Source organism: Nyctibius grandis, chromosome 4 (genome assembly GCF_013368605.1).
Source record: "Nyctibius grandis isolate bNycGra1 chromosome 4, bNycGra1.pri, whole genome shotgun sequence".
Taxonomy (NCBI): Eukaryota; Metazoa; Chordata; class Aves; order Nyctibiiformes; family Nyctibiidae; genus Nyctibius; species Nyctibius grandis.
The window spans coordinates 46988849-47252322 of record NC_090661.1 but is presented as its reverse complement, the minus strand read 5'-3'; the positions used below and the strand labels follow the sequence as shown (position 1 = coordinate 47252322).

Genomic DNA, 263474 nt, shown 5'->3' with positions numbered 1-263474 from the left:
ACGTCTGCTAAAGCAGGAGGGCATCCCTGGGGTGGGAATCCTTGGGATCCTTGCACATTGCCAGTTGTGGCCCCAAACAAGTAGCTGTTGGGGTGTTACTACCAGAGGCAGGGTAGGAACAGTATGGGGTGCCACCCTGGACGCGAGTCAGCAAGACCCATGGGTTCACTTGTTTTGAATTGGCCCCCTCAAGCCCCTCCTCACGATATCCCCCTGGTCCCCATCCCAGGCACCACCCCACTAGCACATCCCAGCTCCCCCCAAGACACACTGTGCTGCTTGCTGCCCACCCCAGTGACATGAGTCTCAGGACAACTGAAGGAGGGTGGGGACAACATGCAGGAAAGAAAACATGTAAGCACTTGGGGAATCGAGCCTTGCCTTGGAACTTTGACTTCTGACTTCAGAGACTCCCAAGAGAGAAGAGCAGACGTGCAGAAAGAATGCACCCTAAAATCTGTCCTGCCTTGAGTCCCTCTGGACTCCTCCAGTCATCGGAACGGGGGTTTGTCACCTGCCCTGACACATTTGTGCGCTTGGGGAGGGCAACAGGGGAGAAAGAGTTTTCATCCTTTGTTTCATGTTGTGGCTAAAATGGTTCTTGCTTGCTTTAAACAGTGGGATCACCTTTTCTGAACAGCTTAATTCTGCTCTGTCCTACTGGTGACACAGCAGGCACCGTGTGATCCTGGGCCTAGAGCAGCCCCACTCAGCCGAGAAGGAGACAGTTAATAGGACACAGGTCTGGTGCTGCTGTGGCTGTCTAAAGCCATTTTCTGTGATTCCTGTCCAGTTCAGGTCTGTGGTGCCAGGGTTTCTCTTTCCCCGTGTATGGTTTCAGGTGTATTCTCAGCTTCAGCCTGCCTTACTTGTTCAGTTTTGTCCTCGCTGTAAATCACACCGCCGCCACCCCCTCTCATCTGAACAGCAAGTAGGAACTACGCAAGCATTCCTTTCACGGGCAAGTTCTCACACCTAAGCATGGACTCTCTCCATCTGGTTTCAACCCAAACCCGATCATGCAGAATAGGACCAACAAGAGTCCCCCACTAGCGCTGTTTGCTGTTGATTACTCCTTGACCGGACCTATGAATAGAGCTTGTGTCTGGTCCTCCTACCCAAGAGAAAGCCGTGAGAGTCTGGGAAAGCAATCACACTTGAGCACTCCCACATGCCTCTGGTCCTAGACCACCTTTAGAGCGAGGGCACACAGGCGTAGTTAAAGCTACAGCTATGGTGGAAAGCCCACATGGTAGCACTACTGTGGGAGAGAACAATGGCCACCTTATTCAGAGCGGCCAAAGGTTTTGTTAAGCAGCTCTCTGGTAGCAGTAGGATTTATGGGATGCAGGGCAATTCCAGGAGCAACCGGTGACACAGCGCTGCGCCCTTCTTCCTCACCCAGTCCTCACGTCAGGCGGCCAGCCAGCTGGACTCCCGATTTCGACATGGGCTGATTCATTGAAAACATTAAGCTACCACTGGGAGGCAAAGCGCTCGGTGAAGACTGCTGCCATGGCCTGCTCCACGCTAGCAGCACACTGGCAGCTCCAAGCACCTCAGCCTGATTTTTCTGCAATTTTTTTTCTCCACACACCTCAAAGAAGTATTTACCCCATCTCTAAGGGTTTTTGGAGGAGGGAAACAACTGCAAATATTCTGTTATTTGTGCAGGTTCCAGGACAAAATCTCCTAACGATTGCAAAGCTTCAAACAAGAGGTTCTTCCCTCTGGAAGGTGAAAGGGGCTTTGATAGGCAGAGAAGGCCCACGCATTTGCCTGTCTTGATCTCCATGAGAACAGACGCTGTTCGGGTTACATCAGCCCCGGCTCAGACTGTCAAACCCCAGTCAAGGTTGCCAAGTGTGACATATTTCCTACGATACTCACATGTTCAGTAGCCCTGTTGGGCTCTCCCTCAGCCCAGCTGGATTCCAGCGTGTCCAAGACGTGCAACCCATTAGCGACTGCTGCTCGCAGCCACCAGCGGCAGTTCCAGCACACGTCAGACCACGGAGCTTCCCCACCTCTTCTCAACCCAGAGAGAGCAAGGCGCAGAGCAGAAAGTGAGTGGCCCAATCCTACATCCTTCTTTTCCGCTATTATTTCCAAGCAGTAAGTCCCCACTGTCAACTCGTAACAGAAGAGTCTGCTCTCAGCCATTCGCAACAGAACCTGACGTTTTGTGCTATTGCATTTCATCCCATTTCTACTGTCTCAGCCATCAAAATTGCCAGCCCCCTCCCATAGGCTATCCCAGCCCTCCCCTGTATGGACAGTGCCTCCCAACTTTGGATAAGCAGCCAATTTCATTAGCGCAGCCATTTCGGCGTGCCAAGATCATTAATGAAAACTGGGCCTGGGACCAGCCACTGGGGAACTCCTCTAGTAATCTCTTATAATTCCAGTACTTATCTCTATCTTAACTAATAACTCACCGTGCGGCACTGTAGCAAATGGATTACTGAAGTCCAAAGCAATCAGTTCTACTGCATTTAGTGTGACCTCTAACCTAACACAGGGTAGAGGAGGTCCCAGAGCAGAAAAGCATCCAGAATTCATTTCAGAAGTGCCTGGGGAGCTCTAGAAACGTCCATCCCAATCTACATAACAATATTCCACGGATAGTTAACGGCAGCGCTCAGACTTTGCACCTTACTCCAAGTCGTGATTCACTTGACATCATCTTAGAGACACTAGATCTTGTTACATCTTTGTCTGCTCCATCAAGGAACTCACATTCCTCTTCTCCAAGCAAAGCACATGCAATCTGTGAGCAGCTCACACTTCGGTCTCCTCAGAGATGCAGGGAATAGGCTCACTGGGCGTTCAGCACCCCCAGCTGCCCCATGGATTTCCTCAGAACCTCTTCCACACTCCATGTCTTTGGTGAGCCTCTGGCCTCTGAGCTGGCAGTGCTCTCCCAGCACCAGACCCCCGAATGTGCAGGCAAGGGAAGGCTCCCCACAGTCTCCAGGACTTGCCTTCGCAGAGAGCTCTGCCCAGCTCCCGCCTCTCCCACAGCCCCGCAGCAGCTGTCCCTGCCCCATCTTCCCAACGGCACAGCCAGGCCACCATCTCCTTCGGCAGAGCAGGCAGTGCTGCGAGCGGCTGCGCTGGGCCAGGAAGGCACGACGTTGCCATCCCACCCCAGACCTCTGGGCGCCTCATCAGCCCGGGGGTGTTCGGCTCCCCTCTGTGTGCCCCCAGGAGAAGGGCTGGGTGGTGGGGAGTGCCTGGTAGCTGGGGCAGGGTCCAGGAGAGGGCAAGAGCAGGGCGCTTGCTCCAAAGGCTGGGAGCTGCTGGGCTTCAGTGCAGCGGGCACAGGCCCAGCCTGGGGCAGGGAGGAGGGAGGCTGGTGTGGCAGGTGGCCATGGTCAGGGCATGCCCCGGGAGAGGAGCCCGCACAGGAGGCCCAGGGCATGGAGCCAAACCTCAGCTAGGCACGGTGTTTTGTCTCCCGCGTGTGAGACCCGGAGCAGGCCCTTCCCCTCAGCGAGGGCTGCCATGGCTGAGGACTCCTCTGAGCTCTAGCGGCCACCTGCCTTCAGCGCCGCAGGGCCCCCGGGGCCTCGCAGGGCCCGCCAGCCCCGCCGCCAGCCTGGGCCCCGCCGGGGCCGCCTCAGCCCCTCGCCCGCAGTGCGGCGCCCGGCCCCCGCCGGCCGCCCGGCCCCTCCCTCCCGCGGAAAGAAACCACATCAGGAAAGTATTCGGGGTATTTTTAGCCGCTTTTAATGCGATTTCGCAGCTGGAAACGGGAGGGGCCTCCCCGCGCCGCCCGCCAGCGCGCGGCGGACCACCGCGAAGGGGCCGCCCGCCGCCGCACCGCGCCCGCCGCTGCCTCGGCGGCGCCGGCAGGGGGCGCTCGCGCGCCGCCGCGGCGGCGGTGCGGTGGCCACGTCGGAGGGCGCGCGGGGCCGCCCCGCCGCGGAGGGGCCCGGCCCCGGGGCGCGAGGGCCCCGCGCAGCCGGCCGCGCGGGGGGCGGCGGTGGCGGGGAGGGGGCAGCGGCGGAGGAGGAGGAGGAGGAGGAGGGCGGGCGGGCGGCCGTGGCTGCGCGGCTGCTGAAGCCATTAGCGCGGTGATGCGGGAGAAGGCCGGGCTTGGAGCTCCCTCCCCCGCCCGAGCCCCGTCCCGGGGACGTCATGGGAGGGAGGTATAAAATTTCAGCGGCGGGGCCGAAGGAGAGGCAGTGTGCGCGGGAGGGGCGGCGCGGCGCCGGGCGGGCCGGTGCGGTGCGCGGCCGGGGCACGGCGGCCAGCAGAGCCCGCGGGGACAGCGGGCGGCCCGGCGGCGCTGCTCCCGGCTGGGCGGGGAGCGCCGCGGTGCCGCTCTCACGGGTGTCGGGCACCGGGCAATGTAGTGCGCGGGGCCCGGCGGGGGCATGAATGGTGCAGCGAGAGGGGCGGGCGCCGCGCTCCCCCCGCGGCGGCGGGGCGGCGCGGGCCGCTGACACGTGCGGCGGCGCGGCGCGGCGGGGCGCCCCCGGCTCCGCGGGGCGCGGGGCGGTGCATGGGGAAGGAGCCCGGCGCGGCGAGGCACGGCGCCTGCCGCTTCTCCTTGCGGAGCGCTGCCAGCTCTTCCTGGAAGTCCTGAGTCGCGCACGGCGCAGTGAGTTCATGCACCTCCTCGCCAAGCCTCAGCCTGCGGGATCTGGGGAGGCTGCCGCCAGCGCACCGCCCGGTCCCCCGCGCCCGCTCGCCGCCGCCGCCCGGGGATCTCTCCCAGGGGCCCCCATCGCCGCTTCCTCGCACATGAAGATGTACGTGCAAAGGGCTCTGGTGCTGCTCTCCCTGCTGAGTTTCGCCACCGTGAGCCTCTCGCTGTCCTCCTGCACCACCTTGGACCTGGACCACATCAAGAAGAAAAGGGTGGAAGCCATCCGGGGGCAGATCCTGAGCAAGCTGCGGCTCACCAGCCCCCCGGAGACCGTGGGGCCGGCCCATGTGCCCTACCAGATCCTGGCCCTCTATAACAGCACCCGGGAGCTGCTGGAGGAGATGGAGGAGGAGAAGGAGGAGAGCTGCTCTCAGGACAACACCGAGTCCGAATACTATGCCAAAGAGATCCATAAATTTGACATGATCCAGGGCCTCCCCGAGCACAGTAAGTGCTGGGCTCCCCCGGTGCCGGCCGGGGTGTCGCGCCCGCGGGGCAGGCTGCCCGGGACCCCGGGCGCGAAGGAGGGCGCGGGCGGCCGACCGGGGCCGAGGGGCGCCGGGCCCCCGCGGGAGGGGCTGCTTTCCCGGCAGCGCGGAGGCGGGAGGGGGCCGCCGCGGCGGGGGGCGCGTCTGAGCCCGCCTGCGCGCTCCGGTGCGGAGGCGAGCGGGGCCGGGGGGTGCACGGCGCTGTCCCGGGGCCGGAGCCGCGGCGGGGGGAGCCACGGGGCGGCGAACGCTCGGAGCACCGACAGGACGGCGCGGGGCTCGGCGGAGAGCGGCCCCGCCGCAGGTGGAGGAGGTGGGCGGTGGGTTGCGGAGTTCGGGAGCGGCATCGGCCCAGGCCCCAGCCGGGAGCAGCCAGCCAAGCCCGTGTCCAGAGCCCTGACATCTGGGGGAAAGGCGGGGAGGGCCGGAGAGGGGGGAAGACGTGGGGTGGGAAGGCAGCAGTAGAGGAGGCAGCTTGGGTGTAGGGGTGAATGCTGCGACCTGGGCTAGGAGAGGGCACAGGTCCCGTGTTTGGGTGACAGTGGGTAGCCGGACTCCGCCCTGCTGAAGCTCCAGCGCCTGCCGCAGAGATACAGGCAACCTCTCTGGGCTGTGCAGCACCTGCACTGGCTGTAGAGATGGTGGAGAAGCACTTGCTGAAGAGACTGCTGCCTGGAGGACACTGTCGAGGGCGTTACTCGGCTAGTGTGAGGGTTCAGAGAGCGAGTAGAAGCTAACAGGGATGCTGGGCAGGTGCAAAGCAGACAGTGAAGCGAAGGGGACCCCCAAGGGAATGTCGGCATTGAGGAAACATGACAGATGTTGAGCAGGTGCGGAGCACATGATGAACAGGCCCAGATGCAGACACTAAACAGATTCAGGTGCAGAAGCTGAGTAGATGCAGATGCAAAGACAGAGGCTAAGCAGACATGAACCCCAAGCAGACTGCAGATGCTGAGCACATGTAGGCACAAGCAATCCTTTTGGTCTGTGTTTAGGATTCCTTAGGATTGGAAGATGTTGGTGGGCACACAGTCATACCATCATTCAGGGTGTCCTCCTGTGCTGTAGTGCAGTCTTGGGGACACAATTTGGACACCAGCAGTTCTGGGGAGGAGCTGTGACTTGGTGCAGGCAGCCTCAGAATGCAGTTACTCTGCCAGGTTTATGTTAATCTTGACATATGATGAGCTGGAATAAGAACTACAATGTGGTAATGCAACAAATTTCACTTAATCTCTAGCAGACTGCACTCCATATGGTTATATGATTAGCTCTTAGCTCAGGAGGCACCAAGACTCGAGGAACAGAAAGTGCACAGGGTACAGCAGCTTGCCCGTATTTCAACATTTTTGACCTATTGAAGTGTCCTTTGTGAAATTCTAAAAATATATGGGGAAACCAAGTGTTTCCCCAATAACCAAACTATGAACTGGTGTGTTTTGGGGAAGGAAACTGGGAAAGCACAGCAGCGGGAAATGAAGTCAGAGGAGTGGGTTTGGATAAAGCAGAGGGGAAAGAGGAATGAAGACATGCGGTGCACGAGAAGGGAGCAGTGAGGAGGGACTGTGTTGGGGAAATTCCTATGGACATGAATGAACCTGTCCCATGTCCCTGTAGGACAACGGGGCAAGGGGCTGAGCAGTGGGTTCAAAAGACCAAGTAGTGCTGAGATTAAATTCCTGGGAGTGGGCAGTGTAGATGCCACCACCCAGAGAAAGAGGGAACTTTGGAATTGGGTCACACTGGGAGAGACTGGCTCCAGACAGGCCGTGGTGTCAAGAGACACACTCCTTTTGAAACCTGGTGAGTTTCATCGCTTACACCATGGCTGAATTTGGCCCCGTGTCTTCAGAAGTGGCTGATGTTCAACTTTCCCATGACTCTGTCACTATGCCAGGTGGTGATCTCAGAGCACACTCTGAGCCAAAGCCAGTCTCCTCCGGGGGGGAAGGGGAGGACTGCTCCATTGAGGGAACTGCGAGGATGATACAAGTCTGAAATGTGTGCGTGCACACACTCACACGCACACCAACTGTTCTAGCTCCAAACTATTAGTCAAGTGGCTCGTAGGCTCAGAGGACTCATCCTTCTCAAAGACTTAAGGCCCAAAAATGAGGAGAGCTGAGGAGCAAAAATAGCAGTGGGGAGAGCCCCATCCTTCTAGGAAGGAAGGATATTCAGGACCAGGTTCCCCATCCCTACTCTGAGCTGTTTGGTGACTCACGGAATGGGCTTTCTGCTGTGCCTCTCAGGCACACTGCCTGAATTATAAGGGACTTACTTTCAGAGAATAACTCACTCCTGACCAGCCATTCACTTCAGGGATCTCCTAAAACTCATGGGGGTTCAGACCCCCTTAAGCACTGACTTGGTTAGATTCAAGCGCAGAGAGCATCTGCAACAGTCCTGCAAATGGCTTTGCTTACCTTCCTGAGGAAAAACATGCCATTTTCCAAGCCAGCTTGAGAGACAAGACAATTAAAGCCATGGGTCACTGGGGCCAAGCATCTCTTCCCTCCAAACCTGCAACCTGCAGCGTTCCAGAAGGATCAGGTTTTTTTTCACCAAAGTTATGCAGCTTTGGCGTGAAACACCATGAAGTAGCAGTGGTATAATATGGAGTGAGGCAATACCTGCTCACAGACAGCCTGCCCTTCCTTGACAACAAACGCTAACCGCACAGCCATCAGCCTTCTTGGGGCTTGCCAGAAACAGCAGCTGTGTAGGATCAGCAGCACGTGAAGAACCTGCACCTTGCTAAGAGCAGTGGTAGGAAGAGGGAGGCTCCCAGAAGAACCTGCTCCCTGTATCACATTGTCCATGCTAAGAGGCTACTGGGCTCATCATTTTTGCAGTCAACAGTTCTGGGCTGTCTGGGCTCCACAGTAATAGCAGGGTCCGATCGTGAGGATAGATCCTGTTGTGTCAAACATAAGCTGGCATGGGTGCACAGGGTGTCACAGATTCCCTCTCTCCAGGCTTGGTTCAGCCACTGAGTGTTGTGGACTGGAAGAGGTTGAAGGAATATTGCCTCCAGGCTTTGTTCTGTGCTGGTAGGTGGACACGTCCGGATTCCAGTGTGATTAACACACCTGAGCTGGGACTGGACCAAGTTCCCTGAAAAATCACCTCGCCTCCTTTGCCTGTGACCTCTTGCAAAAAGTACTTTGCCCCAAAGCATTCAGGTTCCCGGGAGTGAGACCTGTATTCTGGACACCCTGCTACGAGAAGCAGGCTCCAAGCTCACAGTGCTCAGAGTGAAACACAGAACGCAGGCAGCTCCATCTTCCGCCCCCCAGAGGGCTTGTTCCCAGGGTACAAAGGGAAAATGAAACAACTTCTTAGGGAAGGGAATGTAGCTATTACTATATTCACTAGGAAGGTAAACAATAAATTATTTTGTCTCTTATTTGCACTGTGCTGTAGGACCAGATCTGCAGTCTCTAAATAGATTGTCAGATAAAGCATTACTGTTGGAAACAGATACTGGGCTAGACTGACCGCTGGTCTGATCTAGAAAGGCATTTCCGATGATTACTGGGACACGCCTCATGAACAGGCAGGCAGGTCTGAAATGGAAGGGCAGGCTATTAACAGGACTATTAATAGGGCTAGGAGTGCAAAACAGCTTAAGGGGCTATTAAAACACAGTATCTGCCTAGGTCTAGGATGCAGAACAGTTATCAGCGTTAGACTTCAGCCAGGAAGATGCGTTTGGGCATTTAATGAGATCAGATTCCTTCTGCGCTTTTCTGTGGCATAAAACCTAGAACTGGTCACAGTGGTGGAGTCCCCACAGCGGGTGTCCTTGTGTGGCTCAGTGTGCTCTTTGCACTGCAGGGTTGTTGGGCTGAGCGTACCAGCTCATGGCTGCAATGGGATCTGGTCTCCTGGGATTACCGAACATCCATCTCTTCAATAGCAGCCAGAGACTTACCTGTATGGGAAAGCTGTTCCATTCAGTAGTACAAATGATGAAAACACCTCCAATTAAAGCCCAATGTGAGCATCTGTTCATTAGCTTATTGAGTAAAATTTAAGCACCCTAAGAATGCATCATTGTAAACTGGCAGGCTCCAGCTTGCTGAATCTGAGTGTAGCACAAGAGGAAGACCTTAATGTTCATGGAGATGACTCTGGAAGTGCATCAGTGTTGCTCAAAGCAGAATTTGGCATGGGAGGGGAACCTCTGTGCTCAGGCACTGTTTCACACTAGCCCATCTTCAGAAGCTGTTGCCCAGGGGAGATAGTGGTGGTGGTGTGAAGAAAGGGGCCGACTCCAGGAATCTAACTTGAAGGTTGCTTCAAGTAGGGCTTCTAGTGTATTTCTCACAGGCTGGAACAGTGCCTGGGAACAGGTGATAGTTTTTCTTTCTGTTTCTTGTTTAAAAACAACTTAAATATCAGCTGACATGAGAGCCCCGTGTTGCATTGGACAACAGCCAGAGGTCATATGAGAGCCTCTGTAGGGCTACAAACAAACCTGCATGTGGGCACAGAGGAGGAGCTGCTGTGTCTTGTCTGCCAGAAGCCTTAATGATGCTAGGGCCTTGAAGGCTAACAGAGGTCAATAGGAGAGGAAGAACAGCAATGACAAAGACTTTTCCATGGATCAAAATGGTCCCAATGAAGAGAGGCTTGTTTTTGCTTGAGGACTCTGTTTTGGACTTCATAGTTTTTACCTGCTCTCTTCTGAGGCATCTGTGAAATGGATTTTTCTGTTCAGCAGGCACACATCAAGGCAGAGAGTTGCTGTGTTGTTTCCTGCCCATGAGTCTGATCTCCGCAAGCCTCTCAGTGCTATTACTCTGTCCTTGAAGAACTCTACCTAGTACTACTCATTAATTCCTTCTCCAGGTCATTAGTGAGAACTGATTTTAAAACCCACTTCTTTCAGTACACAGTGAATAGTCCCTGCCCCAAAAACTCTTCCACACCTCATGCTTTGTGGACACTTGGCTGGCTTTCATTCTGGGAGACAATGTCAAGGTTTGTAAAACTAAGCTTCATGTCTCCAGCATGAGCAGAGTCACACCATCATTGCTATTGGGAATGGGCCCCACTAGCTGCAAATGAGGTTGCCCCATTGCCTTGGCTGGGGCTGTCATTCAGGATGCAGCAAACTCATGGGCATTAGCAACACTTGATGAGCAGAGTTAGAAGAGCTAATACTGTGGTTGATCGCTGCTGATTCTCTGGCTTGCAGCATTGACATAATGGTGGCAGTAGTGGGAAGATTTTGCAAAATGTTTCAATGCAGACTAAATTTGAGTGAATTCATCCTGTGTCATCTTCAGCTAGATAGCCACGCTTTACAGGTGGCAAGATGTTTGAATAACAGGCTTCTGCTGTAAAGCTTTTTCTCAAATGATATTTGAGATCCCACCTCTCTGACCTGTGGTTCGCAGTCTTTCCATCTTTCTTTCTCCTAGATGAGTTGGGCATTTGTCCAAAAGGTGTCACCTCCAATGTGTTCCGCTTTAACGTGTCCTCGGCAGAGAAGAACAGCACCAACTTGTTCCGGGCAGAGTTTCGGGTGCTGCGTGTGCCCAACCCGAGCTCGAAACGCAGTGAGCAGCGCATTGAGCTCTTCCAGGTGAGTATTGTTCTCGCCTTCCCTTGTGCCTGAGCCCAGAATAGCTTGGCTCCTTAATGGTTGCCTCAATTAATATGTGCAGGGCCACAGAAGAGAACAGAGAAGAAATCCCATGTTGTTCCAGCATATGCAGTGATATAGTCACCTTTCTGTCCTTTTACAGTGTGGTGCTGTCCTTCCCCGACTCACACTGGCTGTCTGCTCTGGGCACCCTGGCATGGTGCCCACTGCAGCTCTTTGCTGCAGTGAGAAGGGGGTGGGAAGGGGAGCCCCTCACCAGTGGAGCAGCCCTGACCCTTCTGTCACATCTGCGTGCCTAGGTCCCTTCGCAGTTTTGTTCCTTTGACTGTCGCAGTACAGTTGGTGCTCATCCAACGGGTGGAGCTCTCTGTCTTGTCACCGATTTACTGGAAAAATAGTGCTTGCTTTCAATGTTCCCTTCAGCAGCAGCTCCTCAGGGGCACAATTCATGGCACCACTAATTCAGGTACTTAGCTGGAGTTTGGTTTGAACCCATGGGCTCCCCTGGCAGAATAAGGTCTGGTTCAGGTTTGGAAGTGGTCTTAGGCTGGGCTGGACCACCCAGCTAAGGAACAGTTTAGCATCCAGGTGGCACATTCCCACAGACTGGTGTCTGTCCACTTTGCAGTAAGAGTAGGGCTAAAAAAGCTACCCTGTGGCTGGTAGCTCTTGAGGAATTCATGGAATTCAGCTTCAGAGGTCAGAGCAATTCTCCACCAGATGACACAACTGACAAGGAGGCAATCCCAGAGCTTCTCCATAGGTTCAGTGCTCAGTGGAGTGAACTTGAGGTTCTGCAGGAAGGAACACCTTGCACAGGCTGTGGCTGTTTGTCTGGAAGTGGGGAGAGATGTCAGCAGGGGGAGAGGTCTCCAAACCTGATCAGCCCTGGTGTGTTTTGATAGAAGTTGAAGAGTGTAGGGGACACGAAAACGCCACAGTGTAGGACGCAATAGGCTTGCTGGGCAAGGGACCTGTGGCATGATGCTCTATTGCCCACTGCTGATTCTGCTCTGAAATCCAGACCCACATCCCACAGGTGTATACAGAAACAAAAGCACCCACTAGATCAATTTCTGGGTGCTTCTGCCTCTGGATATGTGCCCTGAAACAAGGATGAACTGAGAGAGGTGGGCTGCTTAGGACACAGAAATAACCATTGTGTAGATCTCTGGAGTTCAGGTTGGCTGGAGAAGCACGTTTTCACCTGTACCAGGGTATTCCCGGTGTCTCACTTGCCAGGACCAACCTTCTGAATTAGTTTTTAGGAAGCTGTGGAAGAAAAAAGACCCAAGACTATCCTTTCCTTATGCGCAGCACTGGCTGATTCTCTCTACCACTCCTTCTGACGCAGATCCTTCGGCCGGATGAGCACATAGCAAAGCAGCGCTACCTCAGTGGCAGGAACGTGCAGACCCGGGGCTCCCCTGAGTGGCTGTCCTTCGATGTCACGGAGACTGTGCGTGAGTGGCTTCTGCACAGAGGTAGGGGTCTTAGCTGGACCGGGCGTCGAGGCATCCATAGAAATGTGCATCAATGTTGACAGGAGTATCTCTCTGCTCCCGATTTTGCAGGAGCTTGGCACACATAGAGGACAGCTTCTTTCTTTCAGTCTTGAGAACAAGCCTTCCCCCAGAGAGCTACCTCAGTGCATGACGTTTGCTAGATTCCTAGCTCTGTCCTGGAGTCCCCACTGTGTAGCTCTGTGGGCTGAGACAGAATGAGGATTCATCCTCTGGAGGAGGAAATTGTTTTCACTGAGAGATGCTGGAACTTCTTTTGGTTCTTTGACTCTAAGCCCAGAGGGGACTCCTCTGCTTGCCTAAACTATAATCTGTAATACATAGAAAATGAGGATTGCTCTGGTTTAATTTTCATGTGGACTAGAGCAAATATAGTAGGGAAAAAAACAGCAAGGGTCCTGGTTTCTTTAGCTGTTTACAGCTTGGCAGGTATAAAGGTGAGGAAATACCAGAGGCTGACACACCTAGACAGATGGTGGCTTTAGCACTGCAGAGAACATACCTCTGCCACCGCTGGGCAGCCCAACAGACAGTTATGGGGCAGCTCCCAACAAGAACACTGACCCCATTCACAGCTGGAGCATAGGCACCGTGACTCACAGCTGGACTGGCCTCACAGATAGAAGCTAGGTGCCACTGAAAACTGGAATGCAGGTACTGGCAAGCAACCACTCCCTGGAAGGGTAAGCTGTGAGCTTGTAGGCTCCTCCTTTTTCAGGCAATCTAAGTTGTGTCCTGATGGCTGGAGTTCAGGGCTGGAACTGCAGCAAGCTCTGGGCAGGCAGACTAGCTGACAAGACATCACACAGTATATACAGTGCTTAGGAAAAAAGGTGCTAGGCACCTTGTCAATGCCCTGGGGAGCCAGATGTTTTAATTCATGACACAACATAAAAAAGGAGCTTTCATAAGAGTCTTATGTTCCTTTAGTCAGGCCCACACAGCATGACTGGTCCAGGAAGTTATTATGAAAATAGACTTGCCTCTGGAAAGTCTGTGTGACTTAGACCGCTAGCAGTTCAACAAAACAGGAGGTTGCAGCTGCTGAGAAAAATGCTTCCAGTGAAATTACTTGTCCATGTCCAACTCGCTCATTTTCAGGTCTCTCTTTCAGACACTAACCAGAAGCCAGATAGTAGACAGGTACTGAGGATGGCAAAACTGATTTAACACAGACACCGCAAGCCCAAGCCAGCTCTTCAAAATACTTGTTTTCCAGTGGAGCTCCTTGAAGCTCACAAATGCTTTTGGATGCTGAATAGCCTAAAAAATGGAGCACCCTTCTCACTGGCCTAGGAAGCTGCCTTTAGCAAGAGCAAGGCTGTTGGCACAGGTGAAGCCGCAAGATTCTGCTTCCCATTCTCCTTTCCAAGGCAGCTTCTGTTTCCCAATTCTGATAGCATCCCTGACTTGGAGACCAACCCACAGTCTAGGAGTTATCACAGTACAGGTCCTCAGTGAAACTTCCCTGGGGGGCCAGGCAGGAGCTGTCCCAGCTGAGGAAGACTGTTTCTCACAGTTATCTTCTTTGCAGAGTCCAACCTTGGCCTGGAAATTAGCATACACTGTCCTTGCCATACTTTTCAGCCCAACGGGGACATCTTGGAGAATTTGCACGAGGTCTTGGAGATCAAGTTCAAAGGTGATAAAGAGCTGGGTTAGGGGAGGCTGTTGGGGAAGGGAAAGCCTGGAGTATCTAAAGAAAAAAATGAGATCTTGCTTTGCATGTTGATTATATGGGTATATCCACTCTGTACATAGGTTAGAAATGGGAGAAAGTATGTGCAGGCTGGGTGGGTTTGCACTAATGTCTGCAGAAAGGAATAATTTTGTATTTCAGTGTCTCTCTGGGAAGTTCAGCTTGATGCCTTCTCACATTTCCACAGAGGCTCTGCTTTCCAGTTTGGGTGACTGAAACACAAGGAAGTCAGGCATCCTGTGTGAGGTGGCCCAGAGAGTCAGTGGCTTGGCTGACCTAAGAACTAGGAACCTCCTGGCTTGCAGCCCTGGGCTGCAGCCACTGGCCCCCACAGGCTCCATTTCTGAGGCTGTTCTGCAGAGTGCCAATGATCTGACATCTTCTTTAAACCATTCATCTTCCTGCCTGTCCTGGGACTGAAGCCAGGAGTGAGTGGGATGGATTAATGGCCCCACCAGCAGTTTGCAAATGGTAAAACAGGTGGCCCATAAGCCTCTGTTTCAGGCTTGCAGCAGTCAGATTCACCAGGAATAAAGGGGTCCCTGTGAGGGAAGAAGTCCCAGAGCAAGTGGATGTGGTGCCTGAATCCCTTTCACCCCAGTTCAAGGGCAGGCATGAGAGCGTTAAATGCTCTGAAAAGTCTTGTTGCATTCTCCACTTCCACACTTGATTTCCTCTTTGTGGATCCTGTTTTTCTCTGAAGGCATTGACAGTGAGGATGACTATGGCCGTGGGGACTTGGGGCGCCTGAAGAAGCAGAAAGACTTGCATAATCCCCACCTCATCTTGATGATGTTACCCCCACATCGGCTGGAGAGCCCAGCATTGGGAGGCCAGAGAAAGAAACGGGCCCTGGATACCAACTACTGTTTCCGGTAAGGGAGAATCCTGCCTGGAGCGAGCAGGTCCCATGCCTGAGGTGGCAAGCCTGGCGAGACTCCATGCTACCAGGAAAGGCAGAGCCCTCCAAGGGGGTTGTGGGTCACCATGGTGCCACAGGGGCCACATGAGGAGCACAGCTCTGACAGCTGCTCCTTGTGGTGTCCAAGAAGGGGACGCTGGCCAGCTCAGCTGAGTCACTGTGTGCTTCTAGCTGAGCCCCTGGCTAGAGGGAGACTTGCAAGCGGCTTCCTGGAGCACAGCCTGGGCAGGGACCTGCGGCAGCCCCCTGCTAGCTCCAGGTGCTGCCTCCCTGGGCTGGTGGCCAAGCTGCCTGCTGGCAGGCACAAACAGTGCCAGGCTGCTGGTCGCCTGTGCTGCTCCTCTGCACTTGGTACTGGCAAACACCATGTCCCACTGGGCACTGCTGGTACTAGTCCTTCTGCTCAGGAAGCTGCATCATGCAATCACATATAAGGCCCCTCTTTACATTCATTGTGTTTTAATACTGTTGTTTCAGGAACCTGGAGGAGAACTGCTGTGTGCGTCCTCTGTACATCGACTTCCGACAGGACCTTGGCTGGAAATGGGTCCACGAGCCCAAGGGCTACTTTGCTAACTTTTGTTCGGGCCCTTGTCCGTACCTCCGGAGCGCAGACACCACTCACAGCACGGTACATCCAGTATATTATCCTATTAGGGCTTGTGGCTGTGACTCCCCCTTCCTCCCTCAGTCTGATCATATCTGGTCTCTTCAAAGCAGCAAAAGCATTTCAGATCAATACTTGTAAAAAACTGTCCAAGGAAACTGCAGAAAAGAGTCTAGATCATTCAGCAGGGAACATGTGTTCCTTTGGAGTCAATACTGAGTCCATGTTTCCAGTCAAATGTTGAGGAGGAGGAGGATGCTGTCTCTTGGATAAGATGTGAAACAGCAGGACTGATGGTTTTAGGGTACTTATTTGGTAATGGCCAGAGTATTATCTGAATTGTTCACATCAAATGTCAACTCTGGTAATTATCTTCTGCCTAAATTTCTCCTGCAGTTTGCACTGGACAGAGGATTTTTCTATGCTCTGTGCCAGGTTGTCATGCAAAACTGTCGTGCCATGGGACGCAGCTGCCATCTACTACCACAGGGGTAGTTGTAGCCTGAAAGTGAAGGGAAATCCATATCTATGTCCAGAAGTGAACACAGCCATGCAATAAGCTCTCCTTTCTGCACAGGCATCCTTTCCAGCTTTATAAATCCCACCTGACCTATGCCAGGGAGGAAATTACTAGGCAGTGAGATTCGTGAGTAAAAACTGGCAGAAAGCAAATGTCTTTAGGTAATTTATGCATAACCTCTGTTTATCATGAGTACACTAGGCAGTTTTTGTGAAGAATACCACCTGAGCGAGCCTGGCTGCTGTCTAGAGCGGAAGAAAATAAAAGCAATAGAAAAGCACAGGCACAGGAGAAGTACCAAGGGGAGAAGACAGACTAAGGAGCAGGCACTCCATTGCTGAAGCAAGAGAAACCAGATTAAAATCCTGTGCTTCTGTCTGCAGAAGAGAAAAGGTGGCAATCCAGAAAATGCAACAGCTCACTAGCAACTTAGCTTCAGGTTTCACTAAAAAAGTTACTGGAAAAAGCAGTCTCAGCTGAAGAATAGACAACTGCGTAAAGATGATATTACAGAAAAGATGCTAACACTTTCTTGACAGCTTGAGAGAACACACAGCAGCAAGGCTCACTGAAGCTCAAGGAATAATATCAGTGGGAACAGTTGATCTATGGGAATGAAGGAGTGAACAGATGCTGGGCATTAAGCACAAGAGAAAGCAAGGGAATGAACAGCTTTGAAAGGGTAATGGGCATGTGGCTTTACCATCTGGTTGTCCTGAGAAGCTCTCTAGTAGATAAGTGGACTGAATCAGTGTGAGAGAAAGGAGATTTTAGAATGGTTCCTCATGTTCTGTTCTTGAGCAAGAAAGGAAACAACCAAGCGTTAAGGTCAGCTGGGTGATCCAAGAAACCTTTAGAACAATATAGCTGCTGACAGCTTTCCAGCACCACCTAGGAAAAAGGTGGTGAAAAGAAGATTTCTCACCAGTCTGTTTAACCTGCTGTCTCTGTTGAGTAGAGCGGCCCCAGAGCACGTGGTACCCCTGTGGTACAGCCAGGGGTACTTTGCTCAGTATCCCAGAGAGCTTCTACCAGAAGACTACGATTACATACATCTGGATGATAGAACAGGATGTTTCCTTAGCACCTCTCATCCCCAAAGACTGTAAAGTAGTTAAAAGACAACATGCCAGACACTGTCATTTATACCGGATAAGCACTAGTGAGACCACAGTAGCGCAGGTGAGATCATGTTTTGGCCCTACAGCTCAAGAAGTTGCTTACCGCTGAGAAGCGGCCACCTCTGGCAAGAAACATGGCAACTGTTCTGTAGCAGTTACATGGCTGAAGTGTACAGTCATCTGTGGGCTGGGGCCAGCTGGGAGGAGGAATCCAGTGGGGTCCCATGGGACACTCTGCTGGCTCCAGCATTATAGTGTAATGACTTGGATGGAGTAGAGGGAGAAAGCATTAGACAGTTCAAAGCTGGGAGGGAATTGTGGATACTCAAGAGGGTTGGAATCCATCCAGTGCTATGTAGAGATGTTGGTTGAAATAAGCAGCATTGATGTTCTTTCTTCTGATTTCTTTAATGGAACCCAAGACAACATGGCCCCAGGCTGGTTACACCCAGCCTTGTGAAAAGCAAAAATTGTGAGACTATCCACCATACCAAATTAGAGGTGAAAGGAGACAACTACTTGCACTCCTTCAACCCTTAGGCATCAGCCACAGAGCAAGGCTACTACAATAATAGAAAAAAAAAAAAAGTCTTAAGAGTCAGACCAGGGCAGGTGAGACCCTTTAGAAGCAGGCCATGATCAGGAAGTGACAGGGGAGTATTACTCGCCCCAGGGAAATACCCTCTGATGAGCATAGTCCAAACGCCTAGAGACCTGTTGGCTTTGCAGTCCCTTCCTGCCCTCAATCAACTTAAATGTATTCCTTCCTTTGTCACCACATTTACTTTGTTTCTGCAGGTGCTGGGCTTATACAACACGCTGAACCCTGAGGCATCTGCTTCGCCCTGCTGTGTGCCCCAGGACCTGGAGCCACTCACTATCTTGTACTATGTCGGGAGGACCCCCAAAGTGGAGCAGCTCTCCAACATGGTGGTGAAATCCTGCAAGTGCAGCTGAAAGGCACCCTGTCCCACCCAAAGCCAAGAGAGAAACTGTCAGCACCTACTCTCCTGCTCCCAGGCTAACACAGAAGGAACTGGGGGTCAGAGACTACGCATGCTGAGGGCCGAGTGCCAAACCCTGTGTCTTAGGGTCTGGCAGCCCTTGGGGATCTTTTCTGGAACATTTCTTGGTCTTGTTGGCAGTGTCATGTTCCTTCTGGGAGTTACTTTGGTGACACGAAGGCCACACTCTCCAAAATGGCTGGGCAGTTGGTGCGGAAGAGGGTAGGGTGGAGGAACTGCTGTGTATTGGAATGCTGGGTGGTTGAGCTGGGACAGCGAGGGAAGGAGAAAGAGCAGGTGAAAGGGGGAATGGAAATGGGGAAATGTTTTCTACTATAGCTCTAGCTACCTTAGGACCTCAGCCCACCCCACTGGCCTGAAGAATTAAAGTTTTCTCCTGTAGGAGGAAACCCTGAAAGTTTCTTTAGAGAAAGAAAATGCACCAAGAAGGGAAGCTGCTGAAAGAAGAAATGCTCAGAGATACATTTAGACTTTTGTTCCTCAGAGCTGTGATCCAGGAGTCCTGCTACTGAAACTCTGTGTCTGCCAGACCTGTAAGTTCAGTTGGCAGATCCTGGCTTTTGGTTTCTAAATGCAAACTGCAAGGCTCCCAGCCAGCCTGCTGAGGGTGGGCAAATACAAGGAAAGAGGGTGCTGCGTCCATTTTCAGAGGTACTGATGTCTCCATTCAGCTCTTTTCCCTTCCTGGAGTTTCTGAGAGATGGTTTCTGGGTCAGGGCAGGAGCAGTATCTGTGAGTACCTGAATATTGGGCCCATTCATTCGTGAGTTGATACACCATGAGGACCTCTTGTCTGTTGTGGTTTGTGAGGTTCTTTGGGGTGTTCTGCACCTCTTCTGCATGACCTGAACGTGGCCCAGGCCTCATCTGCCAAGACTTAAAAAATAGTAATCTCAACAACATTGTAAAAAAATAAATATTTGGGGGGGGGAGATGATATTTTTTTTCAAAAGCAAGTTGTTTGTTGGAGGGTTAGATGGTTTGCTGTTTTTAAACTGCTGCTACTGTGGCATACTCAGTCAGTCTAAAATCTTCCCCCCCTTCCAAAATGTCTGTTCAAAGGGACAGACAGAATTTAGGTCAGCCAGAGAGCCCCAGAATGGAAATTCCTTGGTACCCTAAAACTGTGCCTGGTGTCCACCCTAGTCCTTCATACATGTACATCACCTCTGGCATCTGCTTTTGATAGATTCATATAAAGCTGCCCTTGAATGTGAAACACTTCCAACAATACTGTTTAAATAACCAGGACAGTGCAGTTGCCACAGCTGACAGATGTCCTATATCCATTTGAATATATATGGTCTGCCAGTACAGACTTGTACACACAGGTAAATAACACACCCCTCCTCCCAATTTACCATGAACATTGCAGATGCTCACAAAAAGCCCACAATGTTGCCCAGGCAAGAAATCATACCTTTTAAAGGTAGGGGCTTTCTCAGCCACAGATACTCCCAAAGGTAAAAATCTCTGGTGCTCGCACACCACATGAGACTCAGAGGCTGCCTCTCTGACTCTCCAAACCACAACTACTTAAAGTCATGTTCTAGAGACCACAGAGGTTCCTCCCTGTCCCCTCCCAATTCCTGGATCCCAGCAACTGAGTGTAAAATGACATCTAACTGGTTAATTGCTTGTGGCCAGGGCTCTCCATGGTCAGCTCAGAATTCAGCTCTTCCATCAAGCCCTTCACAATAGTGGCTGCTTCCATATACCTCACGTGAGGCTGCCGTAACATGTAATCTCAAACATCTTAATAAACTGTAAACAACCCTTCCTGCACCATCATCAGCTGGCTAGAGGTTAGCAAGGGTGGGTCAGTGGAGGAAGCCTGCCAGCCTGTGTGACATTTTGGCTGGGGCACACATGCTCTGACACAGGCACTCCCCAACGCTTAGCTTTATCCCTCTCATCTCTCTGGGGCTCCCTGACCTGTCATCAGTGTGATGATGAAAAGTGCAGCTCTGATCAATCCTGCAGCACTACTGCGTTACTGTGCCCTGTACAGCTGTCCATGCCCATGCTTGCCCGCACACCCACCTGCCCAAGGAGGGAGCAAATAAATGCATTATGACTACACTACCATGCTGATAGGCCAGAAATTAGTAGCTGCAATGTGGAGTGGGGGGAAATCCAGACGCCAATTGGCATAGGAATTCTCTCTAATCTCCTTTTAGCAATAGCCCCTGGGGAGGTTTTGGTTTACGAGCTGCAGTCTGTTCTTTGGTCATTGTTGCTCCTGAGCCCTGGGCTGGCTCTGCTGCCCATCCAATTGAAGGGCTTCCTCGCTAGCAAAGGGGAAAAAAAACCCAAGGAGGGGGAGCTGCAGAGAGCTGAGCTAGAACACTTGCACAGCTCAGTTCTACGTGGCACTTGGAGTCAGGTCAGAACCACCCACGTATTAACCCTGGCAAACCCCTTTGAGGTGGGTCTGTCTTACTAGCCCTTGTTCACTGCTGCTCCTCAGCAGCACAGAGGGGTGGCAGAAGGACCAAGCCATTTATCTCCTTGGAAAGGAGGCAAAACGGCAATAGAAAATCAGGGGAGAAGAGTCTTGGGGTGTCCAGCCAGTAAGGACACAGGTAATCTCATGGGTACAGTAATCCTTGAAGTCAGACACATTTCAGTTACTGCTTCTCTGCCCACCCTTCCGTTTCCCTAGCAACATTTGAGAATTAGATTTGTGAGGCAGGATCTGAATTAATTTTCTTACAATTAAAATAGCTTTTCTAGGGGTGTTTTAGCTATAATTCAGCAACAAACTAGACTATCTACATAGGGTTAATAACAGATTGAATACACTCCTGGGCGCAGGCTTACCAAAACGTTTCAGGACACTTGTGTGAGAAGGCAGAGGGCAGTTCTCTATATGCTCTGTTACTAGCTGGCAAATTGAGGAAGACAATGGGAAAGAAAAAGTGGAATCTTCACTGCCAACACTGAATACAGCTCCCAACTGTTCCCTTTTGTTGTTCACAGGAACAAACAAAAGCTGTTGAAAACAATCCCAGCACACTTTCTGTCTCTCTAACAAAGATCAATGGTTAGAAAGAGTGAAAAAACCCTATTCTGCGCTGTCATAAGGCAGATCCTGCACAGATGATCAAAAGACCAGCTGTGTAGTCCCTGCTTCTCTGTGGCATACTCTATTACAGATGCAAGAGGCCTAGACCTGAACTTGAACACCTTGTTTTTCAGGCTGTAGTGCATTGTAGAGCTCTGCAAGGTACACTGCTTCAGTAAGTACAGGAATGTACATTGATATTTCAGCAAAGAATAGTCTTTGTGGACTAAATGAGTATTTGTTCCCTGGTCTTTGGGTTGAGCTCTAGCTATCTCGCTGCCCTCACAAAAAGCAGTAGCACGTCCCCATTTCCACTGTGTGAGGTAGGATACGCTGCTGTGTGTTTCACCTTTCCATAACCAACAAGACATCAATACACACAGTAAACAAGATAGACTGTGTCCAAAAGTAGTAAAAGATACAAAAGACAAACATACCTGTCCAGTCCTCTGGCAACATCATAGCTCTGTTCTACTCTGCTCTGTGATGTCTCATGTCTCTGTTGTACCTACCAAATTTCCATTCTCTCAGTTGATGGATCCTTTTCTTACCTTTCTATGCTACTCTGAAGCTTTCCTTACCTCTGACTAGAGTGTCCTCCTCAGAGCAGAAATATAGGAGGTCTCCAGGCTCAGACTACTTTGTAAATGAAATCAGTACAGCCATCCCATGACAGAAGAGGATCCATTGCAATGTCTTATGAGGCAGATGTCTTCAATATGGTCCAGGGTCCAATGCAGGGCAGGTTCAGTACCACAGGGGGAGCAGGATGCAGCTCTAGGACCATCTCTATTGTGCAGAAAAGGTTTCTTACCCACTACAAATGTTTCTAGTGGCACGCAAAACATCAACTCTATAGTACTGGGTTGTCTTCTCATAAGAGGTGATTGAAAGGCAATGAAATCAATCAAGAAAATACAGTTTTCAATACATATGGAGCCAACAGTGTGATAGCTACACACTTGCAAAACTTCACTGATACGCGGTAGTGCAAAATAATAGATGGTTGTATGGGCTGCCTATAACCTACATTAATTGTGGTTTAGAGTAACAGCAGCAATTTGGATACAGTGCAAGGAGGAAAACATGCCTTCTAATTCTTTAAAAATAACATCTACTAAAATTTTTTTACATTCAAAATCACTAGAATATATTGGTCAAAAGCTGTATAAAATTAATAACTAACATGCATATTATGATGCTCAGTAAAAGAACACCTGGAGTTTCAGGTCTCTGCTTTACCGTTATTTTCTTTTGTATACAGAGAAGTCATTTAAGCCCTGGTTTCTGGTTTGGTTTTGATGCAGCTCGAGAAGTGACAGATGGAAGCAACTAAGCTCTGTGTCTTTTGTCCTCTCTTGAAGAGAGGTTTCAGATGCTCTGTACAAATGCAAGATCCTGTATCATGCAACAAGTCAACATAAAAGAGATGAGACAGTTTTACTCATTGGGAAATAGATTGTCTTATAAATTAATTCTGATACACCACCAAGAAATACAGCAAATGAAAACTGCTGATTAATGGTTGCCATTCTCTTCTCTAAATGACAGTAATGCATTTGAGATGCCACTTATGCCCATAATTTCAGAAAGAATATGGTACAGTACTTTGTATGTCACAGTGTGTTTCCAGGAAAGACTAATTTCAAAGATTACAGACCTCAGTTACTTGGCTGCTTTTAGAACATCCTTATCTAGGGCTAGGTTGCACAGGGAAGATGGCAGAGATGGTCTGAAGGCATTCAACCACCACGCAGCTGGGCCTTTTCCAGTACTGGGCTATGATTTCATGGAAAAAGACACTTAGGGATAAGGACCTTTATATCTAGTACAGAACAGAGGTTTCTTTACAGCTGTGGTTTGTGGCAAAAAAAAACCCCCCACAGTATTGGCTTCCCACATCCTGCAGACTTACTGAACAGCTTTCAGGCAGAAACTCTGTCCCGTGGGGTATATGCAGGCACTGTTGAATTATACCAAGGAATACTAATCTTTCAAGTGGTATCTTCTGAAGACAAAGATTTATTTCTCCCCCTTTCAGGGGGGCAGTGGTCTTCATGCAGGGTGATATTCTTTGTCTCATTCCATTTAGTTGGCTAGGCAAGATGATACCTCATTGCTGTCCACAGAGACCAATGAAAGAAATAATTACATGTAGGGGTTATGCATGTTGCAGAAAGCAAAGCTGACTTCCTTTTCTGGTCTGCCAACACTCAGACATTTCTCACTAGCTGTTTACAGAGATTCATTCATCACATACAGAAATCAGCATGAGGCATTATAATAATATATCATGGCCAGTGCATGTACATCACCTGATGAAAGAAGCCAGCTGGGTCATATCAAACCAGAGATTTCCTGACATTCTTCAGGAAGGATTTCTTTTTTCTCCTGAAGTTATTATCCTCTTCAGGAAGCAGACAAAACAAAGCTTTGCTGTGCAGCCAGGGGCAAATCTTACAGGATTTGTGCAATGCACGTAGTGTAATGACTGGGGAATGTCTTGGTAACCGTGTTCTGGTCCTTTCTTGAAACAAAAATTTATGGTCTTTTGAAGTACTGAAACCCTCTTGCAGGTAGACTAGATGCTTGGGAGATCTCCACTATTTTCAAGGATTTGTAAGAAACTCCACTTGTGGGGAAAAGCAGTAGCCAACAGTCTGACTCGTAATGAGAGTCTCTGGAAGACATCCAGCTTGCAACAAGCTGCCTTGCATGACACAATTTGACATCTGCCCCCTCAAAGGACACTTGCTACAGAAATCTCTAACTATACTTTAGGATCTAAAGATCTCCTTTGGATACTACCACGCTCAGTGCTCTATTGTGCTGAAGAACTGGAAACAAACAAACAGAACAAACAAAGAGAAACAACATGAAGCAGATGGCAATAAAATCTCAGGGAAGTACGGTGTGGCAGCAGTTACAATGTGCTGACTACACTTTTTTATTAATTTCACCTGCCCTCAGCCAAGCCATCATTCAAAAGACCTAAGAAACTTGCAGAGCCACAATTTGGCAGGAAGAGCCACCAATCTTTATTATTAGATATTTTTCATGAGAAATTTTCAGTAGACATATGAGGACATGAGTTTTGTATGTCTGTGGATAAGAAAAAAAATTCCTAGCTGATATCATAGACAAAATGTATTCCACATTGAATTTCTGGAATTAGAAATGGCAGAGAAAACACACTTTCAGGAGAGAAGACAACTCCGATTTGAATGGGGGAAGCATCAGGCGACTGGAAGCGTTAAGTACTGTAACTAGTGGCACTAATGGGATGCCTACAACTTCATTTGCCCTCCCAGTACATTCACAGCTGTCCATCCGCACACCTTGAAGAATGGCACAAACATCCTCAATGTATTAAATATATTTGACACAGCATGACCTTTTCAGAAGGTCATATAAATAAGGCAAAACCACTTGAAAAACATGAGGTGAATCCTATACAGTAAATACTGGAAATAGTGGGGAAAAATCCCTTGTCATTTTTCTTCCCCAATCTCAGAAAAAACAAATTTTATAGCAGAATGAGGGAGTGATGACAGTCAAACATTTGGACTTGGCCGTAGAGGAGCTTTTCAAAGATTTCGTCCTGACTTTTGACATGGTAGTACTCAAGACATAGGGATTAGATCAATAACCCCAAAACATTATTTTGAGGAGATTTTATTACTTTTGAACATAACTACACTGAGTACAGTAACTTGTCTCCTCATAGTCTGGGGGAAGGATACTACACTTTCACAGAATCACAGAATCACAGAATGTTAGGGATTGGAAGGGACCTCGAAAGATCATCTAGTCCAATCCCCCTGCCGGGGCAGGATTGCCTAGACCATATCACACAGGAACGCATCCAGGCAGGTTTTGAATGTCTCCAGAGAAGGAGACTCCACAACCTCTCTGGGCAGCCTGTTCCAGTGTTCAGTCACCCTCACCGTAAAGAAGTTTTTCCTCATATTTAAGTGGAACCTCCTGTGTTCCAGCTTGCACCCATTGCCCCTTGTCCTGTCAAGGGATGTCACTGAGAAGACCCTGCCTCCATCCTCTTGACACTTGCCCTTTACATATTTATAAACATTAATGAGGTCACCCCTCAGTCTCCTCTCTCCAAGCTAAAGAGACCCAGCTCCCTCAGCCTCTCCTCATAAGGGAGATGTTCCACTCCCTTAATCATCTTCGTGGCTCTGCGCTGGACTCTCTCTAGCAGTTCCCTGTCCTTCTTGAACTGAGGGGCCCAGAACTGGACACAATATTCCAGATGCGGCCTCACCAGGGCAGAGTAGAGGGGGAGGAGAACCTCTCTCGACCTGCTGACCACACCCCTTCTAATACACCCCAGGAAGCCATTGGCCTTCTTGGCCACAAGGGCACACTGCTGGCTCATGGTCATCCTGTTGTCCACTAGGACCCCCAGGTCCCTTTCCCCTACGCTGGTCTCCAACAGCTCTGCCCCCAACTTGCACTGGTACATGGGGTTGTTCTTGCCCAGATGCAGGACTCTACACTTGCCCTTGTTATATTTCATTAAATTTCTCCCCGCCCAACTCTCCAGCCTGTCCAGGTCTCTCTGAATGGCTGCGCAGCCTTCCGGCACATCAGCTTTACCATTGCTATAACTATGGTGAAATGAGATTTTCTAAAATACTCTTGCAGGGACACCAAATTAAACTAATGGTCTGGGGTTTCTTCTGTTGCACATCCCAGAACACCAATAGGCAAAAGGCCAAATACTATGCTGAAATTGTTTTTCAGAGGTAACAGCACCTCTTCTACCTGCCCCAAACAAATGTTAAAAATCCTAGTAATAAAAGATACATTTTTAACAGCCCCCATATTCTTAAAAAAACAACTTTGATGCAATTGTTAAGGCCAATTCAATTTTTTTTGTCTGATAGGTTCAGATAAACAAGCCAGTCCTTTTCAAAGAATATAAGATTTCTCAAGCTCACTGTGTGCACTGTAGGTGTGGATTTGTAGAGACGAGGCCCTGTTAAGTATAATTTTTTCCCTAGGGAACCACTATGATTCACTGAATACCACTGGCAAAGGCTTCACACCAGGGTCTCCGCAGTGATCAGTGATTCTTTCCTTTAAATTGGAAACAGCAGTGAAAACTCTTTTTTCAATGGGGGACAGTAAAATCCTTTTTTGGTAAGGTAACAGACAGCACAGACTCCTCAGGGCAGACTTGGTGTCTTGTTTGTCACCTTTAGTTCAGTGGATTTTGTCCTCTGTGTTAAAACTGCATGGACCGGCTGTTTCAAAAACTTAGAATCCAACGATTTTGAAGATGAGCTTGCATTTCCTAACTACTCATATCCAAGGCAACAGGGAAACTTAATCTCATTCTTTGGAAAAGGACAGTGCTGTGGTTATGCACATTCACCCTGAAGGTGCTCTGCACTCAAGCACTTTGGAAGACAAAGATGGCAAGAAGTGAAATGTGTATGAGTAAGATAACTTAAGAGCTTCAGTTAGTGGTAACTTTTCCATATTTAAGTGACTAACCATTTACAAACATCATATTATGGATGACTTCCATACAGCAACCTACTTTCCTCCAAAATCACAACTGTCTAGAGGTGGATCTTGGTGTCCTTTATGCTCTTGTATGAGCTTCATCATTCTGAAAGCCCCTGCAATATATAGTGACCACCCAGGTGAAGATGTAGACAGGCTGCATGTGACAACTTGGCAGATGTCACTTTTCTTATATGGAAGTGAAAAGTAAGAAAGATGAAGACTTTTCTTGGAAAACCAACACCACAGAGTGAATTCTGGTGGAACGTGCCTCTGCCATGAAAGTGCAGCTTTGCCTTGGCTGTTCTAGTAGGCTGTACTGCACTTGTCAAAATGAAACGTCCATACAAAGTCAGACTACAGGACCATCTAGCCCACCTCTTGTCTCTGACAGTGGTCAACAGCACATGCCTGACAGACAAGTGAAAAATTGGAAAAGCCCATTGCGATACTTCCCCAGAATAGTCACTTGGAAAGTCTTAGAAACTTCCTGCTTGTTTTTTAGCTTTAATATTTAATATGCCCTAATAGATTGCTTTTTCATGGATTTGTCTACTTGTTTTTTCAAACTACATCCACTTTTTTCTATCCACAACATCTTGTGACAAGGAGTTCCATAGGTCAATTACATACTGTGAAAAAATATCACACACAAACACCCTTTTTTTTTTTTTCTTCTTTGAATCTGGTATCTGTTAGTTTCATTTGATGCTCCTACTTCTTCTAGTGGGCAAGACCATAAACAATTACTCTCTTTTCATCTTCTCCGTCACACTCCCCCTTGTCCATCTCTTTTCCAATTAACCACTTTCTGCATGAAGAGAACTACGAATATTAAGATTTGTGCTCTTGGTATAACCAGTCTCAAGGACTGTTTGACTAACCTGATTCTGTAAAGATAAAATAAGGTCCTCTTGATGTTTGGCATAAACAAGGATGTCTTAGCTCTAGAAACATGAGGTTCTAGAAAGAAGAAAAGGAGGTCAAGTCCCAGGTTTAAGTAAAGCTCAGAAGCTTCTTTTGGAAGAAACTTCTGACAGATCCACAGGAATAATGTGTCCAGAAAGGAAATAGTATGAAGAGGATCAATCAGCCAGTTACTGCAACCAAAAAAATCCAACTTTTTAAGCACCAGCAAATAACCCACCCAGATTCAAACAGTGAGCCCAGAATTATCATGAGCAGCAAATGTAGGGCTGACTGAGGAAAAAAGTTCTTGGCAGTCTGATCAAGTAAACCTTAATAAAAATAAGTCAGGAGCCAGACTACTTTTGTTTCCAGCAAATGATCCAAAATGACTGGAACTGTTGTATTAGTACAAGGTACAGGCCTGAAAGAATGCAAGCTGAGAATCCAGTCTGTTCTGTAAACTCATCTGTAAGTCGATGGTCTCCACAGGTAAAGAAGAGGAATGGTTCAGCATTGCCAGCCATTCAACTCCATGCACACAGAGACTATCCATATTCCAGTATAAGGAAGAGGAATGGTTCAGCATTGCCAGCCATTCAACTCCATGCACACGGAGACTATCCATATTCCAGTATAAGGAAGAGGCACAGCATTGAGATTCCTACTTGGTCTTGATACCAAAACCTCCTGCCACAGTGTGGAACCAGTATCAGAGATGTGCGTGTCGACCTTCCAGGTATCGTAAGGAGAAGCATTTCCAACAAACCACGATTGTCCAAAAGCATATCTAGTCTTGAAAATGGAAATTTCAGTATGTCTCATTGGCATCCAAGACTAAGTGGTCTATCTAATGTCACAACATGATCCCCCACTGATGGCACTCACATGACTTGTGAGGCTGTTTTAAAGGCCAAGATGAACCATGTAAAAGTGAACTTAATACTTCATGTACTGAGTACAAGTCAGCTACTTCTAGACAAGAGAGAATCTAGTATCCCTCCCTTAATTTTTATGTTGTGGTATGCTCATCACAGCACAGAACACTTGTATGAACTCTGCATTACCTCAGTCTCCAGGACTCTGATGTGCACCTTGCTCCTTCCAAGACTAACAAGCCTGATTCTCTGTCATTGGAACAGGCTCCTTAACTTAGTAGTGATGCAAACATCATGGAGTAGGAGAGAAGAGGAGGACCCCTTGGTTACATTACCCAGTCTCATCACTGAAGCAGATGCTGAATGATTGTTGGGGCTTTCTATTGGTAATTTTCTTTTCTCACAGTAAACAAAGGCACTTTTGATGAAACTCGTTGATGAATACAGGGAAGTAAATGTTATAAAAGCAGAGACAAACTAATCCCCACTTGAGGAGCATGTATATAATTGTACTCCCCTTGTGCAACTATCATAAATCGAAAATGGTTTGCTGTTCTCCTTTCCTCCCTTGTACTAGAAAACACTTCCTGTAAAATGCCTTCTTGCCAAGATGTGTAGGAAACAGTTCTATGCCTCCCCACTGAATCTCTTAACTGAAGCACACTCTGAGAGTTTTTGAAAGGGGGCAGACATGGAGGTAGCAGAGCTGCAAAGAGACAAAATACATATGTTATCCTTCAGTACACAATATCCACCATGCACAGACATGCATGGACTCCAAGCTGAGGAGTACAGCGAGATGGAAAGAAAACAAGCAGCTGGAATTGCAGAGTTGGTTCCTGATTTTTTATCGCACATGCTCCCAAGGTAAGAGCTGGGTTCAGTGCTCAGAGCTGGGATCAGCAGATGCCCGAAGCAAAGGAATACTGCTATTTCCTTTGATGCTCTGGCTGCCTTAACATACCCTGAGGCTGAACAGGAGTTCAAGGTCTAGGTGTTTGGCTTGAGGTAAAGGACCAGTCTTGATATCTCTGGGGATTTTTTTTTATTTGCTGAAAGCAGAAGAAAAATTTTCCAGGGAAAAAGGATGCAAGACTTCACCGCTCCTGAAGCTGACAAAATTCATCCCTTCAAAATAAGGGTCTTTCTTAGACTGCAATGTGCATTTCTCTGAATACTTCACAAATCTCAGAGACAAGATGTCTGATACACTGCTACTAAGTCATCACAGTTAAGATGTGGTGTCGGCTACATCTAACATGCAATGCAAAGAAGTTCAGAAAATATGCTGGCTATTAACCGAGTACAAATCATTATCCCAAAATGAGTGGCTGAGAGGCTGGCAAAGCTGACAAAACAATTAACAACAATTAATGTTCATAATAGGCCAGCACTAATTGGTAATTTGCCAGACAAAGATGTAAGAATGCTATTTCTGCCAATGATCCTCTGAAGACTATCACCTTTCCTGGGCTAACTCTGCATTTAAATCTATCCTCCAAACCTCTCTCTAGTTTTCAGTGGTGGCTGTGACAACCTGAACAAAGAAACTAGAGAACAAAAACAGAGATGAGAGTTCCACAAGGATGTATATCCAATAGCTACTTGATCCTGCACATGAAACCCAGTGGAATAAGGATAACTCAGATCCCCTGGGAGGAAGAAAGGAATGGAATCCATTATTTACTGAAGCTAAATCTTATATGGAAATAGTCCCTCCGACAGTTCTGGAACAGAGTTGGAGGCTATAGCCAATACCACATGTAGCAGAGTAGGCTATGAGAAGATAGACACAGGTCTTGAAGCCCACAGCTGCTGAGGATGTGCAGAAGTTTGAAGTAACAACTTCTGCAACTAAATTTTCACTAACCATGAGCTGACAACCTGATGCACCAGTAGAAACATCTGTCTCGGAGATCCATGGGTGGAATTCAATGATTACAGACAGAAGGGACATGATCTGAAAGTAACTTCACAAGATTTTACAAATCTCTTGGTCACTGATGATATGTAGTGGCGGCACAGACAGCAGACAAATGCTGTGGAGATACTTGAACAAAGCTGAAAAAATGCAGAGAAAGTGAACTGGATCATGACTGGGAAATGAAAGGTAAGTCAATGAAGTAAGAAAGGGAACAGCTACATCAGAGAACTGCATTTTGGACAAACAAAGTATTCAATGTCTGACATATGCATGCGTGGAACAGAAATAGAAAAATGCATGTTCTGTCCTATGAATTCATGCCTGGAGCAAGCAATAGTGAAACTAATGGGGTATGAACATAATTATTTCATCTTCTCACAATTTATCCGGTCTTGAATGACAGAAAATAAGCACAATCCAAGAGTGAACATGAACACAATCATTTCAACAGAAAACACATTCCCCCTCCGACACTTTCTTCTGTCAGCCATTTGGGTTGATCATTATCTACTTGCCAACACATGAGAATGATCTCTTAACACTGACTATACAGGCTAGAAATGACAGGGGAGCTGTGAAACAGGAAAACAGATCAAACAGGCTGTTAGAATCCAATCTCTGAGGGCTCTGATACAAACAACAGAAGATTTTGTACTTTGAGAATTACAATCATACCACTTGCTGTTTGACAAGGCAGAAGTTGCAAAGTACTGAGTTTTCCTTTAACCTGGCACCAACAAAGAGCTAGAGCTGAAGCTGCTTCCTGTTCATTTTAAGTATGGGTGGATCTTCTCTCCAATACATTTTCCAGCTGCTGATGTTGTTTTCTAACACAAGCAAATTAATTTTCATAGCATTAGGCAAATTTTAACTGGAGTGCTTCACCAAGCCACTACTGCAACTGATAGCAGCCACCTGGCCTTAGGGTTCAGGCTTGGGTCTGAAAACATCAGCCAATTTAAAAAGTTTATAAAGCCTAAACAAACAGAAATCAAAATACAAAAATAAGCCACACAGAACATAAGCATCCAACAGTTAAACATAAAGACAGACTTAAAATCCTGTCCAGTGGAATGACAGCAAATATTTTGGGGGTGTGAATTAATAACTGAAATTACAACCAAAACAAACAAATGAAATTACTTTATTCAAACCAATCATTTCTATGGATCTGTGCCGAAATTCAAGATGGCAACCAACACAGATGTCTGCAGTTGTATGTTCTCATATTTTTCTCTGCTGATGGTTGCCATGTGATGACAGCAGAGAATCTTGGCTGTTACCAGACTAGGACAGACTGAAATGGCTGAGCAAATGAGACTTTATGTTCAAACTTAGACCTTAGGAAGAACAATACAGACAGCTGGAGGACCTCTTGTCTTATAGAAAGATCTCACAGTTAGTGATCAGGAAGAAGTGGGAGGAAGGGACCCCAAGACTCAGCAGCAGAAGCTCTCAGAGGCAATCATTCACCTCAGCTTGCAGACGTATCACTGGCTTCCACAGGTACTCTCCTCAGTGGGTTGTCCTCTCACCAGGGCCTCCTCTTCCCTCTTTCCTGGGTATAACGGGAGTGTGGTGATATGAAGTCACTGCTGCTTTTCCCTTTGCCCTATACCTGAAGCAACACTTGGGATTCCTCACCTGGTGTTCAGTGTTAGTCCTTCTCTGCGAGCAGAGGCTGGAAAAAACACAAAGCAAAGATTTTGAGTAATCATGGGGGACTGTTTTGTGGGAAGAACTGCTGCACTGCTCTGCAAATCTCAGCCATCACCAGAAATCTGGATCTCCCTATCACACAACCTCTCTCTAAAGTAACAGATGAGATCACAGATCAGTATGACAAACCTAACTTAATAAGCTACTGTGTGAAAAAGTACTCTTGGTATTCCTCTCAAGCCCCAGAATACCTTCTTCACCCTTTGCCTCTGACTCATCTGACTCATCTCTTGATATGCTACTCCAGTAGCTCTAAATCCTTCTCCCATATCAGTATGCTTTGTCTCTTTCTTTTGTCTTACTCATTCGCTTGCATGGGAGTCTGCTTCCCCACTCCAAGAGATGCTGAGGACCTTGGTGCAGAAGAGATGGGGGTGTGAAAAGGTTGATCGTTAAAATAAACAAAATGGGGATAAAGAAAAAATTATTTCTTCCCATTATTATAGAGATAGATTTTGATTCTACATACTGCAACATTTTCCTACTTAGGCATGTTATGGGAAAAAGTCAATGTCATCTTCACTTCTTTTACTTAAAAATCCTTAGACAGTCCTTCAAAAAGAAAAATCTGAAACACTTTTAGAAATGTACCAAGTTTATTTTGGACAGTTTGCACTTTACAGCTAATCTAGTAGGTAAAGCTTGTCCTGTGTATTTAGCACATCAGCTTGCTCCTAAACATGAGTGACATTCGTGGAGAGCTGGTTATTTAAAAATATTGCTATATTTTAAAAAATACACTCTCCTTGAAAGGCCAGTGTAGAGCCAAACATCACACAGCACAGAGGATCTGGAAAGACATCTAGAAAGCAGGATTGCCAGCTATGTCACTGCACAGAAAGTTTGGAACCTGAATTAGGAACCAACTGTCAACCATGTGTATTAACATAGGATACCAGTCCAGAAACCTATCCCTTGGCAATATGCTGAAATTAAGGAAACAAAGGCACATGAGAAAGGCAGCCAACTTCAACCTCATCTTCCTGTTTTGAAGAGACTTTTGAGCCTTCCTTTTCCTACAGAAATGCACAGTACAGTTTGTCTTTTCTCACAAACTGAACTAAAATCACTTTGTGTGAGTTCCTCTTGTATGGCTACCTTGAGGAATCAACACTGAGATGGGCATTCCTATGTCTACAAGTAAATATATAGGTTGCTACCCTGAGCGCAGCTCATGACCAATTCAATCATTTAATAAATATTAACGTATATAATGCTATGAACTTTTGTAATTTCAAAGCTACTGGTGAGCATTCCACCTCCTTCCGGTTGAGTAGGAGGGACATAAAAAACCCTCATTCCTGACAGCAGCCAACATTAAAGGTTAATTCTCCCTAGTGGTAAGAGTCATTGCAGTGAATCACCACATACAACAGAATGAATCTCCTTTACTCTCTGCCTGCCAGGAGGTATTAGAGTATCTGCCTGTATGTCTGTCCACATACTATTATGTCATCCATGACTGCACCTCAAAAACGTTAACACTTTTGTAATTACAACAGTTACATAGGGGAAGAAAAGGATTATCTCCATTTTATGGATATGATTCTGAGTCACAAGCAAATCACAGGAGTTATGTAAAGTCATTTACGGGATACCTGCACATTAAAATTCAGTGCCATATAGACTTCCCCAGCACAGATGTACACAGCCTTGGTCAGACACTAGCACCTTATCTACTCTGCTTCCAGGCTGCAGGAATGAGACAGAGCAGAGCACTGGGCTAGATGACAGTACTGGGTCAGGGACCCATGCTAACATTTTTTAGAGCTAGTTTGCGCTGTTTCACCATACCCACAGCAAGTCTGTGGCAGAACTGAGCAGCATGTTGGCCTCCTGAATCTAGTGTTGAAAACAGGAACTTCCTTTCTGCCTGAAAAGCTCTGATAATCCTAGAAATTCAGATTTTTTTATCCCAGAGCAGAGGGAATTTCTAATCCTAGAGTGATTCTAGGATTAGAAAGAGCATTCTCTTGATAATATATAGCGCAACTAAGAAAGGTAATAAATAGAAGGGATTTATTTATATCCATAGATGACTGACACTAGCAAGCCAGGACAGCTGACAACAGAAGGCCAGCCTTCCCTCCCCCATCTTGTAGGCACAATTTCAAGTTGGCTTGCTGGACCAGGCAGGCAAGGGAAAGCAGCAGTTCCAAGGAATGAAAATTTGGGGGAGGGGGTGGCAGGGGTGTGACACAAAGAGTACACACAACTGTTCGTGAGTGAAGTCTTCCTGCATGAAGAGAGCAGTGAGCAGCCTCATTAACAAGTGGAGAAATAGCAGTAGAAGCCAGCATGGGCCTTCCTGCTCCCCATGTTACAGAGAAGACACTGGGTGGGCTCCTCACTCTGACTGCTAATGCTTTTCTGTACTTGACAGCTTTCATTCTGATTTCTCTTATTCAGCTCCCTACTCCCTGGTTTGTTGTGGCTCTCTCTTCTCTGGCTCTTCCCCACATTTCATTTCATAACTTCAGACACTCCTTTTACCCTATTCACACACATTTTGGCTTCTATTTTTAGTCTCAATAAAATAATGCCAGATTAAAACAAAATCCAATTTGGATGGGCAAAGTCATCCTCTCTATAGGTAGTTTAATGCCAAAGGGCCAGATGTGAGACAGAAGTAGCCAAGATATTATATAACCTCTCCCCAGTCTTTGCACACCTGATCTTGAATGACATTTCCAACACAGCAAGGAAATACAGGCAGTTCGCCATCACCTAACTACTGAGAACAAACAATGCTCAGCCTCCAGTCAAGCAAAAATGCCAACTGCCTGAAGTCATTACTTATCCTGCTTTGGAGTTTTCTTTGAGTCTGTCAGAAGTGAAGGCTCCTAAAATTCAAGCTGGGTTCTAGTTCTTAAAATGGGGAAGCCAATTTCTAGAGACTGTCCCCTTTCCTTTTTCTCCTGCTTTCCCAGTGGTCCCGAGACTTGGAATGTCCTTTCAGTGGCATGAGACCAGTAGTAACAGGAAAAAGCTCCTTCCTTTCATAAAAGAAAGGCAAAAGGTTGACTAATGGTGTGAGAGGCAGGCTGCTCTCACAAGTTAAGGAATAAATGTCATTTCTGATCATTAGAAATGAACACTGACCTTCAGCTCTAGCTGAGAGGCGATGGCCAAGTTGGACATTATCTTCTTAATGTCACTTGAGAAGGGCCTGGAAGGCTGCTTTTGGCAGAGCTTTACACTCTGCTGGGATTTAATGAGACTTACACGCAGTTTTCTGATAACTGGATAAACTTGAACATAGTCATGCCCTGTTGATACTTTGTATCTATTTTAAAGGTATTGGTTAGAGATATCAATATTTGCTCATTGCTAGTCATAAGGTAATGGTTCCCTGCTCCTTCAAACAGTACCAAGGAATGAAGTAAGGAGAAGGTCTTTCTTTACCCTTCTCCTTTCCCTTCTGGTACTACAGGCTTGTCTGTCATTATCTGACCTGGGACAGATGCAACAGCTATAGCAGGGAGTGAAATTATCTTTTCCCCCTTCCTGTTTGCCCTCTTTATGAAACTGTGGAAGTCAGCAGGGGAGAGAGAAAGAGAAGATCCAGGATGTTTTCATGATGCATGAAAGAACAATGGCTTTAGGAAGATAATTCTAAGAACAAATGTGAAACCAAATATCCTCCATTGTAACTGATTCTTTGCCCTCCCAAAAAAGGAGGCACAACAGTAGGATTTACCTCAAGCTCCACTGCTTTCCAAAATATGATAAACCAGACCAATTCCATTTGTCAATAACGCTTTCTCTGCATGGAGACGGCAATAGAGAGAGATGCTAGCAGAATGTTATTACTGCTATTGACAAAGGCTGTATGTGGGGTGAGAGGCTGCACTGGAAAAGTTTGATGCAAGGTGCTGGATATCACACTGCTGTTCCCTTTCAGTCACCCACCCAGAGCTTCTCAGCCACAAGGTGGTTCTGGAAGGAATTATGTGGAAGAGCTTATCATTACTTCATTCCTGGACTAGGATAAGTAATGAGGTGACATCAAAAATTGCTTTTTTATGTCGTAAGATATCTTGTGCCTGAGTAGCCAAAGTAACCTGAGGTAGAGGTTACTTGAGGTTCCCATTTGAAGGTCACCTCTTTCAAAGTCAAGACCACTTGTGCAGTCAGTCACAGCAACAAGAGAGAACCAGGAGGGTGGCAAATGAAGACTGGAATTAAAAGGATTAGTGGGAGGGAGGAGGAGTACCAGCAATGTGCTGTGCAGAAACCTGAGTGATTTCTTTTCCCAGCTGCTCCTGATGAAGGATTTGGACAGTGTGGTGAGACCAGCTGAAATCATAGCCAACGTTCCTCTTGGGAATGTGGTAACAACACAAAAATAAATACATTGGTGTTCAACAATCTACTGCCTTCTGAGGCTGCAGGGGAGCCTGGCAGAAGCTGACGAAGCCTGGACAAGGCTGGGCAGCTGGGAATTCCACCCTACTATAGCAAATGGCTGGGAGTCTGACACAGGCCATGCACAGTGGCAATAGTGCGTATTCCATCCCATCCCCACCCTTTACGCTCCAAGAGAGTTGAGGGACACTGGCTGATAAAAGAATCTCCAAATCCCAGGCATTTTCTTTGTTTAGATCTGGCAAACAATACAAAGTCATTGTATGCATTTTGTTTAAATGCCTGTTGTGTTTAACTTGCCCTTTTTTTTTTTTCTTTTGCTGGTGCAGGACAATTTTGAAGCTTGTACTTTTGCATACCTGCTAAAGAATCTCTTGTTTCCTTAAGCTTATATAAAAGAGGCTGTATTTCAGGAGTAATGTTAATTCAAGCAGTGGGTAGACAACAGCCAGTCACAGCTTAGCACCTCCAACGTTAACTCTTAATTTCAGGTCTCCAGTAACAAGACACACATGACCTTCTTATGAAGGACCATACAATAATCTTGGATATAGAAAACTTCAGAAATACACAGTCTACCTGTAGGTTTCCTGTAAACTGAAAAAAACCTGTAGTGTGCTAGATGCAGAGAAGAGTAAGTGCAAAAGTGCTCCTTACTATCACTAGTTTGCAAGCAGGCTCCATTCATTGCTCTATACCGGACCACACTGCTTGCACATTCATCTTACTTGGATGCCGTTCAGACACTGCTCTCCACCCTAGCCTAAAGAAGGAAATCACTAGAAAACTAAGAACAGCAGCCCGCCTTCTACATGGATTAGATCCAAACCAGTTTATTAATCCCTATATTCTTCAACTGGTCTCTTGGCAGTTCAGGATCCAGTTTTAAGCCCTTACAGATGATGATACACTTTATTTCAAAGAGTTGCATACCTTCAGGACTTGGCATTCATGCAGATACAGGGGCCAGGTGAATGTCCAAAGTAAACAGACAACTGTGCATCATCCTGCAACTAAGCTCAGACACAGACCTGGGAATCACAGGGAATAAAATCAGGTCTATACCACCTAGCTCAAGGAGTTTCCTCCCTAGCTTCAGATTGAGTTTCGACATTCACCTTCTGTATGAAGTATTCTCAAGAGAACTAGAATACAAATAAATTGGCTTTGGACTCATGCTTTAAACCAGACTAGGCAGAGATCTGAGACTTTGCATGCATTAGCGGTCTTCACTGCTGTCAAACTCAGACAGCATATTACTAACTTTTACCTCCCATAATCAGTAACTCTAATGCTTATTTCTTCTCCCAGCATACATAGTGGAAAAGCCATGTGGACACTAGTAATACAAACATTAGCACAATAAAACTGCATCACTGCTAATCAGTCTGAATATGAAAAGGTAAAAGTCCTGTCAAGTCTGGAGCCAGGCATCAGCCTTGCCCAGTTTTAATCATGATTCATATTTGTTTGTAATTATATAAGTCATTAGCACATTATATTTTTGCCATAGCAAAACAGAATCCCAGAGGCGTTCTGTCTTCTGAAGCTTTAAAAGAAGGATTTCACAAACTCTCAAGATCATAGTTGCTGTTACCTTTACAAATCAAACCAAATCAAATAAAATCAGCTGGGGTCATCACCTTGTGCATCCACTCCACAACTGCACTGAGGAGTTAACTATACACTTTCAGATTGTTCCTGTCTCCAGGCTCTTGCAGACAAGAGTCCAGCTCAGGAACAGAGAAGCTGCCTGGGACTATGCTGTTATATTTTCATAAAGTGCCCTTCATCCTCTATTCTCCCTAAAACCTGCTTTGTATTAGCATTTTCAAAAAGGAAGAATAATAAATATAATACATTTCTAACTATGAGGTCTTCCATGTAGCTACAGAACTTCCTTGATGTTTCTTGCCAGTTGTTCAAAAGCTAAATTCTGGTGGAAAAATGACACCTTTTTTACCTAGAACTTCACTTTCTTGAGAAAAAGAATTCATGCACTATTCACCTAATGCCACTAAAGAGGAACAGAAAATAAACCAGCAAAATATGGCAAAATGTCTCCATACACCCAATATATACAGTAAAATATATACACCTATGTCTCCATACACTTAATATATACAGGAAAAAAAAAAATGACCAGCCTGTAGGTTCCTTCCTTCATCATCTGAACTGACGATATCAAACACAGCCTCAAAAAAGACAGCCTGGAACTGAACAACCCACCATACTACCTAGCTTAGCTGTTACTCAGCAAGCTATATTCTGAAGACGACTTGGAAAAGAGAATTGATTTCTTAGTTCACAATCACTCTATTTCACTAATACTAATTGAATTGCTAAATTCCATGAAGCAGGAAACAATCAGTGTAATGCTGAGGGACCCTCAAGGTAAAACAGAATTAAAAAAGCAATGTGATAATGGCTGTATGTCCAGAATGACTAACAACCCACTAGCAGCTGGTGTTCAATTTCAGTGAAAAATCAGGTCAGAAGCATTTTGAATGCTCCCTAGAGGTAGTAATTCTTAGTATTTCTTTAATAGAACAAACCCTGTTAAACTTTCAGGAACTTTGATAGGAAACTCTATTCAGACACTACAAATAACCCCCAAATGATAGCTTGCAGATTTAGCTGCCTTTCTGTAGATACTCATGAGAATCTCTGCCTTCTCTCTCATTACGCCAGTGGCACACAGCTCACACGCAACTTCTGCCTCTCCATAAAATGAGAATGAGGCCATAGGGTTGAGAGGCTGCTACACTTTCATTGTAGTGGTGGCTTGTTCCAGAATCCTGAGCTACTTTGCAGAAATGCTGACTTTTTTTTCTTCCTTTTATTTTGTCACAAGGGTTCTGTCCTCAAGAGCTTGAAACCACTGCACAACAGTATCTACAACTGGTATTCTCCTACAGTTGCAACACTAACCACCAGTGAACTGTTTTCTGGACAATCTGGTTAAAAGTTTCCATACTGCCTGACTCTCTCTTCCTTCGAGCATCATCCTTCCTTTTGGTTAGATGATTTGTGACACCTTTATGCTGCCCTATGCAGAGCCCCATAGCTATCCTTAGATAGGCTATTAGAGGAGAAGGCCTATTCAAACTTCTCAAGACATTCTTGAACATTTGTGTGTGTGTTTATATAAAGGTTCTGACTAGTTCCTCTTTTATCTCTGCAACTTTTCACAGCCTTCTATCTTTAAATGCTTGCAGTTTATTCTGTAATCTGCTTTATGACCTATGTCTCCAGCCCCTCTAGTTGGTATCTAGGATACTAAATACATGTGAAACAGTAACCCCAAATAAGCTGCTGATGAGGGAAATCGGGGCCCTAGTGTAAGCAATCAATGGAGAGAGTGAAAAAGAAAAACAGCTGTTCCTGCAGGAAGGACCAGAGTAGTCCGAGACACACAGACTGGGCACAGCAGCCTCTGACGCATACCAGTGGCTTGGTGCAAAGCTGAAGAAAATATCATTCTCCAGTTTCCAAGAACAAACATTTTGCTCTAGTTAGTTGAATCACCGCAATATTTAGCACTGTTCTTGGAGCTATATACCTCTTCTAGTGACAAGGAAGCTTTGGGTGACCCACCCACCATGGTTCTGCTAGTCTACCCCTAGCCAAACTAGGGTTCTATCTAAGCTCTCACACTCTTAGCTAAATGGCAGGCTAAACCCTTTGTTTCAGCTTCAGAGAGGGTAAGTTTAGTACAGTGAAGCTAGCCTAGTCCTACAGAAGGAAACATAAGCTGAAGTTCTCAGTTCTCACTGGATGACAGGTATTCCCAGAGAGGGTGACTACCCTGAACTTTGTAGTTGTCATCTAGCCTATGTTCTTCCTGCAGCTCTGGCTGTTGCTTTCTGTCATTAATATGATCAACAATCCTCGCGCATGCTCTGCATAAATATTCACAGAAATGGGAAAGGATAGAAAAATGCTATCTACAGTTACCACAGATGCATGTATAACACCAGTACACAGAGGAGATGGAGAGAATCTCTTGCAGAGGTTAAAATTACAGGGTGGCAACTGTGAGAGTGCTCTTAAAACTGTGAAAAAGAAGGCAGAATTCAGCACACAAACACCTTCATGTAAGTCCATTCAGCAAACCAGTTTGGTCAATATATTGAGAACTCCATTTTTACATTTACCTGTAGATTTGTGTGTAACTTTGCTTTACATACTGTACTAAAAACTCAACTTGAATTATACAGTAGACTAGAACTTCTGCCTCAATTATCATATACCATAGTAGTGACTTAATTTTATTTATTTTGATAATCCCATTATATTCCATTCCTACACTGACACATTCCGATGTGCTATAGGGTCTTTTTTATTGACCACAGCTATTTACCCTATACAATTTCTGGTAGGGTAACTGGAGTTTTTGGCAGGTGGTAAAGCATTGGAGGGAGTTTGGAACTGCACAGTAAGTGCATTAGCTGAATCTTTGTGCTAGAGGATCAGCAATAAAATCACTGACATTAATAATGGAGATATCATCTTTAGGTTTCAGAGCTAAATAAAGATTAATTGGGTAGTTCATCCCTATGCAAACTTTTCTTTCAGCCTATGAAAACACAGAGATTACTGCATTAGCGATACTCAAGTCATGTTTTCAGGGTTTTCACAGCAAAACAAAAGGTCAGAAACATAACTTTTTAAAGCATTCTAGACCATAATTTACCCATATATTCCATTACTGCACCATCACAAATTACTGTGGGCCATGGTAATATGGGTTCATCAAGACTACATTCTACCTGCTAATAGGTCTGCATCAATGAAAAATGGATTGTGTCCTCATTTACTGAGACCTTAACAACAGATAAACCTGTTTTAATTAATTAGCCACTAGGGAATGATGAAGATTTGATTCTATAAGTCTCAGTGATTTTCCTTTGGGAATTTTCACCTCTACTGATTGACTTCATTATGCAGCTGATTCACAAGTCTCAACTATGTCTTTCTGAACCAAGGGGCTTTTCTGCAAGACCGAAGAAAAATGTAAAGAATGTCCTGGCCCTTTATTACAGACCAAGCTTAAACAACAGAGCATCTTTGAGCCAAAGCCTAAAGCAAAGAGGAGCCATTTTAGCCAAGTTTTTTTTCCCAGCCACATTTTTAGGGATCTTCCTCTTCCAACTCTATGAAACTCAGCCTTTGCTCCATTCTGTTTAGTCTTTTTAATCCCAGGAGGAATAAATTCCCTGCAGACTGTTACCTAGGAACCACTACATGCAGGGTAGGCAGCCAGCTGTGTTTCTTCTTCTTGCTGAGAAAGTTTTTTCCTTGCCAGTTCTTGAGAAAGATGAAAGCATCCCAGCATGTCCACCCCCACTTTCCTGGTTGTCAGCACTGGCACTCACCTGTAGCACTTGTCCCTGGCTCACAGGATGCAGCACTGTGAAGGTTGTTCTGGAATCCGTTCAGTTGCCTTTCAGTGGAGGTCACCCTAACAGGTAAAAGCATCAAATTAGACAGAGATAAGAAGGGATATACCAAGGAAAAGTAAAAATCACAAACAAAAAACCTGAGAATTCTTCTAGTTTACATAATCTCACTGGAATTGTAGCTATGAAGCTGTGCCTGAACATGGTATGAAAAAGACAGTGACAGCAACCGACTCCAAAAAGGCAGAGCAAGACAGATGAACACTCAGGCAAGACTTCGATGTATCTAAAATACTTAACTGTCCCACATGCCTTGGAAGCTGATTCTGGTCAATAAAGGAGATAGTAAATCATATTGGACCACCAAAGCACAACTCAGCTAGTAATGCTGTGGTCACTTTATTCCAGTGATTTGAAGTAAAACGATTAATCAACCTTTGAACAGAAATGCATACACTGGCAAAAACATGCTACATTCAAAAATTAAGTCCTTGCATCTTGTCTCAACAGAGACACCTCATTTAGGCAAGATTTCTCACTTGTCTTGGAAACTGATACCCACAGGATGCATTTAATCTCCAGTAGTCCAGTGCCAGTTCTCAAGCAGATATTTTATGCAAATCCTCCTGCATTTATCTCAGCATTTGAGTTACAGCAAAACTATATTCTGTGGAGTACAACTGCACTTCCTTTAACGGTTATAAAGATTCATTACCAAACTGTGACCATGGCCTCCTACATAAAAAAATGGGTCTACTCACAAGGCAAGGTCAAGCTATACAGCTGCAACGATCTGTTCTGTCCTTAAAATCTACACAATCGATCCATCTATTTCTGGTTTGCCCTTTCCTCCTTTATCCCTCCTTGCCGTTCTTCCTTCCTGCCCAACTCTATTCTGATCACTCCAGACTTCTGCGTGTACACTCCTGTCTCTATGCCAGAGTCCTTCTCCTTCACTCATTCAGCTCTGCAGTGTCACACAGTTACTGTGAGCTCTTCCCCAGAAGAACACTGTAATCTCCAGTCCCCATCTGATGCCCCGAAAACTAACAGATCCAGGCACACATGTGCAGTTTCTGTAGTTTTGTCTGAAACCTTTCACTTTCAGATTTCGAAGCTAAAAGGCCAGTGAGGGACTCCTGTATTTCATCTCAGCTGGATTTTAGTGAAATAAATTGGAGTTCATACAGGAAGGGAGAGTGATGTAGATACGACATTTGCAAAACACAACCCCTTACTTCAGTCAGCCATAATTTGAAATGCTATTCTCAAATGAGGTGCCTGTTCCTATGCTTATTGTCTCTTGGAGAGAATTTTGGATCTGTACTTATGGTTTCTTTTGCTGCTAATACTGCATGGTTCTTCTGGAAGCTGAGAATCCAGATGGATCTTTATGCTTCTTACATAGAGATTCTATGTTCATAATTGGCTTGGCCACTTTGTTAACACAGCACAACTGACAGACAAATTCAGATAACCCTTCCATAAGTAGAATACAAGACTAGTGGCTGAAAATGTCATCAGGAATGCCAGCAAGTACAAAAACAACAACAAAAAAAACAAAACAGGGAACAGTCACACTTCTACCTTAAAGTGTGGTTTATGTTTAGAGAATCTCTTTCTCTCTACAGACTTGCACTTCTTCTTTTCTACCTGCCTACAGTGTACCTTGATTCTTGCAGTTTCAACTGTCACCTCTACACAGCTCATTCTCAGATCTGCTTCCGTGTCATTGATCTCCCACCACGCTAAGCTCACCCCTCCAAGTTCTCTCTACTGTCCTGATGGAAGCTCCAGTGCCAGAACATATTCACTGCTTAATCTGAGATGATAATCCCTTTTCACTTTCTTCCTCCTTGGGTTGGCTGAAACCCTGCTGCCTTTCTCAGTTTTCTGCTCCTAATGTCTGTGTTGTTTTTGCTTCCGCTTCTCCAATGCAATCCATTGTTATGTTCTCCATTTCTTCTTCTTCAATACTAACAAAAACACTGTTTCTCTCCATTTAAATATCTGTCATTGCCCTTTTCTATCTCTTATACAGCTAACCGCTCCTTGAAACTGATATTGACTTTCTTCATTTAGGCATTAAACCAGCCCTAAGATGCCCAGCCTTAGACTGCAAATTTGGAGGATGCTCTTGTTCCACAGGTGACAAAGAAATACTTTCTTGACTAAATTTTGAACACCTTTCTTTTAACAACCTATTTCCTGGGATGCTATGAACACATCTAATGGTGGGGGGCGGGGGGGGGAACGACACGACAACAGAACTGACACTAACAAATCTACATCACAAAAAGCCCAGGTTTGACATGAGGACAGCAACAGATGTGAAGACCCAGAGCCAGGGAGGCTTGTTCCTCTTTGTTGCTCTTGGACAGGGTACCTCCACATGTGTATCTGTGTGTATGATCTGAGGCTAGCCAAGGGCTAAGAGCTACAGGTCTAGTGAGCCCAGCTGTGTCAGGGTGTTAAATCAAGGCATGTCTCTCAGATGCACTGCTTTTGCTCCCAAAAATGTCTAAGGGTCAGGCAGCCTGGTTACCCCAGATGCTCAGGAGCTAGAAAGACAAGTGTGCCGCAGTACAGCAGTAGCAAAAAAGTGACAAGAGGTTCCAGTAACAGTTACATGTTTGCTCTCCTGCTGCCTCTCCTCTTTTCAGTAGGCACTCTGTATGTGTGATGTACCCGGCTCACTTAAGACACTTCATGCATGCCTATGAATAAGCACACGTGGGCAAGACAGGATACAAACCAGAACCACAGTGTTTTACAGGGCTCACTCTGTGGCCATCATTCTGCTTTTGGCACATTTGCCAGGCTTGGCCAGCCTTTCCTAGAACAGCTGGCTACTGCCATATCCAATTGTAGTCAGGACTCCACCCCACCATGGGATGGATTTCTTGAACCCTGGAGAAATGCATCACCTCTACCCTACTTCTGTACTAGTTACATCAGAGCAGAACTTTGGCTCTTCTGCTGCTGGCGTCATACAATGCAAATACACAAAAGAAGAACAAGGTAGAAAGGTTTTGTGCTGTGGTGTTGGGACTTGAAGGGAATACTTGTTTTGAAAGGCTTCCTGAATAGAGTTGTTGGGAATGACATTTACAGAGAAGTTCAGTACAAGAAATTATGCCATGCTGATCAACATGCCCAGTAGTTTGTGATGTTCCAGTCTATTGCTGGTAAACTCAGTGACCTTCTTGGGCTCTCTCTCCCCCTGATAACATCTTGAACTATATGCTCCTTTTCTCTACCTGGCATTTCCTCTCTTTATATACAGTGGTCTAACATCGACAGCTGAATTTTTCTGAGATCTTTTCTTTGACTGATAGTTCTATTCATAGGTTGTTCCAAGACCTTGTTCTGCTTGATGCTGTCATAGTTAGAGAGCAGGTTTCTGAAAGTTACTACAAGAATAACAGTGAAGAAATGTGTATTTATTGTGACTTAGTCATTCCTAAATCAGAAAGATTTTCTGTCTGCCACCCGTACCAGTTTACTCTGGGTTCTGACAGTTGAGCTAATATTTTTTTCTACTTTGCATGCTGTCATCTGTAACATGAAGAATCAATACACCAAATGCTGCTTCCAGGGACATCTGCTTCATTCCATGGCTTACAAATACTATATCCGTAATCTCGGTCTCAAAATGTTGCTATCAGCAGGTCTCTTCATGGTTCACAGACCTGCCAATAGTAGTGGCAACACAAGCAGCGGAAAGGACCCAGTCTGACCCTTGGAAAGAAAGAAGAGCTTGTGTCAGCTGTTCAAAAACTATCTTCCTACTTCTGATATGAGCACATTTCATCAAAAGTATGGAGCCCCGTGAGATCATTTTAGGGGGCTACATTTCAGCATAGAGCTACATATTAAACCATTTCTCCCAGTTAGTCTTTTCCACACCTTAATACGGGCCCCAGTTTTCCAGTCTGTTAGCTTAAGCAAGGAGTCTGCTTTGGACACAATCAATTATAAAGTCAACCTACCACCTTTCACAAGTTGAGAGACTGAGAAAACAAGAGAGGCCAGGAACTGAAAAGAGAAGACTGAATTGTCTGGCTGTTCCATTACTTTTTTCCTTTATGTTTTAACCAGGGAAGTGTCCAAGTTAGTAGATAGTTTTTGAATTAGTCAGTAATGTTCATCTTTAGCATCTCATTCTGTTTGTGGTTGAGTTTTCTACTTCTTTTCATCCTCTTCTGGAAGCCACGTGTGCTAGCTGGGAGAGAACTGATAATGCATGCAAGGAAGAGATAGGTCAAAGAGACAAAGTTGACTTTAGTTTGTCTTCACAGTCCAGTCTCTGGAGAAATTCTACAAACAACTTTAAAAATATGATCTTTATTAAGATGTTAAACAAGCCAGGTGGTGCGAGAGTAGACAGATAAATAAGGTCTGACTTACTGAAATATATGAAAGAAAGAGACATGAGAGCTTTAACAGAATGGGATTAGTTTCAGTGAGTCTTGTGGAAATAAGATATAGCACTGATATCTTCTTTGAGGAAGACATCAGGAAAACAGCCAACAAGTATTAGGGGGTGAGAATGGGCAGCAAATCAAAAATGACCTGACAGAGAAATGAAGCAGCCAAAAAGACAACATTAGATTAGATTTTATGGAGAGGGATATTTGCCATGTCATAACCTAATAATATGGCAGTCCCACACTGGAAAAGTACAATTCTGGGTGCCACAACACAAGCACTATGACAAACTCCAGAAAATACAGTAAATTCAAGACAATCAAGGACTTGGCAGTTCAAACTACTATCTGAGGTTAACAAAACCTCAACAAGTCTAAGCAACATTAGGAAACTCCAAGAAGTAGAAGGATATTCAAAAGATGGAAAGTATTTGCAAGGGAAAGTGTTTAGGGTGGTTCACGAAACAGGAACAAGGTACAACAGGATGAAACAAAGGAAAAATTCAGATTGCACATCAGGAGAAACTTTCTGATAATAAGGTTGTCTAGATTCTTAAATAGTCTTCTATATCACATGGTGGGGTTTTTGCCACTGTAGTTTTTTGAAAGCAGACTACACAGTGTCCGAGAATACTTTGTACAGAATAACCAGGGACTGTAAAGAACAGCCTGGAGCATGCAAGACATCTTTTTCTTCTCTAATCTATATTCCTTTGACACAGAGGTTCTCTCCATTCACTCTCCTCTGTCAATGTATCTCTGGTCTTTTCCTGACAACAATGAATGGATTAAATTAGACTGAGACATAGCAGTTTTTAAATGATCAGCTCTCAGTATGCTGGAAATATAGCTAGGCACTGCTGTTTTCCATGTAAGTGAAAAAATGTTACTGCAAGATCCCATGAATGGCAAGAATGGGTTTGGAGCCTCGTGCTGGAGACTGAAAGGCAACTTGGAAAGTATTTCTGGAGTGGCTCCTTGCAGCCTTCAATACTTGGATTAGTATTCTGAAATTCTGAAGGAATCTTTTGCTTTTTTTCCCCCTTCTGTGCATTTTTGGTGCTGAACTTTTCCGTTTTCCCACACTCCTGCCTGTCACAGAGCAGAAACCACAAAAATGCAGCAAAGTAAAGTCTGTCCAAGGAGCTGCAATTCCATCTCACAAGGATAAACATTTCCTCTGCCAAGAAGTGAGCACAGCACACCGGCATCTTCAAATACACATCCCTGCTGCCTGGCAGAGAAACCCACTGACATCGCCTGTCACCTGTACTAACATGAGCTACCCAACATAAAAGAAATCAGATAGCAAACCCATCAGCATATATCTGCCAGACCTGATGCTCACATCTGCATTTGCTGAGCTGACAAAGTCTACTAACATCTTGTTTTATTTTTAAATAGTTTTAGGGGATTAATTCAGTGTGCTATCTCTTAAGATAGCAAGATTACAGGCAGGAAATACACAAGCTTCCCCAAAGCAATTCTGTTCAAGCTCCTTAAATATGCCTTGTAGCTCCAGATTTGATCCACACACACACTGACAGTGCCCTAGCATCTTCATAAGGTGTCTTCCATCAGTAATCTTTTACTAAAACTTCTCTCTTCAAACAGGAAGGGAACACATAATCAGGAAACCTCACAGGAACCTGCTCTGAAAGCTTTACAACTCTTCTAGCTGTAGAGGAAGTATAAGGGAGGAAGTTATGAATGCAATTTTGCCCTTCAGTATTCAGGGATGAAACAAGTCTGAGGACATATGAGGAAAAACCTGATGAAGGATTTAGTCTAAAGCAGTTCTGTCATTTAAGAGGAGACAAAGAGAGAGCTGAGGAAGCTACCAAGAATGGTAAAGGATAAGAAGAAAACCCAGAAGTCTTGCTTACATTCTCTCATAATGCACAAAAGGGAAGACACGGCAAGAAATGGAAAGGAAGGAAACTTAAATGTTTCATGGTGTATTTTTTTTTGTTTTTAAAGATAACACATCCCAAATCCATCTACCTTAGAATGGCAAGCACTATATAACTAAAAGCTTAGTAAAAGTTAAAAGAACGATTTCTACAGATAATGAGGAAAGCTATCGTTACATTAGGCACAATATAAACACTTTAAATGAAATAAACACTTGTGCTTGAAGGCATAAGTCAATCATTGTGTGTTAAATTTATGGGGAAACTTAGCTCAAGGGCAGATTAGCTTGTTAAGGATATTTTATTTTACTTTTCTTTTTGGCAGCCTCTTCTGACCCACCAGATTCTAGCCCCCATCAAAGATTAAACATGGAGGGAGTGACTCAAGTGCCTAAACATAGATGTCTAGTACCATACTTGGTACTCTCCAGTTATTTGAGACATCTGCATGGAACTGGGAGATACAACACAAGATCTACAGAAGACTTGTACTCATCTGGAGCAACAGCTGGAGGTCAGGTGGAATAGCCCTCGGCATCTAAAATGTCACTAACAACCTGTATTTAGGTAACTGAATCCCACCCTGGTTCAGATACTTTGCTGATTCATTCTGGCAGTTCCTGTGTGCTTATGTTTGTATGATGTTACAGTCTTACCTACCTTACCATTGTGAAATATGAAACTGCACCATAGTACCCACCTATTTCAGTACACACAGCTCAAGTTATTCTGAGATTTATCTTGCACAGCATAGCCAAAAAGATCTATGTCAGAGTCGCATGTAGACAGGTTCTTCTCTGATATTATTTCTCAGGGGAACCAGTGCCAACTCCCTGTTGTGGATGGGAAGAGATAAAACTTACCTGGAAATCCTCTGGGCTGCAGCTTTTCTGACCACTGCCTGCCGGTGGTTTGCTGGAGGCTTTGGAACCAGCTGAGAAGGCGTACTCTGGGATGGCATCACTTTGTGCAAACTGGCTGCCTTCTGGATACTAGAAGTGGCATTTGATGTCTTGTGGGCATCAGAGCCAGCTGGCATAGATATATGGCTGGTGCTGGATTGCGAGTAGTCAGCAAAGAGAGCCTGGTTAAAAAAAAAAACAAAACAAAAACAAAACATAAATACCATAGTAATTTATGATTACCTCTCTGAATATTGCTGAGAGTGCTGATGGAGGTGGGTGACATTTCTGTGAGGGATAATATCTGCCTGGTGAAGGCAACCCCAGTTGACTGACTTTCTGCCTTTATCTTGCTAAATTATTCTTTGTGTGGGAGGTGGGATTGATACACAATTCTAGGAAATAAAAAGGTTATGGGGAAGACATTACAATGCCCATTCTTCAGTCTAACCCTGTAGGTGCTTGGAATAACAGAAAGGCTCTAGGGTACCTCCTCTAAAAAAGGGACTTTAGGTCAGCAGCTGACAAAAAGGAAATCCCCAGTAATACTAGGGAACAGAAAATATTTCTATTCCTATAGCAGGTGGGAGAGTAAGCATGTTGGAGATTTGTCACAGGGAACAAAAGAATCGGCAAGTTATGAGACACCGGAGAACTGAGCAGTGGACTGGCAAAGCAGGGGGTGGGGAATGGTTCCCTATGGGAGTTCTGCAAACTGCTCAGCTCTTTTCAGAAAGGAGCAACCTGCTGGGAGTTCTGCCTTGTCTTTCCTCAAAGTCAGTCAGATTCCCAGGGCAAAGAGGCAATACCATAACCGTGTAGCTTGGCAGCTAAGAGGTCAGTGATAGGAGCTGAGGGGAACAGCTGAGCCAGTCACCTCAGCATGACCCTGGGAGCAGTGCCCTTCACTGCGTTTGTCCTCCGTTTCTTCTCTGGTGAAAAACACACAAAGCCACAGCGAGCAGGCTCCAGGCTCCAGAGAAAACCACAGTCTGAGGGCTGGCTGAGTCTCAGCACACACACAGGAAAAGCCCCTCTCCCCCGCAATTCTCTGGCAAATGGCAGCACAGTGGTGTGTGGGAAGGCGTTTCTGACAGGCAGAGCTCTAGGGAGAAAAGGAAGTGCAGGAGCCAAAACAGGCCTGTTTCCTAACTAGAGCTCACTGACAAGATGCCCTCAAGCTCCCAATCCTTCTTAACCTCTCCTTTCCCTGAAGCTCTACCTTGATCGCAGCTTTCAGATTTTGAATAAGTAGCTGGTACAAGTGCAGAAGTCTGGAAAATAGCAGTCACACCCCACAAAACAGTCCCCCCAGCAAAACAAACTAAAATGGAACTTGGTTTAGTCTCTTGCATCTTAGAGTCTGACTCATCATAGGGTTGGGATGGAGACCCTCAAGTCACTGCACCCCCTTCTTATTCAGGGGTGACATTTCATTGTGCTCTGTTTGATATTATGCACGTTTCCTGTAAGTTCTTTTTCTTGTTATTAAAATCACTAACACCTGGAGTCCACAAAGCATACAGTCTTAACTCCTTCCCTGTGTTAACATGCATTATTGGCAAGGAGGTCCATAACGCTGAAGCAGCAGCAAGCATGGATGCTCTAACAAAGTCTGATCAGCAAAAGCTGAGCTGAGACCCACCTAAAGAAAGGTCATGGATGTTTTTCTTGGGGGTGACAGACTTCCAAAAAGGCTTTTGTCTCCATGCTGTGCTGAGATTCTGGCTGCTTTCCAGGCAAGGATGGGTAGACTGGAAGTTGACACAGACCATGGCTTCTGGATTCAGCTACAAAGCATACTGCCCTGCTGTGAACTCCATGGGGACAGGACAGGAAACCAGGAGAAGCTACTGTGCAAATAAAGAGAGCAGCTGGGGAAAGCAGAGCCTGACCACACAAAGGAAGGGTTGGGAAGAGATTTCAGCACATCCAAAAAGTAAGAGACAGACCTCATCACTCAGGATTCTGAAGGCTCAGGGTCTAGGGAGAGCAGAAGCCTAGACAAACCCTGACAGAGGCAGTCCTGAAACAGGTAGCACCCTGCTATTGCTGCTGCAAGTAAGAAACTTTGAACCACAAGTCACAGGCTGGCAGATTTAACTTGATGTTGAGGAGACACTTGCTTCCTTGACAAGTTCTTAGGGCTACAAATCTGAAAAATACTTAGAACACTATGAGAGTTTTTAGCTAAAAATTATGTAAAGCATTAGTGAGTTAATTCTCTTGCATAATTCTCTGGGGAGGTAGGACAGCATTAACCCTGTCTTGCACACAAAGAATGTTAGCACTAACAGAGAAAGTGATTTTCCCTAAGTCACAGACTGAAGCAACATGAAAAGCTAGGTTGAGCACTCAGAGAAGATCCTGACTCCCAATCCCATATTTGCCTCATTAGATCACACCTCTCCTTGCTTTCACACCTACACATGAACATCATACACAAAGTGTTATCTGTACAAAAATAGTAGTTTTTAATTAGAAAATCTCAACATGTACAGCTTGTCAGTAAGGACGATGCACATCTAAGAGCATTAGCCAGTAGCAGCTGAGCTCGGGCTGCTCATGATTGAAAGCAGGGAGGTACTGTAGTACTTTGAAGAAAAGCAGATATATTAATGATCTTCAAAAACAGAAAGAATGTTCCTGGCACTTACCATCCCTGTATCTAACACCCATCCCTAGCACAGTAACGGAACAAATGTTGCAAGCAAAAACATGTTCGTTCTGTGACCAGAGGAGGTAATGAAGCTCATTTCCTGTGAATCTGTCTTGGGGCTGAATCGTACAGTATCTAATATAAAGCATGACCCAAATTATGCCTCCCTTCATGGGTTTGGGGCATTCTTGCGTTGATTTTCTGCTGTCTAATTAGGAATGGCCTCATGTGGCAGCGTTTGCTTTAATAGGAATAGTAGTTGAATCCCCTTTCCAGATACATAGCTCTTTATTTTCATTAAATTTATGAAACATAGATTTGAGATTTCTATCCAATAGTCATTCAGTTTAAACTGGATCAGCAAGTCTGAAAATAATGAGAGACTCAGCAGTGTATCAGAAATGACAGACAGATGCACACACACATGTACTGCATAAAGATCCGTGCAGCTAGTTCCAAATCACTAGTACTGGAAACTGAGATGTTTATAAGCAATAAACAATGATGAGGATTTAAGTTTTTTTTTAAAAAAAGCAAACCCAACAAAACAAAATCCACCCCTTTTAGAAAAGCAACTACATTTCAGATGACGTTGCAAAAATACAGAGAATTAAAAGGCTTGTAAGACCTTTGGAGTCATGTAAATTGTTTAGTGGAGATTCTTTTGAACACATATTAATGCATTCAGTTAAATCAGTTTGGATGCAATGATCAGTTCAGTTGAAAAATTCACAAAGAGGCAATACGAACAGGCTCAAAATGTACTATTAACTGCCATAGCATTAAACTGCAGTAAGAGGAGCATCTTGGGGCCATCAACAAATTTAAAGAGGAGGAGCAAATTCATGGTATGCACAGACTGTCCCGAAGCATGTCTTCCTTGCTAAATTCTTCAGAACGAGACTAAAATACACTAAAATAAGTTGACTTGGTGCCTTCTCCTTTGTCTCTCTTTTGTTACTGGGAGCTCTCTGGGGCAAGAATTGGGCCATATCATTGTATTGGAAAGATACTTAATACATCTGGGTGTTACCATAATTCTAATAATAGTGACAGAATCAGAAACATGGGGACAAAATTTCAGCTGGTATAAATCAGCACAGACTACTACTTTCAGAACAGTTGTTCTGCTTTACTTAGGCTGAGACTTTGACTCATCAGTATCACAAGACTCAAATAGGAAAAATGGCAGTTAGCACATTTAGTGGGAAAACAATCTGAGGGAGAAAGCTGAAAAACAAGAATGAACAAGATAGTAAAGGGGAAGAGAGACTGCAAATCTGACAGCAGTCCAATATATAATAGTTTAGAAAATAGTTTAATGATGTTTAAGGCTGCATTCAAAGAAGCCTTGTGTCCTCAGGCAGGAATAATGTAGTTCTAGGAATACTAGGAATATTATTCTGAATAGTCAACATTCCAAGTCAGATCTAAATAAACTGTAGGGAATTCAGAAGAGATACACATACATTAAAAAAAAAAAAATGCTGAACTTCATAGAATGAGGAATATTTCAGAAAACATACCATTTTTAAATGACTGAGAGGAGAATTATTTAAGATTAACTTAGCCCACTGTTTTATAGCATAAAATCTACTTAAACATCTGATTGAAAATGTGATCATAACTGACCACACAACTCATTAACATGATTTATGTCTTGTTTAACATAAGCTTTTTTGATATAAGCAGGACTGATGGGGATCGTTCCACTATACAACTGTAATTTTCTTGGTTTAATTTAGCTTTTTTCCCATGTGAAATGTTTGGCATAAAATTCTAAACCCAGTAGATGCTAGGCTAAGCAGACAGAACATAGCCACACAGAGAAGGAGGAACCTCCCTAACAGCTAATGGCATCTTTCCAGTACAGGAAACAATTAGAGAATAAACAATGATGGTATATTAACTGCCTTGCCAACTGCAGCAGTGATACTAACATCTAGGTCATAACGTGTCACATGAAGTCTCCTTTAAACATTAAAAATACTGCTGTTTTTCTTGTCTTTTGGTTTGATTTTGTAATTCTTATTCCTTGATTTTGTTGATATCAGATTTAAGCTTCTTGTCTCCACTTTCAAACTCTGACCCTTTCTATTTTTTTCTCTTTTCTCAGGCTCTGTTGTCTCTGTTCCTGAGCCGTATCACTGTATCCATTTGTTAGTTAGATTCTCATCCAGTTAGTTTGGTGTTTTTCTTTTTGTCCAGGGAATGAAGTATCTATTCTGGCATCAAAGATCTACGTCCACCACACAACGCAGTGTGAACTAACTTCCACGTACAATGAGTGAAAATTGTTGGTTATCATTCCTCTTCCTCCACCTACACAGTATTTGCGACTCTGCAAATTGTTAAATGCCTGGAGGAGAAATCATCATTCTTAAGTGTCTGGAAAGTGCTCAACCAAGAGTGGGTGCTGACACAAAAAAGTATGCAATAAGCCTTCATAATAAGATACGTCCACTGCATGGCAGATGGAGATATTCCTATTACACAAATACTTGTCTAGGAACTTCCATGCTTTCCAACACATCCACCTCATCTCCAACATACTGAACTGGTTAACATACAAGCAGAAGCATTTGCCTGTGTTATTAATCATGGTGCTTCTGTTTCTTGTTCACTTGCTATCCATATACGCATGACTAGTCCATTTGTCACAGAGACAAGGAAAGACTGGCATCCAGTTGTATAGTCATGCCATACTCAGGGTGTGCCTTGAGATATATTAATAAATGCACTTCAGCTACTGACAAATGGCTAGCCTGCCTTCCAACCGTAGCAAGAACTTGAACAATCAGATTAAACAGGCTTGGAGATATCCTGCATGCATTCCCCAAAGTAGAGAGATCATGACGCTCTTTCAAGTGATAGGCCTTCTGGTTTTGGGGATATGTTTCTTCTGTTGAGAGGAGGCTGAGGAACTTGAATGTAGCAGGCAAGACAACAAAGGATGGAGTAGATCTCAATACGCAGGAAGGAACAGAAGGGAAAGAGCAGGCAATGGGACACAGGTGGCTTAGGTGACACTGACTAGGAAATGTGGTAAAGCCATGCAGGCTAGGATAAGCTACATCAACTGTGGGGTAAAAGAGAGGGCAAATGATGGCTAGCAAGAAAAAGGTGGGATGAAGTCAAAGCAGTGTGAGCTGGAAGGAGATGTACGGCAGGGAGTGTGTAAGCAGCAGAAAAGAGAAGGCAGTTCTTGAAAGGCCAAGTCAAAGGACTATAGTCTGAGCATCTACCTAGCAGAAGGAAGAGGTCAGTGACAGGAACTAGAGAGGGAGCAGAGGACAGACAGATTAAGATGAGGGTGGTGCAGTGACTGGGAGGGGCATCAGAGCATTGGTGCAACTGTGACTGGACAGGGAGATCTGGCTGGCTCCATACAATGTCTAGTGGGAGAAGAAGTGTCCAAGAGACAATCATTTTATTAAGATGTGGTTTTCACTACAGAAAGTCTGAAAGCCCCCATGTTCTGCAAATACCTTTCTTCATTAATGGCAACTTCAGTGCAGCCTGAGCCCTGCGGCATGGCAATGGCCTCAATACTGCAACTCCAAACTGCTTGGCTCAGAAGGAGAAGGGAGGGAGAGAAAGGAGGGGGACGTTGTGGGGGTGAGAGGAGGTTTAACAAAGAATCACTTTAACAGAAACTCCTGAGTAATGGCTCAGCCCCAGGCCAAGAATAACATCAGCTCAATGTCAGCAATTAGAAGAGGGCTCAGCCAGGCCCCATGGCCAGCTCCAGCCTCCTCACAGGCACAAGCCAGCTTACAGCCCTTTCCTGAGCTCATGAACAGCCACAGTTGCCCACCCAGAGCCCCTTGGATGAAGACGAAAGGAAGACCTCCTGCTCAGAGGGGGAGCAAGATGACTGTAGGTGAGGGAATTTGGGGATGGAAACTGCATGGCTAAGTGAGGGCCTTGGAAGGAGTGCAAGGAGCAAAGGCAGAAGGGTCTCTCCTTCAAGGTGCTCCCAGAAAAGGATGAGGGCAATTTGCCTATAACCTATTCTCAAGGACCCTGACTAGTGACTCATCTGCTTCACAGGAGGGAGAGTGGGTGTTCAGACACCTCTGCATGTTAGCTCTGTTCATGGTGTTGTTGGAGTCCAGTCCTGCCAGACTGCTCAGCAAATAGCTCCTTCCTAATGGAAGCCAATCTCTTTTGAAGGAAGGTCTGTTCACCCAAAGACTTCATTCCCTTTATCAGGGAAGTCTTTTGGACATCACTCAGAAGAAAGAATACACCTCTCTCTCCACAATAACAAAGAAAGGTAACATCATCAAGGAACTCATTGTAACCTTGGAAGATTCCCCAGGCAGGATGGAAATGCTGTTCCAGACACAGTGGTCCACCCTTGGCATCTAGGTGTCATCCAGAACATCAATAATACAAACCCTTTTTCATCTTTCCTCTAGCTCTTCAGCACTTAGCTCATCTTTTCTCCTTGCAGTTGTAACAAAGGAGTCATGTACCTGTGAGACAGTTCCGTGCAAAGCAGTGAAAGGAGATCATTAATGTAGTAATAACAAAATATGTAGAAGGCCTGGAGAAGATTTTCAAGGTTGTAGAGAAAACTTGCATCTGGCATCAGGGACAGTGGCCATGCTTTCTGCACACTGAAGGCTCTTAAAAGAAATTAATACATTTCTTCAAAAGAATTACGATTCCCCTACACAATTTTTGAGTCCCCTTAACATATGCTCTTTTGATAACTGCATCGTAGGAGAAGACATCCAGAAGGAGGAGAATTTAGTCAAGATGAAACCTTGATGGGGTCCGCTTGCCACAGAGGACACAGTTGCCAATACAATTTCAAGACCCTGTGTTTAGAAACACTGAAATACAACAGTGACCCAGCTTGAAGCACTACCCAAGAAGAACTCAAGTCAAAGCAGGAACATATCATCAGTGGTAAGATTAAGTGACAAAGAACTGTGGAGACTGTAGACAGTTCTAAGGCTGTCTGAGGCACTATAAGAGGATGCCCTGAACTGGTGCAGAAAAGCAAGCAGCAGCCTGCCAGTTGCCAAATGGAGGAGGATGCCAATGCAGTGGAAGAAGCCATTGGGAACTACAGTATCAAAATGCTATCAAAATTACTGCAGGTAACACTAGTTTTGTTGCAACCCACTTGAAGAGCTACTTCCTTCACAAAAGCTGTGCCATATGTACTGGCTCTCGTTTGGTTCTGCACATCTAGGACTCAGTCAGCACTGCTACATGTTAGGCAGGATTTTTTCTTTGTTACCTGGTGGCGGGCTTGGCTTTGCTCCAACAGCTGTCGTGACTGAAGTTTCTGCTGCTGAAGTTGCTGCACAGCAAAACGGAGCTGATAGTTGGGATGTGCCAGCAGACTCTGTGTTACTTTGTTGTAGACACTATTCTCCATCTCTCCTTCTGAGGCAAAACGATGATGCTCTGGAGCCCTGAGAAAAGAAGAGCCATCACGCTTTTACCACTCTGCATGTAAGGACTCCTGCTCACAAGGCACTGCCGCTTCCTAAAAATCCCTTAATATTTAGCCAGCTATGAATTTGTAGTAAGTGGCTCCAGCAAGCACAACACCTGGTAAAGGTGGCATGTGCCAACTGCTGTCTTGCTAAGTAGTTTCTTGAATTCCAGGCTGGTACTATACTACTAGCTGTAACACCATGCTTGAGGAGAAAAAAGGAAAAGAGACGAAAAACTCTTAAACTGGAGCACGTCTGTGGCTGATTAGCATTGAAGAGAGGCAGAGTTGCAGCAGGAAAAAAGATAAGGATTCCCGTCACCAATGAGATAATTATTTATTTGGATTTATAGACATTTTGTTAATACACTAACACAAGGCCTACACCAAGAACATACATGCTGCAGTGAGAGTGGAATAGAAGACAGACATGCAGTACAATATCCACAGAGAGGATAAAGGATTGGTAGGGTGAGGTTGCAACTAGGGCAGCTATTGACTTCATACAGTTACAATCCAAAAGACCTGAGGGGACTGAAGATAGGCTCATTTTTTTTAATCATCAGAGTAATGCAAGCCTTTCACAGAGAAGAAAAGGCCTCCTGCAAAAGAGGCAAGAGCTCTTACAAACCAGGCTTATACGGTGGGAGTTCAGCTGTGGCCTGCAACATGATAAGTACCAACAGGAGTTCACTGGCTTGCTTTGAAGTTTGTAAGCCTCGGCGAGAAGGCAGCACCAACACACTTCTACACAAAGCCGAGGGCCTTTGCATAGAGCTGGTGGCAGACTGACAAGACCACAAGGTGTCCTGAAGAGGGTACAATGGCCCAGCAACTCACACGTCCTGTGCTTACAAGACAGGATGCCGTATGACCCACTGAATCCTGACACTCTGGCTAATAAAATCTTCAAGCCTCAATGCCTGAGCTTCCCAAGTTTCTGCTGAACTCTGTCATGTTTCTCTCAGGCACTCTTTCCAAATATTTCCTTTGGATTCCCCAGGCAGACTTCCCTTGTATTTCCTATGCAAGTCATAAGTAACTGGGATGTAAAAGATACTTGGTGTCTTTTACATTTCATGCCACGATTCAGAGTGTAGGTTATGGTTTTGGCAAGGGAATTAACTGCAACCTCCTTGCTTCAGGATCCTATCAAAATTTACAACCTAGATTCTTTGAACATGTCACACTTCCCTTGAACGTGTTGCACCTTCTCCCCAAGCTTCATTATCACAGCAAACCCTTAAAATATTCAGAAAAATATTTCAAACAAGACCAGAGGCAACTGTCAGCCCTATGTACTCTCCCTCAAAAATAACCTAATGCAACCATTTCAAAGCAAATTGAGGACAAGGACTCTAAACACTAAACGGTCACTCTCCATACTCAGCTTCTCAGCAACAGAGGAGTAAGAGAGCCCAGTGGAAAAGGAGTTCAGCTGCCAGCATCTCCACCCTGCATCCTCTGGGCCTCCTCCTGCTTGGAGCACCACTACGACTTTTGCTCTTATGGGCCATTGGCTGTAGGTAGCCTTCTCTCCACTTCTCTGTTCAAGGGATCCCACCCATGCTTCCATTGTAACTCCAGTGCAACAATGGATAAATGACTTTCACTCCCTGCTCCCTTTTGCTACAAGATTCTCAGTCTCTCAGTTCTTTTACTTTGACCAATGCTTGGAAAAGTGACAACTGTAATGTTGCTGACAGTACTCAGGCCTTGAAACACAAGTTCTATAGGTCCGAATCTGGCTTTGTGGTTAATCTTGGGAGATTTTCTTCCCTCTTCTGAAACTGCCTTCCTTGTCTGCCCCAATAATGGGGTCATGATCCTCTACTACTGTGGTTTTACCTGTAGTCACTCAGCTCTGGATCCATGGATGTGTGTGTGCTGCTGGCCTCCCAGCACTGTCCTCTACTGGGCACAGGATGACACAAAAAGCGTAACTTAAAAGGAGGACATGACAAGGCACACAGAATCTCTGAAACCATCCCCAGCTGTCTCCTCTCCAAGCACACCAGCTCACCACGTGGGTTATCAGCAGGTTGTTGTCACCTGGACTCAGCTTCCATGCCAAGGGTAGTATCTGCTCCTTCCACTGCATAGATGCAGACTCCACCATCCATTCTGATGTTAAAGCCCTTGTGTGAAGCAGCTGGAGTCTCTTATCTGCCCCAGTAAAGTCAGGTCCTGCTGACAGCGGAAAGCACAAAGGACTGTGCTGGGACTGGGATGCACCCTTTGGGAGATAGCTGGGGGTTACTGCAGACCAGCCCTTGAAACAAACGTCAACTGCACCAGATGCAAAGGCAAAGAGCATTCAGGAGCTCCATCAAAGTCATGTTAGTGCTCAGTAAACAGCCTGATTAATTCCTCATCAGCACGACTGAAAGATTATGATCTTCAATACCTCTGTTTTGAACTAAACAACAATTATATTTGTTCATTTGCCTAAAGTAACTTTTTCACACCAGAAATTTCTCAGTTGAGAAAATTTGATAAGTTCATTCAAAATGCTCCTAAATGAAGTAAGCCAATATAGGATAAAGGGGTTACCTCTCATAGATCGCATAACTAGTTAGAACACATGAAACCAGAGCTAGAATAAATGGACACTTTCCACAATGGAAGGAGATTACCACTGGGGTCCCACAAGAATCTGTGCTACAGTCTCTGCTGTTCAAAACATTTATAAGTGATATGGGAAAAAGAGATTGAAATAAAAAAAAATTTGCTGCTGAAAAACTGAAAGTCACTGAGAAGCATGAAAAAAGTCACATTACTGAATGATCAGACATTAAATTGGTAGATGACATTCAACTGAATAACTACAAAGTCATGTACCCAGGGAATCACAATCCTAGTTTTATGCAGTGATGGACTTTGAACTAGTTATTTCTATTCAGGAAGGAGACCGTATAACTATAGCTATAATAGATTTTTCTACGAAAACATCACTAAAATACTCTCAAAAAGCAAACTCAGTGTTAGGAATTATTAGGAAAGGCATATGGAACAAAACCAATAACACTACTATGCTACCATATAAACCAAAATTGCATCTATCTCTTGCATACTGAGGATAGTTCTAACCCCCGTCCCGCCTTCCTTCTCAAAAAGCATACAGTAGAACTGGAAAAAGTACAAAGAAATGCTGTAGAGATGATCAAAGGTATGGAACAGCTTATATATTGAGGAATGACTAAATAAATAAGGACTCTTCAGCCTGGAAAAAGGACAACTAAAAGGAAATATGAAAAATATCTATAAAATCATGAGCTTCAGGGAGAAGGAGAATAGGGAACAATTACCTCATGACACAAGACGTAGGAAAAAACAAATGAAGTCATCAGGTGGGCAGGTTAAAACAAGCAAAAGGAGGTACTTTTTCTCATGACACATAATTAAACTGTGAATGCCTTCTTACTATGGGAAGCTAAGGATGCCAAACATTTACAGGGGTTCAAAAGTGATTAGACAAACTCACAGAAGCAAGAGCCACTAACACTATTTATATACAAAGATACCATCTCCTGGCCAGAAAATCACTGATTACCGAGTCCCAGAGAGTACTGGGGATGTATCACCATTCCATAACATCACCTAATGCTTTTCCCACAGAATCTTCCACGTGCTACTGTCCGAGCAGGACACTGAACCAGATAGTCTATCTGGTCTGCAAAAGTGCAACCAGTATTGTTTATGCATCCAGGGTCTGAAACTAAACCTGTCTCAGATCTCAGTCAGAAGTTAGAGAATTCAGTCAAGCACTCTTTAAAGTATTCATTCAAGTTATATGATTAATTCTAGAAACTAATGTCTGTTCCAACTTCTCTCATATCTACCTCCAGCTCAGAACGTGCAATGCATAAAATTTATCCTTTGATCCAAATGAATGCTTGGGAAGCTAAAGATTGAGTGATGTGTTCTAAAACATAAACGTCAAGATGAAAAGGAGGAGATAAAACTGATGTAAATGAAAACTCCACTAAAGTTGGACCTCCTGATAGCCAAACTGGCTTTGTGCCACAGAGATGATGTACAGTAACTGCAGTCTGTAGTACAGTGAGGGCCACTAACTGAATGGCAAAACTTTAGTATCATTTCCTTGATCCTCATTTCTTTTGTTTTGAGATATCTGGCAAAGGATTAAGTAGTATTGAAGACTGACAGTCCAGTCTTTTAAAATGCACTGGGATTGCTGCCTTGCTCCAACCTTTGTCCACTTCAATGAACTCTCAAATGTTTTTCATTTGGGTTTCTAACCTGTTTTAATCCACTTTTTCTTTTTTAATCAATATATGATCTATAGCCCAAAATAAATTCTTTAGGATATAATATTGCCCAGATAAGCCTGGTTTAAACTACCCAGGAAAACACTGTTGAAACTATGTTAGTAAATCTTTAGGAAACACTAAATTTAAAAAAAACAAAACCACAAAAACTTTGGCTAACATTTTCTTGCAGCATAGACAGTCTTGTACACAACTCCCTGCAGTTCCAATACCTTCTCTCCACATGATGCAGCACACCACCACTTACTTTTTTTCTAGATACTAAGTTGAAAACACTGTTGCTTGTCCGAGAAGATTTTACTCGCATGGCCTGCAGAATGCTTCTGAATTGAATGTGCTTCTGTTAGTTTCCATGGGTTTTGCTTCTTTATAGATGGAAATCAATATAAATTAATTATACATAACTTCAACCTTTCATAATATAAGCATTAAATATTTGACAACAGATAGCCTGCGTATTTGCAAGTCTTAGGATCACTTTTGTAGAGAGATGTTTCATCTGCAGTTTTAGAAAGTTCCCATATAACATGTTATCAAGTTGCTGATATTACATCTAAGGCAAAGCTTGCCCTGGTACAGGAGAACAGGGCTTAGGACCTGAGACTCAATATGCTGCTGCCAGAGACATGCTCCAGCTCTCAGTCTATTTGCCATGCTCACAGGAAGGCATTATGGTGCAGCTCCTATTCTGTCTCTGCCTGACAGATGATTTATCGAAGCACAACAGCACCTTTGCACCCTTCCTCCCTTCCTGAAGTTAGCTCTTCTGCTTAAGGAATTCTACAACAGCCTCAGCACAGTAATGAAAAAAGCTGTAGAAGACCTCACACCTTAATAGATACTATTGAGTTCACATGGTAAAGAGACTATATAAATACCCCAAACTGAAGGAAAAGCTTTTTCACAACTCACACAGTTCTAGACAAAGTCAAAAATAACCAGAAAAAAACCCCACACCCCCAATGGAAATTATGATCGTAGAGTCAGTACTCAGACCTGCTTCTTTTCAGTTCAGGATTATTGCTTGACCACTAATGATTGACTCATTCATTTGCTCACGTGTACAGATGACAGATACAGGCATAGACACACACACACACACAAATAGGAAATAGGAAATAGAAATTCCTGCCGGTGCCACCAGAAGAGACTGGGTTTCGTTCTGTCAGCCAGGCTGCTTGTGAGCAACCTTCTCACAGCTTGCTCAGGATTATTTATGAGTTGCTTAGTTTAGAGACCTGGCCAGGATTCAGGCCTTCACTATGTACAGGAAATCTCAGCCTTGGCATTATGGCCCATCCTTTCTAAGCAAGATTCTGTCCTTCCAGCAGCTCTTAGGGCTACTCAGTATTTTTGGCAAGAAACCCACTGTGTTCCTTTCTTTCAACTGTAGTTTTCACAAAGCCTGAGCCAGAATTCCCTCTTCCTCTTCACTGACAGCATAAGGCCTCTCTGCTGCAGCTTTTTGCATCACAGAAGATACAGGTTTGCTTCTGAGACCAATTTCAACACATCTCCATTCTATTATGATCAGCCTAAAAGTGCTAGAATACCATGCAATCATCTCCAGGTTTTCTGGTTCCAAATTCCCTTTCTGCTCTAGTTCTCATTTCTAATTCATTAGCTCTTTTCCAATGTAAGCAACCCTTTTGCAATCAACTACTTATACCTGTACTAGGAACTAATGCTAGCGTACTAAAATACTAAATACTAATGAAATACTAATACATTTGTTCATTGACTACAAGAAAAAAAGTGTCAGTGAAATCCAGCTTCCATATAGAAGGGATGTGGTTATCAGCTCTTACAAGAAAGGAGAGAGCTGGCTTCTGTTCCCACTTCACACAGATTTGAAGGGAATACCAAGGACTGAAGCAGTAGAGAAGACCAGACCACAGACTACCACTCACTGAGAATCTCATAGTTACGAAGAATTATCAGACATACAGAAAGTCCGTACTAAAAGAATGACACTGGTAAGTGCTAATGATAGCCCACACTTCTAGCATCCACCATTCCTAAGTAGCTCATTCAAACATCTGACAAAGCAGGGTCTACTACAACACAACCATTGCTGGGAAGAGTAATACTGGACAATAAAAGAGGACAGGGCAAAGAAAAACCTTTACTAAAGTGAAACTACAAGGAAATAATCAGCGGAGGGGAAGGCAATGCAGGTGTAGAAGGGATTCAGAATACAATTTCTTAATGCATAATTTGGATAGAAATTGGGTTTAAAGCTTTCAATGTTCCCCAAAAAAATTCAAGGATTTTTAAGTATCATAAATATTACACATAGGGCTTTCATTTATATTTCAGCGGAAGCCTTCTTCCAACAGCACAGCTGGGCACTTGTTTGATACCAATTCCTGTGTAGTAGGCAACAACACCGATTCATGACATATACTGTTGTTCCCCATATATCACTTACTAAGCAGGCACTGTTGAAACATTTGAAAAGTGCCTACATCCCATTGAAAGGCAATGCAGACTAGGCTGAAATTACTTGTGAAAATGAAGCTTCAGTATTCTTGAAGAATATTCCTCTATGTTTAACCCTGCTTAGTTTGTGAGAACTGATAGGATCACAGCAGGAGTCAGTATAGCTGGAGATCTAGCAAACTGAGAAAAGAATTATCCTCCTTTTAAATGAGGAAACAAGCTGACAATGAAAGTATTTTGCATCCTTTCCTGTAAAGGCTGGAGCTAAGGATGAACAAGGGCCATTACTGGCAAGAAGGGAACCCAGTGCATTTATAAATCAGTCCTTCCACCTTGCCATGGAATGCAAGACAATCTTGGGCAGCAGTTTCTTTCCCACAGGGCATTCAGGTGGTATGGCAAGTCCAGGAAGCTTTCAGTACAAAGCCTTGGTGGGCACCAGCTGCTAGAAAGTAGTTGGCATAGTAACTAATGATTCTGTCTAGTGCGGCAGCTCCCAGCATCCTGCTGACTTATGTTCAGGCACTCAGAAAAACACAGAACATTTTCTTTGGCACACTACATGCTTCTTCCATCCCTAACAATAGGCCCTAGATTGGGGCTGGCTATGGAGCAATGATAAACATAGTGGGACAAAGCCCAGGACGCTGGGGGCCTGGCTGGGATGCAGGACTGTCGGGCCTCTCACAGCGCCGCTTGCCTCAAGGCCTTTCTTTGTCTTTTCTCTCTCTTTCGCTCCCCTCAGCTTCAAAAGCAATAAATTAAAAATTGAAAAACAGAGCAATAAGTCTTTGAGAATGGTTTGCTCCTAACCTTTGCTGTTATCAGGAGTGTCTACAAAAGAATGACTTTGGTGCAGCTTAGTCAGCAAGAATCTGCATTTTAGCATGGTCTGTGGCTCTCATTGCTGGAACACACAAGCCCCTAAAACATGCAGCAGCAGCAGCTATGTTACAATGGTAAAGAAAGGTAGCTTTCCAAAAAAACAGGGGCAAACAAAGTGTTTTCAATATTCTAAAAGTGCTCTGCCTGGGACTTTGGAGATCTTCTGAGACACAGGGAGCTGTCCAGAACTCGCCACAGTGCAGGTGCTTGGGAGACAGGGAAGGGGCCAGAAGCAGCAGGCCTGTATAAAATGAGGATGCCGTCACCTGGCCTGCAATCTGCTTTTGAGCTCTGCAAGAGAAGCCAAGGAAAAGCTTTTGAAGTTAATGAGGAGCCTGTCAAGGCTGCACTGGCACAATAAACATGTGGAACTGCATTTTGGGTTCAAATCCAGTTCAAAGCGACAAATACAGTCTCCCATGGTGAAGGTGTTGCAGAGATGTAGGAACGTTTCTGTCCCAGACCATCAATCAGACTTTCCCTTCTCAGTGATAAGGCACAGATGCAAGCACCTTGTAACAGCTTCAGGGTTAGTTCTTCATCTCCCCACTTCCCCAGCAGCTCAAGCTACTTTTTCCTACACAAGAGGCTCTTACCATCAATATCTTTGTGCCATGAGACAACAGAAGATGTACAAGGTCCATGTGAAAAGCCTTGGAACTGAGTTGGTTTAGGCAAAGAACATGAAAAGTTCTCTGGAATTAACTACAATTTCCAGATCCATTCACAGGTTAACTGTAATAGCTACCAGAGGCACAATTCAAGCATCCCAGGACATTTTAATGTGCATAATTACTAGCAAATGTCAGGAGTCCCCCTCTGCTATTCTCACAATTCCCCCTTTCAACTGAGAGAGCTGATGTTGTTACAAGAATTTTATTCTAAAACAAAGATGTGAACAAAAGCATCCAGCTCATCTCCTTGTGGTGCATGATTAGCACATGTCTCAGTGACTGGAGGAGTCCATGTGTCGCACTCTCAGCTGCACAACTCCACAGGCAGGTACACATTCAGTGTCAAGAATTTTCCTTGAGATTCCCAACTAAACTTATGTTTTCTCTGTTTTATTGCACTATCTTCCTCTTAATTTCAGGTCTAAACCTTCACTACTAGAGCCTTGCCTCCTTCGAGCTTAGCCAGCCTTGGCACACTTAACTCCTTTCATCTTTTTCCTCAGCTCAGTCCCTTCTGGCCTTCGATTGCATATTGCTTTTCTCTGAACTTGTTCCACTTTATCAGTATTTGGGGCTAGGCAAGTGCTCAAAGCTGAGCACATTATTCCAAATGTGCATGCACAATAGCTATACAGGGAAAGCCCACTGCCGCCTTGCCCCTTGACTTTATTCTACAAGTACTATCAAAGTTCATGGTCTTCCTTCTTTTCTGGTATATGCTGCTGTATAATTTATTTCCTACTCCCTGGCCTCTGAAAAATATTCCTGCTATTTTCCTGCCACTGAGAAACCTGGAGTTCAGAGCAAAAAGATTTTCTTATAACAAAGGCAATGTAGTGCCTACTCAGTTCTGCCGCAGACCAGGAATTAAGTGCACTTTAGGTCCTGGGTCTCCATATACAGGCAAGGTCATGAGCGTTGCAGGTTAGAAATGAGGTGCACCAAAACAGCCTTGTGACAGTCTAGCAGGGGAAGGACAGGGTGAGATTATGGAGCACTGGAAAACCTTTGCAGGCCAGGCCTAATCTACCTCAATTATTCCCGGATTTAGCTGGCATTATCAACCTCTTACTTTCAGAAGCACTAAACTTGCCAGTCTCAGCAAATGAAATGAAATATTTACCCTTCAGTGGAGATGATACTTGTCGGGCCTCTAGTAGCATCCTTGGCTCCATGCCAGTTACAAAATACTGTCAGTCTCTCTGATCTGGGGAATACTTGGCAGGTAAACAACACTGTATTTTTTTTCTTCTCTTTACACACGGCAGCTTTGAAATTTCCTAGTAGAAAGGCTAAATCAAGAAGAAAACTTAACAGCCAGCTACTTGCAAAGTTCAGTGCCTTCATCCTATTGTGGCTCATCAGGTCACTGAAGAAGCAATGAAGGCAACCCAGTGTATCTCCTCCGTGTGATCTAGATTAACAAAATCACATAGCTTTTCTACCCTCAATTAGTGCAAACATAGGGGTGAGCTTTACTGAGTGGAAGGTAGTTCTGGCTTCATGTTTCCTGCACATGCTGCCACACCTGCAAACACAGTCAGAGCCTGCAGAAATATTTAACAGCAAGACATACATACAATAAGACTAACACAGAAATCTGGTATAATTTTGCTCTCATAAGGAAGTCCTGGGGAATATTATCTGCTTAAATCTGACATGCAATTGCCTGAACTGTGTTGTGTCATGTGTTCCTCCCCAATTTTAAAGTATTAATTAATGAAGTTCAGACAGAGCAGGTGGACTCTTAGTGAAGTTACCTTACTGTACTGTCTAGCTCTGCTTTGATTAAGGTAAGTCATTTAGACTTAGACAATGTGTTAAGTGCCACCTTAAATTTGATCACTTGTCCTAGTCCAGGCAGAGTTTCTGGGGTAGAATATACACACTCCACAGAATGCAAAGTCCCTGAAACTTAAATGCAATACTGCACCATTTAGAGAGATGGGAAAGGTATTCCTCAATACACACGTTCCACTATAAAATCCTAGCATGGATCAAGTGGATCAACATAAAACATGACTTGTACTGACATTCTACTTTTCCTCGATCAATGTAGGCAAGTCTATTGAAAACTAAACTGGAAAAGACTGATGGGCTCTATTTATTCCTAGCCATATATTTTTACAGTGCTTTATCCAAGCAGATTTTGCATTTTATGGGTGGATTAGCAGCAGTAGCACATAAGGATGAAAACAGTAAATGGGCACCACTATCTGTCTAGAATATGCTTATGACTGGGTCTGTAATTAAAGTCACTAATCATCCCTGGAAACTCATATTCCTTACCTCTCTCCAGAGAGGCAAGGGTTAAGTCAGGACCAGTAAGTTAGCCCTGCACCCTGTAATGCCTCCTTTGAAAAGCTGCTCACACAGTTTACAGGGAAAGAGTGAGAGTGCAGCTGCTGTCCCAGCCAACATTTGGTTTCTATTACAGTGAATAAATCTCCCCCTCCCCCTTTTCTTTTCTTCCCGCCCCCCCCCTCTTTTTATATTAAAAGTCCATCAAACACATTTTTTTTTCTCCTTAATATTTTCCATTAAGTTTCCTCCTGTGTAGGCTTTCCCAGAGTGTGGTGCTCTGCTATGTGTGCTCAAGCAGCAGCTGCAAGATCCCACCGAATAAGAGAATGGGGAATGGAGAAAGCAGCTCAGCCCCCTTGTTGAAGTCTCAAGAGGCAAGTGAAAAGTTACAGTTGGGCTAAACTGGTGAAATCTAGAGCACGTGAGAAGAATAAACAAACAAATAACAGGCTGTTGAGTTTTGTAGGGTTAGGATTCATGAGGTGTGGGAGAGTACTCAGAGCACTCTGGCCCCGCCCAGAGCTAAATGCTCCTGCCACCATCAGCCTCCCAAAAGCCATAGCTACAGGACCTTAAGGGTTCCTCCAGGGTTGTACTGTCCAGGTCTCATACCACTTGAGTGCCAAATGACTTTTTTAGTTGCGTCATATGACCATGGAGTAGAGATGGCATATGCTCCTAACTTTGGGTGTTTTTGGGTGTTGTCTAAATATTAAATATCAAGTACACAAAGAAACCTCTAAAGAACACAACAAGCTTGTAGATTCCACAAAATTTGCACTGAAGTTCATGAAAGCAATCAACTTTGCTTGACATCTAGTATGCCTATCATCTTATGTGGTAGATGAAGACCCTCTGATGACTGTCTCCTAGAGACGACTTGCTAAATCTGACAGCTTAGATGGTCTATGGGGACGAAGCATGCTGAAGTATACAGTTCCCTGACATCATGCCTATAAATTTCAAGGCCAAGAATTATAGCCAGATAACAGAACTTCACAAAAGCAACAACACTTCTACATTTATAATGTATATACCTAAAGGGAAGGCCAGAATCTGTTCTCCACTTCCAGAGCAAAGATGTACAAATTCACCTAATCAGGGATTGTGGAAAGTGTCACCTAAAAGCTAGCTGGGCCACAGTGATATTAGGAGAAATGCTCCAGAATAGCAGCATGGCACCAGCAAGATGCATCTGCTGCTACCATTCAGAAACACAGCTAAAGCTGTATAACATCTAGCTGCTGAAATACAGTAAAATAAGAAAAAAAAAAAAAAAACCCAAAACAAGAACTAAAAGTCACTTCTCAGGGTCCTTGCTGTGAGGCTGTATGCTTGTGGTTAACAGTCTCTTGTTTTCAGATAATTCCCCAAGCATCGATACAAGGGCAGAGTAAAGGTCCTCAAGAAACCTTTTCCTTTAAACAACTGAAATTTATCAACCTAGCTCCAGTGTAATGAAGCTAAATAAGTTTCCCAATAAAAAGAAGATAAACTTACACAGTCCCCTAAGCCTGATGGCACTTACATGCTGGCTAAAGAGGCATCTCTAGCATTCTTTTCTTCCCCATGTTATAAACTTGACTCCATATGTAGTTTCTGCTTTCCTTGTCCCTCAAGTGCATTTAGAGAAGGTAACAAGGTATGACAAGAAATAGACTGGTCCACCTGTTAAACAGAACATTTTTCCTTCTTAGGTTCCTTTTGCAGTTCTGTTATGCTGGAGTTAAGGGAGAAAATTTTTTTACCTCCACCTCCTGTACAAAGATCATCTCACCTGCCGTGGCTCCCTCAACATTTAACAATGGGTTAGAGAACTAATGGGAAGAGGTGACTGTGTCTATGTCAGCACACACTTTCTAAAGTCTGTAACAAAGCTATTACATAAAATATAATCTGGGTGTGGTGGTGGAATACGCTCAGATCCACAGAGAGAGAATACTAGCATGAGTTATTACCTATTGCAGAAGCTGACCCAGTAACTGCATATGCTGCATAGACAAGACCATCCTATCACACACATTGCAGGAAAAAACAAAAAAAGCTACTGATACAGAGACTACAGATAGATACTACACAAAGCATAACATATTGGCACCAAAGCAATCCCAGGGTTGTGGTGCTTGCTGTTTTATAGCTAGCTTTTTTGGAACCCATGCAAGCCTCATGATGGCCACACAATGCTGTATTTGTACTGTAAAAGGTAAGTGTTATTTTTCCCTCACTCCACTGGTCACCCAGCTTCCTTAGAGGTAATGGAAGATACTTTCTGGAAGTGCTTATTTCAACCAAGGCAGCACAAATTCCTAGCAATGCTCTTCTCAAGCTAAAACTGACAGAAGTTTTCCAGGTCTGCTGTGTTCCTTCCAAGAACCCTCCAGAGATACCCTACTTGCAAAAAACTACTTTTCAGAAAAGAATTCTGCCCTTAAAATCCACAAGGTATTTTTCAGACAAATTTGCTATATTTTGCTGATAGCTAAAATGCAGCCTAAAAAATAACTTCAGAAAAGAATGTCAGGTTCTATTTTGAATTACATTATCAATTTTTAATATGGAAAGAGAAAATATTTTAGAAAAATCTATAGCCAGCACTGGAACAAAAAAAACCAATGCACCTCCTTCCCAAAACGTCCTATGCATCTGTCCCCCTCTGTTGCCTCCAGAAACCGGTGATAACATACCAGGACTGGATTATGAAGAACTGCAAGAAAGAGTAGAAAGACTTTTATTTTTATAAAGCCTCACCTGGAAAAGCAAGCTCTTCAAGTACTGCAGAGCAAGAATCTCCCCATTTTTTGGCACTTTGTCCTCCAAGGATTAATACCACAGAAGCATGTTGCCTTGCCAGAAGAGACTATTCCAGTTTTGACAATTTTAGCCTCCTTGCTGGTCTTTTGTTTTAAGCTATACAGAATACAGTCCCCATTCCAATTCTAAAGTTGTTCCATAAATGCCCATCTCCTGTTGGGATCTATCTACCTCTTCACCTGAAAACAGAGCTCAGCCTGCAGCGTTTCCAGTAACCCAATGTTTCAACAAGAAAAAATCATGGAGGAGTTCACATTATCACAAAGAAGTTCAATATTCAGTGGAATAAACTGAGTTACAGCATCTTGTTTCTGGCAGACAAGAGTTAAGTGAGTAAAGGGGAAGCTCCCAGCTAACCTTCTCCAGCAGATGAAGCAGTGAGTGGTGTCTGTTGCTGCTTTAGAGGCTTTATATGAAGCCTTGGTTTAGCCACCACATTTCTCTCTCTCTTTCCTTACTGGAAAGATGATCTGGTCCCTCTAGTCTCAGCAAGGAGTTCTGGGGCATCATGAATGTAAATCTCTGCCTATTTTATGTAGCCATTACAGAACCAAAGATTAAAATTACCATTATTATTTTGGAAACGGACATAAAGCAGAAGAGAAGTGAGGAAGCAGCAATTAGAAAGGCAAAGAAAACTGAAGTGAGATAAATTTATTACTCTAATAGGCCCAAGCAAGTGCAAGATGCTTCACTGACACATGGCACAAGGCACTGTAACTCAATGGGAAAAATGTACTAAAGCAACACTATTGCTAATGCCCACACCCTTAGTTTAATTTATTTTCTTTTATTTCCCTCTCTCCATCCTGGCACTCTCAATAAGAATGCAATGCATGAAGGGGGCGCAGAAGTGCTGCACAGGGCTGAGGCAGCATACCTGGCAGCTGCTAAAACAGAACTTCAAAGTCTCAGCTCCCTTTGAAAACCCATCAGGCAAGAACCACTCCTCCCCTTCAGCTTCTTTAGGAGCTGGTACACTTAACCACTTCAGCATGTTTGGCAGTTCTACAGCCACTTCCAAAGCAGGTGGTGGAGTGGAAAATTGTGGGAGAGCCCCAAATCACTTAGTTGTCTCTCTCTTTCCCCAGCAGGCAGCAAAGCACGTGCTGACCAAGCAGGCCAGCTGATAGAGCACAATTAAGCACAGAGAACAGGGAATTTGTGATTACACCTCTGAAACTACAGAAAAGGCCCAGGCTTACCTCAGTAAACTGGTCGACGGTATCCTTCTCCAGGAAACTGCTAAATCTGATGACAGACAAAGTCTGTCTTTAGAGGAAGATGAGTAAAAAGATGTTCAGATAACTATATTGTATAGTACAAAGAGCTGGCACACTCTAAAAGGCAGTTCCCAGACTTGTCTAGGATTTGTTGAAAGATCCCTCTCTGTCAGACCCCGTCTGCAAAAGATGCTCAAAACTTACTTGGACCACCTAGAGCTTGAAGTCTTTTACACGAGATTTCTGCCTCTGCCTACAACTGCAGGTTAGGAGGTAGAGACTGTAAGCACTGGTTTTACTTGCAGCACATAGAAAAAAAGCTTTTAGATTATGTCCATTTGAACAGGCACCCGTATTTGTGATGCTTCCTCCTCCACTGTGGACAGAAGAGTCTACAATGCAGTTCTGCCAGCTCCGCTGGTCATCCCAACCGCATGGTACATCCATCTTTCCCCCCTCAGGGTTTGAAAAGAATAGGAATCTAGGGATGGTGCTGCTTTCTTAGGGATGCAACTTTGCTTCATTCCTTAATGACTGATTTTGGGTAGGCCTTTCAATTGCTAGGTCTCCTGGACTGTATATGAGTGTTGAATATTTCTAATGACTCTGGAAACCAAAAGCCAAGAGCAGGTATCTTCAGAGGAAGTGCAATAGCTTTCACAGGAATTTGTGGTTAAAGACAAAAAAAAGTTATGCAATCCTGTATTCCAGTCCAGCCCAATCCCTTTTTCTAGAGCCAAAATGGAATTGTTTCCTACAGCGTACAGAGAAAATTGTATAATTAGTCAGAAACCCCGAGACTCAAGAACACAGATGGGAACCATGGAATCACTACCTCAGGAATTTCACCAAGTGATTACATGTAATGCTAAGCATGAGCACATCAAAGATGCAGCTGCAGATCCTAAACCCTTATAAGGAGAGACTAAAATATCCCAGCCACTTAGTGGAATAATGTCCTTCCAAGAGTCCCCTCCTAGCATAGATAAGGCACATCAAGAGAGGACAATAACAATAGTGTGCAGCGTCTGATGAAGAAGTCTCCATTATACGACACTTCTTTCTACTTGATGCTTTCGTGATGTTTCAGCAAATGTTCTAAACACAGCAGACTTTTCTCACAAAGGCCACAACTGGTACATTTCGCAGAAAATGAGTCTGTAGTAAAGACAAGTAAGAGTCCAAACAAGGCCTCCAGATGGCTTGAGCTGATCACGGTAACATTTGCAAAGAGGTTAACCTTCATGTTGTGTACTGTGTTTATGGCTCTCTACAGAGTAGTTGGAACATAAGACAGTAAGCAAGCTCTCACATAAAGGCAAATAACAAACATTAGCAAAAAAATGAAAGTAAATGACAAGAGTAGTTGTTACTTAGTTTTGCTGCCTAACAATATACACCATAAACACCAGAGTGAGTGAGATTTCAATAAACAAGATGCAAACAACCATGCATTCTGTAGAAACAAGCAGAACAATTCACAATCTATGAAGTTACATGATATCAGGAAGTTAGATAATTTCAGAGTGAGACATGCAAACAACAAAATATCCAGAACCACAGTTCTCTTTCACAGAAATGCTCCTAGTAACACAGGCCTAATGTCTACACTCACATATTCAGGTTCCTCAATTCTTTAGAGATAGTAATATGCTTACAAAGAATTTCTTCTGTTCAGAAAATACCAATAAAGAAAATCACTGCACTACATGAATCATATTCTGTCCCCTATGTCTCAAACTAGAAATTCATGCATAACTTTCTCTCTCTTTACACAGATAGTAGAGGATACTTTCATATTTAAGTCATTTGAGTTAGCATCAGTAGCAGGAAAGTAAAATTTCAGAAACAAATGAAAACGTGCCTCTGACCTTTGAAAAAACGAAAATCAATTATGCAAACTATGTCCTGAACAGAAGGACAAAATATTTAAATGACTAAAACTGGATTGGATCCAAGTTTATTGAAATATACCAGAATAATTCAATTATTAAAACTGGGCTTTCAAAAATATTTTACCAGTACCTATTATTTTATTTAATAAATAATTTTCAAATTTATTATATGCATTTATTTATATAAATTAAAATAAAAAATTAAAATATTTGTGAACTTTAATAGAGGAAGTTATTGTTCCTGTGGATTTTTAATTAAATTAGTTCCACATTAAAATACTGCTCCTTCTTGAGGGTTTTCAAATTTGAAGAAAGATTAGCAAGTTCTCAACATTTAAACCCAAACGCTATGAAAGGCAGCTGTTCCAAAAAAATCTTAATAGGCAGCCTTTGTTGGAACTGTTCATAAGGGATAAGCTCTAAACTTTCTTGATTTTTTTTTTTGGTAAGGAATGTTGAAAACAGAAGGCTAGGGGGATTGCTGTCTCTAGGAACCAAAATCTCACTCTCTTGGAGAATATTCTGGAGATATTATATGCAGTTCCTCATTAGAAAGAGACGTGTTTATCAATGTACCTCATCTTAAGAAGAGCAAAGTATCTCAAGAATCACTTTTAGGTCTCCCTTTGAGAGTTTCAAGAGCCTAAGCCTCTGCTTAGATCTTCCACATACACTCTTCTCCTTATTGGTTTCTTCACAACATGTTGACTGCCAGAGTTGGAAAGCCTTTAACTGCTGTTCAAATTATCATCCACCAGAAGATATTTACAGAGAAGCCAAAATCTTTTGCATCATGAGACTGTCAAAGGATCTTACACCCAAGTATCTTCTAGTGGAGCTGAGATCAGAAATACATTAAACAGAACACTCTAACAAGTTATTTCAAGTTTCTTCTAACATCACAGTTTGAGATCTTTTAGGAAACAGCCATTGAAAGTAGAAGCCACTACACTGTAAGCAGTATGTTGTCTTTAATGAGTCCTGGAAAGTTCTCATTTGAAATTCAGAATTATTGTTTGTAAGTGATAGAAGCCATAAATCCTAGACAATTATTCATCAGTACCATAAAAGACCAACATGGGTGTCAAACCTGAGCTTCTGACTAATATAAATAATTTTATTCCATTTATGCTGTTCTGTAGCTAAAATCTCAGAAAAGAAAAATCCCTGAAAATGCTACGTTAGTTGTAAAAAGAGATGTGGATCTGAAAGTTCAAACAGTTTCTAGGAATGCCAAGCCTTCACTGGTACGACTGTTACCCTCCTTGTGGAACTAGGCTCAGTGACCAGCAGCAAGAAACAAAATTCTTAAACTTACTCAATTTCAAATCTCAGCATCTGCAGCTTTTCAAAGTGCTAAGTGAGGAGAAGCTGACACGTCTTTATTCATCAGCATCTTTATCCCAGTATCAAAAAAGAAACAGATGGTCCAGACTTGGGGTTTCCTCCTCCTCTTCACAAAGTCTATGAAACTCAAAGTTTTCTGGGCTGAATTTTGAGGAAAACTCAATTTTCAACACTGAAGATATTCACAGCCCAGCTTGGCTACATTCTTCACAGAGAAGATTATAATTTTTTTTTTAGCAACAAGCAAATAAAGAATTCTTTATGCATACAAAAGGTTAAGACCACATAAGCCACACCCTTGCTCCAAAGGGTGACTCTTACCCAGGCTAAGCATCCCTGACAGACAGCTGCCAAGTAGCACGTACAGCACTGCTGGGTAACAATCGCTTTTCAGTCAAGTCCCATGTGCCATACAGCAGAAAGACAGAAAGGGCAGTGGAAGACATTTACTGAGCCAGATGCAATCTGAAATTTAAGCAAAGAAGCCATAAAACATCACGGATACCAGCAGCTGGAACATAAACAGTGTCTTTGATAAGGCGCTGTCACTTTCAAATTCCTTTTACTAACTGTTGTTGTCTCAAGGCCAGTTTTCAGTAGAACTGGATCAGCCAGGCTGCCTTGGCCTCTCCCCACCTTTAACAGTGCACTTAAAAATCTTTGTAATTGGCACTGGTTCTGGATAATCCAATTACCAGCTTTCTTGAGCCACCAAAATGCTTTCTTGCTCATTACCAACCAAGTCCTCTTACTCAGAGCATTCTGGTCAAACTAGTCACTGGCTGATAATATACAGTGTTGGCTAAAGACTAAGAAAGTACTACTAACCACAAATGTTACTCAGTATTATAATTGACACTATTCCCTAAACAAAAAGCTGGCGTTCCACAGTGGCATTCTGGTTGCCCCATCTTCTTCAGATTACACAATATATGTACACTTCAAAAACCTATGAGCTAGTGAACAGGTTCACCAAGCAAAGCTGTCACTACACGCATAGGGAAGCTGAAATACTTCCTGACTTTTTTATGCCTTTTTTTTCCCCCTCCCCCTTTTTCAAAAGAGGTTTTTGTTAAACACTGGAGCCTTGCATGGCTCACAAACAGCTGCTGCTTGATACCTGCAGCCCTGAGAAGCCCTGTAGAATAACAGGATATCGTGGAGCCAACAGCATACAATTCACAAACTTGTGTCAGCTACAAAACTCCCCCCAGTCTGAAAGGCTGGGAAAATTAGGTGACAAAGCAGGATCTTCATAGAAAAGGCCAACTAACACTTTCAGGGATAGCAAAGGGTTTTCTTCGTGCTTCTGGGAAGGATTTCCCATTCATATCAGAGGATAAAACACCAAAAAGAGTGCCATGCTCATCCTGAGCAAGCCAAGCTAAAGCATGACCTTGGGCTGGATGGAAAATGTGAACGTGCATTGGTAGTGGAAACTTCACTGTACAATGGAAGGTAGCCCCAAAACAAAACCTAGATGGAAGGAAAACCCTTTGGCCCCTTTTGCTACCTCCTGCTCTGGCATTTGTACTTGGTCACTGAAACCCTTAATTCATCTGAGCTTGACTCCAGGCTCTTTGGCTGCTGACTTCAGAGTTGTCCAGGGACTGCCCCACATGAGGGCTGCCTTCTAGAAAGGCTCTCCACATGGATCTCAGATCACACCCTGCTCCCAACATCTGACAGGCTTACTGAGATAGCAAGATAATCCTAATTCAGTTTCTCTTTCTCAGCTGTACACCACCAGTGTCTTCAACACAGCTGTTCAAGACCTTTGCTCTCACCAGTAACCAAACTTCCTTTCTAACACTACCTTCTAGACACCTCCATTTTCTTGAAGTGAAAAGGTATAATGCAGACCTGGAAATCTCCAAAATATTCACAATGAGTTCAACTTCAGGACAGCCCTGGAAAGCACTAGGCAAAGGAAGGAAAGGTTGCTAACCTATCTTGTCCTTCATAAGCCTGGCTTACAAAGGGGATTTCCATTTTTACAAAGCAGCATTCTGTTGTGTGTCTGCTAGGGAGGATACCGAACATGAATCTGAGATTTCAAAGTGCCTCACTGTGACCCACAGGAATAGCACAGTTCAAAGATGGGCCCATTCAATCCCTCTGTTCTTAGGCCAGATGGACCTGCCCTGAGATCAATGCCAGAAAGGACGCTCTTCTGGGAAACTGCCCAATGCCCTTCTCAGCTGCACAACTGTGAACTAATTCCAACACTATGGCATGGTAGCACAGCTTTCATTTCTACCACACTACCTGCAAGACCAATCAATGGACAAAACTTGAGGTCCCTGCATGGGGAAGAGCCAGGGATGGATAAAAATATTGCTAAAAAAAATTAGGAAAGGGGAGAAACCAGACATTTGTGGGATTCCCTGACAGCTCCGTGCAGAAGGAAGGGCTGGGCTGGAAAAAACAGGGGCCCAGGTTCTTGCCAAGCTGTCTGAGGCCCGTCCTTTCCAAATAGCTCAATGAAACAGCCAAGGCTCCCTTGTAACCCTTTCAGAACCCCTCCAGAGAGAAAGGCTGCTGTGGCCAGAGCTGCTTCCTACAGGGGTCCCCTCATTCCTAGAAGGCTGAAAGCAGAGTAGATCTCCCCCATGAGAGCTACTGAAGTGAGAGCTACGGCCACATTAACCCTCTGAATACCACTCTGGAAAGCAACTATTTTAATGGTGATTGGGAGGTTTAAATAAATGCAGAGGAAAGGGAGATCTGCTGGTGACTTTGCAACACGAAATATCTGGAACCTACACAGGATATTTCAATGAGATCTAAGATCAGGGATGGCTGGGGGGAAGTTATGAGTCAAGTAGTGCAAGACCCTAAAAGATTTCCACTTGTTCTATATTGAATTAGATGCTTATTAGAACAGAAAACAGCATGGGACTTCCGTCACAGCCAACAAAATCCACTGGTGGCAGCTGAAAGCAGGAAGACGAGAGTTCACTGGGCGGGGGGGAAGCGGAAGGAAGAAAGAAGAAAAAAAAGAATGTATCAGCATGAACTGCCTATACCTGTTGCTCAGTTTTATGTTTACTGCAATAATCAAAGAAAAACAACTGCACATTAATAAAAAATTCAGTGTTTAGCATGGTCTGAAGCCAGCAAGATATTAGTATATGTAAGTTACGAGTTAGAAAATAAAGATAAAATAGTGTTACTTACATAAAACCAATGTTTTACTCCTACTTGATGTACTGTTTTCATTTCTTGTAATCTCTATAAAGAGAGCCACGCAATTATTAGAAGGCTGGGAAGACTTCCATTTAGCACTTGAAAAGAATGGGACTGTTTAGTTTAGGAGAGACAAATAAGAAGGAAGATGATAGAAACACAGAGAATAAATAGTGCAGAAAAGAAATCAAGCATTTCTGTTTGCTTTCATGTAATAAGGGTGCAGAGACTTTTGGCAAATTTGGGAAAAAAATTTAAAAAGGAAACTTTTGCATAATATGTAATTCACCCATGGAACTCACTGCTACAGCTCAATGAGACTACATTTTTTCCAGAAAGTAAAAATATATGATTAACAACAACATCCACACTAGACTATGTAGAGCAGAAAGTATTGTGGGAACTACAAGACAGCTGTTAACAGGTGGAGGGTAAAAGCAAGCTTCCCTCCCCCCCCCGACAGGGAATTTCACTGCTGCCCATTGGAACTTTGTGCTTCTACTGAAGATGGCAGTGGTAGTTGCTCCGAAGCACAGGATGGGAGAACTACACGGATTAGCAGCCAGTCCAGGATGGCAAATCCTATGTTTACATTAGGGTAAGGTCAGTTTGTAGAGGCAGCTGAAATGAGAAAACGCCAAACCATTACACAGTATTGGCTTGGGGGAAGGTATGAAACCCCTGTCACTTCCCTCCACCTACCAACATGGGCTGCTTGCTGGGAATAATGGGGAAGATCCTCATACCTTCTCTGAAAGGAAGTCATGCAGTCAAAGAGAAACCTGCCCCCCTCGAATTTCGAGAACTATTTGCAAAAACCATAATTGCCCAAGGCCAGCAGACAGGTAATGGAGACGTCGAGCCCGTGCGCTCAGCTAGAGCCAGTCCAAAGGAGGCCCCAGGCTGCAGCTCCAGCGCAGCCTCCCAGCAGCAGTTGAGAGGACAGGCCACACTCACACAAGCCCGCTGGTGCCCTGCTCTGCCCTGCTGCGAGGCCCCAGCTCTCGCCTCTGGCTCACAGCCCCAGCACTGGCTCCTACACTCTCCTTGCACGCGGCCCAAACCCCCTTTGCCTCTGGAAAGGGTCCTGCGATTAATCTCACTTATTACCTCGGAAAAGTAACAGCGCAGCGGCTGCCAGCCAAGTCCGACTCAACAGCGTCTGGGGGGCTGAGGCTGCAGGGCCAGGCCTCAGACTGTCTGGGCAAGTCACGAGCTTTCCGCCTTTCCTCTCCCAGAGGCTCCAGACAGACAGAGCCAAGGCCTAGCTGTGGGAAGCAGGGATCCTTCAGGACTGTGCCAACCCGTGGTGCTGAGGCTCAGGGCGATTTCCAAGCAGGGCAGAGAGTAATGGGACCTGCCATCACAAGTTTCTTTAGTGTAACCAAAACATACATACATATATATATATATATATATATAAAAAATACAAGGCAAGCCATGTATTTCTGAAGTTTAAGTCAGCCAATTCACTTCCACAGTTAACAAGTTGTCACTGCTGACACTGGGAGATGTGTAAGAAAAAAAAAAAAAAAAACCCACACAAAAAGGTAAGAGGTTGCCAGGGCGGGGGAAGGCTGTTACAGGCACAAATATGCACAGGTAGAGGAAGAACATACACAAAATAGAGACAGGATGAGTTGCAAGAACGTACAGCTACCCAGGCAGTACTTCTATTTTTCACCTGCCCTCCTCAAACCTCCTCTTAGCAGAAGGTGATAACAGACCAAACCCCAGATTCGGGGGTCTCAGAAATGCTGCTTCTCAAGGACCACAGGCACAATCAGCATGACAGAGCTGCCGAGGAGATGCAGACAGGGGACTGGTCATGTAAAAATCACTGTACCCACCCTCAATTACTCCTCCACCTCGAATAAAGAAATGGAATTGATTTAGGCATTAAGGTAAAGAGGTAAAGAGAAAAGATAAGAGGAGAAGTGGTACAAGAAGCAAGGAACAGACACGTGGCTATGCTAGCATAGGGCTGGACTCTGCTGTTGGTCTGCTGCTGCTCTGGCACTTCTGTGCTGCTTAGCTAGGGAGGTGTTAAGGTCAACGCAGTTTGCTCAAACCAAACTGAAGGCCTATTGTGTAGCCCTCAGTGCCTGCTGCTTTCTCCTTTCATTTTCTCCCAAGGCATCAGAGCAGCACAGTCTCCAAGTTAGCTTGCACCCAGATGCTGTGCAAACAAATAGGCTCCCACCACTTGGCAAGTGCAGCAGTTGGGCAGCCTCTACCTTACAAGAGGCCGCAGGGAGCTTGAAACAAACCATTTGGAAGAGAATGAAGTCACTATCAACCCTTAAGATGCAGAACTACAAGGCAACACATATGTAACAAAAAGAAATAGATTTATTCTTACAAAAACTTGGTGTTGGCTCGCAAGATCCCTGGGAATTCTCTCCTTACTTCTATCTGCAAGCCCATACATAGTCAGCTCTTTCCCACAGCTCCTACTGCAACATCCATGCTGCTTCTGCCATGCTAAGCCCACCCTGGCCAAGCTCACAAGTCTTGCAAAAGAACCAAGACAGTCTCATCGACTGCTAACCCTTCTATCATTGTGAGAATCACACAATAGCACATCTCTTGGCTATTCTAGTATCACTCTTCCCATAGCTCTTCAGAGCTTGTCTAGTCAGGGTCCAAGCCTGATTTCTTATTTTACATTCCACAACTCCAAAATTTATAATAAAAACTGAGGAAACAATGAAGCCACTTTCACTTTCCCTTTATGTCAAATGCAGCAAGCTGCCCCTTTGACAGAAAGGATCAAGACCATTGAACCACAATTAGGCTGTCAGTCATCCAGGGTCTTTTTGGCAAAACTCAAAGTTTCAGTGGAAATAGAGAAGCCACTTAGATCGGCACAGAACAAACTCTCAAAAGAGATCAGAGACTCTTCCACATCCTCACAAGTCCAAAGGATACATACTTAGTAAGATCAGAGCAGAACATCGGAATCCTATAACATGTAGTTCATGTACCTCTAGCAGTAAATAAAATGGGCATGAAGCAGTAGTAGGCACTAGGTGGAGAAGGAGGATATAAAGTATCCACTACTTCCAGCTGAGGCTAAGGAAGGCCAGTGATTAAAAAGAAGGTCCTGGTTTGGGAGACTGCAAAAGCAGTGTAAGATTGTCAGGGGATGAGGCACAGGGGTCTTAGTTTGTGAGCTGGAGAGTGCAAGAGAGTGGAGTGTACAATCATTTTTCTGTGTAGAGTTTTGGGGATACAAATAAATACAAATTTGCTATTAGAACAGCCACAGGAAGCTAACATTTTAAGTGGGGCTGGGTTTCTTGCACCCATATTCAATTGATTTGTACGTAAGCAGTAAATCTATGCAATGTGACCCAGCAGCAGTAAATCTATGCAATGTGACCCAGCAGCACCTACTATGTGAATGCTCTAACTATGCTGTGAATGGTCATGAAGTCTGATTCCTTCAAAAAGCTGCAGGCTTACTGCATATCAGATATTTCCAGAATTTCCGAACATGAGGCATACTGTTTGGGGTTCCTGAAAGCCCGAGATGCCAAATGTCTGGATGGCATCTCCTAGTTTCCCACCCCATTTGATACTTCCAGGCACAGAAAAATAAAAATGAAAACACACAAAGTAGAGCCTGTTTAGGAACCTGGACATACAGCAGGTATGTGCACATAGCACGTGAAGCCCTGAGCAGGTGCCACTGTTACTACCACTGAGAACGACACCAGAGCAAATTAAACTTAGAAACCCTTAGATCAGAAAATTGAAAAAGTCTGGTTTTATACAATTTAACCCAGATTAGACAGCCTGCCAACAAAACATCATTTCTCGATGAACCTGAGCACCTCGTCTGAAATTAGGAGCTAAGAAGCATTTTGGGCATGTCAAGCAATGAGAAAAGGAGAATCCTTTGTTTCTGACTGCAGTAGGCCTCCCAGGCTGTCTGGTATAATTTGGACTGCCAGTGTACCCTCTGATTGATGACAGGGAAGCTTGCTTGCCTGCCTCCCCTAACAAAGTTAGATAAATCTGTCAGAAGATCCAAGGCAAAAATACGCTGGGTACTTTAAAAGAGCTAGATTGGTCTTGTCTTTAGGTTTGAGAAAGATGTTATGAAAGAACAAGCAGCTAATGAAACAGAGGTTTGAGAAAACACTATCTGAGTTCTTGCCAACAGACAGCCCACATGAGTCCTAAAAGATGAACCTGGACAAGAATGGCTGCTGTTGAATCCAAGGTGTCCCCTGAAAACACAGAAATCTGTACCAGTTAGAAAAATCTTTCTCACTAGCTTTGGTCCAGGTCTTGGAGATTAAGTGACCTGCAGAGCCGGTTATTCTTTGAGGAGAAATCCACTGTCTTTTTCAAAAAACAAGTAACACAGCAGCTGCAGATTCCAGTGCTAGAAGCTTCTAGGAACGTCTACTGTCCTTACCACTAGGGATTATGCAACTGTTTGCCAACAGGTACTCAAAAGTTAGTTTAGGTTCTGGATCAACAAGCTTTGTTCTCTTAAATGGCTGATTTTTTACCTTTATTATGCAACTGAGAATACTTTTTCAAGAGCAGTTCTAGTAAGGTCTTGGCTTCAGTGACTGGAAATTAGTTTCACTGGATAATGAAGAATCACTTATTTGTTGTCCTTAGATTACATTACTAAAATTGTGATAAAAATTATATATGGGAATTTTAAATACTTCTCCTACAAAACATGTAATCATGTTTCGTGCCTTTACAGCAGAATGTGAAAGGGTGACAATCCTGCCTGATAGAGAGAAAAGCTGAGACAGAACTGAAATAGGGCACTGAGACAGGACTAGAGTTAAAGAAGGAGAGAGCAGATTTGGTATAGCCTTAATGAGCTACAGAGGGCAACACACGCAGGGCTGCAGCGAATGTAGCAGAGGGTGACAGCCATGTTACAGTAGTCAGAAGTAAGCCCATGTACAGCTTGGAACATCTCACCTCTTGTGTAGCCCTGCAGGCTTCTTTGTCTGGGGCACAGTGAAAGCCTAAACCATCATTTGAGTGGGAATAGTGGCAATGCTTATAGAAAGTGACAAAACCAAAAAATCTCAACAGACAAAGCAGTGCAGATTTATAAAATAATGTTTCAACATATTCAGAACTGTTCTCTGTCTCTGTATTACAAACTCAAGATCTCCTTTGCCTTTCGGCAAGCAGACTACTGATTTGGCACCTCATCTCATACAGCCAAAAGAATTCAACAAAAGAAGGGAGAACTTATTTTGAGAAACATTTAGATAAGTCATTACTGGGAGAGTGGGAATTAAAGAGGAGGAAGATTTGCCAGTAAGAATAGCCTGAATCCTATAGATTGCAAGTATCAAAACAAAGTTTTCAAACAAACCCCAACAGCACTAAAATGGCTTAGATTTACCACAGAGCCATACAAAAACTGTAAGGACTGAGTTTCAGAGGCAGATGTTTGAACTGGAGCCAAGTGCAAGCCAGATAAGAGACCCATTTACAAAACATTTCCATCCTTGCTGAATTCTACAACTGATAGACCAGAACCTTAATGGAACAAAACAGGAAGCTTTTCTTCAAACAGTCATCCAGCGCTGAGCACAGGCTGGCACCCATCAGATGACCCTCTATGAACTGCTTGCTCCAACGTAACAGATCAAGTAGAAAAAAGGCACTTACAATACAAGATAGCCATCTCCATATACCCTGACCTTGATATTCCTTTTGGAATTCTCTCATTAAATAGAAGTTCACAGCCCAAGTAATCCAGTACTGCTATAAGAATCTCTTTTTTCATTTCCAGATTTACATAAAAATGTTAATTCCCAGTATTCTGGCCATTCAATACAAGCAGCCATGAAAATAAAGTAATTCAATAAAGGGTCTTAAGACATCTTTCTGCCTCTTGCTCTAAGGATAAAAACAGAGCAACTGAAGTACTGAAAGATCAAATGGTTCATAAAAGGTTTGAAGATGGAATCTTATACCAGCTGTGGCCAGACAATTCTGAAGTACTTTTGGATTGCTGTACAAAATAAAACAGAATTTCTAAAGACATTAAACTATGCATACAATGCTAGATGAAGCACAGCCCTGGAAGTTGTTCAGAGTGGAGTTCTGGGCATTAAGTGGTGGGTTCTCAGATCTACAGGTAACATAACTGAAATGGTTTCAGAGCAACGTGGTAGTTAGTGACTTCTGCAGAGTTCTGCAACAGAAGATTTTGGCCATGAGTAACCCTTTTCCAGCTATGCCTGCAAGTCCATGCAGAGGTGCAAGCAGAGCTGAAAAAGGAACAGAAGCTCTAGGAGAGCCTGCACTCTGCTGCTGTCTCAAGCTATGCAGGAGGGGAAGGCAATTTACACCTGTTGGATAGGTTCTTTATTTGGATTAGGTAATAGCTTGCCTGGCTGGGCTCCAAGAGCAGAATCACCATCACCTCTCTCAATAACTCTAAACCCCAGAGGCAAACATTGTGCTGGCACAGAAACGGGCCAGGAATTCATTTCTCACATTCCTCTTCTTTAGTCAGGATGAAAAGCAGTGACTGATGAAATAAGAACAATTTTACTTTAGCTTTCCAAATCCCATTCCAGTCCTCCTATTGAAGGACCCATTTGGGAAAGGATGACCACTCAGGTCACGTGCCTTCTGCACTGTCTGCCTCTCACCTCCCTCCATTTTCCAGTAGCATTTGGGCACCAATGACAAGAATCAGTATTTTCATGTATACAGTCCTTTCCAGTCCTAAACTCATGTGTTGGAGCAGCTCTGCCTTATTATTTTATTTTAAAAGACAAAAATCACAGAATCACAGAATCAGCCAGGTTGGAAGAGACCTCAGGGATCATCGAGTCCAACCGTTGCCCTGACACCACCCTGTCAACTAGACCATGGCACTAAGTGCCATGTCCAGTCTTTTCTTAAACACATGTAGAGATGGTGACTCCACCACCTCCCTGGGCAGCCCATTCCAATGTCTAATAACCCTTTCTGAAAAGAAATTCTTTCTGATGTCCAACCTGAACCTCCCCTGGCGAAGCTTGAGGCTGTGTCCTCTTGTCCTATTGCTAGTTGCCCGGGAGAAGAGGCCAACTCCCACTTCACTACAACCTCCCTTCAGGTAGTTGTAGACTGCAATAAGGTCACCTCTGAGCCTCCTCTTCTCCAGGCTAAACAACCCCAGCTCCCTCAGCCGTTCCTCGTAGGTCAGACCCTCCAGACCCTTCACCAGCTTGGTCGCCCTCCTCTGGACTCGCTCCAACACCTCAACATCTTTCTTGAAGTGCGGGGCCCAGAACTGGACACAGTACTCAAGATGCGGCCTCACCAGTGCCGAGTACAGAGGGACGATCACTTCCCTAGACCGGCTGGCTACACTGTTCCTGATAGAGGCCAGGATGCCATTGGCCTTCTTGGCCACCTGGGCACACTGCTGGCTCATGTTTAGCCGGCTGTCGATCAGCACCCCCAGGTCTCTTTCCACCCGGCCGCTTTCTAACCACTCTTCCCCCAGCCTGTAGAGCTGCATGGGGTTGTTGTGGCCCAAGTGTAAGACCCGGCACTTGTTTTTGTTGAACCTCATGCCGTTGGTCTCGGCCCATCTATCTAACCTGTCCAAATCCCTCTGAAGGGCCTTCCTACCCTCCAGCAGATCGACACTCCCATCCAGCTTGGTGTCATCTGCAAATTTGCTGAGGGTGCACTCAATCCCTAAGTCTAGATCATCTATAAAGATATTGAACAGCACCGGCCCCAGAACTGAGCCCTGGGGAACACCGCTAGTGACCGGCTGCCAGCTGGACTTTGCCCCATTCACCACCACTCTCTGGGCTCGGCCATCCAGCCAGTTTTTAACCCATTTAAGAGTCCACCCATCCAAGCCCCGGTCTACCCATCCAAGCCCCGGAAAATGAAGGCTTAGGAAAAGGAATAAATAATATTTACTGAATCTCCAGCAGTTCTGGGCCTGTATTCAGCCTAGTCTACTGCAGCAAGCTCACCTTGCTACTAGCTTCCAAGATCGAGAATCCTTAGGGTAAATCTTGCTGCTCTTTCAATTCCAGAAAGAAAGGTTTTACTGAAGAATTGCAGTCCTCTGCCCCGAGTCCCATGAGTGTGCCAGCCATAAATATACATTCCAATGTCCAAAATTAATAAAGAGCATAAAGAAGCCATCTGAAAAGAAACTTTTATAAACACAAGATGCTGCTCTATCTTAGAACAATCTAAACTTGATATTCAAGGAAAAAGCATGAAGATGAAGCCTTAGGGGAGATTTCTGCAGTATCAGGCATAAGTTGGCATTCTGCATATATGTCTCAACACCAGCAAACCTAAACTTACAGACGCAGGAACAAGAAATGATCAAAGAAAAAAAGTCATTTCCCTTTCATTCTACATGTTCATCCATGCCCTTATTTCACCATGAACCTGCCAGCTCTGGGAACACAGCTCCATTTTCATAGGCCTAGTTTCTAAGACAGTCCTGAGAAGAACCAGTAGTAAGCCCTTACATGTCATCTTCTGAGCAAGAAGCCAAACACAAATTATGAATGAGCTCCTGAGTGCATTGCATTCTTCTTCAAAAAGCTGGAGCAGCAATTTAAACTTACCTGACTGCAGAAGAGACAGATCTTTTGTCAGCTATATGAGTGTCTGACTGAACAGCCCACAATGACCCTCTTTTGTTGAGTGGTGACCGGTAGCCCTGTGGGGCAGCTGCATTCCCCTTGCTTATAGCTCCACTTGCCAAGTTCAGGTTTGTTAACTAAAGAGGAAAAAAAAAAAAAAAAAAAAAAAGACATCAGAAACAACTAAAAGCCAAGAAAAGAGCAAAAGGTGTCACTAAGTAAACTGGAGAGAGTATGTATTAAGAGAAGTAAGACTGCTAGAGAATGGAAGTCTTCAGACGCAGAAAAACTGTGCTAGTTGCATAAAGCAATGGAAGAGATGACACCAACAGCCACCATGCTTGAGATGAATTCAAGTATCAGCATTAAAACTACAACCCTTCCATTTACAGAAGAACAAAGTAGGAAAAGGACAAAGATGGGGCAAAAATCTCAAAGTAAGAAAGCAACATCACGTTCCTGCCATGTGAAGAATTAACTCTACAAGCACTAATGAAAAGCTAGAAGCTCATATTACACTCAGCAGAGACCAGAGCATCTGCCCAGTCATCATGAGCTGTGTCACTAAGCCAGCCGTATGCATCTGTCCTCTCTCTACCCCTCTCTATGCATACATACAGACACAATCCAACAGCATGTGTACCTTGGATATAAAATTCAAAATCAAACTCCACCACATATGAAAGAAACTGCTCACCCAACCACTTCCAAACTGTTCACACAAGTAAATACACTAGTTAATGATAGTCTAAAATCATGTATAGGTTTATATTTGTTATAACAAGCTCTAAAGAAATTATCTATGTGTTTTTAAGCATATAAAATGTATTCTATTGTTTCTTTCTCTGAGCATTCTTCTTGTGTTGCTTATCTTCTTGCAAGATCAAACTCTGCAAGCAGGCTCTATCTGTTGGTTTATTTAAGAGAGTCTAAATACATAATGTAAAGTTATCTACTATGGCAGTGTAAGTATTAGTTTACATTTGGAAAAAAAACATTTTATGAAGGTTACAAAACACTACAAAGGTTGCAAAGCTAAGGTTCCCAGTCAGGCATTTCCAGAATTACGTTTATGACTGCCTTTAATTACTTGATCACATGCTGCTTTTTAGTAGCACAGAACAGGACTGGTTCTGCACCAAGATTAAGGTCATATGGCAAGCAAGACTTATCTGTATTGCCCCTGATTGCCTTTGTGGCAACTGGAAGGCATGTAGCCAATGAGACATAGGACACAGAAAGAAGAGTCTAACAGCTAGCCCTGCATCTTCTCCAGATCTCAAAGGTGATGCTTATTAAGTCATTTAAGTGTGACTTAACTTGAGCATAGCTTATGAATTCCAAGCTTTGAGATCTTAACATGCTCTTTTACCAGAATTTGTGCGCATTTACTTAAACTACCAGCTTCATTGCAATACACTACACTCATACCTACAATAGACTTGTGCAGGACTGCAGACTTTGTATGCTCTGACTGAACTCTGGAACAGGAACTAACATTGCAACTGGCAACACAGCAGGTTGCCACTCCTTCTGTGGTTTAGTAGTACAAGGCATCTAAGCATTTTCTAAATTCAGAAATCTTAACTCCTACTTCAAGTTCTGGACAGGATTAAATTACAGTAGTTATGCACTAGGCTTCACCAAAAGCAACTGCTTTCATCTCACTCCTTCTCAGCTCTGTCCTTTCCTGTTCTTGCTCCTTGTCAGTGTGTCATTATTCTCACCTAGTTAGTGGCAGCTTCCATGTTTCAGGTGTCATTCACTTTATTCTGCTCAGTCCAGTTTCATTCTTAGAGACTTCCAGCACTGGTCTCCCCACTACTTCCGGCCCCTGAGCCACACCATTTCAGGCCTGGAACTTTCCATGGGAGTCGTTATTTGATGTCTTCCCACACTTTTGTTCTTAGTTCCTATTCCAGTTGCTCACGTGCCCTATATCCAAGTGGTTCTACTTTTATTCCCCTCCCCAGCCACCTCCTTTTGCCAGCCTCTTTGGTTGGCCAGTCACAGAATGTGGGCTCCTCATTGGACCACATTTACCACACTGCCATTCCTTCCATTCGTGTCCTTTTGCCTGAATGGTTATCAATGTCCTCTTTCAAATTATGTCCAGGTCCAAATTTCACAACCTCCTTGTCCTAGCTGTTCTCCACACCTTGGCAGAATTCCCACTCATTCTGCATTCAGGTCAGACAGGCTCCCAACCCGACACGGATTAAGTCACTGAGAACACAGGAGAATGGGGTCTCAAGCCTCAGTACTCTAGAGGTGCAAATTCAGAGAAATTCAGTTTAGCATCCTCAGTGTGGAGGGAACCTCCAGGAAGCTGAGAAGCTCTAGCAGGTGCTGCTGAGTATATTTCACCTGAAGCTTTTCAGATAGTTACTGTGCAATCAAGCTTGGACAAAATTTTAAATTCCAAATTGCTATTCCAAAGCACAGGAGATACAAAGATCTAAAAGAAAAGTTTTGTAGATATTAAAATGCACAAAATATTTTTTTTAATCCAGTCTTGGTTTTGGATGGAACACTTTACCTTGCCTGAAGTGTTTTGAAAACTGAACATTAAGCACAGAAAACATTGAGTCCAAATGGATAACATTTCAGAACATTACAAGCAATTCAAAACAAGGTCTTACAGTGGAACATATGGGGCAAGCTTAGTACTAGGCAGTGCTACCCATCTTATATGGAAAACAGCATTAGGTGTCATTTCGGTGCCTCTATCTCACCCTTAAATGTTGTTGTCTTCTGTAGAATTTAATTAAAATGTAAAGCATTTTCATTGCAATAACAGAAAACTTTGAATTAGGTTTAGTTCTGACTGTGCCAGGCACTATACAAATACTTAACAATGACAGTTTCTGGCTACAAAGAGTTTATTGTCTGAAAAGAAGCACGAATGGCAAATGAGGCCAACACAGAGGCCAACACGGTAAATGAAATAGGATATACACAATTCTTAGCTTGTCAGCAACAGTGACCACAACTTTGCTAACACAACCAATGTGTGAAATAAAGATTACTTTATCCAATTCTTTCTCCTCATCATCTTGATATCAAGAACCTTTTAGTCTGATGAATTACCATCTCACCCCTGCTCTATTAATGCAATATGCTTTCCCCTCAAATACTGTATCATTGTTTATTTGGAAGCTGACTTTCTAAGCAAAGCAGGTGAGCAAATAGCTTAGCATGGGTAGTAGGGACATTTCACACATTCCAGACAGACAGGTGTTTAATCTACAGCAGGATTAAATACAGGCAAGGGATTCGGAATGAGTGAGAGAACACCAGCAAGAGTATAAGGTTTAGCTGCAGCCAGCCCACCCAGATGGGTGTTACTGCTTGTTACTGTGCCATGCGCTGAGACAGTTCAGCTGCTATAATTAGCTTGCCAGGATGTTGCCTTGGTGGATCACCAGGGCACCCCCAACACATCGGTGCTCAGCAGAGTCGCTTCATTTTCTAGTCACTAGTCCTCCTGGGCACCTGATGAAACTGTATTCTTCCCTTTACAGAGGCAAATACTTAGCAGCAAATCAGTTGTTACTTTGGCTTAAAAGAAGATAATGTGTAACACCTAGACCAAAGCAGATACCAAAATCTCCACAGAGAATAGCTTGCATCTTCAGAAATTGTAGTAGTGGAAAACAAACAAACAAAACCACCCAAAACCCACAACAACAACAACAAATAACAAGAAAGGCAGACTAGTGGGACTCAACAGGGAAGGTGGTTTTTGGCATGGATCTACAAGAATAAAGCTAGTTTTCACAATGAGTTGTACCAAGACAGGCTCAAACTCTCCTGCTTGGTAAGATTCCTGTTCTTCACTAGCAGTGAGGGACTTTAGAATACTTTTTCTGACACTGACAGTATGACAGGAAACCTGTGTGCTGCACTGCATGCATCAAGCATCCCTATTTTCAAACATCTCTCCTCACATCAGTATGTTCTCTGTGGAGTCTGTAAAAGGCAACATAATACCCAGCTAATACCGCTCATGATAGAATGAGTCATGAAGTTTTGCCACAATTTTTAAACTGTTGGGGACAGCAAAAAGGTCACAAGCTGAAAGGAACAGGCTGAGTGAAGAACACAATGGGATAGTAAATCCCAAAAAGCTCTCATGGAAGGAGGAGAGCCCACTTGATGTACTTCTATTTATTATCCAACTTCAAGAAATAGGGGAGGGGAAAAACATGTGGGTTGTCACAGCCATATTGATAAATAGAGTCTTGTGTTAGAAAACCTAACAGCACATATATGCACTGCTATACGTACTTCGATACAATGCTAATAAGCCAAAAGACAATTTATTGCATAATGCCAAAATACTCTTTTTTTTTTATTATTTTTAAGTGCTATAAGGTAAGTTTATGATTGCAATACACTTGCCTTCTTGACAGCAGAGACATATAAGCTTAAAAGAATTGGTCTCTGTGTTCTTGCTTTATTCAGAGAAATTTATTTCTGAATAAATTTAAGATTGAAAGCAAGGCCACAACACAGAATGATACCCAAAAGTACTGGATATAAGAGTTGAGGGTTTTGGTTTTGTTAATCTGCTTTATAATTTATATAGGAAATATGAAAACTCCAAATACAGATAAGAAAGAAAAATCCAGGATATAATTTGTTTCTAATGAATAGCATCCTACGGACAAAGACCCTTTGTATAGTACCTTTAAGAAATCACAAGCAGGAGTCAGAAGAGGAGCTTAATATCTTTCACATTCCTGATCTACATTATACTATTCTTTCAATAGTTTCCCACTATCATATTCAAGAACCTATTTTCCATAATAAAGTGAGTATTTTCATTTTGATCTTGTCTAACATTTCAAATAAGCTAAAGCAGCAAATGTTAACAATGGCAAAAAAAATAAAATCAAATCAGTGCTACAGATCAGCCTCCACAGATTCAGGAAAAGCCTCCTAAAAGCCTGAGTGTCTCTCTTGCTAGTTTGCACAAGTCAACCAGGGTGAACACAGACACATCATCACTATAAGTTGTTACTCTGCCCCTCTTGGCAGAGAGCGGAAAAGTGACTTAAATTTTCATTACCAACATCCTTAACAGCAGATCCCGAGTTTCACTGGTCAACGTATTACAACACTGAGCAAGCAATGCACTACAAAAAAATGCCTACTTCACCCTCCACAGTTGGCAGTTTTAGTATTTTTCTGCCAGAGGCCAGTCATACCCTGTTGCCTATAAAGTGCTGGGGACTGGCGATCTCCAAAGTCTAAAGACCATTTCTCTTACTTGGAGCCACATTTGCATCCTCTCCAGTTCACACATCTCACATTTCCATTTGGATCTTTCTGACTGGTGAAGAGGAAAAGGGATCCAGAGTTGGAGACATATTTCAAAGATCAAGACTAAGAGATACGCCAAGAAAACACAGTCATCATAGACCTACTTTATTGTCTCTTCCAAAAAAACCTTCAATATGATAAAAAGTTCACAGTCTGAAACAGGAGAAGACCTAATGCCACAAAGTTTTTGGCACAATGTACCTTATCAACAAGTTTCAAAGGTATATAGGAACATCAACAGTTCACCAAGAAACCTTTTCCATTAAAGAAAGATCAGACAGGGATCATGGTAAGACATGCATAAGATCACTGCTCCTCTACCTTATGACCAGACCAGAATCTTTAGGTTTTGATGCCTCAGACAGGACAAGATGACACTATATCATAAGCTCAAAGAAGGAAGGATTCCACTAGAAAACTGAAAATGTGCAAAGTGTCTCATCATTTGTAATATTTTCTCCTTTGCCTTTTGATCTATTTTTTCCTGTGTGCTCAGTTTGACTCCTTCAAGACTCTTCAGTCAATCCCTAATTTGCCATTTTATTATTTAACATTCATCCAGCAATGCCATCTTTATCCAATAGTTTGTAAAAGAAATGTTTCTTTTCTTCTATTACCTGACTTCTGCACTCACTGTATTTTCACCTGCCAAGCCTTCCTCAGACACATATACCCCTGAAGCTTCCGAGATCAGTGAAATATTTATATTCCCGGGAACAGAGGGGAAGGGCTAACAACTTGCCATTAAAAAAAATAAAATAAAATAAAATTTTGCTGCATTCTTTCAGTTATATTTTTCTTCTTTTAGCCTTCAGAGATGACTATGATTAGATGCTACAAAAATATAAATATTCACTGTTAATCTGTCCTCTCCCCAGTCTATGCGTTGCATTTTCTTGGTTTCACCACAGACCTCCCATGTACATCTGTGATCTAGTGCAGGCTAGCATGACTTGGTCTAACAGAGCACCCAGGTCTTCTAGTACTATTGGAAACAGTCCACCTGCCTTGCCTTCCCTAATGCATCGAGATACTGGAATCCAACAGGCCATCCCAGTATGGGATCATGGGATCTTAACCTGCCTTTTTCCTTAAGAGGCAAAGGAAACCCCAAACCACAAATCTCTAATACACACGCACTTTCACTGTCTGAATACTGGCACAAAATATACCTACTACAAATTCCTTGAAGGAACCATGTAACACAAACAGATTTTTCTAGGGCCACCTTTTTGTTACCCCGGCCAGCTGGCTGACCACATCCCATACTAAGACACCTTCATTTTATGTACAGATTTGAATTTGCAGGAGCAACCAGCCAGAAAGGAAGAACGGGGGCTAACAGTCTGGGAAGTGTGAAATCTGTGTGTGTACCAAGGCTGATCCGGCCAAAGGCCTGTGACATTCCTTCTCTGCTCGTGAAGCTTACCAGCTTACAGGACATACATATGCATACAGAGCACGAGTGTTCCAGTCTCCAGAAAATGTTCCAGACAAAGACCTGCCAGAGACATTCCTGGGAAACCTGACAAATTTGCAAATTCCTTTGTAGTGTCTCCAGCGTATGCATCCATTTAACAATGAAAAAAAAACAAGTTAGTGCTGCTGCTGTGGATGGCTGAACTCCCCTCTTCCTTCTCCTGAAAGTCAGGCTTTCATTTAGACACACTCTGCCTCAAAACTTCCCAGTGGGAGTGATTTTGATAAGGCACAGTCCTGCCAAATGTTTGATGATCAGGGTGTAATTTTTCCCATAACATGAGTTCTAGCTGCTCAGCCTGGCCCATTTCGTGACTCTCTGCAGATCTGCAGATGTTGCTGCATCATAACAAAAGCCTCTGCTCCTATTCCCTTTGGAGCCTCAGAGCAGAAGGGGTTCAATTCAAGCACTGCAGAAACTATATTGACATTTTAGCTTCCTACAACCTCTGCTGAGACCAGTTATATTACTGCTGATGCTACAAATCAGTAGTATTAAAAGTAATTCCAGCTCCTGTGTGAACAGCTTGGGGAATGAGGAGGAGATGGGGCCCTGAAGCAGTGCAGAGCTGTGTGAAAGAGGAACGAAAAATAGCCCTCAGACTTCATGTCTTGGCTTCTTGCTGCTTCCTAGTTACAGTCAGATGCCTTTTTCCTTTACACTTCCCTTCCTCTCCTTCAGTGGAAAGGTAAAAGCCAACCAAATGGTTACATAAGAAAAATAAATCTGATTAAGACTCACATAAAGCGGGGTGAGTCAAAACAAGGGACTAACACTGAAAAAAAAAAAAACCTTTTGTGGGGAACATATCCCCACCAAATTTCTGCAAATATTTCCTGCCCCCTGAGTTTCATGGTCTTTTTGCAGTCACCGTGTTGTGCTGCTCAGGTCTTGAGCTGAAAGAGCTGATACCCACTGAGACCTGTACAGTGTGTTTTGGCACACTGGCAGTTTGCTTTGTGGCACTTTTCCTCTGCTGAGGACAAGGCAGGCCAGGATACCACACTGTGTAATTGAGACAGGTAACTGAGGAGTAGTATGGGTTCAAATATTGCTGTAGCTGATGTTTTGGGATTTCTGTGGCATATTATTCCTACAAGGTCGCTCTGGGACACTGTAAAGTGCCGATTCCAATTCTTCCTCACTCCCTCTCCCCTCTTTAGTAAACTCGTCTGCTTCTTACTAATTTCCACCTTCTACCCAAATGAAACATATAGAATGAGAAAAGTGCCCCATCCTCCTATGGATCTGTCAGCATGTTTGCAGGAATCCTGGCTGCTGGATCTTGGGTACTGACTGGCTGCGTAGCAGAGATGGAGGCAGCTCAGTATAGCCCTTGCCTGGGTGGTCTGATGTTATCCCTGTGATTAAACTCCCTTGCTAGAAGAATTGGAGCTATTCCTAATGATAGCTGGGTCCTGAAATCTCACACTCTCCCCCACAGAGAGGGGCAGAGCTCCTACCAGGCTTGCCCTCCTCCTTCTCTTCCTCCTCCTCCTGGTGAAGCTGGCCAATTCAACACATTCTTCAATTCACTAGCATTAACAACTACAAAGTACTACAGCCTGGTAGATATCAACTGCAGCCCCCCACCCCAGTCAGTGATAAGGACCTCACACAGATCCAGCATTGCAAAAGAAAACCTTCTTTTTACCTTACAGCATATTTCAGAGATAAGTAGCATGCTATTCACAAAGAAAAAACACATACATATCCAGGATCCAGCCACCAGGATCCAGCCAGGATCCACCTGGCTCTAGATCTACATACATGCAGTGCATTTTAATGTCCTCCCCATAATACAAGCACATGGAAATATTTTATGCTGAACACATGTGAAATAAAGACTTTAGAATTAATGCCTGGTAAGGAACACAGCAGAGGTAAAAGAAGTCTGGATTATTTTTGTCACAGCCTTCATCCATCTACCCATCAGGAAAGGCCAATGGCTAACAGCAGCTGTAGATGAAAAAAAACTTAGTTCAGCTGTCCAGAACTAACATAGTAGCCAGTAAGGTCCCTATATCACAAATCAAGGCAAGAAAGGCAATTAAAGTCCCTATACAATGAAAGGGGCTTACTGAACTGTATCTTCAGGCTTCGTTCCCCAACTCACCACCAATGTATCTGCCTTGTTTCCCCAACAGTACTATCTTAGGCTCATGCTAGGCAATGGGCAAACTCAAAAAGAAAATTTCAGGACAATTGAAAAATTGAGTTGAGTACTGTTAACACACTGACAGTACTGCAGGTGAACCACCACACTACACATACTGACAAAGACATCATCACTCTGTAAAAATAATTAGCAATCATTTGCATGCCCTAACTTGTGAAATCGCTAATTGCAGATACTGATTTCCTCACAAAAGTCTCAGTAACCCACTTATAAAGGAAATATTTAGCTTGACTACAGTAAAGCAATGTAACAAAGAAAAAGTCATAAATATGGAAGCAGCAGCATAGCACACGTTCCTCTGTATGAAAGACAAAAGGTCAGTTCAGAGCAATGGCCCAGCAAACTCGCTATCCTGCCTGACATATTTCAGAAGATGGAAAACATTTTAGTTTCCATGCATCTAACTGAAACATCTTATTGATAAGGAAAATTAATTTGTTATTTCTGTATGTTAGAACCTAGGGATCTATCATTTGCAAAATGCTCATTATTCTGCCTGAGGTAACTACGGCCTGTTAAGCTTTGTGCCTTAATGGTATCTTGCTGCAGGAAGTTTCAGCAGGTAACTATATTCTGTGACAATAACTATTCACTTTTATTATCAGTTTTTATGGTGGTGTCTTCCTACTAAACTGAATATCCCCTTCTTATTACAAGAAACATGAATAAAATCAACTTTATTTACCTTGTCAGCCACTGCTCTGTATATTTTCCTCATACATATCTCCTCCCTAAACAACTTAATATTTTCACCTCCTCATTAAAAATTTCACCTCATGCAGTTAATTGCTGTAGTCACTCATCTGTGAATCCCAGTTATTTTTCCTGAATTCACTTTAGGAATGGCAACCAGAACTGAAAACATTTTTTCAAGGGAGGGCATGTGCTTACATAATTACATACTATTTCTTATCCTGTTCCTTAAACATGCTAATAATTTTTGTTTGTTGCCTTTACTGCTTGACTTAGAACAGTTATCTCCACTGAGCTTTCCAGAACAAAACTCATTTTTTCTTCCCTAAATGATTAATGTAAAGCTTATTACTTTAAGTTGTTAAAATTATTGCTTGTCATGTAATCAGCTATTTGTAAACACTGAACTTCACCTGCCATTGTCTTGCTCAGTTAATGCAGTTGATTATATTTCTTAGTTTTTCTCATAATAATCAACAAAAGAATACAGACGTACTGACAAATTACCAGGAGGCTCAAGTTTAAGTTTACAGCATACACATAACCTTCACAGTAATTGAACATCTGGACACTTGTAGCCCACATTATACTGAAGGTAACAAGAAGTTACCTCATGTGGTAAGCATGAGCTGCACAAGCATGTGTTCACATGGATGAACACTACAGAGTAGTTAATCTACTGTAAATTCACACCCCATATTACCTTGCAATAACTTGCTTTTATATTCATTCTTTAGGTAATAATATGCCAGTCATTATGAACCTCCTCCTTTCAAATCTTTAATTTTACACTCCACTGTGTGCATTCTTTATTCTGTGTCTTCAGTTACCCACTTGCTGTATAGCAAACTGCCTAGTTATTCTTTTGTTTTCTTTCTGTCTGTTTTTGATCTGTAACAAAACTTCACCTCTCACCCTACAGATAGCTGGCTTGCTTAACAGTCCTTGCTGAAAGCTTGTCAAACACTTTTTTGAAAGTTTGAACAACAAGAACCAGTTCCACTAGATCCTATTTTTCTCAGTTCAAAGAATTCTAATAGATCAAGACATGGGTTGGGTGTTTTGGGGTTTTTTTTGGTTTGAATTGTGTTTATTTTTATTTCAATGTAATATATATCTGTTAGTGTAGCAAGACTAGCTGCTTTAATGTACAGGAAACTTTAGGGTCCTTATTACAGATAAGCACATTTGTTGCCTTTCTGTCCTCTATACCAGCTTGAACACTGACCACACCTTTCAGTAGAAACTTTGCCACTTCACTGTTGCATTTCTGAACCCCTAAACGTATACCATCCAGCCACAGAAGTCTCACAAAACATTTTTTGATCATCTTTTCTCCTAGGAGCTTAACTTCATTACCTGGAGAGAAAATGTATCTCCTCTATATCTACTATAGTGAAAAATAATGCAAAAGAAATTATTTAATATCTCTAATGCCCATATCCTCCAAAATTTGTCTCTACAGGCCTAGACTATATCCCCACTGAATTAATAAATTAATCTATCAGTAGCATATCTAAGGAAATCTGATTTCCTGTGGCATCCCTGTGTGTCTCCCTGGCCAATAACCCCATTATTCACAAGTCTGCTACCTACGACATCTTCAAGATCTTTTCTCTCTACATCTCCCTAAATTACAAGCAAGAAGCAGCACATGTTGCAGCTAGTTCCAAATCAGAAGCCTGTTCACTGCTAATTAATATATGCATTCTGACTGGCTAGGCAGCAGTCCGAACAGAACAGATATGTTGAACTCCACCTGATTTTAGCCCTCGACTGAAACACTCTCATGGGCCTTGCACTTCTATGCACTTAACATTTTTCACAAAACAGGTAAGAACGTATTATCTTCAAGACTAATTTAGTTGAAACCTGGGGAATTTGGACAGGGGCTTTCTCCTTCTCACTTGTTTTCTTACGACCTTTTGAGCTCAGATACCTCCTTATCATCCTACTGAGCTATGAACTTCTCAGGTTAATGCTGGATCCTCAAAGGCACACATTTTCCATAGAGATCTCCATGTTGCTCCCAAACGTATTGCATAGTTAACTAGAGGAACACCTTGTTATTTTTGGATACTGTGGAGTACTACAGTTAGATGGCAAGTACTGCAAAAATCAGGCAGTGTTTGAAAGATCTCTTATGGATAGAGGTACATAACTCTCACTGTCACAACCTCAAAATCAGCTTTATTATGAGATTTTACGTAATCACAAAAGCATTTAAATCTGTGTTTTCAGAATAAAATTCTTCAGAAGTAAAAATTAACATTCATTGTTAACAGCTATATTTAACAATAAGGATTCTCCCTAGCAGCTTCACTGTATTTATTGATTTGTAATGCTGAATATTTATCCTTCATAACCTGAGACTGTCATACCCCAGCGTGTCCTTAAGGCAACATCTTTCCTGCACTCACCATTAAAGACAGTTACAGAAGTTACCCAAACAGCTGCTCCTTTTCTAGTCTAAGATAGAATTATACTGCTCTTTTCTCTCTCTCATTCCTGCAACTGGGCAGTAAGGCATCATTCAGTGATGCAGGGGATTAAGTAATGATTCATATGGGTTCTAGATCAATATTTCTATTGTATACCACTGTGAAGGCACCCTTGTTTTCTCCATGTTGCAAGCACGAAGATGCACTGATGAAATTTTATATGATATAATGAAAAATAATTTTCAAAAAATACAAATTAATGAAAGGCAAAATGTTCTCACACACTTTGTAAGACAGCCTGCAAGGACTGAAAACTAACTGTGTACAAGGGAATGAAACCACACATCAGCAAGGCTTTACCTTCCTACCATCTCCACCTCCCATATTGTAAGAACTGTTCACTTTATGAGTACCACTGTAAAGTTCCCATCTGTGTTTCAAAAGTGAATGGAGAGGACTGACAAGACAGAAAGCCGATGTAATCACAGAAAACTTGTTTTCTTAAGACAAGGGATTTTAAATATCTTGTTCAAAGCTTGTCATATACTTACACTTGAAGTTTTCCCTTTGAACACTGTCATTTCAGCAGCCAATTGGCTTAATAAATTAAACATATTTAATATAGAGTGTAGAATATGAGAGTGTAAGAGAAAAAAAACGTGAAACGGGTGCCTTGGGCATGGGTAGGAAACAGTGAACAGCAGCAGGGACTAGAGAGGGGCAGAGGTGGACTCCCAACCAGAACGTCAGCATCATTCCAAGAACAGCTGTTGAGGCTACATTCCTGGGAACCCTGGAGACCCATGCTAGTACACAGATACCAGAAGTAATTCTCACAAGAATGGGAATGGAAAATAAGCTTCCCAGCTGCTCTTGGAAGGAGGTAATGTATTCAGAGTACCCCTGCCCCCAAGACACAGCTGGGCACAACGGAACCAAGGCACAGACAAAGGCATTCAACTCTCACATAGAAGGGTCTTGCCCTTCGAAAAAAAACAACAGACCACAGCAACAGCAGTATTTTCAAATGTCTCTCTTTCACACACCTCCTCCAAATCAATAGTCCTAATCTTGCCATTAAACATAATTAAATCCAAATATCAAGTCCCTTTCATACCAGACAGGTACTTTCCAACAAGGTAGACTAATTCCAAGTTTCTGGAGTGGCTTTAAACAATTGTACTATTTTTATTATTTAGTTAAGTGATGGTCTCTTCCAGTGGTTGTCTTCATGACAATTTATTTTAGAATGCTTTTACTTTAAAAGGACTATTATATTTCAGATGGCTTAAGCAGAGGAGTAAAAAAGGGGGAAATAACAATTCAGAGTCTCCTGTCTAGAAATACATAGGAAAGTAGTGCCCTGTTTAACTAAATCACCCTCATACAAGCCCTCTCTCTAACCTTCTCTCAGCTTTCAATCCCTTACTTCTCCTGTCCCAAAGCCACCAGAGTTTCATAAGTCAAACACTCCCATCTCAAGTCTTTCCCCCTTTCAACTATAGCAATGGTTTTTGACTTTTCACTTCTCTCCAGCTGCTTACTAAATCCTCTCCCACATGTTTCTCTATCTCTTCTGTCCCTATTTCCCCCCCCGCCTCCCCGGTTCAGACCAAATCCTTGTCTGCCCAAATCTATAACCACACAGTGCTCCCAAATAGCTTCACTGATATCTACCCTTCTGCAAACTGTCCACTTTCCAAACTGTCACTCTACTCTAACGTCTGCACTTCTCCTATTCATTCAATCCCCCTGCTTCAAATCCACATCCATACCTAGTGGCTCAACACCAGGTGTCCTGATTCCAGGTCCCTCAACAATGAGCCCAACCCTTGCTTGGCTCCTCCAGTTTTGCTGCCCTACTATTATGCTTTTATTGTATGCTGGTACATCTTGTCACCCTTCATTGTCACAGCAGCCTTGTCTTCCACAGAACTAAAACCCTTGGTCCTTGCTGCAAGACAGGCTTTAAAAGCCAGGCTGGATCAAAACAATAATCACAATGACTCTTAGATGACAGAAGAGTAGAATGTGCCCAGGAAAAAAGAAAAAAAAGCACAAGTAGTAGCCATATGCTTTAGCTATGTTCCTTTGTGCCTTGCAGTTACATCTGAACCTTTCAAAACATCACTGTTTCAGGTATGATTAAAATAATAGTATCAGCTTAGAAATTACTATGTGCCATAAATTCAGTACTAAAGAATCAGATTGCCTTAAAAGAAAAACTGTCCTCAACTAAACCATCCAAATTTTCATACTAAGCAAGCTTCAGATTTCACCTCTCCAAAGGGATTGTTGCAGAAACACGGCCTGGAGAATCACAGTAGAGAGCAGATGTCTAGAACTGAATGGACAAAGGCTCAGGAAAGAAACTCATTGTCAGATAGAGCTCCTGCTCTAAACTTTTCATTGACTTGTGAATCCCCTTCTACATGGATCTTTTACATGATGACAGAAGGCCACTAAGACACAACCCAACCCACGTTTCTATATTTCGCTACAGAAGCAAAGCCTGTGTGGTCGAATACAAAATGTATCCAGGTAACTCAGAAAATCTACATTGTCTGCTAGGAGCTGAGGTCTTTATTGTTTGCTTGTCACAAAGAAGGGAATTAGCACCTTCATTCTCCTTCTACACATTTCCTACCTCTTCTGTGGTAAAGTATCTTGGGAGAACCCAGAAGCAAAAAGCAATGCTTTTACCACGACCGACAGATTTCCAGAGCTACCACTGCACTTCATAGCCACTTTCAGACTTGATTATACCTACACTGACTGACTGACTGGTGGCTAAGCAGGTTTCATCCTCCACCATCTACAATTACCAGAGTATGCTCCTTTGCCACCCAACACAGCTGTGCTCAGGAAGCTACACAGCCCTTCCCCTGTAGATCTGTATGAATTCCTCTCTGGATTCCCCCTTCCATGCTTCCTAATTTAACTAGCAGTAACTAACTATGGTAGGAATACAGAAGTGTAAAAATCATCTAATAGCTATATAAATGGCAACAAGAGGACAACTTGGGTTCTCTAAACAGACCTAAGAAACCATAGCAGTTGGAGCCAAGCGGGAAATGAGTGGTTTTAGGGAGAAAGTCTACGAATTTATTTTTAGAAGTTCTTTTCTGAAAAGACTGAAATGAAACAGATGTATTTCAATTTTTTCCCAAATATTTGCTTAGATTCTAATTTTTATGCAGGCAGTTTCCATCCTATATTTAGCTTTCAACAAATCAGCATTTCCTGAATGAAAATGTTTCACTACCAAATTTTTTGAACAGTTTTACTGACAAAGTTTAGCTTAAAAATGCTGAATTCTGACTTCATTAAGAGAACCAGACTGACAGCTCTGAATATTACTGGACAAGCAAACACGGCTTTAAAAGATCAAATTCTCTAAGTAGGGTCTGGCCTGACACAAGATCAGGCCCTCAGCATCACTGGTATATTCAGTGCTCACATTCTCTGCTGAGTTCATCAACATGAAGGTGCTTTGTTTTTGTGACATCCTTTAAAGTTCAAGACCTATCTGCAAAGACCAGAGTGCCTGTGTTAGTTTTGGAACTGCCCAGACTGAATCAAAACCTTGAACTAGATGTAGAAGGATCCAAAAATCTATTCAGCTTCCTAGAGTTATAAATACACCTCATCTTTCGAAAAAAAACATATTGCCAATCATCTAACCAGATACTGAAAGCCAAACATATAACAATAAAATTGAAAGAAGCAAAAAGCAGCAAACAGTAGCAGCTATTGCAACTATTAAACATGTCTCAGAAAACTTAGAAAAACATCACTGTTAAAACAATACTTCCAAAATCAAGGTATCTGTTTGAAGATATTTAAACTGTTTGACCCTAGCAAGTAAAGAGGGAAAAAATCAATTTCCAAGGCAAAGTGTCTATCCTGGAGAACTTCCAGTTGGCAGCTTAATTAACTGAGAAGTGTCCAACTTGAACACCTTTGATCAACATGACTATAGCATATCATAAAGAAAAAAATGACTATGTGTGCAGCCATTTAGGACATAACAATTCAAAATAAATATGAAACTAAGTGGAACTCTACGAGAAGCCAATGTAAATTTGATCTATACCACCATGTTTAGCAAAAGGATTAGCATATGCCACGCTAGTAAGTACTTCATTATATCTTTACAATGTTACTGGAATACAGAATTTACACCAGAACCTATTCTGCAGACTTCCATTCCCAGCACTGTGATGATACACTGGAGGAACAAGGAAGCAAATCACACAGAAGCACAAATCTGAGAAGACTTGTTTTACTGTTTAATAAGATCAAGCATGGATTTGGTTTTTTACAACATATTTTCTAATCCTCTGCCTAGTCTTTCTTTCTTCTATAAAAAGACTTTAGCAATGTTATTGTCATCTCGCAGAAAATCAAAATTCTGGTCAGTGTAAACACTTCAGAACAATATGAGAGAAATTGATTTTCATGAGATTTACTCTTCCCTGCATGTCTCAGCCCAGCCCAGCGCTGACACAGAAGCCTGTGACAGACTTTTCTGTAGTCACAGGGACTCTAGCTTTACTGCTTACATACCTGCTGTTTAAGGAGACTGATGTGGCTTGGTGGGGAATACTGACAGGCTGCTTGTTTTTCTGCCAGTTGCTGCAGTTCTGCTGCCACCATACTGGGGCTATAACGTTTGCCCTGGGAAGAAGTATCTTCCACATCTTTGTGCATCCTGTCTGAGCCCACACGCTGCCCACTTGGACTGCAACGGCACAAACCTACCAAACAAACATTTGGATATGCTTAGTGAGTGGTATGTCAGGCTCTCTCAGCTTGCTGATCAGAGACACAAAAGCACGTATGATACTTTCTGCAGATGCTAAGGAGAATACAGCCTTTTATTCTGCATGGGTATTGCCTATATGAGCTTTTGTCAATCCCAAACCCATACTCTCTTTATCATAATGTATCTAATGACATCCAATTCCAGAGAATATTGGCTGCTGTTACCTAAGCTAAATCTATAATGTTTTTCCTTAAAAACAAATGGAACCCTTTAAATAAAGTACTCAGTTGGGAAGTCAAATTTATTTTAATGCTGGAAAGGTTGTCAATATATATACAGCAACTCCAGTGAACATGTGCTGACCCTGACATACAACCTAAAGCAAACGTACACCATCATAAAAAAAAGTGTATATATATTATCAGGACCACAGCTGTTAGCCTGTGTGTGGTTCCCAAAACTTTCCTAACAGATTACAGTCTGCATCCATAAACTTCTACCATTTCTTCTTCCCTTCAGATTCCTTACACTCTGAAGTTGCACTGCTCAACTATGCTCTACCCCAGAATGGTAAATGAGAGGTCTCTAGATCTTGTTTTTAAGATACTCTTGGATATGGCAGTGCTGAAAGGTCCTAGAGAATGAGATACAGTAATGATTCATTCAGATCTTTCTTTTTTGTAGGTCTTGACACACCTTTAAGTATTCAACAATTACGAGGTTTCATTAAAGGATTTCTCTGCGTGACAGAGAAGCACAGAACTAAGAACAACACATAGACTGAGACAGGGCTTCTGCTAACAAAAACATTAAAATCACTAAAGATAAACAGAGATTAGTAATACAATCACATGAAAATATAGAATACTTCGTTTTCCGTTCTTTTTGAACAAGTTCAAAGGCTGCATTCAAAGTTTGAGGCTGAGGGGAGACCTTATTGCTCCCTACAACTACCTGAAAGGAGGTTGTAGTGAGGTGGGTGTTAGTCTCTTCTCCCAAGTAACATGTGATAGGACGAGCGAAAATGGCCTCAAGTTGCACCAGGGGAGGTTTAGATCGGATGTTAGGAAAAAATTCTTCACCGAAAGGGTTGTCAAGCATTGGAACAGGCTGCCCAGGGAAGTGGTTGAGTCACCATCCCTGGAGGTATTTAAAAGATGTGTAGATGTGGTGCTGAGGGACATAATTTAGTGGTGGACTTGGTAGTGCTAGGTTAACAGTTGGACTCAATAATCTTAAGGGTCTTTTCCAACCTAAATGATTCTATGATTCCCTGTTCATCTCCTCAATAAAAGGGCATCTTTGGCAAACAAGGGCTGCTTCCTGCACGCCTTCTTTACACGAGAAATTTAGCACCATTCAACAAGACTAATAATTCTGGAAATGTAAAATATCTACTTACTCCAGACCAGAGATTACCCAGTCTCTATACTGAAGTAGCAAGTTATTATGCATCCCAGAACACTCACCTACTTTTGCAGAGGATGGTCGGGACAATCTTTGGCTGTAGATCTGAGCAGCTCTCTGAAAAGATGAGAACGGGCCAATGGTGTAGCTACCAGAATGACAACGATGTAACCCTGCAAGGCTAGAAGCCTTACTGGACACTGGGTTTGTGAAGACAAAAGAGCTGTCAGGAGCTGTGCTCTGCAAGGAGGGTAGTGGGGATGGGGACTGAATCAGCCTGGAATCAACTGGAGCAGCCGGCAATGAATGGTGACCAGGGACCTGTGAATTTTCAGAGGCTGCAGGCTGAGATGGTATCCAGGAACTGGTACTTCTCTGGAACGTGGCACCAGAAACAGAGGAAGAAGCACTAGGAGGGCCGCACCGAGGTACTTTCACTTCAGCATTTAAGGAGAAGGTGGGTCCTTCTGGAACTACACAAAGATAATGAGCACAATACATGAGAAAAAGCTGCTTTTCAGGTCCTTCGGATAATATCAACACACCAAAGATGCCTCTACTCAGACACACTGAAGCCAAAATGACTTCATCTACCAGCAAAGACAAGAAGAGGCTCTGCATGATGAATATTCTCTTTCAAATCTTGCAATATCTAGATCTTCCCTCACAGAAGAACAGTTAACTCTTTCATACTGCTCACTCTACAGTATCTTTTCTTGGGTTTAAAAGAAAAACCTGCACAATCTTCCCCAAAATTGTGCATTTGAATCCCTCAGTTTGAACCCAAAGGTTCAAACCTTTGTTTAAGACAGTATTAAAAACAGTATATGCATTCATTTTTTTTCTTGATGATGATTTAAGCCAGTTCACTTACAGGTTGATTTAACTTCTTTGGGTTTATAGCCTTTTAATGCTCCTTCTGCACGCAGATCTGCAACTGAACTTTTGGGCTGATCATCTTTTATTTTTTTCACCACCTCAGGATGCTCTATAACAAAATCAAGGAGTTAGGAAGTAGAACAATGCAAACCGTGATATCATTACAACAGGACTGCAGAATTTAAAACTTGATATAATAGACTTTCTTGCTAATATTTACTGTAGACCATGCAACTCTCCTGATCACAATTGTGCTGTCATGTACAGTAGCATGGACTACCAGATATGGATGGCTGGCACTGTACTTCCTTCCATGGAACGCCTAACTACGCTCAAATATACAGACTCTGCCCTCCAATAGGTATGCTCACTGTAGGCAGCACAATTTAACAGGCCTTGATTTCTCTCATCCCTCACTTTGATTTCAGGATTCTCTGTTCATTTCCAATCTCAGTGCCTTCAGTTTGCACGTTCTTGTTTCAGACACGAGCCACCATATCTAGTTCCTTATAAACACTAGTCCAGATTCATTCCATTTCACTTCAGGCAAAGAAGGTAGGAGTGCAGTTACTCTAGGCTTCATATATAGAGTCAGTTTAAAAAAAAAAAAAAAAAAAAAAAAAAAAAAAAAAACCTCAAGAAACCTGAATAACATTCTGGAGGGGTTGTTCCCTTTCCATAGACTGAAGTTAAACTGGATTTGTCCGGGCAACATCATCTCAGAACTGCCTGCAACACTTACCACCTTGAGGCTGTCTCTCCAACTGGTTACTGGTGTTGCTGGGTTTTGTGCTTGTGGAGTTTGTTCCTAGGAAGACGCTTGCTGACTTGTTTTTGTGTGTGTAAAATGTCAGCACTTCCTCCAGGTCACTTTCACTACAATAAGGAGAGAAGGTGGATGTGAGGATTCTAAGCTTTTCTACGTTCATGTAACAATCAAAGACAAGAAACAATAAGGAGACTGAAGAGGATAATGGGAAAAAAAGTGAGGCCAGACAAGCTTATGATTCACTCAGCTCTGCAGGGTAAGAGCAGAAGGAAAGGAACATGCCTTGGATAAACCTGAGATTCCCACTGAAATGCCATTTTCTTATGCAGTAGAAAATTCAAGACATTCAGGAGCCTTCCCAGGATAAATAAAGAGCAAGTGAAAACTCCAAACACATTTTTGGGGAGATCAGCTCAACAGCAGAGATTCAGTTCACAGATAAATTTATGAATCTTCCACAGGTGCTCTCTAGAACAAGTAGCTATCTTGTTCATGACATAACTCAGCTCAGCCTCTGTTTTACAGTCATTGTTAGTAGTTTCAACTCAGCAGCAGGGAGATAAGAGGAAAGAGCTTGTTAATTAGTCAGAACTGCAGGACAAACAAACAGAACAGTCAATATTTTTGTGAATCTCTCAAAACTTGCATACATTTCTCATTTTCTTTACAAGAAGAGAGTTTAACTGCCCCAATGTCCTAAGTGTCTATTGGTCCCAAACCAGTATCAGTTACTTGGCCACTCATATTAGAGCTTGTGCAATCTGTAATCCTAATTGTTTTGATATCTAACATGCTTTCCTTTTGCTTTGTAGCGTTGCCTTAGCACTAGTGAGTGGGTATATGGCAGAGCAAACACCAAAAGCAAGTACAGTGCCAGGTCAAAAGGAATCAGGTTTTGTGCTCAAGAATCAGAGACTTTGAGGACATAATTCCTGTTCACTGAATAATTTCAGACGTCTCCACAGTCAGCTATAAAACCATTGTTTTTCATACAATGCTACAGGCTACAGAGAGTATTTACCTATTTTCAAAATACGTTTCCTAACAGACTCTTAAGTTTAAGGCAGATAAAGTTCAGAGCGTGCACAGTTAGAAAATGCTGCTTTTTCATTGTGAAAGTAACTGCTTGCACTGAACTGCCTTAGCAAGCCGAATAAGAGGCTAGGATGAAGACAGGGAGTCTAACTCCCTTCCTTCCTCATCTCAGAAAGTCCAGACCTGGAGAGTTCCCGTAGAGAGGCAACAAGCATGAGATTTGTTTCTGAGAGCAGAAACTTGAGAGCCAGAGCCACAACAACTGTTCAACCACAGCAGCTCAAGGCCATCTGAGCAGCAACTCTAGTTTCGTTCTCCTTCCAAAGTACTGCCGCATTTGCTCCAGCATCACAGCAAAGGAGATCATTAGCTCACCAGAATCCATTTGAAATTTACACAGACCAGGGCAACCACTGCTGTCCTTTGGGAATTTACTTGATGGTCAAAACATCTATTGTATGTCCTCCTCTATGCACCAGATGCTGATGCTACCAGTGTTTGATTGCTGGAAGGGAGAAAAGAGAAAAGACAAGTTCTCTGTCCCCCAGCAGGAGCATGTGCTATGGTCAATAAAGGTATAGAGGCCTTTAGATCAATCAGGTCATCTTTAGAACAACCCCATCACCTTCAGGGCTGGGAGATCCTTTATCAAAGGGAATAAAATCCATTCCTACCTTGCTCTGGTAATAAAGTTCTGAAAACCTTTGGGATTCACTCCCTCCTCCTCCTCTTCCTGTTTCTTTTTTGATCGCTTCTGAACCATCTGCTCCGTTTCCTGTTAATAAGCAGTATCAGTAAGTGTCTCTATGTAGTTACGTTATGATCCATGGCATAGCTACAGCTCAGAGAAGACAAAAAACAGTTCCATGGGATCTAAGAAAAGAGAACATCAACTCCAAAGAGCCAAATTATAAGTATTTAACTATGTGCAAGAGAACGGATAAATATAGAGAGCCCCAGAGACAGCACGCTAAGCATACACTAAACTCCTCACTCCTCCACTTGACATAACCTATTAGAATTGATTTGCTGAGAAGAGGTCAAGTCTTCACAAATACGTGCTGCTCCTTCAAATATACTCTTTGCTGGGACATAAGAAAGGTCCCCTTTCTACTTTTGCTGTTTCTGTCACAAACAGAGAGTTCCCCAAAATAGCTTTTGTTTAAGCATCTGTCCCAAAAGGAGATATTCAGGAAGAAAGGAGGACAAAATTATACAATTATATTAAAGAAACTCAATCAAGGAGGTCTGATGAGGGCATCCACACTTCCTACTGTAAGCTAGGAGTTCTCCTCTTGAGTTAATTTCTCTTGCCATGCAGCAAATTGCCAAGGGCTTATCCACATACCAAAAATATACTGCTTTAGCAAAAGCAAAGAAAGTAAAACACTACAGCCTGTGGCAAATTTGCATTTATATACTAAAACATGCTGGAATAAAACATGGTAAGTCTTTGTGTGTGAGAATGGGAGCAAGCTCTCAGATATAAATGATCTTTCTATTTTGCACCAGTAGAGCTTGTTGACACTAAAGGTTGTATGGATACAAACATTTTTGTTAGTTAAAAAAAACCCTAAAGGCCTGCCTGAAATACCAATACCAGCATACAAGCTTCATCTGACCAGACTTGATCTCCACTTCATTGCTTCTTACTGGTACTCTAAGCATTCCCAGGACAAAAGGGTCAGATACATCTTTTGAAAGATAATTCAAGAGGGGGAAGAAAAAGCCACCCTGGGACATGTCTTTGCCCTTCACTACGGAAGTAGAAGTCTGGACAATATGTGATTGTCCACTGGAACACTGGAACAGGCTGCCCAGAGAGGTCGTGGAGTCTCCTTCTCTGGAGACATTCAAAACCCGCCTGGACGCGTTCCTGTGTGATATGATCTAGGTAATCCTGCTCCGGCAGGGGGATTGGACTAGATGGTCTTTCGAGGTCCCTTCCAATCCCGAACATTCTGTGATTCTGTGATCTGTTTTACTTAGTTTGCTGGAGGCAGTATTTTCTCTTCTCTGTCATTACAGAAGATACATAACGGCTAGTAGGAGTCCTCTACTAAATCTGAAGTTACAAGTCAGTGAAAGAAGTCTGTATGCTGGAATTAGACATCAAAAAACCTCATAGCCTAAGAGTCTCTCAATGGCTTAAATGTGTACATCTTAAAACCTCAAGTGATCTGTTCTCACTTGTTTTAACTGAGAAAATATGTTTATACACTGATTTATTACCAGTTACACAGCTTTATTTTGTGAATTTACTCAAGAGTTAGGAGAAAATCCCAACGTTTGAATACAATTTGAGTGGAAATTATATCCAAAGCAGCTGCGTTCTTCACTCACCACAGAGCCACCCGAGTGTTTTGTGGTTACTCCTAACACAGTAATTCAGTGAGCCTTAAGCATACAAGGCACTCCCTGGAACAGATTTGGTTTAACACCAACCTTGCTTTGACAGATCAAGTTACCAGATGTCAGTTCTGACAAGGTAATGTAAGTGAACATCCTCTGCTAACAAGTAGGAGCTTGGAGGACTGTGTGCGCAGCAGCCTCTGAAAGCAGAATTTAAACTACCCTTGTTCTAACCCTAAAGAAATGCTAGGGGCCAAAGGAAAGGGGAAGCTGTTCTTGCAAAACAAGGATTAGCATGAAGCCACTATGCTAAGAACAGCATCTTCTGCATCTAAAGAGGTGAAAATTACTTACACTAGGACCTACTTCTCCTTATTACTGAGCATGCAGAGTCCCATACTACAGATAGGTAGCAGTCCCTCAGTATATCAAACAAATACTAAAATACATATTTCTTACTGTTCTGTATAAAAAAAAAAAATTATCTCTAAAGCAGCATCATAAAAATAGGGAGAAATGGGAAGAGGCATTTCAAAGCACTAGAACTGAAGACAAGCCAAAGAAAAAGGAAACTGCCAGTTAAATTCCACTTCATTTCAACACTTCTTTTTACTTTTATGCATATGATTACCAGACTGCATATATAATGTAGTAATACTGTTGCCTATCTGACAATTTGAACAGATAAATTACCATTACTGGATGCGCAACTGCAAACAGACCAGGTAAATTACAGAACGGAGTCTTTAAAACAGCCTGCTGTCTTGACTATGACAGCAGCCAGCGGGAGATACTTTAGAAGAGATTAGAAACCAAAAGAGCTACCAAAAGAAGAATCAAGAAAGAATCAGTCACCTTGTTATAACAGGTTATGAACTCGCCCAGCTGGTGAGCCAGGATACGACGACGATCATTTAGTCCTAAACGACGGCTGGGGAGCAGCATCCTCAAGGACTGCTGAAGATTGATGGCAGCTCGCTTCAGAAAGCATAACACAAGCTCCTGCAAGCAAGAGAGATGGAGTTAACAATGGACCAGACACAAGATGTGGGGAGAAGAGAACAGAGGTACTACAACAGCTAACGACTGGCAAGAACTAAACATGCTGTCCTGAGAAAATGAGCTGACAACTGGCAGGCAAAAGCATTCTGCAATATGCATTTTTAATATAGCCCTACAAATCCAAGGCGGGGGAAGAAGAGTGACAGTGTGCCTTGCCTGAGGTGGGTCAGAACTGGGAACACTTCAGGAGTGTTTGTCTGAAAAGCATGGCAGATAAAAAAAAACAAGCAGCAAAAAGCAGCAACAACACAGAATAACCTGTAAAGTCCAATACCTTAGGAGAACATTTCCAAAAAACAACTTGCAATCTGTTAAAGAAGGCCTGTGATGAAGCATACTGACCTAAAACCCTCCCAGCACTATCACAGAGAAGGACATCTTGGTCAGATATCTCCACTACAGTGATGTAGCCCCATTTATCACTTTTCATATATGTATACTATTGCCGTAGCCTCTCCACAGCAACAGATGACTACATCTACAGCCATGTAATTCCAATCCCCCACCATGTCTGTTTGACCTCTGGTGGGGGAAACATATGGCAAGGCAGATCCTAAGGTGAGATGCATCCTCGGGGTGTTTGGAAGCTTTTCTGTCTCCCCTCTGGATTTGCTTTTGGTTAGAAGTGCTGCTAATGCATAAATGAGCAGCCTCACAGCCAAACTATTGGATTTCACAGATCGCCTCTCACTGCCATTACTCTAGGCTGGTTTGATCTGTTATTTTAAACATTATTTTTCACAGTACAGCAGACAAAGTGACTCTCAAAAAGACAGTTTTAATTTCCATTTGGAAAAAGCAGGGGTAACATTTTCCACTGAGTTGACTGATTATTCTTGACACACAATTTTATCTCTGAACTGCAATGGCTGTTTCCCTGCAACGTGCATTCAGCAAGAATACATTTGGATTTGCAGAAAGCTCAAGAGCCTACTGTAGAAAGCTCTTTTAGGAAGGTTTGTGAGGGGATCTGCACTTGCTGCACTCTTTAAAAGATACATACATCAAATATAGGGCCTTAAAATACTGCCTAGAAAAATTAATCGTATGTTTTTTTTAAAAAAAAACCCACCACCTACGCTAGAAAGTAACTTTCTCTCCTCAGTGGATTTTACTTTTTTTTTTTCCCCTCTATCTAGAATGCAAGAAAGATTCCTAAGCGCAGATGCCTGCAAAGAGTAAAACAGTATATAGGAGAAAAAGCTTAACTGGGTACCTGTTCTATTTGAGTAGATGTATGCTTTGTTTAACACAGGAGAAACTGGATACTGCCAAGTAATCTTAAAGAATCTTAGAGAGAAAAGTTCAAAAGCAGGTAAGCTCAGAGATCACTGAAGAAGAACCAGTGAAAGATCTGAGCAGCTTGAATGTCAACCACACTCTAGCCATTAAGGGCTGTCTACTCTATCACTGCTCAGATGTCAGTCAGCAGTTCTACCTTATCTGTATATTAAAAATACAGCACTGGCAGCTGGACAAAGACAGACAGCTATAATATCAGTTGCACTTCAGTTCTTCCAAGGATGGGAACTGACCTCTAAAGTCTCAAGGCAGATTTCAGCTTGGCTTCTCAGTCTGGCCGACACAAAGCTTCTTACCATTTGCTCATCCTCTTTGGCAGCCCAGGCAGGATTCTGGATCTGGTCACCAGCCTCCTTCATCAGTCGCAACTGAACGTGCTGTAGATAGGCTGAGAAAGCCCTGCGAGCTTGCACTTTGCTGTGGGCCAAGAGAATCAGTCAGCTATCTTCACAGTAGTAATGGGAAGAGTTGCAGCAGTCAGGCACAGCTTACAGACCAAAGTACAGTCAAGGAAGGACCTCCTAGGTGCACAAATGTTGAAGCTCAAGGGAGGAAGACCCCTTCACCCCACCAGTATTTTCAAGGAGACCTTCAGTTCACCAAGATGGGGTAGGTATTGCAGGAGATCCAAAAGACAGCAGACACTCTAAGTTCTAAGATCATCTCTAAAACCAGAATGTTCTCCTTGCCTTTTCACAGCCTTAGCTACTCTCCTCCAAAAGCCAGTAACATGAACATCAGCAAAGCTGTGTATTTTTAAGCCAAATTCAAGCCTCTCTTGGGCCTCTGTCTTCACAAGCATTTTGAACACCACAACAACAGACCATAAAATAAATAAAGTACTTGGTACTGGTGCCAGAGTTATAACAAAGGCCCTGCAATTCCCACTGGAAATGAAAGAATTAAATCTGTGAAAGTGAGCTCTTCCCCTGCTGGACCAAGGACACAAGCCAAGTTTCATTGAGCAAGGCACCACTGAAGAATGAAAGAACATAAGCAAAATCTGCTGTGCAGCTGGCTGAACATGTTGGGAAGCTGTGAGTATGAACTGAGGAGAGGACTGGGAGGGACACATTGCTTCTCACTCTGTCACAATGGTAGTCACTTTAGCGTGTGCATCTGTTCTGAGAGAAATTGCTGAAAGCTTTGCCTAATTCTGTTCGTTGTCATCTTGACCCAAAGTCGCTTCAATGTTCTGCTCTCTCAGTCTCCATTCTTCCTCACTTTTCTCCATAGTTGTTACAAGCTGTCCTTTGAATTGCCAAGCATGATTTCTCCTTTCCTTTTCATAAGGATGTAGAAGCAGGCAATGTCTGAATCTCTTCTGTAAAATTATCAAGTTTCATCTTAAAATAAACTAGAGTTTTCAACCCATTATCTTCCTGGAATATTATTCCAGAACTTACTGTTCTAATAATTAGGAACCTTCTTTTAATACCTAGCCTAGCTTCGTTCATGAGCAGTTTACATTTGTTTTCTCCAACACTGTCCTGTATCTTAAATAATTTCATCCCTGATAGGTCTCCTACCTTGAATGTATTTATTAACAGCAATTATATCCTTTCATAGTTTTCATTTTATTAGTGTGAACTATCCACATCTTTCAGTGTCTTCTAATAAAGCACCCACACTAGTGACATGAGACTAGCAGCTCATCTCCACCTGTTTCAGTCACAGTTTACCTTCCATGAACAGGGGTGATAGAAACTATATACTTCTGAGACTTCATCTGGAATATTGTACCTCGGGTGATGAACTCTAGACCGCATTTGGTGTTTTCGTGCATGCATAAGCTAGAGCTTTGCAAACCTCCTGTGATCAACAAGCATGAAAGATATTTTTCCTTATAATTAGTTTCCAGTTGATGAACACACAGCTGATAGAATTTCTGCTGTAAATCATTAGTTCTTAAAAGCATGTCCTTGCCCTTTGTGCTACTGAATTTCATCCTAGCTATATTATTCCTGTCCTCAAGGTCATCCAGTTCTTCCCATATTTATTCCACTACTTTTCTCTCATGGAACTCCCAAATCTTTTCCATCCACATTTCTATATTTTGTGTCATTCTTGAATTGATTATTAAAATCGGCCTCAGACTGATTCCTGAGGATCCTCACCATTTTTTCTCTACTTGTTCTCTGCTTCTTAGGAATATTCACAGTTACTGACATGGTTCCTCATGACTCCATGTACATGAGTCCCTGAAATTTCATTAAAAACTCAGTCCAGAAATTTCATCTTCCTGGTTTATACGTTTCTAAATTTCATGAACACTTTGTTACAGTGTTACATAGAAATCATACAACATAGTAGAACTTATAGAGATCGATGGATCAATTTAGATAAGAATTGAAGTTTAAATAAAATACATTAAAAGTATCCATGCATCTGCTTAATCATTAGCTTTTGATGCTTCTGGAAGACCATGCCAGGCTTAAAGAGGGGCTAAGCAAATGATGACTTCACAAGAATCTCAAACTAACATCCTCTGTGGATAGCTGTACCAGTACTGCAGTAACTAAAACATGATAAAAATACTTGATTACAATTCCTGTCTTCCAGCAAACTCCAGAATGCACAGCAGGTCTTGTAACACCTCCGAGCTCTGTATGCTGCTAGTCACCGCACCTACCTTCTCTTCCCACGTGTGTGGAAGATCAGGAGAACACTCTGAACCCTGATTAAGAACTAATACTCTATACATCAGGCCACCATATATCAGAAAAGGCTCTCTCCTGAGGGCTCTCTAGGGCTGTCAAGTTTGTTTTAGGTATAACTCAAACACCTCATGACCAGGAGTTCAATATTTGTGCTGGTAGGAATTAAGGACCCTCATTATCAACATCAGCACAGTAATACAATTCTTTTCCTGCACCTGATACTTCTGCGATTACAAAATGGAAAACTGAAGAAGGTTCTTATATAACACTGCCTCTCCTCGGGTGTGCGGAATATTGAAACCTGAGGCCTTCAATGTAGGAACAAGTAACTCCCTTTTCTTTTTACTTCCCTGGGAATGGCACAGTTGGGGGAACATGTTTCATTCTACTGTCACCTCTTCACCAGTAACACCCAATGTGTGGAAGGCAGAGAAATTGCCTCATCAGGCTGACTAAAGGAGAGAGAGAAGTCCTACCACTTACAAAAACTGACTGGAACAGGCCTGGTCTATTTTATGGAGAGGCAGCACTGAGGTATTCCTACCCAACCTTTCTTGGATAGTTTAGCATATGTTTATACCCACTTCTTTGGAAACACAAAGAATGAAAAGACGAATTTTAGAATTCAATAGCAGGCATCCTGCATTAAGACAAAGAGGCAATTTAGGAGCCTGAGTTGACCAAAGAACAGCTTACATCACTCAGTTAAAGAATATCAATGGAAACTATGGCTTATGCTTTATACCGATCCAAGAGGTTGGGCATTTAGGTAAACTGTCAGTCTTTGCAACTATCTCCCTTCTGTGCCAACTAGTTGTTAAGGCAGCCCACAGTTAGACAAAAATCCAAGCCCCTTTCTCTAGGGTCCTCTTCTCACACTCATTCATAATGTGGCGCTAAGTGTATATCCTCCATATTTCAACCAATATTAGCTGCCAGTCAAAACTCAAGGCAATATGCAGAAATCTCTCACCTCAGGTTTCCATTCTTCTGAAGAATTTGCAGCAAGTTAAACTGAGCTTCTGAGTTTGTTTTTCGAAGAAACGGCTCTCCTCCATCTCCAGTTTTCTTGTCAAGTTTTTTTGGCAACTTCTCCTTACAAGTAGTTGTCACCAAGTCAGAGAGCTTTGGCTTGCTTTTCACCTGGGTGTCCGAAAGAGAGTCAACAGTTCTGTCTAGCTCTTCATCTTCACCTGCATCTACCTCCTCTTCCTCCTCACCTTCCGTGTCTGACTTGAGGGACAGCTTTGTTGGTTCTGATGTCCCTATAGTAGAGAAGAAATTACCTACGCTGGTTAAGAAAAAAAGAAGTGGGGAGGATTGTCCTGCTATTTATATGCTTTGGTTTACTTCTGAACTCTTTTCTGCTAGAAAGACAGAACACCATCCTTTTAGAATAGCATCTTAAATATCACTGTTCTTTATTACTCTTTCTGTCTTTCTGCATGTGTATCAAACAGTTCAGAAGTCCATTTTCCCAATATCAGACAAAACAGACCAAGATTCTTGTCTTAACTTTACAAATGAAAAAAAATTTTTAAAAAAATCATAGAAACAAAGGCATTTTGCCATATTTTAACCTGACTCTTACATATATACTGACATATATATACACTCATACTTGACATATATACTCATTTTTTGTATTTTTGTGTGTCAGAAAAAACAAAGCTACAAAATCTATATTCCACATGTGCCAACAAAGATCACATACCTTAACATAGCACCAACAATCATTTTATAATACACAATCTCTCCCACTGCAGTCAGTATCACTTAGCTACTAGAAAGAGTTTAGATAGTGGCTTCAGGAACAGCCACTTCTAAGGATCATTCTTCTCTGTACCCTTTTAAGTTTTTCCCACATCAGCTTGGGTAAGAAGGATTTGTCTCTTCCTAACAGCTTAAGAGTCACTGCTGTGTAGGACAACCAGCCTGGAAGGTCCCAAGTTCTCATCTTTCTCTGAAAAGCTGGAGGACTATAGAGGCACACATACTGTTGCATTCTGGTACCCCAAATGCCACCACAAGCTCATCTTCAAGAAAATATTGACTACCTTTAGTCACATACATGGGGATGTGGAATGGTGGGAATATATTCTAGGCACTAAGGCGGCAGGAAGCTCAGAAGAGGAATGAAGTGAAAACTATTAACACTTGAAATGAAAACTTCACTTCAACCTGTGAATCCCTTTAGGGACTACAAAGGACAGAACAACCCCATTCATACACATTTCAAGTGAAAAAGTCCTTGCTTGCTTGTTTTTGACTAGCTTCTCATCTAAGACTCTAGCCATGCATACCTGATGATCTTGTCCGTGCTGCTCTAGCCTTGCCATGACATCGTCGGCGCTTCCGTAACTCCAGTGAAACAAGCTTTCTCTCATAAAAGAGAGCATGAGAGTCTACAGCTTCCAGCCTCATATCCAGCCTTCCATTAAGACCTGCTCTGGGAAGCATAATACAGAGACATCCTCAGTCTCCCTTTATATTTCTCTCCCTGATGATACAAGAGACTTAGTAGATTAAATTTCTTCAAGAAACAGTTTTCCTAACACAGGGAAGAAATATTTATGATCAGTTTAACTTTGCTCTATTTAAAGCCTGCAAATGTTTGAAGGGAGTCTTGCAAGTACTTTACAGAATATCATCTCTCAAAGCCCCAGAACGCCCTTATCTACTGTCATGCTTTCATGACTGAGCAGCATCTGTCCATCATCATGCAGCAGCTCAAGGCACAATAGGGAAAACTTAATTGCAAGAGCACAAAACAATGGAGGGGAGTGGGAAGAGACCACGTGGAGATGAGTCCAGTCTTCTGAACTTTTTATGTAGCCAGCTTGTTCTTTACTGTTTGGTCAGAGAGAAGAATTTCAACATAATCTAAGTGAAAAATGACAACCTTTCTACAAGTTCTGCCTAAACCAAGGGAGAAGCAGCCCTGCCAGATTCCTTAAGGAAGACAAACGTAACTTTCTGCCAGTGCACAAAGATTCAGCAAAGTGCTCTTTATGATGTAAGTAGGAACATCCACAGAAAATTCCTGTTGCTCCACTTATCTTTTAGATCTAGCAAAGTGAACATATGGGTATACGAAGTCCAAATCCCTTACGCATTACAGGATCTTTCGAGAGAGTGCAATGATGAGACTTATCAATATGGTAGGAATGCCAAAGTAGGAAGCCTAACTTAAGCTCTCCACATGCTGCTATACTCTGCTCACTGTATTTACTTTTCTAAAATTAGTTTGACAGATTTCAGGTAGAAAAGGTGTTGACCCAGGACTTGGAAGATGAAGCTGTGGAAACCTAAATTTAGAATAAATTCTACAAAGCACAAACTATTCAATTAAGAAGCCATTTACCGGGATCTCCCAGAGATGAAGTCTCCTTTCATCTTGCTCCTACAAAGGGAAAAATGGCAAAAATTACCTTCCATTCTGGATAATCAACTGGACTAAAAAGACTACAAAGTCTTTCATATGTACAATGAAAAGGTCAAATTTACAGAATTCCTTGTGAGTTTTATCTTAAAGGAGAAAAAAAAAGGCTCCAAAAAAGGAAATCTGAGCAGCTGTTCTACAATTGATGCTTGCACCTGTCTGGCTTAAATTGGATAAGCTGTCATTCGGAGCTACCCTCTAGACACATCCCTGAAAGTACACAGCAAAAAAAATATATTGTACAGTGCCAATGCCAGAAGAGCTTCTGTAAATATTGTCTCCCCAATCAGCAACCTTATCCTTACTCTGTAGTTACTTTATTGTGGATCTCAAATTTGGATAAGAAAACCCATTGAGAAGGACGGGTGTTAAACATACAATGAAAGATATTGCATACAACTCTCAACGGAAGCCAGCTAGCAGCACAAACTGTCATTTCCACCCAAGCACAACCCAGAGAAAGAGATAAAAAATCATGCTTGCACAGGTCAAGAGACAGGGATACTACACCTTTGGAGTAAATTTCAGTGCTTACTTTATATGAGGACAAGCTCTAATGTGACTTTAAATTTGAAAAAAAAGGTAAGCAAGGACCACCTATAAACCCTTCACAGAGAAACCTAGCTGCTTGAAGGTGTTTCATGTCTATAGTCATCTTTTTACTCCAACGACTCCCCTGCCTTTTGTGTATTGTCCTTTTTGCCCTTGGATTCAGAAGCACAACGCAAAAATGTGCAAAACCTCCACAATCACTGGCATGCTAGAGAAGAAACGTGCAACTATTACCACCCCTGTAAATCACAGACTGGTGTTTATAACATTAGGTAAGTGAGGAATCAATCTTTTTCATGCTCTTTGTGCCCTTTGCCTCCCCCCCAAATAGAAAAGCTTTCTACCTGTCCTGAAACAGACGTGTAGCCAGCATGTAGTTCATTGATGTCTTGTGCTCTAAAAAGGATCTAGAAAAACAAAATACAGGATGTATTAAGATAGAGTTCAATACAATGAAAAGCAGCATAATACAGAAATAAATGATCTATAAAAAACATCCTAGAAGTGGATTGAGACAATATGCTGTACCATAACAGAAAAGAGGAAAGGAGAGCTATCACTTCTCAGCTGAAGTTCCTGGTGAGGCAAGAAACACAGAGAAACATTACTGACTGGGAAAAAAAATGAGAAAAGCATAATATAGCGTAATTCACAGGATGACTCCTATATTGTGTTTGTGGTTTAATGACAGAGTACACGGTATGTGCAACTCTAGTATGTAAAAGCAGATACCAGGAATGGATTATCTGAAGTGAAGACGTTTTTATTCTGACAGAAAAGCAACATCAGAAACAATGCTTGATAGTCTTTCATGAGGTGCAGTTAGGCAAAGCAGCAGCAGTTAAAAACAAGGGATCAGAAAAAAGCATCCTCAACACTAAAATAAATTCTACCAAAACCCTCAGTATGTGCTTTTCTGATTGCTAAGCTGGTTGATCTACATATACCTAATACAGAATATCCCACGAACACAGAGCATCAGTGCAACACTGAGCCATCCTGTTGGATTCTTATTCTTACCCATAAAGGTCCCATGTTAATGGGGTAGGGAATATCCGGATGAAGCCTCCTCGCCGTTCATTCTCCTCTCTCACTCGATGAAGAACTTTTATCTTGGAATAAAAACAGAAAAAAAATAGCTAACAAAATAGATAAAATGAAAAAAGAACCCTGGAAAAATCTCTGAGTTTCAGAGGACAAGACTGTTACTGCAGTCCTGGGAGTGGGCTGGGTACATATGATATCCTTAAGCAATTTTATCTTGCATTTAAATTCTGAAGGAGTCTATCACTGCTTGGAACACATATATATGCCTGGCATGACTGAGGGCAAGGGCAGTACCAGCAGTAAAACTCAGCAGTTCTGTTTCAAAAATCATACTTCTTCTGTCATGTTTTTCATACACATGCACTTGCTCTTTGCTGAGCAAATAACCCCACATATTGCATGAAAGCCAAGGTAAATAAAAGATATTTAATAGCCTACTTACCTCCTCCATGGAGAGACCTAGCACAGAGCTGCCTTGCCTTCCTGTTGCTTTTTCCCCGCCTGAGGGCATCGGGTTTTTAATTTCAATATCACTGGCAGACAGAGGACGGGTACGCTGTAGAGACAGTGTGAAGGCAGATGTTTCTCTCTCAACTTACTTTAAAAAAAAGTTACATTCAAATTCCAGGACCCCATTCACAGCAGAATCTACACTCCAGAGTACTATAGCAAGAATTCACAATTCCACACTCTAGCTGTTGAAGAGCCCACACTCCAGCGGGCACTAAGTGTGAGTATTCACATTTCTAGCTTTTAGCACAGCAGGACTCACAATTCAGGCATCAGTGCCAGTATTTACACCCCTGGCCGCTTCTGGAAAAACAGGAGACATACCCAAAAACACTAAAGCCAGAATTTCATACAGAAAAATCCTCACCCAAGGGGTACCAGAGCCAGCAATCACACTCACAAGCCTCAGATACACTTGGTTTCACACCTCGGTGGTACCAGAACCATGATTCCTGTTCCAGTTGTGTTGCTGCACTAGAAGAACAGAACTGTAATTCACCGATGAGATAAAGTTACAGGGAAAAAGTGAAAAATTCAGGTCACCGCTTATTATTCTATTGTTACTATACTGCTGGATCTCAACTTGCTACTTCTCAAACTTAACAGAGATCACAGAATCACAGAATCGTTTTGGTTGGAAAGGACCTTTAAGATCATCGAGTCCAACCATTAACCTAACTCTACCAAGTCAACCACTAAACCATGTCCCTAAGCACCACATCTACACGTCTTTTAAATACCTCCAGCGATCGTGACTCAACCACTTCTCTGGGCAGCCTGTTCCACTCCTTGATAACCCCTTCCATGAAGAAATTTTTCCTAATATCTATTCTAAACCTCCCCTGGCACAACTTGAGGCTGCTTCCTCTCATTCTATTGCTTGTTACCTGGGAGAAGAGACTAACACCCTCCTCGCTACAACCTCCTTTCAGGTACTTGTAGACAGCAAAAAGGTCTCCCCAAGCCTCCTTTTCTCCAGGCTAAACAACTCCAGTTCCCTCAGCCGCTCCTCATAAGACTTGTTCTCCAAACCCTTCACCAGCTTCGTTGCCCTTCTTTGGACTCTCTCCAGCACCTCAATGTCTTTCTTGTAGTGAGGGGCCCAAAACTGAACACAGTATTCGAGGTGCAGCCTCATCAGTGATGAGTACAGAGGGACGATCACTTCCCTTGCCCTGCTGGCCACACTATTTCTGATACAAGCCAGGATGCTGTTGGCCTTCTTGGCCACCTGGGCACACTGCTGGCTCCTATTCAGTCAGTCATTGACCAACACCCCCAGGTCCTTTTCCACCAGGCAGCTTTCCAGCCGCTCTTCCCCAAGCCGGTAGCGGTGCATGGGGTTGTTGTGCCCCAAGTGCAGGACCCAACACTTGGCCTTGTTGAACCTCATACAGTTAGCCTCAGCCCATCGATCCAACCTATCGAGATCTCTCTGCAGAGCCTTCCTACCCTCCAGCAGATCAACACTCCCACCTAACCTGGTGTCATCTGCGAACTTACTGAGGGTGCACTCGATCCCCTCGTCCAGTTCATTGATAAAGATATTGAACAGAACTAGCCCCAGTACTGAGCCCTGGGGAACACCACTTGTGACCTGCCACCAACTGGATTTAACTCCATTCACCACAACTCTTTGGGCCCGGCCATCCAGCCAGTTTTTTTACCCAGTGAAGTGCATGCCCGTCCAAGCCATGAGCAGACAGTTTCTCCAGGAGAATGCTGTAGGAGACTGTGTCAAAGGCTTTACTAAACTCCAGGTAGACAACATCCACAGCCTTTCCCTCATCCAGTAAGCAGGTCATCTTGTCATAGAAGGAGATCAGGTTAGTCAAGCAGGACCTGCCTTTCATAAACCCATGCTGACTGGGTCTTGATCTTGTATATGTACGTAGATACATCATGCAAATTTGCATACATATGCAAACTAAAAATATAAGAAAAGAAATAATTTGCAGACAGTCTCTCCAAGATCATTCTTAAATTGCTGGGCAGTCCTGATCAATTCTAACAAAGGACAGGAATTCAAAGTGTCTTCAAATTAGTAGGATTATAAAATCTTAAAACCCCAGCAAGAATGAAATCTTTGAACATGTTCTCAAGTACATTTTAGCTGGTCTTAGGCCCAGTTCAGATAAACTACCTCTGTGAAAATAGCATTAAAAGAGTCTAGCTGAGAAGGTCTCATGCCTTTATACAAAATTCAAATCTTCTTTTAGCATTATGCTGAGCAAAGAATGGACAGAGAGCCCCTTTAATCTAGAAAGAAGAGAAAAATATGACAGAAACCTTAAACTGGATAAGCCCAGGGGACTATCCCACACTGCTCAGATACAAATAAAACTCATGGCAAAATCAGATTGTATCTTTATTTGTAAGTACTATTGGAATTGAATTCCATTCTCTGTTTCATTAGAAATTGCAAGCAGCTATTCAGAATCTGCAGATGAAGCAACTGCAAAAGCAACAGGCGTTGCACTAGAACGGGTTACACTGCAGAAATCAGCACAGAAAGATCCAAAGACAAAACAGACATAGCAGGTGCCAGCTGAAACACTCTTGCTAAGCCTAATGAAAACTGATTAAATAAAACAAGAGAAAACGAGACAATCTGGATGAGAAGGTAGGAGGCAAACATTTGCAGAAGAAATGAAAATGTCAGTAGTTAAAACAGGTTTGCTTGATGCTGTAGATGGCATTAAGTTGAAAGGCTTTTAGTCCTTCTTCCTAAGCTTTCCTCCATTTCAAAAGCACAGCTCCACAACTTTGCATAGTAACTTCCTCTAAAATCTCTGCTAGGTAACCTCCTCTTAAAAACATTTCCTGACACTACCATAACAATCATCATGTGAGAACTGCAGCTCAAAGAGAATGTTACAGGAAATTTTTCATCCTATCAGATGATCGCCTTTACTAAGGAAATATTTCAATGAAATCATCGCCATTGTCTCAATACAATGGAGATTATTTCAATGATTATAAACAGAAAATGTATGCCTACGTATTGGCAGCGTATTGGCTCCTACCTGAGAACAAACTACACTACGTCAAAATGCTAGAGAAAAACTCTAACTTTACTGAACTTCCTGCACAAACACTTTTTTCAGTGTTTCACTGCAGAATTCTCTCTGCGTGTAGCATAGAAATATCTCCAACTTCACAAAGATTTGGTTTCCTCTTTGACCCAGTTTATCTTTAAAAGTATAGATAAATCCAACCACTTTGTTTTATCTCCAAATTCTGCAAGCATTTCTGGTTCCCACATCATGATTCTAATTATACTAAGCACTGACAGCAGTTGGCACAAAGATCCTTCCTATTCTCTATGAAACCTCAGTATTCAATATGAGACTTTTCTCTTAGCCTCAGCTCAACTTACACAGAATGACATAAATGGCAGCGCATAGAATGAATTAGGTTCTCAAGACGATGCCATCTGTCCTACTTCCCTTCCTGCTGGGAAACCTCAAAAAAATTAAAATAATCACCATTATGTTCGTGAAGAAAGCCCAGCAGCAAAATAATGTCTACCGTGTGCCCACACAGCCAGGTGCTTAGAATTGTAAATTAACACTGATTTGTCCATATGGCTTGGAAGGACGGTGCCAAATATGACACTTAGAAAGGTGGATCAGTCTGACTTACACTAACAATAGTTCTACATTTTTCCATCATCTTTAAGAAATCCTTCTTATCTCGGTATCTATTTTGACCCAGTTCACTCTAAAAATTTTCCCATTTCCTTCAGATGACTGTCTCATAGAAAATAATTACTTCTCTTATGGGGCCACCTGAATTTTCTCAATACAGATTCACCTAGGCTATCCTTTTCATTCAGACTTATTCCATCCCCTGAAATACACATGACAAAAATTCCCCCTCTATTTTGGTGTCACGCTCCTATTTGCTGCTGCTTTCACCAGATATTCCTTTGGTTTTGCACCTTCCTTTTCAATAACCTACCAAATCCAGAACACTGTGCTGCCACTGTCTTCATCATTTGATGAAGATACAGTGACAACTGTATCTTTAAACACCTATATCCAATTTCTTTAAAATGCAGTTCAGAAATACTCGTAGGCTTAAAAACTTTGAGGTATTTGACCCAGCTAACCTTGACTCTCAGCACGCATCACCTTCTCTTTTTTTAAACTGCTAGAACTGATGTAAATGTTTTTCCAACCTTTGCTTTTGCCACATGGAAACGTATGCCAGTAACTATCCATCTTCTCCATTCTTGTTGACACTCCCCCCCGACCAGGCTACTTAGCTGCAAAATATATTTTGGGACCAATTGCACCAAAAGTATTGTAGAAGGTAACATTTGAAATTGCATCCCTTATATTGGTGAAGGGAGCTGAGGGGTACTTACCAATCTGGTGTTTGCTGTTTGCGACTGCGCAGACACAGGACGCTGCAAGAGACACACAAAGAGAATAAAAGCCTCGTGTCTCCAAGACAGTATCACCCCTGCCCGAGTTGCAGAGGAGTGGTGAGTACTCTAAAGCAGAAGGGTATAACTAAAGCCCAGAGATATAGCTAACAGCTTCTATCATCTCAGTTCAGATCTTCCTCATATCCTCCACAAATATATTCCAAATGCTGCACTAATCCTAACCTCAGATGTGCTCAACTGTGGAGCACATCTGGACATGCACATAATTTTCAAAAGCACACAGAAAAAAGTTCTGCAGAATGGATGAATGACCTCAACTCTCATGACCAGAATTCTTATTTTTGTAAGATAAGAGTTATCCAGAGGAAAATATTTAACAGCTATGTATTAGGGAGAAACAGATGCTGTCAAGTAGAATTGTTCATAGAACAGAGAGGATAAAAAAGAATAGTAAAAATCCTGAAATTCCAGAAGCCGTTTCATTTAAATATCTCAACAATATTTCAGTTCTTGTGGAGAAACAAGATGCTATTTAACATTCCAAAACAGGTGTAGAAACATCAGCAGAAAGTCAAAAATTACCCTGTATTACTTATCTGGCATCAGGCCTACAAGCAAGACCAGTTTAATGGCAGAGGTAGGTTCAAAAGAAAAGTATTCTCATAGGAGCTTAGATTTTTCTTGCCTCCGGTGGTTTTTGGGCTGCCTTCCTCCTATCCAATGCCCAAGAAGAGCAAATGGTGTAAGAAAGGGTTCTCAAATCTATCATTTCTAGCTATACTACTGCCAAGTTCTTCTCTACAATTGGTCTATACAAAACAGGTCAACGTCCTTTTCACAGAATCACAGAATTAATCAGGTTGGAAGAGACCTCTGGGATCATCGAGTCCAACCATTGCCCTGACACCACCATGTCAACTAGTCAACTAGACCATGGCACTAAGTGCCATGTCCAGTCTTTTCTTAAACACATCCAGAGATGGTGACTCCACCACCTCCCTGGGCAGCCCGTTCCAATGTCTAATAAGTAGGCCCGGTGCCATGAAAGCCACCCCGTGGTCAAAGAACCCAAAATCCCACCTACGGCACCAGTCTCTTAGCCACATATTAATCTGTTGGACTTTCATAGTCCTTTCCCTATTTTCACCTAACACCGAAGGAATTGAGGAGAATATAACCTGTGCACCTAGCCCCTTCACCAAACGCCCCAGGGCCCTGAAGTCCCTTTTGATTGCCCTGGGACTTCTCCCTTCAATCTCATCCCTACCTACCTGGAATACTAATAGTGGGTAGTAGTCAGAAGGCCTCACCAGTTCAGGAAGCCTCCTGGCTACATCCCTTACCGGAGCCCCAGGGAGGCAGCAGACTTCCCTGTGAGTTGGGTCTGGCCTGCATATGGGGCCCTCCGTTCCCCTTAGCAGGAAGTCACCTACAACAATTACTTTTCTCCTTTTTGGAGCTGGTTGCAACCCTTCTAGTTGGTTGCTTCTGTTTACGTAGCCCCTTAGAAGGTCCTTTACCTAGATTTGTGTCTTCCTGACGCTCAGGAAGACGCTCAGGCTCCAGCACCTCATACTTATTCTTCAGGGGAACGTGGGGAGGGGAGGAAGGCCGGGATGGGATTCGCCTACCACCCCGAGCAGGGACCTGCCTCCATTCCCCTCCATGATTTATTGCTTACAATTAATTTAAAGAGCTCAAATCCAAATCAACAATAAATAAGTCACAAAGGAAGCAGCTAGATTTTTCATTTCCCTCAGGGGAGAAATGCTCAGAGTCAAACCAAAGAAACTGCACAAGGAACTTGCAGCAGTCCAGTCTGGTGAAACTCAGAAAACAGAATAACTCTCTCAGGACCAAGAATGCTGGTATCAGCATTTCTTTCCAAAGAACCAACTTGTACAAATATTTAAAGATGGCCTATGTGAATGATCAAAACTGAAGACATCACAAAGGAGTTAAGAAAAACAAAAGAGGTTCAAAGTACCCTTTGCAACTGAGAATGGAAACAGAAGTATCAAAGATCCAACAATCTGAGATAAAATGCATTCAGTAAAGAGCAGGCCAAAACATTCTTGAACCATGGAAAGATCTAGACACCTATTTAGCCATGGGATTTTCATTTAGGTACTTAAGAAAAACATGCTATAAAACTATCAGTGGATTAGAAACCTGTTCCTGGTAAATATAGGTATGGGGGACACCTGTCCCAAAAGATAAGTTAAATACATCTCATAACCACTGTTCTGTCATATGAATCTTTGCACGTTTCAACTGGCCAGGCTTTACACCTATTTGTGTTTTTTTAAGCAAAATATATCTATAAGTTTAAAGCCTCCTTAAAATTCAATGCTTCCTAACAGCTCAATTTTTCTGAGACTGTCTTGTATATTTTTTTTCACATAGAAGATGTCAAATCATCAGGATCTGATCACATTACTCTAAGAGAAAAGGTTACTTTTTCCAGAATGGTTCCTAATTTATCTGACGTACCTTTTGTCTGCCACAAAGAGCACCTTTACAGTCAGAGCAATATGTATGAAACCCTATCTATTAAATTGGCCTTAGAAGCTTTGGACTCAGCCACACATCCTATAGATATTCAAATCTCACCTCACCAGCTATTCACCTCTCTCCCAGTGACTCAAGACTCCAAGTCTTACAAGAAGCAAAATGTTGCAATTTCTGTGAGTTTTCCCTATGCCAAAATGGACAGTTTATTGGTACTCTGTCACTGAGCAAAAGTGACTTTTCATTTCCTAATTGAACTTGAGCTACACAGCCATGTTGCATATTCATCACAGGAACATATGCATCAGCTGCAGAGAGCGTCAGGATACACAGTTTGCCTATTTGCCGGAGGAAAAATGCATTTGAAAGTCCAAATGACATAGGGGATACCCCTGCCTTTTGTGAGTGCTCCACTTCCACAGATATTTATGGAAACCATCTGTAGCCAAAAGGAGATAGAGAATAACTGCCCTTCAGCATTACAGTGCTAAGAAAGCACCATCTCAGCAGAAAAGGTAATGGACAATCACAGCAAGACACATGAGGCCTCAGTCCAAGGATCCACAGGAAAGCAAGTGAGAGATTCCAGGAGTGAATGGGAAAGAAGCCTTAAATTTCAAATGCAAAAAGCTCTTTCTGCCTAGAAGGAGGTCTTGGAGACATTCATAAAGCTCTAGGGTTCTGGAAGTTTGTTGCCCACAATAAAACAAAAATGGCTGAACAGCCCATAGCTCAGGTGCATCCCCTGAGTCTCTTCTGTAGTTATGCTAGAAATCCAGACAACCTCACGGGCTCTCTCACCTGTGAGCCAAATTCAATGAGAATGACTTTCCTGCTGTCCTCCTCAGCTCTGGCTTGTTGAAGTCACTTACCTGCACCTTCTGGTATGCATTTCTCCTGACAGATTCAGATGAATGATAAATGGCCCGGCTTGACCGCTGGCCTGGATCCTGGCACACGAAGCCTGTGGGCATCAGAAGCCACATGAGAACTTTAACACAGGCAAACCTTGAAATATAAACCTAGCATTCCTGTTAATGATTTCAATCTATACATGACCTTCCTGTCCCTGCCCAAGGACCAAAAAGGATGCTTTTCTTTTTTTATACCTTGCTTTGTTTAATCCCAAACTGTACATCGCATTACATTTTTTGAATAAAACTGGAACCTTGCTTCAAAACCAAGTACTTAAATCAATAAGATGGGTTACTGAACAGCAGCATAGAGATACACTCCGTTTCTTAAATAGCTGAGCAGGCTACCTGATGACGATTCTGCCTCTTTTAGTGTTAGGGGTAAGTTGCATCAAGTAACTGAACGAAGACGTACTAGAGATGCCTAAAAGGTGCTGTGCAGTAGTCAGTCATGCAGCTTTCACAATCATGACTCCAATTCTAACATAGCCTAACCAGAAACCACACATTCAACCTAAAAAATGCATGAATACTGATTCTGAGCACTAAACAGAAGTCACCTTCTAAAGAGTAGTGTCTTCAAATACCCAACTAAGGGCTCTTAATACCACCTAAGCATCACAGACAGCCCGATTATTCTGAAGCTGAAATGTCCACATATAACTTCCCAGTGCTAAATACAGTTGCTCTCCTTAACTAGAGTTGTCCTGTGTTATACTCATCTAATAACATGCAGCTCATAAACCTACCTTTTATTGGTTTTAAATGAGGGAAAGATTGAAGGAGCTTTTTGTTACACTCACCTACAAGAGTGAACATATCTGAGAGCATGCTAGCTTTGATCTTCAGGTCCAAAGGAGCATCGCTATCCCCACATGCAACAGAGGACAAGAAGAATTATTTGTTTTGCATTAAATGAGAGGAATGCATCAATATCCAAGATATCTGCCAATATAGTTTCTTTGTATTGGTCCTTAACACAGACATAATCAACTCGGGAGGAAAACTGGGCAGTTTTCAACACATTGGTAGAGACGAAAGAGCAACAGATTAATCTGTTTATCCTTTTTCACACCTTTAGTTTTCTAATGCAGCAACATATGGCCTTGTTTTAGCTCTGCTTGGCTAGAAATGTTTTCTTTGAATGTATCTATGCTACATTTCATGGAGTGGATAGAGGTTGCTGTCATAGAATTCTTAAAAACCACAATTAGCTATGCCTCTTCCACATAAAAATCATAAAATCCTATGGGTTAGTACTAATGTATTGGAATATATTATTAGGGAAGGTGATAGCTATGAAGAGATCAGACAGTGGGGACAGATGGGAAGCATCCATATTTTATCCAGTGGGGTCAGACAGGCCAAGTTTGATTCCTTGGGAGCAGAGAAATCCGCCATTGTTCTACAGCACAGTGATAGATACCAACAGCTTGGACTAAGAAAATGGCAATCATAAAGCAGAGTAAAGGATGCAGATGTGAGTTAGGATTTTAAGTAGTAAAGGATGCAAATAATTCAGTGTGTACATATAGAAGCACAAACCACAAAATCAGGAAATTAAATGTTGTGGAAACATTCTAGTTGCACCTGAAAACAAAATGGGTACTGTGGAAACTAGGGTTATGAACAGTGTGTGAAAAGCTTTCTATGCAGGATAAAGAAGTTAAAAAAAAAAATTCAAGAGGAAGGTCAGATATGGCTATTCCAGGAACATATAACTTAAAGCTTCTTTATACCATCATAAGTGAAATATTACTCAGCACTACAAAAGCGTATTGTGCATCTGTGCTCCTGTAAAGCTAAAAGGTAGTCCAGAAAACACACATAGCTGGAGATCTCCAAAAATAATTCCTCAAATTTCATTAGAGTATGAGGGTCAACATAAGGGCCAATCTCTTCAGATTTTAGTTAAAGAGAGTACTAGACCAAAAATTTGAGCCCAAGCATATATATACATACTCAAGCATAATGTCTGTACTCTGCTTGGACTCCAAAATCTTAAAGTTTCTACTCAGCCAAGCAGATTGAAACCCCACACAATAGTCTCGAGAGTTTCAAAGTTCATCTACAATGGAAGATTATGAAGTGTTAACAATGATGATGGACTGTGGAGGAGAAATAATTAAAAAGAAAATGGATTCCCAACTGGGTTCTTTCAAAACCTATTGCTGCAGTAAGTTTGTTTATGCAAAGGGAAAAGCAAAGGACTGTCCTCTCTGTCAATCAGCAGTGGAACAAATACTCCGCAGGCATCATGAAATCATGCCCTCCTAGAACCACAAGTTTCAAGGACAACCACCTCTAGCAACAGTCCTAGCCTCATATTAAGCTGGGAATGACTTACCAGGCCAATGATGGGGATAGGTTCACTTCTAACAACCAGGGCTTGAGAGTGTCATCAATAAGGACATCAAAACCATACAGCTCTGAAAACACAGCAGAAACTGTAAATTTACCTTACTGCACCTTTAAACATTCAGGTAAGGTCCAACATCAATCTCTATCAGGTCATTTCTATCTATATAATTTATGTTAAATCCAGTGAACTCTCTAGGGCTGAACAAATAACAACATTCCACAAGTGAGAAATTTCACTTCATTGGAATCAAGATTACATATATTCTGTTTGTGGGGGAAAGAGGGAAGCAGAAAATGAGTCTTCGGAAAGTTATTATATAGAAAAATAAACTCTTTGCTGTCCACAAACTGCAGTTCATGCAGAATTCTACTACTTGTTTTCACATAGAATTGACACAACACAGCAGGTCCAATCTACTTCCTCCATTGGAACCTGGAAACAACAGAACTTCACTCTCCTTTTCACTTTTTAATCCCTATATTCATTGTTCCAGTCAGCTATAGAAAATCTTGCTTCTTTCAAGTATCAGCTTCTTTTCAATTATTCCTGTATGTTTTTCTGTAATATCCCCACGGGAGTATAAGAGTCTTCTCCTCAGCAGCTCCATCTACATGGACGACCTCCCATAACTCTATCTTATTGACAGCTTGCCACTTTGCAGCAAACCACTATAGATGTATTTTTTCCTTAGTTTCTAAAACATTCATAACATATTACATCTGCTAGATGTGTTCTGCTCTACACTGGTCAGATTGAAGCCAGCTTCCCATTCCAAGACTGATTTTACTGTTTCACTCTATACACACGTTCTCTCTAGTTCGGAAAGAGTTGCAAGAAGGATGCTACACAAAGACAACTGTAAATCAGAAGTTGGCGTTAATGCAATTCCCTCTTCCAGCATTAAGAAATACAGTTAATGACCATCAGGGCAGCTCAGGCACATTTTTTCAAAATACCGCAGAACAGGGTATTGGCAGAGAAGAAGCATTTCCATGGAATTAACCAGTTCCCTAGTGCCTGGAGTGAAAGCAGAAGAATTTCTTTGCTATGCTGCTTTCCTTGAATTCTGGCCTTGGCCTTTTGTCGCCTGCCTGAAGTTGATGCTGGCTCCAGGGAGCTGGACTGCTTGACAGGATCTTCCTATGCAGACAGCTGTGTCAGAGCTCATGTAGCTTATAATGGGAAGTTAATGAGCTGTGGGGGGGACTTGGAAGGGGAGGAAATGGCAGCAGAGTGAGTATTGCCTGCTCACTTTTCTAGACTGTGTAGCCAGACATCGAGTGGGAAGCAAAACAGCAGAGAGTTAAGGAGTTGGTTCACTCCAAAGAAATGAGGCTGAATCTCCGTTTGGCAGTCTTGCTCCCCAGACGGGAAAGGCTGCAGTAGAGGGAAAAGGAGGAGGTAGGGATTTTAAGTGTAAACATTAGCAAAGCATATTGACCAGGAGAAACTTCTGATTATTTTAATACATTATTTCAAAATACAGTCTCAGGTTTGGTGAAGACCTGTGACTCTTAATGGCATAGCAAACTCCAGTGGACAGGCAGCTCATGCCTGAGGCAGAGAAGCAGTGAGTGGGCCTGTGGCAGCTGCTGGTCTGCAACCTCACAACCCCAGGCAGGAAGCAAAGCATTTTGTTTTTACTAGCTGCTGCTTCTTTTGCTGCTGGCCATTCCCTCCCTCTGCCCCTCAAAGGACCTTTGCTAGTATGTTGTCTCCTCTGACTTTGTCCTCCTCTCCCACACTTTTCTCCCTTCCAAACCACTTGCTCTTTAAACCTCCCTCTTTCCCACCCAGTTACGCACTTAATCCATCCACTTTTACAAATACATATGGGAAACCTCTTGACCTTAGCTAGCCCTGATCATGCTGCTAGTGCTTTACACTCCTTTCCCTTCTGTCTGCCTTGTTTATTAGGACAGTAAGCTCTTTGGGGTATCCCTGTTGACTCAATTCCATTGTTAAACACAGACATCTAATGCCATCTGCAATGCCTTAGGGTCTCCTAGGAAGAGACCCTGCTGCTCCATAACACCCCAAGTTTCCTGTGTTCTAGGTCATATCTACAACCCCTAGACAGATGTCTCTGCTACGTCAGGGCATCAGGAGCTATGCAATATCCATGTTCTGGCAACAGAATCAAGCCTCACAAGTTCCCAGATAGGGCTTAGCACAAAGAGGTTCTCAAGTCTGCCTGGGATACTAGGGCACAAACAGCAGATAAATTACCTGTGGTTTCAACTATCCTAGAAATATCTCCTTGGCTCTCTTCTGCATTTGGAAAATGCACTACCTAGGTTAAACATAGAAGTATCCTTCTACTGTGAAACTCCACTATGACAACCCACCTTGCACCACTATTGTTATTAAGGGAAGAATAGAAGAAACTAAGATATCAAGTTTCCACAGTGCTTTCCCTTGCTCCCCTCCTCTTCCTATTACAATCCACAAAAATATGTTTCACCCTTGCCATTTGCTAAAGAGACTGGAATTATATCAGGAGGTACCAGTTGTTGCCAAGACTCAGCAGGAACAGCCTGCCTCTCCTGTCCGACCCCCATAGAGAAGTCACTGCTGACTGAGCTTCCCACCCTCCCAAGAGGAGGGCTAGCTTCAGACTAAAGTCTAACAGCAACAGTTCTGCCAGAGATTTTTTTTGCCAATGTCATTATTTAAGAATAATAGGAAGGCTAGAGACATGGTCTCAAGCTTTTTGGTTCTGGTAAACTACCACGTATTCCAAATTTGGCTGATAATCCTGTCAAAGACTGCGCTGGCACTCCCTTTTAGAAAATATCCCCAAAGAATTTGCTATTCTCTGTAAGTCTAGAAACTAAGTCACAAGTGATAGCCTGGTAGCGCAAACAATGTTTTCATGATTTTGCATAGAATGAATAAGCACAATTCCTAGAGGGTCGCTGTAATTCTGGTCTTTGTTTTCAGCTTGTCCACTGGGGAAAAAGCAGCAGCTTTACTGCAAAGTACATATTCTGCAATTGAATGGAGACAAGCTGAGGTTATGAAGGGACACATATACTGAAAAAAAGCTGCATAGTGTGCATTTCTTCTGCTTTTGCAATAAAAATCGATCGCCTCATTTTAAGCAGGAGCATATTCACAGACATTTCTAATGCAAGGAACTACACCTGAGCCACTGAAATTCTAGTCTTCCCTTTTTCCTTCCTACTTTTTCTGTGCTTTATATAAAGATATCCTTATAGACAACGTGTATCAAGGAATTTCAGTTAGAAAAGTTAACTGTGCTACAATTTCATCCAAAGCACCAACCAGCCAGTGCAAGGGAGGAAAACTTGTAAGAGTATAGTGATGAACACACTGCTTTGTTGAAGATATTGCCAAACTTGAGGCTTCAGAGACTACACAGTATTTTGTAAATGAACTCTATCACTTTATCCATCAATGAACTCCATCACTTTATCTAGTGATGGTACAGTACCTGCTTCAACTCTGGTAGAGCACATCTTAACAGCTATGAGGACATGAACAAATCTACATCTTGGGGGCTATCACAGTCAGGTCCCAAATCATTCCTGTTACTCTACAGAAGGCCAGCATAACAGTTTAGGCTTTGATAAGCAAAAGGCCACACTGTGTCATATCAAGTAGTAGAATAGAAGCCTCTACTCTAGACACCAAAGGCTTTGGGGAAAATACTGGTGCTGTAGTCTTGTGCAGGAATTTGCCTTGCACTCCAACAGTTTAACTCCCTTTTTTAGAGAACTTTATTTTAACAGAGAAAAGCATTGTCTCTCAGTGTTATTACAGGAAAGGATCCAACAAGAGGGGACAGAATTATTCCACATGTTGGTGTTCTTGTCTGCTTCACAAGATGCAGCCTGCACCTGCCAGAGTTTGTCATACTAGCTTGGGCAAATGTGTAATTACCTCACTTAGAGGCACTTTCTCCACAATAGGTAACCAGAGAAAGTCCATCACTTATGACTTCTCAACCTTTTTTCCTTCTACTGAAGCCTGAAGGACACTTAGTCACATTCACAATAAAAGTCTTCAGAAGTGGATTAATTTCAGGATGCCTACATAGAATCATAGAATATCTTGAGCTGGAAGGGACTTGTAAAAATCATTGAGTCCAACTCCCTGCTCCTTGCAGGACTACCTAAACCTAAATCATATGACTAAGAGCGTCATCCAGATGCTCCTTGAACTCTGACAGGGTTGGTGCTGTGACCACTTCGTTGAGGTGCCTGTTTCAGTGACTGACCACCTGCTCAGCGAAGAGCCTTTTCCTAATGTCCAGTCTGAACTTCCCCTGACACAGCTTCATTCCATTTCCTCGTGTCCTATCGCTGGTCACCAGAGAGAGATTAGCACCTCCTCATCTGCTGCCTGCCTTGAGGAAGCTGTAGACTGCGATGCGATCACCCCTCAGTCTTCTCCTCTCCAAGCTGAACAAGCCAAGTGATCTCAGCCGCTCCTCGTAAGTCTTGCCCTCAATACTTTTCATCATCTTGGTTGCCCTCCTTCTACACAAACCACTACTTTCTTTGGTGAAGTGAAGATTACAGTTGGGCTCATCACCTATACCAAAATCAGACTCAGAATCATCCTTCTGCTCCAGTCAGAAAAGCTAATACGGCCATCTTCAAGGCTAACATCAAAGAACAGGAGTCTTGGTGCAAATTGGGCTGCCTTTATAATCCTAATCTTACAGGGTAAATAAATTATCACCCATGAAGGAGAAAGTTCTTCAACCTAGTGTGCGAGATCATAGTGAGTGAAGAGATTGACATTCTAATAACCACCTTTGGACATGACTTAACTTCCCTTATGTCATTGAGGAACAGAAGAGTAGAAACGCTGCTACTTGTTCTTCAACAAACTTAGATGGCCTAATTAAGAAAACGTAGTAGCAGGTAGATCAAAATAGAAGCCAGCTGGCTCCATAGATACATGGGTACGTTAGGTGAAGGAGAAAGAGCATATTTCCTGACATTAGCCCAAGTTCTTCTGATTTCAAGCTCCTAAATTCCAACAACCTTAGCCCCAGGCAAACTGGGAGACAAGAATAACCTGGTGTTCCTCACTTCCATGTTCTCAACTATCTGCTAAAGACCTTAATGTCACTACAAGAACCAATCACCGTACAAGATGCAATGGGAGACAGGGTTGATTCAGACTTTGGTAATACAAATCCACTGATGATAAATTGACAATGCTGGTCATTTATGACTGGTTTTGGAAGAGTTAGTTCTTCCTAGGTCTGTCCCAGCACCCTGCGAAAGAAAACTGGTGCTACCAAGCTGAGAACAGCTTTCCAAAGAAACCAGAGAACTACTGCAGCAACAGGGATTCTGACTCTTTCAGACAAGCTCTGGGTGCTAAATCATCAACAATCAGTTAGGTACCATTTAGAGCTATGAAGTAACAAGTAAGAAAAACAGTGCAGAGCAGCAGACCTCTACTCCTACAGGAGCTATCACTAGAAGACCTGTCCTTTGAAGTCATTTTACCCTTCAGGCTCAGCTGACAGTTTGTTAAATTCTGAAGATATAGTTCTATTGCAAAACTTACCTTGGCACACTGGATCATCGAAAGACCTGTCCTGAAAGGTACAGGGCTCCTGAATCTGACGGTAGCCAGAGGACTCTAAGGACAACCTTTTTCAGATTCCAAATTGCTTTAAAGCCAGTATGTAAAGATGCTAAGACTGACAGTACAGGTATAAAAATAGAATGGATTAAGCTTTGCAAAAAAAAAAATAAGCATAGGGAATACCTGTTCTGCTTTTCCTTGACATGTCATCTATGAAATCAGAAAAAGATATAGGATATGTGTATGGTATATGTAGGGCTGACCTAAGTCTCTAAGCAGGGACTCACCTATACTCATGTCAAGCAAGTCTGCACAGAAATTCCTTAAGAATCTCAAATTGTTAGTGTTCTGCAAAATTCATTGGGGAGCAGGCCAGCACTGTTCAATACTACCAAAGGCTACCATTCCCCCAAACAGGTCAACTGCTACTGCCAAGAAAATTAAATGCTCATGAAGAATAGCAACATAGATGGTTGAGAACTGGTGATTACATACAAATGAAGACTTTTTTAAGCATTTAGCTCCAGGTGAGCACCACTCAAGTAGCACAATAGTTTATTGTTTGCTCTATACCATCTTAATGTATATGTGATTAGAAGTGTAAGCCTGACCAATTCAGCCTTAGGACACAGGAACGGCTAAGTAAGAAACTCATTACTTTGGTGGGATCAACGTGCCTATTATCCTATCCTGCTCTGCCTTCTTGATTGCAGAAGAGCTCAACAGTGTCACCGCTGGGTCGATTAGAGCTGGGAATGAAACAGGGGACTTATATCTATTGCTTCATCAGGCTCATGTTTCAATGAGTACAGAAAACAGTGCTACTCTGGATGCCGGCAAAAATACGTGCTGCACCCATTTGCCTTCATTTCATCCCCTACTAAAACATCACACAGAGAGATTTTTCAGACTGTCTGAAAGCAGGTTTGCCTTTTCTAGCCTACCCAGAAGTGCTTACTCCAGGAGGCAGAACAATGCAGTCTTTAATTGGCATGGGCATGCATATCCCTATCGTACCTCCTGCTCCCACTGAGCTGTCATGTCCCTCAAAGTCAGTGCAAAATCCAGTTTCTCTTAAAGAAGGCTCCAGAGGCAACCAACAACTCAACTGGTGACCAGCTTCAGGACAATGCAGTGGTTCACAGTCCTGCAGCACGCCCTCCTCTAGAGCTATTCGTTAAGACAATTTTTACTTGAAGCTTAATTTTACATGAGGAATTATTAGCTAATCATAAAGAACAAAATAGAGACTTGAGATCGCATTGTTAGTAACAATGCGTGAACAAGGCTGCAACAAAATCATGTAGTACTTACACTACTTTCTGTGATGCGCTTCAGAGGAACAAAACTACTGAGCATCCCAAGTCCTCTGAGAACTGATTACTAGAATGCAGTAAATAGCTCATATGACATGGCCAAAAGGGGACTCACTACAATCTTTCCACAAATTGTGAGCAGCACTCTGCTTTGACATTAGAAAGAATCATCCTGACCTACCACTCTCACTTTCTAGGCAAGCACGGGTAGCTAGAACCATACACACCGTCTCACAAGTCTTATTTTAGAACATGAAGAAGCCATGAAGTCTCTTCCCTTAAATCTAGAAAACAAGTATATTATATAAAAAAAAACATTTACTTTGGAAAGGAATGAAGGACCATTCCATTCTAACAGTGCTAAACTCTTAGAGAAATAAAGTGGGCAACCTAATCTAGACAAATAAGTACTTGTGATTTAATTTTTAGCAAGAAGGTGGCAATTCTGCTGGACTCCTATTCCCTAAAAGAGCATTACAAAGACTGGAGTAGAAAACACATTAAATTAGTCATATTTTTCTAGAAGCTTTCCAAACAAGGCCTACCTCTGTCTCTGAATCTCAGCTATAGGTTTCTTTAGTCTGAGATACTTTTCAAATGATCAGTCTTTCCCAAGACACACATGCAGTTTCATTGTTCACAGCCCAGAATGAAAGAAAAGGCTCTTGGGAGCCTCTGCATGCTGCCTCAAAATCTTCATTCCCAGTTTTCTCCCTCATGTTAACAGCTATGAACTCAGCCATTCTGAACATTTCCAGCTAGAAAAACTGCCTTTTTTACAACAGGGTTAGAAGTGGCACAAGCAAAGAATGTCAGAACAAGACACATGGGTGAACAATGATCCATAAAGCATGACAAGGGCAGTTCAAATCCTTGGGACAAGGACCACCACTTAATTGTGGGGGAAGGTGGCAGAACGTACTGAGCTCTGGAAATGCCTCAGGCTCCCTAGGGAAGCAGTATGGCTCCTACTTAAGCTCTTTTTCCTGGGAAGCTCTTAATTTATGTTTACACTGAAATAAATGGAACAAAACAGTTTATTTGTGGGGGAGCATCTGAGAGGGTGGTTAGTGCAGCCCTGGGGAGGCAGCAGGAAGTGGGATAACCTCAGAGCCAGGCCCAGCAGAAAGTACATGAGGAACATTAGTTTCCACGTACGCAGCTCAGAGGAATCTAGAGACACAACTGAGGGAGGAAAAGGGAGAAGCAAAAAAAGAGGCAGTTACAGTTTTTTGGTGAGCGTTTTTGTCGTTTTTGTTGTGGTTTTTTTTTTTTTTGATTCAGTTGTTGATATTTCTGGAGTAGCTGATGAACTGCTACTTCACTAAAACTATTATCTAACTCAAATCCCCATGTACGCCAAGGTTCTCCAACTTCGAACAAAGGCATCAGTCAGTCAGGAGAAGCTAAGGCCAGAGAGGTAGCTAGTTTGGCATGTAACCAAACAACATATCAGCCATGGCTCCTCCTTGATTCTTGACTGTCTCGTCACCCCCAAATATCCAAAGGTGACAGCTTTTATGTGAAGAGTGTTGAAAGCTGCAGAATTGTCAATAGCCAAGTGCAATGCAAGCACCACACAACTGAAATTACCAGTCACAGCCAGTTTAAGTCCCAATACCTAACGAGAGGATAGCTTAAGCCAAGCCTGGTCTTTGGTTTAAGCACTGGCTGAGACTAATTCTAGACTCATTCCCCCCGCTCTGAGACTCCATCTTCGTGTGCGTATCCAAAGGGCGGCTAAGAGCAGGGGGAGGCCTCTTTAGGGAAGGTTGGGAAGCAGCCACTGGAAAGTGGGAGAAGGCACACTGTGGTACCAGCCGCTGCTTTCTGGACCTCGTCCCAGCATCTGCTGCCAGCGAGTTCTCAAATCCCTTTGCCAGCACGTAGTTCTGCATGCAGCTTCTGCCAGAAACAGGCTTAGACGCCACCACGCGGTACTCTCACACAAGCACAAGCCCAGAAGCATTACCACCACCGTCATTCCAGGCACTGCATTACACATTCCTCCATAGTCACCAGATGCATGTAGGACAATAATTCAGAACTACATTGGGCTAGATAGCTCAAGAGAAAATATTAAATGCTCTAAAGGGATGTTTAATCATCCACAGCCATCCTTTGCAAGGGCACTAGTGGGTCAGGAACTTCAACTTTCCAGCACTTCCTGAGTTCCCTTTCAAGTCCCTTTTCATCATCCCATTTTCTAGCATGAGATTCTGATGAATGACACTGGCACAGGGGCAACTGTGATTCAACGTCCCCTGCCCTCACAGAGGCCTATACTGAGAAAAAAAAAAACACAAACAGTATCCGGCTTCCTTGCAATAGGGAATGCAGGTTCCTCTGCAGCATCAGAAAGCTGTAAGTTTCAAACAGTACTCAAGAGCCAACAAACAAATATACCCCCAGCGCCTTACCAAAGCAGCTGCCACGATGTGAAAGAAAAGTTTTACAAGCTGTGGCAATGGCCAGCTCGGCAGAAACTACAGTCTTGATAATCAGGTCCTCCACGCTGGCCATCAGTGCTGCAAGGAGGGGAAGAGAAAAAAAAAAAGGAAAAGTAGATTGTGAAGTAGCACACAATATCTAGAAAAGCATGAAAATATGCATATGGACAGATACCTTTGTGAATCAAGGCACGTGATAGCCTATGGATGACAGAGCGATGATGTTTGGAAATCCATGCAAGCATAAGTACATAGATACATGCATAAGTAATTCTAGTGCAAAAATACTCACAAATGAGAATGATTAAAGTGAGTATACATACAGTGCAAGTAAGCAGAAACATGTGGCAAGCACATCAGCACAAATCAGCTGGAGTCTGATCACCACCCACTCAGAGTATTAGGAAGGATTAAACAAGAGTGGGTTAGTGAGATAAGCCCTTAAACTACAGAGAACAAGTCATAGCCACTGAGATACAAAAATTTTTCTTGTGGACTTTTACAAGATAACTGTTCTGTGATGTTGCACCTTCCTCTAAAGCAGCTGTTCCCATACCATGATTCACAAATCATTTCAAAATTATATGACTGGTGATAGCTCCCAGTCCCGCTGACCTATAGATAATCTGCAGTTTCAGTAAGGAAGTTCTCTCCAACTCCTGTATGAGCCTGTAAACAGAGCTCAGGAACAGGAATCTGAGCTGACAGAGGGAGCAAAAAGCAAGAAAAGATGCACGTTAGATGCAGACCTGGATTCTACACTGGGCTTGGGATGAGTCATGCAATAGAAAGCACACCACACTTAGTTTCTGTTTTCAAGGACAAGCAATAGAGAAGTGAGAGGAGGAGTGAATGAAAAAACACTGGAGTCCTAATCTGAAAAGTTAGTAGGGATGATAGGAAGCCTTCCCCATCCCTCAAAGTGAGCACAAGCAAACACATAACACCTCCAACAAACCCACACAGACATTTGGTAATCCCTGTCCCAAAGAACGTTTAGCACAAACCACTTGACTAGAGTTCGATTTAGGCTTACAATTACTATTTCTCATGTTCAGATGATGACATGCAGGGACCTGAATAATTACAGAGGAGCATGCAAGCAAATTCAGACACGAACTTCTGTGCCAGAAGACGACTAAGTGGAAGCAACACAGCACGGAATGTCTAAGGGCACACAGACATCCCAGAGCACAAAAATCTTGCCAGGCCAGCACTTCCAGCCAGCATTCTGCCTCTCTATGACCAGAACCAGATGCATCAGAGAAAGGTGCAAGAAGCCTTGTAATGTATAGTTAGAGAAACCTGCTTGCATGGCTCAGCAGTTTACTTAATAGTTAAGTGTGCATGTTTTATACTTTAGGTTGGAGTGGGGTGTGGAAATGTATCAATATAAGTAACCATGTGTACACACCTTACTGAAAACATATGGTGCAAGTGACTGGACAGCCATGCACACATATGATGGGGAAAAAGTTTCCTTCCATCTGAAAGCCAGATTCAAACCCTTTCCTCCATCATCTAAATGTTCCCTGGCAACATTTGCAATACGGGCATAGCTGCTATGAGTAGTGTTACTGATGCCTCAGTATCCCTTAAAGGATATACTTGGATTCTACTCTGCAGATGCATTTACTCCCAGCAGACCTGGCAAAGGTGTGGAAAAGGGAGCTATTTTATATGAAACACAGACTTGAAATGAAAACACCCAGCAAAAACCTGAGCCATGGAAAGATGACACCACATCCAAGAGTCATTCAAACTGGCACAGTTCTCCAGAGGTTGGTCACTCATCAGACTGAACAGGCCATGGGAGCAGCAGAGGGAGGGAAGCTTTTAGAAGGAATAGAATGACCTTAAGAAATGGGAAATGTAGGTAAAATATTAAGAAACACACCCTGAGAAAGTCTCAGAATATTATCTGCAAAAGGGAAGGGGTAGGCCTCATCTCTGGGGATAAAGAATAAATGCACAGCTCTAGTGAGCCAGCTGTAAGGAACAATGCTTCCCTCCATCCTGCTCTGGTGCTCAATGGGACTCACTGGGGCTCTTCCCTGACTTCTCAGGATTCGTACTAGTGAGATTATTAAGATTCGACAAAGGAATAAAAGAACAGGATCTGTACTGACCTGCAGTGTCTCTCCCCTCTTGTTTTAAGTACCTCAGCATTGCACTCATGCTCCACTTGTTTCCATAATCCTCTACTTCAGGATCATCACAGCTAAAAATAAATTAAAGAAACAAGTTGACACCACTGGCCTACCTCTACAGACTCACACCAGCCTTAGACCAACTTAGGCAAATTGACTCAGCCTCTAGAGATCAAGTTCCATTTTCCAGCCAAGTACCTGACATAATCTCCACTCTTCTTGTTGACACTGTAGTTGGTCAGATGCATGAACTGGTTTTTAATATTCTTGGATGTCTGGTCATACCTCACTGTTGCAAACCTGTAAAGAGGGATAAAGATTCACAGTATTTCTTGAACAAGTGACACGCTTGCTAAATATGACCTACTACACAGATCATTCAACAGCAGCAGCTAGGGAGAGAATGCGTGTAATGAGACTTCATCAAATGCAACCCCTCCTCACAAAAAATACAGTTTATTCTCAAGGGCCACATCTAGGAGCATTTAGTCTCTTTTCAGTGTCTTAGAGCAGGAAGCTCCATTTGTTCTCCTGGGAGTTTTCACATCTTAACAGTGTGCACATCAAGCTAGGCACATTTTTTTCCTCGACTGCTTAGATTTGTGGTCCTCGGGCATTCTGGTCAAACACGCTACTTCGCTTTAGACATTCAGTGTCACAGTCGCTTCAATTTCACAATAGGACCTATCACAAATACATAGGGTCCACTGGTCCTGGGAAATGCACACATTCAGAGCAATTATACTATATATGCATACCACAGTCAATACTTCCCAAAGTCTCATACAAGCACAGCTCAGTTCTTGTGTACTCCAAGCATGCCTTTGGAAAGGCTGAGGGTGGGAACACACTTCTACCACCACCAACTACACAACCTACAACTGCCAATCCTCCTTCTCAAGACACATCCAGGAAACCAGGTACAACTTGCAGGCCAGACCAATTTGTCCAAGAAGGCAGCATCTGCTCCAGGGTGCTGTCATTCTCAGGGACTATGCAGCCCTTCCATATCTCAAAGATGTCACCTAGCTGTGTAGAAGGAAAGGGACTGTAGGGAAGATTGCAATCAGTAGCAAGACACTGCTACAAGCTTATCTAGTCTCCATATGAACCCTGTTACAGCCAACAATACCACAATTAAATCAGTTTATCAAGGAAACAGTGGTAACTTCCTGATTCAAAGGCATTACCTGTACTGTAACCAAATACCCCATCACCACTCCCTTAGCCATACACTACCATCACAGATGTTTGTGTTGAAATGAATCAAATAATTGATCCAACTGAAAAATAGCCCAAGATTTTGGTTTAGAAGGTGTTTGAGGGATTTTGTTTTCTTTTGTGTTGAGGAGGAAGCAGAGAGAACAGGATGTGAGAGGGAGAAGGATGCAAAAGGACAAAGGCAGATCAGCTCCCTGATCCAGCTACAAAGCTGTAACTTTAATAAACTTTTTTCTTCCCCTCTCCAGTGGCCACACAGGCTTAAGCTAGCCATACTCTTTCCTCAGCTATCCACCTTCATTTTACCTGCACAATACCGGCACAAGGGTGCATGTCCTGCACAGCAAGCCATCTAAAAATAGCCCTCTTTGCTAAGCTATGTATCAAATCAGATCAGTTCACTGCATCGGTACAGAAATGCTTGTGGTGACACAATACGATGCACACCACAAGCCCCTGAATGAGCACAGGACTACAGCACAATATTGCACTGAAGCAATGTAAACAGTAATCTCATCAATAGCACACCTCTTTAAGAAGAGGCTGAATGAATGCTGAAACAATATAAGCTTCTAGGGGAAGGGAAGGAGCTTCCTGCAACCGACCACTAGTACAGTTGCCCATGTTACCCCTCCATTCCAGTTTGCACTGCACAGCCAGAGGGGCACTGATCATACCTGTGCCAGGAAAGAAAAGGGTCAACATGAGAATGGGAACAGCCACCAGGAAGAGTGCAGGACTGTTTCTCTTGATAGCCATGCCAATTTGAAGTGTTTAAAATTACATCTTGCACAAAAGTTGCCTTTTAAAGGTGTAGTTGCATGATCAGCCTTTGTCAATCTCAGGATGCACTGCAGCTGAAAGCTCATCACCTGCTCAGTTGCACACTCCAGCCATTCTACTTGATCTGCTCCACAAATTACATAGCCACAGGCAAGTCAGATCACTTCACAGATCTGACTGAACAACCACTTGAGCAAATATAGAAAGATACCAATTAACTATCAATCAGATGCAGGTACACCCTCTAAGTCATAGCAAAGGAGAGTGTTAGGATGCAGAGTCAGGACAGAAAGAGGGTGGTTATATATTTTAGGCCTCAGACTTTGCAGAAAAATAAATAAAACAAAAGATCAAAGGCAGAATCCAGGGCATCTGGTCGGCAGAATGACCAGTATGAGCCACTGCTAACCACCACAGCTCGTAGTAGCAAGCATGTTCTAGTTCAAAACAAAACAAAACAAAAAAATCAACAAGAGAAAAAACAACTACTTCTTCACTCTGACCATCCTCCTATACCACAATGGCTTAAGATGCCAAGGTCTCAAAAGAGATAAAGGGAAGTAAGAAAGGGTAAAGGGGAAGTCAGACATATGCTATCCTAAGAAGCCCTGGCAAGAGGGAAAGAAAGTACCAAGGAGAGCAGGGTTAGTTGCAAGAAAAGGAGAGTAGATTTGGGTGAAGCCTCAAAGCAGATAAAGGGAGTCAGTGCTCAAGAGAAATGAAAGAGGGAGAGAGGGAGGGGAATTTGGAGCATCTGGCTGTGCAATGAAGTTAGTGTCCAGAAAAGAATGTATTCCCAATTTGCTTTATTAATAGTCATATCTCTTCATCCTTCCCCAATTATTTTCCGTAGTTCAGAAAAAGCTGAACTATACAAGGACATCTAACAAGTTACACACAAAAAAAAATCGTTCCTTTAGAAAGAACCGCCAAAAAAAATTATCTCATTTCTCAGTGAAAATGAAGCCACTACTGCCCTCACTTGGTAGCCATTTTGAGAAATATCTCTCTCTCCACAAGAACTATACCAGCAAATCCATGAAGATGCTCATCAGATTAAATCTATCCTTAAATACACAGGTAGGAGCAGGAAAAAAAAAACAAACCCTCCATGATGTAACTAACTCTAAGCAGCAAGGTTAAAAAAGAGTGAAAAAGATTTTGCACCGCATTTTTCTGAGTTTTAACTACACATGAAGTCAGAGCAGCTGGCAACAGAAAAGAGTTTGGAAGTTTGGATCCCCTTTCCACATATTTCCACATCTTAAAGTATTTGAATTTATTTTTAGTTTAACTGTAAATTTCCCGGATTTAGCACTTCTGTTTTGAAAATAGTGACAACAGCTCTATCATATATTTTGTTCTTAATTATGATTTCATCATCTCCACCTTAACAATCATTTATTGGCAGCATACTTAAAGCATTTGTTGACAATATGCTTTCAGACGGATCCTGGAAGATACTGAGCGCAATCAGCAAGCTATTTCACAAAGTCATGGCTCCCTCGATACTTTGAAGCAGAGGGCAATTAGGTTCACCATGCTTATCAGCTTCTTATTTTTTTAATTATGCACATAATCAGAAATACGAGGATATAAACCCTGGCAGACATAGACAATACTTCTAAACAACACTATTTCTTTACCTTGCAAATGCTTGCATTAGCTTCCTTCTACAGAGACCATCCTTAATTATAAGATGGTGTGAGCTCCATGCCCATAGAATTCATATTTCCATGGGAAATGATTATTCAGAAGGGATTTCAATGTGTTCTAGAGCTCTCAGTACATAAATCTCTCTCCTACTAGGATGCTGTCATCTTAAGGGAGATCATGGGCCAGTTCAGCAATGCATCAAAAAAAAATACAAAACATTAAATGACTCAAATCTAGTACGAAAAAACCCCAAGCTTGAAACAACAGAATCAAATGCCAGCTTAACACATTCTCCAAGAGCTGGTTTGACAGCCTTACTAGCCTCACGCTAAGTACAAGTTTGCAAATGTAAAATCCAAGTTATTTCTAGAGCCTCTATCAATAGCCTCTGGATGTTAGAATGGTGACAGATCACAAGTACAACACTGGCAACAGCCCACACCCCTTACACTCTGTTTTGCACTTGCTTGGGATGGAAGAGCATTATTACCACTGAAATACCAGTTATGATTACCTTCAGTACTCTATAGTTCTACAGCTTTTCATACTATACTACATTGTATCTTTCTTCCACTGTAGTAACAAGGGTACTCATCCACCACACTTGTTCTTTCCAGGAAAGTCAAGAGACTTGCACGCTACAGAATGTCTTGCTTCAACAGACATTTACGCGTTATTTTTAGAGACACTAAGGTCATAGGAACATGTCTTACAGTAGGAGTGGAAAGCAGTAAAACTTCAATGCTTGTAAAATCTTCTAGGTGTTAACCTGACATTAGAATAAACTCTTGAGAAATCTTACAATCTTTTAGAGAATTATTTCATTTCGAGCCCCCTCTTTTCCAATTTCATGTCAGGGCCTCTCTCTTTTCCAGTTTTGGGCAACTTCTAAGAATAGAATATTTGTCACCCAAAAGATAAGGGTCAAGATCCTAAAAGCAATTTAGAAACTATACAGGATAAGGTGGCACAGCAAATAAGGGCGAGCCTGATGTTTTCCCAGTAACACAATTTACCACAAGCATATGCTGCAACATTCTGCACGAGCTATTTTCCTAAGCACTAAAGGCTTCTTGCCCAGGTATCTCATATTGCTATAATCCAGCCAAAGAGTGATGAAGGCACAAATAACTGAGGCCAGGTCATCATCTGCCAGGACAGGACTGTTTCCCAGCCAAAGCATTACTCGTGGATGCTGCTATGTGGGAGCCTGCAATCAGCCAGGAATCCAAGAGTACTCCTAAACTGGAGGCTGGACTGCCCACATGCAGAGGTGCATCTTCAGCCAAAGGAGACTATTTTATCAAGTGAAACTCTTCAAAATGCTATCTTCTGCTCATTACCACCACCTCTTTCTTGCTCTGCTTCAAGTAACTCTTATTTTCCCCCACTGTGATCTGATCCTGTCCAAGTTCTGGACTACTCCATAGGCTTTGCAATGCAGAGACCCAACATAACTTAACACTGCTGTGTATTGCTGGTTGTTAAGTTTGTGTGGTCTGAATGGTTCAACTACTGGATCCACATTGCTTGGAATTCTTACAAAGAATTTTCCTGTAGGACTTGTCAAGTGAGAAAAAATAAAAATCTAGGAACAGGTGAAATTTTCCACTATTAGTCAGACAGGAAGGCTTCCTGCCACTTCAGTGCATTCTTCTGACCCCACCTCATCTAAACCAGCAGTTCTTCTTGTTAACAATGTGAAATATTATAAAGGTAAACAAGAAAGGAATGGATGGATGTCTGTTCTGTATCCACCATCGGAAGGATATCAACTCTGTTTTGGCCTGAATTCAGATTTGCTTTCTCCATAACACAGGTTCTAACCACAAGTTTTCAAAGCTGGATTTCTCCTGTGTTGATTGAACTCTCTTTCACCTGACAATGGACTGAGGGTGGGGGGAGACAGGCAGAGGATGCAGAAGGAATGGTCCCCTATCACAGCATTAACCTGGGTCACCTCTGTGATATGTATTACACACAGATAATACAACTCACAGCAGCAAGAACATAGGAAGCATTTTTCCGTCTTGATGTTATGTACTGCTTGTATTCACTGTCTAAATTGAAAAAAGTGATATCAAAGATATTCACTTTCATTAACTTGTTTCCCTGGCCTTACTGCACTCCCATTCTCTCAAAGATCCTCCCCTTCTAATGAATCTTGCCCTTTTCAAATCTGATGAAAGGGATAATTAAGAAAATTAAGGACGCCTACTAACATGATATACAAGAGATTAGATCCCAAAAGCTTCTAAACAGAAATATTGTGGGAAAGCTTCTACCCCAAAACTACAGCTGGAAATAGGAAAGGCTAAACCAAGGCTGACTGTGCACACTGTTCAGTTTCCACACAAACTGCTGCCAGCAATACAGCCTCCCAGGCAGAAGTAGCTGCCATCATGTTGTGAACAGCCCTGGAAGCCTCCCTCCCTTTCACTGCAGCTTCTCTTTCCTCAGCAGGACAGAGGAGACACCCTTCATTTCTGAATTCAAAACTCAGAATAGAGAAGTGACACTCATACATTCAATCATTCTGACACACCTGCCCACATCTCAGCTGGTCACAGCCAAGTCACACAGGCACACGCCAGCTCGGATGAAGGCAACAACCAGTTCCCATTACCAGGAACTACACACTGCTACAGAGTTCACCTTCAACGACAGCACATTTGCCTTCCCTCTGGCTGCACATTCTCTTGGAGCAGAGAGGGGGAAAGAGCAATCAAAAGCAAGCAGTAGGGTGCAGTAGTGGCAGCAGGAACAGAAAGTCAAGGGAGAAACCTTATTAATTCCATCAGACTCCGGAAGTATTCTCAACCTCCAGACTAACAGTATGTCACCTAGAGGCATCCCAGCTCTGCCTCCCTGTCATGCTTCAGACTTCCCCTGTTAAAAACCACCTTTGGTATCCAGATACTGACAGATTACTGGCCTCCCTTCCCCATCTTGTAAGAGTCCACTATGAGCCTAATAAGCAAGCTTAAGCTCCACCTTCAACAGGCCACCTACTTCATAAGTGACATGCAGCATTTTTCCCTCTTGACCTAGCAATCTACAAAACATGCCACAGAGCCCACACTTATCTCTAGAAATCCCCAAATCCATCACACCATGCCAAACTTTGATTGGCCCCTAACCCACACCCCCACACTGCCTTAACCCAAACAACCTACACTTTTACTGTCATGCATTCAGGCAGGACACTACCCGAGGGGCTGTACACCTGTCCTGGTTTCACTAGGATTTGGTTTCAGTTTGTGGCCAGCCATGGTGATCAAGGCCCTCAGCAGTTAAATCTGGGGCAGCTGACCCAGCCTGGCCCACAGGTGTATTCTATATCATTGACATCAAGCTCACTATAAAAGAGAGGGTTTGCTGGGAGGAGCTAGGGGTTTTTCCTGCTCTCCTTCCCTCTCATCCCTTTTCCCTGTTTGTTGTTGTGATTCCTGGAGCAACTTGCCAGTGATTTGTGGATGAGAATATTTCTGTCTGTTTTGTGTTGTCATTTATATTGATTTTCTTAATTTCATTAAATCTGGTTAACTTCATCCTATGAGTCTCCCTCTCTTTCTCCCAATTCCCTTACTCATTTGGGGAAGGGACATTGGGTGAGAGAAAAACTGCTGCTGTTTAGCCCCGGGTATGGGCTAAAGGGAGACAACACCACTCTTTGCCTTATCCCCAGCGTTACTTCAGGAAATGAACTGACCACAAGGTAAAGTTTGTCATATGCAAGTCATTTTGGAAATCTGTAAACTGGATCATTAAATATTTACATAAGATGTTACATGGTTTTGCATGAAACTTGGCAGCTCTGGAATGCTTATTTGAGACATCTAGCAACGGCCTGGGAAAGGAGGAGGAGAAGAGAAAAGACCCTGGAGTGGGAAGAAGAAAAGAATAGTTAATCCCTTTTCCCTCAAACAAGTGCTACAGAAAAAACACACATTATGATAGTCTTTTCCATGACTGCACACAGAGTTCCTGCCTAAATGTCCTGGAAATAATCAGTGTAGTGTTTCTATAAGCACACTCCTCACATTTTATGCTTGGAGTCACTTTCTCAGTCCCTCTTCCCTCCCCTCCCCATGCATTAGACTTTGGCTTCCCTTTTAGTTTATTAGCTGCCTCTTTGTTTAGGGAACTAAGGCCACATACAAAGCTGTTTGCACCATTCAGTTCTCTTTATGATACCCATGAACTGAAGTTAAAATCAGAAACAAGACATCTATTCAACGGACTAGAACTGGTAGAGGAGAACTACAGATACTTCAATTTTAACACTAGCAAGGTCTGCACTCCAAAATGCCAACTGGGAGCCAGTTCCCTTGCAGTACAGGACAGAAAACAGAATTTTAGAGACCATCACAATCACCCTATCTCCAACATGAATACTTTCCACAGCATCCACCTGATATGTCAGTTAGCAACTGAGTATGAATAGGAGCTAAAGCTTGTAAGGGAATTACTAAACAAAAAGGAGTTTGGGTGAAATCTCTATGATGGCAGATTTTCTCTAACCAAAACTGGATAAAATTAATCAAACAGTTCTATGTTAAAGAACAAGATCCAGGAGCAGTTTTACCAGATGTCTGCAGGGACAGGGGGAAAAAAAAACAAACAAACCAACCCAACTTATTTTCCTTTTTTATCTTTTCGTAACAAATTTACAAGTTTTCAGAGAAGCTATGGAGCATAAGGAAACACCATGAGGGTGACTGAGCACTGGCACAGGTTGCCCAGAGAAGTTGTAAAGTCTCCCTCCTTGGAGATATTCAAAAGCCATCTGGACATGGTCCTTGGCAACTGGCTCTAGGTGGCCCTGCTTCAGCAGGGGGGCTGGACCAGATGACCTCCAGAGATCCTGTCCAACCTCAGTCATTCAGTGAACCTCTTCTGTTTCTCATGTTCTCTAGTATCTCATTGTGCAGACTGTCACCAACAGTTGCCCAGCCCCTCCGATTCTTTAGTACACTGACCCTATCTGTTAAGCACAACAGTAGAGTCATCTAGTTCTACCCAGAGACCCACTATGCCTGGGTATACCACCCTCTGCTACCTAAAGACAGACTCAAAGAACTGGGGGGTAGAAGGTAATTTGAGGAACATGAAAGATGAGGAGGGGTCTATAGAAGAGATAAAAAATGAATTTGCGAGTTAGTATTCAGCTACCTTTCCTTCAGAATTTCTTAAAATATGAAATCAAGAAGACAGGTTGCTGAAGCTAGCAAGACACACTTCTTTTTACTGGAGAATGGTGATATGCTATGTCAATGTTAAAACTACATCACTGCAAGATATGCAAATATTGCTCAAGGAGCCATTTTTCCACTCCTTTTTTTTTTAAAACAACTCCTTCAACCAAAAGAGCCGTTTTGATGAAGCTCAACAAGAGTAGGTTGTTGAAAATTAAATCCTTGTCCAAGGACCCTAAGAGACACATCCTATACCATAGACAAGTGTCTAGCTACCTGCTATGGGAACCAGATTTAACAAAGGGTATCGCTAGGTCATGACATATATATATAGTAGAAAATATAAAAAAAATATTTATATTACATGTATGTTAAAATACGTATAGTAGGCTTCCTTGCAACTCTCAAACAGCAGCAACCTGAGGCCCAACTACCTTCACGTTAAATAAGAAAATTCAAGGTAAAAACCACATAGTCTAAAACCAGGTAACAGACGTCTGTATAGGCAGTAAATTTCTATTAAAAGACATATAGATAGACAGACGTATAGATCTTTGCCGTCGATGATTCAAAGCCTGCTTATCTCATAGCAGTCTCGCAATTACGGGGCCTGGTTGTTGTGGGGGATTTCAACTACCCTGATATTTGCTGGGAGGCCTACTCAGCCAGCCATCCTCAGTCCAGGAGGTTCCTCCAGTGCATTGATGATAACTTTCTGATGCAAATGGTGGATGAGCCAACTAGGAGAGGAGCGCTGCTGGATCTGATCCTCACTAACAAGGAGGGTCTGGTTGAAGCGGTGAAGGTTGAGGGCAGCCTTGGTTGTAGTGACCATGAGATGGTAGAGTTCAGGATCTCATGTGGCAGGAACAGAATAGCTAGCAGAATCACAACCCTGGACTTCAGGAGGGCCAACTTTGGCCTTTTCAAGCAATTGCTAGGGGAAATCCCATGGGACAGGGTACTAGAAGGTAAGGGGGCCCAAGATAGTTGGTTAGCATTCAAGGACTGCTTCTTCCGAGCTCAAGATCAGAGCATCCCAGCAGGTAGGAAGTCAAGGAAGGGTACCAGGAGACCTGCATGGTTAAACAGGGAACTGCTGGGCAAACTCAAGTGGAAGAAGAGGGTGTACAGATCATGGAAGCAGGGGCTGGCCACTTGGGAGGAATATGTCTGTTGTCAGAGGATGTAGGGAGGCAACTAGGAAAGCTAAGGCCTCCTTGGAATTAAACCTTGCAAGAGAGGTCAAGGACAACAGAAAGGGCTTCTTCAAATACACTGCAGGTAAAGCCAACACTAGAGGCAATGTAGGCCCACTGATGAATGAGGTGGGGGCCCTGGAGACAGAGGATAAAAAGAAGGCGGAGTTACTGAATGCCTTCTTTGCCTCTGTCTATACTGCTGGAGGCTGTCCTGAGGAGCCCCGGACCCCTGAGGCCCCAGAAGTCAGGATAGAGGAGGAATCTGTCTTGGTTGATGAGGGCTGGGTCAGGGACAATTAAGCAATCTGGACGTCCATAAATCCATGGGCCCTGATGGGATGCACCCGCGGGTGCTGAGGGAGCTGGCGGAAGTCATTGCTAGGCCACTCTCCATCATCTTTGCTAAGTCGTGGGCAATGGGAGAGGTGCCTGAGGACTGGAGGAAAGCGAATGTCACTCCAGTCTTCAAAAAGGGCAAGGAGGAGGACCCGGGTAACTATAGAGCGGTCAGCCTCACCTCCATCCCCGGAAAGGTGATGGAACAACTTGTCCTTGGTGCTGTCTCTAGGCACATCAAGGATACGGGGATCATTAGGGGCACTCAGCATGGCTTCACCAAGGGGAAGTCATGCTTAACCAACTTGATAGCCTTTTATGAGGACATAGCCCGGTGGATAGATGATGGTAAAGCTGTGGATGTGGTCTATCTCGATTTCAGTAAAGCGTTTGACACGGTCTCCCACAGCATCCTCACAGCTAAACTGAGGAAGTGTGGTCTGGATGATCGTGTAGTGAGGTGGATTGTGAACTGGCTGAAGGAAAGAAGCCAGAGAGTGGTGGTCAATGGGACAGAGTCCAGTTGGAGGCCTGTGTCTAGTGGAGTCCCTCAAGGGTCGGTACTGGGACCAGTACTATTCAATATATTCATTAATGACTTGGATGAGGGAATAGAGTGCGCTGTCAGCAAGTTCGCTGATGACACAAAACTGGGAGGAGTGGCTGACGCGCCGGAAGGCTGCGCAGCCATTCAGAGGGACCTAGACAGGCTGGAGAGTTGGGCGGGGAGAAATTTAATGAAATATAACAAGGGCAAGTGTAGAGTCCTGCATCTGGGCAAGAACAACCCCATGTACCAGTACAAGTTGGGGACAGACCTGTTGGAGACCAGCGCAGGGGAAAGGGACCTGGGGGTCCTAGTGGACAGCAGGATGACCATGAGCCAGCAGTGTGCCCTTGTGGCCAAGAAGGCCAATGGCATCCTGGGGTGTATTAGAAGGGGTGTGGTTAGCAGGTCGAGAGAGGTTCTCCTCCCCCTCTACTCTGCCCTGGTGAGGCCGCATCTGGAATATTGTGTCCAGTTCTGGGCTCCTCAGTTCAAGAAGGACAGGGAACTGCTAGAGAGAGTCCAGCGCAGAGCCACGAAGATGATTAAGGGAGTGGAACATCTCCCTTATGAGGAGAGGCTGAGGGAGCTGGGTCTCTTTAGCTTAGAGAAGAGGAGACTGAGGGGTGACCTCATTAATGTTTATAAATATGTAAAGGGCAAGTGTCAAGAGGATGGAGCCAGGCTCTTCTCAGTGACATCCCTTGACAGGACAAGGGGCAACGGGTGCAAGCTGGAACACAGGAGGTTCCACTTAAATATGAGGAAAAACTTCTTTACGGTGAGGGTGACCGAACACTGGAACAGGCTGCCCAGAGAGGTTGTGGAGTCTCCTTCTCTGGAGACATTCAAAACCCGCCTGGACGCGTTCCTGTGTGATATGGTCTAGGCAATCCTGCTCCGGCAGGGGGATTGGACTAGATGATCTTTCGAGGTCCCTTCCAATCCCTAACATTCTGTGATTCTGTGATTCTGTAATCAAAAAAGCAAGGAAGCAGCAGAAAGTCTCCTGGCTTGACGCACTATCCACTGGTCCAAAGTCCAGTGGGGATGCCTAGCAAAAACCACTGCTCCACAGCTTCTGTGCAAGGTGATGTCTGCTGAAGCGGTTGTAGCCTGATCCCAGGTGTCCATGCAGAAGTGAGTTATGCTCCCGAGGAAGTGGAGACCTGCCAGGCAAGGGGGACCGGCTGCTGCGGCCAGCTCCATTGGCTCTGGCCTAAGCACAGCCTGTGAGGTAATGTGAATTCCTTGGCTCCAAGCGAGCACCTGAATTCTTTGGAAACCACAGGAATCCAGCACAGAAAAGGTAAATATTCCAGTGGAGCCAGTGCTAATTAGGATGCCAAGCTACCGAAGGAGGGGGTGCTGCGAGGCTGAGGGGGGTGAGCTCAGGCAGCAGGATGGCAGCTGGTGGCAGCCACTCTGAAGCCTGGCTGTCTACCCCACCATTACAGGCACTTTCATGTCCCTCTGGAAAGTCACCCCCAGCTCCTGCTCTTTGGGGCCTCTGCAAGAGCATTTGGTTTTCAGCTCAGTTTTTCAAATTCAGTGTAAATCTGACTAAGAAGTTTCTGCTGGGCTAGGACCCTTCCAGCCATTCAGGCTCAGAAATAAGGCTGCCTAAAACTGGCAGTTTAGGCAAAAAAGTAGGCTATAGAGAAGTCCCCCCAAAACAAGAAGCCATTTCACTATGAATTCCCCAACACCATGTGTCAAGTCCCCATTAAATCTGCAGACACCAAGCAAGACAGGTCCACCAGGCTCCTTTCTGTCCCATAAGCAGGTACAGAGAAGGAGGGAAAGTCAGATAGGAGAGAGAGAGGCATCCCTAGTTGACAAATTGGGGAAGGCTCACAAACAGCACAAGCTATTCCTGGCCCCATGTCTCTTCAGTCATACGTCAGACAAGTCAGGCTTGTTATTCTCTCCTTGCATGGATGCCCCTCCAAAAAACAGGATAATCCACAAATTCAACAGTTGGCTGTAGGAACAGCCTTGGGACTTCCACATAACTGGCCTTGGTGAGTTACCTTCAAAAGCATGTCAAAGTTTGTAATTAAGACTGTAGTTTATTAACAATGCATGTCTTATTCATACTAGGATATAAAAGGTATGCCAATAAATATATTCCATCACATATTTTGGAAGTCTCAGATAAATAAAACTACCTAAATGTTTAACATATGATCAGATGACTGAGTTACACCCTCAGGCAAACCTGGACCAAGCTTGCAAAGACCATCTCATTCTCCAAACCTATACCTTTGATGCAAAGGTCCCAGCTACAATTCTTGAGGCTGTGAACCACAGATGGCCAATCTAGATTACAATTGTCCTTTCCAGCACAGAGTTACCAAATATCTACCAATTTAACAGATGTATGGCAGCACGCTTTGTCTACTTTGTTTTTTTCTTTTAAAAATGTACTAGGAAAGTGTTGGAGAACACATTTTTCAATTCAACAGACAAGGATCTTAAGTGACCCAGTGCTGCTTTATGCCTTAAGCACAGCTTCAGTCTTGTTTCAAACCTCAAGAAAGAGGAAAAAACACCCACCCCACTCCCTACAAACAGATCACTGAATATCCCCAAATGAAATCTATTAGCAGCGTTCCTTCTAGAGGTGTACCAGGCCCAAAATATGCAAGAGGAGGTTTCATAGAGTTTGAGAGGGGCAAGACTAGACAAGTAGTATTGTAATAAAAGACAAAAGCATACAGCACATTCACTGACACCTTTCTTAGTAACTCTTCAGAAGTCTACTACCTGACTGCTGACCTAAGGTTCTGTCCCTACAGCTCTGTCCCTAGTAAATACAGGCTTATTCCACAGAGAGTGGGGTGGAAATAGCTACAAAAAGAACGTACTCAACATCAGCACTTCCTAAGTTCTACTCAATATTCGTTTAGGAGGCAAACAAAAAAAAAAGCTTTGAGGTCAATATCTTCCTGAAAAATTGCACTGAAAAAAAAAAAAAAAAAAAAAGAGAACTTCGGCCATGGCAAACAGTTATTCAGTACTTCCAGCACAAATCAAGCAACAATAGCTGAAGGCTTTGTTATACACCTCTGTGTACATACCCTTCACATCTCCTTCAAAGGAAACTTTTTCTTCACTCTTTCACGTGGAACGTGAAACACAAGTTACACATGCTGGATCCACAATCCCTTTCTTCTCCTCAGCACTGAAGCCTCAAATTTCACTCTAGATCATCTCATGACAAGTCTAGCAGTGCCAAATGAAACCAGGCCTAAGAAAGTATCTAGCCAAACACCACAAATGTGTATTACATCAAGTTCATTCCTTTTAAAGATCATTACATCTTATGGTTTCCTGATAGCACTCCTTTTCTGGTAGAGGTCACCAACTTTACTGAAACAGTCAGGTTCGTCTTCTACTTGGAATATGCAAAGCGTAACACTGGAGGGCAACATTACCTTTCAAACAGACTAAGAAAAGGGGAAAAAGAAAATTAAGAAAACAACCCAGAAAAGGTCACCCTGACTGCACTTCTGAGACTACCTACCTTCAGAAAGCAAACTCAAAACATGGAAGTCACCATAGTGCACCACAAGCACTAGCAGAGGTCCTGAAAACAGATTCCTTTGTTCTGCTGGTGGGTTTCCCCTTAGATTTCTTCAACACCACCTTTGATTCCAGGCCCTGAATCTCACCTCCCAGTTCTCTGCTACAAATAGCTTCCACTCTTAAGCAATGTGCTTTTTTTTTTCTTAAGCAAAGAATAAAAACCAGCTTCCACTCCCAAAGGTTAAAGCATTCCCCCCTCCCTGCACAGCTAAACTTTTGTCCCAGATTTAAACCAAAGCATCACACTGTGAGGCAATAAAAGGGTCTCTCCCAGCACTTAACTTGCACTGTTAAATGGAAGGCAAAAAAGCTAAATAAGAAGCCAGAATCCAGTAGCTCCAGGTTCCTTACCTCTCACCAACTGAATTTGCAAATCCAGGGTACGGGAAAAAGCCAAATCGCTAAAGCTAAAGACCACTAGTGCCATCTGGAGGCCACACAGAACAGCCCACCTAAAGTTTTCTGCCAACCTCTGCTCACACTTGAGCGTTGTCCTCCAAAGACAGCTTGCCAGCACTTGCTGCACAAACATTCCAACTCTACAGCCACAGAAGAAGAGAAAAGTCGAAGAGTAATTAAAGATTTTGGTTGCAATAAATTTATACCTATCATGTGAAAGCATTCAGCTACAAGTCTTGCTACAAGCCTTAGCCGTAGCTGACACTACAGCTGAAACTGCTCAGTGGGCAGTTGAAGTTCAGTAACAGAACTAGAATTACCTTCCAGAGTCAGGACTGTCCTTGACCAGAGATAGCATTTCATTATTCCCTCTACACCAGTCCCACAGTTGTACTGGTACAGCTGACCGTATCACAAAGCAGCATTAAGATACCTAGTGCCACAGTTAGTCTCCACATACTAGGTGCCTCTCTTGAAGAGCTGTAAGATGGTATGCAATTCAAAGGAAAGGATAACTACCGTTAGTAATACTGTGGTGTCCTGTACATATATGTTCCATTTGTCATGTATGTGGACACCATGTGCTCTAAATTTGATTAGAGTTTAAACAAATGGAATCTAAACACGTATAAGACTGCTAAGGATTTTAGAACACTGAAAAGTGATTTGCAAGTATTACTGCCACACAGGATCTTACCAAGATGGAGAGTCCAGAATTGTTGAGACTGATGCTTCTGGATGGATACCCAGAAAGAAAACTGAAGTTATTTGCTCAAGGTTGACTACAACACTGTTTCAAGCTCTAGAGGCGAGTATTTTGAATGTTAAAACAACAAGGAAATTCAGCCAGCCAGCATCCAGGTTATCAAGTAGGGACACTGGCCCACAAACTCAAAGAACTTAGATTACTGTTTCAAGAGACCTTTTAGCTAGGATAGCCCAGGTGATCTAGTCTTGCTACCAGTAGGAGCTCCTGGACTATTGTCTTCCAGGAAGGTATTTCCAGGCACATGAAGGATAAAACAATTATTGGGAAGAGCAAGCACAAATTTTCCAAGAGCAAATCACATCTGATGCCTCCTGATTGCCTTCTAGGATGACATGAATGGTTCTGGGGACAAAGGGAGAGCAGTGGATGGCATGGCTCAAGACCTGAGCACTCAAATGGCCCTGTAAAGCTAGAGGAATGCGATAACAGAACCCTCATGTACTTTAGCAAAAGCAAATGCAAAAGTCTTGCACCTGGGAGGAATAACCCTGTTCAAGAGTACAGGCTGGGTGTATAGAAAGTAGCTCTACAGAACAGACAAGCAGTCCTGGTGGACAAGCTGAACATAAACTAGCAGTTTGCCTTTGCAAAAATGAAGGCTAACTACACGCTGGGCTGTATCAACAAGAGTGTAGCTAGTAGGTTGAGGGAAGTTTTTAGTACCTCTTACTTGTGAATGGTTAGCAAGCACTAGGCACGCATCTGGAACGTCATGTCCAGTTATGAGCCCCCCAGTAGAAGTAGACGTATTGACTAAGTGCAAGTCTGGCAGAGAGCTATTAAAATGGGCTGAAAAACATGATGTACAAGGGGAAGCTGAGGAGAAAAGGATTGTTTAGCCTGCAGATAAGGCGGCTAAGAATAGATCTAACTGCTGTGTTCAACTCCTTAATGCATGGCTATAAAGACAGAGCCAGACTTTTCTCAAAGGTGCATAGCAGAAGGACAAGAGGCAACAGTCAAACTGCAACAAAGGAAATTCTGATTAGATACAAAAACCACACACAAACGTTCACAGTGAGAATGGTCAAATGTTGGAACAGGCTGTCAGGGAAGACTACGGAATCTCCATTCTTGGAAGATATTCAAAACTTTATGGTATACGGCCACACTACCCAAAGGGCTGTACACCACTCCTTACCTTATCCCCAGGGAGCATCTGCCCAAACCTTGAAGAAGGTCTTGTCCTGAGAAGGAGGTTGGACTAACAACTTCCAGACTTCCCTTCCCACCTAAATAATTTGATGATTCTGTCTTAAGGGATTCACTAGAAATGTCTGACCAGTGTATTTCAGTCAAAAGAATGTACTTGATTCCTTCCTCATTTCCTTCCCCAGACCTCTAATACGACTAGAATTGTTAAAAGAAAAAAAAAAACACAAACATACACATCCCCACATACACTTCCCCCCAAGCAAAACATGTTACTTTACTGTCAGAGACAAAAATGCTATCTGTCATGGAATTGGCACACTTGCCCCTAAACAGAGTAGAATACTTGTCTCTTACACAGATGGATTTTTCCAGAAGTAAACTCCTTTGTTACAACAAGAGCAGCAGAACTACCTTTAAGGCATTAATGATGTCTTAAATGATCCTTTGTTACCTTTAAGACACCAATGATCCTATTTTGGAGGCCTGCTATGCACTGCCCATTTTCAGAACATCCTAGCAATCTACTCATATACTCACTATCAATGATCTTCTTTCCCTCTTCACTTCCCAATAACATACAATATTAGCAACTAACAATTTAATTGCTGATTCCCAAGAGAAAAGTCTTGCGTGCCAGCCATGTTTAGGGCTCCTTTTCTAAAGTGAATGTAGTTGTCAAGTTTTCCACTGATCAAGATGAGCTACCCCTTTCTGCCCCCCTTTAGGGAAACTATCTGTTCACAATATCTTTGCAGGCAGAGGCACATCACCACATACCTGAAGGGGATCTGTTCATCAATTTAAGAGAGGCTATTGCTTGTGGGATCATTATTAATATACCCTTTTGGATTTAGTATCTGCTTTGGATAAAGCTGGTTTCAGTATCTGCCTAAGTCAGAGCCATGCAGGCTTGAACCCTAGAGACATTCTTTCTTGGTATGTCAGATGTGCTTATAAGACAGATTCAGCACTGCTTAAAACTGTTGCAGAAAATAGTCCTATGATGCTCTCTTCTCTAACACCACTTGTCCTGGTTTGGCCTAAACCAGGCCGATTTTCCTTTCAGTGATTTTTACTTTCAGTTAAGTCTCCTCTAAGTAACTGCATTTTCTGAAACTAACTGCATGTTTTTGCAGACAGTGTCTGCTTCCAGGACTGATAACGCTCGAAGTTTGTAGTTATCACTGAGGCACCGGTAGGGATGTTGTGCAGAAAGGCTCTTGCTGTACTTATTCTTGAGAGAAACCAAGGTCACTGCTGAATTCCTCATTGCTTACGAGTGAAGAGCCGAAGGGGGGTCGCAGCTGCAGAGGGGAGCGGACAGGGCAGGTGACCCAAAATTGACCAACGAGGGTATTCCATCCCATACACGTCATTCTCGGTATAAAGTGGGGGGATCACGAGGGTCTCGCTCTCTTTCTGCTATGGCCGGTGTCCAGGGAGGACTCCGTCTGTTTTCCTGCTGCCCCCGATCCCGATCCGTGCGTTCCTGAATCCAGCTCTCGACCATCGCTAGGCCCAGGCTGGGCCTTCCCGGAGCCTGCCCTGCAGTGCCGGTGGTGACGTGGCTGACTTCAGGGGAGCTCAATCTTGGTTTTGTATATATATTTGTATATATTTGATTATTTCTATTATTACTATTATACTTTTTTTTTCATTATTATAGTTTATTAAAACTGTTTTAATTTTCCAACCCAGAAGTCTCTCTCCCTTTTCCCTTTCCCTTTCCCTCTGGGGGGAGGGGCGGGGGGATAACAGAGGGCATCTGCCGCAGGTTTAATCGCCAGCCCAGCTTTAAACCGTGACAGATTTATTGGCGCCCAACGTGGGGCTCGAGAGAAGCTCCGACAGGTTGCTCTGATAAGTCGAATCCCAGCTCCAGTGGGAGGAGACCTGGAGAGCTCAGCCAAGAGAGTATCAGATTTCTTCCTTTGAGATTTACGAGGGGTTGGAAACTAAAACAGATAGCTAAGATGATAATGTCATTTGTGAGCCTTGTGTTACCTCTTCTCTTTATAAAGCTTGTTTTACAGTTATGTGTAATGATACCTTACTTGCCGTATGCGCTGTGTGTTAGTGCTTACATGTGGTTTAACAGGGCGTGCTGGTCAAAATGTGTCGTTTCGGTATGGGTTGTGATACTGATTTATGTCGTGATAAACGGGGCAGTCATTATTCCGATCTCTTATCTCTATGATACAATGATGGGCAGCTTTAATCGCGAATCCGTAGCTGCGCACACCGGGCGTCTTTTAACTGATTTTGATAGTATCTGCTCCTTTTTTGCCAAGCTGATTCCTGCAAAATTCGAACAGGGCATGTTGTTATTTTTGGGTGTCCTGTATGTGTTACTGGTGTGCTATGTGATTAGATGTCGGTGCAGCAACAGCGGGAGGTATCATGCTGCCCCTGTAACCAGGAGAAAACACCGAAAGAAATCAGCTAGTAAAGTGAAGGATGATGACTCAGAGGCTTCTAAGGCAGAGCCAGCACGGGACCCAGGTGAGGGCCCTTCTCAGTCAGAGTCAGGGCCTGACACAGAGGGGGGTTTCCTTGATCGTCTTTTTAAAGAAGGCCCATTACACAAGAAGGACGAGAAAGGTCCTTCTAAAGCAGAACAATCACAGGAGGACTCGGACTCGGAAGTAGAGATAACCTACCACTCCTTATCCCTGAAAGAACTGCGAAATATAAGAAAAGATTTTAGTCGTTATGACGGTGAGCCAATAATTACCTGGTTGCTCCGATGCTGGGATAATGGGGCAGATAGCATAGAATTGGATGGTAGAGAAGCCAGACAGTTGGGATCCCTGTCCAGAGATGGTGGTATTGATAAGATGCTTCCAAGAAGGTCGAACAGTATCAGTCTCTGGAGGCGACTCTTGTCAGCTGTAAAGAGCAGGTATCCCTATAAAGATGATGTTATGAGCCACCTAAGCAAATGGACCACTATAGAAAAAGGTATTAACTACCTTAGAGAACTAGCTGTGCAAGAGATCATTTATAAACACCCTCAGGACATTGTAGATCCTGTAAATCCTGATGAAGTGGAATGCAACCGATCCATGTTCCGGAAGGTTGTGAAGAGTGCTCCACCAACACATGCCCATACATTGTCAATATTAGTCTGGGGAGAAGATGCTATGGCACGACCTAGTGTGGGCGAAATGGCTAACTATATGCGACAGTATGAAGATAGTATTTCTTCCCCACTGCAGGCCCGTGTCTCGGCTGTGGAAAAACTGACTAAGGAGAACAAGGACTCATTGAAACAACTGTCAGACAAACTGTCCAGGATCGAGAATAAACTTGACTCTCTACCTACACAGGCCCGTGTTGCAGCCTTTAGGAGGCAACGCCCTCCTACTGGACCGGCTCAAAGGAAACGGGACACGTCACGAGGTATCCTGTGGTTTACCCTGCGTGATTATGGGGAGGACATGAACAGATGGCATGGACAACCTACCAGTACCCTACAGGCACGAGTACGTGAGTTGCAAGCTAACAGAAATACCAGAGAGAATTTTTCTAGGAGGATGGCTGCTCCAGTTACCAATGAGCAGGACCCCAGTCAGGGTAGATGGGCCTCAAATCCTTTTTTTCCAAGAGTGAATAGGGGAAATGAAGGTCCAATCCCCGTGAGCAGCACGAATCCAATCTTTAATTAGAGGGGCCCTGCCTCTAGCCAGGAGGAGGAGAGGGATAACCGGATTTATTGGACTGTGTGGATTCGATGGCCTGGCACATTAGAACCACAAAAGTATCGAGCCCTGGTAGACACTGGTGCACAGTGCACCCTCATGCCATCGAATCATAAAGGGACAGAATCTGTCAGTATCTCGGGAATAACAGGGGGATCTCAAGAGTTATCTGTACTGGAGGCCGAAGTGAGCCTAACTGAAAATGAATGGAAAAAGCACCCCATTGTGACTGGTCCAGATGCTCCATGCATCCTTGGCATAGACTACCTTAAGAAAGGGTATTTTAAGGACCCAAAAGGATATAGATGGGTCTTTGGTATAGCAGCTGTAGAGACTGAGGACATTAAACAGCTGTCTACCTTGCCTGGCCTCTCAGAGGATCCTTCTGTTGTGGGGTTGCTGAAAGTTGAAGAACAACAGGTGCCAATTGCTACTGCCACGGTGCACCGACGACAATATCGCACCAATCGAGACTCCCTGATCCCCATTCATAAACTGATTAGACAATTAGAAAATCAAGGAGTGATTAGCAAGACTCGCTCACCCTTTAATAGTCCTATATGGCCAGTGCAAAAGTCTAATGGAGAATGGAGATTAACTGTGGACTATCGTGGCCTAAATGAAGTTACGCCACCGCTGAGTGCTGCCGTGCCAGACATGCTAGAACTTCAATACGAACTGGAGTCAAAGGCAGCCAAGTGGTACGCCACTATAGACATTGCTAATGCATTTTTCTCTATTCCCTTGGCACCAAAGTGCAGGCCACAGTTTGCTTTTACCTGGAGAGGTATCCAGTACACCTGGAATCGACTGCCCCAGGGGTGGAAACACAGTCCTACTATTTGCCATGGACTGATCCAGACTGCACTAGAAGAGGGTGGAGCTCCAGAACATTTGCAATATATTGATGACATCATTGTATGGGGTGATACAGCAGCAGAAGTTTTTGACAAAGGGGAGAAAATAATCCAAATTCTTCTGAAAGCTGGTTTTGCCATAAAAAGAGGCAAGGTCAAGGGGCCTGCCCGGGAGATCCAGTTTTTAGTGATTAAATGGCAAGATGGGCGTCGCCAGATCCCGATAGAGATGATCAACAAAATAACAGCTATGTCCCCACCAACTAACAAAAAGGAAACACAAGCCTTCTTAGGCGTTGTGGGTTTCTGGAGAATGCATATTCCAGATTACAGCCAGATTGTACGCCCTCTTTATCAGGTGACCAGAAAGAAAAATGATTTTCAGTGGGGTCCTGAACAACAACAGGCTTTTGAACAGATTAAACAAGAAATTGTGCATGCAGTAGCCCTTGGACCAGTCCGTACAGGACAAGATGTTAAAAATGTGCTCTACACCTCAGCTGGGGACAATGGTCCTACCTGGAGCCTCTGGCAGAAAGTGCCAGGGGAGACTCGAGGTCGACCCCTAGGATTTTGGAGTCGAGGATACAAGGGCTCTGAGGCCAATTACACCCCAACTGAAAAAGAGATACTGGCAGCATATGAAGGAGTTAGAGCTGCCTCAGAGGTAATCGGTACTGAAGCACAGCTGCTCCTGGCACCCCGATTACCAGTACTAGGCTGGATGTTCAAGGGTAAGGTTCCTACTACTCATCATGCAACTGATGCTACATGGAGTAAATGGATTGCATTAATTACACAGAGGGCTCGAATAGGAAACCCTAATCGCCCAGGAATCTTAGAAGTGATCATGGACTGGCCAGAAGGCAAAGACTTCGGAATGCCACCAGAAAAGGAGGTGACACGTGCTGAAGAAGCCCCACCGTATAATGAACTACCAGAGGATGAGAAGCAGTATGCCCTGTTCACCGATGGATCCTGCCGTCTTGTAGGAAAGCATCGGAAGTGGAAAGCTGCTGTATGGAGTCCTATACGACGAGTCACAGAAGCCACAGAAGGACAAGGTGAATCAAGTCAATTTGCAGAGGTAAAAGCCATCCAGCTGGCTTTAGGCATTGCTGAACGAGAAAAGTGGCCAAGGCTGTATGTTTATACTGACTCATGGATGGTGGCAAATGCCTTGTGGGGGTGGTTAAAGCAGTGGAAGCGAAGCAACTGGCAGCGTAAAGGGAAACCTATTTGGGCTGTTGAACTGTGGCAAGATATTGCTGCTCGGCTAGAGAAACTAGTCGTGAAGGTACGTCATGTAGATGCTCACGTACCTAAAAGTCGGGCAACTGAGGAACATCGAAACAACCAACAAGCAGATCAGGCTGCTAAAGTGTTCCACATAGATTTGGACTGGGAACATAAAGGTGAACTATTTTTAGCTCGGTGGGCTCATGACACTTCAGGTCATCAAGGGAGAGATGCAACATACAGATGGGCTCGTGACCGAGGGGTGGACTTAACTATGGACTCTATTGCACAGGTTATCCATGATTGTGAAACATGCGCCGCAATTAAGCAAGCCAAACGGTTAAAACCTTTGTGGTATGGGGGGCGGTGGTTGAAATATAAATATGGGGAGGCCTGGCAAATTGACTACATCACACTCCCTCAGACCCGCCAGGGTAAACGTTATGTACTTACCATGGTGGAGGCGACCACCGGATGGCTGGAAACATACTCTGTGCCCCATGCCACTGCCCGGAACACTATTCTGGGCCTCGAAAAGCAAATCTTGTGGCGACACGGCACGCCAGAGAGAATTGAGTCGGATAACGGTACTCATTTCAAAAACAGTCTCATAGATAACTGGGCCAAAGAGCATGGCATCGAATGGGTATATCACATCCCCTATCATGCACCAGCCTCTGGGAAAGTTGAACGGTATAATGGGCTGTTAAAAACTACCCTAAAAGCAATGGGGGGTGGAACCTTTAAAAACTGGGATAAGCGTTTGGCACAAGCTACCTGGCTAGTTAACACCAGAGGATCTATCAACCGAGCTGGCCCTGCTCAGTCAGACCTTTTACATACAGTAGAAGGGGATAAAGTCCCTGTGGTGCATGAAAGGAATCTGTTGGGAAAAACTGTCTGGGTTCTTCCTGCTACGGGCAAAGGTAAACCCATTCATGGGATTGCTTTTGCTCAAGGACCTGGATGTACTTGGTGGGTGATGCTGCAGGATGGTGGAGTCCGATGTGTCCCTGAAGGTGATCTGATCTTGGGTGAGAATACTTAATTCTGAACTGCATGATGTTAATTGCTGCATAATACTAACAGTGTTCATAAGTGTCTTTCAGGTTGAAGCAGTGGTGATGAGACCGGAGCTAGCTGCAAGTGGAGTCCAGTAACCTCCTCGAGACTGACATCTTTAACCTGCAACCCGTGGGCACGAACTGTGACAAAGCTCATATCATCTCTCCTACCCTGGGAGACTCCTAGCCAGATGGAAACCCACAATCCTAAACTAAATGAACTTGATGAACTTTTTTTTTTGTATAGAGATGAATCATAAACTAATGTTATCTGTATATATTTTAAAATGAAAAGTTAGTGGTGATCTGAGTATCACGTGAATGGTATGGAATAAGGGGTGGAATGTCCTGGTTTGGCCTAAACCAGGCCGATTTTCCTTTCAGTGATTTTTACTTTCAGCTAAGTCTCCTCTAAGTAACTGCATTTTCTGAAACTAACTGCATGTTTTTGCAGACAGTGTCTGCTTCCAGGACTGATAACGCTCGAAGTTTGTAGTTATCACTGAGGCACCGGTAGGGATGTTGTGCAGAAAGGCTCTTGCTGTACTTATTCTTGAGAGAAACCAAGGTCACTGCTGAATTCCTCATTGCTTACGAGTGAAGAGCCGAAGGGGGGTCGCAGCTGCAGAGGGGAGCGGACAGGGCAGGTGACCCAAAACTGACCAACGAGGGTATTCCATCCCATACACGTCATTCTCGGTATAAAGTGGGGGGATCACGAGGGTCTCGCTCTCTTTCTGCTATGGCCGGTGTCCAGGGAGGACTCCGTCTGTTTTCCTGCTGCCCCCGATCCCGATCCGTGCGTTCCTGAATCCAGCTCTCGACCATCGCTAGGCCCAGGCTGGGCCTTCCCGGAGCCTGCCCTGCAGTGCCGGTGGTGACGTGGCTGACTTCAGGGGAGCTCAATCTTGGTTTTGTATATATATTTGTATATATTTGATTATTTCTATTATTATTATTATACTTTTTTTTTAATTATTATAGTTTATTAAAACTGTTTTAATTTTCCAACCCAGAAGTCTCTCTCCCTTTTCCCTTTCCCTTTCCCTCTGGGGGGAGGGGATAACAGAGGGCATCTGCCGCAGGTTTAATCGCCAGCCCAGCTTTAAACCGTGACACCACTACAGTTAAGTTTCTGGTCTGTTGGAAATTCAGAGGGATGATTATTTCAATTTTATTAGTTACTATAGACAGATATTTAGCTAAACTTCTGTGATTATGAGAAACAGGTATTTTTGGTAGATAAGTGTTCCTCCTAGGAATCTTAAGCATCTTTCATGACTTACATGCAAAAGAAAATTGACATCTTGCAGGGTAAGAACAGTCAACTAGTCTAAACCCACTTATTCAATACTGTAGAAAACACAAATAATGACCTAAAATTTAGAAAAGCAGTTGAAAGTATTAAAACAAAGGCCAATACAGCCAACAACAGGTCTCCAACGGCCTTTGTCTTTAGGATTAAACAGAAATTGATGAAGTTTAGATTCCCTTCACCTTGGAGGATGGAGAAGGGGCACAAATGCACCAAGAGTCCAAAGAGGTTTCAAGAACCTGACCTTGAGAATGACCACACCATGATGGTGCCTGTGGCCACTCAACCCTTAAGAGTTGAAAACTTGCTTTATTTATTACATATGTAATAAAGTCCCTCACTAAAGATCCTATAATCTATATAAAGAAAACTGATGGGACACAGCATGATGAAGTATCATATTTAAACTCTGCAGAACTTCTTAACTGGCACTTCCCTCATTTACTACTGTGTCAGAAGTACAGAGGCAAGCCAAGACATCTCTGGATCACCAAGTGCAGGTACACTGAGAAAGAAGAAACCTCCCCTACCTGACCAATCCTTCCTCGTAGAGATAGATGACAAGCGGATCATAGGATGTAACCAGAACGTAGAGGCGCACATCGAATTTGAAATCTGAAATACAGTTGTCAAGAGTCAGTGACTGCAGATATCGTTCAGACATTACATCCAGTTGAGGAATTTTAATAGACCTTGAGAGCAATAAACCATTGTCTACTGCTGACACAGGTGCCTGAAGCTTTCCCAGTTGAAAAGCTTCCAGATTTTAAGGAATTCTCTCATTACATTTTTCCGGTAATAGAGGAAGATAGACCACTCAATTATTCAACTAAATTCCTGCAAATGTTGCAGAGATCCTCAGGTGTGAGGTTGGGGGAAGACAGAAAAGCAATTCCTAAGTACACTCACCATCTACGAGCAGAGGGTTGCTGATGTAACGAGAAACCAGGATGTTGTCTTCCAGGACTATCTGGTTTGGCTACAGAAGAACAGAGAATCCAAGAGTGAAAAAACAGGAGGCTTAAGGAATAAGATGACTAGAGCAAACCCACCATTTTTTCCAGCCTTTCCATCCTAAAGCCACTCTGTACCAACAACTATGTCTGGGGAGGGAGGAAAAAAAAACAAAATGAAAAAACACCACTGTCAGTCACAACATACTTAAGCTAATTAGATCCTAACCAGAAGCCTGGGAATGATAACATTGCCAAAAAAACACCCATTGAATCTCCCAGTTAAGTGTTCCTTAGAGTAGAATATAGATTTAACAGTCACATGGCAGTGACGTAGAACAGGCAGGAAAAAAAAAACACATCTAAGAAGCAACTGTCATTCTGTTTGCTTCTCAAATGTTTAACCAAACATATGGAGGAGGAGTTTAGAAGACAGTGGAAGGAGTATGTAACTACAGCTGGTAAGGAAGTCACAAGTGAAGAAAATGACTCACATCAACTTGTGATCTTTATAGCTAGATCTTGTGCTGGTATCCAACCTTTTTGCCTACATGAGTAAATACCTTCTACCGAGGTTCAGTTCACAGCAGGGGCTACTGTACCAGGAAGACACTACCCTTGTAACTCAGAACAAAAAGCTCTATCTATGACAAATATACATCACAAAGTCATGGGATCTGTTGAAAAAGCTTTTACTTTTCGCTGTATGTAAGCCTCTCTCTTGTAACCAGTTTTAACTACACGTACAGTTTCTTGCAAAACATTTTCTTGCCTTCATTTTGCAAAAGAGCCAAGAGCACCCCGTCATCTTGCCTTTATTCAATTTTGCATGTATTCAGCCACAGCACTGCATCATGAGCAGGAAGCCTAAGCATATAGAGCGCACATACACAATGTAAGGAAACAAGCTCAACTTCCCTCAGCACCTCACACAAAAGTGACAGCCTGCTTTATTATGAATCAGAGATATTCAAAGGTTTGTTGTTTTGTTGTGGGTTTTTTGTTGCTGTTTTTCAACACTTTTGTGATGAGATTCTAGAAGACACTCCCTTAATGGCATCACACTGAAGGAAACTGAAGTCTTTGGGCCAGACTAGTTGAAATGTTTCTGGAACAGATATACAAAAAGGGAGACTGGTCCCAGAAGGGTCTTTTCCCCAGTTCATGGCCAACTGCCATATAAGCCTGAGCTTGTTCCTCTCTTTCAAGCAAAGAAAAAGCTGAGTGCAGCTCTGGAAATACTTACCTCATACACTTGGCAAATTGCTCCCTTATTTTATGGGAAATTATCCAAGTAGAGAACAGATGAGGCAGCATGACCCCTTCAGTGCAGGGGAGGCTAAAGGGGTTTGAGTGAGTGAAAACAAGATGACTCACCAGTCAGTTTTGCTGCTGAGAATATTTATTGGAATCCCCTCATGTGTTTGGCTCCTGCCCAGATGTATTTGTTACCTATGACAATCTAACTCCCTGCAAAGCCCAAAAAGGGCAAAAGACACTACAAACAGGCACACTGATTTCAAAGAACCATCCCCATCACATCTCAGTAAGGGCACACTGCCATCTAGATAATACAGCTCTAAGACTGATACACATGCTCCTGTATCCCGTAAGGTTTCATTTCAACTGGTCTTTTTCAGGGGGAAGAGGGAGATGAGGGGACTGTCTGAGGACTGTTTAGGTCACACAGGGAAACAAGGAGAGTTCTGGGAATCTTCCCAAGGCCAGCCTACTGTCAGCCACAAGGAGAGCATGAAGCAGTACAGCTTCCCAAACTGTCTCATGGAGCATGAACTTGCTTCTAATAAGCTAAGACTTGAAATTATGTTGCAAGATAAGCACAGCATACAAAGAAATAGACTGCTTTTGGTTACGCAGCATAGGCCCAGGCAAGCTTTGCCAGCTGCTCAGGACTGTTGAACTGCTCACCAATGTATGGTTGAAATTCAGAGCAGGGCCAGTGCCTGGTTAGATGTTTCCACGCCCCTTGCCTGGAAGCTGGCACAGTTTTGCAGACAGTGCTACTGAAGAGCAGTTCTTTTGCTGAACACTTACATTGTTTATCAGGTAGACACCTCGACCCCTGGAAGAGGCCACGGGCTTCACTATCCATGGGCCTCTGTCCTTAGAATAGGTATCTGGTTAAAAGAAAACAGCACAAGTCTGAAACATCTTCTATTTTGCTTATTTACAGAGGAGCAAGAATCAAGAATGTTGCTTACAGTAAAAGCTTTCGAGAACTCCATGAGGAGATCGATCAAAGTCTACTTTTTAGATGTCCTATTTTACCGCTTGGGACTCACTGCAATTATTATGGCTCCTCCCTGAAGCCCCTCCTACTGCTCCAATAGATTCATTTCTCTGCCCTACACCTCCTTTTGGCACTTCTCTCTTCAGTACTCCCATATATTTGTCAGAGATATTGTGAAGTTGATCATCAACAACACTGTGCACAAAAAAAAAAGCTCAATTCTGAAGCCTTAAGCCAACATCAGCTTCTTGAGGACTTATGCAGGCATAGACTAAACAGCAGAGTAGAAAATATATAAAGAAATCACGTGGGCCTTTTCCACTGTCTTTCCAGCTTTCTCTAATTTTGTTGCCTTAACCACTGGGCATGATCAACAGGCTGGGATATTAAAAGTAATTCCCTTCCCCCCACCCACTTATTTTGATTTAGGTCTGGGCATCATCAGCCATTCACTTACTGCAGAAGTCCTGGTACTCTGTTGGGAGGATAAAGGTCTGAGGTAAGATATGGAATGTCTTGAACCCATGGGCCAGCTGCATACGACTGACGTTCTTGTATAGTCTGTCCTTTCGTGTCAGTTCATAAGACCTGAAGTCCCAAAACAAGAGACTGTATCTATTTTTTCCCCACATAAAAAAAACCCCACATCCTAGTTACTAAAGCATCTGTAGCCCTGTCAGATGTGTAAACTCTAACATACAACTACTCTTCAGTTTTACCATCTCTGTCCTATGGCCATATCAATAACCATCCTCATTTGTAGCACCTCTTGCAATTCCCAAGACAGACTGAAGCACAGCAAACTGTTATAATGGTGTTTGTAAACTTTAGGAGATGACATATTACTACCTCTGTAACTAAGAACCCAAAGCCCCAAATACTTTACTTATCCATCAAATAAAGAAAAAAAAAATTTTTTTAAATCCAGTATTCAGGCTACAGACAAGCACTTCAACTTACATAGTATCTCCCCAAAACCCCAAAGACTGTTTAGAATGAAGACAGCATGTGGCACAGGCCCAGTGCATTGAGACTTTATAGTATCATGTATACTCTCTTTTTTAGAGCTATCTAGGTTCAGATTTTTGCAAATTATCACAAAGATATTCAGCAAAACACGATTATCAAGGCCTTACCTAGGGAAATGATTGACCTTCTGAATATCTGTAAGGGAACGCAGCAAGTAGGGCTTCAAGTGTGATCCTGTCCACATAAGATTATAATCACTGCTATTAGGGTGCACCTAAAAAGCAACATAAGAACACCACACACAAAAACAGAGAACTAATAAAAAGCACCACCACTTGTCCTACAGACTGTGACCTTATGTCTATGAGACCAAAGCAATTCTAGTTTAAGACAATCTCCTCTACCTATCTCTAATATTAGGGCAACTCAAGCCAGACTGCTGCCCTAAGCTACTGTACAGGAGTGCTAGGAAATAACCATGTCATATTTATCTAAACAAACTTGTGGGTTTGTTCTTAGACTGTTTAAACTCAATTTGTAAAGCATTTTAGATTTCTTCAGGAAACTTGAGAAACCTGTTCCTTAACTTGGTGTTATCAGAAGAAAATCCACCATATACACATCTCAAACTATCATTCGCTGCATATAGGACATTCTTTAGAGCAAGACAGGTGCTAGAAGAGAAACGTGAAACTCTACATCAATGCTTCTGTGAGCTTGCAAAGGCTGAGAGACTAAATCCTTCAGATCTTCCCAAGGGTGTGAGATGACACTTTAAAAGCAAGATGAGAAAAGACACATGACCCAACTTCAGCATCCCTTTTTCCCTAAGTTTACAGGCTTAAGGCTAAAGGGTACTCGTTTAAGAGAGAAAAATCATGACATATTTCCTGTCTGCATGGCAGGGTATGTAAATAAAAAAAAACCTCAAGAGGGTCCAACAGCAACTTCTCAGTTCTAACCCTGCAGCGTAAAAAAAACCAAACAAACAAACCAACCACAAAACAAAGCACAAAAAAAAACCCCAAAACATAATAATCATCATCACCACTTCCCAGCCCAGCACATAATAAGATCTGAAGTTCATTGCACTCACCTCATGGAATCCATGGGCAGTCAGAATGCTTCGAACCAGACGGCTGTCTGTTCGCACAATCTTGTAGGACAAGTGGTAGCGCTCTGTTAAAAGGGCAAGAGACACGATATTAATGTCTGCACCTAGAAGAATAAACCAAAGTTACCTACACTACCAAGGAAGAGAGAAGAACACCACAAGACTCAGCACAGTACAGCTGCACTTAATCCACAGTGGAGCATCCACACAGTAGCAGCACATAACAGGCAATGGGGGATAGGAAATGCCTGTCCATCTCTTGGGGCATTAACTCCAATGATGGCATTGAACTGATTTACATCAATCCTTAGGTATAATATTGCTGCATCACTGAACCCTATCGTATCAAAATAAAACAGAGGACATGCTAACAATGCCCAGATTTTTTTTTTAAACAGCTCTTTATATGGACTGCTTTATAACACTCCAAACATGATTTCAGCTCTTTCTATTCAAGATTGGTATTCCTAGCTAAAAGGAATCATGCCATATGCCCCTCATTGACATGCCTAGCTTATATGATCAGGTTTTAGATCTTGAAAACCCAAAAGAAAACACTGAATTTTTGTTCACATCTCATTCACCTGTACTGATCTTCCAATAAATAACTGCAAAAAAATAGTAGGAAATAAAGTAAATAGGACAAGGAAAGAAAGAGAGAAATCACTATCTAAGTAGAAAGTCATAAAAGCAAAAGCAAGTAGCAAGACTAGAGGCCAGTCGTCACACAAAGGGATGTGGCAATACATAAAAGAATTCAAAGAAAGCAGAGGCAGAAATTGCAACACTAGAATACAGAATCACTTGGAAAAGCCACTTTACAGATTGGTTCAACCTGAGAATAGAAAGATGAAAATTAGATTAAACCTCAGGAAATATGTTCTACCAATAAAAATAAGTCTAAAGAAAAGAGTAAGAAGTATCATAATCTTGGACTGGACAAAGCTAAAGGAAAATTAACAAGTTGCACTAGTCAGCAGTAGACTTGTTAAACCATGAAAAGCCTCTGCCTCCTGAGAAAAAGCAGAAGGGGGACCACACTCTAGTTAGGATACAAGTTAAATTACCATCAGCTTCTGACACCATTCAAGTATGTTCACATGAAAAGGATCAGGAGTTTCCACACACAGATCACCTCCACCCCTTAACCCAGCAAGCCAGAAGCATTTCTGCTTGGGTAGGATATTAGAAATGAGGGCACCAATTACCTCAGAAAGGGAGAGGCAAGAGAAGAAAGAAGTGTCAGCATCTTCACAAAAAGATGAGTAGATTTTAGCTTTTCTCCAACTCAGCACATCCAGAATGAGCTCCCAGCTGTACACACCCACCAAGTACTAACTGTTGCAATCCAGAGTGACTGTTCATAACAACTCTGCCTCTTATTCAGAGGCTCTCCCTTATTTGACACTAGACAGGTTTGGTCTCCCGACTCAAGTGCTGCCAGAGCAGCAATCATTTTGCTTATGGCCTTACTCCAGTTGTGAGGCTGTAGACACAGAGATTTGTTACTACAGCTTACTGCTGTTCTTACCACTGTGGGGCTGGCTGCTTTATTTCCCAATGAAACTCTCTCAAAACTCACTGCAATGATTGATTTTAAGCTCTTAGCTACAGAGTAGTGAATTTATATTCTGGTCATAAGTTCTAGCATGGCCTCCAAGTTTGATTTGCAAGCAGACAGTTCCAACTCAAAACACATCAGAACCCAATGGAGGGACAAATACAGATGCTTGATACAACCCAAAGACATGATAAACATTCACCAACCGATCAAGCGTTTCTGAACATCTCAGTGCTCAGAGACAAGACAGGATTGTAATTTCCTTCCTACAATGTCCTCTTCCCCACCGCAAAGAGAAAGGAACATCCAGGTAAGAGACTTCCACCTCACGCCTTCAGGCCAAAATCTGGCACATAGTTGCACCCACCTCCAATTAGGCGGAGGTAGCTGTCGTTCGTCAGAATGGCTTCAGCATGAAACACCAAGACGGGGATCCGCCTGCAGCCGCCACCAGTCCACCTGATACATGGATGATCTCTGAAATGGCAAGATAATCAGTATAAACAACTGCTGAGCCTCATACACGCAGCAGTCACAACAAGGACACAGCAATTCTCCATACTTGCCCACCTAGCCTCTGGGCAGGGCACAGGCAAACACACTGAGGGAAAATAAGGGAAGATTGGCGAGGAGGATTGTAAAGTTGTTCAAGCAACTTGCAGCTTTACATACATCATTCTAGTCGTTGTCTGTCCCTGTGTGTTTGACAAGTACAACATCTCTGTTCAGATAACATAGGCCTGTGATAGACTTAGAGGCACCCTACTGAACATGCTTCAGATTCCTGCCCTGCGGTGGGAAAGATCAAAGCACAGTGGTAAACCACGCCTGTGTGAATCCCTGAAAAACAGGCCCAAACAGCAGGTTAGGTGATCCTCTAGCAAGGACCAAGCTCCACAGTGCCTGCATCCCTGCCTGTGTGCCTCTGCTCAGGTGCTGCTTCGGGGATCCCCTGATTGGCAAGGTAAATGAAAATGAATTTACCCTTTGCATTTCAGCTGTGGCTTTGTTGTTGTTCCCGCGTCCTGCCTATGCTGAGTCACACATTTGGCATAGTCAGCAGGATCCAGGAACAGCCATGCCATGGCTGGCAAAAAAGTCGGGGACTGGGGAAGCCACAACGGTGACTCCCCATATTCTGGGATGGCACAGTACTGAGCACGGGACCCCCGTGGCCACTTTCCTGGCTACGTTGGCTTCGCCAGAAGCGTGGCCTGAAATGATGATGGGGAAGTGGTTACCCCCCAGACAACTGAAATAGCTATGTGCAGATGGCCGTGGAAAGCGGCATCAGACTCTTCTCACGAATTAGCAGGGAGATTCGGATGGTTATTAGCTACTGGTCTTAGAGCTCTCGACCATGAAGTTGTTGCATTATGGAGTAAAATGAGAGAATTGGAGAAGGAAGTCAGGACTTACAAGATGCAAAGGCGATCGCGCAAGAAGTAATTACTACTCAAGCAGAGCAGTGCCATGGGATGCATGATACTCTAGAATGGTTGATAGCGCGTACTGCTAATAAACAGGGTAGGGGGAGTGAGCAAGTGGCTGTGTGGTGCCTAGTTGCCGGCTGGGGTTAAACCACGACAGCCCTTTTTGGCACCCAATGTGGGGCATGAAAGGTTCAAGATAACAACAGATTTGATTGGAACGTGCTAGATCAAATTTATAGTCGTTATTGCTGTTTAGCTATTAATCAGCAGGCTTCTGTGCTTGCCATGGGGCTTGTTTGCCTTACTGTATAGGTTAGAGTCTAGTGCTCATTAGTGGCTGCTTTTTGCTTTTGCTGCTTATTGTACTGCTTATCACCTTACTCTGCTGTGCCTGGGAACATTCTGAGAACAGCAATGGCTCATGTGTTGATTACGGGATTCAATCCGGACAGGGTAGCAGTAATGAGGAGAATCAAAATGGAGCTTCTGAGAGGAGCACCTGCCTCACTAAAACCCTTGTTATACCAGCAATCATAAATGCTACTGGTAATGTAGGCGCGCTAACAAAAACATTGAGGGAAATTGGGGCTTTAACTTCAGGACCATCCGTGTGGATGGTGGATAAAGGAAAGCCAGCAAAACCAAAAGAAGTTACATCATAGGTGATGAGAAAACAAACGTGGAATGATCTTGTACAAGCCAGTATCCCACAATCAGAAATAGATGGGACCACAACATCAGAAATGTTTCACTGATGGCAAAAGTTAGTGGTCTATGCAAAAAAGCTGACTGCCCCTGGCCCCACCGCCAGCTCAGCGCCCTCCCTCCACCCCTGCCTGCCACCTAAAGGCAACGCTCTACCTGGCAAATGTCAAAACAGCAGAAATGAAGGTTTGGCAGGTCCCCCAACATTGCTGAATCCTATTTGGCCTGTTCAAAAACCAGACGGCGCTTGAAGAATGACTGTAGATTATAGAGAATTGAATAAAGCCACCCCCCTACTTGCAGTTACAGTATCAGACACGGTTACTCTTATAGGAAAAAAATCAGCAAAAATTTACAACCCTGGAAGGTAGTGATAGATCTTGCTAATGCTTTCTTTTCAATAGCCATTACATACTTATAAAGCACATGCACATAACTGTACTATTTGTACACAGCTACATTTAAGAGCATTATATAGGCCATGGGAAAAAACAAAACAGGGTCAGCAGACCTTGAATACCTGGCAGGTTGATTATATGGGCACCCTGCCCCTGTCAGGGGGGTGGCGATCTGCATTCACTGCTGTGGATACAGTGTCAGGACTGTTTTTTGCTAAACCCACCAAATATGCTAATTGACATAGCACAATTGAAACATTAGAACAACTCATTCTCTCCCAAATTATTAACTATAGGGGAAGTGAAATTGTTCACGCTGACAGATTGCGTGGTGGGACCAGGACCTATTAGTCTAGATGTGAAGATTCATATAATAACCCCCGAGAATGCCATATGGTTCTGTACTGCAACTTCTCCTCTTATTTTACATCCTTTGTTGATACCTGAAATACAAGAACTTGAGAATCTGGTATCTTCAACGAATACCTGTGCCTTATCTAAAGGAGACAGCATCAGAACAGTTATTGATGTCACGAAACCAACATCAAATTGGAGTTCAATCTGAGAAAGCGCAAGCCATAGCTCTCCAAACCTGATGTGGGGTAATTGCTCACACTGATATCAAACCCAGAGTAATATTAGCTGAAGGAGCTGGAGCAACGGCATATGTATTACTGGAAGGAGATTATACCTGTTTTCCTCCTCCCTTATCACAGGATGGCTCGTCATGCTTTGTAGTCTTGTACTACAAGCACATGCCCTGGATACATTTTCACGAGATTGACATGTAAAGACTTGAATTTGGTTGGCCTCTACTGTAGCTAACTTATCTGCCTTTTGTGTTGAAGGAAGATTAACAGCTGCAGATGTCTTGACAGCGTGTTTCATTGGTGTGCCAACGCCCCTAGCTGTATTACAGAGCTATACTATGCTAAGTGCTTTTGATATTAATGTTCCTCGTTGCTATTCTTTCCAAGTAGGTAATGGCTGTACACCAAGGAACACTACAAAATTGGTTGGTGGTGGACAACCTTCTTCGACACCATAAACACCACTCTGATTTTGAAGGCATGTGTTGCTTCAACATAACTGATGAATCAGCCAGCATAGTGGACAACACTGAACATCTCCAGGACTCAATGCATCAAATGAAACAATCTACTGGTGGTACCTGGCTGGCTGAGTTGTTTAATTCCCTGACATGACAAGTGGGACACCTGATTCAAAGCATTATTGTAGGGATATGTTTATTCCTTTTTCTATATATGTTTATTACGTGCCTCTGTAACTTACCCTGCCCAACACCCTGCAAGCTCAAATGAACACCTCCAGCTCTGCCAGCCCCAGCAGAAGTGGTCCCTTGAGCGAGGGGATAGAATATGGGAAAATAACGGAAGATTGGCAAGGAGAATTGTAAACACGGTCAAGTGACTTGCAGCTGGGGTGTAGAAAAATGCATATACTAATCATTGTTTAGCCTTGTGTGTTGGACAAGTAGAATGTTCAGATAACATAGGCCTGTGATACACTTTGGGGCACCCTACTGAACATGCTTCAGATTCCTACCCTGCTGTGGGAATGATCAAAGCACCATGGCAAACTATACCTGTGTGAATCCCTGAAAAACAGACCCAAACAGAAGGTTTGGTGATCCTCTAGCAAGGACCAAGCTCTGCAGTGCCTGCACCCCCACCTGTGTGCCTCTGCTCAGGTGCTGCTTCAGGGATCCCCCGGTTGGCAAGGTAACAAAAATAAATTTACTCTTTGCATTTCAGCTGTGGTTCTGTTGTTGTTCCTGCGCCCTGCCTATATTGACTCACACACACACGCGCGAGGCATCCTTGGTACTCAGCTACAAAGGGAATCTTCCAGATCATCCTCTTTTTGAGTTGGCCTTGCCAGCCTAAGTCAAAGTTCTGTTTAATTTCTATTTATTTTACTGAGCGTAATTTCAGAGAAACCCCGTGAATTTTTACGGCTACAGTTCTCTGGATTTATAGCCTGAAAACAGGATCTATAATTCAGGATAAACCATAATTGCTGGTATCCACACAACCAGACCTTACAATGCAGTTTCCAGTCTCCAATTTAAGAACTGTAAACAAGTGCATGCTGCCTGGTTGTAATCCTGGACTCTGAAGTGCACAAAAAGGCACTCACGCAGAGTTTGAGACTCCAGAACCAGCTTGGCTCAACACAACTGATAAACTTGTGTGTTCTTCCTTTTTAATTTCTGACAGATGCAGTGGAACGGAAGCCCAGAATTCAACAATAATGCTCCCAGCCAGCCGCTCAAGCTACAGGTTCCGAGATACAGTGATCAGTTCTGTCCAAAACAACAAGACTACATTGGGAACTATCATCTCCTCAGAGGAATTAAGGACACACACAAAAAAAACTAAGATCTGTTATATAAAATCCTAAAATCACAGAAAGAAAGCCTGTCAACATCCCTAAGCAAATAAAACTCAGGCTGCTTATTACTCACTGCGCAAGGAAATGGAACCATGAAAAAGTTAACAGAAAACAGAGACTGAGGGGTTGGACAGACACATCTCTAGCTACAGAAAGAGGAAGACATATAAAGACCCGCAGAGTACACAGAAGCATTTGTCTATAGAATGTGCAAGCTCATTGTCTGTCAAAGGTTTGGAGAAACTACACAAGACAAAACACTTCCTACACTTAAAACACAGAGATAAAAGAGCAACTTTCTGATGCTAGGACAAGTAAGTGCCCTTCCAACCCAAACCATTCTATGATTCTATGATTAAGTGTAACCTTGGTCCTCTTAACCACGTTATTACCGTTATCACCCAGACAAATTAACAGCACACCCATCTGCTTCCACCAGCTCTAAAGAAAAAAAAAATTTAAAAAAAGGAATCATCTACTGGGGTGTAATTAGCTGTTCAGACTGGAAGAGATCCAAGAAGCTTCCAGAATTTACACTACAGGCCAGAGCCTTATATAAGTGCGAAATGAGCTGAGGCAACAGGAGGGGAGTTTATGTTAAGCCTGTCTTGAGGATTTGCAGTAAGGCACAATCCTCCAGGTGACAGTCATTCATTCCTAGCATGACCCTTGGTCACTTGATGCAGACACACTGTCACAATTATGTTCCAGGTGAAGGCAGTTCTGGACCTTTCCATCCATGAGGATCTGGCAAGTCCGAGCAAACTACTTGGTATGAAGTAACATTCCTCTAAATGCCTTAAGCCACTGCAGTTTGCAACTGGGCACTCACTCACAATATGCACCCCAAAGAAAACAAACAGGACATATTAAAGTAGGTCCAGCTGAAATGCAAAAGGGATTCCACTCTGGGAAAGAATAAGGGAGCAACTCCTTTATAAGCAAAGACAAAAGAAGTTACTAAACAAAGATGGAACAAACTTACACTAGTAAGTAATAAGAAATCCAGAAGCCGAGTTCTCACGAGACAGTTTTTGAAAAAGGACATAAAACATTGCATATCAGTCTACTGTGCAGTACATTTCCATTCTCTGCAGCAAAGTAAAAACTAAAACAAAACAAAAAACTAAAAAAGCAAAAAGAAAGGACAGCCATTTCCTTCATTTTCTTAAACATCATCAAGAAAGTTCCCAGCTTAGGAACATAACAGGAAGAGATCAATGGGAACTACAGACTTCAGAGTAGCCAAGAAAGAGCTGCATCTCCAACACTGATGAATATGGTGGTCTTTTAGGCTACAAATGCAGGTAGCCTGCCCACAGGCTTGAGGCCAAAACCAACCATCTTCCGCTTTATAGGGAGGAGGAGGGTAAGGAATGCAACTGTCTTTTCAGATTAGTACAAATCCTGCAGGAAGCACAGGGAGATAGAAACAGTTCAGAGGTTTTTTCCCTACTTACTCCAGCCCATCTATGGCATCTTCCTCCTCCTCCTCCTCCTCTGAGGATGAGCCAGTTTCCTCCAGATCTCGAGCCATCCCAACTGGCATTTCCTCTAGGAGTTTTCATACAGCCTAGTCTCCGTAGCCTCTGAGACTCCTTCCTGCAGATTCAAGGGATCTTGCAAGAACAGTTATCTGCAATAGGAATTAAAAGCATGAATCCATAGCTGAGCAAGACAGCAAGAGAAAACAGGTAACTTAACTCCCACCTCCTGTCAATACATATTTCTCACAAGACTATCAACAAGCTTGTCACCTGCTATAAGCTACCTCCTAGCCAGGGGAGTGTAGGAAGAAGCATCACCTTCCAGAAGGTTACTCCCTACCTGCCCGTGCGAGCCGTTCAGGCGCTTCCCGCTGAGGCCCTGCCCTGCCTCCGGCCGCAGACCCGCACCAGGCTGGCCGGGACCAGCGGGAAACGCTTGTTCCTTCCCGGTGCCGAGACTCCCGCGCCGCCCAGGTTCAGCCGGACACTGTAACGACTCCAGCGGCCCGGGAACAGTTCTCTGGCTCACCCGCGCCCGGAGGGGCAGCTGGGGCCCAGCCTACCCCGCGGCGGCCGGACCCGGCGGACAGAGGCAGCGGCGGAAGGGGCCGCGACTCCTGCCCCGGGGCGCCGGCCAACCGCCCCTCGCCCATGAGAGAGCAGCCCCCTCAGCCCTCTGCTCCCCATACCTGCTCCTGCATCGCCGTGGCGAGTGGACACGCCTGCCCGGTAGCCGCAGCCCCTCCCACCGCTTCCCCGTTACTACAACAACCGACGGGCAATGGCCCCGCCCCGCCGCAGTGCGCAGGCGCGCCCCGCCCGCCGCAGTGCGCAGGCGCGCCCCGCCCACCGCAGAGCGCAGGCGCAGTAGTGCGGCCACGCGCCGACCGCCGCCGCTTCCACCTTCCCCCGCATGGCGGGAGGAGCCAAGACGGGGCGGGACCGCCTCCCGGCGGTGAGGGATTCGATTGGCGGTGGAGGACCTTACGTCAGCGTGGCGCGTGGATGGAGCGGCGCTCCCGCAGCCAATCGAAGTGCTGGGCGGTCGCGTGCGCTGCGGGAGCGGGAGGGGCCCCGGTGGGAGAGCGGGGCCGGTAACGGAGGGCGCCGGGCGGTGGCCGCGGCCCGGTCCCTGTGAGCAGGTGCCGTGCCGGCCGGGAAGATGAGCCGGTTCCTGAACGTGCTGCGCAGCTGGCTGGTGATGGTGTCGGTCATCGCCGCCGGGAACTCCCTGCAGAGCTTCCGCGACCACAGCTTTCTCTCGGAGAAGCTGTACACCGCCAGCCCCGGCCTCGGTAAGGGCCGCGCCGGCCGCCCCGAGGCCTGGAGGTCGCCTCCCAGCCTTGGGCCTTCCTCGGGGCCCCGCCTCAGCGGCTGCTGTCGGGCCCCGGCGCCGCCGGCAGCCTCGACGTGCGCCTGCCGGCGGGGCTGGGGGGTGGCAGGCAGGGCTGTGCGTGGTCTTCATGTGCTCCCCCCTTCTTTGCGCAGTGAACGGGCTCCAGGCTCGGACCTTTGGCGTCTGGACGCTGCTGTCATCAGTGATCCGCTGTCTCTGCGCCATCGACATCCACAATAGGACGTACGTAAAGGCCTACCGGAGAAATCCTTCGGTTTGCTTGCTAGTCACGGCCCGAGCAGCTCGCTTAGAGGGCAGCGCGGCGGCGGTGGGGAACCAAAAGCTGTTTCTGAGCTTTCTATAGGGTCGCAAGCGTTCCCCCGAAAAGGCTTAAACAGCAGTGCGGGATTTGTGTGTTAACTGCAGCCCCCTTCTGCCTCTGTGGGGAGAGCCTGCGCATTTGAGTTCTGTTTCTTAGCTCAGGCAGAAACTGGTAGGTCTGAGAACTTCTTACGTCACGGATTTCTGAGCTCCAGCTTGGAAAGCATCTTCTAATGGTATTGCTGCTCTGTTGACATTAAGGAATTGCTAATGCTGTGGTCTGGCTGATGCTTGGTACTTCTTTCCCTGTGACAGCTCAGCTAAAGATTGTGGCAGGTTGACAGGCCCCTTGCAGTGGTCTTAACCCGCTGCCTTCTTCCATACTCTCCTCTGGGGTGGAGGACAAGGCCTGAGGTGCAGCCCGATGCTGCGGTGGGAGGCAGGCCATTTCTCCCTGTGGTTAACAGAAGTATTTCTGAGAAGGATTTCCAAGCAGGGTGACGCTGGGTCTGTGCTAGACAAAGCCTGTGTTTGAGGTTGCTAGAACTCACCCTTTTGTCACTGCCTCCCCCAGCCCTGTAGCAGAAGTCACTGTTCACCTGGCAGCATGTCCTTGGGTTGCCTGGGCTTGTCTATGGTAGGGAGGTGCAGGGACTCAATTATCTGTTTTTAGGGGGTGGTGGCAATGCCAATTACCATGAAGCCACTTATTTCTTAGAAGGATTTTTTTATCTTGTGTCTCTTGGGCCTGCTCCCTTTCCACAGCTGTGGCCCCTAGAGGGTAGCAGAGCACAGGTGGGAAATGTGTTGGGTGATGCAGCCTGGAGTCAGCCAAGTCCTGTTGCCCAAGTTCTCAGGTCATCCAGTTCTCACCCCCTTTTTGTGTGCACCCATGTTTCTCACTTCACCGGTGCTCTACCCTTGCTCTCCCATCTTCACCTGCCTTCAGGCCAGAAAATGCCCATGATGTTCAATGCACCATTGAACACACTGCCCTGTTCTCTCAGCTGTTGCCCAGGGAGCTTTTGCACCTCACTAGGCAAGGCACCAAGTGCCCTCTGTGCTGCCACAGTGAGGACAGACGGGGCAGCATGCAGGTTTGCCTCTTTTCCACTCAGCCATGCTCGTGCCCATACTATGGGCTATATGATAACCTGCTTCTTTCTGCTCTCCAACAGCCTCTATTACATCACGCTCTTCACCTTCTTTTTGGCTCTTGTTCACTTCCTCTCCGAGGTCCTCATATACCACACTGCAGCCTTGACAATTGGAGTTATGGCACCCCTCATGGTAGCAAGTAAGTAGAGTTCAGCATCCTCTCTCCACAAACTCTCCTTGGAGCTATGACCCCCCAGAAAAACTCTCCATGGGGCTGTGAGCTAAGGGCAGGGAGGAGATGGTGGGAGGCCATGTCTCATCTCCTGTCCAGCATTATCTACACAACTCATTTTGTATCTATCTATCTCCATCACAGGTTTCTCGATCCTGGGAATGTTGATTGGGCTGCAGTACCTGGAGGTAGAAGCACTGTCACAAAACAAGAAGAAAAACTGAAGCTATGTAGGTCAGCATTGTCTCCTGTCTTCACTGCCAAACTTCCACTAAAGCTCAGCTGAACTTAGGACACCAGTCCCACTAGTGGATCAGTGTTGGACTCTGTCAATCAATCTTCATTACCAAGTGTTTTTTTTCTTGTCCAGGCAGCATTTCAACTGACTGATGTCAAAGACCAAATGCCAGAGCAGTTTGTGTCAAAGCTTGCAGGGGGCAGCTGGTGACTGTCTCCCTGGAGGACAGCAGGGAATGTCTCAGGTGCACTAAGAACTTCTCTCCCAGTGTATCTGTGGGGAGGAGGTGTAGAGCTACCCAGGATCCACTGAACACTTCGGACCAGAAAGAGAGAACGTGTGCTGCCCCTGGCACTGCTGTGTAACTTGCATGTGTGTGTTCCTCAGGGGCCATTTATAATAAATGACAGAAAACTGGAGGGCGCTATGTCTGTCTTTCCGCTACACGGCAGCGGGTAAAGGATGTACAACCTCAGAGCAAACAGCAGTTTCTACTGTATATTGCAGGGTTAATCATCTCTCTTTACAGCAAACCTACCTTTCCCTGACTCCTTCCCACAAAGTTCCAGGTCTGACTGCTCACATCACGCACACACATGAAGAGAGTTGTTGCAGCTCTCGCTTCCGCAGCATAGGTGACAGCAAACCATGCATCTGTGAGCAAGGACTGAGCTACATTTGCAGGGAGCTATAACTACAGAAGATGGAGAGAACAGGAACAGTTGCTCAGACCTAGATGAAATAATGCCCAAAGCAGATGGGCAGTGCACAGAAAGTAGGAAGGAACCAGCAGGATCTCCTAGCTGGGAAGACAGTGCATGTGCAGAAGAAAGGAAAAACACAGAAGGGAAGAAAAGAGCACAACAGTACCACTGGGCAGAAAGATGATTTTTCCGTTCTGCAACACATTTCAGGCTATTAAAAGAGCCAGATGTAGGCTGTTTCAACCATTTAATATGAATGTGTCAGGTTTCATTGTACACTTCAAATGTTTTTATTTTGTATAAAAACTTCTATTGAAAAGCCATTTTAAGCCCCCATCCTCAATCCCAAAGTATCAAATATAGGACTTGAATTTTTTAATGTGTCAAAAGACTCTATAATTTCACCCAAAAAATGTTTTGTCAAAAATGGTATGTCAGAGAGGACTATCTTTTATCCATTCCACCTGGTTGTGGTTTTTGTCCCGCCCTCCAAATGATATATGCATAACTGCATGATTTAAGAAATATAAGGACACTTTATGTCTCCACCAGTGGAGGGATACTGGAAAGGAAGAAGGGATATAAGGATCTACATTTGCGTTTAGAAGATAAAAAGCAGCATACAGACGGGCAGTGTCTACGAGACACAAATGCTGGTAAGAGGGCTTCTCCTCTTCTCTGTTACAAAGTGGGAAGCTTCCACACTGGAGCAAATCTGGATTCCCATCATACTCAAACCCCTTTCTGTGGCTGTGAAGAGCAACACAGCCTTGGCTGGTTATCTCAATATAAAACTTCACAAAAGTTTTTTTGTCATGTTGAAACATGCAAAAGGCACTTCATCATTAAGGAGGAAGACACAGTCAGCCCAGGGAGCTTGTGGTTTGACTCACTCCTGTTGCTAGCCTAGTGATGAGCTGGACTTAGACTGTAGCTTCAACATAAGCTGCAGAACTAGTCCTTGCCTCCAGGTAGAAGGAGGCATATTGGTATCTCTCAATTACTCCTAATATATAGGAACATCAGGGCAACCGCAGTGAATTCTGAACAGAGGTTTATCCACAGACTAAGAGCGCTTCACCTGAGACAGCCACGTAATAAAACGAGAGCTAGCAGCGGCAGATGCACTGCTTTGCACTTGCTGGTGATGTGCTGAGGCCTCTACCATCACCGGTGTGACACAGAGCATCACAGGCACTGAGGCAGAGCAATCCCTCTTCCTGAGAGCCAGCTGAAAGCTCTTCCAGAGCTCTTCACAAAGTAAGCATGGTCTAGCTTCTGCATTTCATGTCACAGCTTGCCTATAAGAGGAGACACAGCCACGTGCAGGGTGCCACCCTCATGTGCTCAGGGCTAGTCTGGAACTATGGCTTTTCTCAGCATATGTGCTTTTTCTTTTCCAAGGATACATGGTGGGTAGGGGGGAAGCAGTGGGTTTTCCCAACTTCTCTTCCCAAGCAGCAGAGTCTCCAAAATAGCAAGATGCAGAGGTATAACTGAAGAGAGCAACTCCCTTCTTGTTTTGCTCTTTCACACTCTCCACAAGCAGTTCACTGGGCTTCTGTCCTGAGGCTGACCCACCACCATGGTGCACGTGTAAGAGGAGGACGATGTAGGTAGCAAAGATGGGAATAAGGGGGGCTGCATCTCCCAACTCTGCCACCCCTCCATTTCACAGCTTTGATTCCTCAAGGACTATGGGATCAGTGCAGGCTTCTGGCATCACTTTCTGCAAGTCAGACAGAGAAAAACAATACGGTTAGGATCCTGGGTGGCCAGACCCAGGCTTCAGAGAGACAGCTGGCCAGAGGCTAGCTAATTCACAGCTCCCTACTAGTGTGCACAAATCCCCAAAAAAGAATCACCATCCTCAGAGAGTGCACCTGGTTCCCTCCTCCTTCTCCAGACCCTTCTACTGCCCAGACAAGGGGCACTGCGGCAGCAGGTCAGAACAAGAGTCCCACTTCCCTTAAGCTACTTGCTGTAGTTCTCAGACCACAGTTAATTCACAGAAGCTATACAGGCCCAGGTATCATTCCTGCAGCCAGCTCACTGAAGACATTTCACTGTGACACAAGATCAGCCTCGAAGCGGTGAAGCTGCAGGGCCAGTTCCCTGGACAAGGGAAGAAACTGGGAACTCCTCCTTCATGCCATGGGGCAGCGCAGTGTCTGTGCAAGGATCCGGGAGAACCTGCAACCTGTGCATCCTCAGGAGGCTCAACACAGCAACCAGCTCCTCTCTGTCCTCACTCTGGCATGTCTGAGGGCCTCTTCAACTCCCAGACAGATTGCTGGTTCCACCCATCTTCAAGTCTTTTCATCCCCACCCCCCATTCAGGGCTGGCATCCTCTGCCCTGCTTCTTCCCTATCCCTAGCTTGGACTTACAGCTGGGATAATTCCAGAGTGGTATAGATAAGGCCTTCTTCAAAGGTCATTACTCATATCTTAAAGAGCCATAAGAAACAAGAAGCAAACACACACAAGCTTTTTTTCTGCATAAATCCCATAGAAGAATTAGCCTGATTACTTGAGCCCTCCTACAATTTCTTCTGTTAAGATGGAGAGAGCTGTAGAGTCATTTCTCAAAGGAAAAGCAAGGACAAGCGGGACTGCTGCCCAGTTACCACCCTATCCTGGGCTGCATGAAACAGCCAGACTTCTGCAATTCCAGTTCAGCCTTCCTGGGTGGAGCATGATGAGCTCCTCTGCTGAGCTCCTCTGATTAGACCCAAGACTTCTCCTTTCCCCAGGGAAATTCAGATACCTCTCTTCAACTTCTGACTCTGCTTACAGTGAGACACCCCAGTAGTTACCAATTCAGAAGACAGCATGCAGACATGTAAATGTGGAGTCTCCCACAGCCTGGGCTCTAAGTTAACTCACTGTGGGGCAAGACTGACATCTGAGGCAGGAGTCAGAGGTGCACAGGAAAGAGGTTCACATCCCCAGTGCAGTTCAAGAGAAGTCCAGGCAGCACGGAAGCAAGAGACATGAAAGAGTTTCATTTTGAGTAGCCTCTTATACAAACTGCAGGTGAAAAGGCTTTATAGAGGTCAGCAGCAATACCCCAAAGCAGAGGAGTGAGATCAGGAAAGCTTCAGAGATGCCTGGAAGCAAAAGCCAGGAAGTGCAAAGAGGGAACTCCTACCAGCAGGAGGGGTAGGGGGGTGCATGAAGTAATGCCAGAGGTAGGAGTAAGGGGAAAGCTGCATTTAGGCTTGGGAAACCCCACCAGAGTGCATCGTGGAAGTACTCTGGCAACTCTGAACAGGCTCCCCAAGAACCTCTGGGGTCTGAACACCACTCACCTGCTGTGGAGCTACAGGAACAGAGGTTTAGGAGATGAGCCAGCCTGCAGGGCTCCACAGCCTTGGGAAAGGAAGGCGGCTCTCACAGCTAGGAGCCACAGTACTGAAAAAGGGCATGCAGACAGCCTGCCCATGGCTTTGAGACAGAAGGAGAAGGCTGCTTGCCACACAGTAAGCACAGAAAGGGAGCAGGGAAGTCTGGGAAGCAGGGGATGTGGTACACACCATTTGTGCCTACTACACAAAATTTCAGCAGGTTTTTTTTTCTTGGCAGTATTTCACTAGAGAGTAAGCATGCTACAGCTTGCAAGGGACTCCAGTAAGATACTGAGGGTGGATGCTTGCACTAAGGCCCTAAGCCAGACTCTAATTCACACTGGCCTTGGGAGGAAAAAGCAACAGGCTTTTGGGTATTCCACTGAGATCCATCAGGTGCATCTTTGCATCCAGACAAACATACAACCAGCAAAAAAAAGGTACTTGGCCCTGATCAAGTCCTGACTGATCCAGGACCTGGTTTGAGGACATAACAGAACTTCAGTCCTCTTGTAAACAAACCCCTTGCTGAGGCTGTACACCTAGAGCAGGTCACTGGTCATCCAAAATCATCCAGTCATCAGTGCTCAGCCCTGCTGGTAGCATAACACTCCAGACAGAAGTCTTTAATTTTATTACAATTCAAAAACCAGGACAAAGTCTGAAACCATTTTACTCCCTACTCTCTACTATCAAGAATAGGTTCTTCACACTCACACACACAAAAATTCAATTTATCTACCACTATATAAGGCCAACACAAAGTAGTCTCAAGTGCCCTGAACACACATTAATCAAATTTGCAAGTTTCAAAGAGGTCTAGCAAAGCCCAGTTTGAATGAAGAGACAGTCTTGCCATTTTGGAATCCTGCGCTCTATATGATAGCTGCTTGCTTAAAAGCCCACACAAGCTTGAAAGTATTTCCAAAGAAATGTTGCCTAAGACTTTTCTTGAACAATTCACTCCTGAGTCAAAACAAACCATGGAAAATCAGCAAAGATGCTTATTTCATAATGTAAAGAAACAATGCAGGAAGGTTTGCATAGATGCTGGAAACCAGGAGTAGATGAGCACAGGCTGTACACAGCATATATATAAGTATAACGGGTATGCTGAATCAACTGACATTACTATGAAACCTTAAGGCACAATGTTGGAATGGCTTCAGATGCACTTACAACAAAGGCAGCCCACAAAGAGACTCATTATCCTGTAAAACGGGCATTTGATCCAAGTGTCCTGAAATACAGAAAGCTAAACCTGCTGCGCTCTGGGAATGGAGGCAAACAGAAGTGGGAGGATTGGTGGAACCACACTACAGCTTTATTAGTAGAGGACAAGGTGTCCACAATGCCATTGAGCTAATTTAGTTCCCGCTACAAATTCTACTAATTGCAACATCTGTTTAATTATAACCGTAAGCAGAGAAGTGCACCAATAGAAGACAAACTGCTTGTGAACACCAGGCAGGTCGTGCAGGAAGAAGGGAAAACATCCTGCATTGTGGACACAGTGGCCAAAAGCTCTGACAGGTGGCGACTGGCAGGCTGTGATTCCTGGGCAGAGAGTCAAGGCTGATAAACGCTGGCTCTCATCACTGAAGCCTCGGCTTTATACATTGCTTTTCTCCCTGCAAAGTCAAGAACTCAGCCAGATTCTAGGCTTTCCATTTCATCACCAGAAGCCACTACTAGGTGAAAATGGAAGATTTTTCCCTGTGAGAATCAGCATGTGGGTTTTTCCCTTGTGTGTTCCTTAATACACTAGGAAATCAGGCTGTTCCACAGTCCTACTCTGCACCAAAGCCACTTAACAGCTAAAGGTTTTGACAGTCTTCCATCAGATCATTTCTATTTCTTCACCAGGAAGAATCACACCTTGTTAGGGCAATACTCTGGATGATGGGCCCCCAGAGAAAACAATAAGCCAGCTGCCCACCTCCACCGTTGAGACTGCACCTCCATTGGGTCAACACAGGGGAAGACCCACTGTCATCAGAAGGGCTACACAGCCAATGGTATAGTGTTTCAGGCCTGCACAACTCCACAGCTCTGCATCCTCTAGAAGCTCACATCTGACTCTGGGTGTCAGTCTTCTCCTTGCAACAGCCATAGAATCATAGAATAATTTAGGTTGGAAAACACCTTTAAGATCATCAAGTCCAACCGTTAACCCAGCACTGCCAAGTCCACCACTAAACCATGTCCCTAAGCACCACATCTACACGTCTTTTAAATACCTCCAGGGATGGTGACTCAACCACTTCCCTGGGCAGCCTGTTCCAATGCTTGACAACCCTTTTGGTGAAGAAAGTTTCCTGATACCCAATCTAAACCTCCCCTGGCGCAACTTGAGTCCATTTCCTCCCATCCTATCACTTGTTACTTGGGAGAAGAGACCAACACCCACCTCACTACAACCTCCTTTCAGGTAGTTGTACAGAGCGATAAAGTCTCCCGGCAGCCTCCTTTTCTCCAGACTAAACAACCCCAGTTCCCTCAGCCGCTCCTCATAGGACTTGTACTCTAGACCCTTCACCATCATCGTTGCCCTTCTTTAGACACATTTCAGCACCTCAATGTCTTTCTTGTAGTGAGGGGCCCAAAACCGAACATAGTATACAAGGTGCAGCCTCACCAGTGCCGTGTACAGGAGGACGATCACTTCCCTTGCCCTGCTGGCCACGCTATTTCTGATACAAGCCAGGATGCTGTTGGCCTTCTTGGCCACCTGGGCACACTGCTGGCTCATGTTCAGCCAGCCATCGACCAACACCCCCAGGTCCTTTTCTGCTGGGCAGCTTTCCAGCCACTCTTCCCCGAGCCTGTAGCGTTGCATGGGGTGGTTGTGACCCAAGTGCAGGACCTGACACTTGGGTCCCCCTGCGTCCAATAAAGGATGGAGGTTCTCCTTAGCCCTCTTTTTGTTGTTAATGTATTTATAGAAACATTTTTTTATTGCCTTTTACAGCAGTGGTCAGATTAAATTCTGCTTGGGCTTTGGCCCTTCTAATTTTCTCCCTGCATACCCTCATGACATCTTTGTAGTCCTCCTGAGTGGCCTGCCCCTTCTTCCAAAGGTCATAAACTCTCCTTTTTTTCCCTGAGTTCCAGCCAAAGCTCTCTGTTCAGCCAGGCTGGTCTTCTTCCCCGACGGCTCGTCTTACGGCATATGGGGACAGCCTGCTCCTGTGCCTTTAAGATTTCTTTCTTGAAGAGTGTCCAGCCTTCCTGGACTCCTTTGCCCTTCAGGACTGCCTCCCAAGGGACTCTGTCAACCAGGCTCCTAAACAGGCCAAAGTCTGCCCTCTGGAAGTCCACGATGGCAGTTCTGCTGACCCCCTTTCCTTACTGCTCCAAGAATCCAAAACTATCATTTCATGATCACTATGCCCATCACATCACTGATGAGTCCTTCTCTGTTCACAAACAGGTCCAGCAGGGCACCTTCCCTAGTTGGCTCACTCACCAGCTGTGTCAGGAAGTTATCTCCCACACACTCCAGGAACCTCCAAGACTGTTTCCTCTCTGCTGTATTGTATTTCCAGCAGACATCTGGTAAGTTGAAGTCCCCCACGAGAACAAGTGCTAGCAATCGTGAGACTTCTCCCAGCTGCTTATAGAATATTTCATCTGCCTCTTCATCCTGGTTGGGTGGTCTATAGCAGACTCCCACCACAATATCTGCCTTGTTGGCCTTCTCCCTGATTCTTATCCATAAACACTCAACCCTATCATCACCATCATCAAGCTCTAGACAGTCAAAACACTCCCTAACATACAAGGCCAACCCACCACCTCTCCTTCCTTGCCTATCCCTTCTGAAGAGTTTATAGCCATCCATTGCAGCACACCAGTTGTGCAAGTCATCCCACCATGTTTCCATGATGGAAACTATATCATAGTTTTCCTGCTGCACAATGGCTTCCAGCTCCTCCTGTTTGTTGCCCAAGCTGCATGCATTGTTGCTGATGCCCATGCATCCATAGTACTTTTGTCTATCGTGTCAAGACAAAGACTAGCAAGCTGAGGTTCATCAAACAAATGAGCCTGAGTAAGCAGCATAAAGGCATTATCTGCTCGGAGGTGTTTCGTTAGAAAATCCACACAATGTGCTTCCAGGGCTGGGACTGCATACTTTTTGGCAGTGTATAAAGTACTCAGGACTGGTTTTTGTGCACTTCATCTAAATAAAAAAAAACCTCAACAGCGCCAGGAAGGCGCCACCAATGCTGCATGCGTTGGTGTAGAGCACTTCAGTTGGGCTATTGCTATTGATCTTGCCACCTTTTTGGGGGGAGAAGCCCAAATTCCTATGTGACAATTCTCAGGCAATTTTGTGTTTCTAACACATCAATAACCCTTGCGTCTTTGCTGCTGCATGGATCTCCATCCCCTAGCTCCACTGAGATGGCAGACCAAAGGACCTTGCTAGCACACCATCCCTCTAACATTGGCGTGCTGCCCCCAGGCTTATCGCTAGTGAGCCTGGTTTTATCCCTTTCCCCCTTCAAATCTAATTTAAAGCTCTTTCAATGAGCCCTGCTAACTGGGCAAAGATCCTTTTCCCCCTTTGAGACAGGTGTACTCTGTCTGTTGCCAGCAGGCCTGGTGTCACATAAACTGACCCATGATCAAAAAACACAAAATTCTGCCGGTTACACCAGCCTCGGAGCCAGGTATTGATCTGCTGGCTCTTCCCGTTTCTTCCCTCATCATTCCCTGCAACTGGAGGGATAGAGGAGAATACTACTTGTGCTCCTGATCCCTTAACCAGTCGTCCCAAGGCAACAATGACTCGTCTTTTATTCTTTATGGAAGCAGTTTTGACACAGGGCATACACAGCAACATGCCTGAGCCTCACAGTCTCTATTTTGCAACTGAGATGTCAGTGGTAACACTGGTAATTGTACCAAGCTAGGTCTGCTAACAAAGGCGATGACATAAACTTCAGTCATCAGAAAAGTACCAGTATACCCCAAGCAGGCTTGCCCAGCTCATGCAGCTACAGCTTCTCAACTACTTGGTCCCAAATCAACAACACACGTGTCCCCTGCTAAAACTGCCACAGACTGCAGCATGGAGACAGCTTCAGAAGCACTAAGCCTGGAGTCAAATCTCTCCCTGCTCACGGGACTCTTCCTCATGCTTGAATCAAAGCATGGCAGCTTCACACTCTCCGTAGCACACACTCTAGTCTTAGCAGGATTAAGGCTGTTCTTCCCAACAGACTCACTCTGCTTTTGCCTGTTAGTCTTGTTGGCTATGGCACTAAGCGATACACACACTCGATGAGCACCCTGAGAAGCAAAGGGCAGCGTGGTTAACTTGGCAGATCAGCCAGTCAGTGTGAAGCAGAGGACAGTGAGTAATAAAGCGTTACACCCCAAGCAACAGCTGAGAAAATGCCAAGTGCCACTGAGATTCACAGATCCAGCAAGCACGGAGCTTTACAATTTTCAGGCATTCTTATATCAAAAGGCACCAACCCAATGACTCTCTTATTGCTACATGTTTTTAAATTTCCTTCTTGAAGTTGGCCATGTGCCCTGGCTGTGATCAAAGCCAGCTCTTCTACAGGGCTCCTAGTATCACTTCCAGCCAAGAATCTGGACTGTGAAAGTAATGTCAGAGAAGAGTCTCCAAATGCCTTCACCTCCTCTCCCCAGTAACTAACTGACAATTCAGTTTGCCAGTTCTTCCAGCACCAGGCTTTGCCTCACTGCACCTAGTTGAATCCCCGTGCCCGTATCTGACATGAGTCTGGTGGGATCTCTGCTCTGTTCCTGAAAGCTGTCTTGTCTTTCCTCTCAGGTGGGTACCTGAGAAGGCCAGAAAGATTTTCAGTACTCTATGGCCATTGCTGTCACCCCAGAAGTGCCATTGGCTTGGTGCCTGTGCCACCCGTGAGCGTTCAGAGAAGCAGATTAGTGCTATTCTCCTACCTTTGTGTATGAGCTAGTGAGCAGGAATGGGAATTGATGGGGTTAGGGTTACAAGCTACAGTCCCATAATCCATTATCTGGTTGCTGCCTTGGAGTCTCTGTAACAACAACCACAAGTCACCATCCCAGAAAAGATGGAGGCAAATAGGGAGGTAAATGAAAGGGGGGGAGGGAGGGGGATAAAAAAGAGGAACAGGCAAAGGAAGAAACCAGTAACATCACCCAAGCATATGTAAGGCAGCTGTGCCATGTCGAAAAGCTCCAGCACCTGACTCCGTCAGAGCTCTCCACAAAGTCAGCACACAATGCCCAAGCCCAGCTGGCTGCTCCCCTGGCTGAGGCATCAATGTTAGCGCAGAACACCAGGTTCAGCCCACCTGCAGTTGGTTGAGCATCTGGGGTGGGTTGTTAAGCTTGAGAAATATCCAGGTGAGCTCATCCATATGGAGGCCACATTTGGGGGTGTGATGGTGTGTCTGTCATTACTTCCTCAGAGCATGACTCCTCAGGCGGGAAGGAGCCGCCAGTGATGTTTTTGACTGGCTGAGACCTGTTACCTCACACACCTCCCTCAGGTTCTTACTGCAGTCAGTTCTGGAGGCTTTTAGGATTATAGAAATGACATCTGTACCACCTTTGCTCTGGTCTCAATGCCTTCCCCCCTCCAGCAGCAAGCTCTTACAATTGTATTTATACTAGAAAGATTTGTACTAAAAATGGCTTAAGCAAAAGTGTACGGTCCATCTGGTGAGAGAAGTGTCTGACAAAGGGAAAGGACCTTACTACTACTAGGCATCATGTTCACTGCCAAAGGGCCTTGGTATTTCCTGGGCCTTCCACCTGCATGTTATGAATTAAATCACAGTGCCACCAGCACCTCTAAGTACAACCCTGCTGCCTCAGGGCTTGTGGAGGATGGTTTGGCCTTACAATTCATCTTCTGCCTTTGACTTCAGCACCGTTAATTGAGGGTTACAAGCAGTTTGGTGTATATCAAAACAGACTGGTCTTTATCCCAACTCAGCTTAACTAAGTGGGTTCAAGTTAGCCCCGTTCACACCAGGATTCTGGGAAACCAGTTGTCTTCTAGCTTGGTCCTGTAAACCATCATGCCACTGCTAAAATCAGCCAAAGTTGCAAGCCTCAGAGCAGAAAAAAAAAACGAGAATTCTTTTTAAGTTATGACAATGGGGGGGGACTTCTTTACCCAAACTAGATAAATTGTACAGCCTTTCTCTCCCCCATCTAGTGTAGAATTATATGTGCAAGAACTACTCAAGGCAGCATCAATTCCCTTTACTTATCCTACCCTCTACGTTTGTGCTCAGATAGTTCAGTAAAAATAAATAAAAAATAAAATTAAAATAAAAATAAAAAGCATATATCTTGTAATTGAAAATCCACCTTTCTGAGCAGCCGGTTGGAGCAGAGCTGCTTCTTGGACCTTCTGGTCTTTCTCCAGATGCGACTGGTTAGATTATCTGGAGGAAGGCAGCACTGTCTTCTGAAAAGAGCTGACTCAAGCCAGCAGAGAACTGAGCTTATGCACTTTGCTAGTCATGGTCGCTGATGGCTTCATGAACGTTGAGTGGACATCTCTGCTAACATCCTAGAAGACGAGCCCAGAGCAATAAGGAAAAGAGCCTCAAACAACCACCAGTCCCCTCTCTTTCCCTGCAGGGAGAGCTTCTAAGAGTATCCACTGCAATTAGTTCACCAGAGGCTCTCTCCCACATGCAAACAGCTGCATTTATTGCACAGCATGGCACAGGGACATCATACCCCAAGCCCTGGTGCGCGCATATGAACTAGCAGCCTTGTCTGCAGCACTGCGCAAAGTGGGGGAGCCAGGCTCCTCAAGCCCTCATTTGGGCTTTGCCACTCAGCTTCCTCCAGTCCCATACACTGAACCCCACCTGGCAGCTGAGGACAGGGAACAAGAGGAATAACCTGCCTCCCTGGAATAATAGTTACCCAGCTCTAAACAAGGGCAAAGCACTGGAGGGCTCATTGCATTGTCAGGGGAGAGAAGCAAGCACAGCGCTGCCCTACATCTGTCCCTAGCCGATACGAAGATGTGTGAAGCCCTGCAGACTCCCAGAGGACCAGAGCCTACAGATTCTGTGTGACATTAACAGTAAGCAGAGGCCCCAGCAGCTGGCAGAGCTGGGATTACAGCCATCAGTCTGAAAATGCCAACAAGGAGCCTCCCCACAGGCTGGGCAAGAAATGGTGGGATAAGAGGAGAGAATCGCAGCTGCAGTCATAACTCAGAAAGGGCCAGTGCCATTCCCAGAAAGGAGGAAGGTTGGGTGTCATCCTGAGCTAACAGCAGGGGCACAGCAAGGATTGAAGGGGGGTTTACTCACTGTCTGTTCATTATCCAAATTGGCCTGCTGTCTTCGGAGATCAGCCTTAATGAATGCTGGGACAGAGGGAGGAAGAGAGATGTGAAGGCTGTTAAGTTACCATGCAGAGCCCAAATCAATTTCCCCAGGACTCAAAGGGACAGCAGAGACCCCAGAGGAGACAGGAATGCATTACGGTGAGCAAGGGAAACCACACTCCTGGATGAGGCAGAGAGCACTTCTGAAACATGCAGGATAGAGACTCCTCATTGCAGCATGTAGAAGGTGCATCTTTGAGGCCCCAGCCAGCAGCCAGGGCAAGAAGCCTTGGATCTTCTTCGTAACATAGACTAGATGCTTAAAGAAGCACAGCAGTATTGCTACGGGACTGCTGTGTTGGTCCTGCCGTGTTGGTCCTGCCCTTTCCTGCAGGCACCACTACACACAAAAGCCCTTCAGTTCATATGCCAAGCCCAAGGGGAAGAGTCATAGCAGAGGAACCCTGAAAAATTTAATTACCCGTCATAACTGTCCCCAGGAACAGGAAGGAACAAAGAAAGAGGTTTCCTGCCTTTGTCCCAAAGCCATCCATGATTTGCCCTTCACCAATGGTGAAGGCAATCCCAAAAACCTACAAACAAACAAAGGCGGTGTCAAGCTGTACTGTTATTATAAAACAGCTGGAACAGCTTCCCAGCTTTACCGAAGTGTCAGAGCATACAGGCCAGCCAAGCTGTTGGCCTAGCGAGGCTAAAGTTTGGTTATAAACACATCCAGAGGCACCTCCTTGCAGCTGATGAGAAGACAGATGACCCTTAAGGCTAGAATCCCGTCTCTCACTAGAGAAGAGCCAGGTCCTAGGCTGTTAGGAGCAATGTTGGAAAAGGCAAGGATGACAGGCATCCTGATGGATTTTCCTAAGCGGAAACAGAATGGGTGCCACTAGAGAAATGCCATGAGGAACATCATTCAAAAAGCCAGGTCCTGGGGTGCTTAGATCTGTAGTACACTACAGTAATCATGGACAAGAAATAGGAGTCAAGGTTGGGAACTACAATTTAATTTCTCTGCCTGTAAAGAGGTAAGCAAAGGGAAAACAGCATACCTACCTGTGCTGAGACATTAAGGAGCCCTGACGATGTTCCTTCTGATTCTGGATATGTCAACTCTGCAGCAAACTCAAAGCCCAGGGGAAGGTATCCTGTCATGAAGAACCTGTAAAGAAACACATAGAAAGGAAGACTCAGCAACTGCCAGAAAGAAGACTGAAGAGGCACAGTGTAGCCCATATCCCCTTTGGGATGCTTCACTGACTGCATGGGATGTTTCTCCTCGCATTGTCACAGCCTAGGCAGCTGTCTGACACCCTCACCATGGCACAGATCTTCCTCCTACCCAAAAATACCTTTGCCCACAGTCTCAAGGCACAGAGCCAGACCAGCAGGAAGCTGCCGGTTGCTACAAGAACAAGGCATTAAAAGCAGCATCTCCCACAAGTAACTCTAAGGGGCATCATCCCCAGCACGGTCAAACAGCCACCCAGGCCCATATGGTTTTCATTCCTGCCCATTGGTCATCTATGGGGCTGTGGTACCACTCACTTCCCAAATGCTTTCACTTGATTACCAGGAACATTTAAGACAGCTGCAGCTGAGCACGGCCACACTAGTGTCCCTGACTCTAATGAAACACATACAAGACAGAGATGGAAAGAGCAGATCATTTTGTCCTTAAACCATGCAGGAGCCACACACAGGCTATGGCTCTCCCCAGTCCCTCCTGCACCATGAGCTTTTCCTCCCTGTTCATCCCCTAGCAGCTCACATGTAGAGGAAAGCAACCTGCACAGGAACTTACCCCAGCATGCCTGCAGTCACAAAGACCACCCAGAGGTGGCCTAGGCTCAGAGTGAAGGTGTAGACTATCATTCCCACCAGAGACATGATATAGACGACTAGTGTTGTCTGTCTGCAAGGAAAAGCAGGATCAGGGTTTTACTTAATGCAGTCCTCCTATTCTTTTCACCCACAGATCTTGGTATAGTTTGCAGCACATTGTTAAAAGAAAAAAAATTTTAAAAAGTTGCACAGTTCTCTGACATCCTTACCCCAGACAGAGGAACTGGACTGATGGAGAGCATGGAAGGGTCTGCACACACAGCAGGGCAGCAGGAGAAGCAAGAACAGGACCTAGGAGTTTTCATATCCCTACCTCATGACCGGGGGCTTTGCTCCCTGCGGGGTTGGGGCATCACATCTGTAAGTACACACCTATGAGGCAGCCAAGAAGCTCAGATCCCACCACGGGCTGACAGGTCCCTGGTCATGTACTGTACACGCCTCTTGTGGGAGAGAACAAGAGCCAAATAAAGAGATTATTAATCTTCCTTGGGCACCCTCTGTACTATAACCAGTTGGACACGCTTAAAAGCAGAAGCTGAGGGGATTGAGCACTCCCAAGGAGGAAAGCAAAGGGAAGAGGTGACAACACTGCTACAGTGTTACGGGCCTGTATTTTTCAGTGCTATCCAAAACACCTTTCATTGCTGCTCCTTTCTGTGTTTAAACTGCCAACTGTACTTGGGGAGGTGACGTGGCAGCCAGCCAGGTTGCCCTCACAGCCTCACCCTCAAGCCACGGGAGCATTTAGCAGGGCCAGTGCCAGTTCCACAGCCAATGGTGGCTGAGCTACGAGCTGTCACCTCTGGGCAGAGGGGACAAAGAGACCCCATGCCCAGGAAGCATGCCAGGCAGATCCTGGGAACAGCCAGACCTGCAGCCTGGCCACGCTGAGAAACGTCAGTGGGCTTGGTGCTGCGAGACACACAGCAGCCCAGGCCAGCTTTACCAAAACTGAAACGTTAGCAACTGTCATCCCTGACTAGACACCAAGGAAACCCTTCCCACATCCAAAAAACAAGGCTCTTTCTAGTACAGGAGGTAGCAAGTAGACCTTCACAGGACATAGTTTTGGGAGGGAAGAAAAGGGAAGGGAGGGAAGGTAAATCCTTTACCTGACTGAAATTCTACCAGGATCTTGAAAACAGAACAGTTACCAGAGTTGACAAAACTTTTTGGCCATTGACTTTTAGGAGGAAGTTAAATGTATAGCCATGAGCTACTTGTGTACTTTCTACCAAATTTTAGTCTTAATCCATTAAAGAATGTGTTTGGTATCAGTTCCTAGAATTCTACTAAACAAACTAAACCTCAAACTATTTTCACTTTTTTTTTCCCCTTTTTAATGCAAATGACCACTGTCAAAAATCCAACCCCAAACAGGCAGCCAGTATTATATTGTGTAAAAAAATGTACACTGAATTACTACAGATAAAACCAGGATGTTCCAGCTAAGGTTCTGTCCTCCCTCACTGCTGCAATGACTGTACTCAGTGGGGCTCATGCTCATATGTCAATTCTTATCCAAATACAGGCTTGAGAAGCTAATTTCAGACCTCAACTATCAATCCATGCTTACAAAGGTTCACCAGACACATTTAATGTATTGAAAGGCTAAACAACATTTTGCTGTGACAAGTAATTTTGTTTTGTATCAAAGGGGTAGGCAAATCCCTTAACCTCCAATGCTGTATAATTTCTAGAATATGTTCTTTCCAAAGCTTTCATGGAGGAAAAAAGTCATCTGTGAAGGCAGCAGAAAGGGGCTGCTTACTCCTGCTATAACCCTACAGAGGGAGCTGCTATGGGGCCAGCACACAGCTTACAGGCTGCAGGAGGAGAAGAGCGGAAAGACTGATAGAGGAGATACAGAGCAGCCCCAGAAAGTGAAAAAGCAGCAGGTAAAAGCCTTTTTGTGCTCAATACAGGTTCCTCAGAGACCTCCCGTGAGTTCTTATGCCTCCCATCCCTTGACAAGCAGCCATGGAGGAAAAGTGCTGACTAGGTAAGGGGCTCAAGGCTAGAACTACAGCTCCCTGGGCTGCACAGACCAAGTCTGAACTGGGTGCTCCTTCCATAAACAGGAGTCTCCAAACTACATAGCAGTCAGTGCTAAAGTACAGTGCAGACCTCCAAGAGGCGGCTGTGGCCCTAAGAAGCTTAGTCTCTGCCAGCAAGGACTCTTGGCACATGGGGGTTTTATTATTTTTTTCTCCCCACAGCCAGTTTTGGTCTCAGTGCAGAGCTCTTAGCATAGTCCCACAAAATCTCACCCAGTTTCCTAGGCTTATGGTTCAAGTGTTCTAAGTAGTTTGTGTCTATCTGATTCACTCTGTTGTGACAGTTGCCAACAGTTGCACTTTGCCCCTCATCTCCAGGCAAAGCTGATGAATGAGTTAGTGATCAGATGTGGTCAGGACTTTGTTTCACACTGATGCTATATCATTAGTCAAGCTGCAAGAAAGAACTTCCCAGAATATGCAGCACCCCACTGAGAACTAGAGCAGGCAGTCTCATAGAAGCAGGCAGCTTTTGAAGCTGTTCTCCATTGGAACCACAGAACTAAGTGGGGGAGAAAATGGAGAAAACTGTTTGGTCTGGCCATGGGTACCTCATCTACCGCACATTAGCTGGCTCTAGGAGACTACAAGCTTTCCTCACTGATCACCCCTGAATCATTAGGCTCCAGCAGGACAAAATGCATTGACAGACCCTTGTGAAAGAACACAACGGAAGGTTTGAGTGCTGTGGAAATCACACACCCGGAAGTGCCCTGAAGCCATACATGGAGCAGCTGCCTGCTTGCCACAGTCCTTAACTGGGACTTGAACAGACAGCCCTGAATGCAACTTCTGCTGCAGGAAACAGCCTCAAGCACACAAGCAGACTTCTGCTAAACTAGGCTTTAGTAAGACCCTACTCCCCTGAGCATACCACTAATGACAAAAAAGGAAAGCGAGTGCCCAGCAGTCCAAGACCCAAAATTTTGAAAAGGGTTTAATTGAGACACAGGTAGACACTGGTGCATAGGAAAACAAAGAAACCCCTGGGGAAAGACACTGAGGGAGGGAGTTTCTCAGGAAGTGGCCTTTGTCACCATGTTCAGTAGAGGACAAAAAGAATGCTCTGTGGCCCTAGGGGCACCAGGGCATGGAAGAATGCCCAGTTTTGCTTGATAAGCCTCTTATCATAGCCATAAATATCTTATGGGAGAGATAAAAACACAAAGGAGGAGAAGTAAATTCACAGAGGACATTCACACAGCATTCTGGTGTTTTTAGCAACCTGTTTCCATGATGGCCCCACAGGGACTGATAATTATCACTGGAACAGGTCTGAGCCAACCTCCTTAACAGGCTGACTAGTGCAGTGAGTGCAGGCTGGAAGTTACGCATCCTGCAACATCACCTTAGGACAACTGGGGTTAACCCACCTCTGTGCTTTGGGAAGGAAGCCCAGCGCACCCCTGTGGAAGGAGTGCTACGAAGGCACCAGCTGACATGTCTCTGTGACAAAGCCAGAGGGAGATCTGTGAAGGAGCTGACATGCTTGTCACTTAGGTGAACCTAAGCTGCCCTGACATTCATCTGCCCTCCCAGCCACACTCCCTACCCTTCTGAAGAGGCAGATTAAAGACCTCACACAAGGGACTGTGAGAAAAGAGAGACCTTGCAGAAAAAAGCCAGCCAGGGCCAGCACTGAACAGGACTGAAATGGAGAGCACAACTCCTGCTGTACAGCTAACTCCAGAGGAAGCCCTAGAGTAAGGAACGGGCATAGCCCAGCCCAGCAATGTCTCTCAAGGTCACTTGGACAAGGAAAGCCAAAGGGACAGGACTAGACTCACAGGGGACTGTAGCTGCGAAAACACCAGAGTCAAGCAATAGCTGAAGCAACAAATGTGCAAGGAGTTGGGGGGAGGCCACAGCCATGTGCCACAGCTTTAGCTGCTCACTGGGATGTTGTGTGCAGCTCCAGAGTGCTCTGCTGTACTGACTGGGATGACAGATGGCCTCCACAGGCTTTGCCATCAGGATGGCACATTCCAGGCTGCACAAGACCCTGAACAAAGGCCTTGTTCCTATACTCCCAGAAGGATCTCACTGCTGAAGACACTGAGGTGTAGATGCTGGAGAAGGGAAGAACTGGAGAGGGCTGGGTTCGGTTTTCACCACCCCCTCATCCTTCAGTGCTCAGTTTTATATCACTTTCTTCCTGCATGAAGGTCACAAAAAAGGACAACCTTGGTAAATTTATTTATATAAGACATATGGCAAGACAGGGTGAATGCATATCCACTATACAAGGACTAACCTGGAAAAGGGCTACAACAAGAAGACCCAAATTGCAGGCCAGGCTAGGCTGAGAGAACATTCACCTTTCAGTGGAAGAGACCCAAGTGCCCCATTCTCCAATATCCAAGTCTTTCCTCCCTCCCCCAGATTTTAATGCACTTTGGGCCTGTACAGACCTAAGTTTAAAACACCACTTGGGGTCCTCTGCCTAGTCAATGGAGAGAGGTGAATATTTCTGACATCTTGCCTTACAGAGATGCAGCGATGACAGTGGAGAGCGCTGTCTGGAACCAGCTGGACCTGAGGCCATGTGAACACTGCCCTTAAAAGCAAAGCATGGCCGAAGAGAGGTGCTGATTAATCCAGTCCCCAAACCCTTTATTCTGAGCCAGAGTCCCCTACAAATGTCAATACACCCAGCAGTCTCCAGCTGTCACAACTCCATCTCTCCCCTAAGCCAGGAACCTGAAGGATGTACATGGAGCCCTGCTTAACTTGATGTCAAAACCTGTTCTTTCGAAGAGGTGGGCTGTTCTCAACAAGCCATCCCACCAGAGGCAGTCCCAGTTCTGGGACTGCTCACTCGTCGCAACATAACTCATGTATTTGTATGGGCCAAATCTGCGCCTGCTAATTCCAAAAATAAGAACAGTGCAGGAGCTGCTGCAGGGACTTGCCTGCCAAATAAAAGCAAGGATGTAAGGCTATTTGGTGCCTGAGCATGACAGATGGGGAAAGCCTGACTTAGCACAGCCTCACCCTTTCAAGGAACTGCTGATGGGACAGCAAAGATCAAACACGCATGTAGAGCTCTGCAATTCCTTCTGTTATTAACCTCCCCCTGCTCTCCTCAATCACAGCTGGATCCCATTCATTTGCTTCCCTCTCTCTCCAGGCTGACTAAAAAAAGGAGCTGACATCTTTCCTTCCTGATTTTCATGTGCTTACCATTTCATTCCTGACACTATCTGAGCAGGGAAGGGAAGGGGGAGGGTACCTACCTAGAACATCTGGCATCTTGACAGTTTTTTTAAATAGTCCCTGGGACTGGAAAGAGACACACGTTACATTGCACAGTTAGCTAGGGCAGTTCACAACAGCTGTGTTTCCATTTCCCAGGACTGCCAAATGAGAACTACTCAGTGGCACACAATGATCTAGAAACAGCAACAAGCAACCTGCCAGTCTCTGTATTAGTCATCTGCTCCTCTTTCCCAGCACCACCAGGAGTCCTCAGCTACCATTCTTTCTTGTTAGAGAAGCCCATTTCCTCTCCATTTTTGATCCGCGTGCTTGACAGCTACAGCCAGAGGCCACTGCAGAAGCTGCAAGCCCACAGCTAGCCAGATTCATCTAAGCTGCCCACAACGAGAATGTGCTTTTCTGGCCCAAGATACCAGGTAGGATAACAGTAGTGGGACTCCCCCATGTGAAAAGCTGCTGCAAGGAAAAGAACTCTGAAGTTGCCTTCAGCTCATCACCAGCACATCACTGATAAAGCCCCCTCTCACCCAACCTGCTCAGACAACAGCTTATAGCACAGTTCTCAAAGCCAGCAGGGAAACTGAAAGCTGATTACACAGACTCCAAAGTAAGACAGAAGATGCACTCTCCATCCCCTGGGACACCCTACAGAGGTCTGTGAGTGAGATCTGAGTTCCTGAGGACTGGGAGCTGCAGGACATCCAAAACTTTTTCTTAGCTGTCCCTTTGCAGATGGCAGGGTATGCTGGCCAGATCTATCTGCCTTCCCAACCCACCAGGCAGCAAACCCAGAATCATCCACCAGCAACCCCAATACCCCTTATGCCTGCCCTAAATAGAGCAACGCACCCTCGCACAATGCCTTTGGGCACTGGATTCAATGTGCCTTTCATTAGGCTGGACAAAGATTCATAGAAGCTGGTTTGTAAGGGCTGAGAAATGGTTTGGTACAGTCTTGGTTCTGCTTGTGCCAAGAACTCTCTCATCCCTGACAAAGCAGCTGCTGGGCCACCTCATCCTCTCCCTATGCCTCCCTAGGGACCACTAGAACCAGACCTTGTATGGGCCCAGTGGAGACTAACATATAGCTCCAAAATCCAGTTAGTCTAAAGCGAAATTTGAAGAACCATATTTTTTTCCTACAAACCCTGCCAATGATTCAGTCTCTGGACTGCTGAGTTGCAACTGCACAGGGTTACTCCTTGCACAGTATGGGGGAAGAGCACAGTTACTAGGGGCACAGAGGCAAACAAGGGACTTACTTGTAGGTTTTGGTTCTGTCCAACCAGATGCCAGAGATCAGAGCCCCGACCATCCCCGACAGTACAATGGTGAGTCCAATCCTGCCAGCATTCACCTCCTCCCCCTGCGGTAAGACACACACACACTCACACAAATGCAGGGGCCAAGTCATAGCCAACAAGAAGCAAAGTGCAGAGAACCCAGAGAAGAAGAGACACCAAAGTTAGTGTCGCATACGTGTCTTCTGCTGGTAACACACTAACCAGAACTAGCCTTTGCAAGAACACTTTTGGGCCCACTATGAGCCAATGCAGTGCCCTATTCTGGCCCATGAAGAAAAGTGGTTTAGCACTTCTCTCTGACCAAGCCCGGAGAAAAAGGTGAGCATTGACCAGCGTGAACGGACACTCTCAGAGGACTCAGCATAAACCCTACGAAGCTTGCTGTCTGGTGTTAGGATTTGGGCCAGATCGACCAGGAAATACTGGGACCCCACTATAAGGCAGCACGGAAAGGAGCTCTCTGGCACGCAGCGACAGAGGTAAGCTCTACAGTAGCTCAGCTACTGAGGCACCCCACCCTTCTGCCACCAGACCATGAGTGTGGGCAGCCTCCTGGTACAGATGTCCCAGTAGAAATCACTGTCAGGAACAGGGCAGAGGCAATTGCTGGAAGAATTTCTCAGAAGAAAATGCTGTCATTCAGGTTGTAAAGGCGCTGCCTTTGCTAGAGCTCACCAGCTTTTGCACAGGGTGGTGTAAAGAACTAAAGGAACCAATGCTCTCCTGCCAGCCAGCCAACTTGTGCCAGAGCCAGCCAGAAGTGCTGTGGTATTGCATTTCTCACAGACTCTCCTTTAGCAGCCAGCGCTGGACAACAGCAAGCATCAGAGGGCTGTGACAGTTGGATGCACTTACTGGGTAGTGATGGATCACCATGCGGTTCAGCAGAGTGGACAGGGCGTAGAAGCAACCTGTATTCAGACCTGAGAGGGGGATAAAAATACAGCACATTCAGAGCCTGCTACTCTCCTGCTGGGTAGTGAAAGGGTAGAAATGCAGAGAGAGATCTTTGGGAACAGCAATCCGTAACAAGGCTGACGAGTCTCAGGACAGCCAGCCAGACTGGTTGGACATAGGTTCCTGAAAGAAATGCAGACCAAGGACAGCCAGATCTCAGCATGCAGAAGGAAGCAACCTGCAGTTTCAGGATGGTTCTTTCCTTAGCAGCTAGAGGAAGGGCTGTGCATATTTCTGGTACTGAAAGGTCTTGCAAGTCCTTCATATGGCCTCAACCCTCTCTCACAGCCAGATCCATTTTTAGCATTGGAGTTTTCTCCTCCCCCCAGCCAAGGTAAAATACTAGAAAAGCACCTGCCTCAGCATCACACCTTTAACAAGGACCTATGATTCAATTAACACCAGTGCCATTGACCTGGGTGGTTTCCTCCCAGAGAAGAGCCTGACAGCACTCTCCCTGCTGAGAGCAAATAAAAACCATCCTCTTCAAGCCAAGAAACACCAGAAGGCAAGTAGGAGCAGAGCGGATGGGACAGCACTTCCCCCAGGCACCTGGTGTGTGTGTCTGCATGGGAAAAGTCTTGCATTTTTAAAGATACCACTGAAGCCTGAAAAAAAAAAAAAACTGCGAAAGTAATTGTCTTTCTGAAAGGGAAGTTAGATTAACTGTTACAGGCATCAGCCACCTGGTGAAGATTTCTCAGTATCAGCCAAGGTGAGAATGGAAACCGTTGGGGTGATACTGGTCAAGCCCCATTCAGACACTCTGCTCCAGCTTACATGCAACTCTGGTTGAGTTAAGCGCCTTCCCAAAGGGCACAAAAAACAAGAGCTTTCCTTGTAGTAGACAAGAACATCCACGTGGGCGCTGGACCAGCAGTACTGCAACAGCTACAGTCTCACCTTGGGCAATACTGAGAAACCTTCCCCAGGTGGATGAGGTCTGTAACAGTCAGCACAACTTACTTCTCAGAAAGTCATTTACATTTGCAGTTAGTTTCTCTTCAAGGCTTCAGTGATCCTGATGGGGGGAGGGATGAGGACACAGATTTCACCGCTGCAGCTCACACAGCTATAGGCTCCATATGGAGGCATGGGTTTAAAAACTCTGGCACAGATACCTGAAATCCTGACAGAACAGATACATGTCAAGTTCCCACTTCCTACTTTTCCTCTTTCAGCCTCAGCTAAAAGCAGAAACATCGCAATACATGACACAGAAGTGCCGTCTAGCAGGCAGAGCTTTGACAAAGGGAACAAAACCCTGAGCTACCCTAATCCCGAAGTCCTCCAGCTCCCCTGACCCTGAAGTACGCAGCAATCCTGCATCTAGCCCACTCCTCCACTGCAACACTGGATACCCGTTGCCCTACACAGCTCATGAAGCACTCTGAGGAGCCACAAGATTGGCAGCTGGAGGGGACATCACACTTCCTTCATATGCCATCTCTGACAATATTAAGCACAGCTCGCTCCATAGCTTCATGGCACAGAGAACAGATGAAGAATCTTATGCAAGTGATCCCAAATAAGCCAATTGCCTGTGACAATGCTCCCTGCTCCAAAAGCATGTGTTAAGAGGGTACAGGAAAGGCTCGTAAGCTCAGTGACATGCTCTTTAGGTAGGAGGTATCCACCCAATCCTTTTCAAGAGTTACTCAGAAAGGCTGGAAACTCCAGCAGGGCCAGCAGCCAGAGAGGGAGAACAATTGGAGATCCCACAGCAAGAAGGTGCTCTCCAGCCTTGAAAGCTGGCTCTTTGCAACACCTGGCTACGGCAAAACAGCCCACAAGAGCCTAATTCAGCTTCCTCCTATCTCCACCCCTGGAGCACTCTGCTCACTAGGAGACACCACAAACTGCAGTGCTAGGACATGGGAGTGTGGCAGATCCACACCACCTCTCTACCCACTACTGCTTCACTTCAAAGCTGGGCATAAACATAGACCAGTCATTTGTGTACCTCTACGTCTCGCCCACCCAAGAGGACAGCAGCCTTTTGGGGACAGCCAGACGCTGCTCTGGTAGCTGATGCTGTCAGTACGCCAGCTCCACAGCAGCTCTGTGATGCATGCGATTTCCAAGAGAGAGAAGGGCCCCTGCTCCCAAGCTGGGCAGAAAGCGATGCGAGTTGGAAGCAACACTTGGCACCAGAGTCAGGCAAAATATTCTAAGAATCAAGACAATGTGCCGAATTCGCATTTGTGAGGGCTGACAAAAGTTGTAGGCATTTCACATGTCACAGTTGCTCAGTGAAGTTTCTCCATGAGTTACAGCTGTTTGAATGCCCATAAAACAGCCAAGGATTGTTTCCAATGGGGCAGTGCCCATTTGCCCATGCAGATGAGGAAAACCGGAACTAGTAGCTGGGAGCAGGACATCTGAAGGTCCAGTCCCACCTGATTCATTAGCTAGTTACCATGGTTTGCTTGTAATGTGCTGTGGAAGAACATTTTTGAGACCTCACAGTGTCTCCTCTATTTTACAGAGGTCAGAAAGGGAAAGTTTACTGCCTAGGGCTCCAAAAGGAGCCCTTATTAAGCCTCAGACTAGAACCCAAGTCTTCTATAGCTAAGCAGCCTATTGCCTACATGCCAGACTATTGGTCTCCCTGTTCTTCACCCCTGTCATCCTCCAGAACAATGGTTCCTTATGCAGATCTTACTGCCCTGCCTCCTCCTCGCTGCCCCATCTCCTCCTCACTGCCCCATCACCTTTCCAGATGCTGATTCTTTGGGGCTGTCTCATCAGTCCCACTTTACTAGCCTTTCCCAGGCTTTCCCACCCTTTTCCTGCCTACTGCCTCCCAGTAGCAACATGCTCTCCAGTGCAGAGCCCAACCCAATAAACTCAGTTTCTTAACGTCTGCTCCATGTTATGCCTCAGCTTTACAGAAGCAACATCAGCAGCCTTTGGGAAAAGGCTGCCTGAGGGTCTTCCTGAAAAACAGTTCACTAGCACTAACGTAGCTGCAGTGCCACCAATGTTTCCAGCACTGTAAGTCTTACCACAGGAAAGGAGTTGGCAGCTGCTGGTAATACCAAGACCTTATAGGTCTGCAGACCTGTTCTAACCTGGCATCATGTAAGGGCCACCATTCTTTCTACAGCCAGGGGAGATGAACAAGCAGCAGGTTTCCCCCTCTCTCCCCTGACATACACTATGCCAATACAAAAGCTAAGAGAGGCTGCAGGTATCTCTGTGTTAGCTAGGGAAGATGACTCAGTTGCACTCATGTGGCTGCAGATGTCTTAAATCTTGGCTGACATAACTTTTGACTTGAGTAGGAAAAACTGTCCCCATTTTAAGCCAGACTAGTTACAAAAAAAAAGTTTCACTGCATAGTTCCCTCTCCGACTAATAGTCACCATCTCAAGTCAAGCTGGAGATTGACATGAAGCTGTCACAGAGAGGAACAGAATAAATGCACAGACCAGCAGGAAGAGAGACTGAATTATGAGCCAGTGAACAGCCTTTCCACATTGTTTGTGACTACCAGAAGGCAATTATCCCAGGGAGGTCAGATTCTAAACACGCTCTTCGTACTGAGAGCCCTCCTCTCTCTTCTAGGACTTGTTTACGCCTATTAGAACAAATGCTTTCGCCTTTCTTTTCCCTGAAGGGTAACTGTGAACTGAGCAGATGACACAATCCAACTTTAAGACACAGTCTGCCTGAAAGTTTTTTCTATCTCCACTTTCCGAGAGGATATCATGTACTATGAAAAAAAAAAATAAAAAAAAACCAAACAAACCAGCAGCTGCAATACAAACCTTCAGAGCTTAAGGGCGATCTGAGAGGGGCATTTCTAGAAGACTACTGCATTGAGAAGGGAGAAGAGATTTCAACAACCTTAAGACCATTAGCACTCTTAGCAGGTATAAAGGCACCATCTCACTCTCTCCAACCTGGCTACTCAACCACCACGGCCTTTAGGCACAACTGCTGGCAGAATGGCAGAACTTCCAGCACTATTTAACTTTCCCCCTGAGGAGCTTCCACAGCAAGCCGGTAGGAAGTGAGGACAGAACTCCTTGCAGATGAGCTGGCTACAGTATATCCTATTATGCAGCTAGGCATAGACTGCAATGGCCTTTCTGCTAAAGAGAAAAATACTTTTCCATATGACAATTCGGCATCAGGAACAGATTCAACACATCACACTGCCCTCAGAGAAACAGACAAAGACTGCTGAAGAGAAGCAAGCAGCAAACCCGGTGTGCTAGGACAGATGGCAAAAGAAGATGGTCTCCAATCCTTCCTTCCATTTGCTTCACATGGACTGCCAAGGAAGCTGACACAGTCTGCACATCTGCGTGCTCCACATGACCTCCCCTGGGATGCCTGGCAGGCATGCTCTTGCCTTGGGAAATTACTTCACTCAGTGTCATGACTTGCACTCAGACACAGCTCCATGTATTTCTTAGGTAAGCACTTAGATTAGTTCAGTGCAAGTAACTGACTAGAAAAAAAGACAACAGGATAAGGAAATCCCCTGAACAAAAACCAGTCAAAGACTGGGAGAACAGTAGCGGAAGCACATTGTCTTCTGTGTGCTTGCCTTGCTTTTGTTCTTCCCTAGGCATTTGCTTGTAACCACTGCTGGAGACTACTGGGCTAGAAGGACCCCTGGTGTATGGCAGCACAGCTATACTTATGCCCTCCTGAAACAACTCTGGCCAGTTACTGTCCTGACAGAGCACGGAGAAGGAGGGAGAAGCTAAGCATGTCTAGCAGTGATAACTGCACAGAAGAAAGGCCAGATCTTACCATAAGTGACCATAAGCAGCAAAAAGTTGGCATTGCGGAGCAGACGAAGGATTGATTGCACGTAGGAATACTCCTCTGTTGGTCTTGACTGGATCAAGGCCTGAGCTCGGCTCGGAGGGTGCAGGGGCTTCTCCTTGAAGACTGAAACCAAACACAAAGTACACCTGTTTGTAACGGTGCAGTCAGGGAGGCTGAGCACATGCTGTGGGTAGAGCCATTTGAGGGACGGCAGAGGGGCTAGTAAAACCAAGTGAACAAAACACACCATATTGCTTAAGCTTTGATCTCCATGCATGAACTTATCCAGGAACAGGGTGTCTCCAACAATAACTCCTGCCACTGAGGAAACACCTTGCCTTCAATTAGCTTTTTGTGCAGGCAGTTGTTTGGCAGCAACAAAAGAGTTCTCAGGACTAATAATGCCTTTGTCTCCAGGAGGATGGCCAGCCAGCTGCAGAAGTGTTGCATGGAGTTACAAATGCAAAAGTGGAATGAGAAAAGCCAGATGACAAAGGTGGCCTGGTGCCCTGCAGTGCCCAGTGCCTAGGGAGCAATGACCTATGCCAGGTTTTACTTCAGGCCTGGCACTTCTTAGGCTGGCCAAGCCATCTGCTATCCCTAACTAGCATTAAAGTAGCATCCAGAAATCCTGGTCGCAGGTGATACTGCTGTACCAGGTGCTAGACAGCCATTTTTGTACCATGTCTATTCCCTGCCCCAGATTCTTTAAAGTCTACATCTGATTCAGCCATCAGGCAGTATGAACAACCTGGCAAGAGAAGCCTATAAAAAAAAAATGTACATGGAGTTCAGCAGACAAGCTCTGCTCTCCAGTGAGCATGCCAGTCTTTCATGCTGAAGATCTGGCTTCCACTTCACATGTTAAGCAGGAGAATTGCCCCTCTGGTGTCCTGCTACTGCCCTTAATGCTTCCTTCTCTCCACTCGTAACTGGTTACCTTTTTTTTCTCCTGGGAACAGCTTGTTCCTGTGATGCCGTATAACCTGCCTCTTTCTCCCTAGCCTTAAGAGGTAGTCAGGTCCAAGACATAACCCAAGGCCCAGCACCCTGTTTGCAGGCAAGAGAACTGTGAACTGGAAGATTTCTGTTGGCTTTTAAAGGACTTATTCATGCCAGGGTTTTATTATGCAGGCAATCAAAGGATGAAGTGAACCATTGGCAGGCTCACTCACAACCTCTTGTACTCCCGTCTACATGTGCCATTCATCAAAGGCTTGAAGTAGCAAGCAAGATATGGTATTGCACGACCATGTCAGCTGCATGCTAGGACACATCCCCATATGACCTCCCCAGCCCACTTCCTAGCACACAGGGCCCTCAACACACAGGCTGATCTCAGTCCTACCTGGTTTCATGTGTACTCTCCCACTCCTTACCTATGACAACCAGGATGAATAAGGCTGTTGCCATGCCTGCAGTCATGAAGAACATGATGCTGATGTGATAGGCCAGCTTCTCCACATCCTCCACATTGGGAACCAGAACTGGAGGGACCAGAAAGCCCATCGCAATGCCGAGCTGAGCAAGAGAGAGAGGGGACACACAGAGGTGTGACATGGAACCACAACACTACGACCACTCCACAGCTCAGCCACCTGATGCCCAGTAAGGGCTCAACTGAGCCTAATCCAATTTCACAACCAAGGTGAAAATCTTCTTTACCACCCAACAACTACGAGGTAAAAGCCAGCTACCCACTGCAGTTAGGCCATAAGAGAGGTCCCCTCACTGCACTCACAACTGTCAAAACATTCAAGGCAAGGTTTTACAATAGAATTGAACAGAATGAATACCTGCCTTCATCGAAGTGGAGGTCTTGCTTCCCTTGTCCTCCCCCATGCATGTATGTTCCTGTCCACACACACATCCCACTCCTTATCTTGCACCTGCTCTGGTGCTGGCCTGATCACCTGGTAACCCAGTTTGCTCATTAAAAATGGCAGAAAACAAGACTGTCAAAACCTACCACAATTCTTAGATGGGTTAATGAGTTGAACCAATTTATATTCCAGCCAGACAAGCACAAGGGCTGAGACAGAAACCTGCCCACTCCTAATGAGCGAAATATTCATCTGGCTCAGCCACTTTATGACACTGTTTCCTAATGAGCCCCCTCCTGAGACAAAGCTCACCCTATGACCATGAGGAAAACCTAGAAAAACATCAAGGCTGAGAGCAAAGGAAGTGCTGATGGCACATATCCTAAACATCGAGGTTGTGTGATGGGGCTTGGCAACTGCCCCTGGATAAAATGCTTGGCTCTGAAAGGCTGCAAGAAGAAACCCCTGCAGCTATGGCCTCTACTATGCAGAGAGCCTCACAGATCCAGCTGAGGAGTTCCTGCAGTGGCAGCATGCACTTTAGTGAGGACATTAGGGCTTTTAACTCCGCAGCTGTTTCTCCAGGACAGCAACAAGGAGCTGTAGCAGCACACCCTTTGCCACACTGAAAGTGAGACTGACAGTGACACAGACCTTCAGAGCCACCCTCAAATGGTAGAGAGAAGAAATAACTGCTTTAGTGCTTAGGAGCACACTCTTCTTTTCATAAAGTGGGAGCCAAAATGCACTCAGCACATTTGTGAGTACTCTAAACACAAGAGGAGCCTACAAAAGCCACTTTTTCCCCCTTTGTGTTTCACTGTTTGTGGCTGTGTTTCAATCATCATTTGGTTCCCAAGCACTGTGTATTTACCTGTTCCCCTGGCCCTTCCCAGCACTTGCAGCCTTCTCAGACATCAGAGAGAGCCATGCTTAAGCTCAGCTCTTGCTCTCTTGCTCAAGCTTGCTCTCAAGGCTCTGCACACAAACCCCTGTTTGGGGCTAAAGCAACTTTTTGTTTAGCAACACCCTCATTTTTGCTGTTTTCTGATTTAAGCCTATGTTTGCTGCTGTGGACAGTGATAAGGCACACACAAGAGCCTCCAATAGATGGAAAGACTGAGAAAGCAGCCAAAAGAGATGCCAAGTGGACATGCAGCCATTTTCATCCTTGCTTGAAACAGAGATTCACAATCTCTTTTGCAGGCTGTACCATTTGCCTGGAGACAGGAAAGTTCTAACAGTACCAGAACAGCGCTAACTGAACCAATATAGACCAGCAGCATAAAAAAAAATCCCTCCCACAGTGGTTATTTGTGCTGCACCAATACAGCCTCTATAGAGCCACTGCCCTCATCACACTGAGAGAGGAAGTAGGAGTATGCAAACCATGGAAATGAGGACATAGTCAAATTAAGCCCATTGCATTTACTGTTTCCTTAGATCAATAGGAATCATTTAGCACCACCACAACCCATTGTCCCAGGATAATGTACTGGAGAGGACTGTTTATGCCTCACTGACGACTGAACAGCTGCAAGATAGCACCACTAGCCAACTGCTGCCCTACAGAAGGATTCTGCAGTGCTCCATGTCTTCATAGTCCCTGGAATGGGTCTATTACTCTACAGGTATGGAAAGCAAGGACTAAGGAAGGCGAGGACTATGCTGCCCTTAAACCACATCCAAGCATGTCAGCATACAGAACAGAACGACCCAGGAGCCCTGCAACCCAGGCACAAGCTCAGACATGTTGCCTTTCCTGCCTTCTAGCAAAAACTGCTTGTGCTTTCTGCATGCTTTCTCTGTCATTATCTCCATGTTTCTGCGAGGCAAATGGACTCATTTTGGAAGACCCACACACTGGCCAGAATCAAGATCACAGAACAAATACATTTCAGGTGCTATATCTGGTAGCTGGGATAAAAATCAGCTTGTGCCATCCAGCCCCAGAAAACTCTCCACAAACTCCCTCCTCCTCCACCCAGCTGGTGGATTTTTGAGACAGGAAGAATGCTTATATTTCAAATAGAGCTATCTGCTAGACTCAGACACCCTATTTAGCTTACAAACAAGTAACTTTCAACCATGTCTGGCCAAACTTCTCCTGTGTCGAACAGTGACCTCCACTGGGACCCAGAATAGCCTGGATCAGAATCAGCAACAGGCATCTGTGCCAAGTTCATTCTTGGTGCTGGGACATCACAGGGAGTCAGTGGGAAGAGTCACCAAGAGATTACAGCTGTGCCCCACCAGTTCAGGGCACTGTCAAGAATGACACCATTCAGAGGTTGGTTAAATGGACTGAAGACAGACAGAGATTGTGCTGTCCCAGATAGCAAGTAAAGGACTGAAAGAGCTCAGGAGGAAACTTAAGAGACAATTAGGAAGGTTAAACCTTCCTAACACCCACATGGCACAGGCAGCCTCTGACACAGGACTAAACTTGCCAGAGCTCAACTTTGTTCATACACGGCCTGTCCCCAGCCTCTCATCACAGTGAGTCAGGTCTGCTCTGCTCCTCTGCACTGCCTGACCCCTGAGACTCACCAACTACCAGCAAGCACAACTATCAGCTGGCTTAGAGGCTTCAAGCTCTGATCTTCATTAAATTGCACGCCTCCCCCATTCTCTGCACAAGGGAAACAAGCCTGCAGCTGCACAGGAAAGGCAACTGCACCAAACATGGATGCTCACAGAGATCGTTCCTAGAGGGCAGAAGCCTGTTTGTCTCTGCAGCACTTTTATTTTGCCCTGCTTGTGGCCAAAGTGCAGGCCTGTGGCTCCGGCATGCCTGCTCAGCCCAGGACACAGCCACAATGGCTTCACTCCTGTCCCCTTAGCATCCCCAAAGGTTCAAGCTTCAAGGAAAAGACTCTCAATATTGCTCCTTTCTATTTGAAGGAAGAGTCTTCAAATAGAGATATGTACTAGCTCTTACATATCAGGTACCCTGTATGCCCCTCCAGCCTTTACGAAATAAGGTCTATAAACACCTTCCTGGAAATTGCTCCTTTGCCTTATCACCGTTTCATTCTTGGAAGAACCGGGCCGGATTCCTGTGCTAGGTGCTTCTTGGCTTCCTGCTCTCTGCAATCACATGCTAGTCCCACAAGCTGCTGAGCTGCAGCAAAACAAGAACAGGAAAGGAGGAGAGATCCATGCTTTACTCTGACCTCTGACATAAGTTTCTCCAGGACCACAGTCAAGACTCATGCTTTTCAGGTCTCCCTCTAGCTTCTCTTTCCTGAAAAAGGATCTATCTGATGCACCTAGCAGAGAGGGTATTGAGAATCTGTTTTGCAACTTGTTCAGAAATCTTTTACTGGGAAGTCCTATAGTCATCGCTTACCCAATGGGACACAGACTTACTCAGCTTTCTTGGACACTGCTGTTGTCTTTTCAGAAGACATGAAAAATTTTTCTAACCATAAATGTATGTTTTGTTCTCTCTCTTCCCCTCCCGAAAAAGGAACCACTTTTATCCATTATGAGTTTGTTAAACCTTTGAGAAGGACTAGGTGGTAGATGGGAAAAAAAATCCCAGCAGTCATAGCAATAGGAACTACATTTTATATTTCAGAGCAACTGATGTTATTAATCCTATGGAGATGAGGCCCCGTGACTTGACTAAAATTGAAGATTTCCTGGAGGATACTCACAGATCCTGGATTATTCATACCATTTTTAGCAACAAAGACAAGCTCTCAACCACACGTTAAGTATTATACAGCACATAGTTTACCTTTCACAAGGAGATTTTTAGCCTGGTTCTCAGCAGGCCAGTGCCCACATCACCATCAGCCCAACAGACAACACTGTAACCAGTTAATCAGAAAATTTAAAGATGCCTTAGCAAGGGAAAAATTACTTTTCTCCCTTCTCCACACCTCTCACATCAGGGCCGGGAAAATAAAGCAATGTAAAACCAAGGTTGTTCTGCAACAGTCTGTGCTACCCTCCTTACAGAGACCATCAGTCATTAGGGTTCATAGTGCAGTCCCTCTCACCAGCACACAAATTAGCATCTCTAACCTTTGTACAGGCAGAAAGGTCTCCGAGACCTACATAGATAGACTCTAGTTCCCAAAATTCGGCACATCATTCAGCATCCCCACACTCAAAACACACAACACTGTCCTGATCTCTGAGAATCTCTCCTCAGGAACCACAGAATCACAGAATGGTTAAGGGTTGGAAGGGACCTCTGGAGATCATCTAGTCCAATCCCCTGCCAAAACAGGTTCACCTAAAGCATGTTGCACAGGGTTGCGTCCAGGCGGGTTTTGAATAACTCCAGAGAAGGAGACTCCACAACCTCCCTGGGCAGCCTGTTCCAGTGCTCTATCACCCTCAAAGTAAAGAAGTTCCTCCTCATATTCAGATGGAACTTCCCATGTTTCAGCTTGTGCCCATTGCCCCTTGTCCTGTCCCTGGGCACCACTGAGAAGAGTCTGGTCCCCTCCTCTTGACACCCACCCCTAAGGTATTTCTAAATGTTGATAAGATCCCCTCTCAGTCTTCTCTTCTCCAAACTAAGAGACCCAGCTCTCTCAGCCTCTCCTCATAAGAGAGATGCTCCAGTCCTCTGATCATCTTTGTAGCCCTTCGCTGGACTCTCTCCAGTAATTCCTTATCTATCTTTCTTCAACTGGGGGGCCCAGGCTTGGGAACCAGGCTGCTGGCACTTTATTTTAAGAAGGCTTTGGGGTAATTTTTAAACAGAATACCAGGGAAGTCAACAACTACAGCAGAGTGCACTGTTCAGATGACTTATTCTTTAAAAGCTGATAAAGGATAGAAGGAATATATTTCCTACCTGAATTTTGTCAAGGACCAGTCCCAACAACATCATATTCAAGAATCAAACATATACAAGAACAGGCAACAAAACCAAGAGCAAGTGTCTAATAAGATGGTATAAATGTACCCAAAGTCTTGAAATGGAAAATGGGATATCTAATTCAAGCTTAGCTGTTTGTATACTAAGAGTCTGCTGAAGGAAGATAATCAGTGAGGTATCAGCATAAAAATAGTAAATGAATGATTGATGGAGGAGTGGGTCTTTACCTTAAAGAAAACTAAGAGTCAGCAACAGGAATACAGAAGCCCTATAAAATTCCATAAGTAAGCACAAATATTGACAGAGGAGACCACCAAACCCAGGTCAATTAAAGTGTTAAAAGATAGACAGAGAAAGATGCTGCAAAGGCAGAAAAACACAACAGAGAGAAACTTCAACGTTGCCCTTGCAGGCTAAATAATCGTCATGATAGGGATGATGCAGAGACTGCATTTTTTGATTCCATAAATACTCTTTTCTGAGGAGAACCTATAAAAGGCAGCACAATTTGTGATTTAGACCTAGAGCAGCACAGTGTGACCACAATCAATATTACGGAACGGTTCTGCACCGCACTCAAATTCAGCTTCCTTGCAGCAGTGACAAAAAAAAACACCCTCCAAAGCACTATGGCAATATTTAACTTGTAAGAGGGAGCCGCCTAAAAGGAAAGAAGCTTGTTAAAAGGAAATTAAGAAGAAAAGAGCAAGAAATTAAAACGCTTGCAAGTGGCATTAAGACTGTGTAAAGACACTGCATCAGAGGCTCAGTGTCTGATGAATATGAAGTGTCTGAAAGCCTAGAGAATATTAGCAAAAGATTTTAGAACAGAAAAAGGAACCACAGTTAAGTAAAGGGGAAAGATAAAATAAAAAAAACACACCACAACCCAACTCAAAAACTGGACATTATTCCTTTCAGCAAACTAAAAAAAAAGACAGTGAGCTGGACCAAGCTAAAGTAAAACCATCATTACACCAAAAAAGGCTGCGGAACAACTTTACAAATTAAGTCAAAACTCACACAGCAAAATCAGGAAGCCTGCCAAAAAGTCTGTAGGGCCAAAAGATGATCACTGTGGAAGAAGAACATTCGAGAAAAAGGGAGAACTCAATGAAGTCTTGCACCAGCGTTCACAACATGGTATTTATAGGAGGTTTCCACATCAACAGAATCTCTTTGCCTGGCAAAAATCTGAAGCATTATCAGTGGAAGATCTTAATCAATTTATTTCAACTAATTTCTTCTACGAGGCATCAGGACCAGATGGTATTCATCCAGGAGCTGAAAAGAACAAATCAACAGAAAACCTACACTACTCGCACCCAAACACACATAACTGCTAACTCTGCTCTGTTACCAAATGCTCAAATCGGGAATGGAAGAAGAGAAAAGTGATGTGAATTTTTAAGAGGCCCAGCACGGGCAGGAGTCCCAGGAAACCCCAGGGCCAGCAGCCCGCCAGTTTGGCCAAATCGGCAGAAACTGTAGCAATCAAAAGATTGAAGTTTATGCGTTGATAAGCACCAATACAACAGGCTTTTCAGACACTATGATTTCAACACAATCTTAGCAAGTTCCCAAGACTTCGGAGAGTTAGGAGGATACGTTCCTTTTTTACTGTCTTTCCCTTAAGCACTTATCACTGACTGGCCTGGGGCTGCCTGACAAATTTGGCCTGACCTAGGCAAGATGTTCCTCTGTTCTGATGCACTGTGCCTTTCCAAAGGAAAGGCTTTTGGGGGAAAAAAAATAAAATCAAGGGCTTCACCTGCTGTCAGCAAAGAGAGCTCACTGCATTTGTCAACACACCACTGGAGCTACTACACCTTTCCACTCCCAGAAGAGTGACTTTTAACAGTGCCCACACTCATTGTGATCTGGGAATCAATCTTTCACACATACCACCCATACCACCACCACCCCAGACCAGCCTGGAGATCAGAAACAGGAGAATCTAACTACCCACTGCAGACCTCTCTTTGAGGGACATTCGTGAAACTCTTATCAAATTCAGTATTTTAAAGCATTAATAAAACCAACACTTCCCCTGTGCCAAAGACTTCCCTCCTGGCAGCCCTACACTGAGCCACCCACACAGTGCCACTGCCAGAAGCCTTCTGAGGGTCACAACAACCCAGTTCCCTCCAGGGCCACCCCTCCATTTCTAACGGAGTCTCTTCCACTGCCTCCAAAAGCAGGGGAGCAGGAAAGATCCATGTAACTGCTGGGGAGATGCACTACCAGTCTTGAACCATATACTTACAGTGCACAGCACTACCTCTAATCCTCAACATCCATATCAACCAAGGAACATGATGATGAGGAATACTCTAGAAAACCAGAGGGACTACCATGCTTTGGAAGAAAATGACCGATATTTCAATTGCTTTAACAAGTCAGTCCTGCTGTACACACTGATTTACCTGGTTTCCGACAGATATGTTTAATCTTGTAGGGCTTCACATTTTCAAGATGTTCTTCTCCAAACACAACAGTAGAAATGGTTTGGGGGTTTTGTTTTTTGTTTTTTTTTTTTTTAAAAATTATACTTGATTCTAATACAAGTGGTTTCAGGTACCAAGAGCTTAAAAACAAATGCTGTGAGATTCCCCAAATGAATGACGAGAACTGACCCGACAATATTACCACCAGGGAAGCCAAGGTGCTCGGTGAAAAGTCAACAAAGCAAGACTGCACACTGCATCTGTTGTTCTTCTGGAAACCTCCAGATAACTACCTCAGATAACCACCACAACAACAGATTGTCTCTCCAAAAATCTTACAGACGAAACACACAAGCCAAGTACAGCAACATCCGTGCTGTTCAGTAACAGATGAGACTAGATCAGGATGTCACGTAGCCCACACTAGCAAACCAGTGCAAAGATGCAGAATGTAGTGCAAACCAGTGCAAAGATGCAGAATGTAACTGGTAGTGGCAAAGGACACATCTGACAGGTGGAAGGAGGGGGAAGTTGCACAGTTTGCTGGATCTGAACAATGCACCTCTTGTTGCAGTAGGAAAGCCCTCATGAAGGGGAACAGAAGGGCTTTCCATCTCACTACATTGCTTTTACATGTATGAGAGAGGGAAACTTTGAACCAAGCTCAACACATACATAACCTGTGCCAGATGCCTCTCTGACAGTTCTGCCAATATAACTAAATGCATCAGACCCTGATCTCCATTCACCCAGGGAACCCCTTTGAGGAGGTACCGATTCCAAAGCCCTGGGCAACACAGCCTCTTCCTCTACTCTTTATCAGTGTGTCAAAGCTCTGCCTTGCGGTGCTCCCTCCTTTTCTAACTACATGTGCCTCCCATGCTATAACCATGACATTTCACAGGAGCAGCTAAACTTGCTGACCCTACAATTCACGTATTGCAATGTGCAGAGCAGACATCCACCCCTTTCTCACACCCTGTGACTCCTACTGCACATTGGCTTCCCAATCCTTTGTTATCAGCACAGATCCCAGCTGCCTTTCGATACAAAAGGCTACCACAGAACTGAAAATACCCAACTGAAAAGCTGTGTAAAGCAGAAACTGCCAGTTCCTACCCAGTATACTTTTGTATGGATTCTGTCCAGAATATGCTTCTTCCATACCACTGACAGGAAAACTAAAAGAGCCTGTTTGAAATCCAGATAGTCAGGAAGTCAACATATGTAAATGTTTTCAAACCACAGCTTAGTCACCTTTCTTGCAACGTTTTAAGAAGCAGAAAGGACCAAGTTGTGAAAGGAAAACTTGTAATCCAGACCTTGTGACAAGATAAGATAGGACTTAGGCTCTTTTCTACTCTCCCACTGATGTGGGAGATAATGTATTTTTTCAAACTGCACTTGCACAACCAAAGCTCTTCTGGAAGCCAAGCAAACTCCCTTCCTCATCACTCTTCTGCATCTGTGGCATCATCTCATACTGCTTAATATGATGCAATGCCATGTGACAAAGACTACTTCTCTATGCAAGTCATTCAGGGAGTCTCAGCATTGAATGCACCTTCCCCCAGTTTACTGGGTAAGAAATGCAATACAGCAAAACAACAGCAGCAGATAAGAGAGAAGAGGGGTTTCAGCTCTGACAGCTACCTCAGCTGCTGAAGGAATCCTCAGTCGGGATATAATACTTTGGTCAAGGACCTGCTATGGTCACCTAACATAGCCAGCCCCAGGGGATCCTGCGGGGCAAATGCTGAGGGTGCCATAGGGCAGCCCCTCCCAGCAAAAACACTGCAGTCATTCACTTAACTCCCATGCAACTTCCACAGAACATAACCCAAAAAACAATTGCTTCTGTGAGGGAGAAGGGGGAGCTGCCTTTGGTGTGTGACTGGGAGGGGAGCACCAGATGAAATAGGTAGAAAAAGTTCATTTCAGGCTCCAGTGTCCATTTATAGAAACTTAGGCATTTCTGGGAAAGCCACATCATTGCTATTTGGTCAGCACGCCCTCCCACACTGAGCCACGTCAAGGATCTCAGAGAGCTGGCCACGTAGCACTCCTTGTGATCCAAGTGCTCTGATCCACCCTGCCCTTCTTTACAGGGGAAGGAAGGAGCCAGGGCCAGAGAATGTCAACCAAGCTACAGAGGGATGTGAGGCAGACCACTACCTGCCCCTATTTCTAACAGGGATCAAATCTCATCTGTCCCCAGCCTCCAGCAGGGACAGAACAGCCAAAGAGACCTAGAAGTCCACTTGAAAACAGGAATTCCACAGGATGTGCTCCATTTCCACAACACTTCTTAGATGCTGCCTTCCCTGAAGGGCAAAAGGTACAGAACAGAGTTAGCAGTGAGGCATCAAACAGCAGCACGTGCTCAGCACAAACAGCACTGTAGGCTCACCAGCACAAAAGCAATGGCCATTCGGATGTTGCAGACCCCATTATTCGGCAACACCCCCCTCACCCATGACCCCATGCAGACTCTTTCCTCCCATTCAGAACAAGAGGAAAGGACCTACCAGGAGAAAGAGAGCATTTCCCTGAATTTCATTCACAGCTTATCATCCAGTTTGTCCCCTTGAAAAGCCATCACCTAATCACTGCTAGACTGGCACTCCCAGTAGTCTCCAAATAGCACCTAAAAGCTCTGCCTCAGGTTGTTTCTGTTATGGAAGCCCTAAATCTCTGAAGTCACATGCCAGCTGCATCAGAACAAGGACAGACCCCACCTGAAGATCAGTAAGGTGCTGCATCATTTTTCCCCAGAGGCAGAGATGAATATGAAGCTGAAGTTTTCTTTCCTCACAAACCACATCAACACCTTTTATTAACTCCTGCTAAAAAATCAAGAAGCAAAATTACAGCAGAAATATCATCTAACACACCCGCATCCTTACACCCAAGCCCATCAGCTGCTTGTTTCTCCTTGTCAGAATGGCAAGAGCCAGGAACAAGCTCTATTTCAATCAAAAAAAGTAACAATACTTGTGGCAAACCAATACAAAGTCACAAACACAAATCTTCTTTCATTGCCCCAGTGCAATGCAGTTATACACTTCTCTGCATGCTGCCCATGTCCTTTGCCCATCAAGTGACAACAGGGAGATACAGCAGTAAGAGAGACACCTAAAACCAAGGTGCCTGAAGAAGCGTGGTCCAAGCACAGCAGTCCAGCACACGCCATGGCAGCTGAAGCAGAGAGCTGGTACCTGGCCACCAGGCTCCAGCTTATAAATCTCAAAAAGCCAAGAGAATTTAACTTGTTACCTAAACATCCACCCCACTGTGTTAGTTCTGTCACACCACAGCACCATGTTTCCTCATCCCCAAAAGACAGCAGAGAAAGTATGTTAAAAGTCAGGGGCAAGGCCAGCTGTCCAGCAAGCACATACTCCTGCAAATGCTAGTGTCTCAGGAGAGTGTTTCTTCCTGCTGCAGTCCTGTCACCAGAGAGAATGAGGGGACAGTTTCCCTCCGATGTAGAAATCAGTAGCTTGTTTGCTGCAGCCTGTCAGGTCTGAACCATGGCCCCAAACAGGGAACCAGCTGATGAATCAATACACCAAAATGAAAGCAGCACAGCCTTATGCAAACCGCTCTCTCCTGCCCAGCACAGCCTTATGCAAACCACTCTCTCCTGCCCAGCACAGCCTTATGCAAACCACTCTCTCCTGCCCACCTCTTGTGCATGGGACTTCACGTAGATATCCAGCACAGAGCTCCTCCACAAGCGACACTGCTGATGACGTAGCAGACACGGTGCTACTGACGGCTGTATTTCAGAAGCATGTCAGACAAATTCCTCCCAATATTCAAAAACATCTGAAGGACATTAGTGAACTCTTCAAAACACTTCTGCTTCCTTACCCCAGAACTTCAGCCTGATGAAGCCCCCACATAGATTTTTCCTAGTCTTTTAAGCAATGAGATGCTAGTAATATTGTAATAACACTAATATTTTAATGCCAAAGTATCCAACATGCAAGTAAACCCCATTCTACGCCTCCCCATACATGCACTTGCAGGGACAAGGAAAAAAAATGGAAAAACCTATGCGTCTCCCTGTTAAAATGGGGAAAAGTAAAATGTCATGAAAACCAGCAGCGGGTAAACAAGTGAATGTGATCGCCTCCTCCGCAGGTGTCCACACTCTTCTCTTCTAGAAGAATCCCAGCATTGATTCAAGAGTGCTCAGCCTAACCTTTCTTTGCACCTCAGATACCACAGCCAACACATGACCAGAAACAAGTGAGGAGAATCTGGTACTCTACTAGGGTTTGTTTGGTTTTCAAATATATACTATTTAAAAATATATATTTGGTTTAATATCCAGTCTGACTGATTCAATGATTTACTGTTCAGGGCTAACTTTGAACCTGAAGGTTACAATCACTCAGCAAGCAGCAGCGGCGTCCTGAGCAAACACCACCCCTGCAGACCTAGATGAACCTGCAGGCAGGGCTTTCTTCAGGACAGTACTGCTTAAGTGCTGCCTAAGGCTGAGAGGGTAGGAGCAGAAAGAGGGCAGGTGCATCAAAGCAGCAGTGACGCTGCCCGGCTCCTCCATGTAGTTGGTTGAAATTCTTGATGGAGGGACATCAGTCCTTGGCATTCAATAATAATAATCATAACAACTCATGACAGTTTTCCACCTTGAGGATCTGCAACTAAGTGACGTGGCAAGGAAAGGAAAACCATAGTTGTAGAGGAATGAGCATAGGGAATAATTTGCCATACTGGCATACTGCAATTACAAACCCGCCACACTACATCCTTTGCTAACACTCCCTAAAACACAGCCTTTAACTGCAGAGTCGGGAAAAAAGGATGTCTCTATTTCTTCACCCTGCCCAACATCACCAGTAAACAAAATAGCTACTTTTCATTCACTGTGATTATGCACCTCACGACCCTTGACTAAGGGAATGAATAGGTCCTTCCTACGGAGTACGCCCTGCCTTTAGTCATTGCCATTTCTGACTTCTCCAGTTCTCTAAAAGGAAAGTCTGGGCTTACAAAGCAAAGGCTATGTACTGAACTGAGGTCTCATTGCCATGTCAGTTCAACCCTCAGAGCAGTGTGGAGCACCAAAAGTGCAGCCAAAGTTTGCTTTTCACAATGGTTATACTAACCTGCTCCTTTTAGGACTGTGAGGATACCACACAACGCATACAGCACAGGCTGAAAACCTCATTGTTTGGATTTCTTATGCACACACTGTTGAGTAACTCCATCTGAATAATTAAAAAAAAGTCTGACAGCAAAATGCTCAGTTACTTATTTACTCTGAAATCAGCAGAGTGCCCACGTCAAGTTAAATGCCTTCCACTCTACAGATTCATCTAAAACACGTAAAAAAAAGGCCACTAGTCTGGGTGATAAGAGCAAGGAGGAAAGCTTAGATTAACTCAGAGAAAGATAAGCATGTTTTCTCTTTCCAAAAGATTTAAACCAGAGTCTCCTTAATTCCTTAGTGCTGTTCCACAAACTTCAGTTCCTCAAATACCATCTCCAAGCATTCAGCTCTTTTTGCATCAGCAGTATCTAAACAAATAGAGAAACCCAGGAATGTGGGGAAAGGAGACCTCAAACCCGCTGCACACAAAGTTATCTGTGAGGAAGAAGCATGCATTAGAAATTACCTGAATTGAAAACCATTCAAATCTGAATAGCAGCCAACCACAGGCTGAATTAAAGATGGTTCAGGGTGATGCACAGAGTCATGTGTAGCACGAGTACCTTGGGTCTCAAAGCAAGGGGCACAGGTCCAGCCTAGCAGCTAACGCCAGGTTCTGCTTCCATCTTCTTCGTGTCAGCACTGCAGAGCCAGACTTGCTTCGCTTACACCACATTGCATCAGTATTGGCCTATCTGCTTCACGCACCAGAGACAAGTGGGTGTTCCGGTGCAAGGGTCAAGAAGCTATTTCCTGATCCTTTCAAAGGCGTGGAAAAAAATATCACCTCTGAGCACTAGCCGGCTACAAGAAAAGACCATCACAGCTTGAGCGAGTGCAGGTCCCTGGCCTCCCTGACCCGCCTTGACACAAGAGTGCTCTGGGAGCTTACCTTGCCCTAGCCTGATGGAAGGTTTGTTTCTTTTCAAAGCAAATGTTTGTGAAAACTATGTACCTGTTTTAAGAGGTATGAAAGTGCTAAAGTCCTCTTCCTCCAGGGCTCAGTGACAATTACTCTTTTCAGTAGACAGCTAATCTTTGTCCCATCTAGTTGTCAGCAGGAGGAGGATATTGCAGTGTCAAGTCCATATGCAACTGCAGATCTGACGTTTGCAGGACACGCTGCCTAAAGCGCGTTTCTCAGCACCGTGCAATTCCCCTCCAGCCTGTCCATGGTTCTACTGAATCACACCCCTGGACTAGAGATTCACAGACACGGGAGAAGGAGGGCACTGGATAAGACCCTGAGGCCAAACACCTCTTAAAGCCAGAATCATACCCAACTCCCATGCTGCCCTCAAATTTGTAGACTTAGGTCCCATTTGCCTCTGCCGCCACCAAACTGCATCCCTCCAGGTACCAGCTGCATTTCCCAGGGGAATTTCGTGTAAGTGCCTCTTATCCCTGCTGCTGCCCTCCAGGCCCTGTGCATCTCTTCCCCCCCTCCCTGGTTTGTCCCCTTAGCACTCCCAGTCTCCGGCCAGGCAGGTGACAGCCCACCCCTTGTGCCTGACCAGCCGGGGGGCAGCCGCCCATTACCTGGTTCCCAAAGACAGCGATGGAGCAGGCGGTGGAGACCTCACTGGAGCCAAACCAGACAGAGGCGATGTGTGAGGGCATGCCCAGGATGAAGACCTGGGCCAGGGAGCAGACGACCTGCCCCAGGACAGTGACAGGGAAGAGGTGCGGCTTCAGGCTGCCCAGCTTCACCCAGGCGCCCAGGGCGTTGAGGGCCGAGCCGGCCAGGCCGATGAGGCGCAGGCCCCTCTTGTCCAGCAGCCAGGCGACGGGGAAGAGCAGCGGGATGTAGGTGAGCATGTAACTCATGGAGAGCCAGTCGACGGCGAAGGCGCTCACGCCATAGAAGCGCGTGAAGACGTTGTTGATGCTGCCGTACTGGATCCACTGGAAGGAGTTGCACAGGGAGTAGCTGCTGAAGAGCAGCACCACGGCCCAGCGACGCCGGGACAGCCGCACCTCGGCGGTGCCGGCAGCAGCGGCCTCCCCCGGCGCCCCGGCAGGCTCCTGCTGCACCATGCCGGCACCGCAGGCCGCCAGCTCGGCTCGGCTCGGCTCGGCTCGGCTCCTCTCCGCTCCCCGCCGGCACCCACCTGGCCGGGAAACTCCACCCGGCCGCCCTCGCCGGACTCACTGGCTGCCGCCGCGCGGGGAGGCGCCGCCACCGCCCCCGGCCCGGCCCGGCCCGGCCCGGCCCGGCCCGGCCCTCTCCGCCCTCCTCCCCGCCCCGCCCCGTCGCGGGGACGGGCAGGGCGCCTCGGTGTCCGGGAGCGAGGTGGCCGGCCGGCGTCCCGCCGGGTGCCGGTGGAGCGGTGGCCGCGGCGTGGGCCTTGCGGAAGCGCTGCCCGCGCCACAGCAGAGGGGCCGCGACCCCCGCCACGGCCGGCACCGCCCCGCCGTGTCCAGGCCCCGCCAAGCGGCCGCCCCGGCGTAGGGAAGGCCGGTGCAGGAGCGACTCCAGTCGTCACTGCGTAAACCGAAGGGATGAACAGGACGTGGCCTGACCCAGAACCGTGTCCTGGCGGGCTGCTGTGTGCCTGTGGGCAGTGCCTGACCCAGACAGCAGTGCCAGGGTGGATGCTTGGAGGATGAACTGGTTTTGGGTTTCATTTGGGTTGGCTTCTGATGCTTTTTTTTCATGGCATTGCATGCTATGAAGTGAAAACATCCAGTGAAGTCAAAATTAAAGCATTTCAGTGTGACTGAAGCGAAAGAGCCAAAAGTGATGTTTGTTTTCATCCTCATGGGGATCTTGCAGTTCATGAGTCAGCTCTTGTTTTCCCATTACTTCAGCAACACACGCCACTCCGACCAATTCGTGCCTGGAGGACACTTAAGAGCTGCAGTTCATTTAATTAACATTGTGTTATCTGAATTGTACAAACATTACTCAGTGCAAGCTTTAAAACATGTGCTTGGTTGCATGCTAGTGTTGTTCAGCTCTCTTCCAGCATTAAACACACAGCTCAAAGTTCACTTGGGAAAATGGGAGCAATGACCCGTCTAGGATGTTGTATTCCTGAAAGACAGACTTGGGTCAGAGAATGAAAAAGTGAAGTTTCTCTGGCTTGTATTTACTTTGCAGAAGGCTGTCAGAGGTTACTGATGCTGTCCTCTGAGTTATCCACCTGACTACTCCCAGGAGCAAAGGCAGACACTCAGCTTTGGTGCCTTTATGTTTTTACATCCCATGCAAGCAAAAAAAAAAAAAAAAATTTTTGGACAAATTATTCCAAGGAGAGCAAATGTCACCTTAAGTGGTTCTTGCTGTGTATCCGCACAGAGCTTGCTTCTTGTCACCCGCTTGGATTTCCTACTCCCAGCAGAGTGGCCAGGAGCACAGCTGGGGACAAGAAAAGCCAGTGCAGCCCTCCCTACGTGCTCTGCCAGAAGCACCGCAGGGCAGAGCTGTAAACCTTCCTACTCTCCCCCTCAGCCCACAGCTTTGCCAGTGAACCTCCAGCTTCGTCTGGGATGCTCTTTTCGATGGTACAACATAACCATAATGTGGCTGTTCTACATAATAAGCAAGAAAGGCAAAGTCAGAAGCAAGAGCCAGAAAAGAGGTTTTCAGTCCCATTCATTATTAGGCTAGGCACCTAAAGTTACTCCAAGCTCTGTACTGAGACAACAGAAAGAACAGAGGAATTTGTTCTAATAAATTAGTAATTTAAATGTATCAGGAATGCAATGAGTGATAGCAGAGAGTGCAGAGATGAAATCGAGCAAGAAAAGGACTGTCATGGTCCAACAGCTGCTTAGTCTGAGAACTCCAAGGGTATAACACTAAAATAGTAAAGAAAATTAACTTTTAGGTTCATCAGATTCGAAAAGGTCTTTACAAAATTCTCCACAATATTATAAAGAAATCAAAGTTACTCAGAGGTAATCACTATCATTGATTAAAGAGTAGTCTAAAAGCAAAGATCAAGAAAAGAAATAAACAGGCAATTTTTAGCATGACAAACTGGGTTTGCTCAGAGGAGCATCATTTATTAATAATCCCAAAAGCAGAGTGAGGAGCAAAATTTGCAGATGGTAAGACATTATTTAAGTTACTCAGGACTAACTTAAACATGTCATCTGCATGTTGTATTTAGGTCTGTATGACTTCAGGACTGTACCTTTATCTATCTGTAACTGAAAGTGTTATCACAGTCCATGGCACCTTTAATTTGTAAACTCAGATAAATGCAGGATAATGGACTTAGGTACTGTATGGCAGGAAGATACCAGTGACCAACAGGGATTGAACGTGGTTTTCAGGCCTACATCACAGAAAAACAAAAAGCAGAAAGAGTATAAAGAAAAAAATAAGGAGTTGAGGAGACACTGTCATCCATTAGAAAAACACTGAGAACAGTTAAATTTCTTTATATGTGACTAAAAAAAAGAGCACACACATAGAAAAATCTTTAGATATACAGGAGAGGAAAAAGAAACAAGTTGGATCATTCGCCCTTCTCCAAACTGGAGTCAGAAACAGTCTGTCATCTTGAGTTGTGTTTTAGTCCCACCTTTAGCTCTGAAATTTCTCTCGAAAATCCTCAGGTTTACCCAACACCAACAAAAGTCTGTAGCAAGCCAGAGCCTGCCAAGCAAGGAGTCATTTGCTCGCACTAAACCGATGTCTTAGTCCCGTTAGAAAAGCCAAATGGTAAATCAAAAATGACTAAAACACAGACCCTGCTGAAAATAACAGCTGAAAGCAGATGGATGAGAGTAGTGCCCAGCCTCTGGTGACTGCAGCCTCTCGAGTGAACAAGAGCCAGGCAGGGAAGCAATCCTGGCTCCCCCAAAGCTGATTTAGTCAAGAATTTTTCATACCTATAGGCCCACACTTCCCAGAACTGCCCTCCTCTGATTTCAAGGCTGGTTTGTTTTGTTTCTGGCTCTGTGAACTGTTCAATCTCCCCTTTATATCGTTTGCCAATTTCTGGACCAAAATAAAACCCCTGTGTTTTGCATTTCTTCCTCTCTCCATTGCTGCAGCTGTTTCTACTCAGATGAGCCTCTTTCCCTTCTTGAAGCAACACAGCAGCTGCTTTTGGATTTCCCTCATCAGAGCATCTTTACATAAAAATTTCTTAGCCATGAAAAATTATTTATATTTCAGGACAACCCCTTGAAGTGGATTTTAAAGCTAGAGGGAAATCTCCTTTATATGGAGATCGACACAAGTGCTGAAAAGGTTACAGGATTCTGCAGCCAAAAGTATCTGTGAATGTTGGAAGGCACTAAACTAGAGGCAGAAGCAGGGCCCAAATTAAATGTAACAGTAGAGGCCATCAGATAGAGTCTAACATCTCTGGCTTCCCTACTGATATCAAGAAATCCAACTTCTGACACTCTTGGAATATACTGTGCCTTTATGAGCAATGAGTACATGCAATTCCTTTATGTTCTGCAAGGACTAAAGAACATGCCTTGGAACAAGCTTGGTTTTGTCAAAGCCCACCCAATAAACATAAACACTAGGGATGATGCCGGCAATGATAATCCAGCTTTCTGATTTCTAGTAGGCGGCAACATGCCTCAATGACAAGCAAGGCCGTAATGAATGGGTGGTGGAAATTGGCTTGGAAGGTGTGCAGAAGGCATATTAGAAAATTATTGTGAAAAGAATAATTCCTTGATGCCTTTTCTGTCCCACAATGGATCAGAGGTCCAAGGAGTAGGTGGACAAAAGGTGAAGGTTGCCAGGGAAAATCAGGTACTCAGGGATCTACTGGATCTTCCAGCCATGCAGTTCCTGCAGAGACTTCAGAAGATGCTTAGGCTCCCTTTAAATTGGACGTATCTAAGCTCACAGGATCACAGGATGTCCCTTGCTCTCAAACTCACAGCATTGTGACTTGTGCCTCTAAATCTCATCATGGCACTTAGAAGACCTAGCTTGTGCAGCTCTTGGGTGGCTCTATCACATTTTGACTGATAGGATTAAGGTCTAGAAGTGATGTCAGAAGATCTCCCTTTCTATCCCACACAATCTTTCACAACAGACATTGCAGGGAAGATTACAAGCTTTTTGTTGGTGGAGGGGAAATGTTTTGTATTGGGTTCAACACCCAAACTGCTTTAGTGCAGGTCTTCACAAGTCAGATAGTTGTATCATTAGATCAAATGGCAAGACTCGAAAAGCTGGCAGAACCACTCACTTCTTCTGGGTCACACCTGGAAGCAACGCACAGCTGGAGCCACACCGTGCAGAGCGGGCTGGCGAGGGCTGCCCGTTGGACAAAGGCAGCGTTGTTCCCCTATAGATCCGGGAAGGCTGCGAGCCCTCTGCTGGCACCTACAGCTTTCTACATCCCAGCAGCCACCAGGAAGCAGGACCCAGCGTGCAGCTTATAAATGCAGTGGATTAATTTTAGTACTGTAGGTTAGATACAACATTATTTTGATACCCTAAACCTTTATGAATCTTTCCTGTTACATTTTCTGTGTAAAGATCTGAGGATACACACAGTGACAGGCAACTACATTTATAACAGTGCAGCATGCAGGCTCTCCAGCATTCAAGATTTTCCAAATAGTACCTTCCTCTACACGAAACGTGATGGCTTAGTTCCACAATCTAAAATCTCATCTAGAGAACACTGCAGACCTCAGAACCACCAAAGCTGTGCAGGGGTAACTTTGAGCACCAAACCCATCCGCTTCGAAGTTTAAGGCCTTTCAAAAGCATAACTCAAGAAAAATAATGTTTTGCTTCCTTCAGCACATCTCATATGTAGCTCTTGGAGAACTTCACTGGGGATACATCACCTACATTTGTTTTACAGGGGAAATGGGGGCACAAAGAGTTAAGGTGATTTGCCTGTGGCCCTGCCAGGGGAAGCACTGTTGTTTCTGACTGCCAGTCTGACACCTTCCAACCTTGGCTGCAACAGCAGCTTGAACTACCACCTCTTTCCAGATCTAATCTCCCTGGCTTTAACACAGCAATGGCTTTAATTTAACCCTGTTCAGTTCAGGTGTGATGTTTGTATGGATGAATCATATAGGTCTGAACTGCAAAGAGTACATGGGAGGGCATGGCTGAAAGGCTAATATTCACAGCTGCCTTCTTGCAGCATGAAAAGGGCATGTAAAGGAGTGCGCAGCATGGAAGGGCACTTGCACCCATGGTACCTCAGATGTGCTGGTTGTTGGTTAGTGCACATGCCTCGAGACACAGGGTGGTTACGCTTCCTCTGCATGGCCTTCTGCAAACAGATATCAGCTTGCTCTGCCCCATGCTCTGATCTGGCCGGGTGAGAACCAGCTCTAATCCAAAAGCTGCGTAACTGTGGTTAGCCTACTGCGCTGCTCAAGCATCTAAGCCCAGCTCTCAACCTTTTCTTGTGAAAAGCTGTGGAGATATAGATAGTTGTGAGGAGAGCCATGCATAGGCTCTGTTTGCTCTGTCATTGGAACAAACCCACCTCACTCCTCTGCTGTGCACTAGGCACGCACATGGGACATGAGGATCTCTTCGCTCAGCTCAGAATAAAAGAAGTGAAAAAAGAGCCAGGGAGACTCAAAACTCAGCCACAGTCTAGATTTATATCCCCAATCCAGATAAGGGTAACAGATTAACCCCAAATACCAAAAGCGCCAAGTATATAAGCCCTTCTTACTCAGCATCCCCCAGCCTCCATCTCAGAGTCATACCAGTTCATGCCAATGACACAAAAAAGGTTTTCATCTCCTAATGCTTGCAGCTGGCATTAATTAATAATTAAAGAGTGCTGGAAATGTGCACAGCTTACTGCTGAACTCAGGCAAGTTCCTCTTCTTCCTCCCACTCACACTGCAGCAAAAAAGACAAACCCAGGACAAGTCCTGGGGACCAGGGCACCATATCATCACTGTTGTGAGGGGAGAAAAGTCAATTGCATCTTAGGAAAGAGTACAGAACTGATGCAGGAGTTGGGAGGAATGTGCGCTCTCTCTGCGTGAGTGTGTCTGAAGCAGTAGGACTCTCAGAAGCTGGCATCTGGGACCTCAGCTGCAAGAAAAATTACGGTCTTACATAGTAACCTTAACGCACTGGTTGTAACCCTGCCCTGGCAAGAAATGAATATACATTCCCTGCTGTTTAGTTGGGTAGATTTTTGATTAATCTAAAAAACTTTATGTATACACATGTTGCTGCCTCACTGCTCAAATGCCCTCCAGATCATTAACCAATAAGGTGACAACAACACGGCAGAAGAAGGACCCAGACAAAGCGAGCACAGTGCTCTTTGCTGGGAGGAAGTCTCGCCATTTCATGCCATGCTTTGCTTTTTCTCTTCTTGCCAGTTTTGATTCATAAAAATACTTTGTCTCTTAGCAGTGATTCCTGCTCTTCTTTGGTCTCTGTGTGCTGAAATGTTATCATCCAGACAGCATTCTTGTATGACAAGCACTGCTTTGGACACTGTGATCATTGTAAGAGGCAGAGAGAGGCTCTCTTTTGTGGGCTGCTGCTTTGGTTCAGTATGCAGGAGATTATCCTCTTGCTGATGCAGGCTGGCAGCACTAACAGAAGTGACTTCTGAGATCGGATTTGCAAAACAAGTGCATATATACTTTGGAGACACACTAAAGTGAGCAACAGAGCTGCTTAGTCTGTCCTTTACCATACTGAAGGCATGCCCTTACTTCTCTTCTGACTTCATGCATACTGTGCTTGGGTATTACCCCTTCTTCTGTCCCTCAAAGAGAAAATTTAGAGGGAGCACATCATAGTGATGACAGCTGGGATCATAACAGCCCCATACAGTAGGATGAATGCATCTTCCCCTGGACTGGCTGGTTCTGTGTCTCCCCACCTTGGCACCTGGCACATTGGGAGCCTGCAGCTGAGCTGAGGAGGATGAAGCAGGAAGGGAATACTAGGCATAAAAGATTGCCCTGGGCTTCTCATCTGGGGAGATACGTTAAGCTTGAGTCAGCACCAAATGTCATATCTTTATTTATCTTACCATAGAAGCAGCCTTGAAAAGCTGATACTGAGTGCTTGTAAAGTGCTGAGCCTGCACTTTTAGGGGGATGGAAAGGGAGAAAATTACTGCACTCTCTCTGTTTTGTGACTTGCTATCCTTCTGCACAGAGTTGCCAGATGCCTTGATCCACAGGAGGTATTGAGATTCAGTGAAGGCCAAAAAGGAAAATGTAACTATGTCCCCCGGTTTCCATCTCCACTCTCTGATTGTAGCAACAGATGTTTGCCACACACCTCAGTTCTGTCTGCAGAGAAGACACAAGCCAGCAAGTAAATGTGGAGGCAACAGTCACTAAGGTTTGAAAAGCAGCCACAGCAGCTGCCTCCCAGCCCCACATTCTACCTACCCTAGCTGCTCTCCCACCCCAAACCATTGGGCTTTCAGCTGGCTTTGCCCAGTATGCATCCACAGCAGAGGCCCCGGGACAAGGTTGCTGGGTGCAAATCTAGCCCAAGTGCTTCTACAAAAGCTTTCCTGGGTATCAAAACACTGAGATCCACTGTTCTCATCTCAGGTCTCAGTGAAGGTGATTATAAGTCATCAGAGCTGCAGCCAGGTCTATGTTTATATAAGCAAGTAGCTGTTACCCCTCCACCTGCGATGCTCCCCAGCGCTCAGTCCCCACATCCAGCCCAGCACTGCCTGCACACCACTCTGCAAGCCCCACAATAGCCAGGGAAGGTGAGGGACACCAAGCCAAGCCCCCCGCACCCTTGCGCAGCAATGGAAACGTGCTGGGACCACAAAGTAGAACCGGCCCCTGGCCCAAGCTACAAGGTCCTTGGCCAAGGGAGACCACAGCCCTGCGTTTCCACTTGGACCTGGACATGCCCCTTCAGGCAGCCTTACCCAACCCTTACTGTCTCACACATTAACCTTGAGCCTCCCGGTTCCTTCCCTAGTCTCTGGCACTAGCCAGGCAGCTCTGCTCTAGAGGAGTGCAAAGAGGAGGTCGCTGACAAGTGCGGTCGCAGGATGGCTGGTGGAGCTCAGCCGGTGCCCAGCAGAGGCCAGCACAGGCGCAGTATTTTGGCGGGCTGTGCTTGCGGGGAAGAGCTGTCCTTCTACCTGGCCTTCCCTGGCTCAAGAAGAGTCTCTCAGCCTCCTGTGAGCCCTCATCTCTTTACTGCTTTGAGAGAGCTGTTCAGTAGGGGACTATGCAGTGCAACACAAAAGCAGTGACATCCTACTTGGGTAGGGACAAGCTGCCACAGGCCCAACCATCACCCAATTTCTCCACTTGTGTGCCCAGAAGCATCTCCTCCCTTGGAGTGGCAAGCAGGACAGTGCTCCTGGAGGCTGGGCATGGCCAGATAATACTCACACAACACTTTAGAAATTCCAGGTGCCATGGAAATGAAGTTCAAAAGGAATTGCATAGTGGGGAGGAGTAGACAATTGAAAGCAATCAGGGATGATTGTCCTGGCCTCCACCCTGCCCTTCGCTCTTCATTTGAGCTCATTAACAGTTCATTTGCTGACAATAGCAAGGGCCACACCAGAGGACAGGCACTTGGCTACTTAGAAATCAAAACTATTTGCTGAGGAGTCTTGAGTAGAGGCCAAGGGCCTGGGAAAGAGAAGCAAGAGACAGCACTGTACAAAAGTGAAGGAATCTCCTCACCTAGCCCGAAAAAGCAGGTTGTGCAGCTCTGCAAATAGTCTCAGGAAGATATTTTTCTCAGCGACTGCTCGCAAGAGCTGATGGCCCTGAAAGGATATGCTGTCTCTTGTTGCTTGGGTGCTGAGGACGGTCTCCCAGGGGAACCATTCTTCATAGCAAAGAGAGACTGTATCCAAGACACCTAACAATCACCAGCAGAAACTGAGAGGTCAAAAACTGCTTGAACCATGCAGATCATCTTCTGTGATCAGGTTTTTGAGGACAAGACTGGGGCATTAACAAGTCAGATTGGAAGATGCTCCCTTAGCACCAACATACACCCAGTGTTTGTCGAAAACGGCTGAGGCCTCCAGTGCTTGGAGGCCTTCCAGCTCCCTGCCAGCCATGCAGAGGAAGGGCACCTTAACTGATTGATGCCAAGACTATTGTTTAGGTTCTGGGGAGGATGTTGTTGCAAACCCGTCTCCCAGTCTCACCACTTACCACTTATTTTCGTTCTGAGTCGCAGTAATAAGTCTGAGACGTTACCAGTGAGTAGTCTAGCAATTCTGTGGGCATTACGCAGAACCCCACCCAGCCTGCAGAATCCGACTTCGACAGCTCTGCAACAAAAATACTGGCTTTGTGTCTGTGTGGGCATAGGTGATACATATACATCAGGGTAGGACCTTCTCCATCTGCAGCTAAAACCAAGCTTAGCATTTTATAGACTTGAGAAAACACAAAGGTCGCAGTAAGGATGGAGGTTTCTTGTTACTGTAGGCAATACTGTGTTTTAAGTCAGTGCAAGATTTGCTGGAGCTCCGTTGCATCCTCCAGTGAGGAGCCTGCAGTGCCCTGCGCAGCAAACCCCAAGCGAGGAAGCAGTAGCTTTTTTCTCTAATTTTCTGTAACCTAGGAAGCATGGGAACATCGGAGCCCTAAGGAACAGCAAGTGAAAAATCTGAGAGCAAACCTACCAGAAGGAGAAGGAGCAGAAGTAGAGCCTGTAAAAAGAAGCTCCTCTAGAGCTGAAGCCAGTTGTCTCTCCCAGGCTTAATGGGTCAAATTCCAGAGAAAAGCAGTTTGGGAAGAGCCTTTGCTGCCTGGGTGGCTCAAAGCATGGCCTGTGTGGGGAATCAGCAGGTTGTTGTACCAATGGATGGAGTGAAGCCTACTGGTGTAGATCTAGCAGAGGGGAGTGGTGTAAGACACACTGAAATTACTCCTGCTGCATTTTTGTGAGCATGATTAGAATCTTTTGCTGCCCATAAATGTATTCTGCATGTCCTGTATGCAGAAACCATGCTGCTTGGCTGGAAAAACCACCATCCTCCCCCACGTGTGAGCATCCCCCTTGGGGCAGGGAGCAGAGCTGCACAGATGAGGGCCAGTGCAATCACCCATTGCTTCAGCACTGCTTTTGTAGGGTGGTGACACCCAGGCCAACGTGCTGACACCAGGAATCCCACGTGCTTCCCATGCTGGCACAGAAGCTGGAGGCAGGAGGTTCACAAGCCTCTTAACAGGCCGTGGGAGGAGAAATCGCAGTGCTACCTGCGCCTCCCCTGAGGACAGCTTGCTGAGGCATGGCAGTGTGTGGTTATCATCCCACTAGTGCGAACCAGAGAGAGAAAACGGGCACAGCACAGCACATTACAGACTTTTCCCAGCCAGTCTTGAGGGCTGTGATGATGGGCCAAAACTCATCTGGAAATATGCTGCTTCTCTGTGCCTGAAAGAAGGGTATCTACAAATTGGGTCCATTTAGCCCAGTTAAAAGCCTATGTCAGCACCACTGCCTGTGGTACCCTATGCTGAAAAAATTGCAGCGGATGTTCCTTAGAGATGTCAGCAGTCCTGAGCCAACATTAGCAACAGGACCTGCACTGGCAGGTGGACTTCAGTTTTGTGTATAGAGGGGGGCTGATAGGCAGACTGCTGGCTGGTGGGATGTTAGGTACAGAGACCACCTGTATGGACCGGCTTGTGTTTTCACTAGATCAGACCCAGCAGAACTTATCTACTCTTCACTGACCTTTCAGATTTCATCTGATTCAATACATGAGGTAGTGCAGCAGCCTTTTGTGGAGCTGTGACTGGTGGGGAAGGGGAAACAGTGTAGGCTGCAGCTACGTGCCTTATAGCAGGGTGCCTTGGAGCAAGGGTCCTGCTAGGTTCTGCTTCCCCTATGCACTCCAGCACAGCATCACCGTCCCCCTCCATGCTGCGATGCTCCTTCCCAGCTGTGCTGCTGGTCAAGCTGAAGGCTCCACCAGCCCACCAAGACCCGCACGTGAGGTGACACGATATGACAGTGCACCTCCACACATGCAAGAGGAGCACGTGGAGGTCTAGCCATTGGCAGCAGGGAGCTGAGGGGGTCAGCAGGGAAGAGACCTGTGATGCTATGTGGCACATCAGACTCATTAGCCAGGGCCAGCCCTGCAGCAAGGAGGGACCTGTCTCCCGCAGGGACCCCATCACCCAGCAAACCATTGCTCCTCAGCCTGCCCAGCCCACACACATGAGCCCCCCTTCTAAATGTGGGGCTCCAGCTGCTGGCCCTGGATTAGACACAAGCACACACAGGGCTGTTCCCTGGACTCCAATCTCTCCCCTCCTGCTGCCTCTGTCCTCACTGTCATGCCAGGCCTTAGGAGTGGCTCGGGTCCTATTTTGGAAACAAAGAGTTAAGCATTTTCAATCTTTATTTTACAAAAATAAACCAGTTTTGCCCTGGTACTCTGTGGCCCCCAACCTTCCCCTTCGCTCCTGCTCCTGTTTCTCTCCCCGGAGCTCCGGCTGTTGTGCGCTGCAGCCAGCAGCTCGCACGGAGGCTGCCAGTGCCGCACGCTCCTGCGAGTGTCCCCAAGCAAGCTCTGGGGAAGGGGGTTGGTGCCCTTTTGCGAATGCCTCCTCTTCCCAGGATCCAAGCTGTTAACAGCCCGAAGATGCCTCCTGGTGGCTCTGCCATTTCTGTACAGGGAGCAAGTCACTCAGAGTATGCACTTTGAGAAGGGGTGTCCGTCTGTCCATCCGTCCCTCTCCCTTGGATGGAAAAGCGAGCCCCAGAAAGTTGCTTCTTGTCATTGGTGGAGCCGGCAGGCTGCCGTCCCGCTGGCTGGCTCAGTGCTGGAAGCGTGGGGAGCTGATGTGGGGCTGGTGGAAGGAGTGTGTGGCATAAAGCACTTCTGGAGGCGGCGGAGGGGACGTCAGGATGGAGCAGAGCGGTTCGTGGGAGCTCAGCATCGAGGCGAAGTGCTTCATCTCCTCTGTCAGCTGCTTGATCTCCCGGCGCAGGGCAGCATTCTGCCTCTCCAAGTCTTCGCTCTCCTGAGGAGACAAAACCACAGGGGCTTCCTCAGCAGGGATGAGCTAGGGACATGGGGGTCGCGGTCCCGTGCCTCTCTGCCCTGCAGAGTTTCCAGAATGACACGTTTCCGCTAAATTTGGCGCAGAGCCGTGCCTGGGCAAACCCCTCTCCCCGAGCTGGCCGGGCCAGGCGCGGGTGCGGGCGCGATGCTGGCAGCCCCAGCCCCGCTCCCCGGCCCCAGCTTACGAGAAGTGACTGTGTCGTGCTCCCGCCCAGGCTTTCTCGCTCCCTCTCACACAGATGCACGCTGCCTGGCCGCTTCCCGGGCCGCCCGGCCGAGGGGGAGGGCGCGCTGAATAACCGCCGTCTTTAACCAGAAAACCACCTGCCACAGGAAACCTGTCATTGCCCTGGAAAGAAAAGACTCACTGCTTCCTGCTAGCAGCCGGGGAAACCAGCGGCACGGTGGGGAGGAGGGGGAGACGCTTGAGTCAGAAGAAAAGAGAAACCGAGGCCTCAGAAGAACTGAATTAATACTGTTATTAATGAGAATAACAACAAAGGCGTTAATAATGATTCTCAGCCTCGTCTCAACAATCCCGAGAGCATCGCAGCCTTTGCTACTCTACTGCTGCTGAAGTGCAGCCAGCTCCAGGCTGGAGCGTCCCAGGCACCAACCGACCATGGAGCCAGCAGCCTGGACAGGACCTGAGGAGGGGGGGGAGGGAGGATGCAGTGGCAGGCTCTGCAAACTCAGCCAAGACAGCTAAAGTGGGACCCAGCGCTCTGAGGCCCTGGAAAGCTGCACCACCACCTGGGCAAAGCGAACCTGTCACCCCTCCGCTGCCACATTGAATTCTGATGGTGCCTGCTCTCTGCGCACAGGTTGAAACGCACCCAGCAGTTACAGCAGCTCTCACTGGAGGAGCTCGCACAGCAAACAGGCATCTCTCAGACATAACTAGATGCTTTGGAAATCATGACTGACGTCAAACTCAGGAGCTGATGGGAATCACCCAGGGACTGGGCGTCCCAGCCTCCCCATGACTCATTCCCCTCAAAACACAAGCTACAAAGCACCGGGGCAGATGGAGCTGCTGGCTCCTTTCATACCACCATAGCTCAAGCTGAGCCATGCTCTTCTGGGCAGAACCACATCAGAGAGGCAAAGTCCCTGATGCAGAGCCGACCAAAGGCAAAGAGCACTCAGGGAATGAACCCAAGAGCAGCAGGGGGTCACTGACCACCAGGAATTGGAAAAACATTAGCAAAAATTCACCATCCATCCTCTACTCGTCTCCCTGCTTTTCTCCAGCTGCCTGTCAGGATCTTCTCTGTCTGAACCAAACTGGGCTTAGCCCCCCTGCTCCCGTCCCCATGGGAAAGCAAGGAGTATGTGCTATCAATGCTAGCTGAGCAGTAGCAATCTCGTAAGCAAGTGATTTGTCATCTGCTCTAAGAAGAGCAGTCCAATTCTTCTTGGTGCACAGCTAGGCAGGATTTTCTTGGGGGCGAATCAGAGCCCATAGCCACCTCTAGGATTACCTTGGAGAGAGCACTGACCCTGAGGAAACAGTGTCTCTTCACCCCTCTCAGGCATAGTCACCCAGAGCCATCGTTGCTGACAGATGTAACGCAATCAGCCTAGAGCCATGTCAGCTCTAGGAGGATCATAAGCTACTAAGAAAATAGTGAAATCTCTGTCTTAAACCCATCTCCAACCATGGACTGAGGGCACTATGTAAGGAGGCAGGTTCAGAACCGGCCTTTTAAGAATTCTTCCCAAGAATTGGGATCTGGGGGAATATGAAGACCACTAAGACAAAGGGTGGTGTTTTGAACATGAGCTCGACTACCACTTTTCAAAGGGCAGACAAGCCCAGCACAGGGATAAGGGTGGTCTCTGCCCACTGTAGGCTGCTGTTCTGCATCCTGCCCACCAGTGGCCCAAAACGCATGGGACTGCACTTACCAACATGCGAAATACAAAGGAGCCCAGCCCCTGTGCTCCAACACTGACCACACACTCCTGCCCACACACACAGCCAGAAGTGACCCCCCCCCTTCCTGAAAAGCAGACGCCTAATTCTTCACAGTGGGAAGAGACACAGGGGTGCCCATGGAGCCACAGGAGGAGAGTGGGACAGCACGGGGAAACCAAAGGAGGGAAAATCCATGCTAAACAACAGGAAAAGCCTCCAGCTACTGTACAGTGTTCAGAAGTAGAAAGGGATACAAGTGCTACCATGGAGCCGTTTAAAAATATTAGACAATTATTAATATTTATTTATCTATACTGCGTAGCATCTCAGTGAACAGACCAGAAGAGATGGCCCATTCGGCTCCACATTGCACCATCATCCATACCAATGAATACAAAGCGCTACCGTCTCAGAAAAGCATCCTTGTATGCTGTTCCACTGCTGTGTAAGTGATGGCATGAAGCACAAACCTGGGGAGAGACAGCCCAGGTGTGCCTGTGCTTTCAAAGAGCTTCTGACTGAGCTGGTGAGAAGAGGTTAGGAAAGGAAATCGGTAATGTCAGACTGAGAGATAAAGATGCATTCAAAACTAGCTGCAAAACTAAATGCTTCAGTGGCAGTCATCCCGGGCTGCATGCTCTCCCTGCGAGCACTGACTCCTGCATCCTGCCCTGGACTCGCTTTTCTTGTCCTGTCTCAACTGAGCATCTCCGCTCCAGTCCCCAGGGGAAAAGCACATTGTCCCTTATATGAGCCCTCAGCGCCGGGGACAGGGAAGGGTAGGAGTGCTCACCAAGTGCAGCGTGTCTGCTTTCTGAGTCTGCCTCAGGCGGCTCTTCTGGGCAGCGATGCGATTCTTCTCTCTCCTTTGGACTTTCCTTATGTCATCAGAAGAGTCCTAGGGAAACAAGGCATGGTAATGATTGGGACATGCCCTCCCTTGCCCTGCTCCTCCAGGGCAGTAGGTGGGAAGGGGACAGAGCAGATAACATCACTGAAGCACAGGACATGGGATACACACCCTCAGCACCAGGATAAAGCCATACCCCAGGAATGTGTGATGGTTTTGGCATCCCCATTACCAGGAAGGGCAAGTCTGATACCCTTGGGCATGCTGGAACAGCTGGGAAATGACCACTCCCCCTTCATCAAGACACAGGCCTGGGATATGGCTTGAGGGACCAGAGTAAGGACCTCTCTCCGGAACAGAGACAATTTTAATTCCTTGTACAGAAAACCTTTCCCTTCCCCATCTCTCTGCAGGGATACGGCACTGCAGACATTCCAGCTCCTTGACTAAACCATCTTTCCAGAGATTCAGCCTGTGTTTTTCTCCTTTCATCCCTGTGAGTCCCACCCGCTCCCCATCACCCTTCTCTCTCAGGCTTTATTTGTTGCAGACCCTTACAATGCAATGTGGCCCCTGCTTTGTTTAACTAGACGACCCAGAGCTTTTGGTTTTTCCCCAGATCTCCTTTGCTTCATTTCTCTGATCTCTATGCTTGCTCTTTTCTGGAGTCCCTTGGTAGCAATGCCTGCAATGCTGACTGCAACACTCCCAAGCCCCTTGGGCAGGGGAGGGCACAGGTCTCCAGGCTCCAGGTCAGGAGCTTCATGCAGCAGCCGTTCTCTGCTGAGATCTGGTCCTGCTGCTGCCTTCCGACAGTTGAAACCGTCACACAGACTCTTTCATCTTCTATTTTCATATTACACTACACCTTTTGTGGACGCTCTAACATTCACACCACCACTTCTCCACAGGACTACAAAACTCAGCCACAGAAGTTATCTTCCCAGCCCATCAGCCTGTCCACATCCTCTCCCCCCTCCACCCCGCCCAAGATCTTTTCTTTTCTTTGAACTTAACCATTTTATCCTTGCCTTCAATACCCTACAAATGTCTCAGATATGGCAGCTCCCATGTCCTGCACCAAGTCCAGTCTCTATCCTTTAGCAATCCCTGTGCTTTATCCCCTTCTCTACCAGGATGCCTTGCAAGCCCAAAATCATCTGCCTTGATCGTCCCCAAGACTTCTGAGTGAAGTCTCAGGTTGTTGCCAGCCCTAGAGAAATGGCAAATGACAGATATAATAAAGCTTAGCCAGAAAAGGCAGTGGAGATACCTTGAACTTGTGTCAGTATCTGTCAGCAAAAGACCTACCATTAAGGTACTGCATGCAACAAAACAAAATCCCTCTTTCAAGCATTACTGAGATGAAAAACCTCTGAGGCTGAACAGAGAAGAAAGCAGACCCAAAGTGGCAGGGATTTTCTGGGTCTCGAGTGCTTTCTGCGGCAGTGGGAATCAGGCAGGCTGCCCCGGAGCCGTCCCCGTCCGTGGTGAGGAGGTGCATGCTCGGGCTCCTCACCGGAGCACCGACTCTACGCCAAAGCTTCCTGCCTGCTGCTTACCCAGTGTGTATTGCAGGACCCACTGTCCCCGGGGTCCCGGCCCCCCAGTTGCCCCAGCATAGCCCTAGGTCACTGGGACTTCTCTCTCCACCCGTACCCAGCTCGGTGGCCGGGGCTCCTGCCAGGGCTCTCTGCTCAGCCCCACATCCTTCTTCCCACAGCCGTTCCTAGAAAGCCCTGCCATACTGCGCTGTGAAAACGCCAGCGGTGGGTGCCACCCTTCCTCCTGCCCACCCGTGGCCCGCTCCAAAGGACTCTCCAGCTGGGAAGAGCTGGGGAAGGGTCCCCGCTTTACCTGCTTGCTGGGAGGGGGAGACTGGCTGAAGCTGCTGGAGTCGCTGCTGTCGGAGCTGTGGGGCATGGCTCCTGTCTCTGGCTCCCAGGGCCTCTTCAGCTTCCTTTGTGCTCTTGGTGTGCCTGCCTTCTGTCTCCCTTCGCTTCCCTCTGCCCTGCCTTCCTCTGTCCCCCCTCAGATGGCCCTTGGCTTCCTGGCTGTTGCCCGTCCCGGAGGCACACTGTCCTCCTGCCCCACGCTCTGCCACTTTCTCTGACTCTCCCTTCTCAGAGCCTCTGCACCTTCCCTTTAGGTCTCGGCCTCCTGTGGTTTCTCAGAACTTCGGGGATGTAAGCTGAAAGTCACGTGGCCGGAAACTTTAAGGCGAAGAAGAAAAGTTAGAGAAGAAGAAAAAGGAAAAAAAAAAGAAGAAGAAGAAAAAAAAAGCACATCTGGGAAAAATGAGCTTCAAAATAGCCTGAAAAACCCCCGAAAAGCACCTTCAGGCGGTTGAAAAACAGCGAGATGGGTTTTCTCTGAGACAAACAGCAGAGATGGGAAGGAAGAAAAGCCCCAGTTCTGGCTGCGAAACCTGGACCCTCAAAGGAGGGCAGTGCGGAGGAGGTGCTGCCAGGACCCCCAGAAATTCCAGGGGCACCATGAGCCGTGCTGGCCCTGCGCGGGCAGGAGGTTGGTCCAGCCCCAGACAGCCTCTGCCACCCCACCACAGCCAGGGAAATTCCCAGGCAGCCACCCACCTCCCCACAACCCACCCACCCCCTCCCGCTGCCCCCAACACCATTGACGTGGGTTGAAGGGAGGGGACGGGTACCCTCAGCAGGTGCCACATAAAGGCTGTTTATGCAGATGACTTGCATGTGTATGATGAAGCACCAGTCCCACCTAAGAAGAAAGGCTCAGGATCGTAGAACATTTGGACTGGTTTTGGTAGGACTGGTATTTTCTATAAAGCAAAGCTCTTTAGCACTTTAAAACATTCATTAGTACCTCACCACTGGCCCGTAAGGGGAGTGTCAACCCTGGCACACAAATTAAAGTGCTGTAAACGAAATGGTCTGTGGACCCAGAAGCTGAACCTGAGACCTAATTCTCACTCCACGCCATGGTGTGAGCTTGGCTACACCCCAGGGGATGTGAGGCTGTCATGCAGGGGGGTCCTGACTCCCTGCCTGCTCCCTACTAGCCCTCTCTTACCACAGCTGGCAGTAGAAGCATGGGACAGGACTATGGGGAGACAGGAGCATTATGGCATGTTGGAGGTTGTTTCCTTACTATTCTCCCTCTGCCAGCAATCAACTTGGGCGTGGCCCATGCAGATGGCAGCAAAGAGAAGCTGCTTTGCAGCTCCTCGTTCCTCCCCTGGTCTGTGCTGTGTGGGACTACTTCCAACCTTAGTAGGAGCCTCAGTAGACTGAAGACGTGCAAGCAGCCCCTGGGACAGCAGTGCTTCAGAGTGCCCTCAGGATGCCCCATGCTAGTGGCTCTGGAGGTGACAGTGCAGGAGCAGGGAGTGACAAAGCAGGAGCCATTTTCTTTCTGATTTGCTCATGTTGCCGGAGCCAGCGGGATGAAGCGGGGCCACGTGCCAACAGGCTCTCCATCCACAGACAGGAGCACATGTCTTCAGAGGGGCTAAGTTCTCGCATGTGCTGTGAGGAGCAGATAGAGGAACAGGCATGAACCCATCCACAGTAACCCACTCCTGTGGAAAGCAGCAATTCCCAGTTGCCACGTACTGGTTTGCATTGAATATTGGTGTTTTGGTTGAGTTTCTCCTGCCTCGAGCAGAAGCAGCGAGCAAGTCTCAGCAGCAGGGAGTCAGCAAGGGCACTTGAGGTGCAGTTGTCACTAGGGCAAAAGTTGGCAGCTTTGGGTTTGCAGCCTTGATGCAGCACAGAAAGCACACACGGAGCACAGTGCAGACTTTCATGGGCATTGCTGGCATTTCTTCCCAGTCTTGCCGCTCATGGAGCCAACACAGGGGCAGACATGACCAAAAGCAAAAACCGCGTGGGGCTGGCTATGGGCTGGGCAGCTCGGTGAAATCGCCTGGCCTAGCTCCAGTAGCAAAACTGCTCTGTTTTGGCCCATTTCCCTCTTTAGAAACATCCTGTGGCACTGTTGTGCTACCCCTGACCCTATTATCTGAACATTTCACAGCCTTGAGTGTATTTTTTCTGCCAGTGTGCGGTAGGGAAATGCTAGGATCCTCCACACTTTGGAACATGTCTGTGAGGGTTTGCTTGCTCAGCGTGAGCCACCCTGAGGGACCCAATACCCTGGCAGTGCAGCCCCCCTGTAGCAGGCAGGGCTCCCTCTGGCATGACTGGCTCCAGGAGCGGAGCAGCCAAAGGCACAGGTTAGACGAGGGGCTCACAGGGCGTTGAGTTCAAGCCTCCGAAGGCACCGGCGAGCAGCACAACCATTGAAGCATCCGTTCGCTTGCTGCATTGCTACACTTCCTCCGAACCCTGCAAGCCCATGCAGCACTTCCTTTCCAGGAAGCATGCCGCGGGATTCCTGCTCTCCTGAGCAAACCCACGCTCCTCTGCCGGCGAGCAGGTCTCGGAGACCGCCTGGCCCGCCCTGCTTGACAGGCTGCTGTTGCTCAGGGCAGGACGGAGGGAGCTCCTTCCTCAGGGAAAAATATGAGTATCCTTGTTCCATTACTGGGCAAATAAGATGAGTTCCCTCCCTTTGTATCTAGAAAGGCCAGCAGCTGAAGGGAGGCGATCGGGAAGGCGGCAGGTGCCTTGGCAGGAGGCAGTGCAGGGAAGCTGGGTGTCCCGGCAGAAGCTGGATGGTCAGTGGCCAGAACGTGGCTATGGCAAAGGCTATTCTTTGATCCACAGGAGGAAAGTTTTGAACTGCACCCTGATTTGCCAGGAGCTGGGCTTTTATTAACAGCTGATGGAGAAATCTCAGGAGAGAACAACATGGCAGGAGAGGGTTTGGACACTTGGTCTTGCTGAGCAGAAGTAATAGACCATCCCTCTTCCCTCCTTGCCCAAACACACTCCTCACCCTCAAGCTGGCTACGATGCTAATGAATTCCTGTCACTTATGAGCAATGAATGAGTGTGCTGTAAATGAGACAGTGTCTCCTGGTGGGAAGGTGGGCAGAGCCCTCACAGCACTCCCCTGGGCTGGGCAGGACCCATGTTGCTTCCTCACAGGCAGTGCCCCATGCCGTTCCTCTGGAGAGAGATGCAATCCCCTGACCCAGAGCAGCAGAACCCACCAGTGTGGCTCCACCAGATCTGCTCACAGCTCTCTGGGTGCTGCCCCAGGCACCTGCTGCAGGCACAACATGGGAGCTGATATCCTGCTGTCCCACCCCAGGCTCTCCCTCTCCCCTGCTATCAGGGGGACCCTCAGGAGCCAGTCTCCTAATCTCTGTGCTTGATTTAGGTGATTAAATCTACACTGTGAATAATGTCCCCTGACTTTCTCTCTGGGATCATTTAGGTTTCTTGATCTTAATCACAGTAGCTGTGAAATCGCTGTCAGTGTCACTGGATGAACTCACAAGCTCTAGGTCACTGCCACACCGGCAGCTTGACGGAGCACGGATATTTCCAGAGGTTTTTAGGAGAAGGATGAGGCCATTAAGTTCTGCATTTGTCCCTTCTGAATAACAGTGAGTGCTGCTGAAGGGAGTCCAGTTCTCTCCGGGACAGAGTGCCTGCAGGGACCCTGGAGGCTGGGCTTAGTGTGATCGCGACTTCCAGAGAAATGGTTTCAAAGCAGCAAGATGCAGTTCAGCAAGAACAAATGCAAATGTAAAGCAAAGTGACATGTAGGTAGAAGAACTGGGGAATAACCGACCAGGCAGCAGAATGGCAAGGAAAAATCTGGGGGTTGCAGAGCATTGTAAACTGAAGGTTTGCCAGCAGCGCGGAGGTGTCGCAAAGGGGCCAGGTATCGGCCTGGGGTGCTGGGTGCAAGGCAGAGGAGATGACTGCCCCGCACTGCCTGTGCAGGGCCAGGACACATTCAGAATCCCGGGTCCAGAAGTGGAAAAGTCCAGAAGGAAACAATACAAAGGATGGATACACAGAAATCTTGCGCTAAGAGAAAGGAGTGAAGAAGTTGGGTTCATTTAGCCTAGAAAAGAGAAGTCTTGGGGGCGGGAAGTGGGTGGGGAGGAAAGAGAGTCTCTGATATGTTGTAATGGAAAGGGTGGTCAGCTGTTTTCTGTACAGCCAGCGCAGGGTAAGAAGCACCAGGCTCCAACTGCAGCAGTAAAGGTTCAGGTCTGAGGTTTGAAGCAAGATGACGTTAGTAAGACCTTGGGATGGGCAGTTCAGGAAAGTTATTCAAGCCCCTTCATATTAAGTGGCTGGGAACAAACCTCTGTCGGAAAGGGTCCAGGTTGAATCCTGCCTCTCTAATATGTGTTAGAGTTATGTTCCCAGGGTTTAAATAAAGAAAAAATAAATAAAAAAGAAAGCTACTAAGATGGGCTCCTTAGAGCCCAGAGAGCACACGGGGCATTTCTCAGCCTTGTCTGCAGCCAGTCCCTTTGCCTCCAAAGCTCAGAAAGGTCCCTACGTTCCACCTGTGCAAACAGCTTCCTCACCACTGGTGGTTGCCAGAGTTTCCTTGTAAACTTGCTGCTCCAGCCCTCTCACCTGCTGCACGCTTATGGCAGCAACATTCAAAAACTGCATCTCACCCCATCCATCTCACGCATCTTGTTTGCATGACCATTCAGTGTATAGCGCTATTTAAAAATCCAGCCTAGAGCAGCTACCAACTTCAGCCTCCTGTAAACCACCGAGGTTGTTTCTGCTTCACGTGTAGCATTTTATGTAAATCATTTCTTACAATATTTGGACAACTGCAACAATTTTCTTATCATTTCCCACATGAGTCTGAAGACTTTTGTGTGGGATTCAGTGCTGATGAGAGATGTTAAGTGAATGGTGGTGTTGAACACAATCGTGCCTCTCTACCAGACAAACTTCTGCCATGTCCCTCTCTGTCAGCATGTGTTGGTCCTGTCTGCGATGTGGGCAGCTTCACAGACTCACAGAATGGTTAGGGTTGGAAGGGACCTCTGGAGATCATCTAGTCCAACCCCCTGCCAAAGCAGGTTCACCTAGAGCATGTTGCACACGGTCACATCCGGGTCGGTTTTGAATATCTCCAGAGAAGGAGACTCCACAACCTCCCTGGGCAGCCTGTTCCAGTGCTCTGTCACCCTCAAAAAAGTTTTTTCTCATATTTAGATGCCAGCTTCCTCCACTGGCAGGATGGCTTGTCTTCATCGCCAGGGCTATTTCACCTCAGCTGAGCTGAGTATGACAGCAAGGTTGTTGCAGGAGAGCTCAAGCGTAGTACCACCAAATTCATCCCACCTAGCAGAGAGCAACTGCCCATCACACGAACACTTCCAGTCCTTACTGGGTGCAACCTGCCAATGTACAGGAAACAGGTACTTTACACACTGAATGTCTGATAAATGACAAGAGCTGTAAGCCAAGCACACAAAAATATGGAAATCCCAGAACTAGCTCCCTTAAGCATGCTGCATTTACACCCTCATGCCATGTAACACACTGTGCTCTATAACTGTGTGATCTCCAAAGGTTTCTTCCCTGGGATGGCTATAATACCTTCACCACTGTCCGGTGGTCAGAGCCTGCTCCAACATCCTGCTTTTCCATTTCTTCACGGACTGTTTCTGGCGCTCATCACTTCAGCACTGAGTGCTTCAGGGCTATTAATGAAGCTGTTTTCTCAGCCACATTTTCAGGTGTGGGGGTGGAGTTATCCCTATTTAACAGTTGCAAAACATGAGACAAAGAGAGATTTAGGTCATAAGTACTCATTCATTTTGGACACACAGTTTGAACCAACTAGGATCTAATTTTTCAGTGTTTTTGGCTCTGTATAACACTTTATTTAACCAAACACCAGCTCCTGATCTATGTGACTGCAGCTGCAAACTTTTAGCACTTCTGTAAATGAGCTTCAGCAAATGAGGAAGACGCGGCTGCTCTTGTGGAAGCTCTTGCTTATGCAGCTCACCAACTCACAGAGTAACTTCGACACAGGGGCAGACACAGACCTGGCTGTCCAGGGAGGCACCAAGTGCCTACCCAGAAGACCCTCCTTTCTTTCTCCAGTCCCTTGCTTCACCAGCTGGATAGGAGTTTCCTAGCCCTGATAAGAGAGGAGGCAACCTAACTGATCAGCTCATCGTTCCCTCTGCTGAGGTCCATCTTGGGTGCTAAAGAGGTGGCAATCCAGGGCAAAATGCAGGAGGTGATCATATGCACAAGATAGCTGAAGCTAAGTTGCCCAGGCAAACCCATTTTGGCAATTTCTAGCTCTTCAGTACTTGTCTTTGCCACTTTTATGGTTTTTTTGAATGCCATATGTTTTAAAATAAGGAAACTACAGAAAGGAAACGCCAAATGTGCTAGCTTTCCAGATATGGACACAGAGCTCCAGGTAGCTGGGGCCCGTCTGACCCCACTGGAGAAGGGAGGGCAAGCCTGGCAAGAGGCTCCCAGCTGAAGGGTTGGCAGGGTTTGACCTCCAACATATACTGGAGTTTCAGTCTGGTTGAGTAATTAGTTGAGCAACCTCTAATCTGTTCCTGGCAAGGACTGAGCAGCTCATGAGCAAGTATTCAGATGTGCACTTTCATGACTCTCCAGGTCAGCAGATCTCAAATCTGGGCAGAGTACATCCATTTAAGGCCAGACTTTCTCTCACTGCTGTCTTCACAGGCCCTGCCTAGCTTTAGGATCTGGTCAGAAACGGACCAGACCACCCAGCCACACTGGACACCTGCACACTTGGGGCACCGAAAAGGCTTGGCCGCCAGACACCCCCCCCAGTCAGCCAGGGCTTCTTTGCTTCCGCCGCCTGGGGCTGAGCCCACCGGTTGAACTATCCAAGCGCATGGACGGGGTGTGCGGAGGGTGCAGATGTTGTCTGACGGTTTGACTTATCTCGGTGGCAGTCTCGTTCGGTGGTGATGGGGAAGGCCCAAAGAGGAAGGGCAGTGACCCGTTTAACCAGAAGGGCTGATCCACCCAGGGGTAGACTTACCGGTGCTGGTAAGGGGCCATAGCCTCAGCTTCGTTCACGCTGCCCAGCGTGTGCATTTCCAGGCTACACAAGGACAGGAGAGACGCTTGGCTGTCCAGCCCTGCCACTGTGGCAGCAGGACCCAACCTTGGGCCTCTCCTAGTGCTGCAGTGAATCCAACCACAGCAACCAAGCAGCAAAAATTGTGCTCCCAGGGGATGGCCACAGCCTGATGGTGCATTTGATGTTCACTGGGCATTGGTTGCAGCCCTACGGAATGGGGGCGGAGAGTGAACGCATTACTTGTCTCTTAAATTAATATATGACTCCTGAGTGTATTACGTGGCTGCTCCATGACTCCATCCAGAGGAAAATGTTCTTCAACATCACCCATCACCATAAGACACGTCCAAGCCTCCCAAGGATTGAGTACAGCTTAATTAGGGCATATTCTCACAGCTAGACTCCGAGACACCCATCTCAGCAGGAGATGACTGTGAACAGCATTCATGCTAGTACTGTAATCCCACCCCAATGGGATCTGCTTCATTTTTGGCTTAGGGGGTGTATACGCTCGTTCTCCCTTCCCCTCACCCCATTTAGTGGGAACAAGTGCTTCCCAAACCCTTCGGCTCACGCAGCATGGTTGGAGGAGGTGTTCAGCACAAGTAGCTGTGCTGATGGGTGCACCTGCAGTGAGCTTGTGCCCAGGGCATCATACAAGTGGTGCTGGAGCACAGCGTGTCAGAGGTGGCACAGGGGAGGACAGGTAGCGTGGAGCAGAGCAGCTGTGAAGGAGAGGGCAGGGGAGCTGTGCAGAAGGTACACTTGGCACCTGTACAAGCAGCACTGATCGGCAGTACCACACTGGCAGAGTTATCAAAACGCACACAAATGCATATAAGCCCCATCTGCCTGGGCGATGCCTTGGCACAGGCTGGCGCACCCACCAGCTGGCACGTCAGCTCTCGCCTACTGGCAGCTCTCTGGGAGACAGCCCATCCCAGAGCGGGCTGCCAGGGAGGCAGCCGCAGAGCTGAGACCCTGCCCCGTGCCTGGTCTGTGGCCCCAAGCTCCCAGCCAGCTCAGGGCTCCTCAACGCCTTTTTGAGAGAAACACAAGGAGGGAGGCTCATGGCCCACCACCTGGACATGAGGGAGGACCTGCTTAGCGCTGGCTGTTTCAGAGGGCTCACAAACCCCCACTAGTTTCCCAGGGGGCTCAGAGCAGCAGACAGAGGGAGGGAGAGGGGACGGTTTCAGGTGACCACCAGTCCTGTGCTTTCCACCCTCGCATTTCGGTGCCCTGGCACGACAGAGGTGCTCCTTGACCAGCCTCCTGAGGCATGGCTGCTTTTCCTATGGCTTAGGCAGTGGCTGCTAGTGCCAGTGCTCAGATACAGCTGACCTGTGGGCTCTCAGCAGCACATTGTCCCCAACGGTGCTTTGGAGGTGGGACAAGGGAGAAGTGCTGTACCCTAAGCCGTGCCAGCAGTGCTGCTGCAAGGCCCTGGCTTGAAGAGATTGTCCTCTTGCTGTCACTAACAACTGCTGACACTGGCTTCAAAGAGGGGACAGAAAAAAGACGGAAACTCCTTCCTGCCCTTCTTTAGGTGTCTGAGAACCATGCCATCTTCTATCTTTTTTAAGCCAAATTTTTTACTTCAGTTTTGGGTATCCTTGTTTTTCACATCAATACCTGATCCTTTGTAAGCCCTCTGAAACTGTTGGCTGACCAGGCATCTTGTCCACCTGACAAACCAGTTTGCTGGCCCCGTGAGAAGTGTCTCAATTTATCAGTTTGAAATGAGTTGTCTTTCCATTTCTTTGAACATCTTGTGAGGGGGTGAGCAGAGGAACAGACTTATCTCTAAGCCAGGCATTGCTCTGCACATCTCTACCACGCGGCATTTCACTAGTTTCCGCTCTAAACTAGTGGGACTTTTAGACTCCGCATAGGGAAATTTTCCTGCAGCCCTCATTTAGATCAGCACCCATCTTTGGATGTCTCCTGTTTTCACAGTGGGGCAACCAGAGCAAACACAGCACCCCAGCAAAGCTGCCCCACAGCCATCTGCAGTGGCATTACAGTTATAAAGGATGGATGTACTCTTCTTCATCCCATTCCTCATGCAGCCTTCCTCCTTTCCCCATTGCTGCACAGTGAGTGGGACCCACTTGGTAGTTCTACCTTGAATTTGGAGCACAGCCTTGAACCCATTGGCACTCTCATCTAAACCACCTAGGTGCCAGCTGGCACTTAGGCGTGCTCCAGAGCATGGCTGGGAGAAATGCTGAGGTGCTGCTACTCCAGTGTACGAACCCAGCCACTGAGTAGCCGCGGCTCTTGCAGCCACGGCAGATGGTTGCTATCAGGTGAAGAAATGTGCCCTGAAGCCCTGCCTGAACGAGGCTCCATGTCACATGCAGGGTGGCCCCGCAGGGTACACTGGCAGCTTGCATTGCTTCTAAAACTTGTGCATGTGAGCGAGCGACCTGCAGGTATCCTACGGGCAGTGGAACGCGTGCCTGCAGCCACATTTAAGTCAACTCTGCACCTCTCCCTCGCAGACACAGTGAACACCTCGTGCCTGCACCAGTTTGAACCAGTGAGTTTGGTTTTGCCAGCCTGTTACACTGGCAGCATGGGGTGCCATCATCTCACCCAGTCACACATCAGTGCCATCATCCCGTGTGGTCACACAGCGGTGCCAGCATGCATCAGCACCTTGCCTAGCTTAGCCGCTCATCCATCATCTGCTGGCTGGCGCTGGTGAATGAATCAGGTCACTTTGCTTACAGAGAAGGTCTGTGCAGAAGAAAAGGGATGCCTCAGGTGGCAAATGCCTACATAATGCAGCAGTGACTCTGCCTGGCACCCATGGAGTTTGCCTCTGTCACAGAAGCTGGTAGCCCGCGTGCTGAGAGGCCCTTGCCGACACCCATGTTAGCTCTAGCACAAACCCTCTCTTGCTAACTGTCTGGTCACCGTTCATTCAGCATCACCTTGCAATGAGCTGTCAGTAGCCATTTTATCCTCAACCAGAAACTATGTGTTAGCCTGCCTAAAGGCTCCACTGCATTTGGGAGCCCACGGGCCTGCAGCAAAGCCTTGCTGCCCACTTCCTCCTGACAACCCCTGGCCATTTCAGCACAAGCAGGTGTCCAGCAAATCCCACTAGCCCGGATGATGCTGCTGGAATTGGGGCCATGGCAAAGCAGAGGCAGGAACTGCAGTGTCAGGAGTCAGGACTTCCCCTGATGGCGCCACAGATGACAACTCAGCAAGTTCATTCTGCAGAAACTAGATAACATCAGCACAAGGTGGTGGTTACTGGCAAAGGATCCTGTTCCTGAAGCTTCATCTGAGACGTGACAGATGGCTGCAGTGAAACCTCACTGTCACACAGACCCAAACTCTGCTTTTGCTGAGACCCACGTGGGCTTCTGGAAGTAGCTTCATGCTGGTATTTCCTAGGAGCTCCAGCTCGCAGCATAGGGGGCCAGGGCTGGAAAAGCCCATCAGCTTGCTAACATGGGGCCTTTTTGTCTAGCAGAGTCCCTGGAGCTGGATGGGAATGTGGAACTGTCAGTCTCACCCATGGTAACCCACCTCCTGTCCCGAGTGACAAGAGTTTTTCCCCCTCTCCAGGGGCTAACCTTCCTCCAAACCCCATGGCACCTTTCTCATGCTCTGTGCATGGACAGCTGGACACAGGGCTGGAGAGAGGAAAGTCATTCCTTTACTGATGGGGAACTGAGAGCCTGTCTGCACAGAAACATTCAGAATGGCTAAGCTACATTAAATTTGGAAGCTACTGAAGTGCAATAAACCCCTTGGCAAATGCTCTTACTCAGAATTAAAGCAATCCTGGTACAACTGGGCTCACTCCTTCCCCTCCTGGGCAGGCTTTGCTCACAAAGAGCTTATTACTATGGGCAGTCATACCCACCGCCCGCTCTGCCAAATGCATCCCCTGGGCTGGGGTCCGCTTGTGTCCCTCACTCCACTTAGAAAAGCCAAACCAAAGTAAACTCACTTTAACTCAGCAGCAAGGCAGCTGGTGGAGGGTTTTACACCACTGCACTAGCCCACCACTTTAGCTAATTCGGATTAACTTCTTGCATGCCCTGACAGACAAACCCAAAGGCTCAGTGATATTAAGCTCTCTCGTCCCACAACCACAGACTGCATCTGCAGCCAAGCTCTGACCCAAACTCAGCCCCATGCGATGCCTGGGCTGCAGAGCTGGGGTTTAGCCTGTGCGAGCTGCTCTGTGCCTCCCTGCCAGCCCCAGCTCCAGCCCCAGCTCCCCCTCTGCCCTCTCCCCACGTGTGCACTGAGGAGCTGAACTGTGCCTGCGCTGGGCAGGAGATCCAGCTGCATGCCAGCAGAGCTGCCAAGGCTGCTGTGGGTGCAGAGGCTTGGGGAAGCATCTCAGGCACCGGCTGCACCTGGAATTAAGACCCGGTTGCAGTGGGGGAGCCAGGCCAAGCTAGCAGCATCTCCCGCGCCTCTGCTCCAAGGGGTTCAGCTGCAGAGAAGAGGCAAACCCCAGCCGTGCTGTCACGGGTGCTGGCCCTGCCCAGCGAGAGCTAGGGAGACGTCCTGGCTGCAGGGAAGGGTTTCTTCCTTGGACAGAAAGGGTTGGTGGCAGAGCCACTGCCAGCGAGCTCCTCGCCGGCAGGGCTGGCTACACCTCTGACAGCACTCACCCTGTCCCAGTTGGGAGAAACCCAAAGGTTTCTCCACCAGCACCCCACCAGCTGCACCGTGTGGGGAGGCTCATGCCCTTAACCAAGGACAAGCAACCCACCCAGCTCTGACCTCCTGGGCAGCTTCCAGAGCCCAGCAGGAGCATGGTGCCTCCATGGGGGCAGGAGATGCCCATGGTCCCATTCCCACGGCTGGTGCCTGCCTCCCACCATCTTGCCCCCAAGCTCCAATCGCTGGCACCCAGTGGTCACAAATAAGCAAAAAATGCACAAAGGCACAGGGAGCCAGGTGATATTTCCAGGCTCAGGGAAGTGGTGTTTGGTTTCTCTCATTTCTCTGTGATCATCCTGCCAGCATAGGAGTTTTCCCCGGCTCTAGTCCTGCCACCCAGCCGTGGGCCGCGCCAGTGCCAGTGCTGCTCAGCGCAGTCTGGCACCCATGGTAATCAAAGCAGTTTCCGTGTCTCTTTGTAAATATCAAGGCTGGGGATTTTTGGGGCTTGTTTTCCAGCAAGTTGAGTAGAAGAACCAATAAGGACAAAGCTAAATGAATACCTGCTGCCCTTGGCTCAAAATGAAACAAGAGAGGCAGGTCACTGGCAAAGGTTAGTTAATACCACTTACCACAGTGTCACGGAGTCGCCCTCGGCCTCTGCCAAGAAGGGCAGAAGAGGCAGTTTTTCAAACACAAAGTGAGAATGATACTATGAAAAACTGCAAAGTAACGGCCTCCAAGCATTCTTTCCCCGTGACCAGGTGGGGCTGGATGCCTTTCACCCTAGAACAGCACACAGGGGCTGGCACTTGAAGGTGAACAAGGGCAGCAGGTGGGGAGAGGGTGAGAAGAGGAGGAAAGGAAAAGAGCCATGACCAAGCTTTGGGGAGCATGATGGGCTGCTCAACTGCTCCGGGGTGAGCTGGTTGCAGGAGAGAGGGTTTAGGAGCTTGCAAGACCGGGGACTCTTGTGAGAAAACTGGGTTCCTGCTGCCTATGGGCCCTGCCTCTTGCCAGGGGTGCAGCAAGAAGAAGGGAGCCAGGCATGGAGTGTGGAGTGCACACACCAACCTACAGTAGCTGGCCCCTCAGCCCATCACCATCTCAGGCCTGGTGCTTTGGGGCAAAGTGGCACCTACCTTTCCCTGGGAAGGAGGGGTGAGAGTGGCTTTGCAGAGGAAAGAAGGACAGCAGGGAGCTGGGACAGGCATCCAAGCAATGGAAATGTGATGGGGCTTATCTGCCTGGGCTTCAGGAAAAATGTGGTATTATGCCCTGGGGAAAGCTCCTTCCTGAACTGGTGAGTGCGGGAAGGAGCACAAGGGTTATGACCTGAATGTGGATCTCACAAAACAGGAGATGGGCATGTGCTGGAGGGGACTGCTGGCACCCCGCGAGTTACTGCTGCTGGTCCCAGCTGTCGAGCCACCTCAGGTGTCTTGCAAGCAGAGGGGCCTGCAGGTGAAATGGCCGTGAAGCACCAGCAACACCAAGCAGGCTCGTGTCTGTGACAAGAACCATCTGACACCACAGGAGAGCACCACGAACCATAGAATCACAAAAAGGTTTGGGTTGGACAGGACCTTTAAAGATCACCTAGTCCAACCCCTCCCCCGCCATTGGCACAGTTATCTTCCACTAGACCAGGTTGCTCAAAGCTGCATCCAACCTACCTTTGAGCACCTCCAGGGACGGGGCATTCACAGCTTCTCTGGGCAACCTCTTCCAGTGTTTTACCACCCACATTGTAAAACAGTTTTTCCTGATATCCAATCTAAACCTGCCCTCTTTCAGTCTAAAACTGTTGCCCTTGTCCTGTCACTACAGGCCCTGGCACAAATTCCTTCTCCACCTTTCTTATAAGCCCCCTTTAAACATTGCAAGACTGCAACAAGGTCTCCTCAGAGCCTGCCCTTCTCCAGGCTGAACAACCACAGCTCTCCCAGCCTTTTCCTCACAGCAGAGGTGCTCCAGCCAGCTGTCCGCTCCCCCGGGCCTCCCCTGGACCCACTCCAACAGGTCCTTGCCTTGTGTAGGGCCCCCAGACCCGGAGGCTCCGGGAGGGCTCTCGCAAAGCAGCGGTGCATACAGAACCGGGACAGGCACCCGGCCCCCGGCACAGGCTGAAGGCCGGGGGCAGCCTGGCCGCTGGTCGGCAGCGAGAAGCACCCACCGGGCTCGACCCCCCCCGGCTCAGGCGGCGCGGCCCGGCCCCGCTCCCGGCAGCAGGAGGCGCCCCGGCCCCGGCGCTCCCGCGGCCGCGCAGCTCCCCCTGCCGGCGGGCTGGGCTCCCGCCGCTGCCCGCACCGGGCTGCGGCGCTCCCGCGTCTCCCCGCCGCCGCCTCCTGGGAGCGCACGGGCTGCCCTGCCCGGGCCGGAGCGGGGGCAACACCGACCGCGGGGTGGCTTAACGGGATGCACGCAAGCGGGAAATGGCGCGGCCGCGGTGGCTCCAGCGGGACCGGCACGGGAGAGCAGGGGGATGCGGCTTGCTGCCGGTCCCCGGTACACGAGCACTGCAGCAGCCTAGCGATGCTCTCAGGGAAACCTATTTATTTCCCGCCACCCCGCGTGCAGGTTTACGTGAGCACAAGCGAACTTCAGGCTGGACTAACCAGCGACTGAGAGGTGAGGTTTGCACGCCCCAGCACAGGGTGTGTGGGTGTGGGGTGGCCAGGGGTGGCTGCCTGACCTTTGGGAGGTGTCCCTTGTGTTTTCCAAGCAAATCCGCATTACCAGCCCTTGCATGAAGGGAACCCAGGTGGGAGGACATGGCCACAGGTACAGCCATTGCTCTTTGGGTTTGGGAGCAGTGTTCTGGCATGGGCCAACATGGGCTGAGCCTGGCACGTGCCTGCTGCTCCTGCCCACACCCAGGAGATGCCACTGTAATGCACCAGCCCCAAAGGTGTCCAGTGGGACTGCCTGTCCCGTGGCAATATCTGTACAGCTGCTAAGGGGGGTGTTGGAGAGGACACATACTACTAGAGAGAAACATCAAATAGCCCGTCTCCTACAGGGACCTGGAGGGGTTTTCAGGCCAGGGCTGTGCTGAGACGGAGCCTTTTCCACTCAACACGCACAGGCTGTGGCATACAGGGCAGAGGCCCAAACACTCTGCTTTAACTTCCTTGGGTCATAGCCTAAGCAAGTCCCCTGAAAAGAAATGCCCTAAAGTGAGCAGCAAATCCCTTGGTACTGACTGGAATGCAGCAAAAGGCTGTTTGGAGGATACAGAGGAGACTGGGCAAAAACCTATCTGGGCACTGCCACAGCTCAGAGAGCTCCTGCCTGAGCCTTGGCTGGAGTAGGTGAGCATTAAAATGATGTAGACCCATCACACTTCTGCTGATGCCTTTGTTAGCTGCTTCTAGCATGCTTGGTTCCAAAGAGCACCTTATATTTCTCTCTCAAGCTGGCTGTTTTCATAGCAAGGACGATTTACTGCAGTGTGGCTACTTGCCAGAGAAGGGCCATCACCTGCATCAGTGGCACTGACAGGGCTACTGGGAGGTGCATGGCAGGCAGGTGAGAGTCCCCCATGTGGAGATGAGCACACAGGCTCTCCAGGTGAGCAAAAAGGACCAGGTGGATGGTCTGTGGATAGACCATCTGATATCCCACATGAAGCTCCCACTGACCACCAAAGAGGAAACTGATACTTGCAGGAGCCTGAAAATTCATTACCATGTATACTCTGCAGAGGTAAATAAAGTCCTGAAGAGAGAAGCAGGCCCATAAAGTGCTGTGCACCCTTTCAGCAGAGCTCGATGGTCTGAGCCACCGCTGCAGGGTCTTGGCAGAAGGAAACACAGAGGGACAGCTGCCCAGCTTCAAGGGTGGCATGGCAGCTGGTGGGAACCATGCCAGGCACTGCTTTTCTCCACCACCTTTGTTTCAAGTCCTGTCCTCGCACATCCCTGTAGAACACCTCAGCCAACAAGTCCTCCCAGGGTAAAAACTTTGCCTGTAACAGATCCAACATTCTTCACATTAAATAAGGCAGCTGGCAGCATTTTAGGAGGTCCCAAGGACAGAAGTTATGGAAAGGGAGGGGAAATCCATGAAGAAAGTATGAGACAGGGAAACGACTAGCATTAGATATCCCTGGAGGTTAAGGGTTGGAAAAGGAGGCTACAGAGAGAGAAACATGCACTAGAGAAGCAGTCCTGCTCAGGGAAGATCTCCTCCCATGCTGTTGTCTTGTTTAGGTCAAGCTCATCTTCTCAATACCACTTCAGCGCTCCTGGGTGGAGTGTGCATCTGCACCAGATGCTGAAAGCTTCTTTCACTTCCAGTTTGCATCAAAGTAGCCTCATCCACACTGGTAATGGGTAGGACACCGACTGGGAGAAGCCTGGGTGCACCACGCACCACTGCTCCTCTGAGACAACCCTCAGTGCACCCACATGTGAGATGGGGTCTGCCCCCGTCCAGACCAAGGCACCTCCCCCCTGCCTTTGTATCTAAAAGTCACAAACATAACAATACTGTCAGGGCTTGGTTTTTCATATATTTGCTCTCTCAGTCCTAGCATCTGAAGCACACTTGGCTGATTATCTTCTCAACCTCCACACCTGTGTGCTCAGCACTGGCTGAAGCCCAGGCAAGCTTTAGGATCCTCCCCAGCACATCAGTTAGAGGCAAGGCTAGGACCTGGCCAAGACCCAAAGGAACTGTTCTCCACCTCCGTCCATGAAGGGATTACCACCACAAGGACATTGTGATAGCTCCTCCATCTCTTTCTCATCCCTGAAATGAGTTCAAGCTGCTGTATTCAGGCCTGAAACAAGAAGGACCAGGTAAGGATGAGATGGTCTCCCTGTCTCACACCTCTGCCTTTCCCGTTGGCAAGGCATGCCTTGCCTTTATTGGTGCAGCACTGAGCTACTTCTTGCTTGACAATGGTCAGAGCTGCCTCTGAAGTTCCCAGCTTCCCCAGGGTGAATGCCCCTGCCCCACACCTGCTAACACAGAGAACCACCAAAAATGACTCTTGGATCAGCTCCACCATCCCACTCAGCCAGGAACACACCTGGCATGGTCAGACCTGGCACATGCTGCCACAGTGCCGAGCTCTGGCCAGAGCCCACCATGGCCTGACCTGGACAGAGCACAGGAAGACGGCGTACATAAAGGTAACATTTACTGAGAGATACAGAACCGAGTATTATGAAGGACATACATGGATGGAGAAGGTAGCGACACTGCTGCAGAGGGCAGCTTGGACCCCCTTCCCAGCACCCCAGGGAAGGAGCCAGATGCTACCGGACAAGTAACACAATGGAGATAACTGTGGCATATGCGTTTGTAACAAACGGACCATTGTAACATACATTTCTATGGGATCACATCTAGTGATTATATAAATCCATATAGATATCACTGTATAAAAACTTTGTAGAAAATACTTTAAAAAAGTGTAAAAATGTGCATTCAAAAGCACGGCCGACACAGACAGCTGGGCTGTAAACATTATACTGAGAGTGTGCTTGTGGGGGGCGCCCGCGCCACCGAGCCCCGACAGGCCTGCCCACCGGACGGCGCTGTGTCAAGTGTTTGCGGTTCTTGGGTTCGGGTGTCCCTCTGGAGCGTGCCCCAGGAGCAGCGGCAGCCTCTGGGCAGGGTGCCGGCGGGCACAGTGCGGCTGCCGCTCCTCTGCCTGCGGCCCCTGCTCCCCACGGGGCGCGTGGTCCTCACAGGACACGTTGCGGCATCGTGGGTCCCTGGGGCTGCAAGCAGGCTGAAGGGCCGTGATGAGGTATCACAAGGACGTTGCCCTCACTGGCGCCGCTAGCCCTGCTCCCGGGTTCAGCCTCAGAGTACATGGTTGACAGATTCCTGATCTTCTCTGTCCCCATATTTGTTTGGTCCACAGTTCCCAAGGAAGTCCACTGGGTCCTGGCTGCACCAGGCCTGGGTGCACAGTTCTTCATACAGTACATACATTAGAGACCCTGGAAGACCCTGCACCAGTCTCCTCCTCCTGGCCCAGTGACACCTTCACTTCTTCTCTAACTGCTCCAGCAGCGGGTTGGCTTCGCTCTCGGGTGTCTTGATGCTGTCTGTCCGCACGATGCAGGTGGGACGGTGCCGGTTCAGCATCAGGATCAGCTGCTGCCTCTCCTGTTTCAGCTCTTCTATCTGGGCCTTCAGCTCAGCATTCATGAGCTCCAGACGCTCAGACTCCTAGAAGGACAGAAACACAACTGCATGTGACTTTACTCCAACAGGACAAGATACAAGGAGAAACAATTTGGCCAATGAGCCATTTCTGCTCAGTGCTGCCCCTCAAACCCTCCAGCACAGGAGCAGCCTGAAGGCTTGCCAAGGCACGAGGTCTCTCCAGGCAGTTCATCCCCAGCCCCACTGCCTTGCATTACACCGTGCCAGCACAAGGAGATACACAGCCACCTCCTAGGACACGTCTCTGCTGCACCACAGCAAAGCCCTTGCCTGGCTGCTTTCCATGGTCTGGAAGGGTGCTTGGAAACAAACCTGCATTTAAGTTTTCATGCCCTATCTGCAAGGACCTGCCCTTGTGAAATGACTCCTTGTCCCCCGCTGTGTCATTTGTCTGTGTACCACCACCCCTTGAAGAAAAGCAGCAAGGTGCTGCAAGAGTTTTTCTGCCTTGGGGTCATGGGTGAGAGGGCATCTGGCCTCTGAATGGGGAAACCTTCAGGAATTTGGGCAAGGGGCCAGCACACTGTCAGCCCCTGTCCTGTCCCACACTCCCACGGGTGCTTCTGCTCCAGCACTGAGGCAGGGACACTATCAACTCTCTCTCTCCCTCAAGCCCAGAGCCCACCTCCAGCCCTCTCCATCCCTGGTACCATGAGCACAGGGATGCCCGTGAGCTCTCTGCCTGGGCACACACACGGCCACCACCATCACAGCCTCATGGAAAGGGGGGCAACAGGCCTGTATTTTCCCAGATAAGGGCGCAGGAGCAAGGGGGGCAGAGGGGCAGTTCAGGAGAGAGCGTTGCCCACAGCTGGGGCACTTCTCTAGGGTCAGGGCACCCACCCGCTGCAGGAACTCCGTCCTCTCCTTCTTCTTGTTACGACATCGCGCTGCTGCTACTTTGTTTTTCTCCCGGCGCCTTTTCCTCCTCTCCTCTTCCTCATCCAGCTGCAACGATACATAGAAGCCCAGGTCAGAGCCGGCAGGTGTGGGGCAGGGCGGGAGGTAGGGACAAGCACCCGGCAGCCCCACTGGTGTCAAGGCAAGGAGAGGAGTGGCAGCCACCCGTGCCAGCGGCCACCAGCGACATGGTCTAATCCTCACCAGGAACCAGGCGTGCTGCTGCCACAGCCTCTAACTCAGCTCTGTGGGGACATGGGGAGGGAGACCAGTGCAGTACCCACAGCTGGGGACCTGGCTGGCAGGCGACAGTCAACTCTTTGCAGGGCTGCTCCCTCCCTGAGAGAGGGAAGAGACCAGGGAAATAGAGCCTCATCCCACAAAGACAGGCACAGTTTGTCACACAGACATCTACAGGCACAGCTCCATGAGCACAGTCACTCAAAACACCCAAGGGCGAGAGGCATCGCATTCAAAGCAGCCAAGGGCAAGAGGCAGAGAAACCTGAAAGATCCCCCAGCTGGACCTGGCTGCTCCCCCCCTTCCAGTACACGTGACTGTCTGCTGCAGCTTCAGGACCGGCCGAGTCACAGGGCCACCATGGTAAGGTGGGGACAGGTCCCACATCCCCTGCAAAGAAGCAGGACACGGCAGTGCCTGTGCTGTTCACCATGACTCAGTTGCTCTGTGATGTCTGATTCAAACCACACAGGCCAGGCCAATAAGCCCTACGGGTTAGAAACCCATAATCAAAGTATTTAGGGATATTTACTACAAAGCCTGTGTAAATGGCCTATGGCATGCTTACATCCAAGAGCCCAAACCAGCTCCTTCAAGAAAAAAATCTGAGTGCTGCAAAGCCAGCATCCAGGTTACACTTTGTAGTATGGCTAGAGAATAAAAGGTCCCCCAGTGCTTTCATCCACATTTGGTCTGGGACTCCGAAATTTGAGATGTCAGACTGAACTGCCTCGTTCCTATCAACTGACACCTGACAGCGCACATCTTTTCAAATGC

At 45.4% G+C, this 263474-nt stretch overlaps 6 protein-coding genes across 10 annotated transcripts in view; 2 read left to right on the top strand and 4 right to left on the bottom strand.

Moving 5' to 3' along the window:
- The first annotated feature begins 4245 nt into the window (after positions 1-4245).
- On the top strand, positions 4246-22764 carry TGFB3 (transforming growth factor beta 3). The gene is made up of 7 exons (XM_068398378.1): positions 4246-5104; positions 10581-10744; positions 12120-12249; positions 13823-13930; positions 14691-14862; positions 15387-15540; positions 17956-22764. Exons 1-7 carry the CDS (start codon positions 4387-4389, stop codon positions 18112-18114), a joined length of 1605 nt encoding a protein of 534 aa, XP_068254479.1. The 5' UTR covers positions 4246-4386; the 3' UTR covers positions 18115-22764.
- Positions 22765-31700: 8936 nt separating this feature from the next.
- Positions 31701-181672, bottom strand: TTLL5 (tubulin tyrosine ligase like 5). 2 transcript variants are annotated; one of them, XM_068398795.1, is made up of 35 exons: positions 181608-181672; positions 180892-181067; positions 174848-174957; positions 172902-172984; positions 171973-172079; positions 171294-171424; positions 170641-170723; positions 168542-168611; positions 168163-168247; positions 142798-142899; positions 142579-142670; positions 140420-140527; positions 131095-131176; positions 129551-129612; positions 128706-128797; positions 125299-125340; positions 120859-120972; positions 120390-120481; positions 119714-119776; positions 118740-118778; positions 117679-117824; positions 116349-116640; positions 113012-113132; positions 111207-111353; positions 108674-108774; positions 106938-107071; positions 106191-106304; positions 105379-105789; positions 103711-103901; positions 87003-87157; positions 57140-57317; positions 49185-49405; positions 41955-42040; positions 32134-32170; positions 31701-32047 (listed from the first exon to the last, which is right to left on the bottom strand). In XM_068398795.1, the coding sequence occupies exons 2-35, from the start codon at positions 180978-180980 to the stop codon at positions 32005-32007; spliced, it is 4023 nt and encodes a 1340-aa protein (XP_068254896.1). In that variant the 5' UTR covers positions 180981-181067; positions 181608-181672; the 3' UTR covers positions 31701-32004. The 2 variants fall into 2 exon arrangements, with proteins under 2 accessions (XP_068254896.1, XP_068254897.1); XM_068398796.1 differs by having other exon boundaries at positions 31701-32170.
- Positions 181673-181953: 281 nt separating this feature from the next.
- ERG28 (ergosterol biosynthesis 28 homolog) lies at positions 181954-184562 on the top strand. Of its 3 annotated transcripts, XM_068399484.1 has the most exons (5): positions 181958-182213; positions 182407-182497; positions 183754-183872; positions 184050-184139; positions 184276-184562. In XM_068399484.1, the coding sequence occupies exons 1-4, from the start codon at positions 182081-182083 to the stop codon at positions 184127-184129; spliced, it is 423 nt and encodes a 140-aa protein (XP_068255585.1). In that variant the 5' UTR covers positions 181958-182080; the 3' UTR covers positions 184130-184139; positions 184276-184562. The 3 variants fall into 3 exon arrangements, with proteins under 3 accessions (XP_068255586.1, XP_068255585.1, XP_068255584.1); XM_068399483.1 differs by having other exon boundaries at positions 184050-184562; XM_068399485.1 differs by lacking the exon at positions 183754-183872 and having other exon boundaries at positions 181954-182213; positions 184050-184562.
- A 1609-nt stretch (positions 184563-186171) lies between these two features.
- FLVCR2 (FLVCR choline and putative heme transporter 2) lies at positions 186172-227050 on the bottom strand. 2 transcript variants are annotated; one of them, XM_068399362.1, is made up of 11 exons: positions 226553-227050; positions 212095-212236; positions 210698-210838; positions 205826-205893; positions 204929-205032; positions 198347-198457; positions 197599-197704; positions 197009-197120; positions 196511-196566; positions 194142-194239; positions 186543-186576 (listed from the first exon to the last, which is right to left on the bottom strand). In XM_068399362.1, the coding sequence occupies exons 1-11, from the start codon at positions 227048-227050 to the stop codon at positions 186570-186572; spliced, it is 1443 nt and encodes a 480-aa protein (XP_068255463.1). In that variant the 3' UTR covers positions 186543-186569. The 2 variants fall into 2 exon arrangements, with proteins under 2 accessions (XP_068255464.1, XP_068255463.1); XM_068399363.1 differs by lacking the exon at positions 194142-194239 and having other exon boundaries at positions 186172-186576.
- Positions 227051-238738: 11688 nt separating this feature from the next.
- Positions 238739-243680, bottom strand: BATF (basic leucine zipper ATF-like transcription factor). Its single transcript, XM_068399901.1, has 3 exons — positions 243615-243680; positions 241701-241805; positions 238739-238945 (listed from the first exon to the last, which is right to left on the bottom strand). The coding sequence occupies exons 1-3, from the start codon at positions 243678-243680 to the stop codon at positions 238739-238741; spliced, it is 378 nt and encodes a 125-aa protein (XP_068256002.1).
- Positions 243681-260525: 16845 nt separating this feature from the next.
- JDP2 (Jun dimerization protein 2) overlaps positions 260526-263474 on the bottom strand; it is an 18200-nt gene continuing 15251 nt past the window's right edge. The window contains exons 3-4 of the mRNA XM_068399100.1: positions 262401-262505; positions 260526-261560 (exon numbers count right to left, since the gene is read on the bottom strand). Of these exons, the coding sequence (XP_068255201.1) occupies positions 261375-261560; positions 262401-262505 (291 nt within the window). The 3' untranslated portion in view covers positions 260526-261374. The remainder of the gene's footprint in view (positions 261561-262400; positions 262506-263474) is intronic.

Coding starts and splice junctions, on each gene's coding strand:
- TGFB3 (XM_068398378.1), top strand. CDS start 4,387: ATGGTGCAGCGAGAGGGGCGGGCGCCGCGCTCCCCCCGCGGCGGCGGG. Junction 14,863..15,386: donor GATACCAACTACTGTTTCCG/GTAAGGGAGAAT, acceptor CTGTTGTTTCAG/GAACCTGGAGGAGAACTGCT. Junction 15,541..17,955: donor CAGACACCACTCACAGCACG/GTACATCCAGTA, acceptor TTGTTTCTGCAG/GTGCTGGGCTTATACAACAC.
- TTLL5 (XM_068398795.1), bottom strand. CDS start 180,980: ATGCCAGTTGGGATGGCTCGAGATCTGGAGGAAACTGGCTCATCCTCA. Junction 168,612..170,640: donor GTGTCTACCTGATAAACAAT/GTAAGTGTTCAG, acceptor GTTCTTCTGTAG/CCAAACCAGATAGTCCTGGA. Junction 49,406..57,139: donor AAAGCCAAGCCCGCCACCAG/GTAACAAAGAAA, acceptor TTTTTTAACCAG/GCTCTCTTTGCTGACTACTC.
- ERG28 (XM_068399484.1), top strand. CDS start 182,081: ATGAGCCGGTTCCTGAACGTGCTGCGCAGCTGGCTGGTGATGGTGTCG. Junction 182,214..182,406: donor CACCGCCAGCCCCGGCCTCG/GTAAGGGCCGCG, acceptor TTCTTTGCGCAG/TGAACGGGCTCCAGGCTCGG. Junction 182,498..183,753: donor ATCGACATCCACAATAGGAC/GTACGTAAAGGC, acceptor GCTCTCCAACAG/CCTCTATTACATCACGCTCT.
- FLVCR2 (XM_068399362.1), bottom strand. CDS start 227,050: ATGGTGCAGCAGGAGCCTGCCGGGGCGCCGGGGGAGGCCGCTGCTGCC. Junction 205,033..205,825: donor TGGTGATCCATCACTACCCA/GTAAGTGCATCC, acceptor GTCTTACCGCAG/GGGGAGGAGGTGAATGCTGG. Junction 198,458..204,928: donor GACAGAACCAAAACCTACAA/GTAAGTCCCTTG, acceptor TTTTCCTTGCAG/ACAGACAACACTAGTCGTCT.
- BATF (XM_068399901.1), bottom strand. CDS start 243,680: ATGCCCCACAGCTCCGACAGCAGCGACTCCAGCAGCTTCAGCCAGTCT. Junction 241,806..243,614: donor CTCCCCCTCCCAGCAAGCAG/GTAAAGCGGGGA, acceptor TTGTTTCCCTAG/GACTCTTCTGATGACATAAG. Junction 238,946..241,700: donor AAGCAGACACGCTGCACTTG/GTGAGCACTCCT, acceptor TTGTCTCCTCAG/GAGAGCGAAGACTTGGAGAG.